This window comes from Monodon monoceros, unplaced genomic scaffold, assembly GCF_005190385.1.
Source record: "Monodon monoceros isolate NGI ecotype Baffin Bay Population unplaced genomic scaffold, NGI_Narwhal_1 Super_Scaffold_16, whole genome shotgun sequence".
Classification (NCBI taxonomy): Eukaryota; Metazoa; Chordata; class Mammalia; order Artiodactyla; family Monodontidae; genus Monodon; species Monodon monoceros.
In genome coordinates, this window is record NW_021703772.1 from 7,021,065 (window position 1) to 7,298,148 (window position 277,084).

The 277,084-nt window shown below is 47.9% G+C and overlaps 3 protein-coding genes and 1 pseudogene across 3 annotated transcripts in view; 2 read left to right on the plus strand and 2 right to left on the minus strand.

Annotated features, from left to right (window-relative positions):
* Positions 1-10,587: 10,587 nt before the first annotated feature.
* On the minus strand, positions 10,588-140,845 carry INPP5D (inositol polyphosphate-5-phosphatase D). Its single transcript, XM_029225078.1, has 27 exons — positions 140,566-140,845; positions 119,352-119,415; positions 77,747-77,897; positions 75,240-75,411; positions 71,198-71,338; positions 62,801-62,888; positions 58,156-58,236; positions 57,934-58,005; positions 56,296-56,419; positions 48,858-48,964; positions 46,848-46,950; positions 44,366-44,562; positions 43,839-43,956; positions 40,388-40,484; positions 39,705-39,843; positions 38,077-38,185; positions 37,820-37,908; positions 33,213-33,294; positions 29,644-29,733; positions 27,104-27,217; positions 25,701-25,783; positions 24,506-24,593; positions 20,656-20,805; positions 19,449-19,545; positions 17,202-17,468; positions 12,711-13,314; positions 10,588-11,800 (listed from the first exon to the last, which is right to left on the minus strand). The coding sequence occupies exons 1-27, from the start codon at positions 140,697-140,699 to the stop codon at positions 11,798-11,800; spliced, it is 3,564 nt and encodes a 1,187-aa protein (XP_029080911.1). The 5' UTR covers positions 140,700-140,845; the 3' UTR covers positions 10,588-11,797.
* On the plus strand, positions 56,720-57,859 carry LOC114896688 (annotated as a pseudogene).
* A 24,666-nt stretch (positions 140,846-165,511) lies between the features above and the next one.
* Positions 165,512-168,356, minus strand: NEU2 (neuraminidase 2). Its single transcript, XM_029225677.1, is given in 3 exon segments — positions 165,512-166,083; positions 166,086-166,830; positions 168,085-168,356. Coding segments are annotated over 3 exon segments (1,389 nt in total). The 5' UTR covers positions 168,286-168,356; the 3' UTR covers positions 165,512-165,640.
* A 9,662-nt stretch (positions 168,357-178,018) lies between these two features.
* The window catches only part of NGEF (neuronal guanine nucleotide exchange factor), a 111,443-nt gene continuing 12,377 nt past the window's right edge, over positions 178,019-277,084 (plus strand). Inside the window, exons 1-7 of the mRNA XM_029225613.1 lie at positions 178,019-178,187; positions 214,095-214,434; positions 217,861-217,975; positions 250,438-250,580; positions 255,897-256,192; positions 275,746-275,906; positions 276,685-276,715. Of these exons, the coding sequence (XP_029081446.1) occupies positions 214,173-214,434; positions 217,861-217,975; positions 250,438-250,580; positions 255,897-256,192; positions 275,746-275,906; positions 276,685-276,715 (1,008 nt within the window). The 5' untranslated portion in view covers positions 178,019-178,187; positions 214,095-214,172. The remainder of the gene's footprint in view (positions 178,188-214,094; positions 214,435-217,860; positions 217,976-250,437; positions 250,581-255,896; positions 256,193-275,745; positions 275,907-276,684; positions 276,716-277,084) is intronic.

Consider the following 277,084-nt stretch of genomic DNA (forward strand, 5'->3'; position numbering starts at 1 on the left):
ACTTTGTCTATTACACCCACTTTGTCTATGACACCCACTTTGTCTATCACACCTCTTTGTCTCCTTGGCATATGAATTGTGTGTTCAGCCTTTGGAACAGCGTTTCCCTAAATGTGATGCCCTGACCACCAGCATCAGGATGGTCTGGAATGAATGTTGAAATTCAGATTCTTAGGCACCATCTAGACCAAGGGAATCCTTCCTTCTGGTGGGCCTCGGAATCTGCACTCTCACAAGTTCCTTAGGTGACTCTCATGCCTAGTGAACTTTGAGTACCATTATTTCTGAGGCACCCAGAAAAAGCACGAGATACAGTAGCTGCCTCTGGTGCTTTGACGGACTAGCTGGAGAGAGCAGCCCCCGTGAAACCAAAGCAACAACTTCCACTTACTTGAGCATCGTCTGCTGCAAATTGCCGAATCCCAGCCTGGCCTCCACCTGGAGTTCAGTGTACTTTTGCGCCATCTTGCTTTGTGATCAGGTGGTATTTACTCGAGGAAGCAAATCTTCGTATTAGCACAAGCAAAACATAATTAGAAGAATCTGTTATAAGAACCATTCTGCTTTCCAAGCCAAATATAAATTCCTTTGTAGTAAGTCATGCCAGGAATCCCACTTTGTTAGCTAATGTAATTAAGAATGACTGTCATGCCAATTGTTGTCAATGTCTATTTTTCTTAATTGTTTGGACATGTGCCTCCCCCCCCACCCCCCACCTTCTTTTACTCCTGATGTATGCATAGTTTGAAAGAGTTACCATGATCGAACTCATTTTTGTAACAAGTTGTGCTGGGTTTTCTCCCTTTGCCCACCCTGCTCCCCATTCTCTGCCCTTCTCAGTGTGTTCCATGTCTGGAGGCTGACCCCTGTGACAGCATCACCACCTGAGCTCCCTTGCACTCTGGCCTCTGGTTGGGTTTGGCCAATGGGAAGAACCAGCAGGGAATAAAAAGACAGGAGAAGAGGGAAGTCAAGGTGCTTTTAACCCATGCCCTTCTTTGTTGTTATTGGTGGGGTTTTTTGTTGTTGTTTGTTCGTTTTGTTTTTTGTGACTATAGCTTCTGACAGGACCCCTCTTCCGGCTCAAGCTCTCACTGCCTTGGGTAACACCACGCCGCTTCAGATCTATGGGTAGTGATGGCTTTCTGCTGTTGCTAATCCCTGGGTGCCTCAACATCCTTTGCTAGCTCTCTTCGATGCCTGCACCCCTATAATCTCTTCATTAATGTCTCTCTTGAGTGTGCCATAGCCTATACGTTCAGGTGCCTCTATTTACGATCATGGGTTATGCACATCCAAAGATGTCTAGTCTACCCAAAATACTAGGTTAATTTGCAAATATAATTACTGAATTAAAATTTTCGGTTTATTTTCAAATATATATATATATGAAAAATATTAAAGAGTGACGACCCACCCTCTTCCACCTTCCTAACGAGGAAAAATTTTGTTGGTTCCATTGAGGAAAGATAGAAATGGACCATGGGGAAAGGAAAAACGTGAGAGTCTAAATTTAACTTGATAAAAAAGGGATTGCATGAACTAGGGCAGAGAGAGGGGAGTGAGGAAGGATGGGTGTAGAGGTGGGTGGTGGAGAGGGGAAGGAGGGCGAGGGGGAGAGAGGAGAGGACCAGGAAGTGGAGAGGGTAGGGGAGAATGGCACTGAGGATTTTAAAGCAGCTTTCTGCTGTCCCCGACAAGCCCTGCCCGAATTGCAGATTTATGAGCCAAATAAGTGTCGTCGCTGTTTTAAGCCATCGAGTTTTGGAGTGGTTCATTATGTGGCAATGGATGACTGCAACGGTCAGACTAAGGTTTCTCAAACTGGCCTTAAGGTGGCCCAGTGTCCATCAGTAACAAGGAGATGATATGGAGAGAAGATTTTTTTATACTCTTAGCAGCCTGCCGAAAAACCCCTCTTAGGGAGAGTTACATATGTAATATTATGACAATATTATGACAAGCACTGTGTGCCTAGCACATGGGACATGCTTAATAAATTTATATTCTGGCAGAGCAAATAAGCCAGGTGGGGTGGGGCATGGGGCCCCGGAGAAGTTACTCCAGTAACAATGGCTGTCGAGGGCAGGTTTCCTTGGCTCAGAACCTGGATGAGTGGACGACGCAAGTTTGGATTGGAGCTTGTCTGTTCTATTTAATGGAGAAGGGAGCTGGGAGACAGCTCAGTTGTGTATCTATATGTAAAAAAGAGGAAAACATGTGTCTAAAAGTTAGTAGTGGAATTTTTCAAAGGGAAAACTATCTTCTTGCACCTTGCAAGGTCATGGCTATTGTGAAGTAGTGACCCCCAAATCATGGCAAGGATGGGCTTTGAATGCAACGGAGAACCATGTGGTTCCATAGGACAAAATAAGAAGGTTGTGGAGAGTTCTGAGCAGAGGGAGGGCCAGTGCAGGGTGCGGGGGCACCCCAGAGAAAGTAGCTCAGAGAGAAATTTCGGGTAGCCAGGTGACTGAAGAATTTTAAGAACAAAGATGTATAATAGTTATTTGGAAATCGTTGTCTGTGATGTGGCAACAAAACACTGCCCCCAAATTTCAGTGAAGTCTGTCTTACACATGGGCTTTCACTCATGCGTGGTGTTTTGCCGAGTGAATGAATTGGGGTAGGGACCAGCAAGGGACAGAAAAGGATCAAAACCCAGAAATATGGAAGAAATATGGAGGCGGAATTGGAGGCCACTGGAAGACACATAGCTCCCTTAGAATCCCCTTCTTTGGTGGTTGTTCTAGAGATTAAAACACATCTTTTAACACTTCACGGTCTATTCAGAGTTAATATTGTACCACTTCATGTGAAATGTTTAAACCTGGCAATCATAGAGCTCCATTTCCCACCCTCCTCTACCTTTAAGCTACAATTATCATAAGTATTTCGTCTATATATTTTATAAACCCTACAATAACATGTTATAATTATTGTTTTACGCAGTATATTTTAAAAAATTAAGAGAAAAGAGTCTTTTATATTTATCCATATATTTAACATTTCCAATGCTTTTCATTCTTTCCTAAAGAACTGAGGTTCTACCTATTATCATATCCCATTAGCCTAAAAAATTCCTTTAGCATTTTTTTGGTTGTACATATGATAGCAACAAATTCTCTCAGTTTTCTCTTATGTGCAAATGTCTGTATTTCATGTTCATTCTTGAAGGATATTTTTACTCAACTAGAATTCTGTGTAGACTTTTAAAAATGTCTATTTCTCTGCTGAGATTTTTCTATCTCTTAATTTATTTCAGGAATATTTTCCTTTATGTCCTTGGGAGTAATTATAATAACTGCTGTGAATATATATATATATATATATATATATATATATTTTTTTTTTTTTTTTTTGCAGCATGTGGGCCTCTCACTGTTGTGGCCTCTCCCATTGCGGAGCACAGGCTCCGGACGCGCAGGCTCAGCGGCCATGGCTCACGGGCCCAGCCGCTCCGCGGCACGTGGGATCTTCCTGGACGGGGGCACGAACCCGTGTCCCCTGCATCGGCAGGCGGACTCTCAACCACTGCGCCACCAGGGAAGCCCTGCTGTAAATTTTTATCTGCTAATTCCAATATCTGGAATGGGGTTGATCTCTATTTCTTATCTTTTCTCTAAGAATCTTGCAGATACTTTTTTTTTTTTACAGATTCTTTTTATATAAAGCAATTTTGGATTATATCCTGGACATGATGAATGATATCGTATCCTGGATATTGTGAAAGATAAATTGCAGATCCTCAGAATTCTGTTATGTTCCCCTGAAGAATGTTGACTGTTTTTTTTTTTAAAAAGAGGTAGTTCATGTGGCTGAACTCAGATTGCAAAACCTCTCTCCCCTGAGATGTAAAGTAGCTTGTCCAAAGTCATGCAGCCAATAGGTAATTAATGTTAGATAACTTACGAGTTAAATGCATCTTTGGCAGGGAATATTTACTGCTCTAAGTTTCCATTTATGTTTAAAAGTTCAACCCTAAAGCAAATACTCCCTTAGCTTCCACTTGGTTCTTTTTGATGGGAAGACAGTCTGCAGTTGGTGGTATTTACTGTCTCTGCTCTTTGCTTGCTACAGACACATACCTTATGAAGTCCCTCCTTCCAGCTGTGGAAACACAGCAGTCCTCCAGCCCGAGGGGATGGAGCCTTGACTTGGATCCTCACGTAGATGAAGCAGCGTTAGCATTTCCAGATAAAATTCGGGATGCCCAGTTAAATTTCAATATCAGATAAAACCCCATAAATTTTTAGTGTAACTTATTTGAGACATACTTATTGTAGAAATAAAGACCAATCAAATGAGAAAAGTAAAGGCTATCTATTCAGAGCTGGCTACGGCAAGGGGGTCAGCCACCATCACCTGTGTTTTGGCAGCAACTCACAGGCAGGCAGAGGAGTGGGAAAGCTTTCTGGTGGAAAAAGGGAGGGCTTCGGGTGTGGGGACTGATGGGGGACAGTGGGCCTGGGGAAGCTGGAGGTGGCCAACTACGAGGGAGGTGTGTTATGTGGCTGGCTTAGGGCTCCATAGTTGGCTTCCTCTGGTTGGTCTGAAGTTGGAAATGGGGACAAACATTTGGGAAGCTGTCCATTAGTAATCAAATTCTGGCTGTTTGGGGCCAGGAGTTGTTGTTTGGCTTCCTGGATTGTCAGCAGAGACAACTGTCTCACTCCCCCCAAGTCTGGCTTACAGCAGGCTGCCTTCCTGGGCCAGTTACTGGGCTTGGTTTCCCGGGCAGGTTGCTGCAGGTTGTGGGTCAGAGATCTACTTTTATACATGGTCTGACCATTATCTGTGTGTATATTCAGTCTCTCATTGTACTGTTTGGGACATACTTACACTGAATGTCTCTTCAGAGACGTTTTTCTGAGCACTCAGGAATCTCAGCACAGAAGAAAAGTAGGAGAGGCCAGTGCTGGTGGGCTGGCATGGTCCTAGAACTGTCCGGTAGCACTGATCCTATCAGGTGGCAGAAGAGACACATTGGGACCCCACCCACGTCACGCCCGTGTGTGGCTCTTCAGGCCTGAGAGCGCTCTCTGATCATCGGAATTGCCTTTGCTGCATAGGCTGTATTATCGGCTGAGGAATTAACACCCCCCAGAGGCAGCCCTTAACTGTGGCTCATGAGAGAGGGTGTGTAGGCACCCAGCTCTCTCCTCTTTGGATGGGATAACACAGGCTTGTGTTCCACACTGGCACCCGCAGGTTAAGCCCCATTTGGCCACAGTGGCTAACCGCTCTGAGAGCATCCTTTACTGGCTTCCTTCCCTTCCTAGTCTCAATTCCCTACTCCCTCTCTAGTGCTTCTGGGAGTTACTCCCAAATACTTCCCTTGCACTTGAAGCTTTGTCTCAGAGTCTGTTTCTGGGGAATCCAAACTCATAAGACAGCTAATGGAGATTAGCTGACCCTAAACTGGCCTCCCTGAAAGTTTTGAATGTCAGGTATACCAAGTGAGGCCAGGACTGTGGACCAAGGAGAGGCAAAAAGCAGCAGAACCTGGTGCATCCATCAGGGAGGGGACCCCAGGGCTGACGCTGGGCTCACAAGGGTCTTCTGTACCCTGTCTGCTCAGGGGCTGCTGCTCCTATTTCCCTGGTGCAGGGCTGTGCAACTTCCTCCCCTCCCATGCATCCTGGTGGCAGACCCCACCCCCTGAGGTGGCCTCCACATCTTTGTCCCTTGAAATGGAAGGAACCAACTGGCCTGGTGATGCGTCTATAATTTTGTTGGGGGCATGTCCTTTCTCCTAGTTTCCTGCTTTTAGTGGTTGCTGTTAGTGTTCTTATCTCCCAAAAAAACAGTCTCGGGGGAAGCGTGGCATGGCAGTTATTCACCTCCGGCGGTGATCTGCCCCTTCTCCTCCCCCGAGGGCATTTGGCAGTGTCTGGTGTGGGGGGCCTACTGGCATCTAGCGGGCAGAGGCTGGGGTGCTGCTAACATCCTGCAATGCACAAACAGCCCCCGACAAAGAGAGATTCGGCCCCAAATGTCAATGGTGCTAAGGCCGAGAGCCTGGCCCTGCGGTGAGCAGCGCTTTTCTCTATTTTTAGTTCCAGAAGGGTTAGCTTCTCCAGGAGTTAACCTGCAGACGGAGGCTTGTTTGTGCCAGGCCTGCTGTGACTCTGTTCGAGTCCATCCACGGTTGGACAGGACAGATTCCCGGCGACAAATTGGAAAAAAACATAGGAGGACCAGGGAAAAGAGCAAGGAGACTGGTGTTGGTGGAGCCTCTGTGGCACTGGGCGCTGGGGCCAAGGCCAGGCTTGGTGGCTTGGGTTCTCCTGTCCCAGGTGTCTTGGGTGCGACTCCCAGAAGTGACCTGGCCAACACCATGCAGCTTATCAGATCTGGAGCCAGGACCTGGCCTGAGAAGCCAGGAGTGGTGGAGTTCTGAGTGGCTCATAGCAGCTTCTACATGTGTGACCTTTGTAGCATCCGAGGCTGAGACGGAAACGTGAAGAACTATGTGGTTTTGTCAGATGAGCACGCTGATCACAACTGGCATTTGCTGAGGGTGGACGTGCCGCCAGGGTTATTTATCACTAGTAGGTCTTCTCCTCCTCCCAAGGACCCCACGAGGTTGATGTTATTATTCTCTCCTTTGTACACATGAAGAAAGGAGGCAATGGCAGGCTGAGTACTTAGATAAGTACTTAGTACTTGGGTCGGCAAGTAAAGTGGGTCGGCAGTGGGGCTGGGGGTCCCCCAGAGTCCAAGAGCCTCAGCACCACGGTGGCGATCATTCTAAACACTAAATCATAAAACGTTCTCCCAGCAACCCCTGGAGGAAATCATTGCATGGTCTTTTGTCCACACACCCGTTGTCCACACACGTGGCAATATAACCTCTGGCCGGTGCATTTGCCTCTTCTGGAAGCCGGGGCTATTTCCTTATTCCTCACAGATCCTCAGGGCCTGGCACAGAGACTGGCACACTTTGGCACATCTAGACAGTCCGGTTCCAGAGTCTGTGCTCTCAGCCACTACCTACACTGAACGCTCTTTTAAAATAACTGAAGTGAGACAAACCATTTCTGGGGATAGGCTCAAAATTAAGTATGAATATTCAATTTACATCCTGTGCACTAAAACCCAATTCCACCTAATGCAGAGGATGGCCTCTCCTGGCTGCCCCTCTGCCCACCCCCGCTCCTTCCCAGGGGCCCTGCCAGAGCTGCAGGTCAGTGTGTCGCTGCCTGTCACTCCTCCTGGAATCTGGTGACCCCTCCTCCACCTGCTCTGCAGACCAGGGCTGGGGTGAGGCAAGCAAGGCCCTGGGACGCTAAGTTCCAGGTGGAGCACGTCCAGGTGGGCACCTGAGAGTGAGCGCCTCTCACCTCTTGCACTGGGTCCCTCACTTGCCTCACCCCACTCTTGACCTTCCTAAACATGCGAACAGCTGCGTGTCACTGTCTGCTCGCGTCCCTGCAGGGTAAAGCATGGGCTGTGAGTCATCTACTTGGTTAGGGAAGTAGGAAGAAGCCGATGGAGGGAAAAACAGACGTGCCGGAGCCGAGTCTCACCGGGTCAGACCAGCCCAGGACTGCGTGGGTCACGGAGCTGCTGTGTGGTGACCGGGACGACTGCCAGCTCGTCCCAGTGGCCAGGAGCCCCGGCCAGCACTGCTGTGGAGTACGGCCGGGTGCCAGCTCAGGGGCTCCCTGCATGTCCCCAGGTCCACTCCCCTTGGTTCAGGTTCTCGGAGTAGCTCGGTCTGTGTAGCTGAAGAGACCCAACTGGTCCCCTTGGCCTCAACTAGTCTCCCTGGCCTCAACTAGCGCATCTGGCCTCAAGGTCTCTTGTCTTCAAGGCTTGCCCAGGCTCGCCCTGCCCCTTGGTTCCCGTCCTTCTTTGTTAGTGATACTCTTGCCCACACGGGGGAGGCCTTTACCGACCTCCTTCCAGGACTTCCCTGCAGGCCTGGACCTTTTCCTCCTGCTCTGTGTGGAGAATCCCCACGGGGCCCTCCCACACAGTCTTGTCTCCCAGGAAGAGGGAGGGGACTGAGGTTCAATGAACGCCTGTGACAGGCCAGGCACAGACCCGAGCCCACCAAATCCGTACAACCACACCCTGCCGAAGGCTCCCTTCTCCCCATTCTATAGATGAGGAGACTGAGGCTCAGAAAAGCTAAGTGCCTGGTACAAAATCGTATTTTTAGGAAATGAAAGACAAGATATTTAAACCCCATTCCTTCTGATGCCACAGCCCAAGATATACCAGCCCTCCCCGCCATGGTCCCCCTTGACGAATGTGCTGATCCCAAACCCCAGCACACGCCATCAGCATGCGGTTGAGGGAAGACCACGAGCTGTGTACACCGGTGTAAAACCACTCCCAGTCCGGCCCAGCGGTTGGGTGCTGGGATCTGAGCGAGAAGAGCTGACCAGTGCAGACCACAAAGAAGACTGTCCCTGCCCAGACTCTACCTGCCGGCGTTGTTCCCTGCACAGTGCAGGTTTCCCAAAAAGGACCCTGGTGGGGTGGGGGGTAGGGGGGTGGTGGTGAGGTGCCTGTGGGGCTGAGACCAGACATTGCATGATAAAGGGTTTCTTTCTGCTAGAGTGAAGGCTTCGAGCTGGGGCTTGCTGCCTTGCAGAAAGCTTCGAGACCTTCAGATTGCTGGATCTCCATGGAAATTAGTTTGCCAGAGAAAGAAACTATTTTAAGGACATGCGAAGAGAGAGACCCTGTAGGCTGGGGTAGGGAAGGTAGCTGTGGGAGAGAGCTTTTCTGAATGACTCACTAATTTCCCTCCTATCGGGTGGAAAAAATGGCGTGGAAAAAGAATCACAGCCCAGGAAGGAGGAGCGGCACAGCTGCCCCTGACCCCGGTCCCTGGGCAGACAGCTTGGAGCTGCAGCAGCTGTGCTGGCGGTGGGGATGCTGAATGCGGGCTGCTATTAGGGAAAGGCCATCAGGACAACAACGCCTTTCTGTTGCCAAAAAATCTGCTGTTTTCAACCAGCTTTCATGTCATGCAAAGAAGGAAAAATTTGGTTCTTAAAGAAAAAGTGATTCCAGCAGCTTCTGTAACCTCAGGGAACACGGAATTCACTGTCGGGGTTAGGGGACACTTTTGTGAGGAAATCTTATTAATTCAACTGCTTGGTTAAGGAGCTTGGTGAAGAAAGGCAGAAACAAAATAGAGGTAAATTACTTAGATGACAAAGAGGCGGGGATCTCTGGGTTCCCCTCTCATCCTGCTGTTGGAAGGGGAATTGGGTGTTTGGCAGGCCCAGGATTGGGAGCAAAGCAGACATGGCGGAAAAATCTGGCCCCAAGAGATGGTGGTGGACCAGAGCCCAGGGAGAAACGTGGTCAGGGACCTCGAAGGGTGGGTGCAGGGCTGAGCAGCTGAAAGGACAAGGATGAAAACGTCTTAAATTTCACGATTTCCAGTGGCCAGTTCCAGGCACCACAGTGGGCCCCGTTGTCCAGCCCATTACAGTCCAAGCCTGCTTGGTGCTGACACAGCCGGCGTTGGAGCCTGGGGGAGAGGCGAGGGGAGCGCTGTACCTGCTCAGGGCGCCGGAACTCAGAGCAGTGCTGCTCCTGGACTCGCTTCTCCTGGGACCCCTCAGAAATGGTGAGAAGGGCCTGGGTGTCCATTCCAGGTAGGGGTGGGAGTTGCAGGCCCCTCATAGCACGCCAGCACCCCCTGGCAGTGGTGGATTCCCCACGTGCCATGGCCATCAGTGGCCCGGTCCTCAGCTGTGGGGTGGCGGGTGTAGGAAGGGCTGGCCTAAAGGATGTCTGGGTATCTCCAGCTGCCCCTCCACCTTGGCCCTTGGCCTACGGGGTCAGAAGGTGGGTGCCTGGGGACTCGGGTCAAGTTCCATGTAGGGACCAGGAAGTGAGCCTTCGGGGTGAGGGTATCGCACCTGAGAGGATGACGAGCCTCGGTTGTGCTGGGATTTCAGCCCCGCCCCTGCCGGCCTCCACGTGCTATCATTGAAGGGCAGTGAATGGTTTGCTCCGTGGCTGCCAAGAACACCACTGTCTCAGGCTCTGCCTGGAGTCCAGGCCTGGTATCTGTGAACAGGAGCAGAGGCCGAGTAGCCTGAGGTGGTGGGGACAGCAGCCCAGACCAAGGCAGCCTGGAAGCAGGGCCAGGCAGCACCCACACTGGCCCTCTGGGCTGGGTGCTGCCCCCTGACCCATAAGCAGTGCAAGCTGCCCCTGAACGTGGGGGTCTGGAGGCCCACAACCTGGCGATTGTTTACATGTGCTTACTGTCTCTGGAGCTCAGCAATGAACACTTATAAAAGCCAGGAGGAACTTGTGGCTGCAGGACAGCAGGCGGTGGTGGCAATGGGACAATGCTGGTGGAAGTCTGGTGGCTGCAGGGTGCGCCTGGAGTCCCACGGAGATGTGTGATGTCTCCCACTGGTCCTGGTCCACGCCCAACTTCAAACTCTTTCTACCGCGTCCCCTCTGGTCAGGACAATGCTGGCCCATCTCTACCGTGAACCTCGATATCCTCCCCTCCCTGGGCTGCCGCTCTGCAGCCCTAACAGCCTAGAAGCACGTCTGTGGCCGAATGTCAGGAAAAAATGCCACGCGGGTGGGAGGTGAGAAAGGTACAATTTATTGGTCACGCAGACTGACGCACGTGGGGATGTGGGGCGCGCACCATCCTCCTGAACTCACACGCACTTCTGGATTTGCTTTCCTACATTAATTTCATGATGTCAAAAAGCAACACAAGAACAAGCATCACCAATCCATTCTCCTAGTAACCAAGGAAGCAGGGCCAGAAGCCACAGAGTTCGGAAAGAAAAGGCTGCACTGCTTTGAGAGCCGGGAACCAAGAGGCCCGCCCTCGCCGGCAGCCAGGTGGGAAAGCTGGCTTTCTGGAGCAACTAACGAACAGAACAGCGTAGACTCTTCTATTAGCACGATGAGATAAGGCTCGGGGTGTGGCTCATTCCATGACCTGGCGGTGCCTGCCCACCTGCAGGAGGGCATGGGGGGCCTGGCACGAGCCTGGGCATCGCCAGTCCAGGCTGAAGCCACATCTCTTCACCGGAGAGTAGGAGCTGACATTCTTCCTTCTTCCAGCTAAAGAACTAGGATGACCCAGGGACCCCTGTTCTCCAGGCCGGCTCTGCCGGACCCCGGCGGCTTTAGCTAAAGCAGTTTGCATCACTGAAGCTAGACAAGGCCAGGTTCACTGTACCCTAAATTAACCACTCATTCCTCAGAGCTCCCTAAAGGCCAAGTGCTGTCTCACAACAGGAGGGCACTAGCCTTAATTTTTAATGCTTTGTCCAAACCACTCAGGACATACTGTTTTGAACCGAGGGGTCTGGGAATGTGGTTTTAGTTGGCTAAAGACTCAACTCATAATGTTCATAAAGCACTTAGCACGGTACCTGGCAGGTGCTGAGTGCTCCCTACATGTAGCCATTATTATTATTAATATTATTATTATTATTATTATTTATATCCCTACCCACAAATCAGCGCTTTAGTTCCTTTCTTCAAAATGGCAGCCGGAACAAGGCTCTTGGGTCCCAAGTACCAAGATCAAGCTGGGGGCCCAGGTGTGCGGGTTGTTTGGTGCCCATCAGGTGGGTTTTTCCTTCCAACTTCAGGGCTGGGTGTCAAGTTTCAGAGCCAGTGCACCGTGCTGACCACACAGAAGCTAGACCCTCTCCTGAAAAAGACGAAGCCCTGCGTAGGAAGCTGGGTAGGAGGAGCGAACAGGGGTCCTGGGAGAGGGTCCCAGCAGCTTCGTGCTGCTCCTTTGGGCTCCCATCTCGCTGGCAGCTCACCAGGGGCTTCACTGTGGGACAAAAACAGAAGACTGTCAGCTCTGCATTCTCGCCAGGCCAGATTTAACTAAAGGTCCCCATGACCTTGCATGCCCCGGGCTAGAGCAGGCTTAGTGCTAACCTAGTGCTGAAGGGGGCCAGCACGCTGTTCTAAGTACTTACACGCATTCTAATATACGTGCATATATATTATATGCATACGGAGTAATATATAATACATATGAAACAATATGCAATGGATGATACATACCTTTTACATATAAGTTGTAACATATAGTAATGATATATAATAAAATTTAATCCTCCCTATAAATCTGTGAGGCAGGTTCCACTGATTGCCCCCTTTTGTACAGATGAGTAAACTGAGGCACAGAGCCAGAAAGTGGGACAGCTGGGATTCAAACCCAAGACAGTGTGGCTCCGGAATCTGTTCTTAACCACTATTAGTTTTGCTCATAAAGAAATCTTATTCTATAGGAAGGAAGGGGACATTGAGTCTGAAGTCCCTAAAATACTGGAAGATTTTTAAGTACTAATACTAATGACGATAACGTAATAAAAATGATCTGGGCTCTTGTATCTATGAAGCCTTATTCCTATGGGCCTGACCTACAGGACTCAGAGTTTACCCCCAGGCCCTCCTTTAACCCTTTCAGTGTAGTAGCAGGGACTTTGGGGATAGGATGGGTTCAAATTCTGTCTCTACCTCCTTTCTCATTCTCAGCTCCCAGAACACCGTTTCTCGGAACCCACTCCTGGCCGGGTCATTGTATCACACACGTGCACACGCATGCACTACCCGTGCGTGTGCACCTGGGCGCACTCCTGGCCACGGTGGTGGTTATCACTCAAGTGCTTGCACACCCACGTGCACCCGTATCACACGCCCGCGCCTGCGCACCCGCTCCGCCCCGAGCGCACCTGCATGGCAGCCCGGCCGGGTGGTGCATCCTCGGGCCGGTGCTTGGCGAGATGGGGGAGCTCGGCGTTGTCACGGTAGTCACGGCCTCTGGAGTGCTGCAGGTGCAGGACGGCCGGGCTCTTGACCGGGAGGGGTGGCCGCTGCGCCGGGGTCTGCTGGCTGAGTTCTGACCTGGAAGGCTTGATGGGCCTCTTGGCCGGCACCGGGACCTGCGAGCCGGCGGGGGCCTTGGACTTCCCTGGGCTTCCTTTGTCCCCACCCGGTGGGCGGCCCTCGGCGGTGGAGGACGAGCAGGTGAAGGAGCGGAGCCGGGGCGTAGGGCTGAGGAAGGGCGTGGGCGCGGGTGCAGGCTTGCCCGTCCCCTTGCTGCCCTCGGCCTCCTGGGCTTTGGAGAGCAGGATGCTGGGCGACAAGATTCCCGGGTCCGGGCAGGGCGGGGGCTCCTTCCTCAGCATCTTGGGGGATTCCTGCTCCTTCCTGGGAGCCGGCTTAGGGAAAGCACTCACAGACCCGTACAGCGGGTTCTCAAACATCTCAGGCTTGGTCAGCTGCGGGTCCTCCGGAGGCAAAGGTTCCCCCGCGCTCTTCCCCACATCGCCGGGCCTGGAGCGTGGGAAAGAGGATGCGCAGGGAAGAAACACACGTGGGGAATGACCGCTTAATGCATCGGGGGCTCTTTGGGGGTGATAAAGAAGCTAGATGGCCGTGGTGGCGGCACACATTGTGGGTGTACTCAGCGCCACCGAGCCGCTCGCTTGAAACATGCTATGCTTAATTTTATGTTATGTGAGTTCCACTGTGATGAAAAAGAAAACTTTTTTTTAAAAGGCAGGAGAATGAACTGTTACTCCTATGTTGATGATCTCATAGGTAACCTCACCTCCTGCCTTGGACATTTTCCACCATAGAAACTGTGCACACAAGAGCATCGGTGAGCAAGGGGGACTTCACTGAAGGGATGAGGGGGGCTTACATGGCACCCCAATCCAAAACCACCTGCTTCATCCTCATCGGAGCAGCCTGCCCTCCACAGCCAGTGCCCCCATCCCTGCTGCTAACAGACCTCCCTTCCTGGCTTCCCCCAAGAATCCCGCAGCCTCTCCTCTATGTCTTCAGCAAATTCTCCTCTGACCCTCAGGGGAACAGAAGCCTTGTGCTTATCGAGGGTTCCAGGTCAAGGAGCTCCATTTAAAAGCCGTGTTGGAGCCCCCCAAGTGTGCGATGCTGCCTCAGGTGCAGGAGGCGGCTGTGAACCAGACGAAATCTGTGCTCAGGGGACCGACATTCCCTATTAACACAGTATTCTTTCCTCTGCGTAAAGTCCTCTCCCCGGAGAGCGCCTGGTGAGTGTGGTTTCTTTCGTGTCCTCACTCAGAGGGAGAAGGAGAAAACGGACAGCATTTATGTTGAAAATCAGAAGCAACCTGGAGATATGCATCAGGAAACAAGCCAGTAGCAAGAAAATATGCCTGTCTGACTTATGGAGAGAGAAGGAGCTCCATGCTGTCCCCAAAGTAGGTGAGAGCTTCCTTTGTTTGTCTGTTTCCTGATTTATTACTGCTCTTGCTGGAGGTGATTTCCTGCTGAGCGAATTATGAGAACCAGGAATGGGAACACATTTTACTTTCTGGCCAACAGCATAATTTCCCAGGGGGAGTGTTCTGGGTTCTGCTTTCTGCAAAATAAGGAAGCTCTTGAGAAGAAAATGTGGGTCCCTTGGAAAACGCACTGAACTGTTCAGGCCGTGACGCCTCGTACTGATGGAGCGTGTGCTGAAACACTGCTCAAAAGTTGCCAAACAGCCACGGCTAATGGACTCTTTGGGGAGTGAGCGTGGGCAGGGGACAGAGGCAAGATGTCATCCTTGCACAGGTGCCAATGAGACAAGATGATGTGGGGTATCGGGGAGGCTAGCCTCAGGGACATGTAGACTTGCTCTTTTGCTCATTACTCTTTGGAAAGACCTGGAAGCAGTTATATAACCAGAAATGTTGGGGCCTTGAACAAAGACTTTGGAAGTCTGCCCCTCCCCCTTGGGCCAGCCTCTGCACCCCCTCTGGATCCTCAAAGACCTTTGCTATGAGTTAGCGAGTTAGCACAGGGAGGAAGGGGCAGGAGGATGAAAATGGCACTGACCGGAAGTTTCTGATGAAGAGGCAAGGAGAAAAGAAAAATGTGTGGCCTGCCACCTGAAGCCCACGCTCAGTGAGGAGACAGGAGAGGTCTCGCCTCAGAGAATTAGGGGCAGGGCCAGGAAGAGGACCCCGGGTGCAAGCATTTTGGTGACTGCAAAGCTCGCTGCCCTGGGAAAAGAGCAGGAGATGGGGCAAGTCTTCCCTTGAGGAGGGGGCTTCTGTCACTGTCAGAGAGGGGAAGGCTTGGCGGGGGCGGGGAGACTGGGGAAGACCACTTTTGAAAGTCTTATCTCCCTGACCAAAGGTGAAAAGAAACCAGCTCCCATAGCAGCCATGGCTGTGGAGTGAGTGAACCCATCCCCAGGGCACAGGGTTGATTCCTGTGCCACAATGATTTCACTCCTCAGATTCTGGAGTCGGCTGTTCTCTAAAGGAGTGAAGTGCTGAGCAGGGTCTGAGAAGAGCCCTCTTTCTAACCATATGACTTCGGTCCAGGGTGACCAGTCGTCCCAGTTTTCCCAGAATTCAGGGGTTTCCTGGGATGAGGGATTCTTAGCGCAAAAAAGGAGACAGTCTTGGGCAAACTGGGACAGCTGGCCCCTTACTTTTTTATGGGGCAGTGATAGGAGGACTGGTGATACCCCCTCTTCCACAGCCTTTTCTCAGGCCCAGTGGGGGGGGGGTCAAGGGCAGCAAAGAGGGTGGCAGGCAGGCGTAGGAGCTGCCAGCTTCTTGCCTCTAATCGTCTCCTTGCTGAGAAGTGAGCTTAGAGCCCAGCCTGGGCCCCTTGCCTACACAGACGTCCCCATTCTGAAGCTGTCACCCATGAAACCGGAGAGAACAGCTCTCCACCTTGTTCCAAGCTATATGCTCTGTTCCAGTTATGAGGGTACAAAGAGACATTTACTTTGGGAACTTAAAACATTTCACTTAAACGGTCCCCTTGTTCTTTGTAGTTGTTTACAGCTCTGTTTCCTGGGGTCGCCAAAGAGGTGACCTTTGCCAAAGAGGTGCCACAGGACCCGCCATACGTGGCTTTTGTCCTCATTTTTCCAGGAGAGGAAACTGAGGCTCCTTCTCCTTCCCCCAGGTTTCTTACGGAAAGACCAGGGTCCACAATATTATCAACAAATCGTGAAAACTGGAGGTACAGAGATAGACAAGGCTGAGCTCGGGGGCAGGCCCTGTCCTGTCCCTGCCTCCTCCTTCCCTCCGTCCCTTCCTCCTTCCATTTGTCTGTCCAGTGTTTTGTTTTTTTGTTTTTTTTTTTAAGAGAAAAAGCTTAAGAAAGAATTGTAAATGGCCCTTCAATCCAGAAGAAACTCCAGCCAGGCCAGGCGCGGGAGGGTTGGAAGTGGAGGGAGATGAGGGGAACAGTGCTTGACAACATGCCGTTCCCTGGCTCTTAGCACACGACGGAAAATGCCATGGGGAACATAGGACCTCAGAGAGGGGAAGACAGGCCCAGAGCCGCGCCCTGAAGTCATTATAAACAGTACAGGCAGCCCCCAAAGGAAGCTGATGCGAACGATATTTTGTTCACCTTCAATCACTGTTAATTAAGGTCTGCACTTTGAATTTCCGTCACCGTGTGGTTACTAGAAACTTGGGGGGCTCCCGATCCTGCGTTTGCACAAGGTGCACATGTGTGGGTTTGCTTGCACAAGGCGCGCATGCGTGGGTTTGCTTGGTTAAGGCGGCAGCTCTGCAGGCTCCTCCCTGGCTCCGGGCCTCCAGGCACGTGATGCCTGGACCAGTTCTCGATGCAGGTCAGTTCTCTCTAACCGCTGGGTTTTTCCCGAAGTTTCATGGCCAAACCCCCTCCCTCTGCAGGCTGGCTGTTCTCCTCCCCTTCGGAATTCCTGGTCCCAGCTGCTGTTTTTTCAGATTGGCCTCAACAGGAGAGACAGGAGGGTTGTGCATGGGAACAGGAACCCTCGTGGTTAAGAAGAGAGAGGGGAACTCGGAGCTGGGGAGGGACTCATTCCTACGTGGAAATTCCCACCTCTGCTCTGCAGGGCCCTCCAGGGAGTGGGAGGTTGACGAGGGTTCACTACTTACAGAAACGTATTTTTCAATGAAGGTCGTTTTTACAGGAGTGTGTTTTTCTCAGGCACTATATTTAAACTTTTTAAATCCTGTTTTTAGAAAACCTTTCAGGTTTACACGAATAGGCTAAGAATCGGAGATTCTACAAGCATTTCTCGAGAGCCTACTGTGTTCTAGGCCCCGGGGATGAGTCAGTGACCAAAGTGGACGCACATCCCTGCTCTCACGCAGCTTCTATTCTAGGGCCAGATTTCCTGGTGGTGAAAACCTAGGGAAGGGAAAGGCCTTGGTGAAGACGATGCTCACCTTGGCTCCTGCGTTCTGAGGCAGGGGCCCCGTGTTGCTGTCGATGATGAAAACTTCTTGGGTGATACGGGCGGTTGGGAGGGCGGTGTCGGAGGGCTCTCCCCCCTTCCAGGCCCCAGGGAGGAGTCCTTGAGCAGCTGGTCGTAGCTCCAGGCGGTGGGCTGCTGATCGGGGGATGGGGTCTGCTTCATGTGCCCGAAGGCCCCCATGCCCATGTAGTTGGGGTTGATGATTTCAGTGATGCTGGAGCCACCGCATGGAGGGACCCTGCGGGGGAGACACACACAGTCACACCTCAGGGCTCCTCCAGGTCAGCACCAGCCTGAGGAGAGTGTCCTCTGATGCCCGCTCAGGCTCTCCTCAACTTCTTCACTTCTGGGGTGGTGGATTCATTCATTCATTCGTTCATTCATTCATACAACAAAATAGTTACTGAGTGCCTGGTAACACCAGGAACAATAGGAGGAAATATGGTTGTAAATGAGATAGCCACAGTCTCTGTTCTCGTGGAACCAACGTATGATGGGGAGACAAACAAAACAAGCTCCGTGCCTGAGAGACGAGATATTTATACACTGCTCAAGTCTGATTGACAGTAACAAAAGGAGCAGAGATAGACTAGGGTTGGGACCACCTGGGCGTAGGGTGGCCCGTGAGGGCCTCTCTGAGAAGGGAGGGAGGGAAGAAGCAGTAAGTGCAAAGGCCCTGCGGTATGAGGGGTTGACCTGTCCCAGCAACAGTCTGAAGGCCTGTGAGCAAGTGGGCAGAATGGAATGAGAGGCTGGCATGGACGGCAGGGCTGAGTGACTATGGGGGTTGTCGGTGGTGGTAGGGTGTTGGTGGTAAATGGAGAGTTCCATCTGGGACAGCCAGCTTGCACGTCTGTGAGGCATCAGGATGGAGACAGCCATGCGGGTGTTTGGAAAGATGAGCATGGAGGTCACAGAGGTCAAGGCTGCAGCCTCGACTGTGGGGGAGTCAGCTAACAGCTGTCGAGGGGCTGCCCAGACCTGGTGAGGTGACCCTGAGACACACACCGTGCTGCCTCTTGGTGACAGGAGTGTCGTCCTTCCTTGTAAGACGGCGCTCTCAGGAGAGCTAACTAGTAAGTGGAGTTCTGCATACATAGGTTGTAACACACGCTCCCCAGCTCCCATCTGGGAGCTCCCCAGGTTGTAACACACGCTCCCCAGCTCCCATCTGCTCAGCCAGCCTGTTTCTGAGCACATCCCACTCCCATCCATCGAGCCTGCTTCAGAAGTAAGTGTTAATTCTAATGCTGGTCCAATGGAAGATACTTTGTTGACCTACACTAATCCTGATTCTGGAGTCAAACAGACATTTGAGAGCTGCAGTGCTTTCATCGAGGGGATTGTAGTAGGCGAAAAAGATTGAAAGGGATAGTTTCACGCCTAGGGCTACTGTCAGAGGCTGGAGGGGGGTGGGAGTTGCTGTGCATGGGGTGGGGGGCTGGGGCAGGCGAGGGCTGGAGGGACAGGTAGTGGGGGCTGAAAGGAGGAGAGGAATAAGCTGGGCTTGGCGGTGGCTTTTGGGATTTCGCTTGGCTACCTGGCACAGCTTTGCCCCCTTGGCAGGTAAACTGGCGTGGACACCATGACAAACTTCACTGGCTTGAACTCGAGACCGTATCAGTGAGCTGTGGTGACCCTGCTATTTGGGGACTGCTGTCCCCCTTGTAATCCAGGCTTTGATGTCCAGATTCTTCCCAGCTCAGTCTCTGCCAAAAGCAGCCTGCACGCACTTCCCCACAATGCTTTTCCGCCTTAGTCACAGGGTGGGGCTTTTAGCCCTGGAGCCATGGCTGCTGATATCCCTGGTCCTCAGGAAATACTGCAGCTGTTCCATGCGCCCATCTCTGGGGCTGCTGCCTCCTGGACTGGGCATCTTCCTAGTAGGATGTACCTTCCTAAGGCAGGGACTCCACCTAATTTGCCTTGGTTTCTCTAGAACCTGACACCTGGAAGTGCTCAGCCAGTGTTTGTTGAACTGAACCGAACTCTGCAGCACAGAAGAGCCTCCCTGGCCTTGTTGCAGTCACACCAGGGGTTTGTGGTTAGAAGCCTCAGAGCTGGAAGCATGACAGGCTTTTCGTGGCCAGCGCTTTCTTTCCCTCTGGGTCCTTGCTTTCTCTCTGCTCCAGTTCCCCACTCCCAGTCCTGGGTCTGCAAAGCCACGCTAGCTTGCAGTGAAGCCCTGGCAACACCCCCCCCCACCTCCCCCCTCTACCTGTTGGCAGGTTCCCACTGCTTCATGGGGTCCTGGCTGGTGAGGCTCTTCAGGGACTTGGGTGCACTGGACTCATCCCGCTCTGTCTTCACAAAGTCTGCAAGAAAAGGGCCAGGAAAGAGCATGTGAGAGCATGCAAGGGCCCAGCTCCCAGGGTTTGGGCCAGGATGGCAGAGAGGTTTCCCCTGGCAAGCGGAAGCTGGAAAGTGAATAATGGCTGCCTGGGGGCAGATTCTGAGACCTTGTGTGAGTTCGGTGATGGATTAGTTATGCCTGCATGGCTCCAGAGGGAGGAGAGTTGGCATGTGTGACCCAGAGTTGTCATTTCATGCAACATTTCCAACTTGTTGGTGTCAGCAAGGGATAAAACAGACAAATATTTCTTGGCAGATCTAAACAAAAGAAACACAAGAGCATTTGGTGCCCAAAGCCAACCTGTTCACGAGCTTAATGGGGAACTGGGACCCCGTCTTCATATCTGACTCTGGCTATGGTTGCAGGGGTGCCAAGTCCCCCTCAGGTCTACATCCTGCTAGAGAAAGGAGCCCCCAGAGGGCAGAGGAGGAGCCCCATCCAAGGGAGGCAGCACCCATGATGGCCCAGGGCCTTCCCACGAGCAGGGGGTGTCAGACCGTCCCACATCTTGCTGTCTCACTGTTTGTGTGAGAGGCGGGACCCCATCACGCTTACGAATTTGCGTGAGTGAACCTGCACTTTCCCCTTGGGCCAGCCACTTACTCGGTGTGTGACCTTCAGCCAGTCACTTAACCTCTCTGTGCCTCAGTTTCCTGATCTACCAAACAAGGGTAGCACCTGGCTCTCAGAGCTATGGTGAGAGATAAATGAGACAACGTTTATAAGTTGATCATTTCATAGATCAAGTAGAAAATTAAAGCCCAACGCATTTTAGGCATCGTGATTTGAGTGCTTTTGAGCAAGAAGTAAAGCAAAGAGGAGAAGGAAAAAATGACCTCTTGCCTGTGTGAAAAGGAAGAAAGACTGGGGCCAGGCAAGGGTGATTGTGGCTGTGAGGTGTTGTGGTTCTGTAGGGAAATTCTCGAACCTGCTAAGGGTTGGGCCAGATTGCCTCTGAGATCCCCTCCGATGCTGCATTTCTGTCTGAGGCCACAGCAGAGAGACTATTCCGTTCCTGTCCCCGACCCAGCAGCACTGAAGAGGGAGCAGGGGAGGGGTCGTGCCCACTTACCATAGAGCTTCTCCCTCTTCTTGCCTTGGGAGGTCTGCAGCTTAATCTCCCCCCGGAAGTGACCCATCATCTCTCCGTGGTGGGTGAGAGGCGTGTAGATGGGGAGCTGAGTTTCCGTGGCCTCTAACCGTAGAGCAATGCAGCCCTCGCCTGGGGAGGTGGGGAGACAGTAGTCATGTCAAGACACCCGCCCCCGCCCCCGGCAACCCAGCCCTGCCATTTCACCGGAGAAACACCATGCATTTGGCCTGGAGATTTAGCTCTCCCGCCCAGAGATGATCCTTTGCGACAATGGCCAAGGCAGGGATTATGAAACAAAACTTTCAGAACAACTCCTCAGCAATTTGGGGAAAACATCTCAAACCTTACAGCAAAATGAACTCCACGCAGATTAGTGGATATAAAATAAAGTAAATCATAGAAAATCCGGCAGAAAACCAGAATTAAATACTAATCTGATGGCTGGAAGGAATAACTTCCCAAGGTTTGAAGCAGTGTGAGAAATGACAAAACAACACTGACAGATAGGATAGAAAAGTTTAAAACTTCTGCACAGAGAAAAAACAAAAATGCAAAGAGGACTGAGTGGGAACATTAGTTGCAGCCAGCTTCACACAGAGGGTATTTTATCTGAACTCCTCAAAATGAAATCTCCAGCAGATAAATGGGCAGATAACCCCACAGACATTTTCCACAGAAAGAAGCGTAGATGGTTGATTTCAGTACATGGAAACTAGTTCAGTCTGCTGAGCCATCAAAAATGCAAATTAAGGCAGCAGTAAGAGACTCTCTCACAGACATGAAATTAATAAAAGCAGAAGCAAAGGATACCCAGTGCCAGCAAGGATCTGGGGAAACCTGTACACTGGGATGTGGCAAGGTCCACAAGGCAAGACGGAGCCTTCACAGCCATCAGCTGGGTGCTGAGCACCAACAACCGCACACATATGTATACCCTTTAGCCAGCAGACACGGGAACTTGCCCTAAAGAGACCACGCAAAAGAATAACAAATGTAGCCAAAGGAAAATAAAGGGTGTCCACAACGAAGAAAAGAGAACCCTCCTCCACTGTTGGTGGGAATGTAAACTGGTGCAGCCGCTAGGGAAAACAGTATGGAGGTTCCTTAAAAAAACTAAAAAGAGTTGCCATGTGACCCAGCAATCCCACTCCTGAGCATATATCCGGAGAAAACGCTAATTCGAAAAGATATATGCACCGCAATGTTCATAGCAGCACTATTTACAATAGCCAAGACGTGGAAGCAACCTAGATGGCCGTGGACAGACGAATGGATAAAGATGTGGTATACATGCACAATGGAATACTACTGAGCCATAAAAAAGAAATAACGCCATTTGCAGCAACAAGGATGGACCTAGAGATTATCATACTGAGTGAAGTCAGAGACAAATATCATATGATATCACTTGAAACTTATCTGTGGAATCTAAACGACGATACAAATGAACTTTTTACAAAACAGCAATAGACTCACATAGGAAACAAACTTATGCTTACCAAAGGGGAAGAGGGGTGGGGGAGGGATAAATTAGGAGTTTGGGATTAGCAGATGTAAACTATTGATACTATATATAAAATGGATAAACAGCAAGGTCCTACTGCATAGCACAGGGAACTATATTCAATATCCTATAATAAACCATAATGGAAAACAATATGAAAAAGAATATATATATATATATATATATATACACACACATATAAAACGGAATCACTTTGCTATACATCAGAAACTAACTCGTTGTAAATCAACTATACCTCAATAAAAAATAAAAATGTCCACAAAGAGATCCATCTCAGCATTGTTGATAACACCAACGAAAATAATGTGCAGAGCCTCAGTAGTAGTAGTAAGGAGTACTTTAAAAACCGAGGATATAGTAAATCCGTGGAATATTATGACGCCATTAAAGCAACCGTCATGAAGGCTGGGTCGGAGGATCATGGAAAATGTGTATCATCGAATACCGGGTGAGGAAAGCAGAACATAAATGGTGTCTCTGTGATAATTATTCACATAGAAATCTATGTGTGCCTATGGATGAACACGGGAGTTTGAAAGCAAAATAAAAATGATTGCTGTAGCAAGGAATGAGACTGCTGGATGATTTTTTTCCTAGTTGTCAGTATGATATGCTGTTTGTCAGTATGAATACCAAGAGGAGGAGACCAAGGAGAACTCCAGTGTTTGAAAAGAAAATGGAACCGTCAGACCTGTGTTCCCGCCAGCAAACCTCCCGACACCCTGGCACCCACGTGGATCCTCTCTCTTTGCTCCATCACAGTCCTCGGGCTCTGCCCGCCCCTGCCCTGGCACAGGGACCCTCTTCCCAGTGCTGCACTGGGAGGGAGTGGAGGGCACGACTCTGGAGCTGGGCTGCCTGGGTTCAAGTCCAAGGTCACACAGCAGCTTGTCAAACTCACTCAGTGGCTGTGTGACCTTGGACAAGTCACTTCATTTTCCCGCCTCTGCAATGAGGGTGGTGATGGAACCTACATCCAGAGCCTGCACCATGGGTGACAGACACACCTGGGCACCCTTCCTGTCTGTAGCCTCTTTCTGCTTCCCGGCTTCCATTGATCAGCATTAACCCCCCTCAAATTCCTTCCATTGAAAACAAACACCCTCCCTGGACCCAGCTGCACATCCTGGTCTCTCATGCCCTCGGCCTCCCCACCCCCGCTCACTCCCTCGCAGTGCACACAGCTCTCCCAAGCCCACAAGTCCCCAAGTCCCTCTGTCTGCAGGCCACTGGTCTTTATTTGGTTGGATCCCTCGGCCACATTTGCTATCACAACCACGTCGTCTTGACCAGCTCTGACGGCGTCCCCGACCCCAGTCTTTGGCGTTCCTCCCACTTCTCTGGCTGAACCGTTTTAGTCTCCTTTGCCTGCTACTCACCACAGCCAGTCCAGTTCAGGAAACGCAAACATTAACCCCAGCAACTCAAACCACAGGTTCAGGGCCATGCTCGACCCTATTCCCCCGATTCCCGTGGTCAAACAATTTCCCTTCTCAGTACCTCTCAATTTTAACCTGTCTCTCCATTTTTTTTTTTTTTTTAACCAACGCTACTTTCATCCTGGCTCCCTCATCTCTCGTGTTGATCACTGCAAACACATATTCCTAAGATGCAAAGCTGACCATGTTACCATCTGGCCTGACTCTTCTGTGGCTCCCTTCCGTCCCCAGGATACGATATCTACCCCTAGCCTGGCTTGTATGGATCTGGCTCCAGAATCTCTCTGCCTACCTGTCCCCTCACTCCACGCTCTAGCTGCGCTGAATGTACCAAGTGCAAGGGCAAACCTGGAGCCATGGACAGGCTGAAGATTTTACAGAAGATGGTGTCTCTCTAGGAGGACAGTTACTGGGGCCACAGGCGTTCTCAAGCCTGCCTGGTCTGGGCACTGAGCAATGCCGGGAAGACCTGGGTTCAAATTAGGGCTCAGCCGGTTACAACCTGTGTGACTTAGGCAAGTCACTGCACCTTTCTGAGCCTCAGTTTACTTATCGACTAACTGAGAGAATAGTACTGCTTCACAAGGTCATGTCAGGATAAATCAAGTAATACGTGCAAACACCTAGCACAGAATCTGACCCAGGAAAGGCTCCATAGAGGGGAGGTGTTGTGGCTGCTTGCTGTCAGTCCCAGCAGCCTGATGGGGCCGGAAGGACAGCTTTCCAGTGTCTGTCCCTCTGCAGCACAGGGATGGGGAACAGAGCAGCCGGTGGGCTTTTGTGAAGGAGATACCACTGCTTCCCTTACCTCAGAGGCCTCGATCAGCAGGTGTGACACCTGCAGCCCCCGTCCTGGAACCCTTACCGTAGGATTCGTCACTGTCAGAGGACTTAATGCTTATCAGGATGTGCTGGTCCAACAGGTACTCGGGGTCAGAGATGATGGGCTTCAGCTGCAGAGAGAAGGACACAGGATTAGCTTGGACAGGTGGGGGACAGGTGGGTGAGGGTTGCCAGCCCAGAGGAGGGGAATGCATGGGAAAAAGGACTGTAGACGTTCTTTTTAAACAAATTCGAATCCCTGATTTTCTTGCCCCTAGAGAGCAGGAAAGAACCCATGTGTCCACCCTGCACAGCAAGGCAGGCTTAACCCTGTCACACTGCGACCCGGCCCCGGGGAGAGGGCCTGACTCCAAACATGCCTCACCCCCTGCCTCTCTACCCTTCCTCTGCCCACCCCAGGTCCAAGGCGGATGGGGCCGGGCTGATACACAGACTCTGGTGGGACCAGGAGCCAGGTCTGAACGCACCCCACTCCCTGCCCCCCAGCAGGGTACAGCCCTCTCCTCGGCCCCCTCCCAGGGTGGAGCTGCATTGAAGGGGGCACCATGGGGCCTGCCCTCCATCTGGGCAGGAGGAGGCCTGTGTCCACCTGCAGCGGAGCCCCTCGCGTGGGCCTGGACTGTCCTGTGGGTTGTTGGAGGGTGGCTCAGCGAGGGACAGACACACATCCTGGATTCACTCCTACATGCTGGCTACAACCTGTGACCTTCTCACACCTTAAGCCTTCCTCGTGCAGACCCCAACACAGTAAGGCCTAATGAAAAGGTCCCAGGCTGCCCCTTTCCTTTCCATCCACAGATACCAAGACACCCCTTATGCAGGCCTCTGGGTGCATGCTGACTGACAGGATGGACTCTATCTCCATTCAGAAAGTTCCAGAACATCACTGCAGCCGCGTGACCATGAACAAGCCTCTCTGGGATCTGCTTCCGGTCCTTTCTCTGTAAAGTCACCTGGTCAGATGAGGCACCCTCTAGATCCCTTCCACAATCCATCAGGGGGATCGAAATTCATTTAGGAATATTGGGGCCACTAGGCTCAGGCCCATGTTTAACCACTGCTGGGAAGGGCGTCATACGCCGCCTTGAAAGAGAGGCAGCGTCTCCTGCATTTGGCCCGTGGGATTCCCACCCCCTCTGGTCAGGCCTGGCCAGAGCTCCGCCACTGGCCAGCAACGCTGGCTGACGAACGCAAAATCCTCCCTGTTCTTGAATTACCTTCGGAAGGGTCTCGCCAAACTTCACTACCAACTCCCCTTCACTTCCTTCTTCATTTTCTCCTTCCTGACTCTTGACGAAACCTGTCCGAGGATAAGAAGGCTGGCTTTCAGAAAACAGCACAAGAACCGGACAGAGAAGACTCCTTAGGTTGTCCCACCAGGACCAGTGAAGATACCCTCCTTCCTCTTGTATCTGTAGGAGCCACAGCACCGTTTAGGAGTCAGGCTTGTTGGGGATTTTGTTTTGGTGCACGGGATGGTCATTTGCCAACAGGGTCTAATTATTTTTAGGAGACTCAGAGATTCCCCTCCTTTTTGGCTCCACTTTGCAACAAACCAGGCAACAAAGAAACCATCACATCACAGGCAAGGAGATTAGGAAACATGATGGTTTCTCCCACTCAAGATAGCAGCCTTTTGAAATGCTAATTTAAGCTTCCTAATATGCTGTTTCCATAGAAATGTATGCAAATGCCTTGATATTTTATTAAAAACAGCCGCACAAAAATCCTCATCATTTTTGGAAGTGCTCTGCCCTTGCTGGGTGAACTGGGACCTGGAGACTTCCTGGAGAAGGCGGATCTGTCACCAGCCCAGGCTGGGTCTGAGGAGGAAAGAGGGCGGGGCAACACTGCAGCTGGTGGCACAGGTGGTCCTGTTCCCAATTTCTGGAAGCATCTGTCATCCCGTCACAAAATGCCTCCTTCTGTGGTGTTGATTTGCCAGCCTCTCCCCCCGCCCCCCAACCCCCGACCATCTCAGCAAGGAGAGCTAGAAACCACACAGATGCCCTCACCGTGGAACAGCTTTAGACAATATGCCTAGAAACGTCACCTAGAAAGGGTGTTTCCTAAACAGTTTGTGCGAACTGCTGCTGGCTGTTGGGCGGCCGTCCATCTCTAGCTTGCTTTTCGATGCTCAGACCACCTGAGAAGGATGCCTGTGACGCAGCAAAGAGCAGAGGACCCCGGGCAAGAACAAGCGATTACCAGCAGCCGCTCTGGCCCCAGCGCTGGCTTCCACAAGCTCTGGACCTTTGCGCAAGACCCTCTGGTTGAGTTGGAGCCCCGGCTTGGAGGACCCTCGAGTGGGCTAAACTCTGCCCGGAGGGGCAAGGAGAGGGTCCAGCTGCCCAGCTGTCTACAAGGGGCCGAGGGGTCTGTGCACCAGTGACTGACCCGTTCCTGGGGCTGGAGCAGCAGTATCGCGGGATACTGGGGGCCCCTGTAGTAACTGGGTGTCTCCTTGTACCGTCCACCTGCAGCCCCACTCTGTGACCGCCCCCCCTTTGAGGCTGATCCGTAGTCTTTCCCAGAGAGCGGAGAAAAGCACCATCAATGACAAGGCTTTTGTGGAAGAGCCGTGCCTGTCCCCCTAAGAGGCAGTTCAGCAAGCACGTACTCTCCAAGCAGCTCGAGTGGAACTCCAGGTAGAATTTGGTCTGGGATTTGGTCTTCAGTGTGGCGTAGCACCTGAGAAACTCAATCTGCCCTTGGCTGTCGACAGTCCCGGGGCCTGGAACAGGTGAGAACAGAGATTCGGTTCCACAACGTGTCTGGAGATGGAGTGTTTCAAACCAGCCCCCGGACACCGAGCTCCTTCCTAGGGTCCAGGGAAGTTGAGGGTCTAAGTGGAAGGAGAGGTTTCTCCTGAAATCCCACCACCCACACCAAGCATCCCCGATGATGGTAACAGCCTCTCTGACAAATCAAAGCTGGTGCAAAGCAGAGCGGGAAGAGTTCTACGCTCAGCTTTGCCACTAAAGCTGTGTGGCCTTGGGCAGCACCCTTTCTTGCAAAGAGAGCTTGTGTACTGAATGGCTCAGGCGCCTGATACCAAATCTGTCTCATTTCTTTTTTTTTGCCCATTTTTATTTTTTATTTATTTTTTTACATCTTTATTGGAGTATAATTGCTTTACAATGGTGTGTTAGTTTCTGCTTTATAACAAAGTGAATCAGTTATACATATACGTATGTTTCCATATAATCTGTCTCATTTCTAAGTTCACGTAGTGAGGGATGCCTGTCCCCCTTCCTCGGGCAAAGTTACCCCTGCTGCTTACTCTGAGCTCCTTCTGTTTACCTGTACCCAGGTAACTTGCAGGTATGCTCTTCATTTAGATGATGCTTTTGCAAGTGTCCTTAGGCTGGCTTTGAACAGTGTTCTGTCCCTCCATATAAATTCTGAGCCACCAGAGAGCAGGGACACACATTCCCTTCCTCTATCCCTCCCATCCTGCCTGCTTTCCTTTCTTTTTCTTCTTCCCTTTATTGAAGACAAACTGACAAATATAATTGTGTATACTTAAAGTGTACAACGCGATGACTTGATATACATATACACCCCGAAATGATTATCAAGATCAAGATAACTAACACATCCATCACCTCACATGATTAACTGCGTGGTAAGAATGCTTAGGATCTTCTCAGCAGATTTTAAGTGTACAATGCTGTATCATTACCTATGGTCACACCAAGCTGAATTTTAGATCCCTGGAAATTACTCATCTTATAACTGGAAATGTGTACCCTTTGACTTACATCTCCTCCCCGCAAACCCCACCAGCTCCTGGCAACCATCATTGTACTCTCTGAATGAGCTGGCTTTTCTTTTTTTTTTTAAAAAAAGATTCCACGTATAAGTGATACTATATATGTATCTTGTACTTGTTTTTCTGTCTGGCTTATTTCACTTAGCCTTCCTTTCTTTTTTTAACTCCCCAGCACCAAGGCCAGGCTCTGCTTGGGTAGACGTTCAACCAACGCTCAATCCCGGTAATCGGTGTTTGTGAGCACCTGCTGTGTGCCGAGTCCCAGCGGAGGGAGGGCAAGGCTGACCCTGGGGATGTGATGAGGGTCCTCATCAAGGGTGTGATGCATAGGCTGCCCCACCAACGCTGTAGGAACTCAGAGACAGGAGAGATGGGTGGGGACTGGAGAAGAGGTGGAAGGTTCTGGAAAGGCACAGTGACCAGAGCTAGGAAAGAGGCAGGATGGTGGGTCAAGGCTTGTGTGGAGAGTGGAGGTCACACTGCTGGGGCCATGGATGTTAGACCCAACAGCCTATGGGCAAGAGTGTCCCAGAAGACAGGGTTCCAGCCTCACCTACACCCCTCAGGGCACCAAGGACACAGAGAAATACAGGCTTTTCCAACCTGTATTGGGCCCTGCACTCAGCCCTCCTAAATGATGTCTGCTGACCACGGAAATGGGGGGTGGGCAGAGGAGGTGACAACATGGCTCCCCGGTCACCCAGACCCAGGGATGGACATGCCACAGACAACACCCAGACCCCTGCTGGGACAAGGCTGGCCTGGCTACCAGGGCCGAGCTGGATTGCTTGAAAAATCACCTGCAAATCTACAGAGTATTATTAAGTCTGATGTTTTCCCAAACTCAGTCACCCACATCCTATCTTCACAATTTTTACTGCCTACCACGCACATGCACTAAGATTGACTTAACATTTTCTTTAAATAGACTCACTTTTAAAACTTAAATAATCGTATTTAAATAAAAAGGTATATCATAAGACTAAATGGAAACCCAGTGTTTCTTGCCTTACACAGAAGAGTCATATTTAAAACATATTAAAATAAATGCCTTACTAATAAATGTTCATCCATGTCCCACCCGGAATTGTCTTTGGTGGCACATGTGCCACACCTTGGAAAACACTCATTTTCCCAATTTTAAAGACTGTCTTAACACTGAAGCTTAAAAAAGCTGGCATATTTGCCAAAGACAGCAAGAACATGCTCTGGACTGAAATCATGATGTGGTTTAGACGTGAAGGGACCCGATGGATGGACTGTGGACTTGCCTGGAAGGATAAGCCTTTATCTAACACAGACGACTATTGCTGCAACCAGAAGATGAGCACCCAGGCCTTCTGTCCGCATGGAGAACAGAGGGATGGACACCACCCACCGCTTACCGTTCTTGGAGACAAACTGGGAGGTGACTCCTGCCTCAAATGTGGCAAAAACAGGGCTGTGGTCACTTGTCATGATGTCACTGGTGCTGCCTGCAGGGGAGGGAAGGAATTTCTGAGCAGGGAAGGAGAAACCCTTCTGGTCAAGCCAAGGATGGCAAACGCATGGCAGAAATCAACTTGCACTTATGGAAGCCTCCAGAAGTGTCATGGTTTTGTACCTGTTGCTCCACTGACCTTCCATAACCACGCTTGAAAGTAGTGAAAGAGTGGGACCCTGTCTCCTCCATGGCTAATTGTGGCTGTAGTAGTTTTTCCTAAAGACTTGTGAGTTTTTAAATATATAGATCATTGCGTGTATGAACTGTGGAGCTTTTTCTGGTCTAAGCATTTTGTTGTACTGGTGAAGCACTCACAACCCACAGTGGGACGGGGATTTAGGGTCACCGAGCCCATCGGTGAGAAACGGCACCTTCCACTGAAGGTGCCATTTCAGGAGAGAGTAGAAGGTGATAAAGTGCAGACACTGAGTGTAGACGATGTTTTTAAGGAGCTTGGTGCTTAGATGAGAAGGGGAGGCAGCAGGGCATGTTTGGAGGGGTTAAGAGAAAGAGCAGAGGTCTAGGAGTCCTGAGTCCCATGTGCTTTTGATATGTCATGTGGAAATGTCTGGCTGGGTACTCAGGGCTGGAGATCTATCTTCAGATTTGGAGTCATGATGTTAGGTGGAAGCAGAGGCCTCGAGGACGTTTTGGCCCCGCTGGGAAGACATGAAGGATGACAAGAGATGAGGATGAAACTCCAGGACACACCCAGCATCAGTGGGCAAAGGAGACACAGCACAGGAGACCGAGAAGGCAATAAACATATATAAGTCCTTCCCAATAAAGCTTTTACAAATCGGCAAAGAAAAAATAAACATACCACTCCTCTACCAACCAAAGGATATGGGCAGAAAATTCACAAGAGAAATATAGATGGCCAATAAACAGGAAAAAAGAATTGCTCGCTTGCAAACAACCGTCAAAAAGACAACTTAAAACAACAGCGAGATGGATGGAGAAAGAGAATGAGAAGAAGAAAGACAGTGGGATGCTGGGACTGGGGACAGTGGGGATGCTGGGACTGGGGACAGGAGGGTTGCTGGGACTGGGGACAGTGGAGGTGCTGGGACTGGGGACAGTGGGGTCGCTGGGACTGGGGACAGTGGAGGTGCTGGGACTGGGGACAGTGGAGGTGCTGGGACTGGAGACAGTGGGATGCTGGGACTGGGGACAGTGGGGTCGCTGGGACTGGGGACAGTGGAGGTGCTGGGACTGGGGACAGTGGAGGTGCTGGGACTGGGGACAGTGGAGGTGCTGGGACTGGGGACAGTGGGGTCGCTGGGACTGGGGACAGTGGAGGTGCTGGGACTGGGGACAGTGGGGGGCTGGGACTGGGGACAGTAGGGATGCTGGGACTGGGGACAGTGGAGGTGCTGGGACTGGGGACAGTGGGGTTGCTGGGACTGGGGACAGTAGAGGTGCTGGACTGGGGACAGTGGGGATGCTGGGACTGGGGACAGTGGAGGTGCTGGGACTGGGCTAGAAGGAGAGCATGGAGCAAAGGGCCCAGGTGAAAAGCTTATCCAGGCAAGGAGGAGGGCGTCCCTTCCCCGAGATAGGAGGCAAGGTGTAGGAGGGGCAGCAGTCTAAAGCATGCTTGGCCATTGGCAGGAAGAAGTCAGTGAGGATCCGGTGCTGTGTGAAGCGGGAGAAAACGGAGGAGCAGGGGTCAGGCCGAGTGAGGGGCTACAAGTTTGTGGTGGCAACAGAAGAGGAGAAGTTAAAGGGTGGACAAGCAGAGTTTTAAAAAATGTTCTTAAAAATACTTTAGATGTGTATTGACCATGACAGCATTAGCACTACAGTAACTGTGCCTGAAACCTGGGAGGTGGACTCCTACCTAGGTGGCCTCCCTATAACCACGCCCTGTGGGTCCACCCTCCCACAGTGAGTCTGGGCTTGGCCAGGTGACCTCCTTTAACCAAGAGGACATTGGTAAATGTGTGGCAAGCAGAGACCTAAAAAGTACTTCCACATCCGGGACTGTCAGCTGGGAATCCCAGGACCAGGAAGCAGCAGCCTGAACTAGCCTGCTGGATGATAAGCAAATATTAAGGTAGTTGTTACGCAGCAATAGATAACTGATACATGCTATTGATGTCACCACCATGAGACTCAAGCTCAAAGTTTACCCCCATTTCCTGAGCTCTGGACATTCATCCCCTTTTCTTTCCCAATTTCCTGCCCACTCACAACTTATTAGACCCTCCTCCAGCATTCCATGAAATACTGTTAGCAAAATTCCTTACCTCTTCAAACTTTCCCTTCATGTTTCAAACCTGGCCCTTCCTGGAAGTCACTGAAGCCTCCCAGGCGAGGCCTGGCTTTCCTCCCCCTCGCTAATGCACAGCCCAGACAGGGAGCAGCTGTGTCCTCCTAGCTCCTCAATGCCACTTGCAGACAAGTCTCCCTCCTTCTCTCTAAAAACCTCCATGATAGGGTCCTTTAGAAAACCGGATTTAGGCTCAAAAAGCGGTAACGCCACAGGCCACCACTTTCTCCTGAATTTCTGCAGAGGGTGGCTGGAAGGCAGACTCGACAGCAGAATTGGCAGAACTCGTGGAGCTGCAGGACGAGGGACAGAGGCAGCGCTGAGAGAGGACCGGGGTGATGGCCGGTGGCAGGAAGGGTCACAGGCCTGGAGAGTGCGGGTGTGGATGGGGTATGAGGAGGGGACATACAAGTGAGGAGGCTGAGTGCAGAGGGCGGGATGTGGGCCTTTGTAGGTTTTGAAGCAGAACAGTTCCTTGGCTGTGGGAGTGGGTTGCCTTTCCGCGCATCTGAAGGCGAGTGGAGTCCCTCCTGGGCACAGGGCTCAGAGGCCAGGGGACTGAAGGGTGCGCGCCTTAAACTAGCCCAGGGTAGCTGCTGTGGTCCCTTCTGGGCAGCAGAAGGCATGCACAAAAGAAAGGAATGGAAACCAATTCAACCTTATGGGACCTGAATTGAACGTGGGGATTTGAGGGTCCCCACAGAGGCTGGGAGCCAGGAAGGTGGCCACTGGGCAGCAGCAAAACCTCCACTCTGCGGGGGTGAAACGGGGCTGGATAACTTTTCCATAATTATTTATTTTAATATTGCATCTTGTGCCTTTGTCATCAATTTACCCCAGTTTATCTTTAAATCTCCCCCAAACATGTGTGTGTACTCATGATATGCATTCGGTTGAACCATATGAACTTCCAATAGTTAACGATTTCTGATCTATGAAAACACCACTTTTATATGGTTCAAACCTAACAGGCTCTTTTCAAAAAAATAAATATAGATTTATTTTAAAAAGTGCTCCATAATTCAAATGTTTCCCAAACCAGAAGATATTTATTCTGTTGCAGCCCAAGATGGGACAGGGTGCATCACCTTTTTAAGGTCACCTGACTGGGGATGCAGGGAGTTCTCCCATTTTACAGATGGACAGACTGGGGTCCTTCAGTTTAGGGCAGTCAAACCTCTCAACTTGCTACTCACCGTAGGACTGACACACCACGTGCACCAGAGGGTAAGACTTCCAGAGGACTCGGTCACACCAGGAGGGCAAGTTGTACTTCATCTGCAAGTCAAAGTCGAAGCTTTGTAAAATGCCTGCTACTTTAAAAGATACACCGTAAAAGAAGAGATCGAGGCATTGCATCTGTAATCCTGGATTCATCTGCTGCTGGTTTTTATAGGATTTCCCCAGAGGTGGCTTTAAACCCTTTCCGCCTGCCTTAAGTCCTGGCTCCACGGCCACGCCCCACACTTTCAGACACCTGGACTCCTGTGTTTTTTTTTTTGCGGTACGCGGGCCGCTCACTGTTGTGGCCTCTCCCGTTGAGGAGCACAGGCTCCGAACGCGCAGGCTCAGTGGCCATGGCTCACGGGCCTAGCCGCTCCGCGGCATGTGGGATCCTCCCGGACCGGGGCACGAACCCGTGTCCCCTGCATCGGCAGGCGGACTCTCAACCACTGCACCACCAGGGAAGCCCTGGACTCCTGTTTTAGAATGAGATCGATTCACCTGGCTGTGCTTCCTTACCCCTCCTCACTATTTCAGAATCTCTTGTATTTTTACATTCTCTTACTTTTTTTTTTCTGACTCAGATGAACCCCTCTACCTGTACATTCAACCCAGCCACTCACTTTAATAACACACTCCAGCTACCCCCCACACCCATTCATCCACCTATATACTTACCATCCATCCACACACTCATTCACACATCCATCCATCCACTTACCTACCCGTCAACTCACACATCCATCCCTCATCTACCTATCCATCCACCCACCCATCCATCCATCCATCCATCCATCCATCCATCCATCCATCCATCCATCCACTTACCCCTCCACATACCCATCCACCCCTCCACATACCCATCTAATCTTTCAAACAACATGTACTATGATGAGCCCTCTCCAAGCTACACTGTGAGCAAGTGTCCACTGGGTGTGACAGACAAGGCAAACTGGCAATGATAGCAACCCTCCTTAAGGAATATCATTTTCCACTTAAGTTCTAGCTCTTTCTCCTCTGCCTACAAACATAAAAGTTCTCATCCTAAAAGAGCCTTCAGTTACTTTTCTCTTTTCTTCTTTTTGCCAATTTTCTTTCAAGAATGTTCTGTTTTCACTGCCTCTACTTCTGGACTGCCCATTTACTCTTTTTTAACTTGAGGTACAACCTACATATAGTAAAGTGTAGTGATCTATACTGTATGGCTTGAGGATCTTTTACATTTGTATACGCCCACTTCACCACTACCCAGATCAAGATATAGAAAATGTCCATCATCCCAAAGGGTTCCCTCAGGCCCCTTCCTTGTCAACACTGCCGCTGAGAGGTAAACACTACTGGGGCCAATGTCTCCATTGATTAATTTTGCCACAACTCTTGAACTTATAAATGGACTTAGTCGGTATATATTCTTTTGCACTTGGCTTCTTTCAACCTTCTTCACCCTGCTGCTTGTATAAGTTCTTTCATTTTATTGAGTAGTTGTATTCCATTGTATGTATACACCACACTGATCTATTCTAATGTTGACGGAAATAGGGTTGTTCCCAGTTTTTGGACGTTATAAACAAAGCTGCTATAAACACTCTTGTATCTGTCGTTGGGTGAACAAATGCACTACTTTCCCTCAGGTATACAACAAAGTAGAATTGCTGAACAGGGTAGGTGCATGTTTAGATTTCATAGATGCCGCCAAACTGTTACTTCTTAACACTGCAGTTCTCAGCATTGGCTGCTCCGGTGAATTACTGGTGGAGCTTTACAAAGACCCAGAAAGCAGGGCCCCACCCCTGGATCTGCTGCATCAGAACCTCTGGGGAGGGGGTCCAGGCATCTGTATTTCTGAAAAGCTTCACCAGTGATTCACCTGCACACTCCTGGTAAAGAGCCACCCTTACCCTCCTGCGGTCTGGATTTCACCTCCAAGACTCGATGTCAACTGTTCTTTCAGTGTCCACCCAACCCCTGAACCCAAGTCCAGCTGCTTGTGCAAGGTTCCAGTGACCACACACGTTCTCTTTGACTCACATTCCATGCTGGTGACCACTGATCCTGGCAAGTCTCTCAGCCCCAGCTTCTGTGATGCTGCGAGCTGCCTGCTGGGTCCTCCTACCACCTACACACATGGTTCTTCTGTCTCCTTTGTTGTCTCTGCTTCTTCCTCTCCTCTCTCAACGGAGACGACCCCCAAATCTGTCCACAGCTCTTCTATTTTCATCGTCTGTGTACTCCTTGGCGACCTCACCTACTCCCATGATCTGACCATCTTCTCTGTGCAGACAACTCCCAAATCTACAACTCAGCCCTGGCATCAGTCTGGTGTTTTCAGCTGCCTTTTGGATGTTTTCGCTGGGATTTTCCAGTCGTGTTATACAGTAAATCTGAAAACAAGCTCTATTTTTCCCCTCCGAGCCAGCCCTGCCTTCTGATTTCACAGTTTCTATCAACGTCAATTAGATCTATCAACATATCCTGCTTTCCTCCTTTTCTTTCATTTTCATGGGCTCCCCCCCCTCTTCGGGCCCAGTTATTTCTCAGCTGGAGCCTCCACACTGGCCTCCTCATTGGTCCCCTGCATCATCCTCATTCTTTACACTGACGCAGACCAGTCTTCTCTGTGTATCACTGTGACAGTGCTAGCCCCTCAGCAGAACTTGCAGTGGCTTCCTGAAACAGGTGCCCATCAAACAGGTGAAGACGCTTTGCCTGGCATCAAGGATCCCCCTCTCTGCCACCTCAGGCCCCAGTTTCTTTCTCCTCATATTCAAATCCAACCAGACCATCCCTTCACTGCCTCCAAATGTACCCCCAGGGACTTGCCCTGAGGGTGCCTTTAAACCAGACGAGCCCAGGCACACAGCAGCCAGTGGGCACCTCACAAGGTGTCCTGCCCCGGGTCTCAGCCTTGTCACGGCAGCAGTGCTGAGTCTGCTCTCCTCCTCTCAGTCTGTTTTTGTTTTTTCCTCTAACTCCTGCTTTCTTCTGGCATCTCCCCAACTCTTGGCCTTTCTCTCCCACTTCCATCCAGTCTCCCATGTGCCCCTGAGTCCAGATCATGCCCAGAATGCCCTCTATTTCCCCAGGTCTCTAGTGGCCCCAGGGAAGCTCATCACTGCAGCACCTCTAACCCCCAGGACCCGGCATGGGGCTGGCTCCCCTGGGTTGGGCCCCAGAAGGGGATGGATGCCAGGATTTCCTGCCTTGGCATCTGCTCCGGCAATTCTTTCTACCTGAAGTGGATCAGGCCCCCTCAGCCCTTGTCTTGTCGAAATCCAAGCACCCTTCAGCCACCACAAGTGGCCCCTCTTCAGGAAGCCTCCCCAATCCTTCCCTGCCCTGATGGTCATTTCCCTCTGTGACCTCTCCTCACAGCATTGGGCACCGCATTATATTCTATCTCTGGTTAGTTAGTTGCGTATTTATCTTGTCTTGTCTTTCCTACTACAAACTCTCTGAGGGCAGACATCTGACTCATCTTTGATCTCCCACGACCTAGGACAGCGCCCAGCCCATCATAAGTCATCGGTAAACATCTGTTGAACAAGAATGAAGGGATGCTTTATTGCAGTTTCCACAAACACTGTTTAGTGGAACACAAGTGGGCTCATAAGATATTAATTGATATTTCATGACCAATTGAGTTTGGCACACGAATTTTCCCATAGAGAACCACATGCTCATAAACCTGTAAAGGCTCTGATACATCCTGCAGCAGAGAAGCTTGTGTAATGATGACTGACTTGGCAGATTAGCAAATATATTTGAGTACAGGACTTAAAAAAGAGACAAAATATACAAACAGCTCATACAGCCTAATATCAAAAAAGCAAACAACCAAATCAAAAAATGAGCAGAAGACCTGAACAGGCATCTCTCCAAAGAAGACATACAGATGGCCAACAGGTACATGAAAAGATGCTCAATATCACTAATTATTAGAGAAATGCAAATCAAAACTGCAATGAGGTATCTCCTCACACTGGTCAGAATGGCCATCATCAAAAAGTCTACAAATAAATGCTGGAGAGGGTGTGGAGAAAAAGGAACCCTCCTACACTGTTGCTGGGAATGTAAACTGATACAGCCACTATGGAGAACAGTAATGGAGGCTCCTTAAAGAACTAAAAGGAGAGTTGCCATATCATCACGCAATCCCACTCCTGGGCAGATATCCGGAGAAAACTCTAATTCGAAAAGATACACGCATCCCAATGTTCCTAGCAGCACTATTTACAATAGCCAAGACATGGAAGCAACGCAAACGTCCATCAGCAGATGAATGGATTAAAAAGATGTGGCACACACACACAAACACACACACGCGCGCACACACGTACACACGTGGACAGAAGCGTCATGAGGCAACTGCTTGCAGTGTGCATGTCTGGTTGCCCAGCCTCTCCTTAGGGGAGGGTTTTGCTCTGCGACACGATCAACATATGGTTTCTGGTTTTCTTTCTTTTTTTGTTACCTAGTGGATGAGGGTGCTCTTCACTTCCCATTCACCTTTATGGGAATGGACAAAAGAGGGGTGAGGTGTGCAAGGGGGTGGAGGCGGAGGGCAGGGAAGAGGACTCACCCCTGTGGCTTTCTGCTTAGTGTAGGCGTACTTGTCCCGAGTCAGTCTTTCAAAACGGTAAGTGGGAGCGAATGTGATTTCTTCCTCCTCTGCAACCAAACAAAACCACGGTTTCAGTTTTGATTTCCCACGTTTCACGTCTGGCCAAGTTTCCCTCTTTTCCAGGCATAATCCTTCCCCCTGTGAGGATACTTGGGAAAAGGGGAGACAGAATGCTGGAGGGAGAGGGCCCGCGAGAGAAGGATGGCGGTTCTCACCGAAGTGCAAGAAAACCTTCTGCTCCTTTCTCTCCATGAGCAGCTGGTCATGGGCCAGGAGGTCTGCGTACTGCTGCTGCTTGATCTTCTGGATGATGGTTTCTGCCTCCTGGAGCAAAGACACGGCCAAGCCACTGGTGAGACAACACTTTCACCAACGTGGTAAGAGGCACATCGCCACCTTCCTGCCTGGCGCGCCAGGACCCGAGTCCCCGAAGCTGCACTAGGCCCTGGTCCCAGGGACGTTGGGCTGGTGCTTATTTACACTCCACCGTTTTATACGGACAACCCTGCAATCGTAGTGAAATATCAACTCAGTAACATAAGCTCCTGGCTATTCTAACTTTACAGAGGGATACTATTTTTGTGTACCGACTTCTAGCATCATTTTTATAAGGCTTCCCTAGATGGGTAGGTATGTCTCCCTGGCTGTCTGTTCTCTCTGTGAGACAGCCTGTTGTAAAGCCATGAAAGGATCTGAAACCCCAGCCCCCGAAGCTATGGGCACTGGGCCTCCGTGATCCGGGCTCGGACTCCGAGAGTCGGTGTGATATCGGTGGGGTGTGCCGTCCTTGGAACCCAGCTGTCCTCTCTCCTGAGACTTACGTTGCCTACGCTTTGGCGAATGCACCTGGCTGACCTCCTGGGGAGTGAATGGGCGGACGGTCCCTTAAACTGTGAAGGGTCAGGATCTGTGGGGCCTCTGTCCACCCCTCTCCCCTCTGCCTGCTCAGTCAGGAGGGAGAGAAGGAAAGTTCCCGAGGAGCACCCTGTGAGGGAGGGAGTGGCCGGGGAGGGGGAGGGGGGCACAGAGGGGCCCTAAAAGCCGCTGTGGCAGCGACAGGCCGAGGAGGCCGAGGGATGTGGGAGGGCTGGGAAAACATCCGGGAGGGGAGTCCGAAGGCCCGAGTTCAATCCCAACTGTCAGAGGCCTGTAACCGACCCAAGGCCATTTTCTCAGGCCGCCTGTGCTCCAGGAGCCTCTCTCCCCTGTAAAATCAGGTCCATTTCTGCCGTCCCCTCTCCCCTCACAGACAGCAGTGCCAAAGTATTCCTGGTGCACAAGGGCAGACGGTTCTCCTCCCATGCCTGGCCTCTGCCCCATCTTTCAGGAGCAACCGAGTCTCACTCCAGGTGTGTCCAGGGGCCATGCCTGCCCACTCCCTTCGCAGGGAATCTTTTGCCCTCCCTGAGTGAGCAAGGCCATCTGTGCCACGTGGCCCCGCTGACTGCTGCTCATTGGATGGGCATCCAACTTCAGGAATGCCTTCCTCAGGCTGCCCGGTGACCCGTGACCTGGGGAGAAAATGGAGCTGGTTTCTGCAGACTTCAGCCTTTACTGGGGACCTGGGACTGGCAAGTCGAGGGGCCACTGCTGGTTAGCTAGAGGACCAGAGCGGCAGACAGGTGGTGAGATGGGGTGGCCAGGGCAGTTATGTGGCAAGTAGGCGTGAGTAGAGGCCAGCGGTAAAGAAAGGCAGCGGCTCTGTAATGGGACCAGTGTCGAGTCCCGGAGGAGTAGCTGCCTTGGCCCAGCTCGGTCGTGTGTCTCCCTGGCCCTCTGCCCTGAGCTAATGCAAGGAGCCCCTGTCCTGCGCGTCCCCAGCCCCAGGAGGACGGCCCCTCACCCAGGTGGGCAGCTCCACGCGGTAGTTGAGATCCCCGAGCCAGAAGAGGTGGGTGAAGCGGTGAGTGACGTTAAAGGAGCTCAGCTTCTTGTCTCCCAGAGCCAGAAACCGGAGAATGTTCATATAGTTTTGGTTTCGCCTAATTAAACAAAAAAGCAGCCAGCTTAGCACAGGGGCACTGGTTCCCTCCTGCCCGTGCCAGGAAGTCAGAGGGGACATGTCGGGGAGTGAGACTGAAATCTCCAGCCCTGTGGCAGCAAACCACGCTTATGCAGCCCCTGGGCTGAACTGGGAACGCAGGGCGGGGCCCCGGGAGCATCCGCTCGGCAGGGACTCGGAATCATCAGTCTTCTGGATGGCCGTCTGCACGGCTGGGCCACCAACAGGCAAAATGCCCATCTGTAAGGGCGCCCCAGATGAGGTTTTCCCTTGAGAAATGGAGTGGTGTTTAGGTGTCTGCTGGGTTAGTGACACGAGGAAATGTCTGTTCCGTCCTTTAGGCAAGATTCAGCCACACGTGGATGTCGCCGTACTTGCCTTTGATGAGAGCACGGGAAAAGCCCTTAGAGGCCGACCGGACAGGGTCCCAGCCGAGGGCTGAGCCGTCCTTATGGTGTTTAGGGTTTGAGGTCTGTCTGGGCAAATAACCCCAATCCCTGCTCCTGGGGGATGAGCTCCATTACCTGAGTTTCTTTTCGCTTCCGGAAGTCAGGTGGCTGTTGACAAACCCCAAGGAGGTTCCATTGAACATGAACGATACCCCCACGGCTCCCTTGTTCCCTAAAGGGAGGGGGAGGGAGAAGTCAGAGCATCAAACAGGGAAAGCTGCCAAGTGGGGGGAAATCAAGGTGAAGCAACGTCATTCGTCAGGAGGGAGAGAGCCGCTGCGGGAAAGTGGAGGCCAAGGAAGAGAGCAGAACAGCTTCATCTGGGGCGGGAGATGGGACAGGTGGTAGGGACTGGGGGGCGAGATTCCTCCAGGACAACAGGAAAATGGGATGAGCGGCCAGCAACCTTGGGGTTCTCGGCAGGGCTGAGGGAGGAGGCTACTGGTGTTAACTCATCCTGGCATCTCCCTCTAAGTGTGTGTGGGGGTGGGGTGTTAGTTTCTCCACATGCCCAAGCAGGACCATTAAAAGGAACCAGAAAGCTTGAGAAGGAGATTCAGAAGGAGGAGACCAGGGCTGGGGGGCAGCGGGTGGTGACCAGCTAACTCCAGCTTCCTGGAGAGACCAAAACCCACACTGAGACCAGTGGTCCTCAGAGTACGTTCCCCAGAACGCATCAGCACCACCTGGGAACTTGCTGGGAGCACACGTCTCAGGCCCCGCCCTGGACCCGCTGAATCAGAGCTTCACAAGTGGGAGCCAGTAATCCATGTCTAGCAAGTCCTCTCTAGGACAGGGGTTAGGCAGACACTGACCCACCACCAGCTGAGAATGGTTTTTATGTTTTTAAACAGTTGGGGAAAAAATCAAAAGAAGAATATTTTGTGACACATTAAAATTGTATGAAATTCAAATTTCAGAGTCTATAAATAACATCTTATTGGAACACAGTTATGCCCCTAGATAGAGTCCAGTAATTATGACACAGACTGCATGACCTGCAAAGCTTGAAATATTTACTCTCTGGCCTATTGGAGGAAAAGTCTGCCAACCCTGCTCTAGGTGGTTCTGACACATGCCGAAGTCTGGGAACCTGCTCCGCCCATCACGGCATCTGTGAGTGGTACGTACTGAGCACCTGAGATGTACAGGTCCAGAATGAGATGTAAAAGTGTAAAAGACACATCGGAATTGTAAGCCTCGGTAAGGAAGACAGACTGTAAAATATCTCATAAATTTTTATATCGAATACCTATTGAAATGGTAATATTTTGAACGTATGAGGTTTGATAAGATATATTATTAAAATCGACTTCCCTTGTTTCCTTTTCCTTTTTTGAATTTGGTACTCAAAATTTAAAACCACCCAGGTGGCTGACATTCTGTCTTGGGCTGGATAGCAAAAGGGCCCTGGAGATCACCCGGCTCTGCCCCTTGGGACTCAGGGGAGCCACAGCCCAGCCAGTAGCCAAGCCAGGCCGGGCCTCCTGCCCACCCCGCACTCCGCCGACCCCCACCCCGCCCTGCTCCCCTCGCCCCCAGAAGGCCCCTCCTCTCAGCTTTCTCCCCACCCTGCGGTGCGGCCTGGGTTTAAATCCCTGCCCACCACTTCCTTGTCACAGGACCTCGGACAGGTTAGGGAACATCACTGTAGCCTCCAGAGCCCTGTCTGCGAATGGGGCTAATGACAGTCCCTGCCCACACAGGGCGCCTGTATTAAGTAATAGCCGGAAAGCATTTAGCACACGGCCTTGCACAGGGTACCAGGTCTTAGCTCTCCAAGAGGTCTTAGATCTTCCGCCGGTCAGCCAGCCTTCACTGAGCTCCTGCCCTGTGCTGACCATGGCTGGGAGCCATTCTGGGGGAGGTAAGGGGAGAGACCAGCCCCAGGAGACAGGGGAGGGGAGGCAGGGGGGGTACTGGTACAGGGGAACTCCTCCACCCATAAGCTGCCCTCCGACTGCCCAGGACTCCTGCCTCCCTCTCTGGCCTTGTCCCATCACCCACTAGAGCTGAGCCCAGGGACCACGGGGCCTTGGCTTCGCTGTTCCCCCTGCGTGGAACACCCCTCCCACGAGGACCCTTCCTCTGCCTTCGGACTTGGGTCCCAATGCCCCGCTGTCAGAGGCCCCTGGACGCCGTCTCAGGTAGTACTTGGATCTGCTCTAGTCCCCGCCACACACGCTTTGCCGCCACTCACTCCCGCAAGCGTCCCGCCGCCCGTCTGTCCGTGGGAGCAGGCCGCCGCGTGCGGTGGTCAGGAGCCCAGGCCCAGCGCCGTGCCGGGGGGCTGGGGGCACACTCGGCTCCGTCCCGGGAACCAGGGCTGGGGCGGCGGCCGGCGGGAGGCCGGCCTTGTGTCCGGCGGTCGGGGCGCGTTGCAGGCTGGGGAAGGGCTGGTGGGAGGGGGCGGGCCGCCCAGGCAGCCGGGGATCGAGGACTAGGGGAGGTTCCTGGGCAGCAGAAGGTGTGGGCTCCAGAGCAGGGCCGCTGCCACAGGAAGGAAGGGGGCGGGTGGGCGTGGATGCGGGCAGCTTGCGGTCTGTCAGCAGAAAGGCTGACAGGGCTTTTCACGTTCAACTGCAGCAGTTATTCTATTTCCTCTTTACCTCTGGGGCTCGGTCCTGTCCTTGACACCAGCCACCAGAAACCACTGGCCTCGCCCTCAGCTCCACCCAGCCCCCGGGTGGGTGCACCTGCCCTCACGCACTCACCGTCACACACAGACTGACAGACTGACACACACAGACCGACAGACTCACACACGCACACACTGACAGACTCACACAGACTGACAGACTCACACACACACACACAGACTGACAGATTCACACACAGACTGACACACACACACTGACAGACTCACACACACACAGACTCACACACACACAGACTCACATACTCTCTCTCTCACACACACACACACACTCACACTCACAGGCGTGCAGCCCTCTGCTGTTTTCAGTTCTCTGAAGCACCGTGACTGGTCCCCACAGGCTCAGCTGATACCAACGTTTCCACCTCCAACCTGAGTCTGTCTAGATCTAGACCAGGGATCATAACCTACAGTCTGTGGCCAAACTGAACCCATGACTTGTTCGTAAATACAGTTTTCTAGAACACGGCTGCACTCATTCATGTTCCTGCTGTCCGCGGCTACTCTCGTGTGTCAGCAGCAGGGCTGAGGAGTTGCACGTGGACTGAAAAGCCTAAAATACTTACTACCTGGCCCTTCACAGCATGTCTGTCAACCCCTGTCCTCGGTCCGTGACACTCAAGGTAGGGTCCGTGCGCCAGCAGTGGTGACACCACCTGGGAGCTCGTTGGAAACACAGAATGTCGGGCTCCTCCTGAGATGTACTGAGTCAGAACCCACGTTCTGCCAGACCCCCAGAGGCACTGGTGTAGACCCCGAGCACGTTTAGGCCGGGACGACCGCCCACCCCAGGTGGGACGGACACGCGAGCGTCGGCAGGCGCGAGCTTACGTGGAATGCGGCCCCCTGCTCACCCACCCCCCCGCTCACCCAGCGTGTTGGCGATGCCCGTCTTCACGTTGTTGGTGCAGACGTGGCTGATCCTGTTCTCGTGCTCTGGCTTGGCCAGCACCGCTATGCGGATGTTCCAGAGGGTGTGGATGGCGACCTGGCGGGGAGGACAAGGCTGTGACCCTGGGCCAGGACACAGTGCTTGACCACAGAGCAAGAGATTCACACCCATCCCTCACCCCAGGTGTGGTGCGCCCTGTCTGCAGTCCCTACACTTTGGGGGGCTCCTAAGGATGCCTCACAGATGAGACAAAGTGTCTTGAAGATGAGAGCTGGCACTGATGAGATTTCGATGAAGATGACCTACAAGCTCAGGCAGGGAAGAGGGAGGACCCCAGTGATGAGCAATGCTCACGGACCCCATTAGTTTCTGGATACAGGTGCCCCTCTCTGGCCCTGGAAGTGGGCGGGGGGGACCACTGAGCACATTCTTACTTCTGAGATGCTCCTGGATTTGCCCAGCCCACTGCCCCGGAGTCCCACCCAGGACTGTGGCCACTGCTCACTGTTTTAAAAGTCATGCTGGTGATTTCTTGCAGGGAATGTTTGAGTATCTCCAGCCACTCCTTCTCTCCCAGGGGGTCCTCCTGGGTGCCGATCACGTAAATGTCATGGGGGATGTAGTCAGCAGAGTCATCCCGCGTCTTTCCCTGCCCCTTGGAGAGAAACCAGGACGTGATCTTCTTGGGAGGGGGGGCGTTACCTTCAACAGCAAAACCCAACACCAAGTGAGTCAGAGGTACATCGGGAGAATTCAAAACAGACGTGGGGGGTGGGAGAGGTTCACATAGTCACTGGAAACCATTCAGTTCCCCCAACGAAATATACCTTAAAGAACTAGGTACTATCATCCCCCAGGATGTAAGGGAGGGTGAGAACTCAGTTACTTTTCTTTTTTTTTTAGTTTTTTTTTTTTTTTTTAATACTGATGTTTTAAAGCAACGCCTTTTTTTTTTTTTTTTTTGGTTGCGCTGCACAGCTTGCGGGATCTTAGTTCCCTGACCAGGGATTGAACCCGGGCCCTCAGCAGTGAAGGTGTGGGGTCCTAACCACTAGACTGCCAGGTAATTCCCTCAGTTACATTTCTTTGTAAAGATAAAGTTAAGTTTCAAAACTAGAAACACCTGAAGATTCCGTAACTTGAACTAGTAGCACAAGATGTCAGACACTGTCCTAGTCTCTGGAGCTTTAGTGATAACTGAGACACGGGCCTCGAGTTTACATTCCATTGGTGGTGAGAGAACGCTGTAGGCTGACAAGATTAGCATGGAGGCTTCTAACCCATGGTTAGGAGACAACAGTGCCTTCATTGCACAAGAGAGATCTCAGCCGAAAACCAAGAGATGTGTGGGAGTTAGCCAGAGAAATGGAAGAGCATGGAGGCCCACCTAGTGCCATTTCAAAAGCTGAGCTGAAACAGCTCAATAAAGAAATGATGATAAAGATTTATTTCCCTCAAAATGCCCTTGGAGGTTGAGTAAACTTTTTTCTCAAAGAGGTAACTTTCTTGGTTCGCAAGTGCCAAGAAGCCAAGAGCTGGAGCGACCTGACTGCTGCCGAGCTCTGCTCCCACTGTGGCTCAGGACGGGAGCACAAAGCCTGGGGCCTGGTGGTCTCTGCTCGGGGAGACCCTCGCACTCTGCCCTGGTGAGGCAGGGCCCTGGCCAGCTCCTTCCATGCCGTGTGAAGGGCGCCCCCTGCAGTTGTGCACCTGCACGGCCTGAACCGTGCCCAGCCAAATCTAAGACTTCTGGGCTCGCAGAGGGAAAAACGGGAAGGGGCCGGTGCCCACGTGCATTAACCCCCAAGCGTGAGAGCTGAGGAAATGAGGCGGCCAGTAAGAAACACTGGTGGGGAGAGAAGGATATAGGAACTGGGCAAGGGTTCTACTTCAGTGCTGCCGTGGCCCCTGGAATCTCTGGGCGTGAAGGTCTGGGGAGGCTGGGTCTGGTGGAATCGGGGTGGGCAGCTCTCCTGACTTCCCTCCTGGAACGCCAGCCCATCCTCCACCAAGCGACAGGCCAGGAGTCCCATGTTGCGTTTCTATTTTGGACTGTCCCCCTCCCCCTCCACGAAGGGCTTCTGCTCAGCCTCTTCCTCCCGGGGGGCTGCTGGGTGACACTGTGCTGCACTGGGAGGTGGTCCTGACTCTGCTCCAGACAAAAGTAGGCGAGACAGAGGCCCAGTCAAATTCAAATTTCAGATAAACAATGGATAATTTTTAGAATAAGTACGTCCCATGCAATAACTGTTTGTCTAAAATTTAAATTAACTAGACATTCTGTATCTACTTAATTTTTTTAAATTTCTAGCTGAATATTTACACTAAATATTTAGTGTAATTCATATTAGCATAAAAATTTGTATTAGCATCTAAGTATATGCTGTGTATATTTAGTACAATGCATATTTCGTGCATATTTGCACTTACCTCTAGCCAAAGAGTTATACTAAATAATTATCTAGTATAATTTATATTCAGTATAATATATTTATATATTTAGTATATGATATATACTTAGTATATATTAGTATGTAAATATATATAGTATATATATTTAGTATGTATGTATTTATTTCTAGCTAAACACCTATACTAAAAAATAATTTGTTGTTTATAGGAAATTCAAATTCAACTAGGCATCATCTCTCTTTCTCTTTCTTGCTCAATAAACCTGGCAGCCCAAATCAAAAAGGGAGTTCTTCCTTGCAGGACTGAAGCCCCTTGGCAAGCTGCCCCAGGCTGGCAGGTGCCCAAGAGCCTCTTCACCCATATATTCAGACTTTCCAGTTTCGACAAGCAACGTAACCCATTTCAGCCGCACTTGGGGTATGAGAATCCCAGGGCTTGTTTCTCTCACCCCTTGTCTCAGGATGGGTACCCAGGTCTCGGGACTGGGGGTGGGGGGGAGACAGGCAAGGATGCTTGAGGCAGCAAAGCAGAACCCCAGGGGAGGGGCCTGGAGGCGGGGTGGCATGTGGACCCACCCATGTTCCAGGTGCCGATGAAGATGGTGATCATGTCGGGCTCCGGCTGCTCTGAGTGCTTGTTCTTCATCTGCTGGAGGAGCTGGCAGAAGCCTTCTCTCTTCTAGGGATTGAAGGGCAGACAGACTCAGACAGGCCTCTGCCTCCCTGCACATGATACTTTCAAAGGACTGGTCAGCTTTGAGAAAACTGAGGGGAGCGCAGGTCAGTGTGGACTTCCAGGAGAGCCATCTGGAAATACGTGTCCGAGGTCTTAAGAGAGTGGCTTCTCTCAGACCCAGCCCTTCCACTGCAAGGACGTGACTAAATCAGGGACTGTTCGAAGACCCGACTACATCGTGGGGACTGTAGCAGAAAATATTAGAAACCTTCGTGTCCAGTCTTAGGAGATGAATTACTAACTGTATTATGGGTCATCCATATGCTAGAAGACCACAGGTTTTAAAAATTGGGGGACAGAAGTACTTCATCAACAAGGGTAGACGGTCAAGATACCTTGTTTAGTATGAGAAACCAGTTGACAAAACACTATGAACAGCACCACTGCATTTGTATTAAAAAAACACAAACAAAAACCATCTTGAAAGATAGAGTCCAAGGATTACTAGTGGTATAGGGCTGTTTCTATTTTAAACTTTTTGTTTATCTGTATACTTTTTCACTAATGAGAATTAGATTACTTATGTAATGAAAGAAAATTTAAATCAAAGAATCTAATTAAAAAGGAAAGAACACACAAAGGCTGCCGTAGCCTTCTTAACAGTCTTCATTTAGTTGTCCTGGGTACACAGTAGGGCACAAAGTAGACGTGGCCCTCTCGCAGCTTACAGTTCAATAGGGCAGGGTGACCAAACAAGCATGCCCCCAAGTTTTAGGCTGCACCATAGGAAATTACCAACGTTTGACTGTCTCAGACCTACGCAGACGGCAATGTCACATGATTCAATCTAAGGGCAAATCCAAGTTCCCTCGAAGAAAGCAGCTCACGAAGAACTGTGATGGCTCTCTTTATGGAAACCTGCTTTTAGTTACAAATGGCTCTATATTCAGCGCCTCATCCTTCTGAGCTTGCGGCAATGAGCAGAACTGGGTTTTGGACCTCTGCCCACATGCCCAGCACGATGCCCAGCCAGGTTTCTGCCTCCCCCCACCTGTCTGGCCCCCACTTCCTTGTTTTTCCCAGTTCCTTCTCTATCATTCCTCCCAGTCCTTTTCACCCTCTCAGCCAGTTCTGGGCACCCCTGGACCCCCCATTGGCCTCCCAGCAGCCCACCCCTGCCACACAGGTAGAAAGAGCTGGGTCCCGGCACTCGATGGGGCTGTCCCTGTGAGCCTGTGATAGAAGCCCTGTCCCTCTGCCATGGTGCCGACACAGTCAGCCAACACCTCACGTGCTGGGAGCTCTCTGTGCCCTGCCTCATCCGAGCCGTACACTGCAGGATAAACAGCAGGGCCGCAAGGGTGGGTTTCAGCCCCTTGTTGGCATGTCTGAAGTGAGGGATAAGGTCACAGAGACACCGTCTGTACAGAGGCCCACCACAACGCCCAGCTCCCAAGTTTCTCCATCTGCCCACACACCTCTTATTCCAGCAGCCAGGCCTGGCAGGGACTCTCACTTCTGCAGAGTGGGGCAAAGTGTAGAAATGGAGGGAGCGCTGGTTGAGACTCAGATTTAAATCTGGGGTGCCCCTGAGGGCCTCTGGGTGCATCCCGGGGAAGTTCAAAGCCCCCCAGTGGGGCTCAGGGCTAGTAAGACGTGGATGATAAAGGACGCACTCTCTCAGGGGCAGGCGTGGTAGCAAAGGGAGAGGATGGAGCTGTGATGCTTGAATCCCAGCTGGCCTGGAACGCACCCCCTCAGCTTCCTGCGCTTGGCTTTCCCAGGTGGGAAACGGGGTGTGAGAGCTGAGTGAGCCCATGGTACCGACTTCCAGGCACACAGCAAAGCCTCAGAAATTGTGCGTCCCTCACTCCCCTCTTGGCCCATCTTAGTGGTTTCTCGTCACTTACTTTGGAGTCAGCAAAAACATACTCCTTCCGCAGGGTCTTCTCCTTTTCTGTTTCCACCAAAATCACCAACTTGTTCAGAAACTTCTGAGATTTGATGAGCTGCAGGACTGAAGAGGGAAGAAAGTTCATCTTTCTCATCATCACCCAATATGTAGAGCCTCCACTACACTCTGGCACCTGACCATCAACAATCCTGACTTTTCCGTGTCCAGGCTGAGCCCCAGATCTGTGTCTGGTCTCCCAGATCCTTGCTCCTCTTACAGGGAGGACCTCATGGCTGGGAAGGGTGGTGCCTGGAACAGGAAGGGTGGCCTGGCTGGAGCAGAGACAGTGTGACTGTCCATCTTTTCAGCTCCCTCCCTCTCTCCCTTCCTTCTCTCTCTCTCCTCCTCCCTATCTCTTTTCCTTCCTTTCTCTTCCTCCCTTCCCTCTTGTGCTTTTGAATTTATATCTAAATGAAAAATTAAATATTTTTACTTCTATCAACGACTAAAAGACTCAAATTGTTCTACAAGATTTTTACGAACAATTGCACTCCCCAACCCCACCTCCCTCCAATGTCCAGCTCCCCAGAGGCAACCACTATCAATTCTTTTAGTGGATTCTTTTGGAGTTTTACTTCATGACTCTAAATACGATGCTTATATTGCTACTTCCTGGTGTTTCAGTCTTAGGTACTTTCTATTACATATTGACTTCCCACTACAGAAGACGAAGGTTTAGCTCTCTTTCACATTTACAACCTGTTCCCCCACCTCACCATTCCCCTCCCCCTGCCAATGTATAATTTCAGTCCCTCCATCATCCTTCTAATAATTATATCATCATTTTGGCCAGATAAGCATTCAGTGTTTGTTATTATGGGAATGCTCTTGACAGACAAGCCCTGACTGCTTTCTTTTTCCTACACAACTTTCTGTTTTTCCTGGAGTTAATAATTGCCGTATTTTTTCCAGTGGTCCTAACTCTCTCGCTTTGTAACTCTCTTTTCCGTCTGGTCAATCACTTTCACCAGTTTCATCATCCTGAGGGAGCCTCTCCCAGAGCCGCTGGGCCTTCTCTTCTCCAGACTGGTGACCTCTAGGCCTGATGCAGAGCCGTTACTTTAGGGCCTTCCTTCTCCATCATCTGGGAAATCCATTCACCTCTGTCTCTCTTGTATTGGATCCCATGTCGTCCTCTTCCTCAGTTTATGCCTTCATTTTGGTAAAGCAACATCTCTAGTAGCTTTCCAAGAAAGAAGGGATGGGTGATACATTTCTGGAAGCTTTGCATGTCTGAAAACTCTACCCTCACACTTCACTGACACAACTCTAAGTGAGGAATAATTCTCCTCAGGACTCTGGAGACCTTGCTCCATCCTTTCTAGTTTGCAGCATTGCTGCTGAGAAAAAAAACATCATTCTGATCCATCTGTAGGCAGAAGAGTTCACATGGCAAGCCTGACCGCTATCCTTGGAAAGTCGGCTTGAAGGTGGCCCTTGGTTGGCATCGAGGACCTTGGATTTGTGGAGGGTTCCCAGCATCCCCAGAACTAAGAGCAACTCACTGTGCCTGTGATGTTTGTACCAACAGTGTGGTTTCCACTGAATATTTGTTTTCCTTCTGGGAGTCTGGGTGTGTACCAGGCAGAAGGCGCGTACCAGGCAGAAGGTGCCTACATGACCAGCCTCCAGTAAAATGCCGGGATTCTGAGTCTCTAACAAGCATCCCTGGTAGATGACGTCTCACGTGTGTTGTCACAACTCATCAAGGGAGGAATTAAGCACGTCCTGCGCGACCCCCACAGGGAAAGGACTTCTGGAAGCTTGTGCCTGGTCTCTCCTAGACTTCACCCCAGGCACATTTTCCCTTTGCTGACTGTGCTATGTCCTTTCACTGTAATAAACCACAGCTATATGACTCTACACTGAGTCCTGGGAGTCTTCCTGGAGAATCGCTCACTGTACCTGGACATGGTCTTGGGGACCCCTGACCCAGGCTATAATCTATCTTTTGCTTTGAAGATTTTAGGATCTTTGCTTAGAATCCAGTGTTATGAGACTTTCCAAGGTTGCATGTGTCTCAGAGTGTGCTGGACACTCGGTGGGCCATTTTCAGTCTGGAAACTGTTCAGTCTTGAGAACTTCTCTTGAATTGTTTCTTCAATGTTTTTTCTCACTGTTTCCCGGTCTTCTCTTACTGACTCTCATTATATTGGTATTGGACGTCCTGGACTGGTCTTCTAATTTTCAAAAATCCCTTCTCTCCTATGTCTCCTCACTTTGTCCTTTTGTTCTACCTTCTGGGAGCTTTCCTCGACTTTATCTTTCCACCCTTCCTTTGAGTTTTTATTTTTAAAATTTCTGAAAAAAGATTCTGCTATAATGTTTTTATTTTTCCTTACTAATCTCCTGTTCCCTTCCTTCTCCTTTTTCTTCATTTTTATTTTGTTCTCGGAGTGTTCCTTTAATAGCATTCTGTTCTTGTTTCCTGGTCCAATTTCTTTTAACTGTCATAATTTGTTTCCTGCAAGTTTTTTGTCTTTTTTCCTTACTTCTGCCTTGAGTCTCATTGTTTCCTATTCCAGGCTTCTCTCCAATGTCTGGTGGTCCTTAGCTGTGGATCCCAACAGTGCCACTGGGGGATTGTCCAGCAAGGTTTCTCCACTGGGTGGTCTCATGGGTTGTCTTGTGGGGAACCTCTTCATGGCAGTGTCTTTAGATTTTTGTTCCTGGGCTGGTCATGTGGTCCCGGAAGAATCTTCCAACTGCCTGCCTGCAGGGTGTGGGCCTGGCTGGCAGCATCCCGAGCTGGGCAGGGGTGAAGGCTGGCGTTGCAGCGTTCAGAAGTTAACGCTGGTGTCTCCCACTTCTTTACCTCCTCCAGAGAATAAACCTCAGGTCTTCGGCCTAATGTGTGAGGGGTAGCCACCAGCTGTGTGGCATGGACAGAGATCTGGTGGGTGTAACTCTTTTAAAAAGATTTTCATCCAATCCTGCTGTCTATAACCCCAGCTTCACCCTCACTCCAGGGACCCCAGTTGCTATTGGCTCCTATGCCCTTTGTGGTTCTGTGGTATGTCAGGCGTCTCAACTTTCCCTATGCCATACTTAAAATTTAGCTTTTTTGGTTCCTATAAATTGGTTATCATTATCCATCTGCTTTTCAGCATTCAGAATTGTGTTGCCATTACTTTCCCTCCTGGTTTCTTTGTCCCTGTCAGTTTTGCCTTTAGGAAGGGAACTGACAATCGTGTGTGTGTTCAGCCACCATCTTGAGCTGAAGCTTCACTCTAGGGAAATCGTGGGGGGCCCCTGCTCTCAGAAGTCCCCTCAGCCTTGTCAGAGGCAGTCACAGACTCCTACTGCTGCCAACTGGAATGCCCAACTTCTCCAAATCTGCTGCTATTAGGCTATGTCTCCCTCCCTCTGAATCTCTGGTTTTCCTTCTATTTGTAGGACTGTGTGGCTGCCCCTGGGATGTGACATCTTGCTTGCTCAGAATTAGTGTTATTAATACTAATATTAGTGTTAGTAGCAGGGTCAGTAAGTGGCCCACTTGTTCCCATACTTAGTTACATAGAATCATTTCGGTTCCTCTTCCCTCGCCCCTCTCCATCTCCTCCATCAGCCGGTCTGAGCAGTTCTACCTCCACAACGTTCCCAATCTGCCTATCTTTCCCCATCTCAAGCCACCACCACCTCTTGCCGGCCACTGTCACAGCCCTTTAATTGGTCTCCCTGTCTCTGCCTGCCCCTGCCACCGTTTATTCTCAGCACAGCAGCCAGAGTTCATTTTAGAGGGGATCACACCATTCCCCTGCCTGAAACCTCCAAACAGTGGCTCACTGCACTTAGAACACACCCCGGGTCACCAAGGCCCAGTGATTTCTTCATCCTCCGAAGCCCCAGGCAGAGCCACCTCTGTGGTGTGAAGCTTCCCCGCACAGCCCCACACAGAGCTCGTCAGTCCTCCTCCAGGGCTAACCTCACATCTGACCCACATTCTAATACATGCGCACACGTCAGTTTTCCCTCCTGAACTGCAGGTTCTTTGAGGGAGGGCTATATAACTCAGGGCTGGCCCACGGAAGATGCTCAAAAGAAAAATGTGCATTGAATTAACTGACAAGAATTCACAGTGCTCCTCAGAATCCTGAGGAGCATTTCTTTCAGTCCAGAAACCTCAAGTTTTTAGAGCAGTCAGGCACTCTCTGACAATCTCCTTACTCACTGTAGGTTTCTGTTTCCTTTTGTCAAAGCTGGGTCCATTCCTTTCAGTTGTAAGTCAGTCTCTGTGGCCGTTAAGAGGAAAGTATGGTTCTAAGCCCATCACGTTCAACAGCCCTCCCCCGCTCACACCCTCAGTAAGTCCCCAGCTCTCCTGCCCAAGTTGGCAGTGGACGGAGCGGTCCTGCCCCGGCACTGCGATCCCAACTCTGCATGAATATGACAGCTTGTCACACTCCAGTGTCTAGGGACTTCGTTTCCTGATCCATCGTCCTCCTCACTGCTCGATTCTACCTTCCTCAAAGCTGCCTTGGAGGGATAATTATATGATGATGGTGGTAGCAGCCAATTTTTTGAGCATCTACTAGACGCTAGACACTGTGGACTTTGATGTTTACTTACTGAAGACTCACGGCAGCCCTATAGGATGCTACTATACCTATTTGACAGAATAATACACTGAGGACAGAGAGAGGGCACTAGACCAAGGTCACAAGTGGCTGACCTGGGACTCAAGGCTGGGCTTGTAACACCTCCCTGTGCTCCTAACACCACTCTTCTCCTTTCTGCACCCCACCTCCTGCACAGGGCTGGTCCCAAGAATTCCATCCCCCCTGCTGCCTTGAGAGTATCCCTTGGACCTTCGTGCCACAGCCCAGGTGGGACTCAGGAGCAGGAGGTTGCAGGACAGTGCAGGCCCCTGTGGGGCAGCCCCCATGGCCTCTACCTGGACACTTTGCCATGGGGTCAGTGCTGCCTCTGGGCTCATGGGATGTACTTTTACAGGCATTAGCTCGTCTACTCATGACGAGCCTATTATTCTCATTTCACAGATGAGAAAATGGAGGTACAGAGCAGTTAAGCAACTAGGCCAACATGATACAGCCAGCAAGTGTCAGAGCCTAGATTTGAACATGGGAAGTCTAGCCCCGGAGCCCATGTGTGCTCTTATCCTCTGTCTTGCTGTTCCCAGCATAGTGTCTGACATCGAGTTGGTGCTGAACACACAATCCCCTTCCCGTCCCGCCTGGATGTCCAGCCCTAGGAGGTTCTAGGGGTGACGAGTGGTATCTGCAGGGCTTGGCTGTCAGGCCAAGTATCCACCATCTGAATAGACAGCTCAGGCCAGTGTTCTTGATGGGGCGAGGCTGTGGCTCGTGTCATGTACCCTAGAGTCCCCTGTGGGATGTGCTGTGACCTGCTCCCATTTGCCATCTCTGCTGGCGAGAGCTTCAGAGTGGGTGGTGGTGACCCAGGACAATATCTGAAGGCCACTCCAACTCATGGGCTAAATGACAGTGGGAAGACAGCATGGAAGCACAGCCCACGCTCCCTACAGGCATCTGCTTGGCAAGGCTAGAGCAGCGGGATTTTCCCAACTTTTCAACACCAGCCATCAGTCATGGTCTCCAACCAGAACCTGCCTCCAGAACATTCCATCCCACAAGTCAGGCTTCTAACAGAACCAGAGGAGAGTCCTCTGCTTCCAGACAGCAGGAAAAAGATTTTACATGGTGACCACATGCATACAATTTCTATGTGTGTGTGCATGTGTATGTATAACTACAACACAAGTTTCATGAAAGAATGTTTACCTTTACTCTCTACTTTGATGTTTTCTGGTTTATCCTTCTCTGTTCTTCCTCTTCTCATACTACTTTATTCAGAACAAAAGATACTGATCATGCCTGGAACTGCCAGATAAAATACAGGATGACTGGGATTCCTTTACAGAAAAAGGCATACCTTTTCACTATAAGTATGTTCCAAGTATTGCACGGGACATACTTATACTAAAACTTTTCATTGTTTATCTGAAATTTAAGTTTAACTGGGCATCCTGTATTTTTATTTGCTAATCTGGTATCCCTAATTATATGCTACTAAACAAATTTTGAGCCCCTGCAGAATAAAAAATACTGTTTACAGACCAGAGGGGCTTTGTCTTCAGGGGTTTGAATACAAACTGCTGTGTGAAATTTGAGGGGAGAGTCCACAGCACTTACCAAGTATCTCAGGGAATCTGTCGGCCACGTGAGGATAAAATGAGATCAAGTAAGGAAATGTGGCTCAGAAAATATCATGTTACGATACATAAGCTCCCCACCTTGTACAGATGGAGAAACTGAGGCTTGGAGCTGCCCCCTCCCTGGCAGGCCGGCCTCCGAGGCCAGTGATGCCAGGGGCACATCTGAGCATTTTCCCCCATTCTGCTTGGTTGTTGCCCAAAGCCCTGCTGTCCTCCAGGGGTCCCTCCCCTGGGAGCCTCTCTGTAGCCTTTCTCTTCCCCTGACCTTGGCCACACTGCAGGCTGTCACTTGCCATTCTCACTATCAAGGCTGCCAATTCTAGACTCTGCCTCTAAAACTGCCTCCCTGCCCCCTCCCCAGTTATTGTCCATCCAACCTGTGGCCTTCTTCGGAGCACTCAGTAATAGCTGAAATCATAGTATTGACATATTTATTGGCCACTCAATGCATTGGAATGTAAATTCCACGTGGACAGAGTCTTCAACCATCCTGCTTGCCCTGGATCCCCAGTGCCTGGCCCACAGCAGCTTCTCTATAAGTTTTTGGCGTGTGAACATTTTCCATTTTACTGATGAGTTTGTTTGAAATGCAAAGCCTCAGTTGCCCAGAGTTGGCTCCTATGTGCTAGGTTTTCCTAAGGAGCCTTACACGTAGATCCATTCACATGAGTCTTATCATCCCCATTTTACAGATGAGGAAACTGAGGCCCAGGAAGGTTAAGTGTCGCATGCAAGGTCACACTGGTGCTAAGTGGCTGAGCTGGGATGTGAATTCAGACAGAGTTCATGACTTTAATGCCATGCTAAACTGTTTCTCTGTCTGTGCTACCCTAGAGATGCAGCCTGATTTGGTCAGCAGGGCCTGAACCAGGCATAATGATGACCACACGCGTCAGTGTGGCTCCTAGCAGGGAAGAGCATGAACACACGTGGAACCGCCACCCTGGGCCAAGTATAAGCTCATTTCCCCAGGGTGGGAGGAAGCAGGTGGAGCGTACAGGGCAGGCCTCAAGGTAGAGGGGGCACGAGAGGGGAGCCTTATGACTGCGGGTTCCCACAGGCAGGCTGAGGGTTGGTGGGTACCCCAGCAGAGGGTGGAAGGTGCCTGGCAGGACTTACTTTTCCAGCAGCCTGCTGCTGAGGGCCACAGTAAGGGCACTAGCAGAATGAGAACTTTACAGACATGAGGGGGCCTTACTTTTCTTGTGGCTGTAGAACTTGTCCTCAGAACCATCCTTGGACTTCTTAATTATCAGTTTCCCAGATTCAACATCAACTTTGAGCTGCAGTTTCTGAGGAATCCCCAGAGATTCTGACTTCACCTGTGAAAAGGAGGTGGGTGGGGAAGGAGGGGAGGGGCAGAGGAGATTTTGGTTATCCCTCCTCTGTGCTTTCACAGCGCCAGTCCGTGATCCCTTGTCGATACGACTGGGCAGCCCTTGGCCATGTGTCCAGCCCTGGTGTCCCTCCCGCACGGGACCACTGGGCTTCTGTTTCTGAGCCTCCCTGCCGCAGAGGGAGTTTCCATGGGCAGCTCGTGAGAGTCGCTGAAACGTGGGAGGAGCCCAGCTTGCCCACCGTGCGCACATCAGCTATTCTGCCAGGTCTGGTGAAGTGAACGGATGAACGACTGGAAGATGGTTTATTCACAGCTGAATGTGGCGACACTCATTAATCTGATGTGTCATCTACTTCCGCAAAGGATTTTAGTAACAGATTTATGCTCCTGGGCCTTGTTACAACCAATAAGTGAACATTCACTGATAATAATTAGGAAAAAGACAATTGCCTAGGCATGTTCAGAAGATGGAACTACATCTTCATACCAAATTGTCATCAGGGCTAGGAAGGATTTGGGGGTGGGCATCCTGTCCTGTTTCTGAATGTGGAACCAGTGCTGCTTAAAAACAAAAGAAGAAAACAGCGCGCTCGGGGCCCCGGTCGCGCGGAGGAGGATGGGCACGCGGAGGGGAAATGGCTGCCGAAAACAAGCCGGAAGGGCGGTTCCCAAAGTGTATTCTGCGGAACTCGCGCCTACTGTGTTCTCAGCACCGTGCCACCTATAGAAGATGATCACGGGAATAGCAACAGTCATGTAAAAATCTTTTTACCTTAAAAGGTGCTTGAATGTCTGCTGAAATGTTCAAGTTTACCCAGAGAGGCACCGTTGGAACACTAATGAGAGATCATGATGCAGCCGTCCTTCTGGATTTCTTTTTAATAATGTGTGACCCTTCACCTTTGATCCCCTGACCTGCATTACCTTGGTAACCATTTCATTTTTTAAATTTCATTTCATTTTTTGATTTTGGTGTACAAGCTGTAACATTTCATCTCTCAAAGTGTCACACGCTGATTTCCTCAAATAGAGATACCCCTTTGAGCAATAAAAAAAAAAAAAAAAAAAACGAAAAGAAAAACAAATTTCTGGGCCTGGAGATTCTAACTCAGTCACTTTCGGGGAAGTCACAGGAATCCCTTTTTTTCCCCCAATCCCTCCCTGAGGCACTATTTTCCAGCCAGTTCGGGGAGGCCCTCTGTTTGATGACACTCACTGCCCCCATTTGGAGAAGGAAGAAGTTTTGGCATCTTGGGCCAATGAGAAGCTCCTTCCTTGGGAGCCTCCCCGTGGCGAAGGCTCCACAGGTTCATCTGGGCACCCATTCTAAGGTTTAACCATCTTCCCAGGGAGCTGGTTCCGCTGACCGTCAATCTCAGCCCAGCCGTTGGGCTCCCTCCTGAGGAAGGTCTGGGGGTCCATCAAAAGCCCCCCTTCCCCAGGGACCAGAACCGCCCCCAGCCCCCTCCTGTGAAGCACAAATCCACAGCCACTTACCTCAAAGGTGACTGGCGGGATGAGGGAACGCCAGTGGGAAGACTCGGGACCCTCATGCAGCAAGGCCTTGACCTGTGGGCAGAAACGCACGGGGTCCTTCAGGCTGGGAGGTGAAGGGAAGGCAGTACAGGTTGGGACAGAGTCACAGGGGTACCTGGGCATTCTCCAAGCGAAGAGGGGGCCATAGAGAAGTCCAGAGAAGCTGCAGGGTCCCCCACATACCTTATCTTCAATAGAAGACAGGAGACTTGTCAGTTGGCTGAGCTTGGCCACCATGTTGATCGGATTGGCCTCACCAGGCACCTGGTACATGAGAGCAAATAAGGACGGGATGCTGAGTGCCAGCCGCTGAGAGGCGTCAGGCTGTGTGCTTTCCATGCTTCATCTTGGTTCATCTCCCTAACAACCCCACAAGTACGATTATTGTCCCCCTTTGAAGACAAGGAAATCAGGGATATGTACAACCGTCTCAAAATTATGATGACCAAAAAATGCATCTTCCTTTCTTCTTCCCTCTAAATCTGCTTCTTCCCTGGTGCTTCTCAGTTGCTTAAACAAAACTGAGGCCTGTCCTCGATTATAACCTTTCCACCCTCCTACGTGTACTGCATCAGTGCTCCTGGCTCCACTTCCGAAACATGGCCGTCCCCTGCTCAAAACCCCCTGGTCCAGCTGCTTCCCACCACTGAGAGGAAATGATCCAAACTCTTAAAGACTCTGTATGATCCACCCCTCAGCCCCAGCCACGCTCATCCTCACTTCTGATCTGCCCTTGGCCTTGAGCTACACTTTCTGAGGAATCCCTAGAAACATGGATGTCACCTGAGAAGGCCACTTCCTTGTCATTCAGGTCTCAGAGCCACAGAGAGGTCTTCCCTGACCACACGAGCTAAAATCATCTCTACTAGATCACCCTGCTTTGTTTCATACCAATCACCACGATTGTTTATTTGCCCTTTGTGTATCTCCCCTGCTAGAATGTAAACACTGTGAGAATTGGGACCGTGAGAAATGTGTCCGGTGCTGTGACATTGGTGCTTGGCCAGTGAAGATGCTCGGTAAAGTTGTTCAATGCATGCCTGAGGCCCAGAGAGCTGAAGTTACCTGTCAGAAGTCACACAGCTAGTAACGGCACAGCAGGCCAGGAAACCATGTCTGCTTGGCACCAAGTCCACAGTCTCAAGCATTTATTCACAGAACAAATACTTACAAAGCACCTATTCTGTGCCAGACACGTTCCCGAGGTGCTGGAGGTGTAGAGTTAAAAGGGCACCATCCCCGCCCTCCACTAGGACAAGAACACCAGACTTGACAATCTTGAACACCAAGCAGAGTGGAATGAGGGTTGTCACCGACGAGGAGATGTCCCTTTACCCCACCCCTTCCTGAATAAGTCAGCCAGGTTACACAGGCTTTTTTTTTTTTTTTTAAGTAAGTATTATTATTATTTAAAGATTTATTTTTATTTATTTTGGCTGCACCGGGGTCTTAGTTGCCACACGCAGGATCTTCGTTGCCGCCTGCACACTCTTAGTTGCGGCACGTGGCGTCTAGTTCCCTGACCAGGGATGGAACTCAGGCTCCCTGCATTGGGAGCGCGGAGTCTTACCCACTGGACCCCCAGGGACGTCCCTGCAGAGGCTTTTGACCTCAGTTTCCCAGCAGCCGCTTTAGCTCTCTCCTTCTGCCGTCACCAACCACCGTCACTTCTGACCATCAGCAGTACTGCCGCTACGGCCACCTCCAGCACAGCCATCACCGCCATCATCGTGCCAGTTACTCTTTGTCACAACTTTCTCTAATTCTTTTTGGTTTGGCCCTTGCTCCTCGACCAAGCTCTCAATCAGTCTTCAGTTATTATTGGTCAGCAGGAGGGCTCAAAAGAGTGGAGCTGAAATGCAGGGAAGAATGGAGCAGGACAGCAGGCGGGAGACTACAGGATCCCTTGTTTTAGGGGTGTTTTTCTCATAAGGAGTTGAAAAGATGGCAGATTCAAACCCCCTCACCCTCCTTCAGACACTGGAGATCGCCTGCTTACTACCCGGCCCATCACCTGGTGGTAGGATGGTGTCTTCTCCACTCTCTCTTCGAATCTATGTCTTTTGGGGCAGGTTTGGTAAAGACGTACAAAGTATAAATGAAGCTACCAACCAAGTGGGAGTTAGTTCTTGGAACAAAAGGTATTAGAAGAACGCTGGAGCTTAGCCTCTACTGCCTCGTTAGGCAGAATACATATGACCATGTGATGGGTTCGTATGCTATGCCCAGCGTGTTTAAGATGTATTGACTCTTCTAGTCCTTGGTTTGCAGATGGGGAAACTGAGTCAGAGTGGTGAGTCACTTGTTCAAGGTCACAAAGCTGGTATTGACCTGAGATTTGAATGTAGATCTCGCCCAGTGGGTCTCAGCTGGTACAGATTTGGCCCTCTGGGGTCATCTGACAATGTCTGGAACATTTTGGGTGGTGAAAATTGGGGGATTCTAATGGCATCTGGCGGGTAGAGGCCAGGATGTGTTAACGTCGTACAATGCACAAAACAGTCCCACACAGCGAAAGATGATCCGGCCCAAGTGTCACTGGCGTTGAGGTTGAGGGCAAAATTCACAACTCAGCCTCAATGTGGGCGAATTGGTCTGAGGGCCACCTGTGGGTTTGTAGAAGCTGACCTGGTTACTGCACGTAGCTTTTCAGTTGAACTTCGGAGGATGTGGGCTCCAAGGTTAACGACTCTCTGTTCTTACACAGGGCAGACCCAGGGCTCTCCCCAAACTTCGGACCAGCAGTCATTTTGATAATGTTGCATTTTGCACCTCCCAGCCGTTCTCAAGTAAATGTCGCGCAGGGGTCCCCATCTTATCTTGCCTACCTAATGGAAAGGGCCTAGTGCTGGTAAGAGGCTATCATGGCCAGATGTCTCACGCAAGCAATTTCACTTACTCCCTCATATACCCCTGCAGTGGCAGATATGACAATGCCCATTTCTCAGATAAGGCAACTAAGGACGGGGCAGGCGGGAAGGAGGTGAGTCAGATATTGAACTTGTATGTTTTTGATCCAGAGGCCAGTGTTCTTTCCTCTACCTCAGGCAGCCTCGGAACTCCCTCTTCCATTTGTGAATTTCTGGAGGCATCAAGACATTGTCTGCTTTTCTTGACAAGTCAGGGTCTCAGACAGGAGGGTGGCAGCCAGAACCCTTTCTCTAAATCCTGATGCCACCTCCCACCCCGTCACTACTCTGTCCTGCCACCGAATGCAAACACTTTGGCCTCTGCACGCAGGGAATCATGCTGGGGCGTGGCTGTTACCAGCTTTTCTCTCTGGAAGCTTCTCCCTCTTCCAATCCTACTTCAAAGATTTCGGTGTGTGGTCTTGTATTCAAACGATTTAAATTTTAGTGTCTGGTAGGGTCACTGTTTTGTCTAGATTTGCTTTTACTTTCCCGGAAATTAACCCCCCATTCACTTCAAGGAGAGCAAAATTACGTCGTTGTTTTTTTTTTTTTATCCTGATGAATTTTAAGTTGTACAAATAGAGCACAAATTTTCTCAGTAAAAAAAAAAAAACTCCAAAAAACCATTTGGGCAAACCTGAAGTCTCCCCTGACCCACGCCCCTCCGGCCCAATTCCATCCCCTCCTCGTGAACAGAGTAGCCCTTTGGGTATAAACACTTCTGGTACGATTTCCACGTGTAGACTTACATCCTAGTTTATATATTGTTCTACCGTTTGCTTTTTTCACCCAACAGTATGCCTTGGAGTCAGTGCATCCACCTTAGAACAGAATTCTGCATCATACTTTAACCCTTTCTCTCTCTGTTTGTGTTTCCAGCGTTTCTGTTTTAGAGACAAAGCTGTGATAAACATTTGTGTCAACATCTCCATGCAAACGTGTAGACCCTAAGGCAGCTGCCTGCAGGTAGAATGGCTTACTTGAAGGACTCCGGGCATGAAACATTTTCACGCAGACGGCTAAAGTGCCTTTCAGGAAAGCCATTTCCACTCTCAGCTGTGAGTCCCCGACCCTCATGTTAGAGCCAAGTCCTGGCTTCACCAATCAAATTTTCCTGTCTGAGAGGCAAGAAGAGGTCTCCCTGCTTTGCAGGTCATTTTCCAGTTACTAACGAGGTGTTAACTAACATCTTTCCCAGGGTATCCCAGCTATTCCCAGTCCCTCTTCAGTAAAACAGGCTTTTAAAATCCTCTTCCCACTTAAAAAATTTGGTTGCTTTTACTTAATCGTGCTTGGAAGGGTTTGCTTTCTAAACATTTTTAAACCCTTGTCCCTTGCAAGTACTTTCTCTGGAAGTCCTATCTGTGCTTGTTTTTAGCTTTGCCGAGGACACCTTCTGTGACACAGGCAACTTGGCCTTGGCCCCCTGCCAGGCTGTGAGCACGCATATGTGTGTGCATGTGCGTGTGTGTACGTGTGCATGTGTGCGCGTGCGTGTGCGTGTGTGTGTGCGTGTGTCTGGCGGGGGCCTGCCTTCACCTGCTCTTCCTGGGGCATGAGGTGGGATCAAGCATTGAGGCACCTCATGTTTTTTTCAGCTTCTGATGAGAAATGGTGGGAGAAGGTCCTGCCTTGCCTCCTTATTCAGCACTAATAAGGAGTTTTGCTGGCTGTTGCATAATTTGAAATCTTTATTCCTCAAATCAAAATCCCGCGGGGGCAGGGGGATAAACCTTACTGGGGGTCAGGGTGCTGAGGCTCCCCGGCCCCCTTATACTCTGGGGGTCCAACAAAGGCGGTGCTTCCCTCTGAGCCCTCGGGACATTGGTTACCTCTTCTCCCCATGCCCCATCCGACCCCCCACCCCTGCCCCACCGGTTTTATCAATCTCATCTGTCCAATCCCAAAGTCTTTACCTGAGGCCGTGGACGCAGGCTGGGGGAGAGCTGCTGGTCAAACAGTCTCTGCAGAGATTCCAGGGTAGGGAGGGTCCGGGTGACTTCGCTGGGGGCAGGGGACAGGATGAAGGTCAAGGATTAGCGAGGACCCAGTGAGGCATCACGCACACAGGCTCCAGCTGGAGAGGCGGCGTGGTCACACCCACTCTGGCAAAGGCAGGGATCCTCCCCAGAAGGACAAGCCTGGGCAAAGATCCAGGCCTGCCGGTACTGGTCCATCTCCTGAGAACCCCCCACCCCTTCCGTCCTGACCAGGACCAAACTGGAGCCGTGATGCGTAAACCTGATTCACCTTTGTTTAGCCACACTCAACTACAAAGCCTGTAGAAAATTTGAATCTAGAATCACAAAACGACTTAGAAATAATTTAGTCATCCATGGTTCCCAAACTTTAGTGTTTGTAAGAATCACACCCTCACCGAGTGTTAAAAACTCAAATGTCTGGGCCCCAACCTGATTTGGTCTGGAATCTGCATTTTAATTCGGTGCCCCAGGGGCTTCGCGTGCCAGCAGTCTGTGCTTTCTGGTTCACATCTCCTCCGAGCAGCTAAGGTGGATGCCCAGAGAGATCTGTCATTGTCTAGTACGCTGACAATTCCAATACCAGGGCTTTATTGATCCTTTGTTCCCTTCTCATCTTTTTCTATTTTCCCATTGTTTTAGGCAGGGTGGGCAGACAATTTTGAGTTCTATTTTTCATCTATTATTTCATCAAAAACTTCATGTTTTTACACATTCAACACTCCTAGTGGTCTCAAAATATTCTATCAATTAAATGTACCAAAATCAGTTGCTAGATATTTGGGTTATTTTGAGATCTTGGTGATTATAAATAAAGGCTGCTGTGAACAGCTTTGTTCATATAGCTCTTCTTTATTTATTTTCAATTACAGTTTTAAGATAACCAGAGATTATGGCTCTTGATCAGTATCATTAAGCCTTTGAGTGACAGTGGCCTTGGGCACTGTTCCAGCCTGCTCATCCTTTGTGCTATCTGAATTCTGTTATTCTCTTCTCTCTCTCTTTTAGTGGGCATAACAGTACATTTTAATACTGATGAATTGATTGGCATATCTTTAATTTCTAATGTCTAAGTATTTTTCTATCTGGTTGGTTTCTATTGTATTTCTCTTCCTATAAACTGTTCATGTCCATTGTTGGTCTTCTGTTGGGAATTTGCTGGTATTTTTATACATTGGTATAAACTCTTACTTATTGCTTTGCTTTTTATTTAATCTGGGTGTTGTAAGTTTTTTTTTTTCCCCCATTCTGTTGTTTTCACCCTAGGTAGGCTGGATTTCATTATAAAGTGCTTTATAGTTTTTTATTGCTCTATTTTTCACCTTTTCCTTGGAAATTTTTTTGCTTACCTTAGTTAAAAATTTATCAGCATTTACTCGTGAGCAATTAGTAGCTCACTTTAAATTGGTTTCTCACTCTTTTAAAAGTTATGTTATAAACAGGGTTTTGGGGGGTTGTTGTTATATCTTTTTAGTTCCTTGCTTCATCTGGAATTTTAAAAAAAATATGTGGTGGAAATAAGTTCACCTTTTTCCATGTTGCTATTCATTTTCACTCAACTGCACTTACTCTTTTTTCCACAGTTCTTTTGGGCTAGATCATTGCACAAGCTCATCTTAAATATGATAGGATTTACTTTCAGAATTCATATCATTCATTCAATGAAAACTCTGGAGTGCCTCATATGTACTAGGCAATGTCATGTTCATAGATTGACACACCTCACCATTGCAAGGATGGTGTTGTAGCCTACTGGCTTTGATTGGCCATCCTTGGGACGCCTCTGGGGGCCAAGGATGGGGTGGGGGGAGGTAACTGGCCTGGGGAGGGGAAGGAAGCGCCAGGCAGACAGGGTTCTCAGTTTCTTTCCCACTTCCAACAGAGCTACTCTCTTAACATAGTGGTATTCTGTTTAAACTGTCATTTCATAAAAGAATTCTAGGCCAAAAAAAAAAAAAAAAAAAAATTCTAAAACACTAATTCAGAACATGCTTTACCATCAAATAGATCTCCCTCATTGTTCTCCTCTTTAAAACTATTATTTTAAAAACACAAGTACATATACACAAACTGAATCTTTGGGATTTTCTAAGAATAATGCTGTTATCTCTGTATTTCTAACCTTGGTAAAATTTTGAGAAATCTGGCTCTCAGACGTGTCTGGAGGTGTTGGTTAGGGTCAGAATGACCAAAGACACATAGGGACTTGAGTTGGAAGACTTAAGAACTGGTCTTATCATACAGAAAGGATTTGTCCAAGGAAGTTACCATCAGCAGGGTCCCTGGGAAGCTTGTCTCAGCTTCAGGTCACCACCTCAAGGGAAGATGGGGAGCAAAGACAGGGAGGGCTGCAGTCCTCAGGCAGGTCAGAGCCCAGACACAGCCCAGAAGGGGCCTAGGCCCCCTGAGGGAGCCCTCCCAGAAGGAGAGGCTCCTCCCACCTTGGTCTCAGAGAGATGGTTAATTTCCCCAAGATTCCCATTCAGTTTCCAGCTAGCACATCCAGTATCTCTTAACGGGGAACTCCAGACTCAGAAGGAACATTCTGATACTTTGTTGTTTTCTTAATTTTTTCTTCTCTGATTTTTTGCTTCTTTTTCTTTTTGCTTTAGCAAAAATTTCTCATACAGTATTAAATAATCAGGTGATGATGGGCATCTCTTTTTCTTTTATTAAAATGTTTAATGGGATGATTTTACTGTTTCCCTGTTAAGTGTAATTGGTTTTACATTGACACATATTGCATTATTAAGGAGGGATACTTCTAGTCCTTTTTAAAAAATGATTTTTAAAAATTAGAAATGACTTTTATCAGGTCTATTAGTACATCTATGCAAAGGATTCCCTTATCTCTAATCTCCTGCTAAATTAGTGTTTTCTTTATATTGACTCACACTTACAGCGATTTCTTAGATAAAACCTACATTTTTCATATCACTTAAATTATATTTGCTAGAATATTACTGAAATATTATACATTTATATTAATAAATGAAACTGGATATAGTTTATTTCAGGCTATTATCTTGATTAGGTTTTCAGATTTGAATTGTACTTTTCTTGAATATTGAATTAGGTGATTTTTGTCATTCCCGAATAATTTATAAATCATGGTTATTATTCCTTGAAAGTTCAAAGAGGGTATACATGGTAATTTTTACATTTCATATTTCACATAAAATATTTGTTTCATTTAATTATAAGTTGAAGATTTGTAGCCACGTAATCGTACACTGTACTCTTTATTGATTTGGAAATCTTTAATGCAAATTATTAAATCTACTACATTTCTAATTTTTAAAATTTCCTTAATTGACTTTTTCTTAATTTATTTCTGTTTTTAACTATTTTCCCCCTGCTCTTTTTCTTTCCAGTTGTTGTTATTGTTCATTCGCTTAACAGAGATTTCTTAAAGACTCTGTTTTGTTCACTGCTGTATCTCTAGCCCCTGGAACAGTGCGAGGCTCGTAGTTGGCACACATGCAATCTTTGTTCACGAATATTGAATACATTACTGTTTCCAGTACTCTGCGTGACCGTGGAAATATCAAGGCAATCAGGGTATGACCCATGATGCCTTCAGGAGACTGAGAGCCTGGATTAAGTCTGTATGCTTGACTTATTGTTCTATGCCTCCCTTTCCATAACAGAGCATTTAAAGCTATGGCTTTTCCTCCAAGTAGTGCTTTGGCTGCATCATCTAGAGTTCTGATATACAGAGGCTTGATTACCCCGGGTTTCCAAACCTACCCCACGTAGGCTATCATTGTGTCAAGTGTCTTCTTTAATTCAGCTGTGATTGGAGATGATCAAGAAAGGCCAGATGGTTGGGTAGTTGTGGCTAGTTTGTTATTTATTTCTATTTTCATCATACTGTGTTCTGGGAACACAGAATGAACACTTTTGCTTTGGGCGTATTCATATCCGGCTGCTCAGTAGGCTGCTGGGTTCTTATTTTTAGGATTACCAGCACTCTAAAATTACTGGAAAAAAATTCTTGGAAGCTTTTTGAAGTGAAGCCTTGTGATTAGTACATTTTCACCAATTTTTTAAATCTGCAAAGACTCCTTTGGCTCTTGAATGATATCTAGGTTGAGTTAATCCCAAGGAGAAGTCAGTAGTCTTCTCCTTGGAGATACTGCTTCAGAATTTTTATTATATCATCAAGGAGTATGAATAATATTAAGTATTGTAATTTGTAAAACTAATGGTGCTGTTCCTAACTATTTACTTTCCGAGCTCATCTTCCCGTGTGGTTTAAAAGATTATAAGAAGAGGTTTTGGTGCTGTTATTTGGTAGTTCTGTCATTGGATCTTTATGAGGCTTCTCAATAGCTGGATTTAGCTCCTTTATAAACCTGGAAACATTTTTTTCTTTTATATATTTAGTCATCAATTACACATCATTTTTTCCCTGCTTCTTGGAGAGCCCACCCTACCAGCTATAAGTTGAATCTCTATGCCCTCTTTCCAAAGACTATCGATTTTTAATCACACATTCTTGGCATATGCTTTTTTGCGGTACGCGGGCCTCTCACTGTTGTGGCCTCTCCCGTTGCGGAGCACAGGCTCCGGACGCGCCGGCTCAGCGGCCATGGCTTACGGGCCCAGCCGCTCCGCGGCATGTGAGATCCTCCCGGACCGGGGCACGAACCCGTGTCCCCTGCATCGGCAGGTGGACTCTCAACCACTGTGCCACCAGGGAAGCCCTCTCATGTTTTTTATATATACTTCCCTGACACTCTGCTCTGTTTTGTGATTTGATTTTCAAGTTTGATTTGAAAACTATGGGTTCATTTTATGGCCTCCAATGAAGCAGTTATAATGATGGTATTTTTGTTTTGGTTGGTTGGTTTCTTTATCAAAATCCTTACCCTGCTCTCACTTAATTGATACAATAACCTCTCCGACACTTAGACATTTTATTTTAAATTTCTACTTACAATCCTCCTCATTTCTCCACTTCATGGGGTATCAAGTATTTCCAGACTCTGGAGACTTAATTCTTTATTCTCTTTCTCTGGAAAAGTTTCTGTCTGGTTCTAGATAATCTAACTTAGGGTTACAAATCTTCCTCGAGGCTTTGTGCTGCGGAAGTTCCTTCTTTCAGACACAGGTACTGACACTGTAATGACATTTTTGCGGAGGAGGCTCTTGCACTGTTTCTCACTCAGTTCTCTGTGACTTTCCCATCCTCACCCTGGCGTTTGTGTTGGGCCAAGTGGTCTGAGTGGACAAAACTGGCCACCATTGGCACCATCCTCAGCACCCTGTTCCAGTTCCTTCTCCTCCACCCCACCTATCAACGTCTACCCTGGGCCCCCTTTCCCCTCCATCTGCACTCCCCCCTGTGGTGACCTTACCCCACTCATCTCCCAGCTTCAAGTGCCAACGCATGCTGATGACTCCCAGACATATACCCTTACCCCTGACGTTTCCTGGGCTCTAACTTCGAGAACTAAATCCTTGGTTGGTGGCTCAACTCACAGGATGTCTAATACCGCCTCAAGCCAATGGTAGCTAAGAGAAAGATGCCTCTCCCCCACCCCCTCCTCTTTGACTTTCCCCATCTAAGTAACTGGCATCATCCACCACTCAGCTGCTCGCACCAAAAACCCAAGGGTCACCTCGATTCCTCTTCCCCCCACCCTACATCCATCTGCCAGCTCCACCATCCACACACGCCCCGGGTCACACCAGCTCTCAGCACCCACATGCTCCCAAGCCTTGGGTCATCTAGCTAATATCTATCAGCTCTTCCTGTGTGCCAGGCACTGTCGAAACCCAGGACTCAGCAGGATGCAAAGCAGACACAAATCCCTGCCTCCTCTTGCTTCCCTTCTCGTGGGCCACCATCAGGTCACAAATATAGTAGCTCCCAACTGCCTGCTGCTTTGGGTCTGCCTCCTAAGACCCAGTCTCCACTGCCCTGACTCAGATTATGGCACAATCCTGAAAATCTCTACCAGGCCTTGGGAGTCTGTGTGATGTGGCTCCTGCTAGCGTTGCCAGATAGAACACAGGACACCCAGTTAAATTAGAGTTTCAGATAAACAATGGATAATCTACTAGTGCAAGTATATCCCAATATTGCACGGTATATACTTATGCTAAAAAAGTATTTGCTGTTCATCTAAAGTTCAGACTTAACTGGCCATCCTGTGTTTTTATTTGCTAAATATGACCACCCTACACCTGACTCTTCCCAACCTCCACTCCTAACACTTTCCTTCACTCTTTATGCTCCAGCCTCACAGACTTTTTGTTCCTCGAGGCTGGCCTCATTCCCACCTCAGGACCTTTGTACTTGACATCCCACTGCCAAATAGCTGGATGGCTAGCTCCCTCTTGTCACTGAGGTCCCAGCTCTGCGACTGCCTCAGAGAGGTCTCCTTGACCCCCAAAGGACACTAGCACCCTCCCACCCAACGTCTCTCTAGCACTTTTCCCTATTTTATTTTGTCATGATGTTTACTAAAATTATCTTGTTTATTTACAGACTTAATCTACCGCTATACTTCCTTACTAAGACATCAGCTCCAACAAGGTCTAAAGAGCAGGGACTTTGTGCACTGTGTTTATTGCTGCATCCCAGCTCCCAGAATAGAGCTCAGGGCAGGCTCTCCATACATATTTGTTAAGTGAGTGAATGAATGAATGAATGAAGAGCTGTTCCAATCAAAGCAGTTTGAAATCTGCTAGTTTATAGTTAGTTTCATGGAACAACATCTGCAGGGTTTGCAGGGGGATGGGAAACATAATTTTTTCCTAAGATTTTCTAAAAGTCCATCCCTAACCGCGTCTTCAAGCCTGACTATCGCTTTGCCTATGAAGTGAAGACAAACAAATGTTGGGGGGAATTTAGAACATCACGCGGTCTCTCTACTTCTAACTCGAAGTTAACTGTTCAGTAAATAAAGGCCTGTGGGAAACTAGAGAACTAGCTATGTTGAGGAAGCTGCTGTCACCATAAGGATGCGGTGACCCACATTCTAGGAAAGTCCAGGTAGCAAAGCAGTGTTGGGGAAATGTTCTGAGTGTACTGGGTGAAACTTGTGGAGAGACTTAAAGCTATAGCTCCTCTGGACAAGGAAGCAGCAAAGAACAGGATTTCCACTGGAGCAGAAATAAAAGCTCGCTACCAGTCATGATGAAATTGTGTTTCTGGAAAAGAAAGTGCCGTGTGTGTGTGTTTTTCCTAGTGATAAATGATTTATAACAACAGCATCACATGGAGAAATAACTCTGTGGAAATCTACAAAAATGATGGCTCTGGGTCCAATTGGCTGAAACTGCGTTAGTTGAAAGCCAATTCCTTGAAAGTAAACCTGACTGGCCAATTTGATGAGGGCTCGATTTGTCAAAGAAATTATTCGTTAAATTTACCAAATGTACTGACTGTGCTTTTTAAGAGCCTTTAGAAGGAAAGTTCAAATTGATTGCTGCTGATGAAAGATTCTTGTTTGCATAGAAACTAAGCTAAGATAGATATGGCGCCAGAGAAACTGACAAAAGAATTCTGAAACTGCTGTATATGTAATAAAACACAAAACAGTATAGACTGATAAAACCTCACCCACATGAAATGCTATTTTTCCAACCAACATGTTGACCTTTCATTTGCCATGGGATTGTTTTGGGTCCCTGTGATTTCTTTCAGATGCTTTTAAATGTGATTTTCTATTTTTTCAAGCATTTAAAAAATTCTTTTGTCAATTCTTCAGAGAGTGTATCAGCTTTAAGTTTGCACTTTTAACAATTAAAATGTAATTAAACTTAATTTTAATGGTAATGAAATTAAAGCACATCATGAAATTAAAACACTGAAAGAAACTGGAATTTTTACCAATTGGTCCTTCAGTGAATTCAACAGCAGAACACTCAAGTTTTGGTGAATTGGCTCACTTTAAAAACCTGCCGTCACTGGCAATCTTGAGCCATCACCACCCACGTAGAAAATAGGCTGATTTTAATTTATCTCCTCTTGGTGCCCTTACGTGCTTATCAGATGTGCCGGCTGCAGCAAGAAAGACGAATGGCAGCAAAAGCTGTAGCCTCTGGATCCTTAGCAAGTGTGGAAGGGCTGGCGGTGTACTCCCGCCCACCCCTTCCCATAGCAACTGGCCTCGAATTAACTTTCGTTAAAAAAAAAAAAGCCAACAACCACCAAGTTCAAATGCCATGAAAACAAAACCTCCAACAACCAGATTTCTAAGCCCCACCCACAGCCCAATTACCCGGAGCTGGACACCGGGGCCAAGTGCAGGGGTCACCCTAATGAGCTAGTTCTCTCACCCACGGTCCCCCTTCTCCCATCCTCACAGCAGCCATTACCCATAGAGCTCCTTGCAGAGGAGCGCCGTCAGTTTCTTGAGATGAGGCAGACTGCAGGAGCCCGACTTCACAAAATCAGAGTCCAGGGTGAGCTGAGTGCTTAAATAATCTTGGATAGCTTTCAGATGCTCTTCTGGAAGCCTGAAAAAAAAAAAAGGAGAGATAACAACATGCTTCTTCGGTTCCTAAACGACAGACACCAGCAGTAACAGGCAGAAGAAGAAATCTGAATTCTCAGCGTCTCCAGCTGAGACACCGGCCCCAGGAGAACATTCGCACACCTGGACAGGCTCCCTGGGTCTTACTGAAGGGGTGGAGATCAGGTCAGACAAGAGTAAAGGGGCCCAAGGGAGGCTGCCTCTAAACCCACCCACTGCTTTGATTGGAACAGCTCTTCAATCCATTCATTCATTCATTCACTCACTTAACAAATATGTATGGAGAGCCTGCCCTGAGCTCTATTCTGGGAGCTGGGATGCAGCAATAAACACAATGCACAAAGTCCCTGCTCTTTAGACCTTGTTGGAGCTGATGTCTTAGTAAGGAAGTATAGCGGTAGATTAAGTCTGTAAATAAAAAGATAATTTTAGTAAACATCATGACAAAATAAAATAGGGAAAAGTGCTAGAGAGACGTTGGGTGGGAGGGTGCTAGTGTCCTTTGGGGGTCAAGGAGACCTCTCTGAGGCAGTCGCAGAGCTGGGACCTCAGTGACAAGAGGGAGCTAGCCATCCAGCTATTTGGCAGCGGGATGTCAAGTACAAAGGTCCTGAGGTGGGAATGAGGCCAGCCTCGAGGAACAAAAAGTCTGTGAGGCTGGAGCATAAAGAGTGAAGGAAAGTGTTAGGAGTGGAGGCTGGGAATAATGAACATTAATATATAATAATGAACATTATAGGTGGAAGGAAGTGATACCGGCTGGGGATGGGAAATGTTTATCCGTTGAAAAGGAGAGAGAACAGCTTTGAAAATGTACAGAGGACTTGTTTTCCTGCTTCATCAATTCCTAAAGATCGGATCTGAGGGCTGAGGGATGCTCTAGTCCAGAGATGGCAAATGGCTACAGCTCACAGGCGAACTCCAAGTTCACAGCCAAGGGCCACCTGGAACTCTGTGTCAGGGAGGTTCCCAGTCATCCGAGGCTCCGAGGGGAAGTCTCTGTGCTGAGTGATGGGGCTGGGGGTACGGTATTGGCAGCCTAGGTGCCGGGCCTTTGCACCCCCAGCCCTTGCTCCTGGTCTGGTCCAGTCCCTTTCAATTACGGATGAAGCACATGGGCCCGAGGCAGGACCTGCCCTCGCCTCTCACAGGATGGCCCAGCAGAGGCAGAGCCCGGGCCGCATCGCGCCAGGGCTGCCCCCGAGGTCTGATCGCACCTCTACATTCTACCACCCAGCAGCATTTTTTCCTGGATAACTTTTGAGCTTTTGTTCCTATAATAATGAACATTATAATTACAGCAAGTATGTCCTGAGCATAACATACCAGTCACTCTGCTTAGCCCTTTATGCTCTTTTTTCCCTCTAATCCACAAATCAACGTTATGAGCCAGATATTACTATTATTCCTATTTTACAAACAAGGAAACGGAGGCTCAAGGATGTTGATTTACGTGTGTGAAAAAATTCATACAAGCCTTAAATAGCTTTGCTCCAGCCTTGCAATCGAGTTGAAGCTAGAGGTCACAGGGTTGTTTTTTCTCTAGGATCCTTGAAAGAATGAAAGGCTGTTGCTCTTGGACAGCAACAGCTGTTCAATGAAAGGCCGAAAAGACATAGATTAGCCATTTTGACTTATTTAGCCTGAGAAGTCAGCAACTATTTATGTACCAGTTGTCATAATATTTAAGTTTAATCTGTACTTATTCTGAGTCTTGACACCATAAAAAAATCCAGTTTCTGCCTCAGTCTGTTTTGCTGAAAAGGAAAAATCTCTCCTACAGCATTAAGATATGTACTTTAACAGTTCTCGTGCCTGTTGACTTTAACTTTGAGACCATCAGTACTTGCTTTAGGAAGCGATATTTGTTAAAATGTTTGTTGTAGAAAAGTGTTGACATAAAGAAGTTAAACTCTGTTTATCAGAGAAGGTTGATTTTACTCAGTAGTCTTTTCTTAACTATGACCTAACTGATTAGATCTAATTAACTTGCACAAAAGACTGTGCAGGTTGTCTTATAATTAAGAATAATCTAAAGGCAGTCCTCTGTGTACAAAGCTATTTTACAAGCAACACAGATTAACTTGCAAACACAAGGCAGAAGCTTAGTTTTGCATGACCCAGAAGAGAACTGAGGGCAGGCACCATGGTCCCTCCAATGTGCTCCACCCACACACCTCCATCTCCAAGCAGAAGTTTTAGGCAAGTTCCATTGCCATTTGTTAGCTGAGAAGCCACACCAGCTTCCCCTCAGCTGCCCCCGCCCCCTCTCAGGAGGCTGCGTGGAGGCTTGGCTGAACACCTTGTCCTGCCCCACTGGGCCCTGAGTCCCTAGAGAAGACCTGTCCCTAGAGAGGAGGGACTGACAAGGAGATGTAGCCAATAGACCGCGTGGGAGAGTCAGGAGGTGATGGGCAGCAGTGGCACCATTGTACATCCTTGCCTATTTCCTCAAGGGCTGCCCTGCATTTAACACCAAAACCTGGAGAGAAATAGAATCTTAAGGAAACTAAACAACAGGCTCTGCCTGAACTATTTTAACAAGCATTTGTTATATGGATACATACATCAGGATAATCATGGTAATGGCTCAACATATCCAAAGCACTGGATATTTAGCTTCCTGAGAAATAGCACAAGGAATTCCAGGAGTGTGCAGAGAATATAACCCGGCGGGCCTGGAGAGCACAAGGAATTCCAGGAGCGTGCAGAGAATGTAACCCGGCCGGCCCGGGGAAGAATTAGAGGAAACGTCAAGGTGGAAGTATAGAAACACCAGGTATCTTAGCAACTGGTGGCTGTGTGCATCTTCAGGCATTTGCTTTGTATTCGGCTAAATCAGATGGTAGGTGAGCAGCCCTGGCTGTCTCAAATTAATCTTTCAAGCTGGAGATGTTGCATTAGCCCTGCCAATAGGATATTCTTTGGAGGGTCTTTTCCTCATGAAGAAACAAAAAAAATGTTTTTCAATTTTTAACACATGGAGATGGCTGTGTACTAATTAATTCATTCAACACAGATCTAGGGAGTGCCGACTCCGTGCCAGGTGACATGCTGGGTGCTGGGGACACAGTTCCCCTCACGGAGCGTCCTCCCTGTGGAAGCCATCCCCTGGCCTGAGTTAAAGTCAGGGCCTCTGATTTGCAAAATAACCAACGCCCCTCCCAGCCATACCTCCACCTCCCATCATCCAGCCTGGGCCTGCTGAGGGAGGCGAAGGGGCTGCAGGACCTCATCAACATGGACTAGTCTGGTACCACATACGGGGCCAGATTCTGAGAGCCCTGGATCAGGGCAGGTGAAACAAAGTGTTAAAAGGATTGCACCTCACTCCTTCCACCACAAAGAAAGGAGTGGCATGCGGTGTAGACCTCACAGTCTACACCACACATGGAACAGTTGCTCTGACCCATTTCCCGGTGACAAGGAAGTTGGCCTCCTTTGCATGGGGCCCAGAGCAGGTCCAGGCTGCAGTGCAGGCAGCTCCTCCACTGGGAACATCTGAGTCAGTGGACCGCATGGTGGGAGGAGTCTTTGGGACGGGAAAAGATGCCATGTGAGTTCGCAGCAAGCCCCAGCAAGGGAATCACAGCATAGGCCCCTGAAGTCTGGAGCAGGGCCATGCCATCTGCGGCAGAGAACCATCCATCATTCCAGAAACAGCTCCTGCCATGCCGCAGGGCCTGGTAGACATGGAGCACCTGAGCAGGGCCATCCAGTGCCCATGCAGCCAGAGCTGCCCCGCGAGCTGGGCTCCCTCAGACCCACCGTCGGGAGGCTGGCGGGCTCCAGAGCAACCTGTCCTAGTGTGGAAGCGGCATCTCCAGGAGACAGCACAGGGTGAGCTACCTGGGTGTCATGGGGCCTGCCAGGTGGGGACTCACCCACTGGTGTCCATGGTCTGCAGGCGCTGGAACAACGTCTCTGAGAGGCTTGGCCGGCTGACCTCCGTGGCTCGAGGATTATCGTTGGAAACAGGGACCTCCTTGGCCTCACATGGCCCGGCAGATAAATGGATGTTTCTGGGTGGCAGCTCGGGGGGAGACAGGACGCCTTCTACCCAAGACAAGAGCAGGAGTGCCATCTGGGCTGACTGCTCCCTCCCTCAGGATCACCGCCTGCGGAGAGGGGCACGTGGCCCACCCTCTCTGCCCTCTGTGCGGTGATCCTGTCCACCCGCCACGTGGGGTCCAGGCCACTGCGCCCAGCTACAGACCCGTCTGTGCCTGCACTGTCCCTTCCCGGCCCCGCTCCCTTGCCAGCTGACTCCTGGGCTAGACAGGGAGCCTGCCAAGGGCAGGGACCTGGTCTTGGTGGTCTCTGCCCCGGGGCCCAACGCAGAGTTTGTCCCCTTGAGGAGCTCTGCAAACGCCTGCTGGGGTCCGATGGCCACGCCGGGCAGGGCTGCTGGCTGCGGACGGCTGGAGACAGCAGCCCCAGAAGCTCAGCAGGACGGCCGGCTTCGGGGCAGAGCAGGGGCCCTGGACCAGCAGAGGTTGGGCTCCCGTCATGGGAGGAGCTGGGCCGGGGAGCAGGCAGGTCCGGCCACACTGCCCCTCTCTCTCCCACCCTGGCCCCCTTTTCTTTGCCCTTTCTCTCCAGCCTCTGTCCTTCTTTCTCTCTCCCTCCAGACCCCCAGAGACAATGAAAGGAAGTGAGGGGCTCCCTCCACCCAGGGAACTGAGATATGAAACACATGACTTGGACTTGGCCTGGGAGATGGGACTCCCGCCCGTTCACCTTGAAAGCTTCCATCCTGCACGTACCACAAATGGGTGAGGGTCCTGAGCCCCTGGGGTCCGCAACCTCCTGTCCGAGCGTCTTTTCACACGGGGTGGCTGCCCCACGGCTCTGGACACAGAGCTGCCCGGGGACGTTCTCTTTAAAGGATGAGCCGTTCCTTCACTTCCTCACCTGGCTTGGGGTTCTTTCAAGGGTTATGATCCCGTTTTGAGCCCCATGGGGACTGGCAACGCCTTGAGAAGACCTGAGCCAAATCCGACCCCTTGGACTGGGGTGGAAGACGCTTGGGTTTAAGCAGACAATGGGTCTTGTTTTGGGAAGGGAAGCCAGCCGTCCTGAGATTGTGCTTCTCTTTCCGGATCTTTTGGGGGGTCTTTTTCTAGTGTTGGGGTCTTTCTTTAGATGGCCGTGCCCGGAGGGACAGAAAAGCTGGCGTGGGGGGTGAGAGGGAAGTGCAGAGGGCATTTCTGCATGATGGCTTCTCGGTGTCGAGGCCGAGCCTGGGCTCCTGGGGGCAGCTGGGGGACACACGGCCCAGGCACAGCACTGGCGAGTGACCCTGGACTCACACGTGGACATGTTGGCTCTGCCTGTTTCACAGCTGAGGGCGCCTCTTACTGGGCCAGGGAGGCGACGAGGGACACGGCTGCCTGCGTCCCCTTCACCTCTGCAGACCTGCGCTCCTTTTGAAACACTCTGCCTGGCCCTCGTCTCCTCCAGGAACTGGTGAGATGGCTCTTCAGAGTTTACCCTCGGAGGAGGCTGCCGATGAGCTGTGCAATCGCTCACGGTGGGTCACCAGGCAGGTGGGAGGAAGGGTGGCCCACGGAGGAGGTTGCAAGGACGCCCAGCACGTGGCGGGCAGCAGCCAGGGATGGGCAGAGTCAGGCCGGGCACCCCACACCTCTGGTCTAATCTGTCCTTCAGGGGAGACGCCGGGGGTCTCGGTTCCAAGCCCTGGGACTTAGGAGGAGCCCTGACCAGTTGAGAGGTTCAGTTATGTATGTCAGGGCTTTCTTTCAGGACATGAACTTTTGAGGGGAAGAGAAGGGGAGCTGCCTGGCTGCACTGCCTCTCTGCCCGACGCTCGCTCTATTAGTCTGTCCCTCCTCTGTTTAAACAGCAGGACTGACTCTCACATACCTTTTAGGGGCTGTACTTTATTTTCTTTTAATGATGATATAAAGAAACATCCTTTCTCATCCTTCCAGCTTGGTGCAACAATCTCCTTCCTCATTCTCTTCACAGCAAAATTCAGCTAATTATTTTGACAATGATTTTAGCTGCATTTATTGTGTGCTTACTATGTACTAGGCGCTGGGATCTACACTGACTCCTCTGATGACACCCTGAGAGGTAGATATTATTTTTAGTGTCTCTTTAAGAGAGGTCTGTGGTTTAGAGAGGTTAAGTAATTCACCTACGGTCACACAGCTGAGAATATGGGGTGCAGGAAGTTTGACCCAGGTCTGTCTGAACCCAGAGCCTGTGTTCCTAATTGGTCTTTAACCACCATGTCACTCCCTCTGATAACCGGACCCACCCAATCTACAAGCACTTGAAGTGAGAGAAACACCCCAGAACTTCACTATGGGACTCAGATGGCAAGCAGGGTCCCGGAGGCACCTTCCCGTCCGTCCCTTCCTACCTGTCTCCTCCTCTGGCTCATCGCCGGCGTCCTCCTCCTCCAGTGGCACAGGGTACTGCAGGTGGGTTACCAGGCCCATGTTTTCCTTCTTGTAAAACTCGATAAGCTGGTCCAGCTTGGTGAAGAACCTCATGGGGACGCCTTCGGATGCCTGAGGACAAATCCCAAGCAGAAGCACATTGAACTGGTTGGAACATCACTCAACCACAAAGGCCACCTGCAGCAGGGACCAGCGAGGCCTAGAGTGACCACAATCCAGAAGAAGCCCTGGGCTCCTACGCAGGGCCTGCCTGCGACGCCCACACCCTCACAGCCCCTAAGAGCCACTCTGCAAAAGGCACAGATAGGACAGTTTTAAAGACTTTTTTCTTTCAGTTTAAAAAAAACTTTTATTTTTAAAAGTATTATGTTACCAAGTCATGCATTTTCATTATGGAAAACAATTTAAATACAGAATTAAAAAAAAAAAGAAAGAAATCACCTGTATTCCCACAACCCCAAGAGACCTATTTTTAATAGTTTAGAATATTTTTTCTAGACCTCTTGTGTGTATGTTTGTGTGTGTTTGGTGGGGGGAGTTATTACCCCACCCCCAAGATCATTTATTTTTAAACTCGGGGAAAAATCTATTATAGCAATTGTTTTGCTTTTATTTTTATATTTTTCATTTGATATAATTCTGTTTTGTCAAAACTCAGAAAATGGTTGAGGCAGCACAAAAATCTTCCCTGATTTGTATCTCTGTTGTTGATGACAGAAGAGCAGGAGGGTAATTCTACTGGGCTGTTCAAATGCCCTGGGGCCAGGTCTCCTTATCACCTGGTGGCTCTAGCAGGAAACTCAAGTTCGCCCCTCGGCAGCCAGCCCCACCCACTGAGGCCCTGCCCCTGCTGAAGCCCTGCCCACATGAAGGCCCCACCTCTGTGATTCCCCGTGGTGGGCTATCTGGCAGCAGGGTAGGATGGGAGAACTGCAAGCAGAAGGCTTAGGGTCTCATCAGTGCTGTACCCTACTGCTCCTAACCCAACATGTCCCAACATCCTGTCCATCCTCCCTGTCCAGTCCCCTGCCCCGCACCTCCTTGGTGTTCCATCTCAAGGTACGGCACCATTGTCTCCCCACTGGCCCAGTCAGAAGCCCAGAGGACTTCTCCCTCCCCCGGCACAGATGGCAAAACGGGACAGTGTAAGGCCGGGTGTTCCTCATCCAGCCAAGAAGATGCTGCGTGAGGTTGCAGCCCCAGGTGGAGGAGAATGATGTAGCTGGGCTTTAGGGAAGAGCAGTGAGCCGGGGTCAGCTGGACAGAAGCAAGAGATCAGGCTGCTGGTGGGTACAGGGATGAGCCCCAAAGAGGCTCCCCTTCTGGGTGGGGCTCCCCAGGCCTTGAAGGAGCAGAGCGCCCCCCACGTCCTATCACTAAGTGCCTATGAGTCACCCCCATTATCATAGTAGCTAACAGGTCAATGACATTCATGTGATTTAGAAATGAGTTGAGGAGGCGCTATCTTTGGAGTTGGAGGTCAGGGGCCCAACTGCTCCTCCGGGGGCTGCCTGCTGCTGGGACCCATCGCCCATGGGAAAGGAGAATAGGGAAATAGGGTGCACGTTGGAAAGCCCACCCAGGTCGGTGGGGTCTGGGCTGAGCGAGGCTGGATCGTCTTGACTCGCCCACCTTCAAGTCAGGTGCCTATTGTTCCGGCACGGTTGGCACTGACGTGGGAGGTCATCAGGGCCACAGGTAAGTGGGGCTGGGAGAGCAGACAAGGCAGGACGACCCAGACCGGGACAGATGCAGACATCTGGGAATGGACCAGGACTCAGACCTGTCCCTGAGCCCAGTTCCTGGTGGTAACCCCAAGTAGCGGTGAGGATGCGTTTGCCTTCAGAGACTCCGTCTCTCCGTCACTCACCTTCACTCAGGCTCCACACTTGCCTCTCTGTCTCCCCTCGTCTCTCTCTCCACATGTATTTGTGTGGGGGATGCAATGCACGCACGTATAAATCTGTACGTGAGGGCACGTCTCTGTTTGAGCGTGTGGCTTAAGCTATTCAGTAAATTAGTAGAGTTTAACAAAAGGCCGGGCCTTCTAAAAAGTAACTTAAATAGGTTGAAAACCCAAAGTGAGCGGAATAACAAAAATAATTTGACACGACACAAGGTCGATGAACTTGATTCAGTTAAAGCAGTCGTGACAAGTGTCATTCTGTCAAAAGAATTTACAGCTAATGGATGACAAGCCATTAGGCGTATGGATAAAGGATGTGAAAGTATCAAAGAAAGTCAAAGTCAAACGACTCATGTGTGAGTCTGGAAAAGGGTTCTCAGCTGGAGGATGTCTGGGGAATGTGCGTTTGAGAGAGCACATGAGCTATGGCAATTTAGATGCACCAATGCTGAGACACTATTACTTTATGTACTGCTAAAAGCTAAAGCATAAACCAAGATACACCATCAAGCTGCGGGTACAACCGATTTCGGAGATGTTAATATGACAAAATAAATACCTTAGAATTGATGAAATACGCTGGGGTACTAAGCGTGCAGAAGAACAGAACACTCTAAAATTCATCTGAACACTATGGATCCAGTGAGGGAGGAGGTGGGCGGGTGCTGAGCGCGGAGACAGAGCTGCTGGGACACTGCGTGTGCTTGGACTGGTCACAGAGGCCAGGGAGCCAGGGCCTGGTGAACCACTGCTGCTGGCTGCCCAGGTGGCCCAGGTTCCCAGGAAGGTAGAGAATGAGGGTTGAGTCCAATCCCAGCCCCACTCATGGGGGTGAGGAGTGCAGTCTGGACAGGTGGGTCGGAGGCTCCGTATGCCTAGGAAGGAGCAGCCCCGGCATGGCCTTCTCACTCCTGAGCTGGGCCGAGAAAGGCCCTCTGTCAGGCAGGATGGCCAAGTCAAAGCCAGGAGTGGGAGTCAGGGTTTCCAAGTGGACAGTGCCTTGACCGTGGGCCAGCAGGAGGACTGGGGCCCCGTGGGGATGGGGGCCTGGTCAAGTGTGATTCCGCCTGCCCATGCAGCCTATAGTCAGGGGCCAGATCTGCTTACTGTCGTGTCCCCAGATGGTGCCAAAGGGCCTGGCCGTCGTGGGATGCTTGGCAATTAGTGCTTGCATGGACTTGCAGGATTAGGGTCAGGATGAGTCAGGGGGAGAGATGGTCAGAGAGGACCCTATGTGGGCCTGGGACTGGGGACACAGAGCAATGGCTGGGGGGAGGGTAGGTAGCAGGGGAGCACCCCCTTCCTTCATCCTCAATCTGATCTGCCAAAGGTGATGCCTTTCCAACACTTTAAAATGTAAAATGTCTGGGCTTCCCTGGTGGCGCAGTGGTTGAGAGTCCGCCAGCCGAAGCGGGGGACACGGGTTCGTGCCCTGGTCGGGGAGGACCCCACATGCCGCGGAGCGGCTGGGCCCGTGAGCCATGGCCGCTGAGCCTGCGTGTCCGGAGCCTGCGCTCCACAGCGGGAGAGGCCACAACAGTGAGAGGCCCGCGTACGGCAAAAAAAAAAAAAAAAAAAGTAAAATGTCTGACTACAAGGTTGTCATGTGTATCAGTCAGGTCCAGGCAGGGAGCAGAAGCCACATTCGCCTGGGGGATTTCAGAAGGACTTAGTGGACAGGGTGTAGGAATACACCTGCGAAGTGGGGGAGCAGTTTCCCTCTTAATCCAAGCATAAGGGGGGCAGATGCAGGACCCAGAGACGCTGCCAGGCCGGGGCTGAGGCCTTCCACGAAGCCAGCCCCATAGGGAGGAAGCAGGGGTGGTCCCCCACCCTCCCATCATGCAGCTGTGCCTTCCATCCTCCAAACGCCACCGGAAGCCAGGGGATTTGGAGGGGGTCTGGGCTCGAACGTAAGACACACAGCACAGAAGCAGCCCACGGAGCCCACGGTGACAAGACGCCCAGGGAAGCTGTGGGAAAGTAAGGCTTGCGTGTCCTGCAGGCAAGGGCAGCCCTCACCCCAGGAGGGGGACCGGCCATGCTTCTGGGGCAGGGGGCTGCCCTGGATCCTTAACGGCCACCAGATTTCAATTCCTCATTCCACAGCCGCTGCCTTCCTGAAGAGATTCACCAAATCATTCTGAAACAGAGAAGGAAACCCTGAAGCCCCACGCTAGCCGTTCGCTGCAGACAGCGGCCCTCACAGTTACAGATGCCCCCCAGGGTGGTGTCCCTAGGGGAGTGATGGGATTTCTGCTCTGCGGCAACTCTCCCACCACCAGGAACAAATTTCTTCTCTCTGTGGCAGATCCCCAGCGCACAGAGCAGAAGCTTGATCTGAAAAACACAGAGCAGCAATTCCTGCGTTAAGTCGGCTCTGAACTTACGACGTGTGGGGCAAAGAGCAGACGTCCCTCATAGTTTGTGGGATCGACTGAATGGACATGAATTTATGTTCATCACCAAAAGTGATGCAGGAAAAAAAACGTGGTTAGTTCAGATCGTGAAACAAGATACCTAACTCTTCTCTTGCCTCCTCTCGCCAGGTCTATGGAAATTTCCAGGTGATATCCAGCAAGATCATTTCAGGGAGTCCCTGCAGACAGCGCCTTGCCAAGCCCGGCCGTGCCTGCCTCCCCACAAGCTTATAAGTTTTCGAAGGAAGGGGACCCTGCTAGGTTCAGCCTCACATAGTCCCCCAGGTGCCTTGCGCGGCTAATGACAGGCCTTACCCCGTTTTGAGACATGTGTGCAGTGCCTAAAAGGGACTTCACAGTTGAAAAGCTGTAGCTTCCCACACTGCGATGTGGGCTGCTGAACCGGACTCTGCAGGGAGAGAACCCTTCACTCTACGGCTTGGCCCCTGTGCTCGTCCAGGTACAGTACTCCTGGGAAAGTGCGGACCAAGGGGACAGGGCTGCCCCACCAAGGCCCCAGACCACTAGGGTCTTTAAAACAAAGGACAGGGGCTTCCCTGGTGGCGCAGTGGTTGAGAGTCCGCCTGCCGATGCAGGGGACACGGGTTCGTGCCCCAGTCCAGGAGGATCCCGCGGCCCATGAGCCATGGCCGCTGAGCCTGTGTGTCCGGAGCCTGTGCTCCGCGACGGGAGAGGCCACAACAGTGAGAGGCCCGCGTACCGCAAAAAATAACAAACAAAAAAACAAAGGACAGCTGATGTCCAGACTGTTGGAAGCTCAGGGTTGCAGTCTCTGAGAAATGTGGTGTTTCCAGAACTAGTTCCTGGGCTCTGACTTTCAGACACCCTCCAGGGGAAGGTGGAGCACCCCACAGGCCGAACTTTCCCAGAGGGTAATTTTAACTTCAGTGCTGTCTGCTGTCACTAAATGGGGAACTGAAAGAAGGCGAGGCCCCTGGGAGGAAGCCAGCAAGGGGGCTCCAGGAAGACGCTGCTGCCCGGCACCTTCTCCTCAGGCTCTGCCAGGCTTCGTTTTAAAATGAAAAGTATATACAAGCATTGTGGAAATTTTACAAATAATGGGAAAGTGTGCAGAAGTGGTGGTGGGGCAGTGTGCTTATTATCCCAACTATAGCAAAGCGTTTCTTTCAAGTCGGTGGGAAAGTCACTAGAAAGATCTGAAGCAGGGAGACAATACCATTTGTCTGCTGTGACGAGAATGGCGGGGTGGGAGGCGCTGGTGTCATTACTGTTTCTGTTTTCCCAGTGGGGAGGCCCTGGGCCCGTGGAGGCTGGAAGGGTGTCGGAGGCCTCAGAGGCAGTGGCGGGCTTCAGCCGAAGCCCAGGAGTCCCCAGCCCTGGGGCTCCCACACGTCCAGAGGCAGCTGCACTGATGGAGCAGAGCGAGGATATGGAACTTGGCTGTCCAGGCCCAATCCCCGCCTCCAGCAGCATTTCCTCCACTCAGACATCAGCTCAGCAAGGGCAGGACTCCCCGCCCAGGCCTGGCCACCTCGCACGGTCTGGAAGCTACCTCCTCCCACCCTGCCTCTGCCCTCCCGCACCTCTGCCAGACCCTGAGGTGCTTTCCTTGGTCTTTCTTCTGCCCTCAAGCCTGGTCTGAATCTTTAAGCACCTCCTCTCCCCCAAACCTCTTCCTAAGAATCACAGACTCCAACGTGGCTGATGTCGCTGCCATTTGATGAGATGGGAAAGGGGGGTGCGCAGGCAAGTTGGGGAAGAGCCCTGGAGAAAAGCTTCAGATCCAGAAATCCCTCTTTAGCCATCTGACCTGGAATGGACCCCAGGATGTGTCTCCTTAAAATCCGATCAGCTCTTCCTTTTTCCCTTCCCTTCTCCTTTTTTCTTTAAGAAACGTATCATTTTTCTTTCTTTCCTTGCGCTTCCTTTGAAGTGGCCAGAGCCAGTGGGGCTTTGGGGCTGGGGCCAAGGAAGTGGTCAGGGGGCAGAGGAAGTAGCTGGGGCAGGGAAGTGATCGGAGCCTTAGAAGCCGGCCTGGCCGGAGGCCCAGGGGCAGCAGAGCAGGAAACGAGCAAATGAAATATATGGAGAAACGGGGGCGGATCTCTCACTGCCAGAGAAGGGAGTTAGGTTAGAATGAACTCTGTCTGTAGTGTTCAGCTGGAAGGGGAAGCTTCATTGTGAACTCAGGGTTTTTTACTATATACAGATAAATACTGATGCAGGTGTGAGTGCGTGTGTGTGTCCACACACATTTCCCGGCCCTGTCTTCTGAGAGGATCCAGAAGCAGCAACATCCCGGTGACAATGAACCCACCTAAATACCACCCTCCAACAAAAAGAACCAGACTCCTTGGAGACAGGGCCGGGCTGAATCTAGGGCTGGGGCAGGAAAGGTATATGTGGGCCTGGAACATCTGTTGCCCCAGAAAGTAAGGAAATGTTCACAAAATGATGAAGATTTGTCAAAAGGGTACAGGAGTCAGGAGACAACTGAAGGGACAGTTGAAAGGACCATCTGGCACAATTTGAGCATCAAAATGAATAATAAAAATAATTATAATTCATTGAATAAAATAAGAATTCATGAGTCTATACCCATATAAATAAATGAGAAGGGAAAGCTCTTTCTCACACTAGATGCCAGTTAGTAACTGTCACAGGAATGATGGAAACAGTCACCGTTTGGCAACCTTCATAGAAATAGTTGATTCAGGAAAGAACCAACAGATGCCGAAGACTCTAAAACTAGTGGGTGAGCATCTGAGGAGGAACAGGCCCTCTCGATTGCCTCAAAGTGTCTTCCCACAAAAGAGTTAATCATTTTAAAGGGGAAAATAGTAACTTTACAATGAGAAAACCTGGCAGACACCACCTTAACCAAGTGGCAAAGTTAACTTTACCAGTAATGGGACAAAGTGACATGGTGCCTTCCTGGGATGGGTACACAGAGGACACAGCAGCGCTTCTGTGATGCACCCACCAAAATGCAGCACCTGGACTCAGTTGCATGGAAACATCTAAAAACCCCACATTGAGGGACAGTCTGCAACATTACTAGCCTATTCTCTGCAAAAATGCCAAGGTCATGAAAGACAAGGAACTGTGCCTCTAATGGGCACTAAATGGATGTGATAATTACATGCAACATGTGATCCTGGATTGAACTTTGGTCCAGAGGGGACGGTATAAATAAATAAATATTTGTTTACATATGAGTTTTACATATATTATATATAAGTATATATATATCTTATATACTTGTAAATATGTATAATATATGAAAAACATATATAAACAAATATTTATTTTTAATATAAATATTTAAATAATATCTACATATTGCTATAAAGGGCATTATTAAGACAACTAGGGAAATTTGAATGGGGTCTGAAGATTAGATAATAGTATTTTATCTATGTTAATTTCCTGATTTTGATGGTTGAACTGAGGTTATGTAAGAGAGAGTATTATCATTTAGGAAAAACACATTGAAATATTTAGGAATAATGGGGCATTGTCAGCAACTTATGCTCCAATAATTAAAAAAAATAATAATAATATGAGACCAAGAGAATGAGAAACTTATTATGCTAAAATGTTGATTGGGGAAAGTGAATGAAGGGAATACAGGAACTTCTTGTACTGTTCTTGAAATATTTCTGTAAGTCTGAAGTTATTTTCAAAATAAAAAGTGAAGGAGACAATCAGGGTGGAAATGATCTATATCTTAAACACGAGAGTGGTTATATCCAATAACTCTTTTGAGCTATACACTATAATAAAAAGTTTTTTTTAAAAAAATTAGCTTGTGTAACCTAGCTCATTAAATTAATATGCACACAAGAACACACACACGGGAACAGGGTTCAAGATGGCGGAGTAGAAGGACGTGCGCTCACTCCTTCTTGCGAGAGCACCGGAATCACAACTAACTGCTGAACAATCATCGACAGGAAGACGCTGGAACTCACCAAAAAGATACCCCACAACCAAAGACAAAGGAGAAGCCACAATGGGATGGCAGGAGGGGGGCAATCACAGTAAAATCAAATCCCATAACTGCTGGGTGGGTGACTCACAAACTGGAGAACACTTATACCACAGAAGTCCACCCACTGGAGTGAAGGTTCTGAGCCCCACGTCAGGCTTCCCAACCTGCAGGTCCAGCAACAGGAGGAGGAATTCCCAGAGAATCAGACTTGGAAGGCTAGCAGGATTTGATTGCAGGACTTTGACAGCACTGGGGAAAACAAAGACCCCACTCTTGGAGGACACACACAAACTAGTGTGCACATCAGGACCCAGGGGAAAGGAGCAGTGACCCCAGGGGAGACCCACCTGCTAGTGCTGGAGGGCCTCCTGCAGAGGCAGGGGGCGGCTGCAGTTCACTGCGGGGACAAGGACATTGGCAGCAGAAGTTCTGGGAAGTACTCCTTGGCATGTGCCCTCCTGGAGTCTGCCATTAGCCCCACCAAAGAGCCTGTAGGTTCCAGTGCTGGGTCGCCTCAGGCCAAACAACCAACAGGGAGGGAACTCAGCCTCACCCATCAGCAGACAAGTGGATTAACGTTTTACTGAGCTCTTCCCACCAGAGCAACACCCAGCTCTACCCACAACCAGTTCCTCCCATCAGGGAGCTTGCAGAAGCCTCTTAAGACAGCCTCATCCACCAGAGGGCAGACAGCAGAAGCAAGAAGAACTACAATCCTGCAGCCTGTGGAACAAAAACCACATTCACAGAAAGACAGACAAGATGAAAAGGCAGAGGACTATGTACCAGATGAAGGAACAAGATAAAATCCCAGAAAAACAGCTAAATGAAGTGAAGATAGGCAACCTTCCAGAAAAAGAATTCAGAATAATGACAGTGAAGATGATCCAGGACCTCGGAAAAAGAATGAAGGCAAAGATCGAGAAGATGCAAGAAATGTTTAACAAAGACCTAGAAGAATTAAAGAACAAACAAGCAGAGATGAACACTACAACAACTGAAATGAAAAATACACTAGAAGGAATCAACAGCAGAATAACTGAGGCAGAAGAACGGATAAGTGACCTGGAAGACAGAATGGTGGAAGAACAGAATTCTGTTCACTGGCGCAGAACAGAATAATGAAAAGAAATGAAGACAGTCTAAAAGACCACTGGGACAACATTAGGCATACCAACATTCGCATTAGAGGGGTCCCAGAAGGGGAAGAGAGAGAGAAAGGACCCGAGAAAATATTTGAAGAGATTATAGTCGAAAACTTCCCCAACATGGGAAAGGAAACAGTCCAGGAAACGCAGAGAGTCCCAGGCAGGATAAAACCAAGGAGAAACACATTGAGACACATAGTAATCAAATTGACAAAAATTAAAGACAAAGAAAAATTATTAAGAGCAACAAGGGAAAAACGACAAACATACAAGGGAACTCCCATAAGGTTAACTGCTGAATTCTCCGCAGAAACTCTAAAAGCCAGAAGGGAGTGGCATGATATATTTAAAGTGATGAAAGGGAAGAACCTACAACCAAGATTACTCTACCCAGCAAGGATCTCTTTCAGATTCGATGGAGAAATCAACAGCTTTACAGACAAGCAAAAGCTAAGAGAATTTAGTACCACCAAACCAGCTCTACAACAAATGCTAAAGGAACTTCTCTAAGTGGGAAACACAAGAGAAGAAAAGGACCTACAAAAACAAACCCAAAACAGTTAAGAAAATGGTAATAGGAACAGACATATCAATAATTCCCTTAAATGTGAATGGAGTAAATGCTACAACCAAAAGACACAGGCTTGCTAAATGGATACAAAAACAAGATCCATCTATATGCTGTCTACAAGAGACTTACTTCAGACCTAGGGACACATACAGACTGAAAGTGAGGGGATGGAAAAAGATTTTCCATGCAAATAGAAATCAAAAGAAAGCTAGAGTAGCAATACTCATATCAAATAAAATAGACTTTAAAACAAAGAATGTTATAAGAGACAAGGAAGGATACTACATAATGGTCAAGGGATCAATCCAAGAAGAAGATATAAGAATTATAAATATATAATTTATATATATATATATATTCCAAATATATATATATAATATATATATATAATTTATATAAATTTATATAATTTATAATATAAAAATATTATAAATATATATGCACCCAACATAGGAGCACCTCATACATAGGAGCACCTTATATACATAAGGCAAATGCTAACAGCTATAAAAGAGGAAATCGACAGTAACACAATAATAGTGGGGGAATTTAACACCTCACTTACACCAATGGACTGATCATCCAGACAGAAAATTAACAAGAAAACACAAGCTTTACATGATACAATAGACTAGATAGATTTGATTGATATTTATAGGACATTCCACCCCAAAACAGCAGATTACACTTTCTTCTCAAGTGCACACGGAACATTCTCCAGGATAGATCACATCTTGGGTCACAAATCAAGCCTCGGTAAATTTAAGAAAATTGAAATCATATCAAGCATCTTTTCTGACCACAACGTTATGAGATTAGAAATCAATTACAGGGAAAAAAACGTAAAAAACACAAACACAGAGAGGCTAAACAATATGTTACTACATAAGCAAGAAATCAAAGAGGAAATCAAAAAATGCCTAGAAACAGATGACACAAAAACACGATGGTCCATAACCTATGGGATGCAGAAAAAGCAGTTCTAAGAGGGAAGTTTATGGCAATACAAGCCTGCCTCAAGAAACAAGAAAAATCTCAAATAAACAATCTAACCTTCACCTAAAGGAACTAGAGAAAGAAGAACAAACAAAATCCAAAGTTAGGAGAAGGAAAGAAATCATAAAGATCAGAGCAGAAATAAATGAAATAGAAACAAAGAAAACAATAGCAAAGATCAATAAAACTAGAAGCTGGTTCTTTGAGAAGATAAAAGAAATTGATAAACCTTTAGTCAGACTCATCAAGAAAAAAAAAAAAGGAGAAGACTCAAATCAACAGAATTAGAAATGAAAAAGGAGAAGTTACAATGTACACCGCAGAAATACAAAGCATCATAAGAGACTACTACAAGCAACTCTATGCCAATAAAATGGAAAACATGGAAGAAATGGACAAATTCTTAGAAAGGTATAACCTTCCAAGACTGAACCAGGACGAAATTGAAGATATGAACAGAGCAATCACAAGTAATAAAATTGAAACGGTGATTTAAATTCTTCCAACAAAGAAAAGGACCGGATGGCTTCACAGGTGAATTTTATCAAACATTTAGAGAAGAGCTAACACACATCCTTCTCAAACTCTTCCAAAAAATTGCAGAGGAAGGAATACTCCCAAACTCATTCTACGAGGCCATCATTCCACCTGGAAAAGATATTACAAAAAAAGAAAATTACAGACCAATATCACTGATGAATATAGATGCAAAAGTCCTCAACAAAATACTAGCAGACAGAATCCAAGAACACATTAAAAGGGTTATACACCATGATCAAGTGGGATTTATCCCAGGGTTGCAAGTATTCTTCAATATAGGCAAACCAATCAATGTGATACACCATATTAACAAATTGAAGGATAAAAACCATATGATCATCTCAATAGATGCAGAAAAAGCTTTTGACAAACTTCAACACCCATTTACGATAAGAACTCTCCAGAAAGTGGGTATAGAGGGAAACTGCCTCAATGTAATAAAAGCCATATAGAGCAAACCCACAGCAAACATCATTCTCAACGGTGAAAAACTGAAAGCATTTCCTTTAAGATCAGGAATAAGACAAGGATGTCCACTCTCACCACAATTATTCACCATAGTTTTGGAAGTCATAGCCATGCACGGCAATCAGAGAAGAAAAAGAAATAAGAGGAATACAAATCGGAAAAGAAGTAAAACTGTCACTGTTTGCAGATGACATGATACTGTACATAGAGAATCCTAAAGATGCCACCAAAAAGCTACTAGATCTAATCAATGAATCTGGTAAAGTTGCAGGATACAAAATTAACACACAGAAATATCTTGCATTCCTATACGCTAACAATGAAAGATCAGAAAGAGAAATTAAGGAAACACTCCCATTTACCATTGCAACAAAAAGAATAAAATACCTAGGAATAAACCTACCTAGGGAGGTAAAAGACCTGTACTCAGAAAACTGTAAGACACTGATGAAAGAAATCAGAGATGACACAAACAGGTGGAGAGATATACCATATTTTTGGATTGGAATAATCAATATTGTGAAAATGACTAACTACCCAAAGCAACCTACAGATTCAATGCAATCCCTATCAAATTACCAATGGTAATTTTACAGAACTAGAAAAAAAAAACCTTAAAATTTGTAAGGAGACACAAAAGACCCCGAAGATCCAAAGCAGTCTTGAGGGAAAAAAATGGAGCTGGAGGAATCAGACTTCCTGACTTCAGACTACACTACAAAGCTACAGTAATCAAGACAATATGGTACTGGCACAAAAACAGAAATATAGATCAATGGAACAGGACAGAAAGCCCACAGATCAACCCATGAACCTATGGTCAACTAATCTATGACAAAGGAGACATGGATATACAATGGAGAAAAGACAGCCTCTTCAATAAGTGGTGCTGGGAAAACTGGACAGCTACATGTAAAAGAATGAAATTAGAACAGTCCCTTATCACCATATAGAAAACTAAACTCAAAATGGATTCGAGACCTAAATGTAAGACCGGACACTATACAACTCTTAGAGGAAAACATAGGAAGAACACTCTTTGACATAAATCACAGCAAGATCTTTTTTGATCCACCTCCTAGAGTAATGGAAATAAAAACAAAAATAAACAAATGGGACCTAATGAAACTTCAAACCTTTTGCACAGCAAGGAAAACCATAAACGAGAAGAAAAGACAACCCTCAGAATGGGAGAAAATATTTGCAAATGAATCAATGGACAAAGGATTAATCTCCAAAATATATAAACAGCTCATGCAGCTCAATATTAAAAAAAATAAACAATCCAATCACAAAATGGGCAGAAGACCTAAATAGACATTTTTCCAAAGAAGACATACAGATGGCCAAGAGGCACATGAAAAGCTGCTCAACATCACTAATTTGGTTTTGCAAACCAAAACTACAATGAAGTATCACCTCACACTGGTTAGAATGGGCATCATCAGAAAATCTACAAACAACAAATGCTGGAGAGGGTGTGGAGAAAAGGGAACCCTCTTGCACTGTTGGTGGGAATGTAAATTGATACAGCCACTATGCAGAACAGTATGGAAGTTCCTTAAAAAACTAAAAATAGAATTACCATATGACCCAGCAATCCCACTACTGGGCATATACCCAGAGAAACCATAATTCAAAAAGACACATGCAACCCAATATACATTACAGCACAATTTACAATAGCCAGGTCATGGAAGGAACCTAAATGTCCACAAACAAACGAATGGATAAAGAAGATGTGGTACATATATACAATGGAATATTACTCAGCCATAAAAAGGAAAGAAATTGGGTCATTTGTAGAGATGTGGATGGACCTAGAGACTGTCATACAGAGTGAAGTAAGTCAGAAAGAGAAAAACAAATATTTTATATTAACGCATATATGTGGAATCTAGAAAAATGGTCATGATGAACTGGTTTTCAGGGCAGAAACAGAGACACAGATGTAGAGAAAAAATGTATGGACAGCAATGGGGGAAAGCGGTGGGCAGGGGTGGTGGTGTGATGAATTGGGAGATTGGGATTGACATATATACACTAATATGTATGAAATAGATAACTAATAAGAACCTGCTGTATAAAAAATAAAATAAAAAAACCCAAAAACCACACACACACCCAAAGAGGAAGGGGTTTAAAAGTCATCTTGTCCAATCCCTATCAAAATATCCAGGAGATTTTTCGCAGAACTAGAACAAATAATCTTAAAATTTATGCGTAACTGCAAAAGAGCACAAATTGCCAAAGCTGTCCTGAGGAAAAAGAACAAAGCTGGAGGTATAACCCTCCCCGATTTCAGACTATACTACAAAACTCCAGTGATCAAAACAGTGTGGTATTGGCACAAAAACAGAAACACAGATCAATGGAACAGAATAGAGAACCCAGAAATAAACCCATGTACCTACGATCAATTAATCTATGACAAAAGAGGCAGGAATACACAATGGAGAAAAGACAGTCTCTTTCAACAAATAGTGTTGGGAAAACTGGACAGACACACATAAAATAATGAGATTAGAACAATCCCTCATACCATATACAAAAATAAACTCAAAATGGTTTAAAGACCCTAATGTAAGACATGAAACCATAAAACTCCTAGAAGAGAACATAGGTGGAACGCTCTTTGACATAAATTGTAGCAATATTTTCTTGGATCAGTCTCCTAAGGAAAAGGAAATACAAGCAAAGATAAACAAATGGGACCTAATTAAACTTAAAAGCTTTTGAACAACAAAGGAATCCATCAACAAAACGAAAAGACAACCTACAGAAGGGGAGAAAATATTTGCAAATGATGTGACCAACAAGGGGTTAATATTCGATGTACAAATAGGACATACAACTCAATAAAAGTAAAATCCAATAAAAAAAGGGCAGATTGCGAAAGACATTTTTCCAAAGAAGACACACAGATGGCTAACAGACACATGAAAAGATGCTCAACATTGCTAATTATTAGAGAAATGTAAATCAAAATCACAATGAAGTATCACCTTACACCTCTCAGAGTGGCTATCCTCAAAAACTCTACAAATAACAAATGTTGGTGAGGATGTGAAGAAAAAGGAATTCCTATACACTGTTGGTGGAAATGTAAATTGGTGTAGCCACAATGGAAAACAGTATGGAGGTTCCTTAAAAAACTAAAAATAGAACTACAATATCATCCAGCAATTCCACTCCTGGGTATATATCTGAAAAAAATGAAATTACTAATTCAAAAAGATACATGCACCCCAATGTTCAGAGCAGCACTATTTATAATAGCCAAGATGTGAAAGCAACCTAAGTGCCCATCAACAGACGATTGGATTAGTAAGATGTAGTATACATATATAATGGAATATCAGCCATAAAAAGGAATGAAATAATGCCATTCGCAGCAATGTGGTTAGACCTAGAGAATATTATGCTTAGTGAAATAAGTCAGACAGAGAAAGACAAATACTATATGCTATCACTTATATGTGGAATCTAAAAAATAATACAAATGAATGTTTATACAAAACATAAAAAGACAATCACAGAGTCGCTCAGCACGAGCGAACGGAGGTGAGGCAGTGGCCACAGCCCTACAAGCCACGTGGTAGGTGTGCTCTCGGGACTGACCAGTGGGGAGGGGTAGCACTTGCTTCAGTTACACACACTTTTCGGGCTGGGGCTGAAATCCAGGTGCCCTGGGCAATTGGTCGTGGGGGAGTGGAGCTGGGCTCCTGCAAAGGTCCCATCCATTGATGAGCATGGCAGGTTTTGTTGTGTGACCAGGAGAGGGGGGGGAGCCTGGAAGGGCAGGCGGCTGGGGTAGATGTTGACATTGCTTCTTTCTCTCCCAGGACCCGTGGGCTTGGCTTAGCTTCTGGGAAGAACGAGAGAGAGATGGAGACTGAAGCCTGGACTTTGGAGGAGCAGAACCTCGCAGGCTGGGAGACAGGCTTTGGCACCTGGCAGAGCCCCAGGCAGTGAGGGACCCTGGTGTTCTCGTGGTGCACAGGGCAGCGCACAGCTGCTTCAAGTGTCTAGCCTGCCACAGCCCTGCACAAGCAGGAGAGGGGAAGGATGCCCTGTGCAGTGCCGTAGCTGGCCAGCCAGCAGAGGGCACGCTGAGGGGTCTTTCAGGATGTCTCAGAGCTACTCATGGGACATTTTGAAGGGGCTACCTCCTGGCAGTCAGGCTGCAGGGAACTGGAGCTGCCACATCTCATAAAAGACCTGGTGTTGCAGGTTCCTGGGAGCTCACAGGCTGTGAGCTGTGAGAGGGGTACCTGGAGGGCGGAGATGGTGGTTGGGGAAGGTGAGCTCTCTGGGTCCAGGTCCGGGGGATTGAGGTCTCCTTTCCCTGGTCTTGCTTTGAAACTGTGGACAATCCTGGGTATCAGTCACTCAGGACGAAAGATAGGTCATGATGACAAGGACACAGTTCCCTGCTGTATGTCCTGTGTCAGGGGCAGGGGAGGGGGCCCTCTGAGGGGTCTCCTGGAACCTCCCTGGCCCTTCCCAGGTGAGGGTCCCACTCCCCAAAAGGAAGAAACTGGAACTGGGCGAGGCGTGTTAGGTATGTTATCTAATTTACAGTCTCTCGGGACTTCCCTGGTGGTCAAGTGGTCAAGAATCCGCCTTCCAATGCAGGGGACACAGGTTTGATCCCTGTTCAGGGAACTAAGCTCCCGCATGCCACGGGGCAACTAAGTCCACGGACTCTAGAGCCTGCGCACCACCACTAGAGAGAAGCCCACGCGCCACAACGAAGGATCCCACATGCCTCAGCGAAGATCCCGCGTGCCGCAACTAAGACCCGACACAGCCAAATAAGTAAATACATATTAAAAAATAATAATTTACAGTCTCTCGAATATCACAGGTGGGTGCCACTGCTCCATCCTATAGATGAGAAAACTGAGTCTCGGGGAGGTTGAACAACTTGCCTGGTGGTCAGAGACGCTGTCAGAATTACAGTACCCAGGGAGGACGTTTCAAGATGAGGAAGGGGATGGGAGGTGGTGGGTGGCACGAATAGCTAGACGGGAGTACGGGGACCAGACACAGGGCGCCGCCAGCTTGGGGTGCAACCAGGTGGCTGGAGATCCTCTGGCAGACTCCAGCCTCTAGCGGCTCAGTGGGCGGCTTGGGTGGTGTGAAAGCCGGTGTGTGGGAGAAGCTCTTATCCTGGGTGGCAGCAGGCACCCTCCGTGCAGTGATGGGTGGTGGCGGGAGTGGGGAGGCTGGCATTTGCTATCTGTGGGCACAGTCCTGCATCCACTGCCCACCCACAACAGGGTCCTAAAGCCACTTGTCTGGGGCTTTGAAGAGGGTAAAAGCCAACACCAGGCTTGTTCTGAGTCTCCTCCGTGCAGAAGGGAGGGATGTGACATCTCTGGGATGAGGCATGAAGCTTAAAGGAAGAAAAGGAGAAACTGAGTGCCGGGCCGGCGCAGCCCCCACCCTCCCCTCCCCCCTCCAGTGGTAGCCAACGGGACATCTCTGCTCCGAGCTTGCACCGGGCAGCCCTGGCCCCTTTCTGCCCAGATCTGGAGGGCCTGGCACTGTTGGGGATGGGCTCTGTCTCGCGCCCAGCCAGCAGGCTGGGGTCTCCCATCCACCTTGTTCCAATCAGCCCCCACTTCCTGAGGCTTGGTTCCTCAGCTTTGCTCTTGCCTTGTTTTGGGCAGACTTCCCAGAACGGCTTGGCACGGGCTCCGCTCGCCCGCCAGTCTCCACACTCATTTCTAAATCCACGTCCCTCCCTGAGTTTCAGAGCTGACGCCCCCATTTCTCAACCCATGCCCCCTCCTTGGGCTCGTAACCACTCACCGCCCCAGTTCTCAGTCCCTGCTTCCTGTAGCCACTCCTCCCCAGGTTGCCCCCAATCCTGCCACCCACCCAACAGAGCCAGTGGCCCGGCAATCCCGCCCGCGGCACTCTCCCACGGGGGAACCCCGGGCGCTGGGTCAACTCCTAGACTCAGGGGTCCTGCAGGCTTGCTCATTTCTTTCGCCTGTGAGCTGGGATCCCCACAGGGATTGAGATCATAAGGCCCCGAATCTCTGCCTTTCACTCTCTGATATCTATGTAGTGGCAGTGAGTCCTGCACTCTCCTGGCAGCCTTGAGCAGCTGTAAAATGCTTTGAACCTCTCACATCAAAGGAGCTGCAGGCTGGAAGACTAGACGCCTACATCTCTGGCTTGTATTGAAATGACAGCTCTGAGATACATCATCTGAGGTTGGTGTCACCGCAGCCAGAGTCGGGGTCAGAGGATGACGGCGCTGTCTGCCAGCACGTGGTCTGCGCATTTGAGCAGTGGAACCCTCATCTGGGGACCTCAGGCCCACAGTGAAGACCCCGGAAGAGGATGGGTCCTTTGTCAGGAGAATCACAGCTGACAGCTTAGAGACCGAATCACACCCAGCATCGCAGAGAGGTTGTCAGCTAACTATGGAAAAGGTTTCTACGCTTTCTCCAAGAGCTCACAGGACAGATGCCTGGATGATGAGGAAGAAGGGGCAGAGTAGCCCTGCCCTACTGTAGAGTTTTGCAGCCATATCCTCCATCGTGGTACCTAGAGCGCCATCACTGCTTTAGAGTACGGAGAACTTAACACCGTTATCCCACCAATGTGGGGCTTGGCCATGCTGCTTGCTTTGACCAAAGCAATGTGGGTCAAAGCACCAGTTCTCAGGGTTTAATGGGCATTGTGGGTTTCCGCTTGCCCCTCCTGGGCCCCTGTGATCTGATGGGAAGAGGTGCCCCAGGGAGCCTCCAGCCCTCTAGCATGGGCCAAGAATAAAGGCACCCCAGGGAGCCTCCAGCCCTCTAGCATGGGCCAAGAATAAAGGCGTGAGGAGCACACCCAGATCTGACTGGAAACCTGGAGCCCAGCCTGGTCCAGCTGAGTCCAGGAGAGCCCAGCCTAGTTCAACCAATAGCCCCAGGAGAGGAAAATGAAATGTTTGTTGCTGTAAACTATTGAGATTTTTGAGTACTTTTTACACAGCAAATGCTGACAAATACAAGTTTGAAGGGAAGAATGAACTTTTCCTGAGATTCTACCTCTTATTGAACCTTCATGACATAATTTCTTCATTTACTCATGAGAAAGCTGAAGCTCCAAGAGCTTAGGTAACTTGTTCAACGTCACACAACTTGTTTGATCACCAGGACCTGCCGCAAGGACACGTCTCCAAGTTCCACACCCTCATTTTCGCCACATCTGCTCTCCAGCTTCCAGTGGCCACTGCCCTGCAATCTCATCCTCTGTGTAGACCCCCAGGCCCCTCAGGGCCCCGTCATCTTTCTGACAAGCCTGAACCCCACCCTGGCACCAGAGATCCTGTCCCCATGGCTCCCTCCACGCCCTGTATATCTGCAGGCCCTGCCCACTGAAGCCACTGTCCAGGATCAGCTCCCCAGCCCACCCTCTCCACTTGGGCAGGGCTGGAGCAGACCAGAGCCGGTGGCTTGTCAAGCCAGCAATCAGCCCCCTGACATGTACTAACCTCTTACCATGAACCCCACCCAGGGCTCAGCCATGGGCATTCAGCAGGGACCAACACAGACCCAGGCCTTGCCCATAGTCTAGCAGAGAAGCAAGATGTGATACAATAAACAAGTGAATAATGACAAGGTACAGAGGCTGAGAGAAGTCAGTGCCTTGGGAGGGTATTACAAGGGGACTCAGCCTAGTGGGTCAGGGAATTATTCGTTAAAAACACGACACTTAAGCTGAGATGCAAAGGATGGAGAGCGGTTGCCCAGGCCAAGAGAGGGAGAAGCATCATGGCAGGCAGAGTTACTGAGCAGCACGTGTGCACAGTACTGGTGTCAATATAAATGTGTGGTTTCTAATCACAGGTCGTTACATGGAATGTGGCTGGTGTCTTACCCAGTTCCCAGATCCCTTTACTATCTATGCCCCCAGCCCCCTCTCTTCTGGCAGCTCTGTGCTTTGCTGCTAACGGCTTGAACCTGCAACCTCAGGTGATTCCCCTTGCGCACTGGAGCCACCGCATTTCACAAGGAGATCCAGGAGAAACCAGAGCGTTCTGACTCCCCATGCCCAAGGCAGCCAACCTGTGCTTGGAGAGTGTGTGCAAAAGCCCAGCTCTTTGTTTTGATGCAGAACAAACCCCGAGGTGTAATTCATACTCCAGAGCTCGTTGTAGCATCAGGCTGGGTCTGAGACTTCACCTGAAATGGTACCTTTGCTTGGCTTCTCTTCTTTCCCATCCTGCGTCCCCCACTCTCTCACTGGATTCTCCTGGGAGCCTTTCTTTAATCAATTATTGGTACCCAAGCGTGGGGTCGGCTTCTGGAAGAACTTGACCTTTGACGGTCAACCCCCCAAATCAGTCCTTTTTACTTGTCTATCTTAAGCCCTCCATCAAGAGCTGATCCAAGGACTTACCCTCAAGTCCTCAACCCACAGCAAAGCTCCTCACCAACAGCAAAGAATTTGGACCCCACTTTACAGAGGACTTGATCAGACTTGAAGTCCTTTGCTTCCTCTTCCTCCCCCCAGTATGGGTGCCCATGAGGACCACTCCCATCCCTCCCCCCCATCCTCCCCGCTGGGCTCAGTAGGCTTTCGGCACACATCCTACCTCAGTCTGCACAGATCAGTTCAAAATCCTACTCTGTGACTGGGCCTCTGGTCCTGTGAGCCCCTAGGCCGACAAGAGGGAAAACAGGGTGTCAAATGAGACTGGGCACGTTCGGAAACTCTGCACTTAGGTGACAAAATGCATCACGTATTCACCTCAGCGTTGAGAATGAATGAACGGAAGGATGAACACTTTTTTGAGAAACCAAACAACCTTACTGTTTCTATTGGTTTTCCCATTTTAGAGATGAAGAAACTAAGGCTCAGAAGGCCGAATGACTTGCCCCGTAAGTGGCAGCACCACGACCCGAACCCAGGTCTCGGGTTCCTTCCTCTAAGTTCTGTGCTCCTGGACTCGGAAAGGCTGCTGTGCTCCGATTTCTCTGCCTGTGTGCTCTGGCACCTTTGGTACGAGGCAAGCCTATTTTGAACTCCATCCAAAGGACCTTATTTACTAATGGATATTATATGTTTAAAAGTCTCTCTCCCTCCTTCCCTCCCTCAACATCTTGTGTTGTATAAAGAATCCCAGGAGTATAGACCAGTGCAGCCATTCTGGAGAGCAATCAGATACCATTTAGACAAATTAAACATGTGAATAAGCTATGACCCAGCAATTTCACCCCTGGGCATATGCCCCAGGGCTCACCTTGGGCTCACCTACGTGGATGGTCATCACAGGTTTGTTTGTGGTGGCAGAGATCTGGGGGGGCGGGGATCTGGGTGCCCATCATGGGGAGAGGGGACAGGTAAAATGTGGTCGATGTGTACAGTGGGGTGCTATGCAGCAGTCGGAAGCCGACTGGATGTGTACATAGTAACAAGGAAGGATGCTTTGGCAGAGAAAGTAGAACATCGATTGAGGGCTATGCTATCACTTTAAGAAAATCGAATGAGGGCTATGGTATCACTTTTAGAAAATTGAATGGGGGCTATGGTATCACTCATTAAAAATGCATGCATGCAAAACAGCAATACATATTTTGTAAGAACCTATTCAAGTAAAAAGACACCCACTCGATGTCTGCCTATTAACGGGAGGGTTATGCAAGCGCAGTGTGGGGCTAGAAGGGATTAAAACAGTTGGTGAAGACACTGCTTTATAGTGAGAAGGCGCCGCGGCTTTGATCACATAACCTGATTGCAGAAGTTAGGTACTTTGTTGTGGCCTTTCTGATTTGACCTGAACTAATTAGCAAAACCTTCTGGGTCTCAGTTTCTTCCTTGGTCAAGTGGGGAGGAAAAAGTGGGCAAGGGGACGTAATATTCAGTTAGAAAGCAGTGTGACCCATTAGAAAACGCACAAAATCTGAAGCCTAGTGTGTGAGTGAAGCAGGCAGGGTGAGAGACACTAGGGCAAGGTGGGGACAATGACACATTGGAGAAATGTCCCTTCAAAGGAACCAGCTTCCGCTTAGCTCCAGTTATACTCCCATGGGATAACTTAGGCCGAGAGTTGGCAGAATTTCAAAACCTTCAAGGGAAGGTAAAAATAGAGATTCTTAGAAGAAATCTCATATTTTTAATGCTTGCAACTAATTTTTCAAAAACACCCTGTCAACCACAAATTCAAACCTTAGCTCCACCATTAAGTAATTGTATGACCTGGACAATGGCATTCAGCTCTCTAAGGTTGAGCCAGTTTTTCTGTTCATGGATGAAGAGTCTCAGATCTCCTCAGTGTTAAAATGAGTTGATACAATAAGTCCAGGGCATGGCCTCACTATCGTCAAGGAGTGCCTGCTATGTGCTGAATATACTAATACAGTATCAACTCCTAATTTTTAGACAAGTAAACCGAAGCTCAGAGGACTGGAAAATTAAGAAGAGTCAGGTAGAAAAAAAATATCTTCTCCAAATGTGATAAAAAGGAATGGGTAAAACTGAATTAAAATAACTTATAAATAAGAGTTTGGGGATTAAAAGGGCTCTAAGTAAAGTGGAAGTGATTATTAATCTGTCTGACCCCTAACAAGTAACAGGAGTCTCTAATGAAGACATCTATGGTCTCAGAGGCAACAGACCTCACCCGGGCAGTAGTAGGTATGAATTCATAACACACAGACCAGTGATGTGCTGAGGCTGGCTCATGCCCACTTGTGCCTACTTGTTCTGGTTCAAAATCCAATTTTTCCAGATCCCCAAGAGCTGATTGTTGATTGTGGCCACTATGGTGGGAGCCACGGTGAGAGTATTTACCCCACAGAAACTGGCAAACGCTGCAACTCAGGGCTTTGCTTTCTTCCCTGGAGAACCGGTGGTCAAATGTTTGCCACTGCAGGGGGCCCAGCGACATGTATCGCTTTGGCAAAATCATCCTTTCATTTCTTAGAGGGCCTGGTTTCATGTGTACACTTGCCTTACCCTCTTCACGGCCCCAATCTCTGGAAGCAACATTGGATCAGGAAGGAATACCGTTGGCACAAAATGGTTAACGTTTCACTGGGGGAATGCAGAGGGGATTACTGTTCAGTGAGGAAAAACACTTTTTAATGAAGATGGCAAACGCACAGATCAAAACAGGAAGCTTTCAGCCTGCCTTGCTGGGTAGGTGGGATTGTCTGAAGCTACGAGGTGCTGAACCGGAAGACTAGCAAAGTGCTCTGGTTGGCAAGGTGCAGTGACAAATGTGGGTCCACCAGTTGCCCAGCTGGGCTCACCCTCGACCTCTGGGGGAGAGGGGCTCAGTTTAGGTAGACAGGAGTGGACGGGCAGCTCGGGGTAAACACTGCGCCCTGCAGAGGAACTGAAAGTCACCGTTTGCAGGCTCCTGTTGCTCTGAGGAAGTGACAAAGGCACCCTTACATCATGGGACCGAAGCCCAGGACAGAAAAGGGGAATGCAACTATACCTGTTTCTACAGCATCCAAGCCTCATCCCAGGGGAAGAAGAGAACTTCAGGAGAGAGCCCAATCGTGCGGAAAGTCAAAGAGGAGGGGGCCAGAAGCTGTGATTTGCACAGTGGGTAAGGTAGTTTCTTCTGTAGTTTACAGTTTAGTGAGATTTGTGTCCACCCTCGGCGAGATGCTAGATCAGCTTACTAAAAGCATGGTTTGTAAGACGTGTCAAAGCAAGTGGCGATATCAGTTTACATTCCCACCAAAACTGATACAGCCACTATGGAGAACAGTATGGAGGTTCCTTAAAAAACTAAAAATAGAACTACCATACGACCCAGCAATCCCACTACTGGGCGTATACCCTGAGAAAACCATAATTCAAAAAGACGCATGCACACCAATGTTCATTGCAGCAGTATTTACAATAGCCAGGACATGGAAGCCACCTAAATGCCCATCGACAGACGAATGGATAAAGAAGAGGTGGTACATATATACAATGGAATATTACTCAGCCATAAAAAGGAACGAAATTGGGTCATTTGTAGAGACGTGGATGAATCTAGAGACTGTCATACAGAGTGAAGTAAGTCAGAAAGAGAAAAACAAATATCGCATATTAACGCATATATGTGGAACCTAGAAAAATAGTACGAATGAACCAGTTTGCAGGGCAGAAATTGAGACACAGATTTAGAGAACAAACATATGGACACCAAGGGGGGAAAGTGGCGGGGGGAGGGTGGTGGTGTGATGAATTGGGAGATTGGGATTGACATGTATACCCTGATGTGTATAAAATGGATGACTAATAAGAACCCGCTGTATAAAAAAATAAATTAAATTAAATTTTTTAAAAAAGATACTTGATATAATTTCCAATCTTCTTTAAAAAAAAAAAAAAGCAAGTGGCAGTCCTTGGAACCAGCAGGGGTTCACTGGGAAGAGACCAAGTTGGGAGAACCTGTTTGTCTTACTTTATTTACATAGTAGAAGGTCAATGCATGTTTGCTAGCCTAATGAATTAGATCATTTGTTGCATCTGATAGAGATCATGGCTCAATTGCCTACAGAGGCTGGTCAGGTGATGTAAATGAGAGAAACCGGCTGGGAGTGAGGCAGTAGGGAGAGGTGGGGACTGTGGCATATCAAAGAGAAATGCCTCTAGGAAAGGCGGAAGCTTCCACTCAGCTCCAGTTGCATCACACTGGGTAATGTGGGTCTTAGGTTATCAGATCTTCAGAATTTTCAAGGGAGGCTGAAAATTCAGAATATTATATAAAATCTCTGAATTTTTCTCAATTTATTTTTTAATCTTAAAATTTTATTTTATTATTTATTTTTGTTTTTTGGCCATGCCGCACAGCTTACAGGATCTTAGTTCCCCGACCAGGGATTGAACCTGGGCCCCGGCAGTGAAAGCATCGAGTCCTAACCACCGGACTGCCAGGGAATTCCCAAAATCTCGGAAGTTTTTAAAATGCTTTTAACTGGCTCATAATTTTTAAAAAACGTATGTCAGGCAAGCAGACACTAAATCCAACGCAGGGGCTACCAGTTTGTGATCTCCGGTATAATCTATATAGATTTCAATAAAGCACTTTGTGATCTTCATCCGTGATCTTTTGTTGAGAACCACATGGAGGAATATTGGCTAGGGTGAGATGATGCCAATGTCAGCCTGGACACAGGTTTCAGCTGCTATTGGGGTCTCCCTCTCATTTACATCAGTGATTCCGATTAGGATCCAGGAGGTGGACTTACCAAAGTGTGGCTATCACCAAGCTAGGAGGCATTTCAAATATGCTGGGTGACAGACAGAACCAGGTCAAAGCAGAGCTCAGTGATCTGGAGCAAGAGGCTGGGTCAGAGAGAAGGCCCTGCTGGGCACTGACAACTTGGCTATACTTATCAGCGTCCCATCCACTCTGCCATTCCAGTTTGGGCATCGTTTGGTTGGTGCCTTCCTCTTGGCACTGCCATTTTTCTCCTTTTTTCCCCTTTAATTAAAATTTCTATTTCCTTGTCTTTGTTATGCATCCTCCTTCCAGAGCAGAAACATCCTCAGAAATCGGGAGCAAGACAACAGTGACTGCTATTGCCACTAATCTGCATCACTGCGGGCCCCAGCCAGCATTAAACAAGCCAAAGCAACTTCCTTCCCCTCAGATTACTTGTACTGAAAAGAAGGGACAAGTTTATCATTATCTGCGGACAACAAGATCACGTACCTAGAGAAGCCAAAAGAATACGTTCAAAAAATGATTAAAACTCATAATTCAGAAAGATAGGTAAGATCACCCTATAGACACCAACAAAACCCAGTCAGAAAATGTCACGGAAAAAACAGGTTCTGTTTGCCAAGGTAACTAAAACTACATCACACCCAGTAACAATGAAGATATAAGAACTATATGGAGAAAATACAAAAGACAGCACATGAGAGATAAAAAAGAAAACCTGAATAAATGGAGAGATATGCCATGTTCTCTGATAGGACATGATTGTATAAGGACACGATTGTATAAGGATTGTATAAGGATAATTAATCTATGAATTCAATGTAATTATATAAAAATTCCAACCGGATTTTTTTAGGGCACTTAACAAGCTGATTGTAAAACTCACCTGGAAAAGAAAATGCATGGAAACCATTCAAGAATAAAGAGAGGAACAATAAATAGAACTCAGTCTACTGGATACACACAGTAAAGCCACAACAACAAAAACATTATGGAACAGCAGCAAGAATAGATTCCTCCAGTCAGAGGAACAGAAGGAAGATTCCCTACATTAGGACTACATGAATTTAGCATGTGATAAGATGGCATTGTGAATCAATGGAAAAAGGGTGGATTGTTTAATATATGGTGTGGCTATCCATTCAGAGGATGGGGTTATATTCTCTATTTTGTACCAAATGCAAAAATAAAGAGCTAAACATAAAAGCTTATTATAAAAGTGTTAGGAGAAAATAATATTTTCCCTGGATAAGTAATATTGAGATAAGTGATTCACAAAACCCAGAATCCATAAATGAAAACATGTGACTACAAAAAGTTGTAAACTTCCACATGACAAACGAACCATAAACAAAGTTTAAAAAAAATGACAGGCTGGGAGAAAATATTTACATTAGAACTAACACAAAATTAATATACAAAGCATATGAAGAGCTTTTTATAATCAGAAAGATTTTTAAAAGGGAAAAAACTGACAAAGAATATATATAGCCAGTTCACAGGAAAAGAAATACAAATAGCCAATGCCTATGTGAAAATATTCTTATCCTCATTTCTAAAGAAGAAAATGCAAAATAAAATATTGAGATTGCGTATTGTATCCACCGTTTGATGAAAATAACAGACACTGGTAACGTCCAGTATTGAGAAGACGTGGGGACATGCTGGGTGCAAAGTGGCATCAGGTGGGAGATGGCTCATTGGAAGAGGCTTTTGCAAGGTGCTTTGACTGTATCTATCAATACAATAAAAGCATGCATTCCCTCAACCTAGTAATATCTCATCCTGAAGAGAGCTTGTACATGTGCACAGCACAGACCAACCTACTGCTTATTGCAGTATTGTTTTTTGTAGTAATAACCAAAAAAAAAAAGGACATTGTCTATGAGTAGGAGAATGAATTATATTGCATGGCAGTTGAAAAGCACTAACTCAAATGTATATTAACTAACTTGGCTAGATCTCAAAGATACATTGCTAAGGGAAGAAAGCGAACTGCAGAACAATATGAAAACATGATCCCATTTATTAAAAAAAAAAACAAAACCCTGTATATTTGTACAGGCTCACGTTTCTATGTAAATGCACCCAAAATGGCAAATGCCACATCTGGCAGTGGTTCCCCTTGCAGAGAAGAGAGGCGGGTGGGGAGATGGTGAGGGCAGGCTTTCACTTTCTACTCTCTGTGCTTCTGTTTTGTTTGAATGCTTTTAAAAAATATATTCATGTTTCCCTTGGGTTGAAAAAGAAAGCAAAAAGAAAAAGAAAAAGAAAGAAAACAGTAGCATCTGTTGTAAGCAGACCTGCCATCCCCGGACAAGGGTCTTGACGCTGGGGTCTCTCCACCTGCCCCTGACCTGGTGACCCGGAAGAGTTTCCGCCTGAGAACAAGCAGGGGGCTTTGGGGGCCCTGCCTTGGGGGCTTTGTCCCTGTTCACACAGCATGGCCACCACTAGTAGAGCTTTACATAATAATGACAACAAATATTTCAAAAAATTACCCCACCACCCAGTTTTTGCCTTGGGTGGTTTAAATTCAACACACATATGCTTTTCCCAGAGGGGTGTAGGGAATAAAAGGTAATTTAAAAAATTTTTCTTTTGCAAAACATTGTGAATGTACTGAGTGCCACAGAATTGTTCACGTTAAAATAGTTAATTTTGAGTTATGTGAATTTCACCTCAATTTGTACAAAAAACAACAAAAACAAACAACAACCACCCTCCCAGGGCACCCTGCCATCTACAGAACAGACTCCAAACTCCCAGCCCAGTGCTCAAGCCCTTTGTATCAGTCTGATCTCAAACTTTTTTCCCCTAATTTTCTCTGCTGGTACTCCTATTTGGGACCCCATGTGACAGCAACATTACCCCCAAATTTTCTGAGATAATCCTGTTTCTTGTAATAGAAAAATTTTAAATAAAGACAAGAAGTGAAAGTTTTTATAAAGTATTATTATAAAAGTTATATCTTGGCCATGGTTAAAAAGAATTAAAACAGTACTAAAGGTATAAATTGAAAAGTAGAAGCCCTCCTGCCGTTGGTAACCCACAACGGTAACTCCTAGTCTTGCCACACTGTTAAGATATCTTCTCAGATATCTTTCCTGTCAACTCTGATATATGTGTAATACTGTGTATATATTCTATCCCTCAGCAAACAAAACCCAAAACTCTCATACATTAATATCATTCGGCACCTTCTTCTTTTAAATTTCGGAGATATTTCCAACCTATTACACACAGCTCTACCCTAACTTTTTAAACAACTGGTCAGACTATACTACATGTAACCATTCCCAATTCATCACATTTACCTGGCTTGCTGATTCTTCTTGGTCCCCATTTTGCAGTGAGGCTGCAGTGAATGTCCTTGTACATGTATCTTTGTCCATGTGACCTGTTCGACACATTCCTGGGGGGAGGGTGTCATTCCTCATGGGGACCAGGTGCCACAGATGTTCTTGGATATTGACAATTTGCCCTCCAGGGCGTTAGCCCCGAGGTGCATTCCTGCCCATCCGCGCGACTCTTACTGCCATTTCCCCCACCTCCGCATGGTATTCAGAATTTAACATCTATCTACACGAATCACTTGAGGATCTTGTTTAAATGCTGATTCTGAACCAGTAGGTCTGAGCCTGATTCCCTGCGTTTCTAACATGCTCTAGGATGATGCAGATGTTGGTCCGTGGACCACACTTCGAGTAGCAAGGCTCTAGAGCAATGCTATCCAATAGAAATAAAACGTGAGCCTTACATGTGATTTCAAATTTTCTAGTAGCCACATTAAAAAGAATTTTCAAAATAATCAGGTGAAACTAATTTGATGATTAGGTTTTATTTAACCCAATACATCCCAAATATCAGGATTTCAATGGGCAATAAGTAACAAGCTATGAGATATATTACATTTTTTTCTTTTCTTAAAAAAAGGCCTTTGAAATCTGGGGTGTATTTTACACTTTGCCCATCTGAATCTGGACTAACCACATTTCATGTGCACGACTGCCACAGGCGGCCAGTGGCGGCTGCATTGCCCAGCTCTAGAGAATCTCCTGGGCTCTACCAGGTGGGGGAACAATGTCTCTTTCTCAGACCCCTGGGAACGGCACAGGGCTAAGAGGGTCGGAGGCAGGAGAGGGGCACCAGGAGGCAGTAGTGAGAAGACACTCATCAGCCAAAGGATGTATGGCCTGAAGCCGCCACGAGACTGGCAGTAGGAAGGAATTCTGGATGCATAAGGACTCCAAGCAACGATGCTATTATTATTATTATTATTATCACTCTCTGTTCTTAGGCAAGATTCCCAATAACTTTTCTTTACATTAAAAAGAAAAGAGATATAATTGACATACAACATTATATTAGCTTCAGGTGTACGCGATTTGATGTACATATTGCAAAATGATTACCACGATACGTCTGGTTAACATCTATCACTGCACATATTACAGTTTTTTTTCTTATCGTGAGAACTTTTAAGATCTACTCTCTTAGCGACTTTCAAATATGCAATACAGTGTTATTAACCATAGTTGCCAGGCTGTACATTACATCCTCAGGACTTATTTTGTCTTATAACTGGAAGTTTGTACATTTTGACTACCTTCACTTTTAAAGGGGATCACAGCACACTTAACATTGTGCGCTGTTCACTCTAGCTGACCAGGCATGATACTGTTATTGCCAAATTTTTGCAAATCTTTTCTCCCCCCAATACTGTAGGACTGCTGACATTTAAAGATAGCCTGAGCGAGTACTCAAAGTGCTTAAGATAAGGTCCTTAAGACTATTTTTAAGATACCAAATATATTACAGTTTCGAAAGTTAAATTTTAGAGAAACACATAATACAGTGACAGCTTCCCAAGAAGCAAGGCATGTTTCAAGGTCAGGGGATTTTATTTCTGTTTTATATTTTCAATTTGAACTTCCTCACCCTTACTTGCTACTTTCCTAAAAGAAAAAGCAGAGACAACAAATACTGATCTGCAGGAATCCTTCCTTCTTAATACAGAAAAAAGAAGACTTAACTCAGAGAGTAATTTTGTGGTCCAAGCCGGGCCGTGTAAACCACAGGACCTCGTGCTGCACTCAGATTGGAAATGTGCTTATTTCTCCATTTCTCTCAGGACACGCTACTTGATTTATCTTTCTGCTTCTTCCTGTGTAACCATTTTCATCATGGGGTCCAAATTTGTTCACCCATGCCAGCAGGAATAAACCCTTTTAGGTGCAAAGCGTGGGGCTGAAGGGTGCAGACAGCTGAGTGTGGTGTGGGGATGGGGAGTGCTGGGGGAGGTGGCCCTGGCCACCTGGGGGCCAGAGACTGTCACAGGCCTGGGGCTCCGTGATTTCACTCAGTCCACCTCAAGATTGAGGAGGGGGTGTGGGGAAGGAAGGAGAGTTTCTAAGTTCTCCTCCACCTCCAGTATGCAAAATTTGCCTTTAAAATAGCCATTTCCCTCTGACACATGCAATGAAGGAAGCTCTTCTTGTTCACTGCTTCCATTTCCCCTTTTCTCTCACCCCCAGCAAAGGTCCTGCTTAGCTTGAAAGGGGACCTTTTTAGGTTTAAAGAGGCTGCCTGGTTTAAACTCCTCCCCTGAAAGAAGTGAACCACACATCTCTTGGCACTGCTTGGATAGAGCAAGTATTTATACTTGTACAAGCTCATCGATACCAAAAACCTGGACTAGTCATTATCTTTCAAAAGGCTTCATGGTCCCAGTGGTCCTGGGAACAGGAGCATTCTCATTGCTGGGAGCTTAGGAGGGATATTTTTAGCCTTAATTACATATCCCTGAGATGCTTTTCTTTCCAGCTTGCTTTTCTTTTCTTTTTGCGCAACTCTCAAGGTGCTCTGAGGGAGACAGAAATGACAGCTGGCAGACAAGCTCTGTGTCCTTAGCCTGGGAGTCAGCTTGCAGAAGAGCAGCCTCGGGGCAGGTGGAGCCTGGAGCATCTCCTGATGAACCTGCAGCCCCTCCACCCAAGCTCCCCCGCTGCCTTTACCTCATCCCAGACCCGTCCTGCTGCACCCACTGCGCCCCTGCCGCAGAGCAGATTATGAAACGGCTGCCCCCCATCACTCCCCTCTCCTCTCCGTTGATGTCACTGCTATAGAAGGAATCATAGAATTCTAGAGCATGCAGGCATTTGGAGGTCTCTAGTCTACTCCCCTCCTTTTACAGGTGAAGAAATGAAAGCCATGCCTCCCTGCTCATACTATAAATTTACACCTCATTCAAAAGTTTGGCAAATACTACTCGAGCACCTACTCTGTACCAGCTGCTCTTCTAGGAGCTGCAGACACAGGGGTGAGCAAGACAGATGAAGTCTTAGCTCCCCTGGGTCTTCCATCCTCATGGTGGAGACAGATGACAAATGAGTAGGCCAATAAATCACAAAGACAGTCGCCATGGTGGCCAGAACAGTAGCCCCTCAAGGACACCCACTTCCCCATCCCTGGAACCTGTGAAGGTGTTTTGTTATGGGTTGTGGGGGAATTAAGATGCACAGGGAATTAAGGTTGCTAATGTACTGGCCTTGAGATAGGAGGATTATCTTGAGTTATTTAGGTGGACCCAATCGAATCTCTTGAGTACTGAGAGGTAAATTGGAGCACCACTTTCAAGCCAAGTCCAGTTGGGCCTTTCAGTTAATGAGTGGTCATGAAGGCTGCCCTGGGCTGGGCTCTAGGGCAGACACAGAGGCAAATGAGACCCTCACCTTGTTCCCGAGGTACCCACAGTTCACAGGGGTAGACAGCCAGGGCTGAGCACCACCCCACATGGCAAGGGCTTGGTAGTAGGAAGAGGGGAAGTGACTGGGAGCATAGAACAGAGGGTGATGAGTTTTTGGAGCGTGGGCTGGGACATTCATTTCCTCCTATTGAAGGGGAGCTCTTTTTGCTGTAGAAGATTCCTAAAACACCTCTACTTCAAGCTCTAGACCTGGGGTTCAGGGGATCATCTTGCTAACTGCTTGCCATCGGTCTCTAAACTGAATGTCCCGTGAGGGCAGGGACTGTGCCCAACTAATATGTGCTGAATGAGTGAGGATGAATAAATGGATGTGGGGCATCTCAGCTAAGTCATTCTGGAACATGGACAGGAGGTACCGCTGTAACACTGCCTGGACTGAACTTAACAGGAGGGTCATCTTGAGCCTCATTCAAGAAGGTTAATGGCTCAAATGCTACACAACTCACAGCTGGTTCCAAGGCTGGGTCCAACCTTCAGTGGTTGGGAAAGCAAAGGCCAGTAGCCGAACATGGCGGCAGCGTCAGATTTAATCTGGCGCTCACCCTCCAGCCAGGAGGCCCCATTGGACTCCTCCATGACTAACAGCCAAGCCAAGGAGGGGGGGGTGGCCTTGCCCTTAAGCCACAGCATGGCGGGTCAGGTGATATCCCTATTCTGTCACTGACCAGTTGTATGAACCGAGCAAACAGTGTTATCCCACCTGAGCCTTAGTTTCCTTGTGTTTAAAATGGGAGTACTGTTAAGAATACCTCCCTCCCAGGATTAAAGAATGTATATTAAGTGCCTGGCTCCTAAGAAGGTCTCAATAAATGGGGACAATGGTGAAAAGAGATAAGGTAAGCCCCGGGGCGGGTCGGTTATAGGACCTTCCCTGGCCCCTCTGGTGTCCTCAAGTTCTCTCTCACTGCTGCCCAGAGGGACCCCCGGGACCAGCCCCTGCCCTGAGCGCCTGCATCTGTCTTCCCCAGTTCTTCAACTGGCCCAAAGAGCAGACATAGGACTCAAGTGGGTCCTCATACAAAGAGGACAGAGGGGCCTGAGCTTGGCACCTCCATCCCCTCCCCACTCCTGGGCCGTGATCTGGGGCCAGTCAGGATTCCTGGCCACTTATTCTTCTTTCCAAGTCCTCCTGCACTATCATGTACCAGTCTCAGGACTCCTGAATCTTTTGTGTCCCCAAGTGTCAGCACTTTCTCCCTCCCCTGAGCCTGGCGTCCTCAGTCCGCAGGCCTGGGCTTCTGCCTGCATAGTTCTGCCTGGGTGTTGCTTAGCTGACTGGCCTCCGTGCCTCTCTCCCCACTTCCTAGTTATCGTAAAACCATCACTCATTGGGTTACACACGTGTCTGGCACTGCGTGCTTCACATAAACCATCTCTGGTCCTGGAAATCTCCCTACGTGAGTAATGTCATTTTCCCCATATTTCAGATGAGGAACTGGGGGCTGGAGAGAATAAGACCCAGAGGAAGGCTTCTCTCAATCCTCTGCTACAGGAACTAGTAAAACATCCTGGGAAGCATCTGACATCATCACATGGATGTGAAAAGGCAAGGTCTTTCTGACCCAGAAGTGAAAATCCACAAGAAGAAAATGGGAAAGATGAACAGACAACAGCACCAGTTAAAGAGGGAGCTCAGCCAATAATGCAGGCTGGCTCCAACACAGAAAACTCCGTGGTGACATTAAAATCCACATTGGAGGGAGTGACAGCAAAACGAAGACTGTGGAACAGAGAACCTGCCCAGGATGCAGGCAATTGACAAGGAATGAAAAACGAGTGCCAAGTCAGTAGATATGGTGGATAGTGTGGACCCAGTTAAGAATGATAACAGCAGCAAGGGCAAATCAAGTCCTAATTTTAAGTGAAACACATAGTCGTTCTACATTCTTTTTTTTTTTGTGGTACACGGGCCTCTCACTGTTGTGGCCTCTCCCGTTGTGGAGCACAGGCTCCGGACGCGCAGGCTCAGAGGCCATGGCTCACGGGCCTAGCCGCTCCGCGGCATGTGGGATCTTCCCGGACCGGGGCACGAACCCGTGTCCCCTGCATCGGCAGGCGGACTCCCAACCACTGCGCCACCAGGGAAGCCCCGTTCTACATTCTTAAGGGTGTCAGCAGAATTAATTCATTCAGTAAATATCTACTGAGTGCCCACTATATGCCAGGAACAGTTCTAAGACTGGCAGTACAAAAATCAATTAATAAGTATATAAAGTCAGGTACTTACAAGTGCCATGAAGAAGATAAAGGAAGGTAAGGGGTTCGGGAGCTGTAGGTGGGTGGCACGAAGCAGGCAGATATTTTTATGGAGTAATTAGGGATTCTTTTCTTCTCTTTTCTTTTTTAAAACATCTTTATTGGAGTATAATTGCTTTACAATGGTGTGTTAGTTTCTGCTGTATAACAAAGTGAATCAGCTATACATATACATATATCCCCACATCTCCTCCCTCTTGCATCTCCCTCCCACCCTCCCTATCCCACCCCTCTAGGTGGTCACAAAGCACTGAGCTGATCTCCCTGTGCTATGCGGCTGCTTCCCACTAGCTATCTATTTTACGTTTGGTAGTGTATATAAGCCCATGCCTCTCTCTCACTTCGTCCCAGCTTACCCTTCCCCCTCCCCGTGTCCTCAAGTCCATTCTCTACGTCTGCGTCTTTATTTCTGGGATTATTTTCTTAGAGGAAAGACTCTCTTCCGTTGGGTAGCTTTAAGTAGCCTCTTAATGTACTAAGGTTAGACCCAGAACCTGATCTTGAGAGCAAAGTTGAGGGAAGACGCTAAACCATTCTGCAAGAAGCAAGTAGTTGCTAAAATATTGATTGGTTTTTATGCTTTTTCTGGTTAGAGCTGGAGAAAGGGATATCGACCCCTAGGATGTGGGGCATGGAGACAAGTCATTGCAAGTGTCTGAGCGGGATTGGAGTGGTCCTGGCAACACGGCGCAGGCCACGGCTGAAGAGAGGGGAGAGTCGGGGATATGAGTGTCAGACCGTGGATTATGAGCTTCTGGTGCAGTGAAACTTGACGTTCAGTTAAAAATTTTCTTTTTCTCTTTTGAAATTCCCCTAGGATAGGCCAAACGTTTGCATATTAAGGTACTTTTTGCTGCAGGTAACAGAGAACCCCAATTCAACTACTTGAACAAAAAGGAATTAATTATCTCATAAACAGGAAGTCTAGAGGCCAGGCAATGACCAGGCTGGTTAATTCTGCTTGGTTAATTCAATGGCATCATTGAGGACCCAGGTTCATTTCATCTTCCTGCTCTGTCCTCTGCATACTGGCCTCACTTTCCAGCTACTTCCCCTCCTGGTTGCAAGATGGCAGCAGCAGCCCCAGCTATCCCATCCTACGACAGCTTCCAAAGGTAGAAAAGGGACCATTTCATCCTTGGGTCTCCTTCTAAGACAAAAGAAACCTTTACCAGAAGCCCCGTGGAACACTTCCCTTCACATCTCATTGGTTACTAGTGCATCCTACTCCTATCAATTACGTTATATTACATTATCCCTGTACCTAAACCCACCAACCACAGCTAGTGCTGGTCTCCATGTGGGCTCTGCTTCGGGCAACAAAGAGGAAATGGTCCCATGTCCTGTGGCAAGGTGGACTAGAAGTCTTGGAGCATGAGAAGCAGGGACAACATGGCCAGCGGGGAGGGGGGAAGAGTAAAGACAGTCATTTGGAGGTAGAGAGGGCAAATAGAAACCAGAAGAGCTGGAATAAAGACTTACTCAAGGGACTTCCCTGGTGGTCCAGTGGTTAAGACTCTGTGTTCCCAATGCAGGGGGCCCGGGTTCAATCCCTGGTCAGGGAACTACGTCCCACATACCACAACTAAATATCTCGCATGCCACAGCTAAGACCCGGCACAGCCAAATAAATAAATTAAAACAAAACAAAACAAAAAACCCCACAAAACTTACTCAAAGACCAAACAGAAGAAAAGTCTTCTGAGCCAAAGAAAGACCCAGGTTTGCAAAGCGAAAAGGCTGAACACATTCCCAGAACTACTGATGAAAGAAAAATGACAAGGGTGGTAAAGAATCCCCACACAAAAAAAGGAAAAAGCCTGGTTCCCTATAATGGGACTGGTACCAGCTTGACCTTGGATTTTGTATCTGGGGCTATTTGTAACTCATAAATTTCTGAAGGCAGTAGAACACCACCTCTATAGAATTTTGAGGGGAAATTCGGTCCCCAAGAATTTCATCTCCATCAAATTTCCTTTTCAATCTGAAGGCAACTGGAAAATGTTTTGAGATATTCAGAAGCTTGGAAAACAGACCTGTCCTTGTTCTACAGCAGGTTAAACTAAAATGAACTGAGATGAAATTACATTAAAATGCACGCTTCTAGAATGTGGCAGCGATGGCCTAAAGGGACTGCTTGGCCTCTGTGGAGCCTGCCGGGCCCCCTGCCGCAGAGTCCTGTGACGTGGCCCCGGCCGTGTATGGCTTCTGTCGCCTGTGCCTCTTCTGCTCCCTCTTGTGCAATGTCAGGAAGTGTGTTCTCGAGCCACATCCTTCGCCCGGCAGCTCAGACGGAATCTTTACTTCACTTGGTGACCACTCAGAACAATCGCAGCTGCCACCCTCTTCCTGAGCTCAACCGTCAACCCTCCTGGACACTTGTGACGGAACGGCTTTTAGAAAGTTGTTTTGTTTTCTCTCTCCAAAAGCCACACTGCCCAGAGCAACGTGACAGCCACCATCGGGGAGCAGGAACTGAGTCATGAGTCTCTCACCCGAACAGCTCAAAGCGCCGGGGTTTTCTTCTAAATGGGGAAAGGAGACCGAGAGTCTATGAGGCTCATGGTTTCCAATTCCCTCTTCACCTAAACTTGCCTTAAAACCTGTGCGTGTTCCGGTCTTGATTTCAACAGTCAATATCCTGCGTAGAACCTCAACGCTGAGAAAAGACAGGGAGATTGTAGTGAATGTATCGCTGTGATGGGGGGCCAGGGGCAGTTGTTATTTTCTGCTTTATTCTTCCTGGTAGGAAGGATGTGAGAAAAACAGCAAGAGTTGAAGGGTCGTAGGAATGGAGCCGAAGGGCCCCATCCACTTGGACTGTGGCGTCGGGCAGTTTACGTGACAGCCCTCGGCCCTCCCCTCAGTTCTGCTCAAGCTGGCCCATCAGGACTGCACGTCCCGCCTTGAACTTGGGCCTTGATGTCCCAGGGAGGAGGGTCATTGCAAAAGGCAGTGGGAGCCTCACAGTTCATTCCAGGGAGCGCCACTTCCCTGTCCACGGCGGGGAGGGAGTCTGGGCCTTATGAGAAACCCACACTCTCGGTGCGGGAAACTCAAGGCTGAGGGACTGGGCGCACCCGCCTTCCTCTGGCCTCACAGGGTGGCGCTCAGAGCCCTGCCCACCCCCAGCACTGGCAGCTCAGCCTCCAGTCTGGAAGATTCTCAGGGTCAAGGGTGGCTGTTGAACAGCTACTTAACAAATACACGGGCTGCTGAGAAAACTGTGGAAATCCACAGCCCAAGAAGCAGAGCTGAGGGAGCCTGACTGCCACGAAACCTGCCCCCTTCCTGCCACCCCTAGTCACTGCCTAGAACCTTCTAGAACACCGCCTGTGTCCCTTCCCCTCCCCTTCTCTGCTGCCTCTGTGCCCCACGCCTGTTTCCATCTTTTCTTCTGTCAGAACTGCCCACCCCACTCACCTGTACCCCTCCCTCGTTCTTCCTTCACTTTTTCTTCCTCCCTCTTAGCTTTCTCTTTCCTTCTCTCCTTTTCCCTCTTTCATTCGGTCCTTCCTTCTTTCCTGTCTCTTCATTGTCTTTCTCCTTCTCTTTCCATCCCATTTCCCGCCATTCTTCCCTCCTCCCTCAGTGGAGCACGAGGTAGAACTGACTTATGCTGGTTCACAGATGCCATCATCCCGTTGGAGGTCTGTTCCCTCTCACAGCAAATAAAGACGGTAACGGCCATGCAGCTCCCTGACGCCAGCCACTCCCCGGGGCTGGGTATTTTACACGCACCCTGGGAGGCATGTGTGTGATTCCCACTTTCCAGTAGGGTCACACTCTCACCCAAGGCCGCATGGCTGGCACAATCTTGACTTGAACCAGCTGGGAACAGGGTGGTCTGCTTGAGTTCCAGGTGCCTCACTGATTTAGCCCAAAGGCCAAATGTTACGTGTGATCAAATGTTATCAATATTTACAACGGTGGCAGGAAAAGAGGGCTCTCCCTTTGAGAGGCTACCTCTCCCTGTCTCCCTGTCCTCCTGGGGCAGAGTCTGTCCTTCTCTAAGGGATTCAACACCTAGCTGGGTTTGGACACACTTTATGGGGTCCAAGAAAGACGGCTTAGCTGGGCAGGTCTGGAGACGGGGCCCGAGGCCTTGCTTCTGCAGGGCTCAGCCACGTCCATGCTTAAAGCACGGGGGTTGAATGAAGTTACAGCTTACACAGTTCCCTCCCATCTCTGATTTTTTGTAAGTCAGAGAAAGGTGGAGTGAGAACGAAGTAACCAGGCGTCAGGATCGCTCCCCTTCCTGAGCCTCATGGACTGTCACGGGCCACAACCCGCGGCCAACTTCACGAGGTCGCTCTGCAAGAAACGAAGACCGAGTGGCTCTTTGGTTTTGTCAAAAAGCCAGAGGCCCCCGTGAGAAGAGCTATAAGGTAATTAGAAAAAGATGAAAGCTTTTGCTGCTTCACTTGGCAACGTTTCAGGCCAGATTCTTATTCGGAGAGCCTCCTATTCTGGTAGCACCAAACAGATTCAGGTGTAAGGAGTGAGTTATTTAGAAACTGTGGCTAAGCTCAGAAAAGAGTATGAGGTTTTGCCTCAACATGAAAAGAGGAACTGGATTTAAAATAAACCCCGAACGGTAACTGCTGGAGCTCGACAACCCGGAGACTCGGCCTAGCAGTGCGCGTGCGTTAACCTGCTCGCTGGTGCACAGCTACTCTGATCATCTCGTGAGGTGTTGTATTTTTATAGGAAGGCGTATCCTTAGGAGTGAAAATTGCCTAGGTCCCCCGGCTCCCTGTCCCCCGGTTACCTGGCATTGGCCACCAAGGAGGTCCCGGGCCCAGTGCCGGGGTCGGGGGCAGACCCGTCTAGCAGGGTGCCAGCTCTTCTGTGACACCTGCCTGCCCACCACCCTGGCTGAGCGTGGGCCTCAGGTAACCATGCTCTGTCCCCACAACTCTACCCCCTTCTACGAGCCGTGGGCGGGCCCCTGCTCCAAGGCAGCTGATTCATTCACAGACCTGAAAGGGCCCCTGCAGACAAGTTGTTGATGGGGCCGAGCCAACCGTATTCCCTCTTGGGACTGGCAACTCAGGAGTGAGCCTGTTGGTGGGGAAGGGCAGACCCACTGAGAAGGGCTGAGTCGTGGCAGGTAGCACCTGGGTTGCAGGGCCCCAACCATTCTGGTCCCAGGCCCCAGCCTTCTCCCTCCTTGCACCAAGCATCTCCACCAGGGCCGCCCGCCCCCCTTGCATAAGTTAGCCAAAGCGAGTCTCTGTTCTTTTCAACCCCCAAAGCCTGATGAGGCCCCAGCTGCTGCAGGACTGGCAGCCGTTCCCAGGAACATGCAATGTCACAGCAGCAAGAGGTAAAGGCCAGAGGGAACAGACCTAGACGCAGTCTAGACGTAGACAAGCCGTGCGTACAAACTCTATAGAAGTCACAAAGGCATGTCTTTTCCAGCTTAAGGCCTAGTCATACTTAAATTCTTCTTCCCTTTGAAGGAATAGAAGAAAACCACAAGGGGAAAAAAGATCAAAAGCACCAACTAACTTTTAACTTAAGAGAGTTTAGACTCCTTTCAGCAAACCACCTATCAAGGACGCCAACCTTTGTGGGAAAGTTCATGCAGTCCTAGACTTGGAAAAAATTCGAGGCCATTGAGCCCCACTGCCTGCCCCAGGCAGGCCTCCCTTCAGGCGGCCTCATCCCTGACGGGTGAGGAGCCCATAGGAGAGGCAGCCATCCCACTGATGAGTGGTTGCCAAGTCTTGAAAGAACCGTCCAATATTAAGGTACCAACATTTGTCCCTGGTGCCAAGGCTGAGACATGGGGGCATCCTAGACTATCCAGAAACATTCAAATGGATGTTCTTTAGATACCAGTGCAGAGGCACGTATGTACAGGAAGGACGAAGAAGCCAGAAGCAGCGCTCAGCCTGACCTCTAGGACATGAAGCAATTCTGCTTGAGCCCAAACTTGCATCCCCAGGGAAGCCCTGCAGCACAGCCCCAGCTTCCGAGAAGGCAGCATCGTGATCACCTGGGTTGGCTCATGCATGGCCCCGAGGTCTCTGTCTCTGTCCCAAGTGGCTCACTGAAATGATTTCTTTGATCCCCATAAATAGTCTCCCAGAAACTTTCTACTCAACACAACTCCCTCTTGACACATTTCCAGTGACTTGTGCCCCAGGGACCTGCCTGTTGTCCTGCCCTTGATTCCAGCTCCGTCTGTACCGCTGCATCCGAGTTCTGCACGAAATGCATTGTTCCCTTCACCTCCGGAATCAGTGATTACACGCCACCTCGCCCCTTCCACCTCTACTTTCTTTTCAACTAAACCCCACAGACTCTGTCGCTGCTTCTCCATGACATGGTGTCCCAACCCTTCTCTATCCTGGCTGCTCTGCTTGGCACGTGGGTGGGGCACTCTGCCTGTGGGTGCCTCTCACGAAGGGCCCAAGAGCTGAGTGTGACTCCTCTGCTCCCACCGTGGACACCGAGAGCATCACCCCATTTTTCCTGCCCACCCCCTGCTCTCTTGGTGCAGCCAGATTACATATAGCTCCCCTGGCCTCCACATCACTCGGTTGTCATGCATTGTGGTCACACAACACCCGTGGTGTTTGTCATGCAAACTGTATGGAAGGTGGTCTTCCCGGACTTGGCGCACCTAGTATGGCTTTCTTTAAACTTTTTTTCTTTCTTTTTTGGCCACGTTATACTGCTTGCAGGATCTTAGTTCCCTGACTAGGGATCGAGCCCCGGGGCCACGGCAGTGAAAGCACCGAGTCCTAACCACTGGGCTGCCAGGGAATTCACTGTTTAACCTTTAATGCAAGTTCTGCACGTTTGGACTTTACACGGTGAAATCAGATGCCAAGAGCATCAGCCTCTGACGGAACAGATCTCCACAAATTGAAAGATATTATCTCATGCTAATCCTTAGGGCAGTCTTCTAGCCCCTCAGAAACTACGATCTGTTCTCCCACAAGTACCCTCCCTTCTCTCCTTCCTGGCCCACTTACTGTCACGCATTTGAATGCGCTGAAGAAAACAACCAACAAGCCACAGTCACTTGTCCTTGGTCTCTGAGTATCCTTCTTTCTGTTATTTCACCTTCACACCCATGAACACAGATAACATCTGCTGTGTCTGCTCCATCATGTCCCGGGGCGGGTCCCTTTGCAGGGTCACAGTCTACCCGCTAAGCAACGCCACCCAGGTTCTTCTAGGAGAAAGACAAGCCCCCATGTCTAGGCGGCTTGGGGCACCTGCTTTCTTCCCTTCTTCCTCTTTTTCACTCCTTCCCTGCCAATATACGTTCCAGTCAGGGTCAGATTTCAAAGTTTATAAAAGACTTACCTGAACAGTGAATTTATCATCTTCATTGGGCAGAATCCTGTAAGTGTAAACGCAATTCCGGTACCTGAAATAGACCAAATGCTGAATTAGAACCTATGCATTCCTTTTTCTGGACATCAAGCAATCCTGGGCAAAGTCAGGGCTGCTTGTCCACTCCCCATCCCCCCAGCACTCAAGGAGCCTCAGGAAAAGGCGGGTGGGATCTTTGGGACGTGATTTATGTTGGCGCTTGACAGCTAGCTGTGTGGTCTGATTTAGAGGAGTCCGCCATCTGAAAGGGCTTCCTAAACCTCTGGGCTGTCATGTTGGCCAAATGAATGGAGCCAGAAGGGGTGTTTCAAGAAGAAATGAGACTCCAGTGGGGCTGAGCATGGCGGGAACATGCCGAATGGGTGGTGGGCACTGCCACAGAGGGGCGGCACTGGCAGGGCAAAGCTCAGTCAGCTTTGGACGGAGCTCCCCTATCCCCTGTGGCTGCCTCTCCTGGAGACTTTGCCCCATGGGTTCATTCTCCCAAAGACCAGCCACCATCCCTTCAGAGACCCAGATTTTCCCAGCAGCAGGTGGGTGAGCCTTAGGGTTGCTTCTAACGCAGAAGTGCAAGGAATTTCGGATTCTCTTTTCTTTCCAGAAGCTCAACCTTCCTCTGGTCCAGAGGTCTCCAATGTGAGAAGGAAGAAGAGCTACTTTTTATTCTCCTAAAAGCTTTGAGAGGAAGTGGGAGTTGTCAAGTCTGACCACCTTGGGAAAGGGGTCCATTGGTGGGTGGTCCAGGTGGGGGACCCAGCCTACAGAAGCCTGGTGACAGCAGATGGCCACGGAGGTCCACTGGCTCGGCTGCCGAGCCCACAGGCATAAGGAGTTTGGGAGAACGTTACTTGGGTCTTACACTCTCAGTTGAAATGGCTGGTCTGTTCTCTCACCCACCATAACCTCCCTGCCCCCATTTCCCCCACTTGGGATTCTCACAGACCTTGAAAACTTGCCCATCCCTGCTGGACCCCCAGGCAGGGGCCACACTCCAGCTCACAGATGCTCATGTTGTTTCTGTGATCAAGGAGATGATTCAGTACAAAAGTTTCATTCATTTAACCCCTCCTATGTGCCCAGTCCTAAACATTTATGTTATTGTTTAACTAGATTTTAAAATTATACACTAATTTAAAAAATTTAAGACCACATGGAAAGATATAAAATGAAAAATAAATGTCTCCTTCCCCGGCTCCTGTGAGTTCCTTAGAGTTCCTACTCCTTCTTGTAAATCATTCCAAAATGTTTAAACATACACACAGACTTATATATGCATATCTTTTAAATGCAAATAACATCATACTATATACGTTGTTCTGAAATTTGATGTTTTTCACCAAAAAAAATTAGCAATCTGCCTAAGTCACGTTCTACCATGTGGCCATGCCATTGTTCATTTTAGACTACAATGATGGACAGGTAGTTATTTGGGGCTTTTTACTATTATAAATAATGCTGCAGTGAACATCGCTGTTCCTACCTCTTGTGTACACTGGTGAATCCAGAGTTTTAGTTTCCCCACCAGTAAAAAGGGGAGAATGATAACACAACATCTACCTGTTGTGTAGATTAAGCATTTAGAAGAATGCCTGAAACACACTGAACACTACATGTGCTGACATTTCTTAGAGATTGTGGATAAATCACTAGAAGGAGAAGAGCTGGGCTGAAGGACGCAGGCACCTTATATTTTGATAGAGATGAACAATTGCCTTCCAATGAAGTTCTCACATTGTGTCTCCTGCTAACCGGATATGAAAGAGTCTATTTCCCCACACCCTGCCAACTGGCTGTTATCAGACATTTTAATCTTTTGCAAATCTGAGAGGTGAAAGAAAAATGATGGCTTGCTTTAATTTGCCTTTCTTTATGAGAAGGGTTGATGTGTTCTCATATGTTTCACTATTTGTATTTCTTTTCCCGTGAATTCCTTTTCATGTCTTTGTCTCACATTTTTTAAATCATCTTTTGCTTACTTATTCATAAGACTTTGAAATATACTACAATATATTTTGGAGTTATTTATTTTTAACAGTGTTTATTGATTTATTTTCTTTTTAGCTGTGTAGAAGTTTTACAATTTTAAGTAGTTAATTTTACAATTTTTAAAGCCTTTTGAAACAATGAATGTTGAAAGAAAGTTTTGGAGAATGTTTTGGGTAATTTCACTTCCTCATGTCTCTTCATTTCTCATAGGAAAATTTCCTCTCTTCCTCTGATCCCTTTAATTCCCGTCTTTCCACTCCCCTTCCTGTCTTTAGAGCCTGAACTGACACCACAATTGGCTTATCTCAGAGATGGCCAGGATGAATCCGTAGTTAGTTCCACCTCACCTCCTGCAGATGTTCCGGGAAGCAGGGAACCATCACAGACCCCAGCCTAACTCCCCCATCCCCATCCCCTGCAGCCTCAACCCTCTTTGCAGAGCCTGCCAGGCACACACGGAGGACAGCTGGAAGTCTGCTCTGCTCTTATCTTTCACTGCTTGTTCTCGTGACACTTCCTCCTGTAGATATGCAAATAAGGCCAGGGCGAGAACGGTGCCCTATTTGGGTGAGGGCAGCTAATTTTTTTTTAAACATCTTTATTGGAGTATAATTACTTTACAATGGTGTGTTAGCTTCTGCTTTATAACAAAGTGAATCAGTTATACATATACATATGTTCCCATACCTCTTCCCTCTTGCATCTCCCTCCCTCCCACCCTCCCTATCCCACCCCTCTAGGTGGTCACAAAGCACCGAGCTGATCTCCCTGTGCTATGCGGCTGCTTCCCACTAGCTATCTACCTTACGTTTGGTAATGTATATATGTCCATGCCTCTCTCTCACTTTGTCACAGCTTACCCTTCCCCCTCCCCATATCCTCAAGTCCATTCTCTAGTAGGTCTGTGTCTTTATTCCCATCTTACTCCTAGGTTCTTCTTTGTGGAAGAGATTGAACAGGCCCCAAACATCAGCTTGTAACCAGAAAGAAAGAAAGAATACAGAGTCACCAGGAAAGGCACAGAGACAGTGTACAGAACAGGAAGACCCTTTAGTTAATCAAGTGTGGCAGACAAGCCTTCATGGCTTTTTCAGAGATGTTCTAGCAACACTGAAACAAAGAAACAGCTCCATACTACTCAAACAGATGAGAATTCAAAAGCTAGCACAATGGGAAAAGAGGATACTTTCCCCTTAGATAGTAATATCTCAGCATCTCCAATGCATGGGGCCCACACGTCATCCCTGGGGCCAAATCAGTAGATCTTTAAGGGAAAGCATAGAGTATCACCGCCACCACCACCCCTGCCACACACAACCCTGGGGAGAGCATGCCATGGGGTGTTGGGGACTCTGCAGGGAGGTGGAGTGGGGCACCCCTTGGCCTCCTGCACTCACCAGCAGCTGCACTTCACCCTGGTCCTACACGCATAAACGTATACATGTACATACATGTGCATACAGATACATCACATATACACATAAGCACATACACATGCACACATATGCACCCACAAAATCTTACATGTAAAATGTTTAAAGTGAAGATTCCACAACTAAATCATCTTTGACAACTACTGCACTGGAACATAATCCAGACAATGGGCTCATTGGGGGCAATGGGTTCCATCCAGGCCTTTCCCACCTCTTTATGGTGATTTAGTAAAAATGTAGGGTGCTAACAACAGTCCTCAGCTGCCACTCCTTCTAGTGATTGGGTCACATTTCAGGGCGAGTGTGTTAGAAATGTTCCCTCTGGACACCCAGGTTGGGATGGTCCTGGGCCATCCCAGTCTCCCGTGTCCCTGGTCTGTATGAGATTATTCCACTCTCAAATGCAGTGGTACCTACAGCAAATTTCCCATGTGACTCCCAACAGCTGCTGGGTGACTACAGGTGCCTACACTGTTCCAAGTAGGAAGATGCTTCCCCCGGGAAGGGCACTTTCAAATCATGGTTTGGGAAGCTTTGCTCAAATGTAAAAGGATAAGCAAATGGAAATAGGAAGAAACTACTTCATGGCATTTTATTCATTCTCTCAGATAAAACTACTACTTCTGTGTGGCTCTTCCTAGCCAAATAACCACTGACAAGCATGCCCAGAAGCATCCTTTACTATGGTGAGCCCCATGGGGAGAGAAAGAGAGAGAGAGAGAGAAAAATCAAACTCTGAAATTCGAGAGCCTCATTAGTGTCTGTCTCACTCTGCTGATCGGCTTAGCATGTTCTATAACTGTTTTTTAAACTCCTTTGTAACTCATTATATTTCAGTTCTAATTTCTAATTGTTTGTACATGTTTTCTCTTTTTTTCTTGCTTGAGTGTTGCAAACATCTGGACAAGATGGGATGGGAGAACAAGGGTTGGAAACTCTGCATTCAAAAAAGCCACTTGGGGAGTCAAGATGGCAGACTAGGAGGATGTGTAATTCATGTATCCGCACAGCTAGGGCACCTACCAGGCACTGGTGGGGGACCATGGACACCTAAGGGGACAGGAGGAACCCCCAGTGACCAGTTGTTTCAATTATATTTTTATTTTTCCTAATATATTTTTTATCTTTCTAATTTTATTCTCTGATATTGTACTTATCCTTTTGTTTGTTTGTTTGTTTGTTTTGGGGTTTTTTTGTTTTGCTGTGCCAATCAGCTTGGATCTTGGTTCCCAGGCCGGAGGTCGGGCCTGAGCTCCTATGGTGGGAACTCCGAGTCCAAACCGCTGGACTAACAGAGAACCTCAGACGCCAGAGAATATTAATCAGAGGGAGGCTTCCCGGAGGTCCTCATCTCAGCACCAAGACACGGCTTTATCCAACTGCCTGCAAACTCCAGTGCTGGACGCCTCAGGCCAAACAACCAGTAAGAGAGGAACACAGCCCCACCCATCAAAAAAAAAAAAAAAGAAACGACAAAAAAATATGTTACAGACGAAGGAGACAGGTAAAAACCTACAAGACCAAATAAATGAGGACAAGATAGGTAACCTACCTGAAAAAGAATTCAGAGTAATGATAGTAAAGATAATCCAAAATCTCGGAAACAGAATGGAGAAAATACAAGAAACATTTAACAAGGATCCAGAAGAACTAAAGAGAAAACAAACAGTGATGAACAACACAATAACTGAAATTACAAGTACTCTAGAAGGAATCAATAGCAGAGTAACTGAGGCAAGGAACAGATAAGTGACCTGGAAGATAAAATGGTGGGAATAACTTCCAGGGAGCAGAATAAAGAAAAAAGAATGAAAAGAATTGAGGATTGAGAACTGAGTCTCAGGAACCTCTGGGACAACACTAAACGCACCAACATTCGCATTATAGGGGTCCCAGAAGAAGAAGAGAAAAAGAAAGGGACTGAGAAACTATTTGAAGAGATTATAGTTGAAAACTTCCCAAACATGAGAAAGGAAATAGCCACCCAAGTCCAGGAAGCGCAGAGAGTCCCATACAGGATAAACCCAAAGAGAAACATGCCAAGACATATATTAATCAAACTATGAAAAATTAAATGCAAAGAAAATATATTAAAAGCAACAAGGGAAAAGCAACAAATAACATACAAGGGAATCCCCATAAGGTTAACAGCTGATCTCTCAGCAGAAACTCTGCAAGCCAGAAGGGAGTGGCAGGACATATTTAAAGTGAGGAAAGGGAAAAACCTACAACCAAGATTACTCTACCCAGCAAGGATCTCATTCATATTCAACAGAGAAATTAAAACCTTTACAGACAAGCAAAAGTTAAGAGAATTCAGCACCACCAAACCAGCTTTACAACAAATGCTAAAGGAATTTCTCTAGACAGGAAAAACAAGAGAAGGAAAAAAGCCTACAAAAACAAACCAAAACAATTTATAAAATGGTAATAGGAACATACAAATCAATAATTACCTTAAATGTAAATGAATTAAATGCTCCAACCAAAAGACATAGACTGGCTGAATGGATACAGAAAAAAAGCCGTATGTATGCTGTCTACGAGAGACCCACTTCAGACCTAGGGACACATACAGACTGAAAGTGAGGGGATGGAAAGAGATATTCCATGCAAATGGAAATCAAAAGAAAGCTGGAGTAGCAATTCTCATATCAGACAAAATAGACTTTAAAATAAAGACTATTACAAGAGACAAAGAAGGACACTACATAATGATCAAGGGATCAATCCAAGAAGAAGATATAACAATTGTAAATATTTATGCACCCAACATAGTAGCACCTCAATACATAAGGCAAATACTAACAGCCATAAAAGAGGAAATTGACAGTAACACAGTAATAGTGGGGGACTTTGACACCCCACTTTCACCCATGGACAGATCATCCAAAATGAAAATAAATAAGGAAACATAAGCTTTAAATGATACATTAAATAAGATGGACTTAATTGATATTTATAGGACATTCTATCCAAAAACAACAGAATACAATTTCTTCTCAAGTGTGCATGGAACATTCTCCAGGATAGATCATATCTTGGGTCACAAATCAAGCCTTGGTAAATTTAAGAAAATTGACGTCATATCAAGTATATTTTCCGACCACAACGCTATGAGACAAGATATCAGTTACAGAAAAAAACTGTAAAAAGTACAAACACATGGAGGCTAAACAATATGCTACTAAATAATTAAGAGATCACTGAAGAAACCAAAGAGGAAAACAAAAAATACCTAGAAACAAATGACAATGAAAACACGATGACACAAAACCTATGGGATGCAGCAAAAGCAGTTCTAAGAGGGAAGTTTATAGCAGTACAATCCTACCTCAAGAAACAAGAAAAATCTCAAATAAACAACCTAACCTTACACCTAAAGCAATCAGAGAAAGAAGAACAAAAAAACCCCAAAGTAGCAGAAGGAAAGAAACCATAAAAATCAGATCAGAAATAAATATAAAAGAAATGAAGGAAACAATAGCAAAGACCAATAAAACTAGAAGCTGGTTCTTTAAGAAGCTAAACAAAATTGATAAACCTTTAGCCAGGCTCATCAAGAAAAAAAGGGAGAGGACTCAAATCAACAGAATTAGAGATGAAAAAGAAGTAACAACTGACACTGCAGAAATACAAAGGATCATGAGACATTACTTCAAGCAACACTATGCCAATAAAATGGACAACCTGGAAGAAACGGACAAATTCTTAGAAAGGGATAACCTTCCAAGACTGAACCAGGAAGAAGTAGAAAGTATGAACAGACCAATCACAAGTAATGAAATTGAAACAGTGATTAAAAATCTTCCAACAAACAAAAGGACCAGATGTCTCCACAGGAGAATTCTATCAAACATTTAGAGAAGAGCTAACACCCATTCTTCTCAAACTCTTCCAAAAAATTGTGGAGGAAGGAACACTCCCAAACTCATTCTATGAGGCCACCATCATCCTGATACCAAAACCAGACAAGGATGTCACAAAAAAAGAAAACTACAGGCCAATATCACTGATGAACATAGATGTAAAAATCCTCAGCAAAATACTAGCAAACAGAATCCAACAGCACATTAAAAGGATCATACACCATGATCAAGTGGGATTTATCCCAGGGATGCAAGGATTCTTCAATATACGTAAATCATTCAACGTGTAACCCCTATTAACAAACTGAAGAATAAAAACCATATGATCATCTCAATAGATGCAGAAAAAGCTTTTGACAAAATTCAACACCCATTTATGATAAAAACTCTCAAGAAAGTAGGCATAGAGGGAACCTAACTCAACATAATAAAGGCCATATATGACAAACCCACAGCCAACATCATTCTCAATGGTGAAAAACTGAAACCATTTTCTCTAAGATCAGGAACAAGACAAAGTTGCCCACTCTCACCACTCTTATTCAACATAGTTTTGGAAGTTTTAGCCACAGCAATCAGAGAAGAAGAGGAAATAAAAGGAATCCAAATCGGAAAAGAAGAAGTAAAACTGTCACTGTTTGCAGATGACATGATGCTATACATAGAGAATCCTAAAGATGCCACCAGAAAACTACTAGAGCTAATCAATGAATTTGGTAGAGCAGCAGGATACAAAATTAGTGTACACAATCTCTTGCATTCCTATACACTAATGATGAAAAATCTGAAAGAGAAATTAAGGAAACACTCCCATTTGCCATTGCAACAAAAAGAATAAAATACCTAGGAATAAACCTACTTAAGGAGACAAAAGACCTGTATGCAGAAAACTATAAGACACTGATGAAAGAAATTAAAGATGATACAAACAGATGGAGAGAAATACTGTGTTCTTGGACTGGAAGAATCAACATTGTGAAAATGACTATACTACCCAAAGCAATCTACAGATTCAATGCAATCCCTATCAAACTACCAGTGGCATTTTTCACAGAACTAGAACAAAAAATTCCACAATTTGTATGGAAACACAAAAGACCCCGAATAGCCACTATACTACAAAGCTACAGTAATCAAGACAGTATGGTACTGGCACAAAAACAGAAAGATAGATCAATGGAACAGGATAGAAAGCCCAGAGATAAACCCATGCACATATGGTCACCTTATCTTTGATAAAGGAGGAAAGAATATACAATGGAGAAAAGACAGCCTCTTCAATAAGTGGTGCTGGGAAAACTGGACAGCTACATATAAAAGAATGAAATTAGAACACTTCCTAACACCATACTCAAAAATAAACTCAAAATGGATTAAAGACCTAAACGTAAGGCCAAACACTATAAAACTCTTATAGGAAAACATAGGCAGAACACTCTATGACATAAATCACAGCAAGATCCTTTTTGACCCACCTCCTAGAGAAATGGAAATAAAAACAAAAATAAACAAATGGGACCTAACGAAGCTTTTGCACAGCAAAGGAAACCATAAACAAGACAAAAAGACAACACTCAGAATGGAAGAAAATATTTGCAAACGAAGCAACTGACAAAGGATTAATCTCCAAAATATACAAGCAGCTCATGCAGCTCAATATTGAAAAAGCAAACAACCCAATCCAAAAATGGGCAGAAGACCTAAACAGACATTTCTCCAAAGAAGATACACAGATTGCCAGATTGTGAAAGGATGTTCAACATCACTACTTAGAGAAATGTAAATCAAAACCACAATGAGTTATCACCTCACACCGGTCAGAATGGCCATCATCACAAAAATCTACAAACAATAAACGCTGGAGAGAGTGTGGAGAAAAGGGAAACCTCTTGCACTGTTGGTGGGAATGTAAATTGATACAGCCACTCTGGAGAACAGTATGGAGGTTTCTTAAAAAACTAAAAATAGAACCACCATACGACCCAGCAATCCCACTACTGGGCATATACCCTGAGAAAACCGTAATTGTACCACATTTACATTTACATGTACCACAATGTTCATTGCAGCTCTATTTACAATAGCCAGGACATGGAGGCAACCTAAGTGTCCATCAACAGATGAATGGATAAAGACTATGTGGCACATACATACAATGGAATATTATTCAGCCATAAAAAGAAACAAAATTGAGTTATTTGTAGTGAGGTGGATGGACCTAGAGTCTGTCGTACAGAGTGAAGTAAGTCAGAAAGAGAGAAACAAATACCGTATGCTAACACATATATATGGAATCTTAAAAAAAAAAATGGTTCTGAAGAACCTAGGGGCAGGAGAGGAATAAAGATGCAGACGTAGAGGATGGACTTGAGGACATGGGGAGTGAGAAGGGTAAGCTGGGAAGAAGTGAGAGAGTGGCATGGACATATATACACTACCAAATGTGAAATAGATAGCTAGTGGGAAGCAGCTGCATAGCACAGGGAGATCAGCTCGGTGCTTTGTGACCACCTAGATGGGTGGGATAGGGAGGGTGGGAGGGAAACGCAAGAGGGAGGAGGTATGGGGATATATGTATATGTATAGCTGATTCATTTTGTTATAAAACAGAAACTAACACACCATTGTTAAGCAATTATACTCCAATAAAGATGTTAAAAAAAAAAAGCCACTTGGACCCCATGTAGAAATAAGAGAAAACATGTGTATGCCCTAGGAACCAAGGGTGTTCACAGTTCACCACCCAAACCTCAAAGAATCCCAGCCAAAGAGTGAGAAAAAGAGGCCATCAGGTCAGAAGCAAGAGGAGGCAGTCCAGGTGGCCTGCCTGGACTGGGGGTGAGACGTCTACAGTGTCATCGGGGACCGACCCAGCACCTACCCCAGCAGCCTCTGGGTCCAGAGGGTTCTTCTCATGAGACCCCTGGGAGGAAACCCACCTATCCGTGCAACACACCACACCCCCACACACCCCCATCACTCAATCCCATCAGGTGGATCCTGGATCAGAGGGCTCCCATCCCCATCCCTGCTGATCCTTTTATCTTTGGGAAGAAGATTCAGGCAGAAACCCACTCCAATCTCTAAAAATAAAAAAAAAAATCTAATCAAATTTTTCCTAACAATTCTTTGTTGGAAAAGAAAAATCACCAGACTTATTGAAAACATCACCACTCAAAAGGAAGGGTATCATTTTTCTAAGAACTCAAAGTGATACCTCCTTGTTACATAGAATCGCTGCAAAAAGAAAAGAGGAAAATAACACATTCTGTAAAAATCTGACTTGCGAACTCAGTAAGATTTAAGAGACAATTGTACTTCTGAAACTGGAAAAATCAATTGTGAAAATTGAGCAACATGAGATAAGAAAAACTGATCAGAAGTGAAAAACCTAGAGTCCTACAGTCAGCATTAAACACCACAAGAGAGGCAGTAAATAGCAGCTTCATGTTCTGGAGAACTTCAACAAGGAAGAAGATAAATCTGAGAAAATCGGTGCAAAAGGAGAGGGAAGATGAGAAATATAGAAGACATAGCTCTGTCCTCAAACATATATACAGTAGGGGTTCCTGAATGCACAGGTAGTTTTCTAATATAAAAAGAAAAGCAGAACAGATACATAAATCTAAGAGCATATGACCTGAAATGCAGAAAATTAAATGAATAACCCTCTGACAAACAGAAGAGCAAAAAGAAAACAGTGCAAGTGAGCTGGCCATTGTTCCTTCACCCTCCCCTGCAACCCCCAGTAGACCCACTCTCTATCCTTCTCCACCTGCCCTGTGTCCAGCAGGCTGACCTGTATGTGCCGCTTCACCAAGGTTTAGCTAATGGGAGGCACTGACAGAGTGAGAGGATGGTGAGATAGTGGTATATGTTCCCCAGACCCCACCCCACCTGCTGCAGATCAGCAGTGGCTGAGTTCCTCCACTGGGGGCCAGGGCTCAAATCAGATGGCCCTGCCTATTGAGGGCCAGGAGTGGAAATAGCTTCCCATGGTTGCCGGTCCCAGGCTGCTTCACCATCCCTACGCCTAGCACCCCTTTCGATTATGCTATCTATTCCCTGCTGGGATCCTGGCCAACACAGCTAGTAAGCAAGACCAGTAATGAGTAAAGGAAGGTAGCAACAGCAATAAAAGAGAAACCTTAAAATTATAGAAAACCATGAATAACTGTATGCCGGAAACTTTGAAAAATCTCAACAAATGAACTGTTTACTGAAAAATATATATAACTTATCAAAAGTAACCTGAAAACAACAAGGTCCAACTGTAGAGCACAGGGAACTATATACAATATTCTGTGATAAACCATAATGGAAAAGAATGTGTATATAAATCAACTATACTTCATTAAAATAACATTTTTTTAAAGTAACATGAGAGGAGACAGAAAATAAGAATAAATCAATACCAAAGAAGAAACTGAAGTAAATATTAAAGAATTATCTCTATAAATGGCTCTGAGGAAAAGCACCTTTGCCAATTTTTTTCATATTTAAAAAAATCCGATAATGATGATGCTTCATAAATGTCTCCAGGATATTTTACAAAACACACATGACTCTTAAACCATAACATGATCAAAACCATATAAATCAATCTCACTTATGAACACATATGCTAAAATTCAGAGTAAAATAAAGTTATCGTAATCAAGAACAGCTCATTTTAATCTTGCAAAAAAAAGGTTCCTATTAGGAAATCTATAAAATCAAGCTATTGACCAGTTAATGAGATAAGAGAAACAGCTTAATCATCTCAATAGATATTAAAAAGGCATTTGATAAAATGTATTATCCAGTTCTTCAAAACTCTTCATAAAACTAGGAAAAGACAGCTCCTTCTTTGACATGAAAAGAACAACTAACTTTTATCCACTGCTAACTATGTGCCAAATACTGTATTAAGTCCTTCCCAGGCAGCATCAAGTTTGATTCTCACACTACTTCTGTCTGAGGTAGACATTTTCTTTTTCCAACATCCTTCACTGTAATATTTTAGAAATATTGGCCAAAGTAATAAGTTATGAAATCTGAATGAGTTATAAGTATTTGGAAAGTAGACAACAAAATGATTATAATTCGTATATGATTTGATTGTTTAGCAAGAAAATCCAAGAGAAGCAAATGAAAATAATTTTAAATAATGAGTAAACATATAGAGTAAAAGGTGAATTTATAAAATCTACAACTTCTGTGTATGTTATCAGTTACCCCAGAAGGGTAACTGTAGAAGAAAAGGTATTCACAACAGTAACAAAATTATGCAATAATCAGAAGTAATCATAACACGAAATACGTAGGATCTATGAAGAAAATTACTAAATTTAAAATAATAGAGATAGCTATATTTATTGTTAAGACTGAATAATACTAAAAGGTCCATTTTTCACAAGTTGTATTGTGGATTTCATGCAACTCCAAACAAAGTCCCAATACTATTTTTTCCAACTTGACAAAGTTATTATCTGTTTCACCTGGAAGGATGCTTAAAAAGACTAGATATGCAAATCCTAAAATAAAATAGTTTATAAAATTGTGGTAATGCATTCAGTATGAAATTGGTGTAAGAAAAGCAGACATACATGGACCAGGGTAAACAGGCAAAAAGGAGGTATATAAGATTTAATACATGGTAAGAGAGGAATAACAAATGGAGAGGAATAAATTATTCAGTAAGAGGTTTTGAGAAAGATAGTTCATTGAGAAAAATACACATAAATCTTTGTTTTACACCATTCATTAATTCCAGAAAGATTAAAGTGTTCAATGTAAAGCAACAACAGCAACAAAACAAAACCAAAAAACCTATAATCTCTCTATCTGCTTTTGCCAAATACTGTGCCAAGTATGTGATATACACTTTCATTCAATCCATCCAACGACACCGCTACATGGGTCTTCTTAGCCCTGGTTTGCAGAGGAGGAAACCAAGGCCCTATGGGACTAGACAAACTGCCAGAGCTTGGAAAGGCAGAGTCATCCCTTAGCCCGAGCCTATTAGCTCCAAAGGCCCTGCGCCCCACAGGAAGAAAAAGAATAAAATTTCTGTGTGCAGAGGGACTCTCTGCACTGGAAGGCAAAGGGGGAAAAAAGTCACAAAAGAACAAGAACAGAAAGATTTATAGACTTTGCAAAAATTTACAATCTCTGAACAAAAGAAAAAGGTCATAAAGTTTAAAGGCAAACCACAGTGAAAATATTTGCAACAAATGTGATATAAGGAATTCATGCAAATAGATAACAGAGAAACTACAGTTTCAAAAGAAAAATGGCAAAGAGAATGGAACAGACCATCCACAAAGGAGAAATGATGAAGGTCAATAATCCAAACAAGCTTACCATGACTGCGATCAAGAAAGGCAAATCAAAATGAACAGAAATTGGCCACCTTTCACCTTGCAATTTAATAATGTTTTTTTAAATGAAAATATTCAGTATAAGGAGACTGGAATGAGGTGGGCACTCTCTGGTACTGCTTACCAGAGCATAACTTGTAACAAAATTTCTGGAAAGCAATTTGCCATTTTCATCAAAAGCCTTAAAAACATTATCTTTGATCCAGTAATTCCACCCCTGGGAATCTATCACCAGAAATGTCACATATCTGCACAAAGACCTTCATCACTGTCATATTTATAACAACAAAACACTGTTAGTAACTTAAGTGTCTGACAATAGGAGAATCATTCCATAAATTATGGCACATAATGTAATAGAATTTGTGCATCCATTAAATATGATATTTAGGAAGAAAGGTTAACTAAGTGGGAAAATGCTAATGTTGCTAGAAAATATAGACTAAAATTATATGGTATTAGGTATATATATTATGGAGCTTATATATATATGTGCTTGTGCATGTGTGTGTGTGTGTATATGGGGGGCAGGGAGGGAGAGAGAGAATGAATGAGAAAATATGCCAACAAATTAACAGCATTTACGTTAGTCTCTCATCTCAGTGATTGGGTGATTACTTTCTCCTTTACCTTGCACTCTTTGTATGTTATACTTAATACTGTATTTTTTAAAGTTACTTGAAAGAACACTGCCCCGTTTATCAGAAGGTCCATTTCTGCACTGCCATTGATGCCTGAGATGGCCTCAACAAGCCTCTCCCCTCCGGAGGGCAGGTTTCTGGCTGGCAAGGGAAAGGGCCGGAGCAGCTGATCCTTTGGGAGCCAGCCTTGTCTGGTGTTATTTATAATAAGTAATTGAACCCAAATGGTTTGGGTGCTGGTACTTAAAAACAACGTTTTTCTCATTAATGGGACAAAGGGAGTGTGAAACGAGCAGGGGAGAGAGGAGGGATCCGGGCCACAGAGCTGCAGGCTTGTCCTGCCCACTGACCAGGGGCCTGACCTGTTGGGCTGTTGACACCCCTTCCCCAGCTCATCCACTTGCTGGGCTTCCTCGGAGCCTTAGGACTTTAGTTCCCTCAGTCCCTCACTCCTACATTGGTACTTAATGACTCTTAAGATGGCCTCCACTCCTCGACTTTCTCTTCATTCTCCGCGGTTCATTCGGTGGTTCTTCCCGGCACCTGTGCCCCTGACCCTTCTCTCCCTCACAGCTCCAGGAGCTCGCCCCGGGCCCCAGCAGCCACCGGCCACTCGCGCGTCACTCAAGCCCTCTTCCTGCCTCATCTCTTTGAGCACTTCCTCTGAGGAGGCCCCGCATGACAGCTCAGTGTCCCTGGAGGCTCCCACAGCCTCCAGGAAGCTCCAGAAGTGACACTCAGCCACCACCGTCCTCTTTCCGTCTGCTGCGGAATGCTCCTTACAGATGGCCCTGCACTCCTCTGCTTCCGAGATGTCACTACTCACTTCGTAGCTCATAAAGAGTAACGGCCAGTGTTCAGCGTGCTGACTCTGTACACGTGTTGCCCACATTCTCCCATTTTATCCTCTCAATAATCCAGTGACAACAACAGAAAGACAAATCACCCTATTTTTTTTTAAATGGGCAAAAGGTATGAAGAGACATTTCTCCAAAGCAGGTATACACAAATGGCCCATGAGCACATGAAAAGATATCAACTTCATTCATAATTAGGGAGATGCAGGTCAAAGTCACAGTAAGATGTCACTTCACACCCACTAGGATGGCCATTGTCAAAAAGCGGTTAAGTATCGTTGAGGATGTGGAAAAATTAGAACCCTCTTACACTGCTGACGGGAATGTGAAACGGCACAGCTGCTGCGCGAAAGTCTGACAGTTCCACAAAAAGTTAAACATAGAATTACCATATGACCCAGCAGTTCCACCCAAGACAAATGAAAACACACGTCCATAGAAAAACTTGTACATGAATGCTCGCAGCAGCATCATTCATAATAGCCCCAAAGTAGAAGCAACCCAAATGCCCACCAACTGATGAATGGCTAAATAAAATGTGGTAGATTGATATAATGGGCTATTATTTAGCCATAAGAAGAATGATTCATACTACAACATGGATGAACCCTGGAAGCATTATGCCAGGTGGGAAAAGTCAAGTACAAAAGGCCACATATTGTATGATTCCATATACGTGAAATACCCAGAATGGGCAAATGGTCAGAGACAGAAAGTAGATCAGTGGTTGCCAACGGCTGGGAGGAAGGGGAATGGAAAGTGACTACTGACGGGTTCCGGGGGTTTTGCCGAGGTTGGGGGGGATAATGAAAATATTCTGGAATTAGATGGTGGTGATGGTTTCACAACATTATGAATGTACTAAACACCACTGAATTGTATACTATCTAAAGGGTGATGTTATGGGATGTGAATTATACTGCAATAAAAAAATTAACCCAACGAGTGCGCATTTTGCCAATGAGGATGCTGGGTGGGCACAGGGAGGTGAGCATCTCGCAAAGGCTAGAATTCACATCAGGTGGAGCCAACCAGAGAGGGCTTGCCCCTAAGGACTGCGTCACATGGCCTGAATTAGGGAGGGAAGAGCAGACCTCATCTTACTCCATCTCTGGGGCAGGGAGGAAGGCCTAGAGCCTCACCTCTCATCGCCTCTCATCACCACCCCAGGAGATGGGACCACTCAACGGAGAAGCACCGACGTCTGTGCACAGGTGAATTTCACCTGTCAAGTAGGCAAGCTTGCAAAACACACCAAAGCCAGAGCCTACTCTGGTTCTGGAAGGATTGCTCCAGGGTGCTGTGCAAGGGCACAGAAAACCTGGAGACACTCGAATTTACCATGGGCTTTCCGAGTAACTGCACACAGAAGGAACCAGGAATCTGTTACATACATAGGCCTTCCCGGGCACATCCCTCCCTCCGGGTCCTGCACGCAGAAGGAACGCTCAGAACGGTTGTCCTTGGACAACCTCTTATGTAAACCAGATTTCAAGAGCTGAGGTCCTCCAGCTCTGACTACTGCCTGGGCCAGCATTTTCCCCCCACTTTGTCAATACCAGCTAGGAAAAACAGTGTTTTCCTTTGCATTTGCACAAAAGTAATTCACGATCAGTGTAAACTTTACTAAACTTTGAAAGGGGATTGGAGGAAGGTGGATTACATCACACTCATTCACACTGCAGTAAATGGCTTTACACCTCTTCTGGACACTTCTGCCCTCCAAGTCCCTTCTCTGTGGCTCCATCACCAGGGGTCTCCTACACACACCCAGACTTGCTGGCTTCTCTTTCTCCCTCCCAAGAACAGCGAGTTCAAGTCCTGGCCCTGCCATTAATTAGTACTGTAAACACAGCATGTTACCTAACATCTTGGGCCTCAGTTTCCGCATCCGTAAAGTGGGGATAATAACACTTCCTCCAAAGGCCACTGTGGACAGTGAGTGAGTTAATATGTGCAAAGAGCTTAGAACAGAACCCAGCACACAGGTGCCCTTTATAAGTCTTTTGCTGTTATTTTTAGGCAGAACAGATTAGCAACTACCTTTGGTTTGTACAGCAAGCCTCGTGGCCTGCCTTTACCTCAAGTGGGCCACCACATTCTTCCTAACAAGTAGAATGCCTTCTCTGAGGGCACTTTTGGTGACTAAATGTCCTCCTGGTGCTTCTTCACCTTTCTGGTTGTGCTCACAAGGCTACCAAGTCCAGGCTGCCTGGTGTACTGTCCCTGGGAAGGAGGTCATAGGTCTGCCTGGGAAGCTCACAAAAGGCCAGGTGCTGAGGGGAACCAAGACAGCATCCCCGCCACAGCTGGCTGGACCGGCATTGGTTTCTGAGTCACAGACAGCATGCATCTGCCCCCTCCCCTGGGAGGGAAGCCAACTCTCTCTGGTGTGGTTTGGTGGGAATGCCACCCGACTAGGCAGCTCCATCCTGGATGGTGGCTGACGGACCCAGTTGTATACAGGCTTGCTCTCAGGGCCCGGGCTGCTCTTACAGAGAGGGAGGTGTATCCCCAACACCACTGAGCCATTGTTCTAGTTCTGCCTGCACAGCTAGGGCAAGGAGAGGTTGGCCCAGCTGGCCCGTGGCCTCTCACCTTGAGGAACCCCCATCCCCAAAGGCATATCTCTTCTCTGAAGCGTAAAGCACCTGACAGGTGAGCTGGTCCCTACGTGGAAGCACAGTCCTGGCAGGAGAGGAGGACACAAGCTTGACAGCCTCTCTTAGCATCCTCCATACAAGAGGGGCCGGACGGCCCCCTCAAGAAGCCCCCCTGGCCTTCCTAGAGCAGGGCCGACTCTGCTGGCTGGTCTGAGTGGGGCCGGGTGAGCATGACTTAGGAGCCCTCTGCCCATCACGTTCTCAAGCCCTTGCTGCAAGAAGGCAGACATGGACTCAATTCCATGTGGTCAGCTCCTGGGATCTTCCTCCTCCAGCTCTCTGCATCCCGAGATGGGCCTCGGGATCCCCCTAAAGCAGGGCTTTCTGAGTTGCTGAGGACAGATCTGCACTTTCCTGCCCAGTGGCAGGTGGCAGGGCTGACCTCCCGAGAGGAAGTGTGGGTTTGCTAGGCCCAGGGTGAATGTATACTCCTCGGTCACGTGGGCCACGCTGAATCGCAGCCTTGTCTTTTAGTGTCTCTCACCCCCTCCCTAGTTCCATTTAAATAGTCAAATCCTGTCTTCTTTCCTGAGCATGAAGGCTACTCCTGAGGAAGCTGCCCTCAGTTCCTGGAGCTCCAAACGGCCCTGCCATGCCCTCACTCACGAGAGGGGCTGGGAAGATGCTCCAGCCACTGGGGTCCAGGCAGGACAGGTCTGGGCACCCTGGGCCCTGAGGTCTTTCCCCATATGGAGATTTCTAGAGCAGAAGGGCCAGTCTTGGAGGCTTCCTGGCTCCCTTTGGAACAGGGTCGTTAAAAGGCCCTGACACCACAGCTGCCCCACTCGGGCTCCTGCACTCCCAGCAGCTTCCAGAGAGAGCGCAGAGGGTAAAGCCTGATGCTTGTGAAAGTCACGCTCGTGAAACCCGTTGGGGTTCCCACCACTGGCCGTGGGCCAGGAGGGCGTGGGGCGAGCTTTTCACCGTCCCAGGAACAGAGAAAACCAAGGATAGGGCCGGGCTAGGGGGTGTTTTTCAGGAAGTTAAACCTGTTTGATTTAAAGGACTGGTTTTTGGCTTCATTCATTTATTTATTTTTAAAGAGCACGTTCTTCCTGCCTGTTTGGTGTTAAAGGACACTCTCTTTCATGAAATGAGCTGCTGAAAGGTGGCAGGTAGTTGTCACTCAGCTAGTTTTTCGTTTTTAAACCTCTTTAATGGGCAACATCACGGGTGATGGCAAAATTAGGTCTCCCAGGGTTTTGGAAGGTTCGGTGGCTCGTGGTATCCCACAGCCTACAGGGCCTCCTGACCCTGCAGGAAGGGTGGCTTCCCCCACAGAGCGGAGGAGGAAGGGGACCCCTGGGCCTGGGCTTAGAGGCTGGCCTCACGGCTGGACTCACTGGGGAGGGCTCCAAGCCCTGGTGTCTGGAGCTAAAGGGGCCTTGGGGATGGGAGACTGACAAGAAGCCCAGCCCTGGGCTAAGAGGATGATGGACATTGCAGGGACCGCGGGGACCCTCCCTAAGAGGCACATTGGCCGACGCTCCAAGAGTAACCCAGTGCAGGGGAGGGGAGGGGAGGAGAGGCAAGGTGGAGGAACGAATACTGTACACCATTCTGGATCCCAGGTTGCCACCGGCCAGCAGGGACGTGTGGACAAAGGCCTCAAGCTCTCTGAGGTGTGCCCACCTGTAAAGTCAGGGGTGGTGGGACTAGAGGTTCCAAGGCCTCTCCCAGCTCTGGCTTGTTACAAGGCTCCCAGTTTGGAGTCAGAGAGACCCACGTTCCAATCTGTAACCTGAGCACCACCACAGCTCCCTGGTCAAAGGGCTGCTGTGAAGGTTAGCGAGCTGGAGCCTGGAAGTTCTCGAGACACCCAGGGGAGGGGAGAGATTCACGTGGGCCGAGTGCAGACAGATCAGAATCTCCTCACTATTTCTACGGCCCCGTCAACTGGTCCCCACAGGGGCTGTGCCTGCGGGGAAACGTGGGTCTGCTTCGCTTCCCCTGGGGTGTGAGAACTGGGGGCCCAGGAAGCCGACCTTGGGGGCAGGGGCTCTGACGCAGTCAGCGCTCGGGCCGGGCAACCCCTGAGAGCCTGTGTTAATTTCTAAATGCTCCCAGCCGCCCTTGTAAACGCCCTGGCTTCTCTTGCTGCCACCCGGAACCCATGCTCACACCCGGCTTGCCGGGCACAGGAGTGGGGTGGCAGCAGTCTGGTTGTCTGGGTGCAGCCTCTGGGGGCAGATGTCCTTGGCTTTGGCTGTCATCACTCGGTTAACCCGTCTGAGCCTCAATTTCCTCATCTGCAAAGCGGGGCAACAAAAGGGCCTGCACTTCAGGTTGTCGTGAGGATGAAACAGCTCGACGCACAAATGCTCAGACTCAACGCTCCAAACAAGGCCCGTGTCCATGACCCACTTCCCCTCCTGTGTGGACAGCAGCAAGGCCTGCCTGCTCAGAGGGACCCGTCTGTGAGACCAGGGGCAGGACCTGACAGGTGCAGGTGGACACACACCCTGCCCCCCCCCATGCCCGGCACTGCCCGAGGCCCCAGTGGGGATGGTTAGACCGCAAGGCTGCAGGGCCGAGAGCCTCCTTCAGACATTGGTTGAGAAGGGTGTTTTAAAAAGGAAACTTCAGCAAGTGGCCGGTTCCCGATTTTAGGCCAACTGGCGCATTCAGCCACATCCCCGAGAGGGGGAGCGGAGAGAGCTGATGGTGGCAGAGAGGCCCGAACAGGTGGGAACAGACCCAAGGGCTGAGGAGGGGACAGAAGAGGCTCCTGCTGTCGGTGATGTGACTTCCTCTGCTCCAAGGGCCCCAAATACAACTTCTGGGTGAACTGAAAATCCTTTCTTGAGTGACCCCCCCCACACCCTTATTCATGGCTCCCCAAACGATGGCTTCCTCCAAAGGCCCAAAGCCTGGCACAGGAAGGGTCCCCTCTTGCCACTTCTGTTCTTCCAGGAGGGTTTCCGAACTGGGCATACTTTGACCAGCACCTGAACTGACAGAGCTGCTTTCTAACACACCCACCACCACGGAGCCCCGAGCTTCTGCCTGTCTCAGAGAGCCCGGACCCCCTTCTCTTGGACCCTGGAACCCCAAGAAAACCCCTGACCCCACGGCTCCCCGGTAGCTGGGGCGAGTGACCAGGCCCCAGGCTGGCCCTGGAGGGCTCCAGCCCTGCAAAACCTGAACTCCAGGGCCGAGCAGGTCCACAATGGGCCTCAGCTGGACCCACCAACAAACCCGGGGTGTGTGCAAGGTCACTCGACATAAAAACAACACATCCCAGAGCCGGGCCCTTGGCTAAGCCCAGAGCTGGCTTCCCCTCTACTGAGTGGCACCTCCATCACCTCCGTGCCTGGGCAGGAGAGGCCAGGCCAGGGCGGAGGAGCAGGGGTGGGCAGGGCCCGGTACTCACAGCACGCAGAGCGCGTACGCCCGGGAGACGGACTCGCTGGCGCGCACGAGGAAGCTCCCGTCCTTGCCGGTCCTGGAGAGCAGCTCCTCGGCCTTGGAGCGGGTGATGTTGCCATGGTTCCAGCAGGGGACCATGGCGGGTGTGGGTCTCCCCGGGCCGGGCCGGCGCCCTCCCCGCAGGACCAGCACAGCCAAGGGGAGCTGGGCCCCTGCACCGCGACCCGCCGTCGGTCCCCTCTCGGCCGCCCCGGCTGCTGCCACCCGCTCACTGACCGACTTCCTGTTTCAGGCACTCGGCAAGGGAAAGGAAACGAGCAGCAGAGAACTTCCTCATTGCAGAGACCAAGCGAGAGAGGTCCTCCACCTTCCCAGCGCGCCCGCCCGCCCCCTGCCGGCTGCCCGTTCCTTCTCGCCCACCCCCCCCCCCCCCCCGCGCCCTGTCTCTTTCCTTTAATGGGTCTCAGTCCCCAGAGGGGCGAGCATCAGCTCAAGTCCTCCTGGGGGAACTGTCAGCTCCTCTGGGGTCAGGAGGTTCACGGCCAGCTTCTGAAGGAGCACGGCCAAGCCAGCGGCCATTCCGAGGCCCGTCCCAATGCCCCCGTGGGGTGGCCACGCCCTGGACATCAGCCTCAGCCCTCTGCCCGACCCCAGAGCTTTTTAACTCCCCGTCCCCTCCCTCCAACGTGCCCATGGAACAGATGCTCACAGGGCAGAGCTTCTCCGCTGGGACTAAGGCCTGCCCCAGGGCCGAGCAAAACTGGGGGGAGGGGTCCAGCCGAGCCCCCCTCCCCATATTGGAGACTCATGGCCACCCAGGCACTATTCAGCCCTGGGCACTGGGAGGACCTTAGGCGACACTGCCCGAGGGCTCCCAGGGCCCAGGTGACAGCTCCGTGACACATTTACACTTATCCCCAGGGCCAGTGGGTGTGAAGGAACCCATGGCGACCCTTCTCCAGGGCAGGGCATTCTGACCCTGCAGCCCAGCTTAGAGACACGCAGAGGGAGCGTGGAGGGCTCGGGACGTGGACCTTTTGCAGGGTGAGGCGGGGGACTGGGTTTTCACCTCTGGGTCTTTCTGGGACACCCGGGAAACTCACACATCCCCATGGGGCAAGCTGTTCACCTGGCAAGTATGACGTTCCTTCCTGAGTCCCGCATCTCAGCAGAGTTGGAGGTGGCCGGGCATGGCTGCCTTTGCCCACAGCTCAAAGGGGAGCTGCCTTCTGCGGGGCTGGGAGCCACCATCCTGGACCAGCAGACTCTGAGGGCTCTAAAGTGAACACCCCGCTTGGGCCACAGGCGGGGTGTCCTCAGTCCTCAGGTCAGTGCACCAGGGTGAAGGGGCAGGTGCCCAGCTATTGCACAGGGCCACCCCGTCCCGCCTCAGCCCTCAGCCCCCCAACATGACAAGAGAAGCCGCGTGCAGGGGCCCGGGCCAGGCAAGCCTCCATTCGAATCCGGTTCTTCTGCATTGGAGCTGCAGGAGCTGGCTGGGTTTCTTCTCTCTCTCAGCCCCGGTTACCTCGTCTTTGCCTTAAGGAGGGCAGCCCCTGGAGGAGCTCAGGTGTGCCAGGAGCCCCCAGCCCCTGCCACCTGCAGCAGCCCTCGCAACACTTGATGCTGAAAATCAAAGCAAAGGCCTGTGACTCAGGTGGACTGAATCCTGGACCGGCCTCACCTCCCGCCTCAGGGAAGAGCAGTGGGGGGAGGAAGTAAGGAAGGTGGCTAACTCAGGCCTGAGGCCGGGAACTTCTGCCCATTAAGGGGGCCCCAGGGGTGGGCTGCTCCCATAGAGGGGTCATCTCAGGGGTCCCCTCCAGCATGGGGGGCAGCACGGTCAAGGCATGGCCACCCTGCTTCGGGCCCTCTCTGGGCTCAAATGAAGTTCCTTTTGGAAGCTCAGCCCAGCAGACTTCCGGGTCCTCGCACTCACCTCCCCAAAGCCAGTTCCTCCCCAGGTCGCTCTGAGCTTCCTCTCCCTGACCACTGCCCCCTCCCCTGGTTCCTCCCACTGAACCCAGGGACAAAACTCCCAAGCCTTCAACGAGCACGTATCAAGGCCCTCTAGCCAGGTCCTGAGCTAGGTATGGGGACACCAAGGTGGGGAGAAGAGCTGGCCTCCTGAAGCTGGCTCAACCCTGGGATGCCAGCCTCCAAGCAAGCAACCCCTGGTGGAGAGCTCTCCTTCCCTGACTCCCAGCTCAGCCCCACACCAAGTCAACCCTCTCCTTAAGAGACCTGCTCCCACCATATACTTCTCAGGTTTCTCCTGTTTCCCTGCTGACCTCCCTGCTGTCTGCCTCAAAGCCCCCGGGTCACTCCAGGGTCCATCAGGAGGATCCATCCACAATCCTTGCCCCATAGCACCTTGACCAACTCATCCCCAGAGACCCTCCATCACATCCAAGACACTTCCACTTATAACTACCTCCCCCCAGCACTCTCCAGCTTCCCACCTTCCCTTCCACACCTCTATTCCCCCTGAGTCCCACATTTCAGCAGGGTTGGGGAGGCCAGTGAAACTGTCCTTGCCATTTGATCCAGTGTTATTTCCCTTTGACACACACACACCACATACAAGACACATACATGTCATACATGTTTCCCTAATTTTTAAGGTCCATTCCACCTTCACTTCCTTCCCAACCCAATTACCTAAGCCATCTGACATGGTCAGCTTCCTTATCCCCCTGCCCTTCTGCCCCTGACACTCAGAAAACCCCAACTTCTAGATCAGGGTTGCCCTTATGGTGAATGGGGCCCCAGTAGATATTTTTTGCAGGGTCCCTGTCTATATACACAATTTCATTAAAACTTGTATTTTAAAATTCAGGGACCCATGTAAGGTAGTGATTTATCAATGAAGATTTAGAATAATGGACAGAGAAGAGGTAATTATGTATATGTTCAGTGTCCAATCAGTGCACCTGAAGAGTCTTTGTGATGTCCAGGTCCTCTCTTCCTGTTCAGGTCCTGCTTTTTATTGTCAAATGCACCATTCCTGGCTGATTTTGTATCTCATACAGCAAGATGAGGGTAGCAGTGCTGCTCTTATTCACAATGCGGTGGCATTTCACAACCTGTTCATTTCAAGACAACATAGATCTTCTTGCCTCTGCATTTCCTAACCCCATTCATTTATTGATGGTCATGGCATTACTCGTGACACTGCTTCATCCATTGCACCGCCTGTGAATACTGGCTTCCAACGATTCCCTCTGAGGTTGTTCCTTTGCTTCGTTGATATCCACAAGTGCATATCTTACCCAGAGCATGCCAGAAAATGTTAACGAGGGAGGTGGCAAGATGGTGGAGTAGGAAGACCCTGAACCCACCTCCTTTTACAGACACACCAAAATTACACTTTCTTACAGAGCAACAAACTATCAGAATGACCTGAAGACTAGCAGAACAGATTTTTCCACAACTAAAGACATAAAGAAAGAATCACAATGAGATGAGTAGGAAGGGTACAGATGCAGTAGAGTCAAGACCCACACCCCCAGGTTGGCAACCCACAAATGAGGTGAATATCACAATCATAGGGATTCTCCTCGAGGAACAAGGCGTATGAGCCTTACATTGGATTCCCCAGCCCAGGGGTCCTGCACAGGGATGAAAAGCCCCCAAAATGTCTGGTTTTGAAAACCAGCAGGGTTTACATTCAGGATAGCCAGAGGGCCGTAGGAAACAGAGACTCTGCTTTTAAAGGATGCGCACAAAATCTTACATATTCTGAGACCAGTGCAGAGGTGGTAGTTTGAAAGGAGCCTGTGTCAGACATACTTGCTGATCTTGGAGAGCCTCCCAGAGAGGCAGCACGCAACTGGGACTCCCCCTGGGGACAGAGATGCTGACAGCAGCCATTTTGGGGAGCTTGTTCTACCCCAATAACACTGGCACTGGCAAGCACCATTCTGGAATCCTCCCTCTAGCATATTAGTGTTGGGGACACAGCCCTGCCCACCAGTAGGCTGGTACCAGGCCCCAGGCCACCCCACCCGCTGGGCAGACAGACAGTCATGCAGAGACCCACGACTGGGCCAGCAGCAGATCCACACCCCTCTGGGCTACACAGCCAACCATGCAAGAAGCCTACCCTGTCCTCCAGGGGCCCCACAGCCATCACATAAGGCATGGTCTTGCAGGCAACCGGGCCAGGGGCCAGCCCCACCTACCAGCGTGCCCACAATAGTTAGCCTCACCACAACAGAAGGGCACATGCAGCCCATATAGGGGGCACTCCTAGAGCATGCAGCTCTGGTGACCAAAGGGGAGCTTGCTGCTGGGCCCTATAGGACATCTCCTACATAAGGCCACTTTTCCAAGATTTGGAAATGTAACCGACCTACCTAACACACAGAAATAAACACAGAATATTGGGGAAAAAGTGAGGCAACAGAGGAATATGTGCCAAATGAAGGAACAAGACATAACCTTAGAAAAAGAACTAAATGAAGTGGAGATAAACAATCTACCCCATAATGGGTTTGAGGTAACAATCATAAAGATACTTACAAAACTCAGGAGAAGAAAGGATGAACACAGAATTTCAATAAAGAGTTACAAAGTATAAAAAAGAACACAAAAGAACTGAAGAATACAATCATTGAAATAAAACACACTAAAAGGAATCAGCAGTAGAGTAAATTATACAGAAGAACAGATCAGTGATCTGGAAGACAGAGTAGTGGAAATTACCCAAGCTGAACAGAAGAAAGAAAAAGAATTTTTAAAAATGAGGATAGTTTAAGAGACCTCTAGGACTATATCAAGCATACTAACATTTACACTATAGGGGTCCCAGAAGGAGAAGAGAGAGAGAGAAAGGGTCAGAGGACATATCTGAAGAAATAACAACTGAAAACAGCCCTAACCTGGGGAAGGAAACAAACACCCAGGTTCAGGAAGCACAGAGAGTCCCTAGTAAGATGGACCCAAAGAGGTCCATGCTAAGATACATTATAATTAAAATGGCAAAAATTAAAGATAAAGAGAGAATCTTAAAAGCAGCAAGAGAAAAGCAACCAGTTACATACCAGGGAACTCCCACAAGACAATCAGCTGACTTTTCAACAGAAACTTTGTAGGCCAGAAGCGAGTGGAACAATGTATTCAAAGTGGTGAAAGAAAAAACTTACAACCAATACTCTACCCAAGATTATCTTTCAAATTAGAAGGAGAGCAAGAGTTTTGACAAGCAGAAGCTAGAAGAGCCCAGCACCACTAAACTAGTTTTACAAGAAATGTTAAGGGGACTTTTCTAAGCAGGAAGAAAAGGCCACAACTAGAAATATGAAAAATTATGAAAGGAAAAATCTCATCGGTAAAGACAAACATGCAGTAAGGCCAGTAGGTCAACCACTTATAAAGCTAGTAGGAGTGTTAAAAGACACAAGACAAAAGAAAAATCTCAAATAAACAACCTACCCTTACACCTAGAGGAACTAGGAAAAGAACAATAAATAGAACCCAAAGTTAGTAGAAGGAAAGAAATCATAAAGATCAGAGCAGAAATAAATGAAATAGAGACTAAAAAAATAAAATAGGAAAGTTCAATGAAACTAAGAGCTGGTTCTTCAAAAAGATAAACAAAATTGATATACCTATAGCCACTCATTAAGGTAAAAAAAAGAGAGGGCCCACATAAATAAAATCAGAAATGAAAAGGAGAAGTTACAATGGACACCACAGAAATACAAAGGATCATGAGATTACTGTGAACAATTATACACCAATAAAATGGGCAACATAGGAGAAATGGACAAATTTCTAGAAATATACAATCTCCAAAGATTGAACCAGGAAGAAATAGAAAACATGAACAGACCGATTACTAGTTAAAAAAAACAAACAAACAAAAAAAACCACCAAACTTCCCAAACCCAGAAGTCCAGGACCAGTTGGCTTCACAGCTGAATTCTGCCAAAAATTTAGAAAATACTTACCTATCCTTCTCAAATTATTCCAAGAAATTGCAGAGGAAGGAATGCTTCTGAACTCATTCTATGAAATCTTCATCACCCTGACACCAAAATCAGACAAAGATATTACTAAAAAGAAACTTACGGACAAATACTACTCATGAATATAGATGCAAAAATCCTCCACAAAATATTAGCAAGCTGAATTCAACAATACAATAAAAGGATCACATACCATGAAGTGAGATTTATCCCAGTGATGCAAGGATAGTACAATACCTGCAAATCAATCGGTGTGATACGTTGTTAATGTAAGCATTAACAAAGTGAGGAATAAAAATCATATGATCATCTCAATAGATGCAGAAAAAGCTTTGGACAAAATTCAACATCCATTTATGATTAAAACTCTCAACAAAGTGGGTATATAAGGGACACACCTCAACATAATAAAGGCCATATATGACAAGCCCACAGCCGACATCATATTCAATGGTGAAAAGCTGAAAGCATTTCCTCTAAGATCAGAAACAAGACAAGAATGCCAACTCTTGCCACTTTTATTCAACATAGTATTGGAATTCTTAGCTACAGGAATCAGAAGAAAAAAAGAAAGAAAAGGAATCTAAAGTGTAAAGGAAGAAGTAAAACTGTCATTGTTTGCAGATGACATGATACTGTACATAGGAAATCCTAAAGACACCACCAAAAAACTCCCAGAACTCATCAACGAATTCAGTAAAGTTGCAGGATACAAAATTAAGATTCAGAACTCTTTTGCATTTCTATACACTATCAGCAAGCTATCAGAAAGAGAAATTAAGAAAGCAATCCCATGTACAATCACACCAGAAAGAATAAAATACCTATGAATAAATCTAACTAAGGAGGTAAAAGATCTGTACTTGGAAAACCAAAAGACACTGATGAAAGAAATTGAAGATGTCACAAACAAGATGGCAAGATACATCGTGTGTATAGATTGGAAAAATTAATATTGTTAAAATGACCATACTACCCAAGGCGATCTACAGACTCAATGCAATCTCTATCAAAATACCAATGGCATTTTTCACAGAACTAGAACAAATAATTCTATAATTTGTAAGGAAACACAGAAGATCTCAAATAGTCAAAACAATCTTGAAAAAGAAAAACAAAACTAGAGATATGATGCTCCCTGATTTCAAACTATACTACAAAGTTGCAGTAATAATAACAGTATGGTACTGACACAAAACAGACACATAGATTAATGGAACAGAATAGAGGGCCCAGAAATGAACCCACACGTACATGGGCAATTAATCTATGACAGAGGAGGCAAGAATATACAATGGGGAAAAGATAGCCTCTTCAGTAAATGGTTTTGGGCAAACTGGACAGCTACATGCAAGAGACTCAAACTGGACTACTCTCTCACACCACACACAAAAATAAATTCAAAATGGATTGAAGACTTAAATGTAAGACCTGAAACCATGAAACTTCTAGAAGAAAACGTAAGCAGTATGCTCTCTAACATCGGTATTAGTAATATTTGTTTTGGTGCTGTCTTCTCAGGCAAGGTAAACAAAAACAAACAAATGAGACTACATCGAACTAAGAAGCTTTTGTACAGTGAAGGAAACTATCAACAACATGAAAAGGCCACCTACTGAATGGGAGAAGATATTTGCACACAATATACCCTACAAGGGGTTAATATCCAAAATATACAAAAATTCATACAACTCAATGTCAAAAAACCAAACAACCCAATTTAAAAATGGGCAGAGGGTCTGAATAGAGCACCTCTAGAAGCTCTGGGAAGGACAGACAAAACATCAGTGTTGGGCTTCCCTGGTGGCGCAGTGGTTGAGAGTCTGCCTGCCGATGCAGGGGACACGGGTTCGTGTCCCGGTCCGGGAAGATCCCACATGCCGCAGAGCGGCTGGGCCCGTAAGCCATGGCCGCTGAGCCTGCGCGTCCGGAGCCTGTGCTCCGCAACGGGAGAGGCCACAACAGTGAGAGGCCCGTGTACCGCAAAAAAAAAAAAACAAAACAAAAAAACCCTCAGTGTTGAAGAAATGAACTTACATGGCAGGTGCCAAGACATAGGAAGGATTCTGCTTCTGAAAACTCAGGTGGAGGCAGGTGACAGGGACAGGACCGAGAGAGGTGCAATGATCCCATTGCACCACCAAGCTGCTTGTCAGTGTCCTTCCACCCTGGACAGGAAGCAGAGTGGGTTTCAAAGTCTGAGAAGGGGTCAGACAAGAAGAGGGACCATGGAGTCCCAGCAGTAGGAATGAAGAAGAGATGCAGGGTCACTTCACACAAATATTGTGGGACAATATTTCTAAGTATTAATCACCATGCTTCCCTTTCCCTCCTGTGTTCATCGAAGCTCTTTACTGTACCCCAGGGCACCCGAGTCCCCACCAGCCTGGGCCAAGTAGGTGTCAGCCATTGATTCCTATGGGAAAGAAGTCAGCGAGTGAAAGTAGCTACTCACTAAAAGCAAAGGGAGGGGTGATAGTCAGTTTTATGTGTCAACATGGTTGGGCCACAGTGCCCAGATATGTGGTCAGTGTTCTAGATGTCTCAGTGAAGATATTCATCAATGTGATTAGCATTGAACTCAGTAGACTCTGAGTAAAGCAGGTGACTCTCCATATCGTGGGTGGGCCTCATGCAATCCATCGAAGGCCCAAATAGAAAAAGGCGGAGGTTCCCCAAAGAAGAGGGAATTCAGTCAGCAGACTGACTGCCTTCAGACTCAAACTGCAGCCTCAGCTCATCTCTGGTCCCCAGGCTGCAGGCCCATCCCGCAGATGCTGGACTTGCCTGGCCTCCGCAACGATGTGAGCCAATTCCTTAAAATAAATCTCTTTATATATCCTCATTCCACTGGCGTTGTTCCTCTGGAGAACCCTAATACAGAAGAGAATACTTAACTATGAAGTTTGAAAGCTGCTCACTTGGCCGGTGCAATCAGGAGTGAACTTCCCTCACCCCAGACCTGAAAAAAATGGCATCTTGGGCTGGAGAAGGGGATGGAGTGGCCACTCACAGCGCACCCGGGAGGCCTGAGCCTCTGGTGATCAAGCACCATCCCTCCCAGTACCAGCGGCCCAGGGCAAGTGGGTCAGACCCCCACCTGGAAGGAGTGACACCCTCCTCTGTCTTGAGAACTGACCTCCCCCCATTGGCCCCTCCCAAATCAAAGGCCAAGGACTATTGTTATTGAGGGATCATCCCCCCTGACCCTCTGCTGGGAAGGAAGGATTGCTCACGCTTCAGCACTCTCTCTCCTAGCCTCCCTCCCCAGTTGCTCTGGGGTCTGTCAGGACGCCCGGCTCCCCCCTCCTACCTTTGTCTTCCACTTCTGCTACTGGCATCTTTGAGATGACCTTTCCAGATCCTCTCCCCGGACCCCTACAGACACAGGTTTGGTTCACATTTAGTTCAACAGTCCTCCGAATGCTTGGCTGGACTTCTCACAGGCCCTTAAGCCTCAGGCCTCCTGAAGAGTAGGAAGGTGACACCTCAATTCACAGCACTGTCCACCCTCTTTTCCCCACATCTCTTATAACTCTGTTTCAGAGTGTAAATCAAGCCCTGAGTTACACTCATGGGAGAAAGGCCAGGGCCTGAATCTCACTCTGCCACAAATATCTAGCGTCTGAAGGGTGCCTGTGGAGTTAGGTAATGTGCCCAGTGAGGTGGGTGATGTCAACCCGGCAGGTCTCCGAGGTGCCTGGGGGGTGGTGGGCAGAGCCTCGGTGGGCTCCAATTGGTAGGTGACATCAGTGGCGCCTGGTTTGAAGGAGGACAGGATTCTATAAAAGTGCTTTTTACTGGAGACTAAAAATAACCTAAATGGGTCAAGCCTTGTGATTCCCCGTCACCAGGGGGAGCCTCAAACTCTGCCCTCTGCCCATGAGTTCATGTGTGACCTGCTGCTTGGGCTGTCACTTTCTGAGAGCCCCAACTCACGTGTTCCCATAGTAACCATGCCAGCAGGGATGGAAGCAATTTTCCAAGGGGTCCAGGGGCCCACAGAGTCCATGAGCTCTGCTCCAGGATGTCCCTTGAGTACCAAAGACCTGGCAATGAGCCGCCCTCCCCTTCCACTGAAGATGCCAGAAAACGCAATGGGCCTGAACTGCAACTAGGAGAATGAGGCTTAACATTGGGAAGAATGGGGTGATGGACAGTCACAGCCACAAAAACAACTTGGGTCTTTTGCCACGATTGTTAAGGACACCAGAAAATATTCGTAATACAATGGTAAGTGAAAGAAGAAAAAGAAAAAAAAAAACTCAGGAAACTGATTGGAGGTATTGATTCCAACTATGGAAAATGCTTTATCTTGGGAAATCACCAAATATGAAGAATACGGAATGAGGTGTCATATCTTCCTTCTACTTTATCCTTTAGGACCACATACTACTTTTATGATAATAAAAATTAAATAAATAAAAAGACAACTCTGGTTCCGGACGGTGTGTGTGAAATTCCGTGGGGCAGCTTGGCTTTATGTGGGCAGCTGGTCACATTCCTGGTGGCACCTCCCCCAACACACCTCCCTTGGGATTCCTGAGGAAGAGACTGACTTCTTTTCCTTAATTGAAAAGTAACACATGAACAGAGTAAAAGGTCAACCAGCACAATGCAAAATAAGTTTTCCTGCCAGCACAGAGCCCCCTCCCCCCCCCCGCCCCTTGCCCGGGGAACAGCATCTTGTGAATTCCTGCAAAACTTTCTACACATATGCAAGCATATTTTTGCAAGACCTCTTTTCTTTTTACCCTGTTGTATACCTTGCTCTTTTCACTTAATGTTTCATGAACATTTCATGGAGCTTTTTTTGTATCTACCACATCCTGTTTAAAGCCAGCATACTATTCCTACAGCCAGCACAGTGCATTGTACCAGTCACCTGTTGACCAGACACTTAGATTGTTAACAGTATTTGCTATCACAAACCATGTGACAACCTGCACACTGGCCATTCATCTTTGGGCTCTGTGCAGTCAGGTATCTGCAAGATACATACCCTAAAATTAAGAGCAACTTTAGGGTAAGCGTCTGGTAAGTATCTTGAGTTTCTGGCAGGTGTTCTGGGTGACTTCATCAGGTCAAAAGGTCAGATTCCATCCAGGCTGAGAGGTGCCTAAATCATACCTCCATAATGGCCTCCTGGCTCCATTTTTTTTTTTTTTTCACACACACACACACACACACACACACACACTGTATTTTATTTTTATAAGAGATAAATAAACTGACACCAAGCATTGTAAATGGGTGACCACAACAAAAGCAACAATGATTGCAATTACCAAACACGAAACACACTCATATACTATGTCATAATGTTGACATTCAGTCCAGCAATCCTCCACTGTAACAGCTCCTTTACTTTGCAGTGAACATTGATTTGTATATTTTTTGCCTCTGAGTCCTTGTGGGATTTTCTTTTTTTATTCAAGCAGAAAGTCACAAAAATTATAATCCTCCTCACCAGTTCACTCAGTCCCATGTGATTAATTCTTTTTCATCTTGATCTTTTGTGAGCACTTTTATGAATTCATCAGTTTTCTGTTAGAGTTCTGAACTCCATTTTATGTATTTATTTTATTTTATTTTTCTTTTTTGGCCACACCGCTTGCAGGATCTCAATTCCCCAACCAGGGACTGAACCCAGGCCACGGCAGTGAAAGCCTGGAATCCTAACCACTAGGCCACCAGGGAACTCTCCCGGCTCCATTTTAGACAGCTCTCTTAGCAATACTGACTCCATTTTTATTTTCCTTTACAGGCCTCAGAGACCCCATCAGCTTTGCACCTTCCTTGTACCAAGCCTACACCTCGTGTGTAAAGCCAGACAACCAGTAACCAAAGTAACCAAGGTGCCAGAGCAACTGCCACCCCGCCCCCAGGCTCTCTGTCCCCGGGGTCAGATTTGCCAACCACTGGAGACAGCAACTCCAGCCCTCAAACTCAGGTACACCTGCCCCGGCCACCCAGCTGCCACTGACACGTCCTAGAGCACCAGCACCACCCAGGCCCCTGTGCCACCTCAACCTCTGTTCTGGCCCCAGGCACTTCCCAAGCCTGAATCATGACAACCCTCCCTCGGCAGGGACTGTTACCGTGTTTCCTGAACGTGTTCTGCCCACGGCCACTTGCTTTCCGTGGTGATTACGTGTCAGCTCCTTCCCAGCTTCCTGTTATGTTCCTCTTCCTCTCTGCTTCGATAGCCAGCAGTTCTCTTAGCTGATGGGCCCAAACTAAAACCAAAACCACCCTGTTGGTTCCAGCTTTATTCCCATCAGGATCTTCTGCCCCGTGTCCTCATGTGAGCTTCCTCCCCCTGCGTGGCTGCCCCTGGTCTCAGGAAACCCTGGGTGTTCCTGACTATATCCTTGCCCATCGATCAGCTCCTAAAACTGCATGAAAGTCATCTCTGAACAACCTGAACGCCCCACTCCCCCTTCTGCCACCCCACACTGCACCCCCTTCCCTGACTGCTCCAGACTTCCAGGCTGCCGGAAGCACAGGCTTTTTCTGACACTCCTGCTGCATAGCATCCCTCCCGTTGGAGCCCAAGCCCGGAACCTGCACAACTTTGCCTGCTCTTGGGCAGAGCAGTTCCCGTCACACTTGCATTGTTTGCAGGCACCTCTCTTATCCCCTCCTTAATTATCACCTCCTCAAGAATCCACATTTGTCTTATTCATCCCTCAGGGCTGCTGCATCCGGCCCACACTGCCAGGTAGTAGATGTCTTAGTCAGAACGAGCTGCCATAACAAAATAGCACAGACTGCGGGGCTTCAACACTAGACATTTATTTTCTCACAGTTCTGGAGGCTGGAAGCCCAAGCTCAGGAAGCCCAGGTTGGCTGCCTTCTCTCTGTATCCTCACATGGCTTTTCTTCGGTACCTGTATATGGAGAGAAGACAGAGACAGAGAGCAGTATCTCTCTTCCTCTTATAAGGCCAACAAGCCAACAGGATTAGAACCGACCCCATCCTTATGAACTCATTTAATCTTTTTTTGTTAATTGAGGTATACTTGATGTACAATGTTATGTAAGTTTCAGGTGTTACAACATAGTGACTCACAATTTTTAAAGGTTATACTCCATTTATAGTTATTATAAAATATTGGCTCTATTTCCTGTGCTGTACAATATATCATGGTAGCTTATTTATTTTATACACAGTAGTTTATACCTTTTAATCCTCTACCCCTATCTTGCCCCTTCCTCCTTCCCTCTCCCCACTGGTAACCACTAGTTTGTTCTCTATATCTGTGAGTCTGCTTCTTTTTTGTTTTATTCACTAGTTTGTTGGATTTATTAGATTCCACATACAGGTGATATCATACAGTATTTGTCTTTCTCTGTCTGACTTATTTTACTAAGCATAATACCCTCCAAATCTATCCATATTTTTGCAAAAAGCAAAATTTTATTCTTTTTTTTATGGTTGAGTAGTATTCCATTGTATACATATATACTACATCTTCTTTACCCATTCATCTGTTGGTGGACACTTAGGCTGCTTCCATATCTTGGCAATTGTAAATAATGCTACTATGAACATTGGGGTGCATGTATCTTTTCGAATTAGTGGGTTTTTTTGGATATATACCCGGGGTGGAATTGCAAACTCATTTAATCTTAATCACCTCCTAAAACCCCCATTTTGAAATACAGTCACATTGGGGGTCAGGGTCTCAACATATGAATTTGGAGGGGAAACAGTTCAGTCCATAGCAGTACCCACTAAATATTTGCTGAATTATAACAGTAGTCAGTGAATATCTTTCTACCAGCGACCACGTGTAAGACACTGTGCTAAGCTCTCCGCATGAACTGCCTCGTTCATTCCTTGTGATACCCCATAAGGGAGGTGCTATCATTATCGCCGTTTTACTCATAGAGAAACTGAGAACAAGAGAGGTGAAGTAATCCACCTGCAAGTTAGTGGCAGATCGGAGATTCTATCTCATGTTTGCTTAATCTCATAACCACTGTGCATGCTCCACACTTTGGTTTAGGTGAGCCCTGAATTCTGTGCTGGACTCTGAAATTCTTAGGACAGAGCCTTTGCACCATTCACCTAAAATCCTCCCCAGCATCCTCTCTGGAAGCCCCTTGGGCCCTCATCGCAACAGTTACCCAGACCACTGTTGGAAGAAGCACAGATGCAGGAGTAGCTGGGTTCCAGGACTGAGGTGATGGTCCCCTGCATAAAGTTTCAGATGACCATTTTAAGGGTCCTTGGAGACGTGTGTGGGCTGTAGAATCAGAACAGGTTCCTGGTAGAATAGAACCTGGTGGAGTAGTCTCACCCAATCCACTAGGCTTTTTTTGTGAACTCAAATGTCACCTGCTGACCACCTGGTAGAGGTATGGTTGAGGGGGCCTTGGCCGGTTATCAAACCATCAAACTGCACATCCCTTCCCACCTGAAGGTACTTGTTCTCATTGTAACTGTGACCTATTTGATGTCCCCAATCTACAGTTCCAAGTCCTGGTTTGCAAAGGATTTCCAGGTGCATCTTCCTAAAACCTCGCTTTGGTCTCACCACTCCCCTACTGAGAATCTTCGAACAGCTCTTACTGCCTACAGGACAAAGTCCAAAATCCTTTTCTTTCAAAGACTCTCTAATCTGGCCACTACCTCCTTCTCTCCTTATTTCCCATCCCACTCCTGGGGACCTGGCAAGAGTCCTCCTTACTCCATGTATGGATTGGCATCTACTCCCACATCTGCACATTATAGCTGCAGAGCTTGAAACGTATGTAACCTGAACCTTGACCTCTGGACCTAGCTCCACCCTTCAGACCAAGATCTCCTTCCCTTCCATCTCTCATAAGCCCCAGTCCTTGCCCCGACCCCGCCTTTTACCCTCCCCACGTCCACACAGTTAGCCTCTATCACATCCTAGACTCCTCTCCTCGGGGCTTTCAGTCTCCCCATCACCCCGCTCCTCCTGCCACACCTCCCTGAAAACCTCCAGGCAGACTCCCTCTTGATGGGTCGGCCGATCCTCAGCAGAGAATTCCCCCTCCAGGACAAACCCACAGCTCCCACCCAGCATGGCAGCCAGGGCCTTCCAGACATGGCTTCTGCCTTTTCTGTTGGCTGCCCTACCAAAGGCTGCATTTTTCCAGTTGACCTTGCTTTCCTACCTCACCTCTCCACACTCTTCAGAGCAGCTCATTAAAAAACCCTCATTTTTCTGCCCCCAAACAGTAGATGGGTCTCCCAGGCCACCTTCGAATGTATTCATGTCTGCCTCTAGCCCCAACGTCCTCCTGTACTTCTCCAGGGTTCCCTTGTCACCCGCTGGGACAGCTCCCAAAGCCACCCTGACCCTCCTGGATTTTCTTCTCTCCCCTTGTCTCATTCCTCCCCTTGCCTCTATAAGCAAGCTTAACATTCTTCCATCTTAAAAAAGCCACAGTCTTCCCTGCCAACGGTTCTCAGCCTTGACTGTGTATTTGAAATTGGCCCACCCCAGGCCAATTAAATAGAAATCTCTGTGCTGGGGTGCAGACATCCCCTGCAGACATCCCCTACTCCCACAGGCAGCTAAGACTGAGAACCAGGCACCCACCCGCCTCCTCCTTGCCTGCGTATCACCCTGTCTCTTTGCCTTAACTGATGACTTTTTGGAATAAACTGCCCTCCCTCACTGCCACATTGTCACCACCTCCCATCGAAACCTTCTCATCCGGATCTTCAGGGACTTCCTCCTCTCAAGTCCTCGCCACAGCATGTGACCCTGCAGGCCTCTCCCGCCTCCCTACAATTCTTCTTGTTGCTCCTCCAGTTTTCCATCTTCCTCTCTGACCGTCCCGTCTCATTCCCACCCTCTAATATACTGGCATTTCCCCGGCTTGTGTTCTCGAACTTCTCTGTGTCTATCCCACGCTCTCAGGACATTTTCCTCACTTACGGCTTCCAAAACTGCATTTCCCACCCTGACCTCCTTCCTGAGCTCCCGTCCACACTTCCTGCTGCCTCCGTGCATATCCAATAGACACGTAAGCCCCACCTCATCTGGATTTTCCATCTTTACACCAAAAACCTGTTCTTCCACATGCATCGCTTTATCTATGTAGATTACTGTCACCAAACCGCCCAGTCTCCCAAGCCAGAATCCAAGTGGCATCTTCATCCCCACCCACATCTGATGGATCACTGAGCCATAGAACCCTCTGGAATCCACTCCCTTCGATGCAGCCCCACCTGTGCTGGTTTCATTCCACTCTTGCACGATTTGTCCCCTGGACTTTTTAAGAGAGACTTCACCAGCCCATCCTCCCTCAGGTTCCTTCCCACCCACCCCTACCTGTCGTTCTGTCCTCTGCCTTTCTACCAGGGCTCTCTCTCTAAAATGCAAATCTGAGTCTACCATTCCTCCAGGTGAAATCCCCCGATACCTTTCCTCTAATGTTGGATGAAATGCAAGCTCCCTGGCAGGTCACACCAAGTCCTTCAAGGTCCCCGGCTCGCCCACCTTTCCTGGTCTTTTTCATCCTCTCCCGCACTCACTCCAGCTCTGCTGTGACCACATCAGGACCTCTGGTGTGTCCATTCATTCCTTCACTCATTCACTTAACAGATATTGACTGAGAGCCTGCCATGTGCCCAGACACTGCCCCAGACCCCAGGGCACAAACCCTCTGCCTTCTTGGAGTTTACACCCTACGCTGGGACTTGCCCGGTGCTGTGACACATCCACAGTCTAACTCCTTCCCAGCCAGGCAGGAAAATGACAGACTCAGGAACCTGACCTCCTGGCTAGGCCACTTACCAGCTTGTACAATCATGGTTAAGTAGCTTAATTCCTCTCTGCCTCAGTTTCTTCCTCTGTCAAATGGGGGTGATAACAGTGACCTGCCTCACAGGATTAAATGAGGGAATGCCTGCAAAGGGCTTGGAATAAGGCCTGCTGCACAGTCAGGCCTCAACAGACATTCACTTTTGTTTTATACCCTCAGCTCAGTGCCTGACACACAATGAGTACGTAATACACGCTTTCTTGTTGGATTAAAGAAGAAAAACATATATTTAGCACATTGAAAGTTAGGTTCTCACTGAAAACCAGTGGCCCTGACGTTACAAAACCACACTCAGAATGTCACTGAAAGATCTAGAAAGAAGAAAGATGCTTCCCACGTGGGAGGAATGTGATTCAGGTGACAAAGGCTAGCTGAGCGCCCTCCGACCCAGAGCTTCCTTGGGCAGAAGGGAGGGCTTGATGGCTCAACCAATGGCCCTTAAGGAGTGAGGGAAAAGGAAAGGAGGTGACAGTGGTCAGGTTGCCACCTTCTTTTGCTGGGACCCTTGAACTTCTAGTCCAAGACAGGGGTCATGGTGGGGATACCCACAGGGGCCTGATACAGTCCAGGCGAGGACTGTGTGAATCTGAGCCAGTCACTGCCTCCTCAGGCCTCTGTTCTGATCTCGTCAGATGAACAAAGTTCAAACAGGTAATATTCAAGGCCCTTCTGAACTCTGCGATTCTAGAACTTTCTATATGTGTGCCTACCTCTGGTCTTTAACCAGATTATAAACCACACCAGGGAGAAAACAAGGACCGTGATTTATGAATTAAAGAACAAATGCATGACTTAATCATTTTTTCTGGGAGCTCAGCTGTGTAAACGTATAAAAGAAGAAAGCCATTTCAGGGCATTTTAAGCTCATAGCGGGGAGTTGTGCTTTCCATTTACAAACTACACGTTTCAAGAGGATTCAACTATTCATCTTTGACTCCGTAATTCCTTTCAGGGGATTCAGTTTACAGAAATAACCACAGATAAGGACTAAGGCGTACTCACAAAGGTATTCATCTCAGTGTATTTAAAACAGGAAAAATGTAAGTAACTTCAATTTCTTATATTCAAGTAATGGTTAAATAATTTGTGGTATGTCTCTCTGATGTATTATCTTTTGAGAGAAAATGATATGGAGGAGATGAGTATGGTATAACGTCAAGTGGGGATAAAAAGCATGACTGATTTTTCAGCATAAATCTTAGTTTGGGGAAAAAAAGAAAAGTTCACAGATAAAAGACCAGAAGAAAACGTGCTTCTGGTTAGCGGGATTATGGGTGGTTTTTTCTTGCTTCTTTGTACTTCCAAATGTTTGGCATCTATTACTTTGAAACCCTCCCCAAAAACAGTCCAAAAATGGAATTTGAAAAAGTAACACCTTGCCAAAAGTACAGCCAGCTTTCTCACCTCTTCTTGGAGCAGCGTGATTTAAGTATCACATTTAAATGCTGGATTCCTTCCTTTCATCTTCTCGTGGTGGGGATGAGACACAGGTGGCAGTGTGGCCCCAAGCACTGAATTCTCACGATGCAGCCCAGGGGCCTTTGAGCGCTGAGCTCTCCAGCTCCTCCTGGCTCTGCATGAATCGCTGCTTTCTCAGGCTGGCAAGTCCGCAGACCGGGGCTACATCCCAGCTCCATCTCCTGCCTGCTCTGGTGAGACGATGAGGGAATGCCGGGGAGGGCGGCATGGTGCCCAGGGGCTGAGGACACAGGCTTCGGAGACAGGCCAAACAGAACTCCACGCCCCAGAACCCGCACGCACAAACCCCTTTGAACTTCTTGGATGTTCAGGAAGAGATGATGGAGACAATTCAGAACAGATGTGGGAACATTGGTCTGGGCTCAGAAAACCCAGTTGCTCTGCTGGCCTGGCTTCTAAGCGGCTGTGTGGTCTTGAGGAAGTCAACATGAAGAGCTGGTCCCTGGGGGAGGAGAGGATAGGAGAGAAACTCTGAGTCAGTGTCTGCATACGAGTGCATGTGTGTGTGCACATGTGTGTGTGCATGTGTGCATGTGTGTGTGGCTTTGGCATGATTAAAACTCTTGGGGGAGAGGCAGACTCTGCCATGACTGTGATGGACCACACCAAAGACAACTCTTGTGGCTTTTTCACTTTGGGTCTTGACAAATTTCAGACAGTGTCCGCTGTCATGAGACAGGCTGTCCAGTGGTTGACCTGTCCTATGATCTTCCTGCACTTGGCACGTACATTTGTAAAAAGGACAAAAGCAGGCGTTGGACTTGCCAAGAGCGGAGGGCGGCGGCCTCCGGATGGAGGGCCTGTGCACACAAAGGCTGCAGAAACTCTCTGTGCAGCTTCATGACTTTAGAATCTTGTAAAAATTCATTGGCAGCCTTTCTGTTAGGTTATACTAATTAGCAACGTATATTTAAGCTACGGAATGGCTGAGGAGGGACCAGACTCACCTGCCAAGGGCCCATAGATGTTGTGGTTCGGCGCAAGGATTTGTGAAAGAGGAAGGGGGTTTGTTGAGCCAGGGTCAGGGGTGGACCACGGCTAACAGGGGAGGGCACAGCTGTAAGACCTCAGCAGAAAACGAGTGGGCTGCAAACCACTGGCACCAAGGGAAGGTTCATTGAGACCCCATGGACTTTACTCCAGGCCCAAAGAACAGCCTCTTCTCATTGTTTTGACCAAGTTAGACAGGTGTGCCCAGCCGTACCTTCTCCTCTGCAGGCAGAGAGAAAGCCTGGGCAACGAGGAACTTTGCCAACCTCTCACTTCACCACCATCGTCTGGAGTCCAGGCCTTAAATCCCACCAGCGCCACCTGTGTCAGTGAGACCACCAGGGTAGCAAAGAAGGTCTTGCAGAGCTGAGAGGAGCTTCCTGCATCTTAAATAAAGTACTGAGCAGTCTGGGCTCTATACCAGGGTTTCTCCAAGTTCTCAAACTTTTGCACGCATTGGAATCAGCAGAGGGCTTGTTAAAACCCAGCTTGCTGGGCCCTGCCCCCAGGGTTTCAGATTCAGAAGGTCTGGCAGATTCAGCAGGACCTAAGAGTTTGCATTTCTCACAACTCCACAGGTGATGTTACTGCTCTGGGGCCCATGCTGTGGGAGCCTCTGCTCTGTGGGGCAGCAGGAAACCCATGAAGTGGACCCCAAAGGCAACCCCAGGGAAAGGCCAGAGACTAAGTTCCCGGGGGCTGGCAGCCAGCTGGACGCTGGTGAGGCCCTGTGTCCACAGCTGTGGCTCCTTGAAGTGTGTTGTTGTTTCTCCTGGGCTTCCCCTCAAGTGTCACCTCCTGTCATTCCTGACCATACCACTAACCTGTACAGAGTTGCATTTCCCTCTAAGTTGCTTATGTGTCTGTCATCCACTTTATCCCACGACATCCAAGTTTCTTGGGGACAGTGACTCTGTCTTGTCACCATTGAATCCCCAGCTCCCCGAACAACATCTGGCCCACGGGTGACACAATACCCCATTGTGTATCAGCGGCCTTAGCCATCCCAGGGAAACAAACTGAACTCTTGGCACCTGGAGCAGGTGGTATGGGAAAGGTGGCCTTGGCCATGTCGCTGACCCTGCTCTGCTCCTGGGTCCTTAGCAGACGGGTTCTGCAAAGTCTCAGCAATGTGTGTGGCCATAGGAGAGGCCATAGCATGTAGCTCTCAATTCTCCACTGTCATTTCCCGTGAGCCTTCAGGCGTCTGGACAGTACAAAGAGGCAAATAAATGGGGACGTGATGGAAATGATGACCCTGTCCTGGGGGTTCTTAATAGTGACAGGAGCTTTGACTCCTTGGCGCTGATCGTGTTTCTGAGCTCTGGTCTCTGGACGGCAAGGTGTCTGGTGGCCTCCTCCCCCTTTGAGGAGGTCCCTGGTCCTCAGGAATCCTGCCCCTATTAGAGAGGCAGGGGCTGTAGAGATGGCCCAGGATGCAGTCGGACTCCACGGACCCTTCACGTGGGGCTAGTTGCTGGAGGATGGCTGCTATTCCACCATGAATAAAAGGAGCCGGATGGGGCAGAGGGTTCTTAGGACACTGGTGAGCTTGGCCTTGCTTTCAATAGGCCATGAAGGCCTGAGCGCTACCCTCCTGCCCACAGAGAGTAACTCTTGGGACATGGCCCAGGTTGCTGTGGGCTGAGTGGCCGGAGTGGAAGGTGGCCATGGTGACATAGTCTATCTACCCTCTCCTGGGGGTTTGGAGGATGGAGTCCTTGCCAGATCATGAAGATCCTGGGATGGATGGGGGATTCTGCAATCTCGGGAAAGGCTGTGACAACAGGGGTGATAGATGTCAAAACTCCTCTGTCTCTTCCCTTGAGCCATCAGACGTCAGGATTGACCAAAGAGAGGAATTGAATGAAGACATGACAGAAATGATCCCCTTTCTAGCTTCTCTTTTGCTGTATATTTTTTGGCCACTGCAACCTTGAGGTGTCCTGGCATGTGTTGTCTCTCAGAGCTGAGCACAGAAGCACCCCCTTCTCAGTTGCTGAGGCAAGAAGAGCAGGGTTGTACTGGTTTTTTATTGTCACTGTAACAAAACCCGCCCCCCACTTGGTGGCTTAAAACCACACTCATTCTCCTCTAGTTCTGAAGGCCACAAGTCTAAAATCACTTTCCCTGGGCTAACGTCAAGTTATGAGCAGGGCCACGTCCCCTCCAGAGTCCTTCCTTGCTTTTCCGGTCCCCAGAGCTGCATTGCTGTGTTCCTTGGCTTGTGGCTTCTTTCATCTTCGAAGCCAGCAGTGTAGCGCTTTGTTTCAGTGTCACGTCCTCACTGTCTGTAGTCAACTCTCCCCCTGCCTCCCTGTGCTATGGACGTGTGATCACACCTATGTCCCACCCGGCTCACTCAGGATGGTCTCCCCACCTCAAGATCCCCAACTTAATCCCGTCTGCAAAGTCCCTTTTCTTTTCACTCTCGACAGTGTCTTCTGATGAGCAGGTCAGCTCAGCTTTAACCTAATTAACTGTTGCTTTTTGTGTTTTTTCATTCAAATCAGAAGACTTTGGCATTCATGTGCATTTAGAACTAGAAGGAGCTTTAGAGATTATTTGTGCCAGTGCTTTTTTTTTTCAAATAAATTTATTTATTTTGGGCCGCATTGGGTCTTCATTGCTGCATGTGTGCTTTCTATAGTTGTGGTGAGCGGGGGCTGCTCTTCATCGTGGTGCATGGGCTTCTCATTGCAGTGGCTTCTCTTGGTGCGGAGCACGGACTCTAAGCATGCGGGCTTCAGTAGTCGTGGTACGCAGGATCAGTAGTTGTGGCCTACGGACTCCAGAGCGTGGGCTCAGTAGTTGTGGTGTACAGGCTTAGTTGCTCCGCATGTGCCAATGCTTCTTGATCTTTATGTTCACTGGAATAACCTGAGGAGCTTTTGAAAAAATACCTATGTTTGGGTATCAGCATAATTTAAGAGCTCCCCAGGGAATTTTTAAAAAATTTCAACATCACTGATTTCTGTTCTTTTTTTAAAAATATTTTATTTATTTATTTATTTTCCTTTTTTTTTTTTTTTTTGTTTTTGTTTTTGTGTGCATCGTGTCTTAGTTGTGGCACACGGGATCTTTCACTGAGGCACGTGGGCTTCTCCCTAGTTGTGGCCTGCAGGTTTTTCTCTCTCTAGTTGTGGCCCATGGGTCCCTGAGTGCGTGGGCTCAGTAGTTGCAGCATGCGGGCTCTCTTGTTGAGACGCACGAGCTCAATTGTTCTGGCGTGCAGGCTTAGTTGCCCCCCAGCATGTGGGATCTTAGTTTCCTGACCAGGGATCGAACACGCGTCCCCTGCATTGGAAGGAGGATTCCTTCCCACCGGACCACCAGGGAAGTCCCTCCCTAGGGAATTCTAATAAGCAGTTGGATTTGAGGCCCACTGACCTCTGTGAAAGGAGAGAGTTTAAGAGAGTGATGCTTTGCTTGGCAGTAGCTAGATGCCTTATCTGATTCCTGCTTCATCTCAAGACCTTAACAGATGATTGACTCTTCCAGGATAATCAACAGAGGTCAACCCTGGCACAATTTTTAGTGGGTCTTTCTCTCTTAACCTCTGGTGTGCCTGGTACAGTCCTGGTTAATGCCCATTGTCTTGCTATAACTATTAATAGCATCATCCTTTCACTCTCAAAAGTGTCCCAGTTGGGATACTACACTATAGGGCTGCCCACCACCCCCCAAACTTCTTGAGGGTGCCCTGCCCCTGGTTTGCAAGCCCTCTCCTCACTCTCCTAATTTGGCCTCAGCCCCCCACTTAACAGCTCCCTTTGTAGGGTTTGGAAGCCACCAGGAGGGCATCCCCCAAACAGAGGGGCCTAACTTTCCATCCCAGCAATGACCGGGCTCTAATTCCTCATCCTTACAGCTGGATTTCTTAAAATCCTACACAATGAAGCAGCACTAGGAGGCCAGTGCGGGAACCACACCCAGAACTAAAGCTACATCTCCAGCTCCCCACACTGCGAACAATCCATCTAACCACTGCCTGGCCTCATGGAGACACGGCTCGGCCATAAGAACCCACAGCCGCTGTCATTGATCCCCCGTCATCAAACCGTTAGACTGCTCTCATCAATAAAAGAGCTGATTAGAGGAGCTCTGATGGGGGCGGAGCGCAAGTCCACTCTACCACAAGGACAAGGAACAAAGGCCCCTGAAGACCCCGGAGGTCAGACAAGAGTCAGCCTCCTCCACACAGGAGGGGCCGTGTCTCAGGTTGTCACCTCAGGACAACCTGGAAGTAGCCTTCTCCCGCTCTTTCTCCACGGCAAGGACTATACAACCCAGAACCCCCTCCCCTCTTAGCCTCCACATGGTGACATACATGTCACCCCAAAGACTGAGTGCCCCAGAGCAGCTCTGCGCCACAAGCACACATCCAACAGCCCACCCCATCCGTCCCTCTCCATTCTTCTGAATTACCTGATTCATTGGAATTTCGCTCCTACCTTTAGCCGCATCACCTATAGAAGAATAACTTACGATGACTGTAGTGGGTAGAGTGGTGGCCCCCAAAGGTATATCCATGTCCTAACCCCAGAGCCTGTGAATGTGACATAATTTGGAAAGGAGTCTTTGCTGATGTAATTAAGTGAAGGATTATCCTAGATCACCCTGGATTATCCAGGTGGGCACTAAATCCAATGACAAGTGTCCTTAAAAGATACAGAAGAGAAAGCAGGGAGGGAGGAAGAGAAAGCCATGAGAAGACGGAGGCAGACATGAAAGTGATGCAGCCACGAGCCAAGGGAGGCCTGGGGCCACCAGAATCTGGAAGAGGCCAGGAAGCACTCTCCCCTAGAGCCTTGGGAGGGAGCACAGTCCTTTGAACACCTTGATTTTGGACTTCTAGCCTCCAGAACTGTGAGAGAGTAAATTTCTGTTGTTTTAAGCCACTAAATGGGTGGCACTTTGTTACAGCAGCCCTGGGAAACTAACACAACAACCTGAGCCAGCTTACTTTTCCTAGACTCTGCCTTACCTCCCTGCAGTGCTGTTGCCCATGCTACCTGCTCTAAAGCATTGAGGACACGCACAGAGACATGGACAGACAGACACACACGCACACAAACATACGCGCACACACACAGACATACACACACACACAGACATATGCACACACACACAAACATACGCACACAGACATACGCACACGCACACAGACATATGCACACACACAAATATATGCACACGCACACAAACGTACGCACATGCACACAGACATATGCGCACACACACACAAACATACGCACACAGACATACGCACACACACACAAACATACGCACACGCACACAAACGTACGCACACACACACAAACATACGCCCACGCACACAGACGTACGCGCACACACACACAAACGTACGCACACGCACACAAACGTACGCACACGCACAAATGTACGCACACGCACACAGACATACGCACACGCACACAGACACACACACAAACACACGCACACGCACACAGACACACACACACAGACATACGCACACGCACAAACATACGCACACGCACACAAACGTACGCACACGCACAAATGTACGCACACGCACACAGACATACGCACACGCACAAACGTACACACAGACATACGCACACGCACACAGACATACACACAAACATACACACACGCACACAGACATACGCACACGCACACAGACATACGCACACACACACAAACATACGCACACACACAAATATACGCACACACACACAAACATATGCACACATCTTTGCTAATTTACAGCTTTGTCCCAGCCTTTGCCCAGGAACCCGATGAGCATTTGCTAAGAGGAAACGGGCGGGACTAGATAATTTATCAAGACCTGCAGAAAACCTGGGCTGCGGGGAGAAGGCAGGCTGAACCAAGGGGCTCCAGGAGGCCAGGTTCCTTCAGTTTCTGGGCTGCAAATAGAATCCTCTGGGAAGGCTGAGACAGCGCAGGCAGAAAGGAGCCCAGAGACAGACTCGCACTTGCACACCTTCGACAAAGGGAACAGACAGGCAGCCTCCCAGGTCCAGAGGGCACAGGGAAGAAGGAAACGGCCAGCCTCTCAGTGGGGAGAGCCCTCCTGGGCAGTACACAGAGGGCTCCCTGCAGCAAAACTTCAGCTGAGAAGGCCTGTTTCAGGGTGAACATGACGAAGACGATCTCCTCGTAATCATCCGGTTCGTACAGACACCCAAACTGCGGTGACCCATTGGGGCCGGCGCCCATTCTCAGGAGGTCTGAGTAAGCGCAGCTGCCCGGGGCCAGCAGGGGGGTTCCGACCAGGCCTAGGGCGCGGGGGGCTGTCAATTGAGGTACACGCCCAGGTTGGCTCTCCCCCGTGGGTCAGTCGGGTGCGTGTAGAGCAGTCACCGGTCTGGGGATTCTGATCCTGCACGGGGGCTGGGGAAGCCAATGATGCTCCCTTGGCAGCCGTGGGGAGGCTCCACGCGCTTCTGCACTGGCTGGGTCTCCCCGAAATCGAGCCCGTCGTTGGCACTCTGGACCTGGACCCTGGCTCGGAGGGGGCTTCTCGCGTTCAGGTACACAACCCTCCGTTTTGCATCCCCAACTTGGGCCACCTGGCACCCCAGGGTGTCCCAGGACACGAATTTCCCGTGGTCATGGCTGACCAGGCAGAAGGCGGAAGGGGTAGGCGCCTGCAGGGAGGGACGGGTGCAGTAAGCGTAGGCTGGCACCACCAGGCTCTGTGTCGGGTTGTGCAACTGCAGACAGTGTCCCGGGCCCACCGCGAAAGTGGCCCCGTCCTTGTGGGCCGGGCCAATGACAGAGTCCGTGAGGTCCCTGACGGGGCTCCAGGACCTCCCGTGGTCGGTGCTGGTGACCTGGCACAGCCGTGTCACGTTGACCCTGGTGTGGAGCTGGTGGTGCTCGGACACCTGCCCAGGGACGGCAATGAAGAAGAGAACGGTCCCTGTCTTCTCGTCGTACAGGGGGCTTGGGTTCATGGAGCGGTGGCCCTCCATCTGGGCTTGGGCCACCGCCTCCTGTGCATGCCACTGCAAGTGAGGAGAGAAGGAGAAGCACAGCTTGGAAACGGCCAGTGACAGTGACAGAGGCTGCACTCTGGGGGGCGGTGTGTCTCATGGGGTTAGGATCAAGGGTCATGGAGGGGAGCCCTTGGTCCAGCGCTCATTCACCCTCACAACACCTCCCAGAGCGGGACCCAGGGCTTCGCCTCACTCCCTCCGAGACAGCCCAACCCTACCCAATCCCACCAACACACATCCAGGGCGCCTATGATGTACTAGATCTCAAGTACAAAGAGGATTCAGGCACCAGCCGTTCGCAGCTCCATCCCAGCTCCTTCAACTTACCAGCTCAGTCCAGCTTCCCATTCTTGAAAAGTAAAGCCCTAGTAATAACTACAGTATTCTGCTGGTGTGATAGAATATGACAATCGCCTCCCACCTTCTATACACCATCCTCTATTAATGTAGCCTAGGAGGGGGCAGCACCATGATGCTAGGACTCACAGTGAGCTTCCATAGTCCCCGGGCGTATGTCATAGATGCTGCAGCTCTGCTGTCTATCCCTATTCATTAATAGCTATCCCGCAGTGAGTGTTTCTCAGGACAGACACCGTGCCAAGAGTCTAATGTCCATAGTCTCATCTAACCCTAACCTCTAGCTCCTGGGGGACAGGTATTACGATCTCCATCTTACATCTATAGAGCGAGAGGCTTAGATAAGGTAGATGAGCTGCCCAAGGCCGTACTTCTGGTAAGTGGTAGAACAAGGACTTTGAACCCAGGTCCATCTGCTTCAAACCCATGCTCTAAACAACTACAAGGACATAATGACCACAAAGTAAAGATAATAATGATATTAAACCCTTCATATGTGAAAAGCCAGCCTTGGGCGTCTTCATCAGAATTACTTGATCTACATGCTGGAACTTCAGGACGCAAGCAATCACCCCAACAACCCACCCCAGGTTAATTTTGCTCAAAGGATCAACTCCCTCCCAGTTATGTGATGCTGAACTAGTCCTCCCTCAGGTTCTCAAGCATGTAGGGAAACCTTTCAAAAATCAGTTTCCCTGACTGACTTGTAATAAAACAGGTGCAGCCAGGCCAGCCGGACTTGTTCAGGGTGAACCCATGTGAGATCTGGGCGATCACTTGGGGATACCTTCTCTGTCCCATCCTTGATGGTTCCCTGGGTCCCTCTGTCCCCCAGACCTCAGCCATCTAAGGATGAGCCGGTCCCCGTATTCGCGGCAGAGCAATCACAGCCACTTCCTGCCTTACCCGGACCTGGTGGGTGGACGCGTCGTAGCTTCCCTTGCGCAGGACAATTAGCTTCGCGTACTCATCCTCCTTGCTTGTCCGCTCTCCTGCAAAGGCCAGCAGGGTCTTCTGCTGAGGCAGGTAGAGCAGAGCGGGGATCCTGTAGGCATGGGCTCCCAACTGGAACACTCTCTCCCTCTGCAGGATGGGGCAGGATGCCATGGGGCTTGAAGGAGGGCACGGGAAGAGATGAGTCCCCTGCAGTCACGTCCTGAGATGGGGCCAGAGCCGCCCTCTGGGGCAGGTGGAGCTCACCTCACAGGTAAGCTGACTGATGCTGGGTGGCCTGTCCTCCTCCCACACAGGGTTCATACCCCTTTATTGCACTCCAAGCCCCTGTTTACCGACCCTCACATGCCTCCCACGGAGTTTGGCAACACCTCTGTCCCTGAGACGTTAGGAGCAGGTATTTGGAAAACAGTGTTTTGTGTTGTATTTTTCTTACAAGTTGACAAACCTCCTTATAACAGATTTGTGATAACCTGCAACTGTTTTTGGCAAACCCATCAATCAAACACCGAGCCCCGGGTGGGGTGGGAGGGCTTGCCGAGTGACATTCTGCCGCTGTCCAACTGTCAGAAAATGACACATGGGAGCTTTTTATAACTCGTGAGCCCTAGAAATTTCTCTTAGAAAAAAAAAAAAAAAAGGGTAGTGGGGGGGAGACCTTGATTCTTAAGGTTCTCCTCCCAGGCTGCCTGAGGCTAAGGCCCAGCTGTGTCCCACGTGTGGGCTCCACCCCTGAGGCAGGGACAGGGCGTTGGGAATGGAACAGGGAGGCCCTGGGTGACAGGGCTCACCCAGACGCAGAGGATCCTCCAGAGCTACAAGGAAATAAAAATGAAAAACAAGCATTTGGCCAAAAAGGGTGGCAAGGGCTGGAGGTAACTTGGTGACCGTGCATGACAGTGGACTCCGTGCTGGGCCACCTGGGTCCCCTTCAGGGGGCTGAAAAGAACTTCCTCCTCCTGGTCATACCCCAGAAAGCACTGTATCTGAAGACTGGCCTGCCCAGAATATAAAGACCCGGTCCCCTTGTCCTAACTCAGATGCTCTGAAGGGTCCCAGCTCCAGGGTTCCCTGTGGGCTCAGCTGAGGCTTCCCAGGGGCCCGCGGCCCAGCTTCTCTGTCTGCCCCTCCCACAGCCCTCCCTTCCTTTGCACAGCACTGACCCTACAAACCACCTGCGTCAGAGCCTGCTTCCTGGGGAGCCCCACCTCCAACGCGAGCTTGGGGAGGGAAAGTAGAAAGCAAGGTGAGCTCTAAGAGTCACACAGCTTCTCTGTACACCCTTTCCAACTGCTTGCCTTTTCCCTCCCATGTACGTATATTATCTGTTAAAAACTTAATTTAACATTTTTGAGAAAGAAATGTAATCTATCAGTATTTTACTCAATCCATTATGAATATTATTGTTTGGACAATGTAAAAATATGTGATTGCCTAAACACGGGTGGAAGAACCAAGTCTTCATGATAAAATCTAGACCGGCAAAGGGCAGTCCAAGAAAACAGGGCTTGGAAGACATAGCAGTGGCTAAGTTGACATTTTGTTATGAAAGATATATTAAAAGTAGAAATAAAAATCAGGGAGAAAGGTGCCGTTCAACAGTGTCCTCTAGAAAATTCATCAAGGGTTTGTTTAAGCTCTTGGGTATTTACCTAGGAGTAGAAATGCTGGGTCATATGGTAATTCTATATTTAACTTTTTTTTTTAACTTTATTTTTTTTTTTAACTTTTTGAGGAGCTACCAGACTGTTTCCACGTCAGCTGCACCGTTTTACATTCCTACAAGCAAGGTATTAAGGCTCTAATCCCCCCACATCCTCATCAAACTGGTTATTGTGTCTTTTTTGGTAATAGCCATGCCAGTGGGCGTGAAGTGGTATCTGACTGCGGTTTTGATTGGCATTTGGTGCAATGATGACTAATGATGTTGGGCATCTTTGCATGGGCTTATTGGCCATTGGAGCTGGACTTTAGCCTGGAGGTAATGGGAAGATTTCAAACTCCTTTAGGCAAGGGAGTGGTGATCTCACTTGATCAGCTTTTGAGGAAGTCTTTCTTTTGGCTTCAGGGTACAAGGGGACAGAAGGTGAGTCTGTTGCAATTTTCCAGGTGAGATAAAATAAAAGCCTGGGTGGAGCAGAGACAGTGACCACTGAAAGAGGAGCTCAGCTCCTAGAGATGGGAAGCAGTAAAATTAATAGGGTTGGAAGGGCAAATTAGGGAGGACTTGAGAATGTCCCCATTTAAAATAGGCTGAATTGATTTCCACAGAGTCTGTGACTGTTTTCTGGATTTCTCTTTTAGACTCTAATCTCCTTCAGGATGGGGAGAAATTTATTCATTCATATTGCAAAAATTTATCATGTTCTTACCTTGTGCATTGCATTGTTCTAGGAACTTGGGGTGCTTTGTGAATAAACATAGATCCCTGGCCTTGTGGAGTTTGTGTTCTAATGGGGAAGGGTGGGGTTACTATTATTGCCCCAAACCAAATAGTGGTCACTAGGGCTGGGACCTGTCCGAGCACCTGACAAGGATGGCCTTATTTGACTTCACAAATGCCCTGCTCTGTAAAACCTGTGAGGCTGACAACGATGCCCCTGAGGAAGAGATGTTGGCATGGAGGAGGAAAACTGTGGACACACGTTAACCTCAGCCCTATGGGCTGCTAGTAAGTATTTGTCATGTGTGTATTTAGAGCCAAAGCCGGCACAGGACGGGCGGTGGGGAAGGAAAAGGGGCCCTCAGTGTCCGCTTAAGGACTGTTCTCTATCCTCAGGAACTCAGCGCTGGGCCAAAGTCACACACCCATTAGCAGCACCAATCCCCAAATGCCTTCATAATAATAACAGCAAACACTTAAGTGGCTCTTACAAAGTGCTGGACACTCTTTAAATACCTTACAATACTTTTTTAAATGTTTTGTAAATTGTATTTACAAACTGTATTTTTTACAATACAGATTACAAATACTTATTCATTTGATCCCCACGACACCCCCGTGATGTAGACACTATTATTATCCCATTGTACAGATGAGAGAACTGAGTTCACCCAACCCTTCAGTGTCCAAGCTGGAGCTAAAAAACACTTCTAACCCCGTGCAATACTGTCTCCGAGAGGAGTTCTGGAAAATGCCATCTTCCTGAACCTCATTACATTTCCAGTGATGCTTTGACACCACATGTAAGTAGTTGGCCCACTGGACCCAGCTCTGGCTCCAAACTGGCAGCGGCCTCAGACTGGCTTAGTGGAAAGAGAACTGAATTAGGAGTCAAAAACTTCAAATTCTGGTCCTAGGTTCACTCCTACCAGGTGTGTATCTTTGGGTAAAAACCCACCTCCCTGGGTTGTGTCTCTCCACCTGGCAAGAAGGGAGCTATAAGGGTTGCCATGCTGGTCCCTCCATCTCCAGGGAGGAGGTTGAGCTGGGACCCAAGTCCTGGGGGAGGGGAGAGCCCTCAGCACAACCCGGTATCACCCGCCAGCATAAAACAGTCGGAGAGAAGACAGGGTCGGGTTGAACTTCAAGAAACTGCCATTCGTAGTATATATAAGTACATGCCACCCTCTCATTACCAAACGTGAAACAGATAGCTGGTGGGAAGCAGCCGCGTAGCACAGGGAGATCAGCTCAGTGCTTTGTGACCACCTGGAGGGGTGGGATAGGGAGGGTGGGAGGGAGACCCAAGAGGGAGGAGATATGGGGATATATGTGTATGTATAACTGATTCACTTTGTTATACAGCAGAAACCAACACACCATTGTAAAGCAATTATACTCCAGTAAAGATGTTTAAAAAAAAATGAAAAAGAAAGAAAGAAAATGCCATTCCGTAGGTCAAAAGTAGTTGGACAGCAGCGGTTTCAGATGGTCCTGCCTGAGGCTACCAGCAGCTGCCATGGTTTGTGGTCTTGTGGGTGCTGAGTCCAGAGTGAAGCAGCTTATCAAAGGAAGCTCCCTTATCTCCACACAGCCCACGAGGCCGGCTTTAGCGCTGCCGTCTCAGAAGCAGGGAAGCTGAGGAATGGGTCAGGGAGGCGGTGGGTGGCTTCCTGGGGTCGGTGGTGGAGACGGGTGGATCTGAGCCCGCACCCACCAGATTCCAGAACCCGCGCCCGTAACCACCGGGACCACACGCCACAAGACCCGCAGCCAGGACTCGGAGGGCTGAAAGGCTTCCTCTGAAAAAGGCAAGCAGTGGAGGGTCCCTGCTTTTGCCCGTCTCCTGCTGGGAGCAGAGGGGCTCTGTTGTCAGCATTCACCTGCCCACGTTAGGAAGACGCTTTGGCAGCTTACAAATCTGTATTGAGTTCCTCATGTGTGCCAGAAGACAGATAAACAGATAAACCCTGGTGGTCCCTGCCCTGTTCTGGGAGCCCACAACAATGCGAGCCAGTACACCTGGGGAGCAGGAGAGAGGCACACTGCAGCCTTCCCAGAGGAAAACCCTTGCCCTTGGGTCAGTTTGGGGTACAGCATTTGCCTGTTGTCTACCATGTTGAAATCATGCCTCTCTCCAAAGAGCAGGCAGCTGCGGGCATCTAGTCTGCCAACAGCACCAGCAGAGCAAGCAGCCTCTTCCCAAGAAAACCCCATTTCCAGAGGGTTCAACAACTCCGCTCGGGCCCAGCTAGCTGGGATTCCCACCCCAAGCTGAGAGGAGCTCTCTCGACACCCACACCAGCACAAGACCACTGAGCATCCTTCTGGAAGTTCAGACCAGCAATAACTTGAGGGCAGAATTAGGAGCTCTCCTGAGCTGAGCCTTCTCCCCACATGCGTCCTCTGGACACCCCAAGAACAGAGCGGGTGCCATATCAGGGGTTTAAGGGGACAGAAAACTGCCATCGTCCGAGGCATCCCTGAACATCGCGCCATCACTCCGTAATTACCTGGTACAGAAGAACTCTTGTTCATGCCAACAAAGAAACAGGCAGGTCAACTCTCTGAGAAGTGAGAAGCTGTACCTCAAGGCGTGTATTCCAGGTTGGATCCTGGGGCCTGGGCTGGAAGTCGGGGATGTGAGCAGAGGCTGTGGGAACCCAGCTTCCAGAACAATGCAGCCCCCGTATTCCTCCAGCCTCACCTGGAGCCTCGAGGTCTCCTCTGTCAGGCTTGTGCCTCTAAACACCTAAGGGAGGCCCTGACCTCTGCCACCCATTCACCTGCTGGCATGCTCCAAGGCGACGCCGGTGTACAGACCCAGCCTCGGCCCAGTTAGGATGCTGCCTCTCATTAAATCCGTTCAGTTCTCTACACAGTCATGCCGGATCAGAATGAGCCACATGCAGCCTGAGTCAAGCTCACCTCTTAAATGGATGCATCGAGCAAAACGTCTGCACAGAGGGAGATAGACTTCCCAGGGCCTGGGTGAGTCTGGAAGTGCAGGGGCACAGAGGAGGGGGCGCTGGAACCACGCAGGACTCAGCTCCTCTGCTGGCTGTGCCAGGGTCAGCTGCGTGAGCAGAACAACTTCTTGACCGCTTGGGACCTGAGTTTCCTCTTCTGAAAAATTAGAGCAAAAATATCACAGCGGGGCTTCCCTGGTGGCGCAGTGGTTGAGAGTCCGCCTGCCGATGCAGGGGACGCGGGTTCGTGCCTGGGTCCGGGAGGATCCCACATGCCGCGGAGCGGCTGGGCCCGTGAGCCATGGCCGCTGAGCCTGCGCGTCCGGAGCCTGTGCTCCGCAACGGGAGAGGCGACAGCAGTGAGAGGCCCGCGTACCGAAAAAAAAAAAAAATCGCAGTGGCCTCGAAGCTGCATGAGTGCAGACCGTATGCCTCATCTGCTACTACAGCCCTGAGTCAAGAGCGTTTCTGGATGGCCCTAGAGATTGTCGTACTGAGAGAAGTAACTCGGACAGAGAGAGACAAATACCATATGATATCGCTTATATGTGGAATCTCAAAAGAGGGTACAAATGAACTTATCTACAAAACAGAAATAGAGTCACAGATGTAGAAAACACACTTATGGTTACCGGGGGGTAAGGGGGGAGGGGTAAACTGGGAGATTGGAATTGACATATACACACAACTTCTGAGCCATAATTTCCCTCTAAACTTCCTGCTGTGTTCAGGTCTAAAGGCTTTGATTCTTATTCCCCCATAGTTGTTAAATTAAAATAAACACATCTCCTGGCCACGCCACAGTCCCTGAGAACGATAACACCAGGGTAGGCACAGAATGACCTAAGAATAATCTATTTATTTATGGCACCTGGGGATTTGTCTTTCTTGCTCTTGAGATAAAATATATATTTCTACACATATATATGATTTTATATTTTTTCCAGCACTTCTGTGTGTTTAGGAAACAAGTTAATTCGTGTACAGTGCTTAGAATGGAGCCTAGCCCAGAAGTGGTCAATGAATGTTATGATAATTATTCCTGCTTCTGCTCAGTTCTTTTTCTTGACCAGACCTGGTCCATCACCTTTATATACCTCAAATGTATTTTTCAAATAACCACAACAATTTTTTTAACTTTAAGCTTTTAAATTCCTCTCCTCTCCCCACTCCCAACAGCAAACCGAACACGGGAAATTATTAGATAATCTTAAAAGAAATTCACTCACAGTGAATTAAACTAACTACACTTGAATATTCAATCTCTGCCAATGCACAATTATAATAATCAGTTTAAAATAAATGGCTTATGATTATTAAATCCATGAATGAGCTATCAAAAATTATCACCCAGAAAATATCACAAAAGCTTCTGGTCAAGGGCATCCCAGTTCTTGAAAGGGATTTCTCAGTGTCTCAGTCCATTCAGGCTGCTACGTACCATAGACTGAGGGGCTCATAAACAACAGAAATTTACTTCTCACTGTTCTGGAGGCTGGGATGTCCAAGACCAAGGCGCTGGCAGGTTTGGTGTCTGGTGAGAACCCTCTTCCTGCTTCAGAGATGGATGTCTTCTCTCTGTATCTTACATAGTGGAAATGGCAAGGGAGCTCTCTGGGGTCTCTTTTATAAGGACATTTAGGTCCCTCATAGGCTGAGCCCTCAAGACCTCATCACCTCCCAGAGGACCCATCTTCTATACCACCACACTGGGGGATCGTTTTCAACTTATGAATTTGGGCAGGAGGGGTGGGGACACAAACATTCAGTCTATGACACTCAGTTTCATCCCAAAATATGCCCATAGCAGAATAGTAGACAATCTTCAAAAAGAGTGAAGGATTTAAAGTGTGCTGAATTGGAAAACTACCAAGAAATAGATACAGAACAGTGTGTACATGCTGTGGTCCAGCCTAAGTAAAACAAAGGATATAGGTGTGTGTGTGTGTGTGTGTGTATGTGTGTGTGTGAGAGAGAGAGAGACAGAGAGAGAGAGAGGGAGAAATTATGCATAGAGAGAACATTTCTGGAAGGATACGCATGAAACTATTAACAGAGGTTATGTAAAATGTTTCTGAGCAGGAAAGTGACAGGTTCAGAACTGTGTCAGCCGACTCACATGGCATATTGAGTGGGATGGGGTGGGGAGGACTGGAAGTAATTGGGAGAGACTGAAACCAGGAGACCTGTTTAAAGGACATCGTGGCAATGGTACAGGTGAGAATTGATGGGGGCCTATTCTAAAGCAGTGAGATGCAGTGGGGGAGGAAAAGAGAAATTAGATTCACTTTTGAGGTGCTTCCAGTGGTACCCCCAAGGGCCCAGCACAGTACCTATACCTGCTAGGTGCTCCAAAATGTACAAAATGAATGGTCTCCTGTATAGAAGACTTAGAACTCCAGCTCCTACAGGCATCTGCTGGGCACCTCAAGACACCAATCCCACAGATGCCGTGACCCTCTTCTCAGAGTTTGCTCACCCAGCCCGGGGCCCTGGGAAGCAGGGTTGGGAGACGGGGTCCACAGGCAGGTGAAGCCAGGGCCCATGTGTCCCTTGTGCCCCTCTTGCCCTGCCCACCCGGGAGTGTGGCACGGCTTCCTGCCCTGCCCAACCGCCCTCGCCCCACCAGGCCCCCCCACCAACAGCCTGCCACACTGTAGGCAGCGTCTGAGCTGAGCTCCGTGCACACATGGCAGCGAAGTGGTGTCTCCAAAAAGCCGTGGGCCTGGCCTCCCTCGGGACCTAAGGGGAGACAGGAAAACTACAAATGAGAAAGGGGGAAAGTGAGCCCAAAAAATCAGATATAACCCTACACACACATACACACTCACGCATGCACCTGCCACCATAACATGGCGCACTTCGCAGGTGCTTAGAATAGGTTTCCTAAAGGCGTGAGACGATGCAGGCGAATGAACAGGGAGATAAGGAATCTCTGGAATGTGGCGTATGAGGAGCAGTTGAAGCAAAGAGAACTGAGCCTCCTGAAGAACAGAGCATTCAGCGGGTACCCCCCAAACCCTGTACGTGTAAAAGTTCCACTGGGAGCCTTTGGAGGCCGGGGGCAGTGGGGAGAAGAGGAAATAATTGCATTTATTCTGGTAACTTCTGAGCCTAATGTGGGGTTTGGTTTATAGTGTCCTGCTCAAATGTTTGTGGAATGAATGAAGGGGTGTGTGGATGGATGGAAGGACGGGTGGGTGGATGGGTGAGTGGATGGGTGGGTGGGTGGATGGATGGATGGATGGACAGATAAGAAACCAAGTCTATCTGGCTTTCAGAGGCAAAACTGAAACCATATTTTCATGGCAATCAGAGGGCTGTGGTAGACAGCTTTCAAAGCTGGCCCTCAGCGATCCCTATGTCCTAGGATTCATGCCTCTGTGTAATCCCTACCTCGGAGTATAGGCTGTACCTGATGACTTCCTGCCAACGAGTAGAATATAGCAAAGGGGAAGGGATGTTACTTCTGTGAGGAGACCACAAAAGCCGATGACTTCCACCTTCCCGGAATCTCTGTTGCGCACCTTGGTGACAAGCTACCTCAGTGAAGAGGACTTTGTGGGGCCTCAGGTCAACAGTCAGTGAGGAGCTGAGGGCCTCAGTCCAAGAGTCCACAAGGAAGTGAGTGCTGCCAGCAAGCTCGTGAACGTGGAGGGAGATCCTTCCCTAGTGGAGCTTTTTTTTTTTTTTTTTTTTTTCCTAGTGGAGCTTTGAGAAATGATCCCCATCCCACTGGCACCTGGAGCGCAGCCTGTGAGGGACCCTGAGAAGAGAACTCATCTAAGCCCATATTCCTGACCCACAGAAACTATGAGATAGCAAATGTGTGTTGCTTCAAGCCACTACATCTTAGGTTAGTTTGTTGCCAGCAACAGATAGCTAATACAGTGGCTGATATTATGATTTTAATATAAAAATGGACATCCTGGCAATTAAACTTGACAAATGATGGTAGTGGTTAAGAGCCCAGGTTTTGGTACTGATTAGATAGGGTTTGAATCCTGGATTCCCAACTTACTAGCTGTGTGGCTTTGGGCAAGATGATCAACTTCTATGAGCCTCTGTTTCTATGTCTTTAAAATGGGCATGATTCTCTGCTCATAGAGATAGCACAAGGATTACATAAAACGATTATGGAAAGTACTTAGCCCAGGACCTGTCACTGAATAGAAGGTAGCTATTAGCAACAACAACAACCACAACAGTAGTAGTAATGGAGCAAGTTCCCTCACAAAGCAGCAAGTGTCCCATACCTGGAAGGGATGGAGCTGAGTCACGATGTCATGTACAAGAAGTGAATGGAACCCTAGAGGACCACAAGCCCTTTCCAAGTCTCAAGGGGCCGCCGGGCTTACCCTGCACCTTCGCTCTGAACAGCGCTTTTCCTCCTGCACGGCCTCTGGGTCAGGTGTGCAGCCACCACCCTGGCTGGGCCCATGGGGTCCAGGAAGGTAAACACCCAGCCAGGAAATGATTGTCACGGGCACGGGGCCAGCGCTGAGCCAGGCGGTTCTGAAGGTCAGGAATGTTTCCCAGGGAGCCTTTTCCAGGAGAGGACGAAGCCTCTGGCTGCGGGTCTCTGGAATGGAAAAGAGGGCTTCCAAGCACACCGGCCTGCTCTGAGGATCCCAACAGGACACAGGACAGGACAGCGAGAGCCCTCCAGGGGTCTCCAACCCCCAGGAGCTCTTCACTGACAGGTGAGCAAATGGTTTTAGTATTTTTTTAATGAAATGAGATGAAACGAGATAATGGTCCAAGGTGTGGCCCGGGACGCATAGGGAAGACCCCAGGCAGGTGTGTGAAGGGAGAGGCAACCCCACTCCCCGCTTCACTGAGAAAGAGGTTCAGGAGAAGAAACAGCCCTGGATCTCACTCATCTTAGCTTCATCACTGTCCCCTCCGGGACTCAGTTTCACCATCTGTGAATTGGGGTAATGATTCCTCTCCCATGAAGGCTCCAGGAGCAAGTGAGATAATGAACAGGACTGGCTACAGAAGTTGCAGGGCCCCATGCAAAATGAATAAGGCCCCTTGTTCAAAAATTATTAAGAATTTCAAGAATGAAGAATTTTAGAATTATTAAGAACTGCAACAGCAGAGCGTTAAACTAAATGAGGGGTCCTTCTAAGGGCAGGGCCCTGTGTGACTGCACAGGTCACACGCCTATGGCTCCAGCCCTAAAAAATAAAGGTACACGTAAACTGTGAAGTGCTAAACAAATTGAGATTACTAGGTGCCCGTGGCTCAAATCTCAGGGTCAGGAAACACCCCTGGGGAACGGAAGTCACAGTGGTGAAGTGACAGCCCACTGCACTGCTGCTCTGGGTCCCGTCTCAGAGGACGCCACCCTCTCAACCTTCTGGACTTGCACCGCCGTCTGGCATCAAGCCAAAGCTTGGTGCGATACAAATGTCTTGGGACACAGTTTTCTTGGATGTGGCAATGGTACGTTGTTCTTTCGACCTTGATTTAAAGTTTGTTCATTTGCAGCAATATGGACGGATCATGAGATTATCATACTTGTGAAGTAAGCCAGACAGAAAGACAATTATCATATGATATGACCTATATGTGGAATCTTAAAAAAAATGATATAAATGAACGTATATACAAAACAGAAATAGATGCACAGACATAGGAAACAAACTCATGGTTACCAGAGGGGAAGAGGGGGAGGGATGAATTAGGAGTCTGGGATTAGCCTATATTAGTAGTTATATATATAACTACTATATTTAAAATAGATAACCAACAAGGACCTACTGTATAGCACAGGGAACTATACTCAATGTTTTATAATAACCTATAAGGGAAAAGAATCTGAAAAAAGAAATGTATGTTTAACTGAATCACGTTGCTGTATACCTGAAACTAACACAACATTGTAAATCAACTATACTTCAATTTTTAGAAAAGATCTATTGTATCAGTTGCACTAGCAAAACAAAAAATTAATAAAATAAAATAAAATTTGGGATGTTCACACAGTCCCTGGCTAAACAGCACTGGGACTTGCAGATTCCTATACTTCTGACAGTTCTGCAAAGTTCTGCCAATGGTGATTGGAAAAATGCTTATGTTAACACAGTAAGACGGCTGGTGGGAATGTCCCAAAGCGCCCTTTGTCCTCCCCTCTCCTTCTCCCTCTCCGCTTTTGCACTCAAATTTTCTCTTCCCTTTTCACTCCTGTCCTGGCTGCCCTTGGCATTGTTTAACCCTGCAGCAGTAGAAATCGGGGTCTCCAGGGGTGTCTCAAGCTTTCTGGTCCGCGAAAACAAACAATAGACCATCTTCCTTGATGCCACCCTCAATTCCACCCCTTCCTGGAGTCCAAATTGTCTTGAAAACCCTCTCTTGGAAGGGCTCCCCACGGGAAAGGCAGGGGGTCACGCTAATGACAGTGACCAGAGATGGAGGAAGACCACTGCTTTAAGAACTTGCCCGTAGACCTCTCTGACCTCTGCAAGGGTAGCCCAGGAAGATTACACTAGTGGACGAACCAGCCCAGAGGCTCAGAGGAGGAGGCCAGATCTAGCTGCCTTGCCCTGCTTGCTCCACCGTGGACGCTGTAGCCACTATTTGTCTCAGCAGTTAGCGAGCCCACCAGTCCTGCATCAGACAGCGCATCTGCCGGGACGGGTCCTTTCCCCATGTCCGTGAGCCCATTGCCACCCTAAGTAGGTGTCAGCACTGCTGCTCTAAGGTTACCCAAGCATCCCCAGAGAAAGACAAAAGTCCTTCCTTTGTTCTTTCAACAAATAATCCCCGAGCACCTGGGGCAGGTAAGGTGTCTACCTTAATTGGCCTCACCTTTGGAATGGAAAAAAAATTAGGATCATCAGAGGGATATCAGGAAGGCCTGCATGGAGGAGGTGGCCTTTGAGCTGAGCATCACTAAACAACCTAACTTCCTTCTTAATTATTTTACAAGAGGAGAAGAGCTGATGAGTAGGGCTTTATGTATTATGAAGTAAGTCTCTCTAACTTGGAAAATAAGGTACTAATTTTTCCACACTTAACCCCAATTGAATGTTGCAAGTTCTTTAAATAGCACTCTTTTACAGAGAGCACATTCCCAGGGAAAGGACAGCAGGGTTTCAACAAGGTGAAACAGGAGCCCCACAGGGCCTGGTGATGGCGGAAGCAGAGGCAAGGACCTGGGGAAGCAGGAGGCCTGTTTAAAGGATGCTGATGGAACAGGTTTGCTAGAGCAGAGGGAAGGTGGCCCCAACCCATGTGGCCTGGACCCCAAAGGTCCCCAGAGATCACAGCAGGAGTCCACATAGCCAGCACATCTCAGGGGGCACCCATGCCTCACTTCCACACTCCAGCTGGCTTTGCCTCCATCACCTTCACTTTTGGGGGGAGGTTTGTGCCCCAGCAATGGTGTCTCCTATAGTTAGGAGCTCTGACCATCAATTATCCAGGTCTTTGAGGAGTTTAGAATGGGACATTGATGCATTATTATTTAATGACTATGTTTCCTATCAGAAATAAACCCTTCAAAACACAGACTCTCCAATAGACAAGAGCTTGGACCATGCCTTAAAAGGCTCAGAGATGCTTGGGAGCCACTGGGGCAGGGACCAGCAGGGATGAGGAAGGCATGCAAGCTGGATCTAAGGACCTTGACCCCCAGGCTCTGTCCGGAAGTGGCAAGGGTTGGTCTCGGGTGGCTGACTCGGGGAGCATTGCGCAACCCCACGTGCTAGTCTGTGTGACCTGCTTATCTCCGTGTTTCTATCCATCACGGCAGTGTGCTCCTTGCAGACGGTCTCCTCAGAGAACACCTCATCCAGCCGGTTGGTATCTGTGGCACCCTTGTCCTGGACCAGCAGGGCAAGGGTGCCGCAAATACCATGATAAGATGTGATAATATGGACAGAGCCCCTGCCCCTCTCCCAAGCTCCCCACCTTCATTCCAAGCCCCTCAGCTGCCTCTGCCCCTTTACTGCTGTCCAAATAAGTAGATTCAGAAAACCCAATTTCCTACTCACAGGCTGATTCATTTGGCGTTCTTGAGCCAAAACAGATTCCCATTAAACCCCACTAATGGGACAAAAAGCTTCCAAGTATTTTAAATTTATAAAACCTTGGCATAATGGGCTTTACATGATGCTTTCTAGATGTAAATCTGTTCATGAAAATGAGTACATCGATAAAGATATTTTTGCTCTCATCTGAGTGACAACGACATTCCTTTGTGGATTCTTGAACACTGGAGGAAAGCCCTCCTTTCTGCCAAGTTCCTTTTTAGGAAGTTAGCGTTGAACTTAAAAATGATTTTAGGGGCTTTCCTGGTGGTGCGGTGGTTGAGAGTCTGTCTGCCGATGCAGGGGACGTGGGTTCGTGCACCTGTCCGGGAAGATCCCACATGTCGCGGAGCGGCTGGGCCCGTGAGCCACGGCCGCTGAGCCTGCGCGTCCGGAGCCTGTGCTCCGCAACGGGAGAGGCCACAACAGTGAGAGGCCCGCGTACCGCAAGAAAAAAAAAATGATTTTAAGGTTCTTTGTTTCTGGATTAAAAAGCCTCTGGCACATGGACAGTTTTTCCTGGTGCCTGAAATATCAGAGCAGTCGCCTAGAACTAACTTCCTGCAGTTTTCTGCCTTCTTTGGCACTGGTTCAGAGTCAAGATCAAAGTCACTCGCAGTCGGCTAATGTGGGTTCCAGGTCAAGGGTACGACAGGGAGAGATTCCAGCTTGGGGTCAAAATGAAGCCACCTTGTTGCTCAATCAAAGATAAACAGATCCACCTAAGCTATGCTTGGAAAAACATTATTATAGCTGATTTGTGTATCCATTGGTGAAATATCACAGAAATTGTCAGAATAAAGTAGCCTGGGTGGGTGTGCAGCATCTTTTAACAGTGGCCACAGGCTGTAGAGGCCAAGGTGGTACTTGTGTAACAGAGGCCCAGCCTGGGTCAGTGTCTATCACTTTGCCAGAGTCAGGCTGCCTCCACCACCTGCTGGCTGTGTGACCCTGGCTGAGTCAGTTAACCTCTCTGAACCTCCATGTTCTCTACTGTGAAAATGGAGGACATGGCACAAGGACAGTAATGATCGTATAGGCTCGCCCTGAGTGTTCAATGAGATGATGAATGAATAGAAGATGAACTACCCAATGAGTAGAATGTGGTTCTCATTACTACTATCCCAATAGGCCTTGAGAAGGACAATGGACCTTTTTTTTTTTTTTTTTATCCAATATAGAAGTTGACTTTAAGTAGCAGGGAGAGGGAGTACCCTGGAGGTCCAGTGGTTAGGACTTGGCACTTTCACCGCCGAGGGCCCAGGTTCAATCCCTGGTCGGGGAACTAAGATCCCACAAACCGTGCGGTGCAGCCCCCCCCCCCCCAAAAAAAATAATAAAAGTAGCAGGGAGAGAATTTATTAGTTCACACAGTTAGAGAATTGAGCACAAAACACTAGTGTGCACACAAGGACCCTCAAACGTAAAGAGAGCAGGCAACCTTTGAAGAGTTGGCCCAATCTGCCTCAAGGGCTCTGAGCTTGTCCATCTCTGAGGAACCCCATTCCTCCACGGCACCACTCACGTCTGCCTGTGGTCAGCTGAGAAGACCACACACCCAGCAATGTTTCCCTCGAGGACTCAGCACATTGGATTCGATGATTATTTTCCTTCAGTAAATATTTCCTGGTAAGCGAAGGCATTGTTTCTGGCAAAAACCTAATGCTCCAACATTTTTTCCTTCCAGTTTCATTGAGATGTAACTGACAGGCAGCACACTGTAACTTTAAGGTGGACAGCATAGTGATTTGACTTACATAGATCGTGAAACGTTTACCACAATAAGTTTAGTGATCACCCATATCTCATATAGATACAGAATTAAAGAAATAGAATCAAAAATAGTTTCCTTTGTGATGAGGACTCTTAGGGTTTATGCTTTTAGCAACTTTCATAGATAACACGTAGCAGTGTCATATTTATCCTGTTGTACGTTACACCTTATAACATAACTGGAAGTTTGTGCCTTTTCAGTGCCCTCGTCCAATTCCCCCTTTCCGTATCCCCTGCTTCTGGTAACCACAAATCTGATCTCTTTTTCTATGAGTTCGTTTGTTTTTGAAGTATAATTGGGCGACAATACTATGTTACTTCCTGTTACACAACATAATTTGACATTTCTGTACATTTCCACATGATCGCCATGGTAAGTCTAATTACAATATGCCATCATACAAAGGTATTATATAGTTATTGGCTGTATTCCCCATACTGTGCATTTCACACCCAGGACTCATTTAGTTTGCAGCTGGAAATTTGGACCTCTTAATCTCCCTGGCCTATTTCTTTCCTTCCCTACCCTCCTACACTCTGGCAACCACCTGTTTGTTCTCTGTATCTATAACCCCGTTTCTGTTTTGTTATGTTTGTTCATTTGTTTTGTTTCATAGATTCCATGTATAAGTGAAATCATGAATTACTGTTCTTTCTCTGTTTGACTTATTTCACTTAGCATAATAATAACCTCTAGGCCCATCCATGTTGTTGCAAATGGCAAGATTTCATTCTTTTTTATGGCTGAGTGATATTCTATTTTGTTTGTTTGTGTGTGTGTGTGTGTGTATTTATATATGTGTATATATATATATACATATATATGTGTATATACATATTCTTTATCCATTTATCTATTGATGGGCACTTATGTTGCTTCCATATCTTGGCTATTGTAAATAACGCTGCAATGAACATAGGGGTGCATATTAGAATTAGTGTTTTCATTTTCTTCAGATAAATACCCAGGAGTGGAATTGCTGGATTGTATGGAGTTCTATTTTTAATTTTTTGAGGAGCCACCATACTGTCTTCCATAGTGGTCGCACCCATTTAAAATTCCACCAACAGTGCACAAGGGTTCCCTTTTCTCCACATCCTTGCCATCACTTATTATTTGTTGTCTTTTTGATGATAGCTATTCTGACAGGTGGTGTCTCATTGTGGGTTTTTTTTGTTTGTTTGTTTGTTTGTTTGTTTTGTTTCTTGCGGTACGCGGGCCTCTCACTGTTGTGGCCTCTCCCGTTGCGGAGCACAGGCTCCGGACGCGCAGGCTCAGCAGCCACGGCTCACGGGCCCAGCCACTCCGCGGCATGTGGGATCTTCCCGGACCGGGGCACGAACCCGTGTCCCCTGCATCGGCAGGCGGACTCTCAACCACTGCGCCACCAGGGAAGCCCTCATTGTGGTTTTGATTCGCCTTTCCCTAATGGTTAGTGATGTTGAGCATCTTTTCATGTGTCTGTTGGCCATCTGTATGTCTTCTTTGGAAAAATGTCTGTTCAGATCATCTGCCCATTTTTTAATCAGGTTGTTTGTTTTTTTGATGTTGAGTTGTATGAATTCTTTGTATATTTTGTATATTAACCCCTTATAGGATATATTTTCTGCAAATATTTTCTCCCATTCAGTAGGTGGCCTTTTCATGTTGTCGATAGTTTCCTTCACTGTGCAAAAGCTTTTTAGTTTGATGTAGTCCCACTTGTTTATTTTTGCTTTTGTTTCCCTTGCCTGAGGAGACATATCCAATATATATATATATATATATATATTATTAAGACCAATGTCAAAGGACTTACTGCCTATGATTTCTTCTAGAAGTTTTATGGTTTCAGGTCTTAGATTTAAGTCTTTAATCCATTTGGAATTTATTTTTGTGTGTGGTATGAGAGTAGTCCAATTTGATTCTTTTGCATGTAGCTGTCCAGTTTTTCCAAAACCACTTATTGAAGAGGCTGTCTTTTCCCCATTGTATATTCTTGCCTCTTTTGCTGTAGACTGATTGCCCATACACATGTGGGTTCATTTCTGGGCTCTCCCTTCTGTTCCATTGATTTATGTCTGTTTTTTTTGCCAGTACTATACTGTTTTCACTACTGCAGCTTTTATTATAGTTTGAAATCAGGGAGTGTGATACCTCCAGCTTTGTTTTTCCTTATCAAGATTGTTTTGGCTATTCAGGGTGTTTTGTGTTTCCATGCAAATTTTAGAATTATTTGTTTTAGTTCTGTGAAAAATGCGGCTGGTATTTTGATAGAGATTGCACTGAATCTGCAGCTTGCCTTGGGTAGCATGGTCATTTTAACAATATTAATTCTTCCAGTCCATGAGCACAGTATTATCTTTCCATCTGTTTGTGTCATCTCCAATTTCTTTCACCAATGTCTTATAGTTTTCCAAGTACAGGTCTTTTACCTCCTTAGTTAGATTTATCCCTAAGAACTTTATTCTCTTTGATGCAATTGTAAATGGGATTGTTTTCTTAATTTCTCTGATAGTTTGCTGTGTATACAAAGGTAGTAGATTTCTGTATATTAATTTTGAATCCTGCAACTTAACCAAATTCATTGATAAGTTCTAGTAGGGTTTTTTTTGTGGTGTCTTTAGGATTTTCTATGTATAGCATCATGTCATCTGCAAACAGTGATAGTTTTACTTCTTCCTTTCCAATTTGGATTCCTTTTATTTCTTTTTCTCATCTGATTCCTGTGGCTAGAACTTCCAATACTGTTATCAAGCAAGGGCTCGCTGCCCCATGCGCACAGAAGCCAATGCTATGGCACCAGCTTTTGAGAAAAGAGCTTTATTGCGAGGTGTCCCTGTAAGGAGACAGGAGGCAGGTCTCAAATCTGTCTCCCCAGTCCAGGGTTTGGGGTAAAATTTAAGTTATGGGATTTCAAATTTGGAAGCTAATTGGCTAGTCTTAAATCAGTCCATATAAGCTACTAATGCTGCTGGAAGCCAGATTTTCCTTATTGAAGGACTTCTCGTTTCGTAAAGAGTTCTGGTGGCATATTTCTGTTCTTTGTTTTCCGTAGACCGAAGATTCTTGTTTCTGGGGTCATCCTGGAGACGTGGGTTCCTGTCTTGCACATGTGCAAGGAACCCTGCCTCTGTAAAATAACTCCAGGGGTTATGCAACCTGTTTCAAGGGAGCAAAACCAGTTTAAGACGGTCAATGTTCTTCATGCTGTTTCAATACTATATTGAATAAAAGTGGTGAGAGTAGGCATCCTCGTCTTGTTCCTGAACTTAGAGGAAAGGCTTTCAGCTTTTCTCCATTTAGTATGATGTTCCTATGCTCCAAAATTTTTAAAAACTGGTTTAGTAGATGCTGGTGTGAGAGGAATTTGAGGAAATCAATAGTGGATGAACCATCTGTAAGAAGAGTATATTAGCTTTCTACTGCTGCTCTAACAAATGGCCATACTCCTAGTGGCTTAAAACAACATGAGTATCATCATCTTATAGCTCTGGAAGACAGAAAACCAAGATGGGTCTCACTGGGCTAAAATCAAGGTATGGGCTGGGCTGCTTTCCTTCCGGGGGCTCCAGGGGAGCCTTTTCCATCTTTAGAGGCTGCCCACGTTCCTTATCAAAAGTAAAGTATAATACGTAATATAGATTGTTTGCAATGAACTTCATATAATGTTCATGTTTACACAGATCTATATTTTTTAACTTTAGCTGACAAATGCAGGATCACCGTTGTCTGTGTTTTGTTGAAACCCTCTGGCAATTCTAGTGTTTATGTCTGAGACCCTTTGTCCCCTGAACATCTGAACATGCCCAGAGCATGTTTCTGCCCAATACCAAGCAGGCTGAGGCCCAAAGAGGTCTTTCTGTGACACTTCTAGGGTTTAGTTCTTTCAGAGAAGGGGTTGTGGTGCAAGCACATGGTTATTCCAACCTCGGAGGAAAAATCCAGGGGGTCAGGAAAGACTTCCTTGCAACTAAAAACCTGGACGGAAGTGCGTGGCAGAGTGCCTGCTTCCTGCCGGTGCTCAGGGCTGCGCCTACGGTGCGTAGGGACAGCCTCATGGGCACTGCTGCCTTACTCCATCCCCCACGTGGGGACACATCAGAGGAGCTGTCCTGCTATAAGCACAGGATAATCTGAGCCCCAGGACCCACCGCTTCAGGGAGCAGCATGGGGATGAGGGAGGGGAAGCTTGAAGGTTCAGGCCAGACTGACAGGGTTTACCCATCAGCCTCAGGAGAGGATGAGGAAGTCCAGTGGGAGGCTCTGGCAGTCGAAGAGCTGACCAGCTTACAAGTTGGTATTCCAGAAATGGCAGGCAGGACCCATCACTTGTTGGCTCTGATCCATGCTATCAGCTGCCCAAAGAATCTACTGAGGACAAGGCCAAATCTAGGCTTACAGGGGGAAAGTTCTGTGATTGATTAGCAATGTCTGCCATGGCAAAGGAACAGGAAAAGGTGACCCGTGTGCACCTGACCTGCCATTTCCAGTAGGAACGAAGGCTTTGCATGCAGATAGCTGCTTGGGAACCCAGGGGGAAAGCTATGCCTTATCTGTATGCCCCTGAGCACGTCTGTTGGTGGATTCTTGGCTTCCTCATCTTTAAAATGAGAGAAAACAATGAAGCCCCTTCCAGCTCCTTGAAAGGATGATGGGGCAGCAAATGGGAAGGGTGTCACCTGTCACAAGTTGCCCAACCCTTCATTTTGGGGCAGAGGTCTGAGTGACCTGGCCCTAAGACAGTCCTTGGCCCATGACTCCCATCTTGGTGAGAGGGTCTGGGAGTTCTTCCACCTGGTGTCGGCCTGAGCCTGCATCCTCACCCTCATGGGCCCTGGTCTGCCCAGAGGAGACCGTCCACTTGGGTGTGGAAGCGGGAGCTAGAGGCAAGCGAGCTGGCCAGAGAGATGCTGCGTGTGAGAGGCAGCAGTGGCTCCAGTCCCAGGAGAAGGTGGCAGGGGGGAGGCAGAGCTACTGCGGCTTGGATAAAGGTCCAGGCCCTGGGGGGCGGGGTCAATGAAAATCATTTAATGAGTGACTCCAGGCTCTGGGAAAGGGGCTGGGAGAAAGCCTTTGCTTCAGCCAAAGGTCCGTGTAGCCCTAAAGAAAGACCCACGAGCGAATTGAGGAAGGGGAAACCACGGTGAAGTCCAGCCTCATGAACAGCATAGCAGTGAGGGGAGAGGGAGGGGGAAGGGGAGATGGAGGGGAGATGAGCCTGGGGTAAGAAAGCAGGTTTTATCCAAAGCCCTTTAAGGGTTGTAAGCAGGGGGATGCAATTAGTTTTATTTCAGAGGACCAGGTTTGGGCATTTCCTGGGCTTTCTGGAAATTACCTCATTTTTCTGCCCTAGTGATCCCGGTGAGCACCCTTCACTAGCGTCTAGAAGGAGAAGGGGGCCCTGGTCGCTGGAGGACAGGGCGCTTCCAGGGGCTGAAGGGCACATCCCTGCCTAGATCAGCCTTGAGTCAAGACTCGAGGAGGATGGAGGGAAGCAGGCACAGGAGAAAGTTGGGGGTTTGCACACGGATGCTCAGATGTGAAGGTGCCAGGAGAGATGAGGAAGTGCAGGCAGAAAGGGGGTAGGAGGGGACGGTCCTCGGCAAGGTGAAGTTGGGGGGATGCAGAGTCCAAGGAAGAAAGAGGAAGAGAAGGCCGGGCAGGCAGGACTGCAGCGGGGCATGGTAGGGAGTTCCTCTCTGATGTTTGAGACAACGGCCGGCAGAGGCAGAGGGAGGTGGGAGGTTGGAGGTCCCGAGAAGGTAGACGTTGTCACTGCAGAGAGTAAAGGGGCTACTGCTGGAGAAATCAAGTTGGCTCGCTGGCCTGTCTTGCACGGTGACCGTGAAATGGATGGTGACATCTGTCTGCCCTGGCCCAGGTGAAGTCAGAAAACACCAACACATATTAAGTCCTGGGTCTGTTGGAACAAAAGGAAACTTGGGCAGGTTGGAAGTGGGGTGTAGAAACACAGCGGTGGCCAAGTTGGAGCAGTACAGCCGGCCTGGGGCATCACCTCCGATATTCGGTAAACGTGATTTGAGCATCTATGGTGTGTACCAAGTTCTGGGGGGTCAAAGAAGCCTACAGGTGGGGCTTGGGGTGGGGCTGGCCCACTGTAGCCCAGAGAGACCTCAGCTTGGCATGTGCGCATTGTACTCTGGTGACCATCCATCTCCCTGGGCCAAGCCCTGCATCTTTGCATCCCCAGGGCCAGGAGTGCGATGTGGGTGCTCAGTAAGCATTTGCTGACAGAGGAGGGGTCAACGGATGCACGGAAGTCTCTGTGGACTCCAGTGGGGGTGGGCTGTGTGTGGACGGGCTTCTCGGGCCCCCAGGAACGAATAGGGCTGAGCCCTCCAGGGAGGAGCCTTAGAGGATAGAGCTCGGAGGACCAGGCAGGCGAGGCAGGGCTGGTACCAGGCAGGGCTGATGGCAGGAGCCTGTGGATCAGGCTACACTGAAAGCTGTGGCCGGAGCCCATTCAGGAGATGAAAGGAGAGGCCGACAGGAGAGAGAGCATGGATTCAGGAAGGACCAGAAACACACAGGGATACAGGCTACAGGCAGAGAGCACCAGTGCTGCTGTGGTCGGGGGCAGCCCCCAGCTGGGTCCTCCAGTGTCTCCTGGGTGTGGGGAGGCCCCAAACACCCACCGGAGCTGTCCTGTACACACTGGGTATGCCCTTCCGGCCACCTGACAAGCTTTGGGTAATTTATGATTGAAATGCATGGATTCATGAACACGGCAAGTAAGTACCAGAGAAATGGGATGGCCGAGAGCAGTGGGCTTGAGGAAAGCCTCAGACCCTGCAGACACACTCCTGCACACGATTCCAGATTGCCAGACTCCCTGAGGTGGAGCAGGGCTTCATCAGAACCCCTGGGGGGCTCGTTACAGCCTGACTGCCTCCTCCCCCGCTGCACCTCCCTCCCCCGCCGGGGCTTCTGGTAGGTGTGTGATGGGGCCAAGAATCTGCATTTCTGAGAAGCTCCCAGATGCTGCTGCTGCTATTCAGAGTGGACCCCGTTTTAGGAACCGTGGGCACAGAGGGAGGGAAGAAAGCTTCAGTTCAGAGAGAAATGAACTGTGTTGTCTGGTTCATCCAAGTCATTTCAACTCAGTGTCTCCGGAATGTTAGTCATTTACTTTCCACATTTACAATTCTTAACATATCCATGTACCACCTGTGCTATTAATATCGTCTAGATTGGCTTTACATTAAATTCTGTTTATTTTCATCCTAACCATTAATACCTATGAAATCTCAGCTTTGATGTGCTAATTGGATTTCTTCTAAAATACGTAAGACACAGAACTATACATTTTTTGCTTGTTTGACTGCTGCACCTCCTAAAACCAGCCACAGGTTTAAATCCTATGCACCTGGAAGGAGCAGAGGAGACTGTCTAGCTTTATCCAAATCCCGTGACTATTTCGGATGAGAGAGAATTCAAAGAAATCACAGTCCCTCAATGACTCTGTCACTGTTGTTTGTATTTTAAAATATCTCCTTCTTGAATTACTCACTCACCAAATGGACACAGAAATCTCAGCCCCTCTGCCCCGGCTGCCACCACAGCTCTGTCGCCTTCCACCTCCTTCGGCCCTCTGCTCTCTTTGGCTATTCCTATGCCCTTCTCTGCCCACCTTGAAGGCTCAGGCACACTCTTCGGGTCCTGATCCGAACAGGTCCTGACAGCCCAGGCCTCCATGTGCCTCAGTTTACCTAACCTCCTGGGTAAAACTTCCTCAGGGCTTTCATCGCCTCCCTGCCACCTACAGGGCTGTGGGAAATCACAGGATCTCGCCAGGAGGTGGGCAGAGGCAATTGGAATGCTTCTAGCACTGCATAGACGACAGAAGGTGCCATAGGGAAAGGGAAGCCAGAGGAAGGGCACTTTTAGGTTGATGAGGGATGTCGGGAAATTCCCTCCTCTTGGCCCTTTGAGGCCCAAGTCTGCAAGGAGACCACGTCTGTCTCAAGATCGGGGGCCAAGCACAGGGGGAACACAGCCATGCTCAGCTTGTGAGTGGATGCTACCCACAAGGACACAGCTGACCAGTTCAACCTCATGTCCTAAATCAGTGTAAAAACCTAAATCTACACAAATAGGGAAGTCCAGCTTTGGACGACTGGGGAGAAGTGCACAAGAACCCTTTCAATCTACGACAAGAAAAAAATTTTAAGAGATTTCATTGGAAAAAATACAAGGAACTGTAGAATAAGACAAAGACCCCAGCTTGCTGAGGACTAACCAGGAATGGGAAGTGGGAAAGCTATTTCTCCCTCCCTCTGTGTGTCTGTCTGTCTGTCTGTCTGTGTCTCTACACCAGCTGCCCCTGCTACACGTATACATGGCCTGTCGTGGCCAATTCAAAATACCTGCCCCACCCCCATGGCCATCCAGCCCAGAGCCCCTGCTAACTGGCCTGGTCTCCATCTCGATTCTCATCTCTGGCAGAGGGAATCTGACCGGATCAGCCCAGCCTCTGGCTTGACTCCTTCAGGGTCAAAGGTCCACTCTGTTCTGGTCAGCTATGGCCAGGGGGCTGGGGTCAGTGGTGCTCAGGGTCCTCCCCCTCCAGGGTTGAGGATGGAGCAAGCACCGTAGGAAGGGGTTCCAGAGCAGGAGAAGGGAAGGATGGCTGCCTTCTGTACAAAGACCTCTTCCCCAGAGCCATTCTGAGAAATCAGGGTGGGACTGAGATTGTCCCAATCAGAGATGCAAGTACCCTCTTCATTCTTTTGCCAATTGGTATGAACTGAATATTCATGTCCCTCCAAAATTCATACGTTAAAGCCCAAACCTGCAAGGTAATGGCATTTGGAGATGAGGTCTTTGGGAGGTAGTAGGGTTAATAAGGTCATGAGGGTGGGGCCCTTCTGATGGGATTAGTAGCTTTCTAAGAAGAGGAAGAGCACAGTTTTCTCTCTCCCCCTCTTCCTTCCTCTCTCTCTTTTTCCTGATACACAGCCCAGGAAAGGCCATGTGAGGACATATCAGGAAGGTGGCCATCTGCAGGCCAAGGAAAGGGCTCTCATCAGAACCCCAGAACCTGACCATGCTTGATGTTGGACTTCCAGCTTCCGGAACCGGCAGAAAACAAATTTCTGTTGTTTAAGCCCTGAGACTGTGGTATTTTGTTAAGGCAACCCTAGCTGACTAAGACACCGGTATTGGTCTTGTCATTTTTAGCAGGCCTTTTTATAAATCCTCCAGAATTTGGGTCGATAGATGAGTTCATGGCAGCTCCACTGTGCAAACGGCCCTACTGCTAGAACTCAACAAAGACCCAGTGTAGAGGGTGCAGCTTCCCACACATAAAGATCCCTGTCTGGCTGCAGAGAGGACACCGCCTGCTTTTATGCAGTGTCTGTTTTGCACTGAGCTCGGGTGCCCTGGCCCGCCTCCCTCTGGCTGGTCCACAGACCGTGGCCCACAGGTGGGCGGGAGCTTGCCAAGGGTGGTGGCCGACCGAGGCCGCTCACCCCAGGAGGAGTGGCCCTTGTCACTCTCTCCTATTGCTCACAGCCTGTCTGGTGACGGGGGTGTGTGACAGAGGGCCAGCGTCCACGAATTGGGTAAAAGTTCTCTTAACAACGGGACAACACTGCAGCGGCTGGCTCTCATTTCACCTGGAGAAAGTAGGTTGAGCCCTCTCCTCCCCAACCCAGCTGAGAGCAGCCGCTGTCACTGTGGTGGCCAAAGGGGACAGGACACTCAGGAGATGCCACCAGCCAGTTCCCGGAGACAAGGCATAGATTCCACTCACCAGGACAGAACCAAGGCTCTCATGGACTGTAGATCTGGTTTTTTCAAACTCTATACCGGTTTTAAATTTTGAACATTATATACATTTTATAATCTTGAAGTCTTTTTAACACCAAAAAGTAAAAACAATTTAAACAAGTGGATCATTCATCTAGTGGCAAAGAGTAAAAAGAGCTGCCTGGGAGTATCGTTTGTGGGTGTTGATGTGATGCCAGGGACCATAATCCAATTTAACTTTTGCACTCTCATTACACAAATGAGAGACGCTTCCAGAAGGAAAGAGAAGCCAGAGGAGGGGCACGCTCATGCTTGGGATGAAGGGAGAATGTCAGGAAATTCCCTCCTGCCAGCTCTCTGGGGCCCTGAGCGAGAGGGGGCCACCTCTGTCTCATGACCTGGAGCCCAGCACAGGGTGGGGGCTTGGCATGTGAGTAGACAGAACCCACCCAGGACACAACTGACCAGTTCAAGCCCATGTGAGCCTGATGTGTACCATCATCCTCCAGACGGGGAGCTGAGGGTCGAGGGTGTGTCGAGGGCCCAGGGAGACCCATCCCTGGAGCCCTGCCTGGACATGCTGGGAGGGCATACCTCTTCACCCGGGGGCCCTGCAGCTTCAGCCTTAGACATTGGAGGAAGGAAGGAGACCACCCATCACTAGCTGGGGTGCACAAGAAGTGAGCTGGTAGGGGGCTACCCACCCCGCCCTCTCACCACTCACTGAGAAGCCTGCAAACGGGTAACTGTGGGCCACCCACTTAGGGGAGGACAGCCCTGTAACTGGTTTGAGCCTCTGCCCCCAGACTGCCCAGGGCTCCCCATGAAGGCTCCACACAGCATGGCTGGAGAGGGTGCTGAACAGATGTGAGTCCCCAGGGAGCCTGCTGGCCTGGCCCTCAGACAGAACAGGGCTTGTCTGTCCTGCCTCCTGGTTCTGTCCCCTGCTGTGTGCTCTGCCCCTGGTCTTTGCTTTCTTCCTTGCTTCCTACGCACATGCTACCCCTCCCAAGGCAGTCTCTCCACCCGCCCCTGTGCTCGTTCCTCTCCTCTCAGGGGTGGCAGGGTTCTGGGACCTGCAAGACCAGAGTTCAAATCCCGCCTCAGCCACTTACCAGCTGTGTGACCTTGGGCAAGTTACTAAGTTTCTCTGAGCTTCAGAATCCTAACATGAGTCTCTAAAATGTGACTGATAATAGTACCCTCCCTCCCCAGGTTTGTGTGAGGATCAAATGAGTTAAAGGGAAAGTGCCTGAAACAAAACGACGCTTGATCCGCTCTGGGAAGCAAGGACATGGTGTCTGCAGCTCAGGGCATTTCCCCTCCAGGGGGGTTTGTCTCAGTCACCACCTCCCGGCCCAGGTCGCCGCTGTCCTTCTCAGCACTGCAAGCCTGAGTCCTGTGCTCGTCGGAGACCTGGGTGGGGCGGTGGCTGCGGGTGACCAGGAGTCTCCTTCTTTCCTGTTAGCACAGCCGCTCCCGGACAGAGGGGAGGACTTGCGGCCTGTGTTGGGTCTGCGTGGCGTCCGCGTGGGGTCCGCGTGTGGGTCCGAGTGTGGGTCCGCGTTTTGCTCCGCATGGGGTCCGCGTGTTAGTCCACGTGGGGTCTGCATGGCGTCCGTGTGTGGGTCCGCATGGGGTACGCGTGTTGACTGCGTGGCGTCCACGTGTGGGTGGCCCCACAGTGATTCTAGGCAAAGCCTTGGGCCATCAGACACAGCTGCCTCTGGGAGGAACAGCGGTTAAGGCCCCGGAGGAGGCTGAGGTTCTAAGAGAGGGGGCAGCAGGAGAAGAGAAGTTCAGGGACGACGCTGAAACAGGAGTGCATGTGACCAGTTAGGAGGGAGGGAGGCAGGGCCCTAGGACCCTCGTCCACTCGCGTCTCCAGCAGGGAGGATGCCAGACGTTGGAGGAAAGAGAAGGAAAGAGAGCCCACACCTAAGGCCCCTCTGAGGCCTGGGGAGGCCTCGTGTCCATTCTGCGACAGTAGCACGAGTGGGGCAGGGAAGGGGCTGATGGGTGCTGTGTGCGGCCGGATGCCAGCTTATGGTCTGGAAATCTCCACTGCATTCCATCCACTCCTGAAGGAGCCAGGAGGCCCTGGCTCAAGTGTGTCCAGCTCATAAACCAAGAGTCATAAGCCACAGCAGCCCCTGTCAGGAACAGGACAGCGGAGGAGCTGAATCTTCTCTCCCGCCCCGGCTGACCACTAGCAACAGCTCGGGACACCACCTCCGGCCTCCACACTGTCCCGCCCCCAGGCCTGCGGGTCAGTGTCACTCCTCAAAGACTTCCCGAGGCAGCAATAATGTCCTTTTCCAGGGGAAAGGGGACTTGCCGGATTAAAGGGGTGGTTCTCAGGCTGTGGTCCCCACACCAGCAGCAGCAGCAGCTGAGAACTTGTTGGAAACACAGGTTCTTGGCCCCGGGCCTCCTGCATCAGGAACTCCAGGGTGGGACCCAGGAATCTGTATTTAACTCTCCGCTCATGAGGCCGCTGCGTCATGAGAACCACAGAGCCAAGAGGGCAAACTGTCCACACGACGTGGATGGGTCTCCAGGCCTAATGTCACATGTTGTTACAAGAGAGAACATTCTGAACAATTCCATTTACACAAAGGACCAAAACAGACAAAGCTAGTCCATGGTGTTAGAAGTCAGAGGTTACCCTTGGGGGCTGGGCAGGAAGGGGCAGAGAGGCTTTCAGGAGTGGTGATGAGGTTCTCTTTCTGGCTCTGGGTGTGGTTACAGTGTGTAAACAATCAGTATCTATACTTAGAGTATGGGCACTTTCTGTATTCTACTATATACTTAGATTAAAAAATTTGTTTTAACTATAGGACAGGGTGAAATAGAAGTGTCACCTCCCTCTTCACTGTACAGCCTAATTATTGATTGAAGTCACTTCGGGATGGTCTGGGGGTCCACTCCTGGCTCCAGAAAATAAAAAGCTGGGCATTCTTTTATCCTTGGCCAATAGGTTTTACGAATTTAACCTAAAAGTGGCCTCAACAGACAACAGGACAAGCTGGCTAATTAAAACCAGAAAGGGGCTGTAGATCAAAACGTCTCAAACTAATGCTGCCATCTTCGGTCAACACTGCTGCTCCCATTTTCCCCTGGTTTATAGGTAATATTTCCAGAGAACAAGCTGCCTCATTCAGTTACCTTCACAATGCGTTTATCTTGGAGGAGATACCAGGAAATAGTGTTGCACAAGGAAAGACATTCTGTGGATGCTTGACTCTGGGGGGTGGGGTTGGAGGCCGAAAGAAGAAGCTTGCCTCACCTGCCAAGGAATTTTCCAGGCGAGACATTTCAGGACCTCGACAACCACAGAATGCAGCTTTGTGGCTCCATGGCCTTCTGCCTGTGGGCTAGAGTAGATTTAAAACAGTGTTCCTTATGAGGATAATCTTGGCCCTCCTGGAGGGATACTATCCCCTCGTTTTCCTTAAGGATGTCAGCTCTCCCCAGCCCTCTTGTCTATTCTTTTTTTTTTTTTTTCTTAAATAAATTTATTTATTTATTTATTTATTTATGGCTGTGTTGGGTCTTCACTGCTGCACGCGGGCTTTCTCTAGTTGCAATGAGCAGGGGATACTCTTCATTGCGGTGCACGAGCTTCTCTTTGCAGTGGTTTCTCTTGTTGTGGTGTACGGGCTCTAGGCAGGCAGGCTCAGTAGTTGTGGCACGTGGGCTCAGTAGTTGTGGCTTGCAGGCTCTAGAGTGCAGGCTCAGTAGTTGTGGCGCACGGGCTTAGCTGCTCCGCAGCATGTGGGATCTTCCTGGACCAGGGCTCGAACCCATGTCCCCTGCATTGGCAGGCGATTCCTAACCACTGCGCCACCAGGGAAGTGTGTCGTCCCCTCCACCCCTCGTCTATTCTGTGCAGGAAGCTAACAGGCAACCAGACGTGCCACCTCTAGGCACTTACCCAGGAGCTCCAGCTCAGGGTGATCCCTCCAAATGTTTATCGAAACTCCAAGGGGAAGATGGCAAGTGCATCCTCCAATCAGGCAGAAGCCTGCCCTGTGTCACCTGAAGAATCACTTCTGCTTGGTTGTGTTTTGTGTGAAGCCATCAGCCTACACGGAAGGAGGCACAGAGGAAGAAGTGTCTGATGAATGCTGTTTGCATGTGTGACCTTGTGGGCCCAGGAGAAAGCCCACCTACTGGAATGAACAGACTGGAGCCCATGCATCAGCCAGGACAGTCTATGCCATGCACATCCCTGAGACCCACTTCGGCCCTACTCAGTCCAAAATCTGGGCTTGGGCTCCAGGAATTCTTACATTAAACAGGCTCTTCAAAGTTTGAAAATCACTATCCTACATCACCCTGTTCCATAAAAGCCCTTGAGAGAAATCCCTCAGTACTAACAACTTTTTTCTGAGCAACTGGTCAGTTTTTATCCCTGAATGCGGTAGAATGAGTCACTGACACATCTTCCTTCTCCATGACGGTTGCTGGGAAGCTTAGAGATAATTTGGGCCCATTCGGAGCAAGAGTCTTTGTAATAGGAATTTTTTAACCTTATCCCTCGTCGTTTTATGTCCCTATCCTTTTATTCTTCTTTCTTTTGTCCTCTTTTTAATTTATGCTGTGTTGGATAAGTGAGACATAGGTATAAATATGTATTATATTTATAGAGGGAAATATTATCTCTGTGTTAATTTGCATAATAACACATAAAGAAAACAGCTACCACACACTGACTGCCAGCACTGTGCATCCTCGCATTAGTCTCAGGACTTAGGTGACATCCGTCCTCCCTACATGACAGTCAAGGAACAGGAGGCCCCAAGGGGAAGTCACACGCCCAGTTCAACCAGTGAGGGGCTGAACAGGATTGACAACTATGCTGTGTTGGCTCCACTCAACGGAGGCTCTCAACACCTGTACTGCCTCCGTTTGGGAACCATTTAATTCCTTCTCAAAATATTCTACTTTTTGACCCCGGACAGAGGTGGAGGGGCCAGTCCCTACCACACCTTGGCCCAGTCTAGGTCTTGTGTTCATCTTTTCCCAGCCTCCTTTTTCTTCAAGTAACTTGAATGGTTGTTTCACTTTTACAAAAAAGAACCTAATTTAAACATATATTAAAAGAGACAATTGAAACAAATTAAACAATAATAAAGTGATGTAAATATAAATGACATAGAATATTATGCAACTGTTAAAAGGGTATGTATATATACTTAGTTCATTGAGCTAGAATATTCTCTAGACACATTGTTAATGGGAGGAAAACGTAATAAGATGTCATATGTATTTTTAAAAAATATTCTATAGTTTGAAGAAGCTATTTAATGCTTTAGTTCCTTTGGAGTTTATTTAAGGGATTTGTTTTTAGATCTAAACTGATACTTTTCCCAAATGGCTAATCAGTATTCCAAACTTTATTGACAGGCTCCTTTTTTGAAAAACAATTTTATTGAACTATAATTCACATTCCACACAAGTCACTCTTTGAGAATATACAATTCAATGGTCTTTAGTGTGTTTGCAGTTATTCAACTATCACCACAATCAATTTTAGAACATTGTCATTATCTTCCCCAAAGAAATCCCATCCCCATTGACAGTCACTCACTCCCCACTCCCTACAACCCTTTCAGCCCTTAGCACCCACTAATCTACTTTCTCTACGGATTTGCCTTTTCTGGGTGGTTCATATAAATGAAATCAGACAATATGTGGTCCTGTGTTACTGACTTCTTCCACTTAGCAAAAGGCTTTCAAAGTTCATTCATGTTGTAGCATATATCAATACTATTTCTTTCTATAGATGACTATTATTCCATTAAATAGATTACCACACTGTATTTATCCATTTATCAGTTGATAGACATTTGGGCTGTTACCGCTTTTTGCCTGTTACGAATAATGCTGCTGTGAACATTCATGTACAACTTTTTGTGTGGACATACGTTTGCATTTCTCTTGAGAATATTCTTAGGAATGGAATTGCTAGGTCAATTGCTAGGTAATTCTACGTTTAATCTTTTGAAGAATTGCCAGACTATTTTTCAAAATGCCTGCACCATTTTATATTCCCATCAGCAGTGTATAGGGTTCCAGGTTCTCTACACCCTCACCGACACTTGCTATTACCTGTTTTTTCATTACAGCCATCCTATGACATAGTATCTCGTTGTGGTTTTGATTTGCATTTCCCAGATGACTAGTGACGTTGAGCAAGTTTTCATGTGCTTATGGGCCATTTGTACAACTTCTTTGCAGAAATGTCTATTTAGATTCCCCTGCCATATTTTAATTGGGTTATTTATTTTTATTATTGAGTTGTATAGTCTAGATATAAGACCCTTATCAGATATACGATTTGCAAAATTTTTCTTCTATTTTGAGCTATATTTCCACTTTCTTGATGATGTTCTTTGAAGCACAAAAGTTTTTAATTTTGATGATGTCTAATTTGTTTTTTCTTTTGTTGCTTGTGCTTTTGGTGTCATATCTAAGCAACCATCGCCTAATCCAATGTCAAGAAGATTTACACCCATGTTTTCTGCTGATAATCTTATAGTTTTAGCTTTTACATTTAGGCCTTTGACCCATTTTGAGTTAACTTTTTTATATGGCATGAGGTAGAGACACAAATGCATTCTTTTGCTTGTAGATACTCAGTTGTCCCAGCACCATTTGTTGAAAAGACTTGTTTTCCCATTGAATGGTCTTGGCACTCTTGTCAAAAATCAGTTGATCTTGGACTTCTCTGGTCGCGCGGTGGATAAGAATCCGCCTGCCAATGCAGGGGGCGCAGGTTCAAGCCCTGCTCCAGGAAGATCCCACATGCCACGGAGCAACTAAGCCCGTGCACCACAACTACTGAGCCTGCGCTCTAGGGTCTGCAAGCCACAACTACTGAAGTCGGTGCACCTAGAGCCCAAGAGAAGAGAAGCCACTGTAATGAGAAGCCCGCACCCCACGATGAAGACCCTATGCAGCCAAAAATAAATAAATTTTAAAAAATCAGTTGATCATGGATGGATGTATGGATAGGTTTATTTATGGCTTCTCGGTTCTATTCTATTGATCTATATGTTTATCCTTGTGTCAGTACCACACTGTCTTTTTTTTTGAATTTTATTTTATTTTATTTTATACTGCACATTCTTATTTAGTTATCTATTTTATACATACAATTCATCCCACCCCCACCCCGCCACTTTCCCCCCTTGGTGTCCATACGTTTGTTCTCTACATCTGTGTCTCTATTTCTGCCTTGCAAACCGGTTCATCTGTACCATTTTTCTAGATTCCACATATATGTGTTGATATACAATATTCGTTTTTCTCTTTCTGACTTACTTCACTCTGTATGACAGTTTCCAGGTCCATCCACGTCTCTACAAATGACCCAATTTCGTTCCATTGTATATATGTACCACATCTTTACTGTTGCTTTGTAGTAAGTTTTGAAATCAGGAAATGTAAGTCCAACTTTATTCTTTTTCAAGATTGTTTTGGCATGGGTCCTTGAATTTTCCATATGAATTTTATGATCAGTTTATTAATGTCTGCAGAGAAGCCAGATGGGATTTTGATTTGGATTGTGTTGAATATGTAGATCATTTTGGGGGAGCAATACCACCTTAACAATATTAATTCTTCTGATCCATGAAAATGGAATGTCTTTCCATTTATTTAAGTCTTCCTTAATTTCTTTCAATAATATTTTATAGTTTTCAGCATATAAATTTTGTGTTTTGTTGAATTTATATTCCTAAATATTTTTGATGATATTATAAATGGAATTCTTTTCTTAATTTCATTTCTGGTGTGCTCATTCCTAGTGTATAAAAATAATATTGATCTTATATCATAAAATTTTGCTGAACTTATTTCCAACAGTTTTTTTAGGGAATTCCTTAGGATTTTCTAAATATAAGATCATGTCATCTGCAAATAGAGTTTTACTCCTTCCTTTCCAATCTGAGTATCTTTTATTTATTTTTCTTGGCTAATTTTCCTGGCTAGAACTTCCACTGCAATGTTGAACAGTAGTGGTGAGAGTGGGCATCCTTATCTTCCTCCTGATTTATTAGAAAACATCCAGTCCTTCACAATTAAGTACAGTATTAGCTGTGGGGTTTTCATAGATGCCCTTTATCAAGTTGAGGAAGTTTTCTTCTTTATACGGTTTGTTGAATACTTTTATCATGAAGGATTGTTGGATTTTTGTCAAGTCCTAATTGATGCCAAATTATTGAGATGATCATGTTGTTTTGTCCTTTATTTCATTGGTATGGTGCATTACATTAAATGATTTTTGTGTGTTAAACCAACTGTGCATTCCAGGGATAAATTCTACTTGGTTATGGTGTATAATCTTCTTTATATATCAGTTTGCTAGCCTTGTCTTGAGGTCTTTTTCATCTATACTAATAAGAGACATTGGTCTATATTTTTCTTTTCTTGTGACATTTTTGTCTGGTTTTGTAAACCCTCCATTTTTTATGTTTGTGATGCCTCTTCTGGCCACTCTGTTTTACTGATTGACTACTTTGTGCCAGTACCACATTCCTTTTATTATTGTAGCATCTTATGATATTTAGGAGAAGTAGACTCTTTATTACCCATATTTCTCAAAAAGTTTGAGCTAATCTTGCCTATCCGCCAATCTTGCCTATGAACTTCATAATCATTTTATTGAAACATTCCAATGAGGGTTTTTTTAATTGGAATTTTTTAGTGGAATGGCACTAAAACTCTATACTAACTCGGTGAGAATTGACATATTTTTAATTTTCCATTTTCCCATCCAAGAAAAACCCATAGCTTTAGCGCTTCTCTAAAGATGTAAGCTCCTTCCATCTCCCAAGTTTTTCCTTTATATAGATTGTATTTACATATATAATTATCCCACATTTTCTGGTTTTGTTTCTACTATGATTGGAAGCTCTCTATTTTCTTGTTATTGTTGACATGTAGTAAATCTATCCTGTTCTGGCCCTGGGCTGAATTATTTGTAATTCCGATAGTTTAACTGGTTCTTTGGGCTTTCTAGGCATACAAATCACTGCAAATAATAGTTATTTCATCTTCCTTTCTGACAACATTTGTTTTATGTCTCATTACTTTGGCTAAACCCCCAAGAAACAAGTTACTAACAATGAGAGCAGCATCCTGCACTGACTTTTCAGCATTGCTGCATTTGAGACGTGCACAGTATTTTTTCTCATGATGAATTTTCCTTCTAGTTTCATTTTTAAAGGTCTTTCCTGGAGATTCATGTTTAATTGCGTCACTAACGCACTGGTATGCTATATTGTATTAAGACTGCCTAATGATTATGAAATTGCCTCTGTTTTATTAAATTACTCTGAGAATGTTAATTAAAACATTCCATTTAACAGTTCATTCTTATTCTGTATCTGATTTGGGGGGAAATCTCAGTTTTTTAAGGTATAAACATAAAACAGCTTTATTTTTCCTTGTTATGGCTACCAGTTTTCTTCTGACCACGCTCACTACCCTGCTGCCTGGCAGGGCTCTTGGTGGCTTCTTGGTCAGATCCCGTAACTTCCCTGTTTCCTTCAGTTTTTAGAAGTGTTTTTTTTTTTCTATACTTAAGATTCTGTCCTACTCATTTTTCCTCAAAAGATTTATCTATTTAATTTTCAAATAGGTTAATACATTGACATAACCTTTAAAAATCAAAAAATATTAAAAGGGGACTTCCCTGGTGGTGCAGTGGTTAAGAATCTGCCTGTCAGTGCAGGGGACATGGGTTCGAGCCCTGGTCTGGGAAGATCCCACATGCCGCAGAGCAACTAAGCCCGTGTGCCACAACTACCGAGGCTGTGCTCTAGAGCCACAAGCCACAACTACTGACCCCGTGTGCCACAGCTACTGAGCCCACATGCTGCAACTACTGAAGCTCACGACTACTACTAGAGCCCATGCTCCACAATAAGAGAAGCCACCGCAATGAGAGCACGTGCACCACAACAAAGAGTAGCCCCTGCTCGCCGCAAATAGAGAAAGCCTGTGCGCAGCAACGAAGACCCAATGTAGCCAAAAATAAGTAAATAAACAAATTTATTTCTTTTAAAAAATATATATATATATTAAAAGGCATGTATTTTAAAGTCTGCCTCCCTCCCAATCCTATTTCCCATCTGCCCAAGCTCCCTCCTCTAATAAAAATATGTATACATGTAACTATTGACACTAATTTTTTGTAACTCCTTCCAGAAACTTTTAGGCACATCCAAATAAATTTGAATATACTTTCCCTTTTTACCCTGGTGGAAACATAATACTCTTGTGCCCTTTTGCTTTCTTGAGATAGCTTAGGATTCTTTCTTGATCAGTACAACTGCATCTTATTCCATTGATGGAAATGTTTAGACTTTTCTAATTGGTGTGATCAGTTCCTGATTGAAAGAAATTGTAGCATCTTTAATCTCTTTCTCCAAGACAATGCTGCAGGGGGTCACCTGTACACGGGCCACTCCCTGCATCTGCAAGCAGATCCATGGGCCAAATTCCTGCAGGTGGGATTGCTGGGCTAAAGCATACTTGCTTTTTACCTTGATAGAGGTTGCCAAACTGTCCCCATGGATATGGAATCAACGTAAAATCCCACCAGCAGTGATGGGGGGAGGGGATGCCTGTTGCCCCTACGCTTTGCCAATCACTTTTCAAAGTTTTGATTTCTTTTTTTTTGCTAAAATAATAAGTGAAAAAAAAGATCTCAGTATGTCTTGGAGTTCTTCTCTTCCTACAGACATGGGGTTGAAAAATCTTTCACAGGTTCTTAAGAGGGATTTGTATTTTCTGTGAACTATCTGTTCACATCCTTTGCCCTTTTCAGCCGTGTTCAAATTTTCCAAAGTTCAACCTCACGCTATTCAAAGTTTCTCTCCCCTCCCTATAGCACAGGCTAGACTGTTTGGGGTGTGGTGGGTAGGAGACCTGGCCTGGAGACACCTCCACACGCTTCTCCCCTCCTCAGGGGTTGGGCAGCGAGCAGTGATCAGCAAGTCGAGGGCTCCTTCCTTGGCTGGCTGCCCGTCCATGGTAGCAGGCATCCCTCTGGTTCAGCCTGGCTCTGATGCCTCTGCTGATGCAGTATTCGAGGTGGTCTGGGGCTAGTGTTCAGCTGTACCTCTTCCGCTTTCCCTTCCTGCCCTACTGGAGCCCATCCCTCCCAGAGAGGCCACCATATCTCCCTCTGGTCCTATAGGTACATGTATGCTCCCAACCTTTTCTCCAGCTTGGGCATCTCATTGCTTGGCCAAGTGGCCACCTGGGCAGCCCCTACCCCTACCTCTTGCCGACCTCTGGGCTCTAAGGAACTTTAGGGAACTCTGGGATCTTCTGCGTGGGCTTCACCGAACACCATGGAGAACAAGGACGAAGTGGGCATGCTTCGTCTCCTTCTAGGACACACCAGGTCATGGTCCCTTCAAGCCCTACAGTGTAAGGCCCCTGTCCTCAGAAATCCTCCAGCCCAAAACTACCTCCAGTCCCGTGTTCAGTGTATCCCCAAACCTCAGGAAGCACAGTTGCGGTGACAAAAAGACAAGGCGCCGTCACCCTAGGCTCTCGGAACTCTCTTCCAGGAGGCTCTGGAGCAGTCCCATGGATTCCACAGCTCTGCGACTCCTGGCTGGGAGTCTCCCCTTCCTGGGTTTTTCCAAGGCTCCCTGGGAACCACTTTCCTCTTTGCACGGCATGTGGCGCTCCAAAAGGCCAGGCTCTTCCCCTCTTCCTCTTCTTGCTTTATCAAGGTGGGGTGCTGGGAGGAGGCGTACCTCCTTCAGTAATCCCTCGGGGTGGCTTGCTGGCTGGCCCAAGCTGCAGCAGAAATTTGAAGAGAACTAAGCTCTGTTTGGCTTTAGCAGCAATTCCAGAGCGACAGGAAAAATCCTGCTCTACACCCTGTGCTGCTTCCATCACCTTGTTTTATGTTTCTCCTCTACGTATTTCCCTCCCAATTTTACCTTTTGACTTATAAACTGTTAAAGCTCAAGCCAGCCATCAGTGATGCTTCTTAATCTTACTTAGAATGTTTAGCGGAGGAGCCGGCTATAGTCCCCGCATAAACTCAATGCTTCATTTTAGCTTCCCTGGCGGGGTGGCTGTCTTCCTGTTGTAGGGTTGCACTGGTATCCGGTGAGAAGCAGGGAGCTGGGGTTAACTTGAGCTGTCATCTTACCTAAGAGTTCGTTCCGGTCTTCTGAGGATGAAGGACAAATTCCCAACCCCCGCCCCCCCACGTGCCGGAAAGAGAGTGGGAAAGAGCATGTGGAACAGACATCAAGCAAGGGGGGAAGGTTCTAGGCCAGGCTGTTCCAGCTCCGAGACCCCGACAAGGGCCTGCCCCTCCAGCAAGTGGTGATATGGCTGGGGTTTCTCAGCCTCCACCATTCACTCTCCCTGACTCTCACTTCCCAATTTCTTGCTGCCCGCTTACACTGAACACCCACTGAAGGGGTGAGGACCGCCAAAGAATGAACTACTTCCTACTGTACTCAGAGCTCTTTGGTTCCTTGAAGAGCTGATTTTAAAATTCCATTGTCAGCAACTTTTCTGTAAAACTAAAGTAAAAGGTTTATTTTTTTTAAAGTTTCATTATCTGAAGTTTTTCTGCCTTCCCTTGTCCCTTCCACCACCTGTAGGCGCCACCTGGTGTCCTTTCAGCTGACCCTGTCTTTCTTCCATTGCCCACAGGGATGCTGCTCAGTTGTGCTTTGATCTCTGCTCCCTTATGCTTGTTGTTAACTGCTTTTTGCCAGCAGGAATACCTAGTTTGTTTTTTTAGCCTCTGGCTTTCTTCCTCCCTCATGTTGCAGCTTATGTGTGTGTGTGGATGGATGGATGGATAGATAGATAGGTGGATGGATAGATGGATAGATAGATAGGTGGATGGATGGATAGATAGACAGATAGATGGATGGATGGCTAGATAGATGGGTAGATAGATGATAGATAATAGACAGATAAATAAATAGGTAGATGGACAGATAGAGAGTTGCATGCGTGTTCATGTCCCACCACTCTCAGGCATTTAAGTACCACCGTGTAAAAAAGAAATGCACTCACCCTCTCTATACCACTGTCCAGTTCCCAGGTTTAAAATTAATTTCAATGATTTCTGTTGCATCATCGGGAAAAGGAGTGCTGTTCACATTTGATCTATCACAATCCGTTTCATCCTGCACATGAGTTTTGTCGCTGTGTCTAACCCACTTCCCATCTTGTGTGTGTGGCCCGGGCTGCTAGGATGCAGCGCTGATGGTGGCGCAGTGGGAAGCGGGCGGCCCCAGAGGGATGCAGCAGCCTGGCAGCTTTGAGAACACTCTTTATTTCACGGTGTTCCAGTGTTCTTGCCTCTAAAGAGATGGTTGTTTGGATTAGAAACTGTTATTGTTAAGTCGGTGCTCCGTGAGTTGTTACTGTAATTCGTACTCATCCTTCCAGGTAACTTCTGGTTGGCTCAGCCTCTGTCACGAAGGACCATTTTCAAGTCCAGCTTCCTGCCACGTGTGCCCTCTCTCTGATCTCAGGTCCAATGTCTCCCTCAAACTCCTGCTTCCTTTCCCAGTGTATCAGTTCAACAGCCTTAAAGGAAAACCAGGGTTCATTTTGGCCTTTCTCCCTCTTGAGCCAAAAGAGAGTCAACAAATCCACTTCGGAAGCTCTGCATCCCGTCATTGCCCCGGGCTCGCTCCCTGGCTTCCTTCAGGCCTCTGCCCAAACGTGCAGCGGCCACCGAGAGGCCACCCGACCGAACCGAACCACTCCTGCCCCACCCTGCCCGTCCCCTCTCCCACTGTTATTTCTATACACTTGCCTTTCCCATTCGCCCTGGTCTGGGTCTTGGAAGGACTGCCCCCCCCCCGCAATCTCCTAAAGCCAAGCCCTCCCCCCCCCACCCCCCCCCGTGTGGCCACCACACAGCTGGAACTTGCTCCCAACTCCCCTTCTCCTGCTGCCTTTCTGATCTGGCCTCTCCCCCACCACTGTTCCCCAATTTCTGAATTTCCACTTCAGATTCTCCCAGGCTCCTGCTCTCCTTGTGTCTCCCATTCCCTTCCTCTCCTCTGTTCCTGCAGAGAGCACCGAAATGTTCCCAGCGGCATCTCCAGGGGCAGGGCCACAGCTGTCTTCCTTGTGGTTGGCAGCTTTCTCCACATTTTCTATAACTGTCAAGTGTTACATTTGGGATTCTCACAGCGAAAGTCGTCCTGACAGCAGAGCAGCTTCTGGGGCAGATTTCCTAGCTCCTTTCCTCGCCGGGGCTTTTCTACCAAACCAGAAATTTCATGTGGTTCCTCTGCTGCCTAAAATCTTCCTCACTAGCTTTCTTTCTTTGCTCTGGGGAAAGAAAGAAAAGAAAAGGAAAGAAAGGGAAGGGAAGGGAAAGGAGAGGGAAAGAAAGAGAGACAGAGGGAGGAAGGAAGGAAAGAAAGGAGGGAGGGAGGGAGGAAAGGAAAGGGGGAAAAAAAGCCTTTGTCGTCTATAGCTCAAGGCAAACACTGCCATTGACAGGGGAGGAGTCTAAGTACCAATACCAGGACAGGACTGAAATGATGCAGGTGAGCTGGGATGAGCCAGGCCTGCCTCCCTCTTAGGGGCCCCATCTCACCTGGCCCTGGGTCAGTGCATTGAGGCCCTTCCTGTTGTTACATCACAGCTAAGGGGTCTTCATTCTCCCACCCCTTTCAGGCCACGTTTGCCAACCACATTCCCCCGGCCCCCTGCGTGGACGGCTAGCACAGGCCAGCGTCCCAGTGCCCTGGCTCCTCCCTGGAGATGAAGGTGGTCTTCAGTGTGGTCCTGTTGAGACTTCTTCCCAAGTGTTCCTGCCTGGAGCTGCCAGGGTCTCCCCCTGCTTAAGCCCTGCTCGGCTGAGCCCAAGCTCAAGCATAAGCCCCGGCTCCAGGCATGAGCTTGCGCAGCCCTTTAGGAGGTTCTGACTGGCCTGAGAACGAAGCTCCCCCTCCCAGGGTTCCCTGTGATCTGTTCACCACAACCCTCCCCGCAAAGGGCCTTCCACTGGCCTCCTTGCTCACTGCCTCTCTGCCCTGTAGTATTTGTTCCCTTCTGTAGCACCTTTCGCTGCAGGAAGGCAGGACCAGGTCTTACTGGGCCATCCCAGTGCCCAGAGAGACCGTCCAGAGCAGGGGCCCAGCTCTCCCGTCTAGAGCCTAGATGTGCTTCATCCCCTGGTCCCTGGGGAGCGATCTTCCTTCACATCCTCTTGTTTTCCACCATCTCTCCCGCCCCCCACTTCTTTCCCTTGTAAGAGGCAGAAGGGGACAGGGGAGGGACAGCACTTGCTTCAGGCCCCCTCCCCTCTTCCTGCCCCAGCCCTGCTCTCCATCCAGACTTCTGTCTGCCTCTGACCTGTGGCGATGCTGTGCGGACCGGGCCAAAGCGAAGAGCAGAACACGGCTGAGCGCCCCGGGGCCACCTCCCACACTTGTCACGGGTGCGGTGGTTTTGCTGCACTAGGACCTTGCTCAAGGCTGGTCCTTGGACTCACAGCCCTGAATCCTGGGCCCTACCCTGGACCCCCTGAGTCAGGAGCTGCATTCTAAGAGCCCCTGCACATGAGCGCCTGTGAAGCCCTGGTCCAGAGGATGCGTTTCCTCCTGCCCACCATGCTGTCCTCCGCCCCCTCCCCCAGCATCTGGCTGGCGTGCTCACAGCCGGGCTTGCAGTCAGCTCCCCACTCCCCTCCCCCACCAGCTACTCCCATGGATCCTGACCTCCCACAGGCAACTGACTCATGCAGGGAGGCCCCTGGCCCTCAGCCCAGTGCTGGGAAGTCTAACAGCGGCTCTTGACTCATGTGCCGGAAGCCACATAGCTAGCACGGACAGGGAAGACTACGAGCCCAGCTCCTGCCTTCATTCACCCAGGCCAGCCTTCAGCCAGTCTTTACAACAGCATCTTTTGACCACATCACAGGTTGGCCCAGCAAACAAGCCAGACACATGCGGTGTGACATTTGCTGCACCATACACCAGCCGTGCGATCCTGCACAAGTTACCGAAGCTTCCTTATCTATGAATGGTGCTAATTACCCCATCGACCTCACGGAGGTAATTCATGCACGTTCACAGTTGTGTGCCCTCTGCACCAGGAACAGCAGTGAACAAAACCGACCGAGTCCTGTCCTCTGGAGCTTCCTAACAGGGGAATGTGGGCAGCATGGGGATGAAGCTGTGTACACCATGCCAGCAGGTGCCAGACACGGACAACATGGCATCAATGCTTGATGATGAGTGAATGAACGAACGAATGAATGAATACTGTGCAAGTGCAGTTCTGCCATAAGCCCCCCTTCCAATCACAAAGCCACTCCCGTGCACTTCCACCCTGAAGCCACCTGAAACAGTAAGACATGGGGCTTAAAGCTACTGGGAGTTTAAGAAAAACATTAGAAGGTGGGGGAGGGCTGTCAGCCTTTCCAGCAAGTAATGGATATAGAAGAATTGTAGCGATTGTAAGCAGATGCGAATCCAGCAGATTGCCTGGAATAGGCAGTAACTGAGGTGCAATCAGAGCTGTTTTTCCAGGTTTCACCAATTGTATGTGCGTGTGCGTGTGCTTGTGTGTGTGTGTGTGTGTGTGTGTGTGTGTGTGTGTGTGTGTGTGGTGTCTTAAGGATGGAATACATTTTCTCAAGGTTTCAGAGCCGCCTCAGTTAAAGAAAATGATAGGGACATTTCAGAGCAATCCCCAGGGTTCTTGTCACCACTCAGAGCTTCCCTCTGAGGGCTCTCTGAGTCTCCCGAGATCACAGAATTTGAGAGTTCGCTAAGGAGCCCCCAAGAACACCCACCCAAAACCATGTTTCCTGGACAGGAAACTGAGGCCCCTGCCTTGCCCAGTAGGTGATTACAGGCAGCAGGAAAAGGAGATTTGCACCCAAGTCCCCTGACTCCCAGACGAGTGCCCTTCACAATATATTGTGTTGGCTTCCATGAATTCATAACACTGGCGATCATTACTGTTGCAACCGGGTTGGGTGGCAAATTCTTCACGCCAACCAAAGGAAGCCAGACGCCAAAGGCTGTAGTTCCATCTACACAACAGTCATGAAAAGGCAAACTGGAGGAACAGATACAGATCAGTGGTCGCCGGGGGTGGGGGCAGGGGAAGGGCTGACCACAGTGGGGCACAAGGGAACTCTGGGGTGATTGAATGTCCTGTATCTCAACTGTGGTGACATGATCTGTATGCTTTCATCAAAACTCAGAACCATACACTTAACAAAGGCACATTCTACTGTATGTAAATTATACCTTAATTCTTTAAAGCAGCCTAAAATAATAATGGTCATGATAATGATCATAATAATAACCTTGAATGCCAAAAAACAGTGCGTGTTCAGGGCCGCAACATGGTAGGGCCTTCGAGATACCCCGTGGTCAGAGCAGGGGATGCCCTGTTTGTAACAGTCAGGCAGCCTCAGCCAAAGATTTCCAACTGCAGACTTTCCTCCTGGAAGGTTTTCCAACTGCACGTCCCTGAAACCAGTGTGCTCCAATCCCAGGCTGGCTTCACTCCCACCCAACACCGGCCTACCCAGTCACCCTGGCCCGCCACTGCCACTGGGACGGCCCCCTCCCTGCTCGTCCCCAAACCACCTTGAGTCAACGATTCTGTCATTCCTCTCACACGTCTTCCGCATCCCCGCCCCCATCTGCTACACCCGGGTGATACACCTGTGTGATGCCTCCCAGCCCTGCCTGCCCGGAGCTTCCGGGATCCCACTACCTCTTCACTCGCAGTCGTCGAGGATGCGGTAGGAACTCCCCAACCCAGTTCAGAGACCTCCTCAGACTGGTCCCAACACATAATTAACTCCTGCATTACCTGCCCACGGGATCCCTCCCCACGTACTGCCCCCAGATCAATTCTAAGCTGAGAGCAGCCTCAGTATCAGAGTCTGAACACAGCTTGGAGGCCCAGAGGGCAAGGGAAAAGAGAAGATGTCAGAGTCACTGAACCCTAAAATCCCAACAGTCTCTGTCTGGACATCTCCAGGGACGGGGAATTCACCGCTACCTTCGGACAGCTCTGGAATCCAAAGCTAAAGTCTGTCCTCGCCCATGGTCCTAATTCCACACTCTCCTGTCCCATGCCCGAGAGGGTGTATGTGTGACGACCTTGCCCTCGTCACTCCTGGGTCTTCTCTGCCCGTCCACCCAGCCCCCTTTTGGATGGGCAGGTTCTCACCAGAGCATAGAGCAGGGGTCCCCCACTCATCTGGCCAGGACAGCATCCTCCCAATCTCTCTCGTCCCACAACGTGATCCGAAAACAGTTTAGTTTTTTTGTAGTTACATCTCCTCGTTGACTCAGGTTAAACCTGCTTTCAATGAAAATCGCCCACCCTGCCCACTAGCTGTGGGTTCCTCGTTGTGTTTGTAACACGCAATGTCCTCCCAGGTGCTCCTGGGAGGGGCGTCCTATTAATTGTCTGGCAACCTAAACGTGACCTTCTTAGTCACTGCGCTCTCCTTTCTGGCCACCAGAAATTGCAGGCTGACTCTCCAAGGGAAGTCTGGTTTAGCCAGCAGGATGGGACCTGTCCAACAGATCCCATAGTGCGTACCCAGCATTTATGGGTCGGGACATGGATGCTGGATGCTGGGACTACAGGAGCTTGCTGGGGTCACACCGCTGACCTTGACAGTGAAGGAGCTTCCCAGGCCCCCACAAGCCTGGCAGTGCCCCTGCCCCCAACCAAGCTGCCTCAGGGCAGGACCCTGTCTTAATGCTTCTCAATCTCTAACACCTTAATGCTCGGTTCTCTAGGCTGATTATTCTTGGGCAGGTCATTAATCGAATGTCACCAGACCTGCAGGCAGGGAGGACAGGAGGCAACGTCTCAGGGTGAACCTTCTGCTCTGCGTCCTTACGTAGCTGGTTCTAGGAACCAGAATGGTCTCGGAGCCTCAAATGTCTCCTGACCAGAAAGTCTGAATTCCTGCCTTAGATAAACAAGGATGTTCTCTGCCTGGTGGTGGGGGTAGCCCACGTCCCTCCTGAATATTCTAAGATCACCTGACCAACTGCCCTGAAATCCTGGTGTGTGTTGGGCCTGGGGTCGGGGGGAAGGGGAGGGTTTGAGCACTCACCCATGGGGAACTCCACAGGCGGGGCTTGGGGTAGCCAGGGCACCTGGCTGTAAGTAGAGGGGCGCAGTGGGGAAGGGGGGTGTGCTGTCAAGTCCAGGCCCCATTCTTTCTGTTTTGCGCAAGAAAGCAGAGACAGAAGACGTGGTTCTTCATGTGTCTCTTTCCTGAGTCTCTAAGCCCTTTGAGAACATGATAGCGGTTCTGGACCCGTAATCAAGAAAAACATATACACACACAGCCTCTGCACACAGTCTGCATCCCCCCTAAGCCTCCACAGAACCCACGGGACCCCAGGTTCTAAGTGGGTGAGGAGCCACAAAGAATTCCTAGCTTGGCTCCCCTGTCTGGCAGCCCCCTACCAGCTTACACCTCGTTCGAAGGACGCACATGGTTCACTCCACTCTAAGACCCCTACTCTAGAATAAGGCCTGTGTTGGGAGGAAAAAGGGATTTGCCTGGCAGTCCTGGTGTGTTCTTAATACACCCCTTTCTCCTATGAAACGTGGGTTCAGATGCTATATCTTCTATGGTCACCCCAGAGGGAGGTAACCATTCTGTTACTCCAATCCCTGGGATAGCTGTGGGATGCGGGAGGGCTTGTCCTTCCTGCAGTTGCCATACAACATCATCCTATCAGAGAGGCCACTAAGCCACCAACCAGACTGGACCCCCCAGTGGACGGCAAGAGGTTTGTCCTCGCAGGGTTTAAGACCTCCCATTTCTAAAAAGGGAACCCTCCTACACTGTTGGTGGGAATGTAAGTTGGTATAGCCACTATGGAAACAGTATGGAGGCTCCTCATTACCATATGATCCAGCAATCCCACTCCTGGGCATATATGCAGACAAAACCCTAATCCAAAAAGATACATGTGCCCCTATGTTCATAGCAGCACAATTCACCATAGCCAAGACATGGAAACAACCTAAATGCCCACCAACAGATGAATGGATAAAGAAGATGTGGTACAAATACACAATGGAATACTACTCAGCCATAAAGAAGAACAAAATAATGCCATTTGCAGCAACATGGATGGACCTAGAGATGATCATACTAAGTGAAGTAAGTCAGAAAGAGAAAGACAAATGCCATATGGTATCACTTATATGTGGAATCTCAAATATGACACAAATGAACCTAACTATGAAACAGACTTAATGGTCACAGAGAACAGACTTGTGTTTGCCAATGGGGAGGCAGTTGGGGGAGGGATGGAGTGGGAGGTTGGGGTCAGCAGATGTAAGTTATTGTACATGGAACGGATAAACGACAAGGTCCTACTGTATACCACAGGGAACTATATTCAATACCCTATGATGAACCAGAATGGAAAAGAATATGAAAAAAAGGAAGGTATCTATGCATAACTGAATCGCTTTTCTGTACAGCAGAAATTAACACAACATTGTAAATCAACTACACTTCAATTAAAAAATAAATAATAATTTAAGAAAAGACTTCCCGTCTCTAAATTTACTGTCCTGGGACCTGTCACTCTCTGACGGCCCTTCCTATTCTTCCCACGACTCTTTCTTTTTGTCGCCATACACCTTCCTGTCCCTTGCTTTGGCTTCCTGGAGTTCCCCTCACCATTTTTGCTACCCTCTCTTGATTTATTCAGCCAATGTTTACAGTACTTGAAAGTTAGTTACACAAGCCGCTTTCAGCGTCTTCCCCAAAAGTGTTGCCTCTGAATAGAATTAACAAACCTCAGTTATAAAATGATACATGAATGCATCCGAATTGCAGTGGTTAAGCTGTAATTTTCATTGACAAAGATGTGGTCGCCAGGATGCAGAGATTATTTCAAATTTTCCTCAAATCTGAATGCGAGTGGAATTCCATACTCTGAATGGCATCTTTAGCGTGATGACAGTGACTGAAAACTGTTCTCTTTCGATTCTAGAGCACTCAAAACCAGGCACGATTGAGAGAGGTTATTGTTCTCCAGTCATTCTGCTGAGAAACAATTGGACTTATTTCCATGGAGACCAGGGACTCTGCGGATTTGGGAAAGCCCCAGAGGAAATCAGTGAGGGGTTCGTGGGAGATTGGTGAGCTGGCCAGTGTGAGACCTGAGGTCCTCTCAGAAGAGAGGACGCCCCATGCCGACCGGGAGATGCAAGACAAAGCACCCCATTACTACATCCCTATCCAGAGAAACTCCATCTTCAATCGCACCGTGAGACACAGAAGCAAAGGCAAAGCCAGAGGCACTCCCGAACAGAACTGCGGACACCTGGCAGGTCAGTACCGGGGACGACTGTCACAGCTGCTCCTTGACATCCAGTTGGAGTCACTGGGGCTGAAAGGCCCACTTAAATGAAAGGAGAATAAAAGGCACTGAAAATGAACAAGGAACACGTTCAATAAGGTGGAACATTTTGAAGCCTTTATCCAAAGAATTCAAATTCCCCCAATAAGATGATGTGGATACTTCAGGAGAAAGTGTTGACCCAAGTGATACAGTAAGACTGGCTTCTATTAAAAGAGCCGTCTTGTTCCAGGGCTCAGCAAACCCCCCAGATTCCATGCATTCTAGAAGGGAGACTTGCAGTTGTCTATGTGTAAGGATATCTGGGAACACGAGTTTCTCTCCTAACATGAGGTTCTATCCTGTTCTCTCACCATCACCATGATAGCTAGAGTTTCTGTTGTCCTGAAAATATGAGAGATTAATACCACGGCAATAGCTTTGCAGCAGGATCCCTTAATCTTTTAAACCAGCTCCTAGCACATTTCATCTGCTCAAAGCACATCTGTTGAGTAGAACCAGAAACGTTTACAAACGGGGGTTGTCAGAGCTGAGTCTCCTTCCCCTGTGACTTGCCCACGTGGCTGAGCGGGCAGCAGGCTGGGGTTGTGGACCGTGTGACAGTTTCTTAGCCCCTGGGGTACGGCAGCTGTCACTGGACAGATAGCACGCTGCCCCGTGTGTGCTGGGGAGACATTAACTGGTTCAAAAACTTTCATTAAACTCTATCTAGTAGCCTTTTGCCACATGTTAAACCACCCTTAAAACATAGAGACGGGACAACAATATTTATTATTTCTCTTGATTCTGGGGGTTGATTGGGTGGCTCCTCTGTCTGGGCCACTTTGTCTGACCTCTGCAGTGAGTTGGTGGCTCATCTGGGGTTGGAAGGTCAAGGACGGCCTCTCTGGCCGCTAGTGAGCTGGTTGGTCCACGAGGGCCTCACCTGGACTGTTTGTCTCTGCTCCACGTGTTGCTCATTCTCCAGGAGGCTAGCTCGGGCTTGTCCACATGGCAGCAGGGCTCCCAGAAAGCAGGAACAGAAGCCTCCAGGTCTTGAGACCCGGGGTCAGAGCCTGCACAGTCACTTCTACCACATTCTCTCTGTCCAAGCAGCTCACAGGTCCAGTCCAGATAAAAGCAGATGGAGAAATCAACTCCACTGCTTGATGCGAGGAGCAGCAAAGAAAGCGTGGTTGTCTGCCACCTACCACAAACATAGAATTTTGGGTTGAGTACCGTGCGAAGCCAGAGAAATACAACAATGGGAATACTATAGTCATGGGAGCAGGGTGGTTGGTACATTATATTACTCTCTCAACTTCTGTGTATGTTTGAAAATTTCCATAAGAGTTAAAAGCACACACACATGAATAAGTGGGAGTCTCTGCCCTTGAGAAACCCAAAATATTGTAATTATGTCATTTTACTGCAAGCAATGTGGCAAAGTTTATAAGAGAGGCAAAGGCTTTAAACTAGACCCTCTGGAAGGGTTAGGAATGATTCCCCCAAAGAAGATGATATTTTAGGTGAGCCCTGAAGGATGCATTAGGACATGGCCAGAAAGAACAGCAGCTTAACTTGGCTGAGCACTTGTGGGTACTTATTGGCTAAGATAGGCAGGCATTTCAAGGCAGTTCTTACCATACCCATTTTACAGATTAAAAAAAATAATCAAGGCCCTGAGAAACTGAGTCACTTACCCCAAATCACACAGCTAGTGAGTGGTATGGCTTGGTCTAGAGTTCAGATTCTTCTAGTCCCAGAACCTGTGCTGATGGAGAAGGGGGTTAGAGCAGCTCTGTCCAGCAGAAATGTAATGCAAGCCACAAACGTCGTTTAAAATTTTTTTACATTAAAAAGTAAACAGAAATGAGTAAAATTAATTTTAACAATGCATTCTATTTAACCCAATACATCCAAAATATTATAATTTTATCCTATCGTCAATAATCAATATAAAAATTAGTAATAAGACATTTTACAGTCTTTTTGTGGTACTGTTTTTGAAATCTGTTCGGTATTTTACATTTATAGTCTCTCTCAATTTGCAATCTCAATTTGCAATTGGAAATTCTTGATCTGGATTTAGATTTCATAAAATGTGCAGTCAAAGAAGTAGTTTACAGCCAGAGAGGTTATTAAATGTACAGCCAGAAAAGTTAATCAAAGTAGAAACAATCCCCAGATTACTCCAAATAACCTCAAAAGATTTCTAATAATGAAACTATCAGTTTTTACATTTAAATTTAAATTAACTTAAGTTTTAAAAAAATGAAGAATTTACTTTAGTCACATGAGCCACATTTCAAGTGTGTAATAGCCCCACGTGGCTAGCGGCTACCCCATCGGACTTTGCAGGGTTACAGCGTTGAAAGCAGAGAGAAAAGCAGAATCAGCTGCCCAAAGTTGGGGTGGGGGATTTTCTGAGCAGGAGAAAAGGTGGGTGTGGGGCTCTGTCTGAGATGAGGCTGGAGAGGGAAACGGGGTTGATGGGGAGACAGCCTCAAGTTTGTTGCCTCCGAGATGAGTGGAGGTTGCCGACGCCAGTGTAGACACACGGGCCACAGCATGCCCTGCCACAGCCAAAGATGCCATTTATGTTCAGACCATAAATACTCTCATCAGACTTGCAGTTTTATTTGTAAAGTGACTTCCTCATTTTAGCTCCCTGGAGTTAACGCTCAAGACAGCCCAGCATCCCCTGATCCAGGGTCCAAGGAGAAAACACTGTCCTGCTGAGGAGGTCACCCAGCACCCGGCTTCTCCCGTCCACCCCTAACAAGGAAACAAGGCTGGCGCTCTGGGGTCACGGTTTGTGATCTGGGTCAGGAAAGTAAGGACAGTCCCCATCTCATCTGCTAAGGGGTGTCCTTTCAAAGTCATATGAGAACATTAACTAACAACGCCACCTACGGTTGATCTGACACTCTAGGGCAGGTGACTTATTATTTAATATCTATTAGGACTCAGAAATTGTAAAGTTAGATGTTAAAAAACTGATAAGTTGCAAATGATTTTCATCCAGTAGAAATGACAACACCAGTGGTTATGGTTCTATTGTCCTCTAAGACATTAACCAGGTTTGTATCCAAGTTTTCAAGCTCATTTCTGATTTTCTTTTTTCCGCTATACATGCACGTATGGATGGATGTGTGTATGGATGTATGTGTGGCTATGAAGTTTCTTGTACCATAATTACGATTTTCATTGTGATGGCATTGCAGGTCACTGAATACAGCACAAAAAGTGGCAAATTCCCCTTCGGGGGCATGAGAGGAAGGACACCCCTCTTCACTCCACTTCCTTCTCCTCTCAGGGTGACAGTTGCTACTGACCTAGTCTCATAGAGAGAATTGCCTGAAAAGGGGAGATGAGATGCACATTCCTAACTCCCTACATTTCTCACATGTCACAGATTCACTGGAAAATGGGAACTCTGTAAATGAGCCCCTGAACTTGAATTTCCCCCAGAGCAGAACTCGACCCTGGAGAATATCAACACGGACAGACCTAGGAGCCAAGAGAGCAAGGTGAGAGACAACAAATCATGAGGGGTCGGTTCATGCAACAATGTCACAAGGGTCGTTCTGCAGAGTCTTAACGGGGCTACAAGGGTGTCTTGTGTTTAAAAAATAATAATAATTTTCAGTTGTTCATGTTTTTAAAAACTCCATTTTTCTTTTTTAGGTTCCATATATATGCGTTAGCATAAGGTATTTGTTTTTCTCTTTCTGACTTACTTCACTCTGTATGACAGACTCTAAGTCCGTCCACCTCACTACAAATAACTCTATTTCATTTCTTTTTACGGCTTTTAATATTCCATTGCATATATGACCTAGAGAGGTGGGATAGGGAGGGTGGGAGGGAGGCTCAAGACGGAGGAGATATGGGGATATATGTATGCATATGGCTGATTCACTTTGTTGTACAACAGAAACTAACAAGTATTGTGAAGCAATTATACTCCAGTAAAGATCTATTGAAAATAAATAAATAAATCACCCTCAAATCTCTGAGTAGTGCGTCAGTTAAAAAAAAAAAAAAACTCCACAATTTCCTTAAAAAAAAATAAATAGCTCCACTGTTACTCTCCTGTCACAAAACTAGGAAACTTTAGATACTAAACACATGAAGAAGTAGAAAAGAAAAATCACTGCGTCACCACCACCCAGAGGTTTTTATGTGTTGTAAATGTTTTGTCTTTTTTTCTATATGTTTTATGCATATTTTCTTTTCAAAAAATGGGATCTTATATACATACCATCTTGAAACCTACTTAACAATACAGGCAGACTCCAGAGATGTTGAGGGTTTGGTTCCAGATCATCACAATAAAGTGAATCTTGCAGCAGGGCAAGTAGCTTGAATTTTTTGGTTTCCCAGTTCATATAAAAGTTATGTTTGGGCTTCCCTGGTGGCGCAGTGGTTGAGAGTCCGCCTGCTGATGCAGGGGACACGGGTTCATGCCCCGGTCCGGGAAGATCCCACATGCCGCGGGGCAGCTGGGCCCGTGAGCCATGGCCACTGAGCCTGCGTGTCTGGAGCCTGTGCTCCGCAATGGGAGAGGCCACAACAGTGAGAGGCCCGCGTACCGCAAAAAAAAAAAAAAGAAAAAAAGAACTCCACCCAAAAGACTTCCTGCTAGGGGCCAGGTGGACCAGAAAGTGGCTGCATAAACGTGGGGCATCTTGAGTGGCCAGCTTGAGAGCTTTGCACATGCCCCAAAACTGCAGTCAGAGACCCCTGGCAAGGTATCTCTGAAGAGCCCCTACAGTTGCCCCACTCTGAGGGCCCAAAGTGCAGCTAGGGGGCCAGGGAGAAGACAGAGCATGAAGCAGAGGCTTCCCGGCTGTGGGAGGCCTGGATGGGAAGGAGTTGGAGTTTTGAAATAGCTTTCAGGTGCACTTTTTATACCCAGCAAAAGAGGCCATCTGTTTATAAGCTAAGGGTGACCGGAAAAACTTTGCATGTGGTCTGCCTGAGATTTCACCCAAGGCTGGGCAGGCAGTACCAACCCACAGAGCAGGCTGAAGTGGGGAGTCGAGGGGAAGATGACAGCCCTTTCTGTGTGCTCCCCACTGAGTCAGTCTGGCTTACAGAAGTCACCTGTGCTTCCTTCCGTCTTGGGCTTAGTGAGGACAGAGGTTTGGGGGAGCATATCTAGGTCAGTCTCAGGAGTCCCAATGTGACACTTGTTTCTATTATGTTTTCTGACCTGGATTTCTATGGTCAGGCAGGTCACAACATACCTATGGAAAAGCTTTCTAGTCAAAAACCTCCTGCTGGGCTGTCAGGCTCCCACAGCTTTGAGTTACTGCTTTTATAGGTAAAGTTCCAAATATGAGTTTCTCCTGGGAAACGTTACCATTCGACAGTTAATGAACCACCACATCCATATTTGCTTGACATGAGACATCTGCAGTACTATTAGTGAGTGCCATCCTTCCCCTTCCACTCACTACTCCTCATTTCACCAGCACCGTGGCATTCAGAGGCTCAGATCTTTATTTGTGTAAAGTAATTTAATCTCTGCTCTTGCCCACATCTCTTGTGTCCCTGTCTTTATATACTGTGTGCCTCATGTAAAGTGCCATGGTGGACTCTGAGCATCTCTTGTTCAGTTTCCATGGTCACTTTCCCAACGCTGTTAGCCATCCATTCCTATTGAAATCCCCTTTGCTCTAAGCCAGGAAAATCATTCTCTACCTCCTTGCTGATTTGTGTGTATAAATGCAAGACTCTGATCTAAATTTGACCCCCCCACAAAAAAAGGAATAAAAGAGAACCCTACATTGTACAAAGACTGGAAGCAATTGAAGAAGGACTAGAGTGTTATGCTGGGCCCCAAATATTTTACCCCTCTTTTTTGCAATTGTCACTATAGTAAATGTTTTCATAAAGGCAATTTTAATAGTACTTATTAAAGGAAATTTTACATTACAACAAGATGTACAAATCTTGGATATATAGCTTGATGAATGCATTAGTCAGCTTGGGCTGTCATAACAAAATACCATAGACTGATGCTTAGACAACAGAAATTTGTTTCTCACAGTTCTGGAGGCCAGAAGTCCTAGATCAAGGTACCAGCATGGTCGGGTTCTGGCTCGCAGACAGCCACCTTCTTGCTGTGTCTTCACACAGTGGAGAGGGAAAGTGAGCTCTGGTCTTTTCCTCTTCATGGGGCCCCACCCTCCCAAAGACCCCATCTCCAAATACCATCACACTGGGGGTTAGGGCTTCAACATATGAATTTGGGTCGGGGTGGATACAATTCACTCCATAGACATGAACGTTTACATACATATACACCCACTTGACCATCAACCAGACCAATATCTAGAACATTAGCCATGAAGCTAAGACCCTTTTCCTATTAATACCCATCCCTCTCAGACAGAACTATCTTCTGATTTCTATCACCGTTAGATTAATTTTGCTCTCATGAACTTCATAAAAATGGGATCACACAGTGTGTCATCTATAGTGTCTCTCTTTGCTCAACATAATATTTGAGATTCATCAACGTGTGTCTATCAGATTGTTCTTTTTATTGCTGAGAAGTACGACCACAATTTGCTTATCCATCCTTCTGTTGATGACTATTTGGATTATTTCTAGTTTCAACTAATATAAAGTTGCTACGAATGTTCTTAGACAAGTCTTTTTGTGGATGTATGTACTCATTTCTCCAGAGTGTGTACTCAGGAGTGGACGTGTTGGGTCTTAGGATAGGTGTTTATTTAATGTTATTAGAAACAGTCAAGTAATTTCTCAAAATGATTGACTACTTTACACTCCTATCAGCAAGATATCAAAGTTCTGGTTGCTCTAGATCCTCACCAATGCTTGGAATTGTCAATCTTTGTAACTGTATCCACTCTAATATATTGTGGTTTCTCACTGTGATTTTAATCTGTATTTCCCCAATGACTCATGATATTGAGTACCTTTTCATATGTTTGTTGGCCATTCATGTATCTTCTTCTGTGAAGTTCTTATTCAACTCTTTTGCCCATTTATTATTATTTTTTTAATTTGTAGGATTCCTTATGTATCTTGACCACAAATCCTTGGTCAGATAAATGAATTGCAAATATGTTCTACCAGTCTGTGGCTTGTCTTTTAATTTCCCTGTTTTTTAAAGAGCAGAAATTTTGACGAAGACTAACATCAATTCTTTTTCTTTTATTGCTTGCGCTTTTCCATTCTAAGAAAGATTTGACTACTTCAGAGATAGTGTCCTATGCTTTTCGTATGGATGTTTTATACTTTTAGCTTTCACATGTAGGTCTATGGTCCACATGGATATCCAGTTGCTCTGGCATCATTTATTAAAAAGACCTTCTGCTTCCCCCGATGAACTGCATTGGTGTTTTGTTTGGTTTTGATTTTGTTTTTCCGAAAATCCACTGACTGCGGACACACGGGTCTTTTCTGGACTTCTATTCCGTTTCATTGATCTAATTGTCTTTCCTTATGCCAATATTACACTGCTTAAATACTGTAGCTTTATGCTAAGTTTTAAAATCTGGTAGCGTAAACCCTCCTACTTTGTTCTTTTTTAAGACTGTCTTGGCTATTTTAAGTCCTTTGCATTTCCATATAAATTTTAGAATCAGTTTGTCAATTTATATTCTGAAAAAAAGTCTGCTAGGATTTTGGTTAAAATTGCATTATCTCTATAGACAAATTTGGAGATTATTGACACCTGAAGATTGAACAGGTACCAAGGTACCAATCTATGAACATGTCCTAATTTTCCATTTATTTAGATACTCCTTAAATTAATCCAGCAATAATTTTATAGTATACTATAGAAGATTTACACATTATATTTGTTCCTATGCATTGGTTTTCATCCTGTTTTAAATGTCTGTGTTTTGTAATTTCATTTTTCAATTGTTTATTGGTAGTATGTATAAATACAATTAATTTCTGCATGTTCGCCCAGTATCCTGTGACCTTGATGAGTTCAACTGTAGTTCTGCTTGTATATTCCTTTCGATTCTCCACACACACAATCCTGTCTTCTGTGAATAAAGATAGTTTTAATTCTTTCTTTCCAATCATCATGCCTTCTATTTGTTTTTTCTTGTCTTATTGCACTGGTGAGGACTTCCATTATGATATTGAAAGAAGTAGTGAGAGTAGGAATCCTTATCTCATTCCCTGGTCACAGTTGCTTTGATTGCAAAGATCAGAGCCTACTCAAATTTGTTCAAGTAAAAGAAGCATGTGGTAAGGATGCTGGAGTCCCAAAGAAACCAAATAAAAGAGATGAAGCTCAACTCTAGGAAGGGAAAAGCCATCAGGAGAACCACTTTCTCCTTTTCTCAGGGGCCATGGGGCCCACTCCTCTCTGCTCTGTGGACTGCTTTATTCTCCTGCTCTCTTCTCAGACCAGCTTCTCCTGTTTGTCACATTGCACATGACCCAAAATGGCAGCCATAGCCGATATGAACTTTCAGCTTGGCTCTCCACAGCCATTGTGGATTTTTGTGTCTCTAAGACAGAATTTCTAAGGAAAAAAATTCTGGTTGGCCATCCTTGGGTCAGGTGTTTAGCTCTGGACCAATCAGCTAAAAGAATAGGAGGCAGGATTAATGAGGTCATTCCCACTTCAGAGGAAACTGTGTTGGGGAGAATCTTTGAGAATTATGTTAAGGAGAGCCAGGCACCCAAAATGTATCTCATGTAATTAGAGTCCGGGCTTCCCACATGAGGGAATGCCAAAGGGGTCTTGGCTGAGGTGAGAAGCAGCAGAATGGAAGTTAGAGCAGTAGGGGCTGGAGGCTAGATTAGAGGATTAATGTCTTCTGAGACCCAGATGGCCAAGGAACCAGTCCTCCATTTTCTAGAAGTTTGGGTGGTGCTGATATGAAGCATGTGATGTTCTTCTTAGTGGTCAGTGCCTATCCCCAGAAGTTCTAGAATTGTCTGCAGCTCACCCAAGGGTGCCCTGCAAGTCCTCTTCCATATGCCCACAAGCAGGGGGTTCATGGTGCTGCTGGGCAGTGCAGCAGGAGGGGAACACAATTACTATAGACAGATGTGCTAGCAAGAGGAGCACAGGAAGGGAACTAACGTCTGTTGAGGGTCTTTATGTGTACGATCGCTTTAAATTCTCTTACATTATTCCCATCTCACAGATTAGAAAACTAAGACTCAAAGTTAGTAAGTAGCCTGAGGTGGCACAGCTAGTAAGAGAGCCAGACCAGGAACCCAGAGGCTTAGACTCCACACCCCATCATCTCCCACTTCCCAGGCTGCCCTGGATGGAGGTATTGCCAGGGTAAACTTGGCTGTGAGAAGGAGGGTGTTACTGTTAAGCTGCCCACAGTGGGCAAAGCCCAGAGGCACCCCCAGTCCATCACCAGATTGGTCCCTTAAGGGTCCTCTCAAGTCAAGATGTTATAAGTTGGGTCTTTACTATAGATGTAATGTCCCAGAAATCATTTCATATCATAAAAGTACCAAATTGATAAATATAGATACACACATATGACAAAAGAACTCAAACATGTGCTTTGATGAATTGACATTTCTATATAAAATTAAACTACATTATAAAATTTCACATGGGGCGATTTTTCTGCATGAACAGAGCAGGCTGATGCTTCTTAAAATATTTGTCCACTGATCTTCCGACTGAAAATGCCTTTGTCTTTTCCTGGCAGTGCCCTGAGGGAATTGCAGGAGTTTCTAACTGTTCCAAGGATTGGCAGCCTGTATTAAGCATTAGAGTCGCCCCAGGGTTAACACTCGCAGGGCAGCCAGGGGCAGCCTCACTCAGTGTTAACAGCTCTGCTCTACTTGCTCCAGCCAAACCTTCCTAATTATTAAATATTGTGACTATTATCCCTAGATCCATCTCCAAAATGATCATTGCCATGAAATCCCTCACTGCCATTAAAGGCTCATGCATGGCACTGTGAGTCTTTGAATGCTGATATGAGGGAGGGACCGGTTTCCATGGAAATATACAAGTTCCATGTATTGTAACCCTGGGGGCAGCTTGTCAGATGTTCATAAATGCTAGTTTGGGTTGTCACTAGGAGAGCCTCACAGTCTTTACAATCCGTAAACACAAGAAACAAATGTTGAGTCACTGCAGATTGGCGGCTGCCTCTTTGATTCAAGGAAGCTGCTTTGGGTTTTGCCATTAGTCAGTCATTTGGGGCAATGCAGGAGCTGAAGAAATGCAGCCTGACTCTAATCAGCCTCTAGAGCTACCAGTTTATAAGAAACACAGGAGCGAGAGGAACCAGTAAAACACACTGCTGTCACAATCAACAAAATCCAGATAAGACCGATGACGCAATTTCTCAACATAGTACAAGGAGAAAACAAGAAAGTGAAGTAGCGATTCAAAGGTTCTCAAGGAAAAAACAAGGAAGTGAGGTAGCGATTCGAAGGTTCTCAAGCAACATCGACCAACTGCAACACATAGACCTTACTTGAATCCTGATTCAAACAAACACTGTGTCCCTTTTCTGGAATGGCAAGTTTCAAAGACGATCAGGGAAATTTGAACATGGATCAGATGTTTGATGATACTAAGAAATTATTAATTTTTTAAGGCATGTTAAAGGTATTATGGCTATTTTTAAAGTCCTTTTCTTTTAGAGATATATTCTGAAATATTTTGGATGAAACGGATATGATGTCTGGGATTCGCTTCAAAATAATGCAGGCCCAGGAAGGCGTGGGTAGGAGTAGGGATGAAAGAAGATAAGCCATGAGGTGGTTAGGAATCCACCTGCCAATGCAGGGGACACGGGTTCAAGCTCTGGTCCAGGAAGAACCCACATGCCACAGAGCAACTAAGCCCATGCACCACAACTTCTGAGCCTGCGCTCTAGAGCCTGTGAGCCATAACTACTGAAGCCCGTGTGCCTAGAGCCTGTGCTCCACGACAAAGAGAAGCCACCACAATGAGAAGCCCGCGCACTGCAATGAAAAGTAGCTCCCGCTTGCTGCAACTAGAGAAAGCCCACACACAGCAACGAAGACCCAACGCAGCCAAAAATAAATAAATTTTAAAAATTAAAGGGACTTCCCTGGTGGCGCAGTGGTTGGGAATCCACCTGCCAATGCAGGGGACATGGGTTCGAGCCCTGGTCCGTGAAGATCCCACATGCCGCAGAGCAACTAAGCCCGTGCGCCACAACTACTGAGCCTGTGCTCTGGAGCCCGCGAGCCACAACTACTGAGCCTGAGTGCCACAACTGCTGAGCCCGCGTGCCACAGCTACTGAAGTCCGAGCGCCTACAGCCCGTGCTCCACAAGAGAGGCCACCGCAACGAGAAGCCCGCACACCGCAACAAAGAGTAGCCCCCCTAAAAAAAAAAAAAAGAGTAGCCCCCGCTCGCCGCAACTAGAGAAAGCCTGCGTGCAGCAACAAAGAGCCAACACAGCCAAAAGTAAATAATCAATAAATAAATTTATTAAAAAAAAAAGAAGATAAGCCATGAGTCTTTAACTGTTGAGCTGGTGATAGGTATTTGGGTAGTTCATTATACTTTTCTGTCTACTTTAGTGTATGTTTGAAATTTTCCATAATAAAAAGCTGACTTATTATATTTTTTGAGAGCTTATTTTTTCAAAAATAAACAGGCAGGAGTGGAAGTAGAGAGGCCCTTCAGGCCCCACCCCAATCCCCCTGCCTGTGTCCTCTTTTCCAGGAGGTTGGGCAGAATCATCAACCCCTACCACTGATCATGGTGGTCTAGGGGACGTCGACTGCAGGCTCCCTGAAGGCAGGACCAGGCCAAGTTTTGTTCCCCCTGAGCACTTAGCACACGCCTGACTCACCAGGAGTGCTCAGTATTTGCAGAGGCAGGGAGGCTCCCTGGGCAGAGGTTGCAGCCTGGGAACTTGACGACCCTTTGAAGGCACACCTGTGCAAACTAGTCCAGTCGTGGCCCAGGACTGCTCAGACCAAGGCTCTCACAAAGCCAGGTCACAGTGGCACCGGGATAGGTAAATACTGCAGTCCTGGCAAGAATGCAGCAGCTCTAATGCGGAAGGGTTTGCCTGCCCCAGCTGCCTTCTGGAGATAACCCACTTCTCCAGCTCCTCCAGTGAGACAGGAAGACCCAGTACCCTCAACAATAAAAATGCAAATGGAGCACCATCAGTTAACTTCCTCTCCGGCAATCCCTCTACCTGGGCACTGGCTAAGCCCGGGAGTGCCCACCCCTTCTGTGCAACGTGAACTAAGGACACTGCCACGCTCAAAGGATCTCAGGCCACTTGGACTTGGTGACTGAAGAGGTTTAGATGTTCTGTCTCTGAAATTGTTTCTATTCTCAGACTGTCTCAGAACAAATATAACTGTGACTATGCGGCTAATTTCATATATTTTTGACAGCTCTATCTTATTTTCAGCAGTGCTAAACTTTTCTTCCCTTTGGGAAGTTGAAGGACTGTGTTCCCCACCTCCCCACCAGGCCTTGACACGGGCTGCAGGGCAAGTGGCTCTTTCAGGGTGACCTTAGGATGGGCATGACCCCCAGCTCTCCCTCCTCCGGCTCTGCCCAGAGGTGACCAGACAAAGGCTCAGGAACTTGCAAAGGACTCAGATTTTAAGGGATTAAGTGGACAGTCTCTTGGATTTGCTAACTCCTTTAACATTTGAAACAACAATAATAGTAATAATAATAGGCATGGGGCAGAGCTTGACACGTAGGTGTTTGTTTGTTTTTCTTGCCTGCATGGCGTGCAGCTTTCGGGATCTTATTTCCCTGACCAGGAATTGAACCTGCACCCCCTGCAGTGGACCCAGTGGACTGCCAGGGAAGCCCCTGATGCATGGGTTTTACCTATGTAATTATACCTTTGGTGTTTTAAGCTGTTGACATCTTCTGACTTGTTAAGTTGTCCTTTTAGGTTACTTTTGCCTTAATTGGGTTATTCTAGTTTATTTTACCTATCATTCTTTTAATTTTTAGGCTTCACCTTCCTTCTTATTCTCCCTCTATTTAAATCACCTTTTAAATGTTTTCCTTTTAGATTTTACCTTTATAATTACTTCCACTAATAAAATCCAGTGCTTCTGGCTTTGCTCTAGTATCAAATCCTCCCCTGAACCCCGCCACTTTATTTTGTTTTTAACTTAACTGTTTAACTCCCTAAGCTTCTGGGGGGTTGTAGGTCTTAACTTATTGCTTTATTTCTTATTTCTTTTTAAGCTATAATGTTTTATATGTCCTTTCGTTTTGTTTGCTTGACTGTTTACAACCATAACTTTTCAATAACTTAATTTTGTTCTTAAATTATTATTTTATTGGTTCTACCCCTTATGCATAATGTTAATTTTTCTGTTTCTTTTGTTTGTCATAAATCTGTATCTTATTGGTTGTATTTTTCTCTAATTCTTTAGAATTCTTTTATTTATTTATTTATAAAATTTATTTATTTTTGGCTGCGTTGGGTCTTTGTTGCTGTGCACAGGCTTTTTCTCTAGTTTCGGCCAGCGGGGGCTACCTCTTCGTGGCGGTTCACGGGCCTCCCATTGCGGTGGCCTCTCTTGCTGTGGAGCATGGGCTCTAGGCGTGCGGGCTTCAGTAGTTGTGGCTCGCGGGCTCTAGAGTGCAGGCTCGGTAGTTGTGGCGCACGGGTCTAGCTGCTCCTCGGCATGTGGGATCCTCCCGGACCAGGGCTCGAACTCACGTCCCCTGCATTGGCAGGTGGATTCTTAACCACTGCACCACCAGGGAAGCCCTTGAATTCTTTTTTTTTTTTTTTTAATTAATTTATTTGGCTGCTTCGGGTCTTAGTTGCAGCACGCGGGATCTTTAGTCGCAGCATGCGGATTCTCAGTTGCAACATGTGGGATCTAGTTCCCTGACCAGAGATTGAACCCGGGCTCCCTGCACTGGGAGCAAGGAGTCTTAGCCACTGGACAACCAGGGAAGTTCCTCTTTTGAATTCTTAATTTCAAAAATTTTACCTCCCGGACTGGCCCTGGGGAGGATGTGGAAGCTGGGGCAGTGGATCCAGGAAACCTGTTTCTCTCACCTTCAAGACCCGCCCTGCTCTGACCTTAGGAGGCCCAGAAGGATCCTCATACAGGCAAGAGATCAGAGAAGTTCAGAGCGGGGCTTGAGTCCTGGGTTGTCCTCATACCAGCATGTGGTTTGGGGTAAATAAATCCTCACTCCTCCCAAGCCTCAGTCACCTCATACTATAGAGGAAAAGAGCCGAGTTTGAAACCAGAAGACACACGGACAGGGTGGAGCACATACAAGCAAACAATAAACTGCATCTGTCTTCGGGAGGGATCAGAGAATACATACAGTGTGATTTCATTTTGGTAAAATTCAAAAACCTGCCAAACTAAACAAGGTGGGCAAAGTCTGAATCTAATCATAGAAAACCTCAGAAAACCCAAATCAAGAAAGAGTCTACAGAATAATTGGCCTGAAATCATTGTCAAGGTTACAAATGGCAAAGACTGAGGAACCATTCCAGCCTGAAGGAAACCAAAGCAGCTAGACAGCTAGACACACTAGATGAGTCTGGATTGGATCTTTCTGCCGTGAAGGACATTATTGGGACAACAGGTGAAATCTGAATGGAGTCTGAACACTAGTTGGCAATAGTGTATCCAAGTTAACCTTCTGATTTTGGTGATATTTTGGTTATATAGGAGTTGGTCCTTGGTTGTAGAAAATACAGACTAAACAGTATTTGGGGATGATGGGACATCGGTCAACAACTGACCTTCCAATAGTTCAGTAAAAGTTAAAAAGAGAAAAACGTTCTTTGTACTGTACTTTGTACTGTACTGTACTTACAACTTTTGAGATTATTTCAAAATGTAAGAAAAATTTTTAAATATCTTGAGCCTTGAAAAATAAAGGCCGCAGGCTCTTGATCTAGATTCGCAAGTTTGACTCTGGCTCCATTATTTACTAGGTGTGAAAGCAAGTTACTCAGGCTTGCTTTGCCTCAATTTACGCATCTTTAAATTGGGGATGATAGCAATGCTTAACTCACTGGAGGCACGATGAAGAAAACTAAGTTAATATCTATAAAGTGCTGAGAACAATGATCAATAGTGAACGTGCATTTCCTGTTTATCTCAAGGATTTAAAAGTGCTCTCACTTCAAGGCCTTTGCACCTGCTGCTCCCACATCAACCACTGTTGCCTGGATACTTTCTATTCATCCTTCAGGTCTCACTTAGCTTCTTCCAGAAAGCCCTCCCTGACCCTCCATCCCTCCGTCACACTTCCTGCCTCAGGCTGCATTAGAAACTCCTCTCTCGAGCTCCCATAGCACCATGTACTATCCCCATCATAGGTATTAATTTATAATTTCCTGATGACTTATCTTTTCTATCAGATGATACTTAGCTCAAGGCATCTTTGTTCATGGTCATATCCTCAGGCCTAAGACAGTTAATGAATGAATGAATGAATGATCTGGTTGCACGCCTCCCCTGTCATAGATTTGAGAATGAAGCATCCTTTGTTTGAGGATGTGATTCCAGGCCCCAAGTCTGGAGGGCACCATTCACACTGTCATCTATGTAAAAGGGACCCCTGGAGTTGGGCAGTGCACAGCCTGAGCTGCTGTACGTGGCAGCCCTGAGGACAAATCAACAGTTGCCTTCATAGATGATCTGTTCTGTTACCCATATACCAGTAGGAAGAATGAATCATTTTTATGGTTAGCTGCTCTAAAACAAAAATCATTACTCTTGGCAGATGCTTCACCCTGCAAACCAGAGGAATCCATTTATTTATGTGTTCAGTCATTTAATGAATATTTATTGAGAACCTCCACTGTTCTGAGTGCTGATTTCTATCAGAAAACTCCTTATTTGGTGACTCAGAGGAACATTTAGCAACCACTTCCCTGAAAACTTCCCAGAAAGCCTCAGTGCCCTAAAGCCTATGGTCCAGAAGCCTATTGTTGGGCTTTAGTTGTGTGGTTCTGGCGCATTCCTTCTTGGAAAGGTTTCCAGGCCCCAATCACTTCAACTCATGCTCCACGGAAAGAACTGTGACCTTGACTATGTGTCCTGGAGCATCCACAGAACAGCTCTTCCAAGGAAGATTCTGGCTCTGGGCAGATCACTGAGAAGTTTGTGCCACTTAATTTTCATAAGAGGATGTATGTCAACTATCCTCTGGCCTGATTTATTACTGTTTGTTTCTCATTCATTCATTTTGAGCATATTGGTCACGTAGGAGTAGCAGTCTCAGATTTAAACCATCAATACCAAGAGGTAGACACACCAATCCCTTTTCAAAGGGAGATTGATCAAGGCAATTAACTATGTTGCCAAGATTTTCCAGCAAAAAGATGGCAAAGTCAGAAAATACAAACCCCCAAAATGTTGTTTGGCAAATAATACTATTTCCTTGTAGAAAGTGACCCATGAAGTTAACTAATCTACTATTGGAAAAACATAGTAATCACCGTGAGAATAATCAATAAAATGGTACTAGGTGCAATGATAGATCATCTCCCAGAAATCCTGGAACTCTTACGTTGGCTAGTAGATAAAGCAGTGTACAAGAAAAAAGCAAATGCCAAGCAGCAGAAAAGTTTCTGAAATTTAATAAGTATTATCCTGCTCCACAGACTCATAAGAAATCAATTAAATCAATGAAAGAACGTATGGAAAACATTTAAAACAGTACTTGCCACATAGGAGGTGCTTGATAAATGTCTGCTGGAATTTGAATAGCTTGAATTTCCTCTGCAATTCTTATACGTATTAACATTTCTTATATTACATGGTTCTTATGTGTTGTCCTTGGATTTATATTCATATTTCCAGTTTCCATTAGCATTACTCTGGCTTTATTTTATTTTACTTTTAAATTTATTTATTTTATTTATTTATTTTTGGCTGTGTTGGGTCTTCGTTGCTGCACGTGGGCTTTCTCTAGTTGCAGCGACCAGGGGCTACTCTTCGTTGCGGTGCGCAGGCTTCTCATTTTGGTGGCTTGTCTTATTGCAGAGCACAGGATCTAGGCATGCAGGCTTCAGTAGTTGTGGCACGTGGGCTCAGTAGTTGTGGCTTGTGGGCTCTAGAGCGCAGGCTCAGTAGTTGTGGCGCACGGGCTTAGTTGCTCCGCAGCAGGTGGGATCTTCCCAGACCAGGGCTCGAACCCGTGTCCCCTGCATTGGCAGGCGGATTCTTAACCACTGTGCCACCAGGGAAGTCCCACTGGCTTTATCTTTAAAGAGCTGCCTTAATCACCATGCAGAACACACAGGTTCCAGGTCCTTGCCTGAGGTGTGAGCCCCAGCCTGTCACCAACAGAACCCTCCTGGTGGCAGCTGAAGGTTTTGCGGCCCTTTTATCCTTTGGTAACCTGGATTTTGTCCCTGGACGGCACCAGGCCCTCACGGGGCTCTGTGCTTTCCCTCCACCTTTCAACTCTAGCAGCAAAGCCTCCACTAAGCCTCACTTCAATGTCCTGCCTCTGGCTTACGGTATAAGTCAGCCACAGACAGACAAATACTGTATGCTTTCACTCATGTGACATCTAAAAAATAAACAAATGGACAAAACAGAAACAGACTCACAGATACAGAGAGCAAAGTAGTGGTTGCCAGTGGGGAGAGGGGGAGGGACAAGATGGGGGAAAGGGATTAAGAGGCACAAACCACTGGATATAAAATAAATAAGATACAAGGATGTAATGCACTGCACAGAGAATATAGCCAATATTTTATAACAACTTTAATGGAGTTTAATGGAGCATAATCTGTAAAAATATTGAAGTACTATGTTGTACACCTGAAACTAGTATTGTAAATCAACTACACTTGAAGTTTAAAAAAGGAGATACCATAAAAAACTGCCACTCAAAACTTCCCATCACACTGACTACAGCAATACCATTGAGCAAGTCATCTTTCACACAAGAATCCATGGGAGTGGGCTTCCCTGATGGCGCAGTGGTTGAGAGTCCGCCTGCCGATGCAGGGGACACGGGTTCGTGCTCCGGACACGGGTTCGTGCTCCGGTCCGGGAAGATCCCACATGCTGTGGAACGGCTGGGCCCGTGAGCCATGGCCGCTGAGCCTGCGCGTCCGGAGCCTGTGCTCCGCAACGGGAGAGGCCACAACAGTGAGAGACCCGCGTACCACAAAAAAAAAAAGAATCCATGGGAGAAATGACTTCTTTCGCCTATAAACAATGTACAGGGATTTCCACTGCATGTAAGGGAATTGGGGGGTGACGGGCGGGGTGCGCCGGCTAGAGAGAGAAAAGAGCAAGTGATGTGGCCCTCGGCACCCTGGTGGCACCAAGAGCAGGCAGCACGCAGCGCCCTGGAAGGGAGTGTCAGACCTCCCCCCTGCTTTTCTCCTCTCTGATGTGGGTAATTGGCACTGCCTGTCTCCTGAATCCTGACACTGCCAGCCATGCAACTATAAAACCTCCAGATTAAGATCTTGACTCCACACTGTAGGATAATCACATGCTCTATTTCGGCCAAGTTCAATTACTATGCCAGGAGTCAGGTCTTCCCAGGTTGCAAAGTCACATGCCAGCCAAGACAAGGCCATCACACCTGGCCTGGGGAGACATGTAAGAACCTGTGTGTGAGCCAAGGAGATGAGATGCTGGATTTGGGTTCAAGGCGGAACAGCAAATCACAGGTAATTCATTTTACAGAAAGAGTCTGCTACATCTAAAGAGGGCCACAGGAAGTGCCTGGGATGATGCATGTGTGGAAAACCCCGTGCTGCCGGAGGGTAACTCCTCGTCAACCAGGGAGGGCTAAAGGGACAGCAGCTTCGGCAGAAAGGACCCAGTGTCTTTGTTCACTTTGCCGTCTTTGCTTTGGCGAGTGTCAAACACACAATGGGACAGCGACACTGGTTGTCCTTAGAATTTTCTGGCAAAAAGCTGAAGGAATGTGGGGTATTCCTCCTCCAAGACACCCAGTGACCCCACTGCCCAGTATTCATGGCCTCCTATTGAGTGTGGGCTGGACTTCATGACCACTTCCAACTGATAGGAAGGCTTAAAGGCATGTGAATTAGAGTCAAGGTCATAAAAGGCAGCAGGCATTAGTCTCTCCCTCTTGTGGATCACTCACTCTGGGGAAACCAGCTTCCATGTCATGAGGACACTGGGTAGCCCAAGAAAGGCCCACATGGTAGCAGCTGGACCGCATCCCCGTGAAAGAAACATGTGCTTCCTGGCCCAGGAAAGAATAAATGTTGCTGTAAGCTGCAAAGTCATGGGGCCATTTGTTACACGGCAATAGATAACTAATACATTGGGAACACTCTATAAACTGCGCTAGAAGGTAAATTCTACCCATATACACAATATGCTGGGCAGAATGCTTGGCATCATATCCCTCTGACCCCATCTGCCTTTCTCCTGTTCCCCTGCCATCTGGGACACTACACGCACACACGCGCACACACACACACACACACACACACACGCAGGGCCCTCACAGCCCTCAGGCAATGACTGACACCACAGTATAAAATTCCAGCTTCCTTGTGACCGAGGGGCAGTTAATGTCCCACACCCCTGTGGGGGCAGCTGAGACTGGGACTCTGCCTGAAACCCTCTGCTTGGCATTTCTTCTCCCTGTCCTGCTTCTCCACTCCCTCACTCGTTTCTCCTGGGAGCTCTTCCTTAAGGAGTCATCTGCATTCGAATCTTTATCTCAAGGGAATCTGACCTCGGATACCCCACATTAACACCCGGCCTCCTTGAAAAAAGAAAAATAAAGATGCCAAGTCTTAATTGAAATTTCCCCTTAAAGTTATCAGATTCTTAAAGAAATTCTTCCATTCCCATAATTAAGATAACTTTTAAACAAAGAAAATCTGTTTACAACTTTAAGTGTACCATTTATCCAGTAATTTTTCAAGAAGTATTTACTAGGCCTCTATGATGGGTAAGTCAATAAAATAAATCCTTCAGCAACTATAGATGAAATAATGGGCCCTCAACGAGCATCTTTTCGGAAACCATCAGTGTAATATTATCAGCATGGCGTTGTCTGTCGTTTTGGGGCTTGCACATAATGACCATTTAAAGTCAATAACATACGGTATTTGTTTTTCTCTTTCTGACTTACTTCACTCTGTATGACAGACTCTAGGTCCATCCACCTCACTACAAATAACTCTATTTCATTTCTTTTTATGGCTTTTAATATTCCATTGCATATATGACCTAGAGAGGTGGGATAGGGAGGGTGGGAGGGAGGCTCAAGACGGAGGAGATATGGGGATATATGTATGCATATGGCTGATTCACTTTGTTGTACAACAGAAACTAACAAGTATTGTGAAGCAATTATACTCCAGTAAAGATCTATTAAAAATAAATAAATAAATCACCCTCAAAGCTCTGAGTAGTGTGTGCAACACGCAGCTGCTTGTTATTGACTTTATTTTTATTTATTTATTTTTACAAATTACTTGCTATTTATTTCTTTGCAGAGTTAGGCCAAAGTGGGTGCGGAGGCCTAGTCGTCTGCAGGGGCTTAGGGTGTGGATGCTCAGCACTCACTCGTGGAATTAATTACTGGACACTTGGCAGCTGATACACATTTGTCAGCTGTTCTTCCTTTTTTTCTGAAGCATGTGGTGAAATCAATCGTCTGTTGGTGAAACTGACTGAACCAGCAGACAAGGCAAGTCTGGTTTTGATGGTGACAGTTTCAGAACAAACTGTCTCAGAGGAGGGCAGGGGGATAGGCAGTGGTGAGGGGACCTCCTGGAAGTAACCTGAGGTCACAGCAACTGTCAGGACTAAGAGCCTCCCCTGACCCTCTCCTTGCCCTGCTGGCCCTGGAACAGCACGCGTCCATGGACAGAGGTCCTGCCCCCTTGGTTGTCCTTTCTGTAAAGTCGGAATACAGCTCTTCTAGCCAGGCCTTCCTCTGCTCCCCCAGGCCCTCATCTCCTAACACCCTGCCCCACACCCCAGTGGGAAAGTGGAGCCAGGAATCCCGGGGCGGGGTGTCAAGGGAGAGTGGCTGCAGAGCCAACCCCACTGCCCGTCCCTCGGCAGCCTCGGCAGCCCCGCTGATACTTCCACTCACACATATCGTAGAAATGCTCTTTTCCTACAAAATGGGCCACGTTTTTTAAATTAATGAATTTGTTTATTTGTTTGTTTAATTTTTGGGGCCATGCTGTGCAGCTTGCAGGATCTTAGTTCCCCAACCAGGGATTGAACCCGGGCCCTCAGCACTGAGAGCTCAAGAGTCCTAACCACTGGACCAACAGGGAATTCCCAGGCTACGTTTTTTTTTAAATGTATACAAACAACACAGCTCACTGAATTTACAAATCCATTGGAAAACCATAGAAACCCTAAAATTAAGACAAACAAAAGAGGGCTTTCCTGGTGGCGCAGTGATTAAGAATCCACCTGCCAATGCAGGGGACACAGGTTTGAATCCTGGTCCGGGGAGATCCCACATGCCACAGAGCAACTAAGCCCATGAGCCACAACTACTGAGCCTGCGCTCTAGAGCCCGCGAGCCACAACTACTGAGCCTGCGCTCTAGAGCCCACGAGCCACAACTACTGAAGCCCGTGCACCTAGAGCCCATGCTCTGCAACGAGAGGCCACCGCAATGAGGAGCCCCTGCACAGCACTGAAGAGTAGCCCCTGCTGGCCGCAACTAGAGAAAGCCCACACGTAGCAACAAAGACACGATGCAGCCAAAAATAAATAAATTAAATAAATTAATTTAAAAAAAAAAACAAAACAAGCAAAAGAAAAACATTACTGAACCAGGCTGGGTTCGCCCCACACACAGCAAGCCAAAACGCTGAGGCTCCGAGGTTTGCAGCAAGGAGAGGGTTTATAAAGAAGAATGATGGGCCGACACATGTGGGGAGCATGGGAAGCACGGGGAGTGTGGGAGAGTGGGGAAAGGAAATTGGGAAAAGGTACAGTCATTATCACCCTGCTCAGGTGTAACTAAGCTACAGGCCTCTACACGTTCAACAATGGAGGCTCTTAGCATGATCTGAGGGTGGGGTTTTCAGTCCTCTGACGTCAAAGGGTCACCCACTTGCTCGTGCCCAGTTGGAGGGTCAGTGGTCCTATCCAGTCTTAACCAGCCCAGCTCTAACCAGATGCGGCTGACTTTCAGCTCAGCTCAAACTAGAGGCAGCTGACTCCAAGTTCCTCGAAAACAACTCAGGCAAACATCTCACTGTTTAGGCTAAGTGCCATTTGGAAGACATGCAAGTCTTAAAATGACCTTAATTATTGAAGGCAGGTCAAATGGATTTGACTAATAATTACTCAGTTTCAAAAAGATTATTCACAAAAGAAAAATACAAAACCATCATAACACACCCAAAAAACCAACTTCACTAGTAAAGAAAAAAATGCGAAACAGAACAAGGTTTCATTTTTCATGTACCAAATTGACACATTGCTTAAAATTCAAATACTGAATACCGGAAAGGGTACAGAGAGAGACACTGGTTGGGTGTAAACTGGCATGACCTTTTGTAATTTCATGAAATATGTGAAAAGCAATAAAAATCTTCTTAATCTTGACCAAGAGTCTATCCTAAAAAAATGATCAGAAATCAGACAAAGGTATTTATCACTGAGCTACTTACACTTCATTGTGTCAGATGCCTGTTGAGCACGTACGATGGTCCAGGCTTTGCTCTAGGTACCAGGGGGTCAGTAGCGGACACAGGAGACCAAAAGCTCTGCCTTCCTGGGGCTCCCATTCCGGGAGGGTCTCCCACGCTTGGCAAGGTGACTAGCAAAGGCCGCCTCATTCCCTCAGCCTTTATACCATCCCTAACTCAATATTCCATACTTTACATCCGACTGCATTTAAAATTGATTGTTAATACAGTTTTTTAAACCAAATGTGCCCTTTCTCTAAATACTTCTTTTCCTTTCCCCCAACTTCTTATAAAGAAAGAAATTTAACCTACAGATATACCCTCAACCTAGACCTCCTAAATGATTAACACCTTGCATATGTGTATTCTCTTTCTCCCTCTTCTGTTTCCACTAAACCATAGGAAAGTAAATTGCAGGCATCAAACAGTTCACCCCTAAATACCCAGTGCAAAGCTTCTAGGAATCAGTATTCTTCGACATGATCACAATGCCATTATCACACCTAAGAAGATTCACAATCATTCCATAATCTATCTACTATAGTAGATAGTAGTCTACTACTATATAGTCTACCAGTCTATATTCAAATTTCTTGCAACTGTCCCCAATATGTCTGTTTTCTTTCTTTCTTTTTTTTTTGTGGCTCTGCTGAGTGGCTTACGGGATCTCAGTTCCCTGACCAGGGATTGAACCCCGGGCCACGGCAGTGAAAGCTCCAAGTCCTAACCACTGGACCCCCAGAGAATTCCCCACAAAATGTCTTTTACAGCTGGGATTTGTGAATAAAGGTCTCATTAAATTCTGAGCACTGCATTTGTCAGATGCTCTCTTTAGACTCCTATAATCTCAACAGTCTCCCCATTTTTCTCCATGACTGACTTTGCGAAAATCCAGGCTTATCAATGGCAGAATGGCCCCCACTGTGTGTCTGACTGCTTCCTTGTACAGACTTTTAACCTGTTCCTTTACTCCTATATTTTCTTTAAACTGAAAGTTAGGGCTAGACACTTGGTTACATTCAGGTTAAACATTTTTAGCAAGAATGCATCTAGGTGGTGTGTACTTCAAACTGCACCCCATCAAGAGGCACTAATGTCAGCTGGCCTGCTATTCCTGAGGCTAAGTTTGATCATTTGGTTAATTCAGGAGCTGCCAGACTGCTCCAAAGTAAAGGTACAATTTTTCCTTTTGCCACTAATAGGTTATCTGGAAAGTGATAGTTTGAGAACATGTAAATATCCTCTTTCCTATTAATCTTTCACTCAGTGGCTTTTAACATCCATTAATGATCCTTCCTGTATCAACCACGACACTGGAAATTGTAAAATGAGAATGTTCTGTTATTCCTCCTACTTGTATTAGTCGATATTCTTCTGTGAAGAAGAACTCTCCTTTGTTTTTGGTTCTACTTTGTTTTTGAGTTTCACTATGGGTTCATGGTGGTTGATTGTTGTTGTTTAATTCAACGTGTCGGGTGAATCCATTACTGTCACTAGTTTGGCCAGTAAGAGCCCCTTTAAGATGGCTATTATGTCCCTTTGACACATTCCTTCATGTCCTTGAGCATTTCCTTACTTTCTGACACAGGAAGATACTTTATATAATTTCTACATCCCAGACCTGAAGTCAACCATTTCTCCAAGGAGCCCTAGTTTTAGTGCAGAATGATACTTAGAAACCAAGATCTTCAGGCTGTATGTGCTCAGAAACCAAGATCTTCAGGCTGTATGTGCTCCTTCCTACTGGAAGGCCATCGCTTCTAGGACTTTTCAGTGGACAGAGCGAGGAAACGTGTTTGTGCTTGTGTGTGTGTGCATGCATGTGTGTTCATAGGGACACCTTCAATTCCAACCTGACATACAGCATTCCTCCTCTCTCTCCCTATTCCATATTTTCATCTCCTTTTTCTAACAGTGAGGTCCTTGGGTCTCAACATCAATATATTATAGGATAATGCTCTATTCTACAAATACTCAAAGAAGAATTTCACAATTAATCTACCTATACCATAACCAATAACGAATCTACTATATTAGTTTCCTAAGGCGCTGCAACAAACTACCACAAACTGGGTGGCTTAAGAACAACAGAACCTTGTTCTCTCAGAGTTTTGGAAGCCAGAAGTCCAAAATCAAGGCAGGGCCACGCTCCCTCTGAAAGCTGCAGGGGAGAACCTGTCCCATGCCCTCCTAGATTCTGGTGGTTGCTGGCAACACTAAGTGTTCCTTAGCTTGTAGATGCATCATTCCGATCTCTGCCAACGTCTTCACACAGTGTTCTCCTGTCTGTGTGTCTGTGTCTCTGTGTCCAAATTTCCCTCTTCTTATAAAGACACCAGTTATTGGATTAGGGCTAATCAGTATATCATCTTAACGCCATTACATCTGCAAAGACCCTATTTCCAAATCAAGTCACATTCAAGGTACGAGGCATTAGGACCTCAACATATCTTTTCAGGGGACACAATTCAACCTGCCACACCTACAAAGTAAAGTTTAAAATGCCTTTGCTTTTTTTAGTCCTAGAATAGATCTTAGTAATGGCACAAAGACAGAGCACTACATTAAAAAGTTACTTGAATTTTTTTGTGTTGTTATATTATCAACTTGATAATTACTTAAGTTCATTTGTTTCAGTTTATTTTCAATTCTAGGGTTTGATTCCCCCCCCATACTTTTATATTTTTAAAAATTATTTGAATATGTAAAATATCTACATGGTTATATATTCAAAACTATATAAAAAGTACACTCAGAAAGGTCTTACTCTCTACCCCAGCTCTGGAAATAACCATCTTTACTGGTTTCTCTTCTTTCCTTCCCGTGTTTCTCGTTTGGGATGGGGTGGGGTGGGGTGTGTAATTGTATGACTTCCTCTTCTTTAGTTCACAAACTGCATGTGCTCTTCCATACCTTGCTTCTTTCACGTAGCACTGGAAATCACTCCATACCAGTTCAGAAACGCCTTCCTCATTCTCGATTCTGCTACGCAGGACTTCGTCGGGGTGACTATACCGTGGTGTGGTCAACCAATCTTCTTTGGATGGCTATGTAGGTTGTTTCCAATATTTTGCTCTAAAACATAATGTCATGAGGAATGACCTGCACATCTTATTTTGTATTTCAGGGAGTGTCTTTGGGGTAATTCTGAGAAATGGAATTGCTGGGTCAAAGGGGAAACGTGTGTTGTTTCAGTCCGACCAGGCCACTCTAACAAAATAGCATAGACTGGGTGGCTTGTAAACAGCAAACACTTATTTCTCACAGTTCTGGAGGCTGGGAAAGCCAAGACCAAGATGAGGGATCTCTCTGGAGTCTCTTTCATAAGGGCACTAATCTCATTGATGAGGACTCCACGCTCCTGACCTAATCATGTTCCAAAAGCCCCACTTCCGGCACCTTGGGGGGTCAGGATTTCAGCATACGAATTTGCGGGGGACACAAACACTCAGTCCCCTGCACGCATGTGGTTCTGTTAGTTAGGGTCGAATTCCCTTCCATATGAGGTTGGACAGTTCTGCTCTCCCATCAGCAATGCATAAGTGCCTGTTTGTCCTGAAGATTTTCAATTCAGTCATAACAGAAAATTTAGAGCACTCCGTCTTTAAGACCCGCACACAGCTGGTGGAGATTCACAACATGTGAAGTGCTGAAACGAAGGCCTTAGGTTATGGAAGGGACACCATGTATTCTCAGATGCTCCCAACAGGAAGGAATTTTCCAGTTCAGTTCTATTGTTTCCCTGACTCACTGTGTCTAGGAGGCTTTCCTGTCTCCTGGTAAAAATCCTTCACTTCTTACAGAAAACACTCAACTGATGACAGGTTAGAGCCTCTTTCTTTTTAAAGAACAAATGCTAATTTCAAAGGGAAGAATGTATTTCTGGCGAGCTTAAGACCCTCCTCTGAGACCCCCTACAAAAGACCCTCATGGTTAGGAAGAAAAGGGAGACTAATAAGGACCATCTCTTTACCCTGAGCCTAACAAAGAAACAAGCCCCGAGATCCCACTGACACTGTGACAAATCAAAGCTACTCCAAGGGCTGAGCAACACTTTAGAAATAGCATAATTTAGCATGCAATCTTCACTGCGTGGAAAAAATGAGACATGGGTTTAAAATTAGGAAAAGAAGCATCAACCGGTCAGCTCAGGGGAGGGGTGAACAGTAAATAGGTAAAGAAGCAAAAGTGAAATTTCACTTCTTTGCTGGTAAACTGACATTTCCCCCGGGGAAGGGATGGTACTTCAACTAACAGTGCACTCACCTGTTAAGGGAGTAGCAAGGAGAGGAAGTTTGTATTTAGTGGGTGAAAGGAAAGGGTTTGTAAATGTTTCTATGACTGTAATTTACCAAGCGCTGGGATGAGACCAAAAGAACGACTGTGCTTTCAAGCCTCCTCCACTCCACCTCCATTTGGTGACTATGTCTTCCAGGATGTACAAGGTCTCTGCAGGCACAGTGAGGGGGTGGACATCAATCAGGCTGAGTCCTGTCTCCATGAACAGTCCAGGAGGACAGAGAATTCATTCTCCAAGAATATGATCACGCCTTAAAGACAACCTTGGTGAAGTGCTACAGGAGACCCTAAGTGAGCGAATACAGCCTGCCATGAGATAGGATGCAGGGTGGGCTTCATGGAGGAGGTGGCATTTGAGCCAGCCCAGGTGAGATATGCAGGAGGGCAGGTAAAGGCTTGTGGTGTTAGGAGACCTGCCTTTGATGGGAGGCAGTCATTTCTTTGATGACTCCTTCCATGAGACCAGGACTTCAATGGAAAAGGAAAGAGCATGCTGGTTAGGAGTTGTTCACGTGGGTTTATGGAAGGAAAAGGGGAATTTCTGGAAAAGGGACTATTTTTACAACCAGGCAGATTAGAATATCAGGTAAGTGCTTTAATTTTAGAGATTGTCAGGAAGCAATCTACTGCAAAATTTGAATTTGTGATTCTTTGGAAACTGAAGAGCTTTTTAAAAGTTAGGTTTATGTAATGAATTGAGGTGTTTTCCCCCAAGTAAATCTAGAGAACACAAAATAGATAAGCCCCCTTTTTCAAATTCATCAGGATTCCCTATGGTTATGTGAACACTTTAAACTCATGTTCTAGATGTATGCGCATTAAGGGATTGATTTTTTTTAAGTAACATTTTTCCCCTTATTACATAAGTGACACATTTATTGCAAAAAAAATTTTTTTTGTTAAACACATATGAGTAAAGAGATGAAAATTCCCTCAGAATCTGACCAATCAACCACAAGTACTGTGAAATGTTTTTGGTGATCATTCTTCCAGTCCTTTTCAAATACATCTGTATGCTTAAAAGTCCATATATATAACTCTATTTACAAACAAAATAAGATCGTGCTACCATCCAGTTTGGGAATCTGCTTTTCTAGTCAATATATTTCGGGCAACTTTCCAGATTATTAAAGATTTTCTAAATCATTTTAGTGATATTCCATTTTAGAGACATGTCATAATTTAAACAGTCGATTTCCTATTATTGGACTTTTAGGCTACTCCGAATATTTCACTGTTATAAATAACACTGTAATAAATATTTTTGTAGCTAATTTTTCAATGGATTCTTACAGTTCATTAGGATACATTCCTAGAATTAGAATCTCTTTGCCAAAGAGTATGAACATGTGCAGATTTATGATAAGGGTGTCAGAGTGCCCTCTAGAAAGGTTGCACCAATTCACACTCCCACCTCCAGAGGCAAACGACAGTTTCCAAGCCTTGGCTAACACTGGCTGATCATTTTTTAAACTCTTTGATTGCTGTGTATCTGCTGTGCTTTTGAAATATCGTGCTTTCTCTTTATTATAACACTCATTTGTTTGTTGTACACTGTGGTCACCAGTTCCCTTATTTTAGAGCCTTCCAAAATACCCAACAGTAGTCAAAAGCTTTGAATTCCTGGGAAGAAAGGCATTTTCATCAACATGATGACAGGCAGTCAAGGACCTGGAACCAGGCACTTGTCTGGTGGGACACCTCCTTTGTGCTCCTAACAGCTCTTGTCATAAAGTGACCAGTCTCTACCAAAGACATATTGGTCTTTTTATGAGACTCTAAATTCTTGAACATTTAGTCCTGGTGACTCAACACAAAACATTCTTTCTACTGGATGTTAAGGGCGAGGTGGTTTGCTTCGGTAGGAAATGAAAAGTTGTCATGCTACGTACTTCTTGTTAAGGAAAATATTTCTCTAAAATCCAATTATTTGCAATTTTCAAAGAACAATGTGTGAACAACATCTAGTTATTAATTTTGTTAACTGCATGCTTTTCCTTCAAGTATATTTTATTTATGAATGGACATCTTTTTCTTTCTTGTTTCATATCTTAAATAGTTTTGCTACATTTGGTTAATAGTTAAGGCAATGCATTCTCCATTACAATAGCGAATGTATTTTAGCGTTAAATGTAGGCTTCCTAAATAATAATAATATCACTTTCTATTTGTATAGTATACTATAGTTTACAAAACGCCCTAATTAATATAGCACTAAATTAGATCTAGCTATATAGTTTGTAAGGTGATTTAAAATGAATAAATGTTTGAGTGGAAGGAAGTGGGCTGTCAATGCCTTTACAGTTTGAGTTCTAACTAAGAGTGTATAAACCCTAATGGCCACAACTTAAAATGTAAATTATTAGATTAGGAATGTACCAAGGCAACTCCTAATCTCATTTTCTCCAAATTTCATCCTCAACATATTTTGGAAATAGCAGTATTTTCTCTTAGGTCCCCCTTATTTCAGAAATGCTCCTATTGGTCAAAAGTATATGACATCACCCATAGCCAAAATCCTCAGGCTGTATGTGCCCCCAGCTCCTTGGTTAGGAATGTTCCAAAGAAACCCACATCCCAGGCCCGCTCTCATTTTCCGCAGTTTCAGACAAACACACAACATGATAGTGTTTTATCCATGAGTTATTTTGGGGAGCCTGTTTTGAGAAATACATTTCTATCCAGGCCATACAACTGTCTGCATCTCATAATTGACGATACAGCCACCATTTGGCTCAACCTTTTAAGGACAGTACTAAGGACACATGAACCATCCAATTGCTTTGGAAATTCCAACATTTCACTAGCCAAACAACATCATCCAGGCTGCCTCTCACGCCTGGAAGTGGAGCAAAGCTTGGCTGCCTATTTTTGATTCTGAAAATGTATTCAGCGGAGCACTATCGAAGCTTGGGCAGCTAAGCCCTCGGACCGCGGTGCCTACTTCCCATGATTACTGAAACCTGTCCAACACTCGCATATCTTCTTAAATCAGACAAAGATTTGTACGCATCTCTTCATCTCTTTGGGCTTTTCCCTATTTAACCAAAACTATAACAACTGTCCACCATAGCAACCACGTCTAAAAAGAACAAAACAAAAACAAAACGCTCCTCACTTCACCAAAACAACGAATCCAGTTTTAATGGGCTTTTTGACTCACCACAGCAGGTCAGTTACTTCCCCCACGCTTAAGGCACCAACCCCAGAAACCTGCTAGTTCCCAAAGAGGTCAATGAGAGAATTACCTTCTAACCCAAGAAGGCCAAGATGTAACACCAAGGGAGGGCTAGTGCTAGACTCAGTAACTGTAGAAAGAAACCAAGGACATGTCCACATAACACCTACCAACTTCCCCATATTTACTTATTCACTGACTATTTCCCGATGCCTCCTGGCTGGGCTGGATGCTGGGGAAGCAGAAATAAATGACATCTTCAGAGTTGCCCCACCCCCAAATCTCAGGTCACTGGGAAGAGAAACCATGCAAGTGGGTGATAACAGGGCAGAGCTAACAGAGCAAAGGCAGGGCCATGGGAGCTCTCAGGGGTGACCCAGCTCCCAACCGGGCAGCCCGAGTCCAGGCTGCACATTAACTCCATTAGCAATGAAGTACCAGCAAGGTACTGGGGAGTCACTGAAAACAACAGACGTGCGGAAACAGATGTGCTTGAAGGAAACTAACCTGGCAGCGGCGTACGGGGCAGACTGACAGAGAGAAAAAGAGACCAAGGAAAGGAAGGCTGTAAGAGGAACGTGGTCACTGTACTCTAAACCAGATTCAAGGCTTGCAAAGTTAGGGTACAACCCACAAGACCACCCTCAGTTCAAAAAGTCATGAGAAGGACTCAGAGCTGTTACTGATGGCTATGGCTTATTACGGTGAAAGGCTACAGTTTTAAATCAGACAAGGGTAGAGATGCATAGGACAGAATCCAGAAAGGCTCCACTCAGAACTTCCAGTTGTCTTGTCCCTATGAAATTGTGGACAGAGCTAACATTCCCGGGTAACAACGTATGACAATATTGCCAACCAGGAAGCTCATCTGAGCCTGGGTGCTCAGAGTTTTTATTGGGGCTCCATCAGCTAGAACTGGTTGGCCACCCAGATGGCTGACCTCAGTCTTCAGCCCCTCTGGAGGTTGAGCTATTGTCACGTGGCCCAAAGCCTCCACCTTATCTGATGTGGCCCCAGCCCCCAGGTAAGCAAAGACACTCTTATCAGACATTCCAATGGCTTAGAGGTCACCTCCCAGGAGCCCAAGGAAAAGGTCAGACCTCTCTTTGGGTAAGATTAATTCTTTACTGAACAGGGATAAATTGATTGTGTTTATTTGTTTTTGTTTCTTTTTCTTCCTTTTTTTTTTGGTACGCGGGCCTCTCACTGCTGTGGCCTCTCCCGTTTGCGGAGCACAGGCTCCGGACGTGCAGGCTCAGCGGCCATGGCTCACGGGCCCAGCCGCTCCGCGGCACGTGGGATCTTCCCGGACCGGGGCACGAACCCGTGTCCCCTGCATCGGCAGGCGGACTCCCAACCACTGTGCCACCAGGGAAGCCCCTGATTGTGTTTTAAACTTATTTCTGTAACATGTTACAATCCCACATTTACAAATTATCCTTCTGAGAATAAGTAAGGAAAGATCTCCCCCTCCACCTCACCAGTAAAACACTTCTCACCACACAACAGAAGAATCTAAATTCGGCGAGTCTCCTTGTGGGGAAGTCTTTTTATCCACTGAGTATGGTTTCTCTTGGAGCTGCAGTGAGAGAGGCTACATCTTGTCCTTTTCCTAACTTTCACCTGGATCTGGCGGGTCCATTTAGCCTCAAGCCTGTAGCCTTCTGGGGACTGACTGTTGGTGCTGCCTCTCTGGTTTAAATGTGTTGATTTTCAAAGCAACTGAAAAAGTCTTTTAAGAGTGACAAAAATAAACTGGGTTTATGGATTTAAAAGCTATAGTTAATTAAAAGTTATCAAGCACCTGTTTCTAGAAGTTTTAAAATGTATATTTGAGGATTACCGTCTCACTACAAAGTCATTTTCCTACTAGATTTAAGAATACAGATGTGTTTTAACCTGTAATAATCTGGTGCCATACCATATGACCCTAAAACTATTTAGAATAAGAAAACAGAAACTTGCAGTTCCTTAATCCACACAAGGTAGTCTTGACTTACTAGCACATGCTTCCAAAATCTGCCATTAGCCAGTTTTGTTATCTTGGGCTTGTCATTTTAACCCTCTGGTTCTGCTTCTTTTTCTGTAAAAGAAGAGTTGGACCAGATCATTTCTAAGCTTCCTTCTGCTTCTAGCAATTCTCCCTCAGAATAAAGTAACATTTTATAAACATAAATGAGAACGCCTGAAGGCTGCTACATAAATAAGAATCCACTTTGTTTCCAATATTTACCTTTTATAACCCAAAGTAAGAAATAAAGAATCTTTAGATATAAAATAACTAAATTTTTTTAGATAAAATATATAAAATAAATATTTTTTAAAAAACATATCATTAATTCCTTAACAAATGCTTACAGAGCACCAACGATGGACTAATCAAGTATAAATATTTGAAATATTTACCTCTACTTTATTTTGTGAATGATTTAGGGCAAAATGTCAGTTAAATGGAGATTTTAATCATAGCCTGCCCAATAAGCACTAAGTAGGATTGAAAATAGAACATGGGGAATTTAGCTTAAGGTTATATGCCTTCAGAACACAGTGACTTTCTAAACTGATTTTATAATTAGAAGGGTATTTTTAGCTTATTTTTCAATTGGAAGGTTTTATTATACTCATCTTAATACATGTAATTCACTTGAATATTTTCTGATTTTTAAAAAAAAATGAGTCTTTTCTCCTCAGTGCAACCAAGTGTGAAAGTGACAGCTTCCACTTGGTGTTACGTCGAATTTCAAGGGCGGTGAAACCATGCAGAGCAGCAGGTCCTAGTGACTGCCCAGCCAGTGCACCTCCTTGGACCGCGATGAAAGATGAGTGGGACACCAGGGTGCCCACCCTAGAGGAGCCCATGTCTTAGTGTAAGGATGGCCCTCTTCAAAGGGAATTACAGTGCCAGGCAATGCCGCTGGTTATACAGGGTTAAGGGTCTGGTGGGGATGCTCCAGGGAGCCTCAACCAGTAACGGTGAGGATTTGGGGGGTAAGGTGGGCAGTTCTAGCCAAGGAAGATGGCAAGGAGTGGGACACCTGGTAAAGAGCCCATTACAGAGGCAGAAGGTGGCCTTCGCCCACAGGGGATGGGACTCCAACAGAGGTTTTTAAGCAGGGGAGGGACAAAAGCCGACTCATAGGTTAAAAAGGAGACAGAGAGAAGGGTGGACAGAGAAAAGGATGGACAGAGGGAAGGAGAGGTCTAAATACCAAGGAGGGGACAGCTTTGAAAGCTTTTGGGGATCCAGGGGGCTCAGTGAGGCATTGACATGTGGGGTGACAGGAGGTACAGGAGCAGTTGAGGCTGTCCCTCACGTTCTGCCTGGCCTCCTGGTTGGCTGCTGGTGGTGGTGGGGATGTGAGTGTTTAGCAGACATCCAGGTGAAGACTGCCATGAACAGATGAAAATGTAGAGCTCAAGAGAGGGTTGTCCGGAGATACGCAGAATGAGTCAAGAAAGGAGTGGCTTGGGTTGGAAAGACAGAAGACCTGACGGTTGTCACGCAAATATTATGAGGCCTTAAGGGCAAGAGGAGATCAGACCTGTCTGTTCTGGCCCCTCGAGGGGAACGAGGGCTAAGAGGCAGCTTTAGGAACTGGTTTGCGTCAACCTGAGCACCGATGGAATGCGTAGGACGGCCGGCGTTGCCAGCTGAAGTCTGGGAAAGGGAGTTCCCCTCTTGGCAAAAAGGCCCCTTTCTAAGCTGCTTTCTCTCCTTTTCCACTCCAACACTCCCTTTACAATTGCCGCGCTCTAGACGGCTGGCTAAGGAATGCATTAAAGCCAACCTACTAACTAGTAAGTGAACCCCTCGCAGCAGGAGTATTTGCATCGAAAAACGAGGAATTTGTTAATTTAAACAAATGCCCCGTGGGTAGACTGTGCAGGGGAAGGTGCCGAGAAGATTTTCCACTTTGGTCTGCACAACCCACCCCCCCAGGTACCCTCCGAAGAGCGGGAACTGGCTCTGGCCCGCAGAGGCAGGCCGCCGTCCCGGCACCCGGCACCCGGCACCGCCCAGGGGAGCGGGGAGCGGAGGGGCTGCCCTCAGAGAAGGCCACCGGGGAGGGCTCCAGTTCTCTTACTGGACTTGGAGTCGGATTTTGGAGTTGTCCCTCTAGATTTCCAAGTCACACGGGACCACTCACACTCCCCTCGACTCCAGTTTCCCATTTTTGCTTGCTCTCTGTATCCGGAAGCGAGTTGAACTAGCCAACACAAAGGTGCAGATTCCGAAAGTCATTGTGACCGGGCAGGGAAACCGGGTGGAGGCTTGGGGGCACTTTGTTTCTCCTCCACTCCCTCCCCTATACCCACCCCGTGCTGCTAGGACCTCGGGGTAGCCGGGGTCAGCCAGACTCGTCCGGGAGAGGCTTCCGCGCTGGCCCCCTCTCCATAGTCAGGTCAGGAGCGCATATCCTCGAGGGTCCCTCGAGGCTGGGCCCGGAGCGACAGAGGCGGGGGTCTCCGGGCGGGTCCCTGTGAAGGACCTCATAGGATGCGCGGGGTGGGCAAGGCGGAAGTTCGAGGGCGCGCCGGGCAGAGGGTCACCTCGCCCCTACCTTCCAAGCTCGCCCCGCGAGCTGGCGGGATGTGGCCAGACGGCGAGGAGGGGGCGGGAAGACGAAGGCGCAGCTCGCCGGCCCCCACCCATCCTGCCCTCCTCGTCTCCCCTGCCGGGGCAGAGCCGCGGCAGAGGAGGGAGGCGCGGACCTGGCCGGCGGTCCCGGGCAGCAGTCGGCGCCCGCGGGCCCTGGGTCGCACCCAAGGCCAGGCTCCCCCGCCCGGCTGCCGCCGGGCCTCGCCCCCGCCGCGCGCGCGCCCCACCCGCCTCCCCCGTTGCTGTGGCAACGCCGGGAGCCTCCAGGCGCGCGCCGGGACGCCTGCTGGAGCTCTTGGCAGCGGCGGCGGCAGCGGCGGCGGCGGCAGCGGCGGCGGCAGCGGCAGCTCCGGCTCCAGCTAAGCGCGCTGCGACCCTGCTCCGAAGACCGCTCGTCGCCCCCCGCCCGGCTCCGGGTCCCCAGCGCGGTCCCCGACCCGGCCCCAGAGCCTGGCTGGCTGCCGGCCCCCATGGAGCTGCTGGCCGCAGCCTTCAGCGCCGCCTGCGCCGTGGACCACGACAGCTCCACCTCGGAGAGCGACGCGCGCGACTCAGCGGCGGGACACCTCCCTGGCAGGTGAGGACGAGCGGCCGTCCCGAGCCCTGCGCGCCACCACTGCGCGCCTGTGGCCCCAGCTTGCGTCCCTGGTCGGGGACGCCTACCCGAACTGCCTGTCCCGCGCCCCCCGCCCTGCGGGCCCCGCAGCCCCTCACTCCTCCCGCGGCCCCCATCGTGCCCGCAGGCCGCCTGAGGTCGGGGGGGTGCTCCCCAGCCGGACCGCCGACACCCCTGTCCCTGCCCCGGACCGCCTCTCGCGCCCTCTCTCGGGCGCCCTGGGCGCACGCGTCCCGTTCGGTGGCCCCTCTCCGCGCTGCGTGGCCCTGGGACTGGAGGATCGCTACCCAAAGGGGGCCGGGGGCCGTGTGACAGCGAGCGGCGCGGGGTGCGCAGCGAGCGCAGGGCCCCTGGCCGCTGGACCCGTCCGGGCGGCGGGGCGGCGCCGCGAAGAGGGCAGGACGCGCCAAGTTTCCGACGCCTGCCCGCGAGCTCCGAAAACATGAAGGTTTGGGCGGGCTGGTGTGGGAATGAATTACCCGGTCGCGCCCTGATGCGGTGACAAAAGGGGCCTGTGGGGCCTGCGTGGAAGGGAGCGGCGGCGGTCGCTCGGCCTGGACATCCCGGTCAGGGTTCATCTGGCCAGGGCCGCCTGTGCGGACGCCTCTCGCGAGCTGGCCGAGGTGTGTCGTTGCTTAAAAATAACCGGCTCCTGCCTCTCCTCTCTCTCTGGCAGCGAGTCGTCCTCCACCCTGGGAAACGAGGCCACACCCGAGGAGTGCCCGGCCCTCCCCGACAGCCCCACCACGCTCACCGAGGCCCTGCAGATGATCCACCCCATTCCCTCCGACTCCTGGAGGAACCTCATCGAACAAATAGGTGGGTGTCCCCAGCGGCGACGGGGCGTCACTGGGGGAAACGTTGGTTCCTGGTGGACTCTGAGGGCTCACCCTGCTTGTGGGATGCCCTTGCATTTCCCCTGGACACATGTTTCTGACAAGGAAGGTTACTGACATATTTGGTTCTAAATGGTTCCAGAGGCAAAACTGCCGCGTTTTAATAGTGGCTGTATAATTGGGCTTTAGCAAATGCATTTCTTTCCTGCTCTCTTGGAGAGGTGTGCTTGCCCAGCTCTTTCCTGGGGAGGGCTCTCTGTCCTCTTGTGTCTTCTGCCAGGAAGTCCAGGGGTTAGGTGCGTATGGGCCATGCAGGAGGGGACGCTCCATGCGTACCCCCGCCATCCTCACCCGGGGGCCTGGGGAAGACCTGTAAAGGGAGGGGACCCTGCAGAGGGGACTTGTGGAGACAGTCAGACTGACTGGGGCAATTCAGGAAGGGGTGGCAGTGGCAGACTTTGCACAGAAGAAGGAAAGGTAAGTAGAGAGAAGCTGAGAGCCCCAGAGGCCCCTGGGTTAGGAAGGGAAGCCTGGCTCCACCTGCCTGTCCAGAGCACGGTCAGAAGTGCAGGGCATAGCCCGCGTGTCCAGCTCCTGCACAGCTGCAGTTGAAGCTCTGTGAAAGCAGAAAGTGGATTGAGAAGGCATCCCCAAAACCCGAGCACTCGCATTTAAAAGTCAAAGATTGCTGATGACATCAAACTAGCTCTCACCTTCATCACCAGAGGCGGCCACAAGTGGGTGACGTGGGTTCTTCGGGAATGGTACGGCCTAGAAATCTTTCTGTTCTTCAGGGTTGTCAGAGCAGAAGTTTATTCATTAAATTAAAATTTTGGCTTGAAAATTTTCTTTCCTAAATTCATCATTATTGTTCTCCATCCCAAACACTCAGACGGACATGAAGTGTCTCCAGTGGAAGTGGAGCTTCCATTGCCCCAGGAGACCCATGTTTAGGAGACTTTTGGGGCAGGTTCCCTTTCCCCTGGCTGGGGTTTATTCTGGACTGAACCCTGGGAGGAGCTGAGCCCTTGCAAAGCTGAGGGTGGAGCACACACTGCATCCTGTTAAGCAGTGCTGACTCCAGGGGTATTGTTCCTAGTGGGCCCCCTGCGTGTGGGCTGGGTGGTGATGGTGGTGGCGGCTTTTCCCTTTGTTTGCTGGCGGAAATGGAGAGGGGCTGATCTGAGGACAAACACACCCGAAAATCCCTTTCTTCCACCTCTACCACATTGCCCTTTATGGCGAGGAGGGCCACCTCGGCCTTGGCATGTGCTGGAAGCCTCGAATTCCACCCTCTAGAAAGGGATCCTCTGGCTGAGATCAATGTCAGGACCAGGAAGGAAATCGAGGTGGGAGTGGGGAGATCCGTGCCTCCTCTCACGGAGAGAGAGGCTCCCTTCTGCAGTGTGGGTGTGTGGAGACCTCCTTCCTGGAGAGCCCGTGGCATAAGCTCAAAGCTGGGAGTCGGGAGCTCTGAGCTCTGGTACCTGCTCATCCTGGCCCTCAGTTTCCTCATTTGGTAAACAGTAGAGACTGACATTCTGAGGCTTTTCTCCCACTATCTCCTGGTGTAATGGTGACTATGTGTTTCTGACTCCTGGGCTGGATCCATGGTCGGTGCTCAACAGATGTGCTGAATGACAGCACAGGACCGAGGCTGCCTTCTCACATCCTTCATCATAGACTCGAGGCTTATGCCAAGCAGGTTGCTACAGGAGGCCAGCTGCTTTTAGCTCACCGAATGAAGTGAATTCTTTGCCGGGTATCAGGAAAGGACAACACGTTCCTAAAGACACAGTGGAATTAAGGGGGAAGGAAAGTGGGAAGGCTATATGGGCATCTTGTAGACCACTGTGTTAAATTTTGCAGTGGCTCCCACCCAGGCAAGAACAGAATGATGCCAGGACTATGCATGATGTGGTATACAGCTGTCATTGTAGTTGGTGGTGGCCCTGAAGATCATAGACCCTGAGACCCTGTGACTGTGTGTGTGCACACGTGTGTGTGTGTGCTGTGGTTGTCTCTGGCACCTAACAACTGCTTGGTGCATAGAAGGTGCTCACTAAAAATAAATGAATTCTCTGCCCTTTAGAAGTTTCTAGCTGAAGGATTCAAAGAAAAAAATTATTCCCTTCCGAAGGTGAGATTTTGAAGGACTCCAGGAACTTATCCTCCTTCTGCAGGGTAGCTCAGCCAACCTGATATAGATCATTTTAATTAGGAGAGATGGGAACTGAGCCTTCTAATTCTGCACGAATATAATACCAGGTGCCAGCTTTTACAGGTAAAATCAATTTTGATTACTGAATGTACAAAAGAGAAAATAGAAAAACATGATATATCAACAGTATATCTCTACTAAAAAAATTTAATCAGATAACATAGCTCCTCAGGTAAGGCTAATAAAAATAAAGAGGTCATGAAAATGGTTACACAGTGTGTCAGATAACTCTTTGTAATCATAGTAACTCCAGGAAAATGCGTGTTTAAATTCATATTCTGAAGACTTCAGAAAGAAGTATGAAGTTTTAAGAAAATGCTAAGATTACTTGTATTGGGAGTCTTTGGCTGAGTGTAATAGAATATCCAGCGCCCCCCCCCCAGAAAAAATGACCTTAAAGAATGAAAGTATTCTATCTCAGTTGACTCAGGAATGAGGTAGGAAATTCTGCATTTGGTTCATTAAGTCAATCAACCACCTAGTTCCTTTCCCTCTACCATTCTCAGCATTTGGGCTTCATATCACAAGATGGCTGCCAGAGCTCCATGCATCACATCCTCAAGCAACCATGTATAAAAACAAAAACAAAAAAAAAGAGCAGTTTGTCTTCAGATGTCTCCTAGGGAGGGACATCTTTTTGAGAAGCCCTTCTTAAAGATGTAAGATGTCCCCTTAGTCTCTTTGGCCAGGTCATGTCACATGCTCATGTCTAAACCCAGCAGTGGCAAGGGGAAGGGAACCATCATGGTAGGCTTTGATCAGTCAGCATTCATCCACTTCCCTGAGCACAGACTAGGTCAGCACCCAGACAAAAGCCCTCCCTGCCAGCTGGGAAGAAGGGCTGTGAGGGGATAGAGGAGAGGCAGCCACAGTGTCTGCCACAATGTGATTTCAGAAATATTACTTTCAACCCAACTACCCACAATGCTGATGTTTTTGTCTCATTTCAGCATATGTATCACATCATCATGTGAGATGTTGGAGATAGCATTTACCCATGATTTACCCATCATGCTGACCCATGATACACACGATGTGCCATGTAGCATGCATAAGCCATATTTTTGAACTTTCAAAAAGATGCCAAATTGGTTAGATATTTTTGAGAAGCTTGGAAACTGCATTTTTAAAGGTGTTCAACTCAACAAATATGTGAGTACCTACTCTGTGGGAGACACTGTGCTAAGCTTTGAAAAGTGAATCCAAGTCAACTCGTGGAATCCTGGTTTCTTTAAACCTCCGTGAAAACAGTATCGGAATCACAGGAGATTAATTGGTTCGATGTTGGCAATAGTAATCATATCTTATGCTCATGACTGAACCGGTTTATGTAGTGACTTTAAACCTCTGTCTTTATAGATCTTCAATTTGGGTTGCATTTAGCATAGATTTAGATTTTCTTTTTCATTCCTTTGTCAGATTAACTCCATGTTGTAATCGCTGGATTGTAACGTAAAATCACAGGATCTTTTTTTTTTGAAGTAAATGTTATACTTAGCATAAAGCCTTTATAATCTAGCATTATAGAATGAAGGAATGAAGGAAGCCAACTAATTTAATCCACAAGGTGATTTATTGAGTTCCTGTTATTTATAAATTATGAATATAATTTATCCAGCCATTTTTCAGAATTTTGAAGATCGTCTGTTTTTTTCCTTCCTTTTTTGTACTGTTTAGATATATTTAACAATTAAAGAAGGAATAATAGCTAATGTTTGTGCTGCATTGCATGAGAAAGTGCTTTACAAGTGGTACACTTATCCCTGCTAGAACTTTCCCGGGAAAGTCATCTTTGTTTTATAGATAGATATATCAAGGGGCCCAACAGCTTTCCCAGGCTCCAGACCAGTCCAGCTGCCCACGGGTTCTCTCCACCTGCATGCCCTTCAGGTGCACCTGGATCTCACCACCACTCCATTCCCCAGTCGGAGCCTCCTCCAATATTCCTCATCTCCTTGAATAGGGCCACCAGACCCCCTTGCCAACTGGTCACCCAGATATCGTTCATGACCCAGCACCAGCCAATCACCAGGACCTGTCTTCTACCTTATAACTGTCCCTGAATCATGCACATGGCCCCATCCCTCCACCACCACTGCAGTTCAGGCCTCCATCATCACTCCCTTAGAGAACTGGCATGGCCTCTTTCTTCCCATCCACGGGCCTCCTAAGATGTAGACCAGAGCTGTTTGCCTGAGGGGCTTCCCTTTTGCCCACAGGATAGACAAAACCCTTGGGGTGACCCTCTTCTCCTCCCAGCCTCATCGCCAGCAGGACCCCCCCCCTTCCTCTCCCCACCCAGCCCTGCTTCCCCTCTCCCTGGGCTGGGAGCCCCCTTGCCACTGAAGCTTTTCTGCTGCTCCTGGTGTGGAGAGAACAACCCTCTGCCCTGCAGCCAGGACATCCAAAATGAATTTTTCCCTGTGGAGATGCTACGTTTTTGCGGATTCCTCTGTACCCCCAAATCTCCTTGGAGACTTAGGCTGCAATTATTTCAGGTCAGGGAAGTAAGTCTGAAAGTGTGAAAGCAAAAAAGGAATGTTTCCCTTTTGAATCATAAGGTTGATGAAATATTGGCTTTTTCCTTCAAAATGAGAATTTACAGCTATTCCCATTTCACCAATGAATATACTTGAGTTTTAATATTGAAGCATTTAGGCTTTGAGAAGCATTGGGATACTGAAACATAACTGGGACATTTCCATGAGTCGACATTTCCATCGACTCTGCACACATTGGTTATTAACACGTCAAATTCTGGATTCTTGTTGTTTGCTAAGTATGTGTGTGAAAAGCATATATTTTTGTGACTGGATTTTGAATCTGTTCAGGGATTTCTTCATTCTTTGTTGAAAAAAAAAAAAAACTCATGCACGCTGATCCTTCCCAAGAAATGAAGACAGTGGTAGTTTGTTCAGTGATAGAGCCTTTTCTGAGACCTGTGCGGTTCTGGCTTTCTTTGTATTTTCACAGGCAGAGCATCAGCCCTTGATAGGAGTCCAAAGCTTTGACTTAGTGATTCAAAAAGATCTTCCTCTGAAATCTTTTTCATGTCAATACAATTCCATTTGATTTCAGGGCTCCTGTATCAGGAATACCGAGATAAATCAACTCTCCAGGAAATTGAAACCAGGAGGCAACAGGACGCAGAAATCCAAGACAATGCTGATGGGTCCCCGGCCAGTGCGGAGACCCCGGAGGAGGATGAAGGGGAAGAGGAGGAGCCTGCAAGCCCACCGGAGAGGAAGGCTGTGCCCCAGATATGCCTGCTCAGTAACCCACACTCGAGATTCAACCTCTGGCAGGATCTCCCGGAGATTCGGAGCAGCGGGGTGCTGGACATCCTCCAGCCGGAGGAGATCAGGCTGCAGGAGGTAATGGGCTGCCCTAGGGTGGGAGCATCTGATCAGAACGTACAGGGGTTTTAACCAATGTGGGTGAGCCTTCTTCTGAGGGGTGAGACTCCCTGGCTGGTTCACCAGAGGAATTTCTTGCAGGGTACATCCATCCAGAACATGCAGGAAAATTCACAGGCAACAAAAAGTACCCAGTTACCTTCTAGGATAGCTCAACCCCAGTACTCAGTGTTCTCCACGTTGCTGTTGCGTCAGGTAGTAAGATTGCGTTCTCTGAACCTTTAGTTGTTATCGTGGGGGCATTGCCGTGGCACGCGTGAACACTGATGCAGTAGGTGATGCTGAACTCACTGTGACGGTGAGCTAACTAGTCATCTGTGCTTTACTTTCCACGCACAGTCTTATCCCGCATCTTCATTTTGTAGTCGCTTGAAGCTTGGGTGGGGCTCTGAAAGAAAGCCCTTGGCACCCTCCTGAAACGGTGTGGGAATCTGGGACTTGTGTCTCTCCCACTTCATCCGATGGTCCAGGTAGACCGCCCGTCAGTTAGGCTGAGGCAAGATCACGGAGTCACCTAATAGTTTGTTGCTAGCGAGGAGAAATAAAACATGAATGGCAATAGAAATGAGTAGCTAAGAAGTCTAGCTAAGTGTTCATTTTAGTTGAACCGAGATTGTTTGGGTATAGAGGGGAAATCTGTGGTACAGAGAGACAAGTTGGTCAATAGCAAGGGGAGAGACTGGGGGCGAGAAATGGTGACCCTGCAGGTGTGTGTCATCGTGAAAGTTAAAAGGTGAGTGCAGAGGGAAAAAGTGAGATTTTTTTTTTTTTAACTTGTTCAGTCCAATTCCATCCTCTCTATCCTCTCACGCTCCCTCTCGCCCTCAACCTCCACTCCCCTCCACTCACGTGTTCCTTCAAGCCATGCTTGAACTTGTTCCTATGCAGTCCTGACTCCAGATGTCCTGTCCTTCTTTAACTCTTGGTTCTCCTGCGCGAGATTCTATAGAAAGGCAAAACTGCAGATCGTGTGCACAGGTAATGACCAAGACTGAGACTAGTTCCCGACGAGGGTTATCTAACGCTGACTCGGTTGGTACGATACCTTTGCTCTTCTAGAAGGCTTGATAGCACTCGACTTTTGAAGGGCCACCGAGGTTCACTGTGTCCTGCCCCGCAGACTCAGGAGGGATGGGTTTAACCTCTGATATCACGTGTGACTTGCAAGCGGTGATTTGTAAAGGATGCCACAGTTTTTTTATGAAACTTCTGATGTCAGTAGTGTCTAGTCATCCTGATGGGGCTTATCCCAGCTTCTCACAAAGATACTGGTGAGGGGATGTAAAGAACCACGCACCCACCAGAAGTGAAGATGCATGGTCGGGGGGATCTCCAAGAGGCAGGTGGAACTGGACTGAGGAATGCCACTGAAAGCAATCATGTGGAAGGTGCTGGAAGCCACAGAGAAATCCCCCCACAGATGGCTGTCCACCAGCCACTGACAGAGCCATCACCCCTAACTTTTTGCTTTTTTTTAATCATCCCTAACTTTTTTTCCTTCCAGTTTTATTAAGATATAACTGACACACAACACTGTATAAGTTTCAGGAGTACAGCATAATGATTTGACTTCCATGCATCATGAAATGACCACAAGCAGTTTAGTGAACATCCACCATCTGTATAGATACAACATTAAAGCAATGGAGAATTTTTTTTCCCTTATTTCTCTCTTCCATATGTAACATATATATACCAGCAATCTTAATTATATTTATCGTGTTGTACGTTACATCTTATAACTGGAAGTTTGTACCTTCTAACTGCCTTCATTTAATTCCCCCTCCCCCTCCCCCTTCCCCACCCCCCTGCGCCCCACAGCCTGATCTCCTCTTCTGAGTTTGCTTTTCGTTTTTAAAGTATAATTGACCTACAACACTATGTTAGTTCCTGTTATACAACGTAGTGATTTGGTATTTCTGTACATTTCAAAATGGTCACCTAAACGTTTTGATTAAGTCTAGTTACAATATGCCACCATACAAAGGTATTGCATAGGTATTGACTGTGTCCCCACACTGTACATTTCATACCTGTGACTCATTTATTTTGCAACTGGAAATTTCTACCTCTTAAGATCCCTCACCTATTTCTTTCCTTCCCTACCCTCCTCCCCTCTAGCAACCACCTATTTGTTTTCTGTATCTATTTCTGTTCTGTTTGTTCGTTTTGTTTTTTAGATTCCACATATAAGTGAATCTTTTATACCTGCAAATATAATATTTGTCTTTCTCTGTCTGACTTTTTTCACTTAGCATAATACCCTCTAGGTCCATCCATGTTGTCTCAAATAGCAAGATTTTATTCTTTTTTATGAATGAGTAATATTCCATAGTACATATATACACCATATCTTCTTTATCCATTCATCTATTGATGGGCACGTAAGTTGTTTCTATATCTTGGCTATTGTAAACAATGCTGCAGTGAACATAGAGGTGCAAATATCTTTTTTTTTTTTTTTTTTTTTTGTGGTACGTGGGCCTCTCACTGCTGTGGCCTCTCCCGCTGCGGAGCACAGGCTCCAGACGCGCAGGCTCAGCGGCCATGGCTCACGGGCCCAGCCGCTCCGTGGCATGTGAGATCTTCCCAGACCAGGGCACGAACCCGCGTCCCCTGCATCGGCAGGCGGACTCTCAACCCCTGCGCCACCAGGGAAGCCCGCAAATATCTTTTGACTTAGTGTTTTCATTCTCTTCAGATAAATACCCAGGAGTGGAATTTCTGGATCATATGATACTTCTATTATTAATTTTTGAGGAATCTCTATACTGTTTTCCATATTGGCTGCACCAACTTACAATCCCACCAAGAGTGCATGAGGGTTCCCTTTTCTCCACGCCCTCACCAGCACTTATTACTTGTTGTCTTCTTGATAGTAACCATTCTGACAGGTGTGAGGTGGTGTCTCTTTGTGGTTTGATTTGCATTTCCCTGATGATTACTGATGTTGAGCATCTTTTCATGTGTTGTTGGTCAGCTGTATGTCTTCTTTGGACAAATGTCTATTCAGATCCTCTGCCCATTTTTTAATCGAGTTTGTTTTTTGATATTGACTTGTATGAGTTCTTTGTATATTTTAGATATTAACCCCTTACCAGATACATCATTTGCACATATCTTCTCCCTTTCGGTAGGTGGCCTTTTCATGTTGTTGATAGCTTCCTTCTTTGTGCAAAAGCTTTTTAGTTTGATATAGTCCCATTTGTTTACTTTTGCTTTTGTTTCCCTCGCACTATCCCTAACTTTGACTTTCATATAAAAGGGATTATACAATGCTGTTTCGCACTTGGCTTTTTTCACGCAATATTACCACCGTGGGGCCTTTTTTTATAGTCCTCAAAATAAGGAAAAGCGTCTAGTTTCTGGAGGAATACTTGTTTATTTTTTTACCTTGATAATTAGAGAAATAAATAATTTGGAAAGCTTAGAGATAAACCCCAGTAGAACTTAAAACATGGTATAAACCTTCTCCAACAACAAGCCAAAAGCAGAGAAAGCAGGGATCTTGTAATAAAAGGAAAGCAAACAGTAAAAAAGCACAAAAAACAAATAGCATAAAATAAGGTGGCAGAGACTTCCGTGGTGGTCCAGTGGCTAAGACTCCAAGCTCTCATTGCCGGGTGCCCGGGTTTGATCCCTTGTCAGGGAACTAGATCCCAAATGCCACAACCAAGAGCCGGCGCAGCTAAATAAATAAATTAAATAAATAAATATTAAAAATAAAATAAGGTGGCAGAGTTCATAGCAAATGTATCTGTTATAACCACAAATGTAAATTGCTTAAATCCTCCACTGAAAGGCAGAAATTATCCAACTGATTAGAAAACTAAACCCATGACATTATCATACAGATTACAATTCAGGGCAAGAAAAGTTACCAAAGGGAACAATGAGTCATTTTGTATTGTTAAAGTTTATCACTTTATTTTTTAAAGTTTTAAAATTAAATAAGCTACTCATTAATACATTTTCATTATTTAAAAAATATGCAAACAACGCTCGCTTTTGCAGGCCTTTTCTTGGCTCCTGGGTTCTCACTGGAGGACCAGCTGTGTTCACTTTCTCTCTCCTGGTAAATTACAGTCATAAAGCCCGGTGGGATTTTGGACTTCAGACGCTTGTGAAAACTCTTAAGTGCAAAATCCTTGTAGATCTTTATGATGTTTTCCCCCATATTTTACACTTGTTTATTCAAGAGCAGTTTGATTTTGCTTTTGGTTTTTAGCAACTTGCCTTTAACTGACCTCTTAGAGCTTTCAGCTTACTTTTCATAAAAACAACTCTCTTTGCACTGAAAAGTCTTTAGTTTTTATCAAGTAAGGACGTAATTGCAGAGCAAGTACGACTGGCTCGCATAAGTTTACGGACAAACACGGGGCTCACCGGTGGGGAGAGAAGTGTGCGGGTGGCAGGTGGCGGGCAGCCTGTGCCCGGCTCTCAGCAGGTCTTTGCAGGGCTTTGCAGGGAAGCAGTGCACGTGACCCCGGGCACATGGGTCATGTGGAGCTGGGTTAGGAGAGCTTCTGTGTGCCTGCATCTTCACGCCCGTGGGAGACCACAGCCGTGGGATAGGTGCCCGGAAGTGGAATTGTCGGTGAAAAGTGAAGTGCGTTTTCAATGGTGGTGGATACCACTAGATCGCCATTCAAAAAGGCAGTTCAAATTTCACACTGCGGCAGTGCGAGAGAGGCCATTTTCACACACCCTCCTAACCCCGTTAGCAAACTTCTTGATTTTTGCTCTGATCTGTTGGATGAAAAATCATATCTTGTTTTAACCTGCCTGTCCTTGATGACATAAATTGAGCATCTTTTCATATGCTTATTGGCTGTTTCCATTTCTTTTTCTATGAATTGCCTGTTCTTATCCTTTGCCCATTTTTCTATGAGGTTATTTATGTTTGTCTTCTTGCTTGATAGCGTCTTCTTACATATTACAGATATGATTTGTTTATATGTTTCAAATGTTTTCTCCCACAGTAAAAACATAGGGAGGTGATGTAGCACAGAATTTATGCACACGGCCACGGGAGCCCAACCCCCTGGGTTTGAATCCCAGTTCTGCTACTTCTTAGCTGAGTGACTTTGGGCAAGTCACTTGACTTCTCTGTGCCTCTGCTTCCTTATCTGTAAAATTGAGCTCATACACAGGGTTGTGAGGATCAAATGAGTTAGTACAGATAAAGAGCTGGCAACAGGCTGACAGCCTTCAACAAAAAGTTGTATCTTTTTCCACTTAAAAATCTTTTCTCATTTTTATAGAAAATCTGTCAATCTCTTTACTTATTTAAACCTGATCTTCTGGATGTTGTGTTGTACGATTAGGAAGGCCGTTCCCAAGAGGTGCACTTTGCAATGAAAAGATAACTGTGATGAAGTATCTTGATACGGAAGCCAAACAGAACAGTCTGTCAGAGACATGAGCAGAAGCTGTGGCACACGCTGTACTGTTTCTGTAGGATGGGACATAACAGGGATATAAGGAACCTGAAAACAATGATGCGGTTGACTGAAAATCTTTTCACTGATCTTTGTACTCTCTAAAGCTGCACTGCCCACTTTGGTAGCCCCCTGCCACACGTGGCTCTCGAGCGCTTGACACGTGGCTAGTCCTAATTGAGGTGCACTGTGTGTGTAAAATACACACCAAATTTTGCAGATTTAGTACAAGGAAAAAGAAAGTAAACTATCTTATTAATAATTTTTATATTATACGTCGATGTAATATTCTGGATATATTGGATTAAATAAGATATATTAAAATTTCCCCATTTCTTTTTACCTTTCTTTAATGTGGTCACTAGAAAATTTAAAACTGTGTGTGAGGGCTTCCCTGATGGCACAGTGGTTGAGGGTCCGCCTGCCGATGCAGGGGACACGGGTTCGTGCCCCGGTCCGGGAAGATCCCACATGCCACGGAGCGGCTGGGCCCGTGAGCCATGGCCGCTGAGCCTGCACGTCTGGAGCCTGTGCTCCGCAGCGGGAGAGGCCACAGCAGTGAGAGGCCCGCGTACCGCAAAAAAAAAAAAAAAAAAAGATAACAGGAAAACCTCCAAGCACTTGGAAATCAAGCAGCACATTTCTGTGGAATCCCTGAGTCAAAGAGAAAGTCTCCAGGGAAGTTGGAAATAAACTGCCCCTCTTCATGGATGATATGACTGTGCACATAGATAATCTCAAGGAATCTACAAAAATTCTTAGAACTAATAATAATAATAATAATAATACACACTGGCTAAAAATAACTTAAAGTACAATACCAAGTGCTGGTGTGGATGTGGAGTGACTGGAGCTCTCATGCGTTGCTGGTGGGATTACAAAATGGTACAGCTGCTCTGGAGAACTGTTGGCAGTTTCTCATAAAGTGAAACGTACACTTACCTGCAGCCCAGCAATCCCAGTCCTGGGTACTTACCTAGAGCAGTGTCTCCACAGCACCACTGCTGACATTTGGGCTGGATCATCCTTTGTTGGGGGATGCTCTCCTGTGCATTATAGGTTTAGCAGCATCCTTGGCCTCTGCTACCAGATGCCTGTAGCACCCCTACTCCCAGTCGTGATAACCAAAAATGTCTCTAGACCTCGCTGAATATCACCCAGGTAGCAAAAATAGTTCGTGGTTGAGAACCACTGCCCCAAGGAAACAAAAACCTATGTTCCCACAGAAGCCTGTACATGAATGTTTATAGTAGGTCTGTTCATAGTTGCCCAAAACTGGTAACAACCCAAATGTCCTTTAACAGATAGATAGATAAGCAAACTCTGGAACATTTGTACAATGGCACACCACTCAGTAAGAAAAAGAAATGAACTATTGATACACACAACTCAGATGAATCTCAGAGGCATTTTGCTGAGTGAAAGAGATCAGAAAGGTTACACAGTACGTGATTCCATTTATATGACATTCTGAACATGACAAAGCTATAGGGACAGAGAACAGATCAGTGGTTGCCAGGGGTGAGGGGTAGGGGTAGGCTGTGACTAGAGTGAGAAAGCACAAGGGGTGTTTTGGAGTGATGGAACTGTTGTGTGTCTTGGTTATAGTGCTGGTTGCAAGAATCTATACATGGGTCAAAATTCATAGAACTGTACAGCCCCCAAAAGTCAATTTTACTGTACATTCATTTAAAAACTAAAGCATTGTAAAAAGAGTTAGATGTCTTCATTTTGTTAAGTACTCTCCTGGCCTCTCCCCCAAAATAAAACATAGATCTGCCTCACTCTGAATTAAGGCAAAAATTTACACAAAACATAAGTAAATCAAATCTGGAGATACACTAAAAGAATAACATTGAGCACAGAAATTACTGCAAAGATGGTATATACTCCAAAATTTATCATATTAATTATCATATTAATTATTATCATATTAATTATCATATTAATTATCTTTAATTATCATATCATATTAATCATATCATATTAATGTTATCATAATTATAGGCCATAATTATAGGCCTATCATATTAATAGGCCAGAGGAGAAAAATACCCTGATCTTCAAAGAGGTTCAAAAGGGGAGTAGAACATCAATTTCTAAACAAAACTCAGAAGGATACTCTGAAATTTACAAAGAGTATCTCAGATCTATAACCAGCATATAACCAGCATACTGCTTAATCAAGAATCTTTGGTGACAATAAAGGTGAGAGGACAATGCTTGGTAACTCTGCGGTTGTTCTGGAAGCTGCGGCCAGGGCAGAACAATGAGGAAAGGAACAAGAGACAAACCCATAAAGAAGGAAGGTCAAAACCACCCTTATCTGCCAGTGACAGCTGCCTACTTAAAAATCCTGAGGGGAGTAAAAAATACTGGATCTCATAAGGCAGAGCAGGGAGGTGGTGGATTATAAAATAAACCTGCAAAAATTAGTTGTTTTTGTATACATCAGCAAAACCCAGGTTTCCATCAGTTAGAAAGCTCTATGGATAAGAAAAAGATAAGCACCCTAAAGAAAAATGGGCAAAACAATTCTCATAGAAAAAGTGGCTGGTGATTAAATGAAAAAAGGAAAGAAATCAAACTCACTGGTAACGAAAGAGGTACAAATTAAAGCAACATTGAGGCACCGGCATTTCAAAATGGCAGACTTTTAAATAGAAATATATTTAAAACCTAGCGTTGGGGGGATTTTTAAATGACTTTTCTTGAACACAGCTGATGGAAAGAGTATAGCAATGCTTGTATTAACCCCCTTACAAGAATATGTTTATTTACCGACTAGTGTTTCTGTTTCTAGAAATTTAGCTTGAAAAATAATCAGACGTGTACACGAATACTTAGTAGGCTGTCCATTCAAGCAAAACTTAGGGGAAGAATGGAGGAAGAACCCTAAATGCCCAGTGATAGGGAACTGTTTATTTAGTAAGACAGTGTACAACTATACAAAGACACAAACGTTAAAAAGCGTGTTTTCAAAGAATGAAATGAAATGTTTTTCATTTCAAAGAATGAAAGAATAACATATTGTTTTTAAAATGCAGGATAGAACGTTACGCGTATAGAAGAGTGGGCATAGAAACTAAAGATATTTAATAAATTATATTTTTGTCATTTCCAGTGGATGAGATCAAGATATTTAAGTAAGTTAGGATGACCTAAGAATAACCACGACCACAGGCAGTAGTGAACAGCACAGGGCACACAGGCTTCAATGCATCTCTCTCTGAGTCTTTATAGACTGACTTTTCACATTTATTTTAAAGAGCTTAATGTGAGTTTCTGTCTTCTATTTTGTCCATATCTGGCAATGAACACAACACTGAGAACTTCAGACTTTATGTTCCAAATCAGTGACTTCTGCATCAGATCATCTTTTCATTTATCAGAGCAAGTCGGGCAACTTGTACTGGCAGCTCAATCTGTTGTTGGAACACCTCTTTCTTTAGCTACAAAAGCAGCAGGTCCTAATGAACTACTTTTCACACAAGGCAAAAACCCCCAAATGATGGCCTTTTGGTGGGCCTGAATCTTAATCAGTCACTGAAGAATCAGGATTTAAGAATAAAATTGTGGGGCTTCCCTGGTGGCGCAGTGGTTGAGAGTCCGCTTGCCAATGCAGGGGACACGAGTTCGTGACGCGGAGCGGCTGGGCCCGTGAACCATGGCCGCTGAGCCTGTGCGTCCGGAGCCTGTGCTCCGCAACGGGAGAGGCCACAACAGAGAGGCTCGCGTACCGCAAAAAAAAAAAAAAAGAATAAAATTGTATGTGTTCCACCTCCTTTTTAAAGTAAAAATTAGGCAGCTGAAATTGGAAAGCGTTGTCTTAGATGTTGTGTAGGATTTTCTTGGTTTACTTTTTGTTTTTTAACTTTTTCTGAAGCGCTTGGTTCCCTCCTATTTGGAATGGTTTCTCAGTTACTGTTTCAGGACACAATGGTTTGAGAAAATAAGTAGACAGATATTCAAATTACAAAGTTAGGAAGGGGGCAGCTGGGGAAGGGTCAGGCGTTCAAATGGGGGAGGTGGGGACAGTCACTACGACAAACCGACAAACCATGAGGCAGCGCTTGACTCTCGCCACAGCTGACACCGTGAGAAACAAAGGGGAAGCTGGAGGTGCTGACCCAGCACTGTCCCTGGAGCAGTCGCTCCTGACGCTGGCCTGGGTGGTGTCCCCAGATCAGATAAAGACGGACTCCACATGGTCCCCGATCTTGGGGGGCTGGCTGTGCACAGCTCGAAAAATGAGCCGGGAATGATATTTTGAGCATCTCCATGGAAACAAGGCTACATGTACACTCCTGAGGGGCGGTCCACCCAGGCTGGCACTTGTGGTGGCACCGCCCCTACGTGCCCGAACTAGACTTCCAGCCTCGTCCCCCTGGGAACGAGGAGGGAGTGACTTCCCAGGGAGCTAGCAAGTTTGGATATAACTCACAGTCTGAGTGTGCTCAGCTTCTGAAATCAGAGTTGTATTTTTGTTGTTTTTCAACTTGTTTTCACAACTTAGAACTGAAATATACTTATATTTTTTTTCCAAAAGAAAGCAGTCCATTTTAGAAGGAAATTACTTACGGTTTTTAACATGATATACTTCTATCAGAAAATTGAATCGTGATTATTTTATTTACCAACCTTCATTGAATCATATATTTCTCTCTGTAGGATAAACCCTAACAATTCAGCAAATTAATCCCAAATTCAGAGGGGGCAGGGATCTTTGCCCCATGCTTTAAGGTGGACAGGAGCCATCACCCAAAATATCAGATAGCCCCTCTTCTATTTGATTTAGAAAGCAAGCACCTATACCTACTTTAGCAAAGTGACAGTGTTACCATTTATCATTTTTAAAGTAAATCTTTTGGATAAATAATTTATGCACCTGATATAAACTTGAAACAGAGCAAACAGAATTACAGCGAAAATAGTTCCCCCCGCCAACCCCTGGCCCTCAGGGCCAGTATGTGTGTGCTTGTGCGTGCGTGTTTGTGTGTGTTACACAAGTGGTAAACTCTATGTACACTGCTGTGTGCCTTGCTTTTTTTTCTTAGCAAAATGTTTTGACAGTATTTCCAGATCAGCCCAAACAGAGTTCCCCATTCTTGTTTTTCTTTTCTTACTTTTTTTTTTCTAGTTTTATGGACCTCCATTGTTTATGATGTTCCATAATTTATTTAACCAGTCCCCTGTTGATGGACTGCAACTAGAAATGTTGTGTATCAAGGATGTTCATTGCAGCATTATTTTTAGTAATAAAAGACAGATCTGTGCAATGGAATACTATGGGAATTGCTAAGTGGAACTGTTGGGTTAAAGATTACATACTTTTTAAATTTTGAGAAGATACTGCCAAGTTGTCTTCACACTTCAGCTGTATGAGAGGGTGCTGGTTCCCTATCACCAATGTGGTACAGCATCCAATGTGTTTATCTTGACCAGTGTGCAAGATCATAAATGATACTGTGTTGTGGTTTTACTTTGCATTTCTCTTGTTGTGAATGAGGCTGGGCATCTTTTCAAGCATGTGTCTTTTAAACTTTATGTCTATTTTAGTGTGTACTTTTTTGTAAGTTATCTTATTAACCAGGTCATCTTGAGAAAACGTAACAATTGGCTTGTGATGTGTGTGAGCTTGCCAAGGCTTGGGTTTGGGCAGCTGGTGGTGTGGAGGCACATTGGGCCCCCCAGGGCCTGCATGCCAACTCACATTTAATGTGTGAACCCTAGTTTCACAGCAACCCCGGGACTAGTTGTCATCACCCTGGGTGACGCTGAGGCCCCGTGGCCCCCGTGGAGGCCCCTGGTCTTGGCACTTCTTGCATTTCCCGCACTGACTAGAGACCACACTGCAGCAGAGCCTGGGCTCTGGAACTGACTCCATCGTAATTATTCGAGGATGAGAGAGAGGCTCTAGGGGCTGCTTCTTAACTAAAAGCCTTTTCAGAGTCACTTCTGTCCACTCTAATGCCTCTGGGGTATGAATTACTCTTCTAGCCACAGAAGTGAGGAAAGATTTGTTAATGGACAGTAGGATCACGTGGCAAGCAAGGTCTGGCAGAGCGAGGATGCAGATCCACCCAGGGTGGCCGCTGCTGGCAGCAGAAGGGCTCAAGGCCCAAAGCAGAGAGCAGACGCAGCCTCTGACGGAGGACACCGCTCCCCGGCTCCAGCTGACACCCCCAGAGGAGAGGTGAGGCAGCTCGCCTCAGTGGCTGGGGCAGCCTCAGGCCCTCGGGGGCCACGGGTTTGTCTTTGGGGTCTGTGGTCTACACAGGGGCTGAGCATCTTGAGCACAGGGCTCAGCCTACAGCCAACCAAAGTGGTCCTAACTCCCACCAGCACAAGGGCACAGAGCCTGGACTGTGACGTCCCATGGCCTCTAAGGCAGCCTGAGCCCGAGGAGGGACCCCCCCCCAAACCCCTTGGCATTCTGACCCAGCTTTCTGTCCATCTCCTCCCACCCTCCAGGCACTAACAGCGAAGTCCGGCAGCGGGCAGGTGCCCTAACGCTTAGCACTCAAGGTGATAAGTGCGAAAGAAAGGTACCCGGGGAGGCTTTGGGGCTGGGGGCCCCCAGCCCTGGCACCAGGGGTCCTCAGACTCTGCCATGCCTGAGAACGACCTGGGGATCTTGTTAAAGGACGAGTTATGCCGGGCCCTGGGGAGGTTCCTGGGAATCTGCATTTTCGCAAACACCTGTGGTCGCAGGACCAGGCTGAGAAATACTGGGGGTTTTTTTTCCTTTTTGCCTGGCTAAGTCTTATTGGCTCTTTGACTCTGACAGCCCATTCTGGAAGCCTTCTCTGGCTGCCTGCCTCCCCATCTCCCCCTGCCATGGCAAAGCCCCCTCCCACTCCACCGTGGGCATCACTGCAGAGCTGTCATTGGCTGTGCCCAAGCCGCCTCCTCCCTGGTGTGTCTGTGTCCGTCTGTGTCCCCAGCATCAAGCCGAGCCACTACCTGGAGGTGGCTCTGGGCACATGTCTGTGGAATGAGTGAGGTGGGGAGGGCAGGACAGCATCACGGACCCCAGCCCCCCAGCAGCTGTGGTCTTCTGAGCCGGCGACCTCCCAGGGGCAGGGATCAGCTCTTGGTCATCTCGGGAATCCCCAGTGCCCGCAGCCCCCAGCGCCCAGCTCTTGGGAGGTACTCAGCAAACATTTGGAGTTTCCTGGGTGCTGCACCCAGGCCAGGCCTTTCAGGAAGCCACCTGGTAAAGGAGATGGGACATCGGACATTCAGGCCAGCAGGAGCCAGGAAAGGAGGACGAACGACGGGCACAGCTAACAGTGTCCTTGTAAAGAGACACAGACGGCCCCGAGGAGGACAGGTCTGGGAGCTGAGCCTTTGGGTGGAAGTTGTGAGTCGTGGGCACGACTCACCCACCTGTACGACTCATCGACCCAACGCCAGGCCTGGTTCGCATTTGAGCACTGGGTTAGAGGTTTTCTCTTAACAAACTTATTATCAAGCATCTACTTGAAAGCACCATGTAAAGCTAAAAAGATGATCAAGAACCTGGAAAGAACCTAGGGTGGGAAGGAAGTGGCTTCTGCATAAATAACAGCAGACCTAGACCGACCTGCAAGGAGAGGGGCTGCCAGCCTGGCGCCACCGCAGGCCTGCAGGCTCACGGGAAAGCCTGCGCATTTCTGTGGAAGGGCGTCTCTAGCAGGGCGGTCAAGACACAGAGCCCTGAGGTCAAAAGGATGGGGTGTGAACCGTGCTTTTGCCACTCACTCGCTGTGTGGCCTCGGCACTGTCACCTGCACAGTGGGGACAGTTGGGGGACCTCCAGGATTGCAGCGAGGATGGAGGGAGGTGGCGCATTGGAAGTGCTCAGCGTTGCACCAGGCACGGGTTAGGAGCTGGACAATGACAGCTCTTACCACTATTTGCCCACTGGTGCCATTTATCTCCGATAACCCTGCGCAGACAAGGTGGAGAGAACAAGGACATTTATGGCCACTGTTTACCAATGACGTGTCCCACCCATCCATGTGTCTCAGACAGGAAGGTACTGACTAAGAGAGAAATGGAACCAAGAGTTTCCTCGATTTGGAGAGAAAGTGATGCCCAACCTGGCAAAGGGGCATCGGGGAGGGCTCAGCAGATCTTGCAAAACAGCCTTTTCTCCCCAGTGTGATTTTCTGGAAGCAGTACATGCTGTTTCACAGAATATTGATGAACAGTCATCATTCTGGTCACCTCCCCAGTCACCTGGGAGCCTACTGCAGAGAACGTCTCCTTTCTCTGGACTCTGGTCCCAGGCCTCGTTTACAGCAGTTTGGAATAATGTCTAACGTTGCCTTGTTCCTTGAGGGATGTGTGTCCTGTGTCAGGAGGGGCCCCCCGCCCTCACCCTCCAGTCCCATGATCTGGGCCGCCATAACAGAATACCTCAGACTGGGTGGCTAACCCACAGACATTTATTCTCATAGTTCTGGGGGCTGGAAGTCCAAGATCAAGGTGCTGGCCGGGTTGGTTTCTGGTGAGGCCTCCCTCCTTGGTTTGCAGGTGGCCACCTTCTCACTGTGTCCTCACATGGTCTTTCCTCTGTGTATGTGCATCCCTTACACAGAGGTGTGAGGTGTCTGTCCCTCTTCTTGTAAGTTCACCAGTCATATTGGATTAGGGGCCCACCCTTATGAGCACATTAACTGTAATTACCTCTTCAAAGGTCCCATCTCCAAATGCAGTCACATTGGGGGTTAGGACTTCAACATGTGAATTTTGGGGGACACAATTCAGTCCATAACAGGTGGGAAAACGCAGGCTACCTGAGAAGATCCTTTCTGTACATCTGCTCAGACAAGAGCTTAGTCCCGGCCACTGCCGACACTCTGTCCTGGAAGGAACCTGGGATGCAGGAAGAGGTGAAGGTGCCTCCTGGGACCCTTAGGGGTAAGGGGATGCTTTTGCTTCCCAGCTCTGCCAGTGACACACCAGACAACAACAGTAGTGAAGGGAGGTGGTAGGTAGCGTCTGTCCTCTGTCAGCCCGCTTTTGTCTCTGACCCCTGGTGACTCAGGCCACACCACAGCATCATAATAAAGGTTATGGCATCAAAGACCGCTGTGAAGCATTGACACCAAGGCCAGGAAGCTGAAACCAATCCAAATCGGGATAGAATGACCACACACGGGGTCCACAGAGAATCTGAACTGTAAGGTGGAGACGGTGCAGGTAAAGAAGGCAAAGGACTGTTCAGCCTTGAGCGTCGCTGACGCTGTAGGGAGGAAGGACCCACACACCAATGGGGGCGCCACACACCAATGGGGGCGCCACACACCAATGGGGGCGTCAGGGTGGAGCGTGGAGGTCGATGATGTGAGCTGCCTGCCCGGACCGTGAGGACCCGCGTCAGAAAATGAGATACCACAGGCTGAACTGTCTTAGATCACAGGAAATTGTGGGTCAGTAAACTGAGTTCTTAATGGACAGCGCTCTTTGTGTGTTAGGGGCTGTTTTTTTCACTTTCTTTGATCAGAAGCAGCCTTTGCTTGGTGTCCTGGCTTCCTCTTTCATCCCCTTGCTGATGGGTCAGGGGTCTCCCCTGTTTCTTCAAATGCACTGCTTGACTAGGGTGGTCCAGGTGGGCCTGACCCAGGGCCACTCCAGTCCCAAGGCTGCGTGAGGGCCCTGAACCCAAACAGCACCGAGGCCTGGGCTGCATCAGGAGAGGGGTCCTGGTTCTGTGCGTCTGTGGGGCATCTTCTGTTCCGTGGGGTGCGGGGCTGGCCTGGGGTCTGCAGGCTCGGAAGTTTCTGGACTCCCCCGGGGAAGGGGAGATGCTCACCGACCAAAGCTGAACCCTCTCAGCTCATGAGACTGTGGCGATGGTCTCAGCTGGAACTCCGGTGATTTCTCTGATACATTGTTTCCTTTTTTTGGAGAAAAGTCTAAGTTTACTGAGAAAAATCTAATCCATTTCTTCCCAAGCCTGTGGGGAGACAGGCATGGCTTCTCATCCACAGGCCGGTGGGGGAAGCGGCAAGAGCACGTGCGGAGCCCAGGAGCGTCGAGCAGCCCCGGGACTCCGGAACGCAAGGCTGTGTGGTTCTGGCCCACACGGCGGCCAGCAGGGTAGACTTAAGACTGTGCGCAGAAGCCTGCTCTGCCCCCACGTGACTCCTCTACTGGCCTGGCCGCCAGGCCCCTCCCCCAGCTCCCTCTCCACCACCCCTCTCCCACCTCCACCTGGTGTCCACACCCCTGCTCTGAACGGGTCATACTTTGGCACTCACACCCAGTGGCACCTCCTGGTACAGGCCCTCCTTGACCCCTCTGGCTGGAGCTCCATCTGTGAAGCACTTGAGGTCCTGTGAAGACGACACACGGATGTCGGATGGATTACGGCCCCGGACATCTGCCAGGTGCTTTGAGACAGGCCGGCCCCAGCTGGGCCTTTCCTCTGGGGACTGTGGTCCTTATTCTGCACACGTGGGAACGGAGGCTTAGTGGGATGAAGCAATTCTCTGGCTAACTCCAAGGCCAAAGCCTTGACAGCTCTGCTCCTCAGCGGCCTGTGGTGGACACCAGGCCCAGCACGGCCCTCACTGGCTGCAAAACCACCTGGACTGGCCCCTCGAAGAAAGGTCCAGAGCTGACCGGGTCTTACCCTTGGCAAAGAACCCAGGAGGGAGTTGGGCTTAGTAGTAGCGGGGTTGGAAAAAACCCAGAAAGCGTAACATGACTGTTGGCGGATACCAAGCGAAATAATCCAGCACTAAGCACCGGTGGGAGACCAAGCTGTGATTCAGGAAATTCGGGTCAGTCCAACCGAGCTCCCGAGGATAACGGTCCTGTGTGAGCCCTGCAACCCGACGGTGGGCAACGCGGGGCCTTAGCCAGCCCGGCCGCAGAGCAGTGGCTGCTTTCACCAAGGAGGGATTCCCTGCGGTAAGTAACTCACACACACAAACCGACGTATACGCACTCACGCACACACAGTCACACACGTATATACACACTCTCATGTGCTCACACGCATCTCTTCCCGTCTGCTCGTAGCATCCCTCACACCCAACGGGATGCATTTTACTCCTGTCTGCTCTGCCTTCACTGCCCTGGGATGGAAGCAGGGAGTTTGCCGTGTTCACGGAGGAGGAGTGCCGGGTGCCTGGACCAGTGCTCGTCAGCGTTTGCGGACGAATGAATGAACGAATGAATGAACGAGTGAGCAGGGCCTCGACCCCTGTCGGCTCCACACACCGTGCATAGGCTTGAATGACTGAGGGTAAAAATAATATTGATGAGGAAAGGACGACCATATTGATGTGGCAAATAGTTTGACATATAAAGTAAAGACAAACACCCTGGAAAACAAAAATCCACGGGTGACTAGTTGCCTATAAACGGAGAAAGAGGGGGTGAGGTTGTGGCGAATGGGCACAGCCGGGATCAAGGAGCAGTGATTCAGGCCCAACGCCCGCTGCGTGTCAGCGGCTGAGAGGCCCGCCTGCCACTGCCCGGCGGCCCCCGACCCCTCATCCTCCCGGGGGTCAGGGTGGTGATGCTCTCAGGGGTCTGGGCGCCTTTCCCACGTGTGATCCCACAGCTGTGCGTCACAGGCGTCGCTCAGGGAGACGTTTGTCTGCGGGGCTGCGTCCTGGGCACGGTGGTGTTTTCCTCTCTCAGTGCTGCAACACTCGTCTGTCTCGGTTTGGGGTGTTTTGTTTTGCTTCTTTTAGTTACACTTGCTTAGAACTTGCAAGCTGTAATGGCCTGACGTTTTCTTAAGAAACTTAAATTTAGCAGCGGGAAAGTGATTTTTGTTGTCAGCATCTGTAACAGAGATGCTTTCAGGAACTTCCTGCCCAGCGCGGTCTCAGCCTTACCCGGCAGGGCTTGGCTGGACGTTGGCAGAACCGAGGGTGGGGCCTTCCGTGCCGAGGCCTCAGCTCTGGCGTGAGTGAGGCCAGCGGGATGTGCTTTGTGTTTCGTATCTTTAAGCAGACCAAGCATCTCGGGGACAGTTACAGAGAGGCCGCCAGCTTGTTTCAGGGCCTCCTCTCACTGTCTTGAGTGAGGCACAGACACTAGGGGACCGGTGGGCTCTCCTCTGATGGTGGCCCACGGTCTGTCATTTGTGGGCCACCCTGGAGTGAGCTCCCAACTTGCAAATAGGTCGCTCATTTTAAAGTGCTCTGCCAGGTTGGCTGTGGGTCTGAGCTTTGCGGGGAAGCAGCAGGCCAGGACACCTGCAGACGCCATTGAATCCCCGCTCTGCCTGCGCCTAAGTCAGCAGGGGTGGGTACTGGTGGGCAGAGCCCAGAACTTGGAAAAACCTTGGATTGAACCTTCCACACCCTTCAGCAGTAACTCTGGGGCATTGCTTAACCTCTGCATCTGTTTCCTTTTAGTGAAATGCGAACTTCTGTACGTCCTTCCTGGGGGACCAGTGAGGATGGAACGAGAAGGCGCCTTGTGTGTCTGGAACACATGCTGGTCCTCCCTCCCTCTTCCCTTCCCTATCTCCCTTCCTTCGACCATCCTTCCTAGCCCCGGCAGCACTAGCTTTCGTGGCCAGAGCCTTGAGCCCTGCCTGGGTCAGGGTTCTGGCCAGTGGGAGGATGGAGGACCCCAAAGGGGGTGAGATGTGGGGTGGTCGGGACGCTGGGAAGGGACCAGGGCCCCCTACACTCATCGCTGTCCCATCTCCCAGCGCTCCTCTGTCTGTGTTGTTTCCTGGGGCTGCAGTAAGAAATTAGCGCAAACTGGGTGGTAATTTATTCTCCCCCAGTTGTAGAGGCCAGAAGCCTGAAATCAGCGTGTTGGCAGTTCTGCCTCTGTCCGCTTCCGGTGGCTCCCGTTCCTTGGCTTGAAGCAGCATCACTCCAGTCTCTTCCTGTGTCCTCACATGGCCTTCTTCCCTGTGTGTCTGCCAGATCTCCCTCTGCATCTCTCCTGTAAGGACACCTGTCATTGGATTTAGACCCTCAATCCAGGATGGTCTCCTCACCTTGACATCCTTCACTTACATCCACAAAGACCCTTTTGCCAAATAGGTTCACGTTCACAGGTGCTGGAGCTTGGCATGTGGACACAGCTTTGGGTGGGCGCACAATTCATCCCACTACACTGTCCCTTCTGGGCAGCCACCGTGGGCCCAGACCTGAACCCACCCTAAGCTGAGGAACAGCAGAGAGAGAGGGGGGAGAGGAAGGTGAGGGTGGTCCCAGGGTGGTCTCAGGAAGGGTCATGGGTTTGCTTGAGAGTAAGGAAGGAGGGTGAACCAGCAACTACTGCCCTCGCCTCACAGATGACACGTAAGGGAGCAGGGGTCCGGTTAGTTTGCTGTTTCATAGACTCAATAATGAGGTGATAAGCATGATGGAGAATGAAGGCGCCTCCAAAAAGCTTATCAGATTATGGATTTCTTTCTCTGTCTTCTTTCTCTCTTTCTTTTTTCAAAATGAAAATTGCTTTATCAATTACATTATAAAATAAGACCATGAAAGAAACAATATATGCTCATTCTTCAATTTTTAGACAGTTGAAAGGGTAAAAAGAAAAGAGTAAAAGTCACCCCCAGACTCCACCCCCTACTGACACCTGTGGTTGACATTATGGCCTGTTTCCTTCCAGACATTTTTCTGGGCATTTAGAAGTGGGGTCCTTCTACTGCTGACTCTCTCACCCATTCCGCACCAGGAAACAGTCCTGAGTCACCCGTAGCAGCTGTTGGGAATCCAGCGGATGGCTGGCCCCTCGTGTTTGACCTTGTTCCGTACTCGGACACGAGGCTATCTCCGACTTCACTCTTGTGAGAGGGGCAAGCGGTCTTGGCCGCAGATGGCAGCGCCCTTGCCAACGCAGACCCCGACAGCAGTCTTCCTTCACTTTTAAAACCTTTGCATCTGGGGACTTTCCCTGGTGGTCCAGGGGTTAGGACTCGGTGCTTTCACTGCAGGGGCCACAGGTTTGATTCCTGGTCGGGGAACTAAGATCCCGCAAGCCGTGCATGGCAGCCAAAAAACTAAACTAAAATAAAACCTTTGCATCTGAGAGCGGGGGGAGACGAGTCTTAGGTGCTGACCGCTGGCCCTCCTCACGTCCCAGGCCATGTTCGAGCTGGTGACTTCCGAGGCCTCCTACTACAAAAGTCTGAACCTGCTGGTGTCCCACTTCATGGAGAACGAGCGCCTGAAGAAGATCCTGCACCCGTCCGAGGCACACATCCTCTTCTCCAACGTGCTGGACGTCATGGCCGTCAGTGAGAGGTGAGCCTCCGCCCGGGTCCTCGTGGGGCCCCTTCCTGTCCCTCCTCCTCGCCTGGGGCACGTCCAGGGCTGGTGGCACTGCCTGTTACTCTGGCTTCTCTGCTTTTGTAGCTTTGGAATTTTCTGTAATAAGATGTAACTAAATACATAAATCCAAAGATCTCCCAGCAACGAGGCCCGTCGCGTTCCCCTGGACAGGACGGCTGCCTGCAGGTCCCCCCCGGCCACGCAGGTGCTCCGTGTGTCTCCCACAGTCAGGCACATCAGTGGCGGGTGTCACGACCTAGTCCTGGGGTGTCCGTGTGAGCTGCTCTTTATCCTGACCTCACAAGGCCCTGGCTTGGTGCGTGCAGGGCCTGAGACCCTCTGAGGGCCAACGCGGAGCGCGGTCCTGGATTTACACTTTCTCTTCTCCTTTTGCGTGGTGTTAGCAAGGGTGTGTGGAGGTGGCGATTGGGACTGTACTTCTTTTGCCTAAAGAAGGATGGGATGAGCTTAAGTGGAGGAGGAATAGACATCTATTGACTGATTATTGCAAAGAAGAAATGAACTCCAGTCATTCCGTTAGGATAAAAGATCCATTTCCCGTTTTCACTGTAGCCTGGGGAGGTTTGCAGCTCAAAGTGCAGAACTCAGCTTTTATGAGCTGGTCCGTCCCCGCCTGTTCAGATGTGAAGTAGCACGCGGGCAGCAGCAAACCCACACCCGTGTGTGGCTCTCCATGGACCCTCCTGAGTCGGTCCCCCTCCACATGGACACCCCACCTTTCCGTTTGCAGCCCCCAGATCCTCGTGGCAGCCCCCCACCTGGTAGGCTCAGGAAGGCGAGAGCTGACTGAGACCAGAGCAGCCTCGGAGACGCCTCCGTCTCTGCCGCTCACCCCCACTGGGGGAGGGGTGTCTATTTATTTTTGTATTTATTTATATTTTATTATGGAAAATCCCAAGCACGCAGAAGTAGAGACACCAGAGTAGCAAGCCCACGCTTCAGCATCTAGGTTCACCCACGGGATTGTTCTGAAGCAGATCACCATCGTCATCTCACTTCAACTGTAAACGCATCAGTATGGACGTAAAAGATGAGGTCTCTCCCTTTTAAAAATGCTCCTAGGGCTTCCCTGGTGGCGCAGTGGTTGAGAGTCCGCCTGCCGATGCAGGGGACACGGGTTCGTGCCCCGG

Excerpts from the sequence above, each read along its gene's own strand:
- INPP5D (XM_029225078.1), bottom strand. The coding sequence starts at position 140,699 with ATGGTCCCCTGCTGGAACCATGGCAACATCACCCGCTCCAAGGCCGAG. Across the intron at positions 71,339-75,239 it reads CAGACCATGGACACCAGTGG|GCTTCCAGAAGAGCATCTGA; the intron begins GTGAGTCCCCAC and ends TTTTTTTTTCAG. Across the intron at positions 33,295-37,819 it reads CTAAGCAGAAAGCCACAGGG|ATGAAGTACAACTTGCCCTC; the intron begins GTGAGTCCTCTT and ends TTTGACTTGCAG.